This window comes from Dermacentor andersoni, chromosome 4, assembly GCF_023375885.2.
Source record: "Dermacentor andersoni chromosome 4, qqDerAnde1_hic_scaffold, whole genome shotgun sequence".
NCBI classification, from domain to species: Eukaryota; Metazoa; Arthropoda; class Arachnida; order Ixodida; family Ixodidae; genus Dermacentor; species Dermacentor andersoni.
In genome coordinates this window covers 16,413,938-16,697,500 of record NC_092817.1, presented here as the reverse complement: position 1 = coordinate 16,697,500, position 283,563 = coordinate 16,413,938, and the positions used below count along the sequence as shown (strand labels likewise).

The 283,563-nt window shown below is 47.0% G+C and overlaps 3 protein-coding genes and 1 non-coding gene across 9 annotated transcripts; 2 read left to right on the top strand and 2 right to left on the bottom strand.

The window, feature by feature from the left end:
• The first annotated feature begins 67,033 nt into the window (after window positions 1–67,033).
• RpS3 (ribosomal protein S3) lies at window positions 67,034–91,859 on the top strand. The gene is made up of 4 exons (XM_050182593.2): window positions 67,034–67,133; window positions 67,696–67,920; window positions 73,873–74,155; window positions 91,621–91,859. Exons 1-4 carry the CDS (start codon window positions 67,104–67,106, stop codon window positions 91,809–91,811), a joined length of 729 nt encoding a protein of 242 aa, XP_050038550.1. The 5' UTR covers window positions 67,034–67,103; the 3' UTR covers window positions 91,812–91,859.
• Window positions 91,860–111,126: 19,267 nt separating this feature from the next.
• LOC126536054 (thyrotroph embryonic factor-like) lies at window positions 111,127–115,406 on the bottom strand. The gene is made up of 3 exons (XM_072287498.1): window positions 115,367–115,406; window positions 113,963–114,334; window positions 111,127–111,972 (listed from the first exon to the last, which is right to left on the bottom strand). The coding sequence occupies exons 1-3, from the start codon at window positions 115,404–115,406 to the stop codon at window positions 111,410–111,412; spliced, it is 975 nt and encodes a 324-aa protein (XP_072143599.1). The 3' UTR covers window positions 111,127–111,409.
• A 51,553-nt stretch (window positions 115,407–166,959) lies between these two features.
• Window positions 166,960–282,087, top strand: LOC126536053 (uncharacterized). Of its 6 annotated transcripts, XM_055073430.2 has the most exons (15): window positions 166,960–167,167; window positions 234,724–234,768; window positions 234,838–234,986; window positions 246,814–246,905; window positions 247,637–247,726; window positions 249,144–249,267; window positions 249,727–249,843; window positions 252,385–252,601; window positions 267,651–267,757; window positions 267,882–268,029; window positions 270,941–271,122; window positions 273,238–273,542; window positions 277,596–277,907; window positions 278,318–278,605; window positions 280,089–282,087. In XM_055073430.2, the coding sequence occupies exons 3-15, from the start codon at window positions 234,884–234,886 to the stop codon at window positions 280,194–280,196; spliced, it is 2,193 nt and encodes a 730-aa protein (XP_054929405.2). In that variant the 5' UTR covers window positions 166,960–167,167; window positions 234,724–234,768; window positions 234,838–234,883; the 3' UTR covers window positions 280,197–282,087. The 6 variants fall into 6 exon arrangements, with proteins under 6 accessions (XP_054929405.2, XP_054929402.2, XP_054929401.2 ...); XM_055073427.2 differs by lacking the exon at window positions 234,724–234,768 and having other exon boundaries at window positions 167,086–167,167; XM_055073426.2 differs by lacking the exons at window positions 166,960–167,167; window positions 234,724–234,768; window positions 234,838–234,986; window positions 246,814–246,905 and having other exon boundaries at window positions 247,365–247,726; window positions 273,238–273,546.
• A 352-nt stretch (window positions 282,088–282,439) lies between these two features.
• On the bottom strand, window positions 282,440–282,512 carry TRNAA-CGC (transfer RNA alanine (anticodon CGC)). The gene has a single exon. It is a non-coding gene; the product is annotated as a tRNA-Ala (tRNA).
• Window positions 282,513–283,563: the final 1,051 nt, after the last annotated feature.

Below are 283,563 nucleotides of genomic sequence, written 5' to 3'. Positions count from 1 at the left end.
CACTTACGAACGAAAGGCTTTGTGAATCCGGCCCCACGAGACTGTCTAGCGACGCACAACGGACGAGCTTTCTTCCTTCCTTGAGCCGCGCAGCCGATTCCCGTTCCAAAATTGGCTGACGCGACAGCGGTGGCACTGCGCGACATTGGTAAATAAATGTGTAAATGGGGACAATGTGAATAGTAATACAGTGGTCATTTTTATTCAATGCATTTTTTCACGCTTTTTTGACACTTTTTGAAGCGCACGTGCGATTCTGCGTTTTCGTGGGTTGCTGAAGGTCAAATTATTTGTACCTTCGTCGTATGACCTTTGCGGCCTAATGCGAGATACTCACAGTCCCTGATCGCTTTATACGTGAATAAACACCGACAGTCTGTCATCTGTTACAAAGAGTCTTGATATCTTCTATGTATATGTCTAGCAAGCAATCTGTTCTGCTAAATGGCTCAGACGCCTCAACAACTGCGTTGTAATCTACTACACGTAGCATAAGAAGAGCCTGAACTCTTTGTACACGTTAAATCTAAGGGAGATTAAACCGATATCAAGTTCCGGTCACAATTTTTTTTTTTGTACCACGAGTGATTGCTATTGTCGATACATGGTATATAGAATGTGTGCGTTTAGATGGTTCCGCATTTCCGAAAATTGAAGCACGTCACTACTGCCCCACTACCACTGTTGCTTATCAACATCAATAGCTGTTGTTAGCGCAAAGTGAGTTAATGAGGCTTTTTCTCTGCAATATCTGTATTTTGTTGGATATCGAAGCCGTACTGATGAACAGTTTTTTTTTTTTTTTGAGTTTGTGAAGCCAGCCCGAAGTACACGGGGTTGTGCAATGACCGTGCCTACAGAAAAGCCCACTGTAGGTTGATGGAAATGGTGCCTCCCTGTGTGACAGCGATCTGCTGTATGGTCGGCAACTTTCATCCACATTGGTGTAAGAGAATAGACGCGTTTGAAACCTGCGAAACTGGCTTTTCCGCAATACGTCAATCTCGAAAATGAAGCGGCCATCACGTCCTTGAAGTATGATCATTAGCGTGCAGTTTTGTACTGTTTTGTGCTTTGATGGATTCCTGTATACATTATATTTAGCAAGAAAGAGCAAGAGGTATGCTCCAGTTAGGCAAATATAATCACCCCTTGCGTTGGCCGCCATATCTGGGGTAGTGTTCTTAGCGGCAAAGCCAGCTTTACAGTTTTATAAAGGGTCCAATGCATGCGTTGCACTGTTTCCTTGTCGTACTGCATTGTACTGTACTGTGCATTGTTTTGTTATGCCGTGCATTGCACAATAGCACTGCATTTTTTTGTAATACAATTGTCATCCATTGCTGCTTTCTCCTGAAGCTCTGCGCAGATAGCACCTATATTTGCTGAACATGCCTGAAGCTGGGCTGCGGCCACTACTGACGCTTCCTGAAGCTGTAGCCAAAGATAATTTGTTTGTTGCTTCTCTGGTTGTCTTTTCATGTGCATATAGGCTTTAGTAGTTACATGAATTGTACCAAAGTATTACATCTCAGAGTCGGTCCAGCAGTTTGACAGAGTTACATTATGCGATGTGGATAAGTTGTAAACGAGTCCAGTTCAGTTTTCAATAACATGACAGCGAAAAAATAACATAGAAAATATATTATGACGAAATAGATTTCCCAAGAGTCGCAACAGCTGCGCTCGCGTTCAGTGCGAGTATTTCTAGTTTTCTGCATTATTAGGTACATTCGCAAACTTCCACGCTATTCTACTAAAAATTTTCTGCGCCAGCTTGCAAGGTTAACAAAGATAATGTCGTCACATATCTTCCCAAGTCTCTGCAAATCTTTTAGGTTGTTGTTTGCATTTTAAATTCAGCTCAGCTGTTCCTGCAGCTGCTTGAAGATTGCAGCAGAGCGCATGTTACTGCGACGCTGCCCCGAATGGGTTCGCGAATGAACGCCTCCTTTTCTTGGCAACCCATAGAGTTTCATATTACTATAACTAGAGGGAAATCTGGCACTGCGATCGTTCAACTATCACGTGAGTGATTGGAAATACAGGCTACGAATTGGTATTCTGTTGACTGGCGAACTAGTCTACAGGTAGTTTTTAGCAGTTTTCATTTCGCTCCAAGCGCAATTGCTATAACCTGCAGTGGGACAGTGCAACGCAAAGCTCTCTGCCTTTGTTCTGTTGCTCGAAGTGGCGATAGAGCCCTGGGCCAGCGGCTGGGACGATGTTTGTGTCGCATTGTGGTGTCGAAGCCATGACGAGAAAGCTACGTCATCGTAAATGTTGAAAGAACGTGTTCTGACCGTCTTGACCTTGGTTTGTCAAGTATGTTAGGTTGGCGCTGTAGCGTTGCGTGCTTTATAAAACTTCAGAAGAGCAAAAGGAAGGTACTACTAATATAAGACATAGACAGTTGTACTTCCAGTGGCTTGACAATCAAATTTTATTGCGGGCTTTATTACGCTTTGCTCGTTTATGCGCTCATTGAAATGCGTGTTTTAGGACTTTGAGGACACAAACTTACTTGTGGTAGGAAAGGTTGCTGCTTCCTGGCTGTAGGCTGCTGTCGCAAATGGGTAAGTGCAAAGCCACGCCATAGCAGCTGCTGGCGGACGCTTCAGAAGTGGTACGTCAATATAAAATACAATGAAGCATACTCATAGGAGGCCACAAGCGTCCTAGCTAGCACTGCAGCAGATGCGCTTAAAAGTGCTTGAAGACATTCAGCAATCGTGACAGCCGACGCAGCCTTTCGAAGGAGCGAGAGAGTTCGCAAGTGCCTGTCGTCTGCGAGAAGAGTCTCGCGTTCGTAGCGAGCAGGCGTCGTAGCCGACGACATTTGTAGCATTCCTCTCAAAGGGGCAACACTTTCTCACCATACAAAATTTTTATTTCCATGAATACTTGAAGCGTATTTTTATATAAGGACATGCACGGTTGTTATTGCTGTTGAATAAATAAATAAATAAATAAATAAATAAATAAATAAATAAATAAATAAATAAATAAATATTCTCTGGCGCTAAATCGGGAACAGAATTGCAGAAGAATGCATACCCTGGTGTGCCCTCGTGGCAAAGCATGCTTCACTCTCAAAGTCATACAAATCTTATGTAATGTGTTGTGCGTTATATAAGATATTGCAGAAATAAAATTAGATTTTACGGCATAATATTTGAGTGTAGCTTCGTTTACTGCGGCGCAAGGAAACGCCGCTAGTCTAAAGATCGAAGTCAATCCGAAGCGTGAACTTCCCATCATTCGCATGTAGGTTGAGGTAGAGTGTAGACTCTAGCTCAGGCAACGCTCAGGAGAGGTCCTGTAGGCACTAGCGCCACATTTCCCTCTAGGGTACTTATTTATGTTGAATTCCAATGGCGGAGTCGGCGCAAGTTTTTCTGCTCGTTTCGGAGCAAGTTTGTTCCAATGGCAGAGTGAGGGCGGGAGTAAGGTGTTCCAATGAGAGAGTCGGAGGGGATTCAGAGCGGGAGTCACTCCGTGGAGCAGAAAAAGCTGCTCCGCCAAAATCGGCGGAGTGGACCGGAACTCTGCGTGACGTATTTCCTTTACCACGTTTGTCTGCTAGGAGGCGCCACCTGTCACGACTCGCGAGGAAGCTAAAGCTGCTGCACGCTTGGCGAGATATCCATTCCGCAGCTTAAAAAAAAACAACAGGTGAACGGTGCAGAAGAGACAAGTGACCGGTGCGGCGGTGCTGGGAGCAAACAGCGGAAGGAAATGACAACACGCAAGGTATCCTGGGTAACTCGGTGATAGAACTTCCGCTTCCGCCTTGCTCCGGCGGCGCAGGTTGTGTTCCATTCGCGGATCTGGAGGCGTTGCTCTGCGCCAGAGTCGAGTGCTCGCTCGCGGAGTCCGTCGGCTGCTCCGACTCCGCCATTGGAATTCAACATTAGAAACTCCATGTGGCAACCAGGCAACCATTGCAACTCGCAGGTGGTGTCTTCATGCTCACGTCGGACAACTCGTCACCCCGACGCGAAGAAGTGGGCCACTTTTCTCCGATCTGCCTCTATCAGCTAAGCTCGGTGACCAAACTGTCACGGAACATTGAAGTCCGCGAAGACCCCCCCCCCCCCCCCCCCCCCGTTCCCGTATACCACAGACCTCACCCCGTCGCTCTAAGTTTTCCCTGAACTCTGAGCAGACAGCAGACACATACCCTTCCTCCCCGACTCTGCGAAGTGACCTCCCATTTTTCTCGGCCACGTTAGCCCAGACTGCGCAGCAACGGATTCTTTTACCGCTTTGCAAAGTAAGCACCCCGGCAGACCGAACGGAAAGCAAAAAGTAAGAAGTAGAGAGGGAGAAGGAGCAAGAGAGAGAGGCGAACGATGAGTGTCGTCGGCCTTCTGCATCTTTAAGTGTTAGTTTTGAGGCGTCAACGCCGAAGAAGAAGAAAAACAAGAAAGAGAAGAGTGGTGGGAGGAGTGCGGAGCGGCGCTTGAAGCAAAGGAGGGTGCAGGGTCGGCTGCGGTCCCACAGTTTACAGCGAGGAGGAACGCCTGTCCCTGGTTCCAGCTTGACCTCTCCTGTCTCCTCCGTCCCCGTCGTGGCCGGCCTGTCCGAGTTCAAGAAACCGAGGGTTCACATCCCAGCAATGTTCAAAAAGAAAGAAAAAGTCAGTAAGGATCGCGCTGTTCTAGAAGGGTGAGAAGGGGTTGGGGGAGAACATGGCAGTCCCGGCCGCTTCCCATTTCCCGAGCGTCGCGCGCTTTCTCGTGACGTCAGGGAGGAAAAAGAGTCACATATGCTGGCGCAGTCCCGTTGCGAATACGCGTATATAACCTTCGAAACACATCGTTTAAAAAAAGGAAAAAGAAAAAAGAAAGCTGCAGAATCGCGCCCATTGCTCAGCCTCCTTGCCCGACGCCTTCAGTGTTCTGCCGGCTCACCGCTTGGGTCGCGTCTCCCAAACACCCCCCCGTGACAAGGGTTCATGACCTCTTGGTCCAACGGTGGCCATGACAGACGTGTTTCCCCTATCTCCTGTTTCGTCTGTGAAGAGAGGGAGAAAAAGAAGTGCTTTACGAAAGCGGAAGGATGGTAAGATCTACAAGAGAAAATGAGAAGCTTCTGCGCGATCTGCTTGCACCAAACTTTTGCCAATTTCTGTTTTAACCCCTTTCTGCTGCTGCGGCAGCGTGCGCCTCGGCAAAGGCTTGAACGAAGGGCTGAAAGTAGCTTTTTTTTTTATTTCTATTCCAGAACTGGACAAACTGTGTCACTCAGAACAAGGACTTCTCCCCCGCGCATCACTGGGCCGATAGAAGCACGTGTGGACAAAGGGGTGAGACGGGGTAAAAAAACCCAGAGTGAATAGCGTACAAAAGCACTTTGTGTCTGTCCTGCTACTAAAGTAGCCTTCTGACCGGCGGCTGCTCGGGAGACCGTGTTGTCCTCGCGCGTCGATCTAGTCGCGGAAGAAACCGTCTGTCTCGCCTATGGAGATCGATGCTGTTTCGATACGCCGGTCAACCCTTTTCCGGCATGGCTTTGTAGTCTGACGGCATGTTTGGACTGAAATGAAGGGATCGGGTTTCCCCGCGCACGCAGAGTGAACTGGACGCCCTCCTGGAGGAGGAAGCTGCGCAGACGGCTCTTCGGCTCTTTCAATCTGGCCGAGATTGTTCTGCTCGCTACATATGAGGCACCTTCGCTGTCTGGGCACCACCGTTGGGAACCGCTGGGGAAAGAAAGAAGGAGAAGGCGAAAAAAAGTTTGTGGAGCGCAAGCTGTGATGGCCAGGCGATCGTGTTTACGTTCCTAAGCGGTTTGTCAACAATGGAGTCCATTGCTAGCGATACGTCCGGCTCACTGACACGGAATGGTCAACTCTTTTCTGTCGGGTGCTTCCGTCCGTGACCGAGATTCATTTTTTTTTCTTTCATCTCTCTCCTTTCTCGTTTCTTAGTTTCGTGCCACTGGCCCTTGAGCCACTTCCGTGATTCCCGCTGTGCAAGTCCCGTGGCGCACAGTATGCGTGCGCTCACAGAATGTGCGGGTCACTCGTGTTTTTCTACTTCCATTTCCGGCCTCCCATATTTCCAGGGAAGAAAAAAAAATCACTGCCCACACGTGAACGTTCTTTCGGAGTATCGAATAGCAAAAGCCTTCATCGTGCTATCCAGTGCGACTTTGGTAGCTGGAGTCGGGTTCATGTGGCTCCCTTTGGAAGTTTAAATGGCTTCCTTATAGTTAATGTGTTTGTTCTTATTTTCTAGTGAAACCAGCTGAATGAACGAGCAAGGAAGCCAACAGTGACCAAATTAAATCCGCCGCTTGACTTTCTTATCTTAGTGTCTATGTTCAGTGTCCAACAGGACACGCGCATACTTCCGCATTACGCATGTGGCGGTTTACCAATTAAGCTACCGCGGCGCCGATCCCCCAGTCTACATTCTTAGTCGGTAGAATGACCAGGTAGGATAAAGTACAAATGCATACATTTAGGAAAGACGAATAACTGCGCTGGTTTAACTAAAATAATGAGCAACCGAGGAGCTCATTAGTACACACATATGTTAGGCATGTTCACATTCTTGATCAGCACATTTCATTATGTGTTAAGATTTGCAGCTATATGATATATGTCTACTTATTGTGTGTCAGAAAACACCAAGTAACATGACCTGGAGCGGAATTAACATTTGGGGTCTTTGGTAACGCAGAAGGAAGCAAATGCATGCAATCCCCCCCCCCCTCCATTTCCGCATTTTCTCTATTTGTTTCTTTCTTTTTTTTGTTCGCATACCAACACCAATGTAAACCGTATTACAACGAATTAACAGTTTTATGAAAGTCATATCGAATAGCTTATATCGAAGAAGAAGAGAGCTCTATATCGCTAGGCCAACGTAATTTACCGCTGCTAACTCCTTGCTGCCCTTTTTTATGTCTGAGCGTGTGTCAAAGATCCGAACAAGACACTATATGTGCGGAGTAAAGATTGTATGTATGTATGTATATATATATATATATATATATATATATATATATATATATATATATATATATATATATATATATATATATATATATATATATATATGTTACGCTTTTGTGCGTACTGAACAGGACAGAGCGACACAGGAAGATGGAGACGAAGTCGAACAAGGCATGCATGGTTTAGGCAGAAACCAATGTTTCGACATCGGGAGAAGCCCTTTGTCTAAACGAGGCGTCAAATGCTAACACCCGATAAAATGCGCTCATCACACGTGTTAACCTGCTTAGCAAGTACTAATGGACTACTTTGTTGCTCGTCATTTTAGTTAAAGCAGCATAATTCTTTGCCTGTCCTCGTGTTGTGCGTCTCCCGGATACTTAAGTGCGCTCTGTAAACAATTTCGCACGTGCGTTATGTTATATCCGGTTATTCTACCTACTAAGATAGTAGAATGGAGGATCGCCGCTGCGGTACAGCTTGCATGGTAAACTAGTCCACCGCAGGCGTAATGCGAAAAATCTGGGTTCGGATTTGACCTGTGGTAAGTCGTCGTTTTGTCCACATTCATGCCCATCTCTTCTTATGCTCTCTATATTTCAATAAAGCTTTCTCTGGCTTCATTGCCTTTTCTTTTTTTCATCATATAACTGTAACTAACAAAAAAACGCAGCCCCTCGAATCCCTGTATTCTTCTCATCGACCTGCACGCCAACGACGAGCACGCGCGGTACGTGGACGCGGCGGAATACCAAAGGAACGCCTTCGTAGCGGTCGTCATAGAGGCGTCAACCGGCGCCACGAGGACGGCAGCGAGCGTGAGAAGCACCGGAGCGGAATAAGCAGAGGAAGTTGCCATCGCCCTGGCCATCGCCGACGCAGACTGCCACACGGTTCTGGGTAACTCGAGATAGGCGGCGCGAAACTTCGCCAAAGGCCCAATATGCAAAGAGGCCGAGCGCGTACTGCGATCGGCCAAATTGCAAGACAGAAAAGTAAAACTCAAATGGTTCTCGGCGCATGCGGGCGACGCGCCAGAATGCGATGAGAACCACAATGAGACGGCACACGCAGCGGCGCGAGCGCTAACCAACCACGCCCCGGCGACAGACCGTCCGATGTGGTTCGGAGCCAAGGACCGCATGACGGACTACAACGACATCACGAAGGCCTACCGCCTAGGTCGCAGGACTCTCCCACCCCCGCACCCGAGGCTGAGTCGAGCGGAGGCGGTACTACTGAGACTTCTCCAGACCGGACAGCTACCGAGCCCGGGACTGATGCATCGCATGTACCCCGAGACATATCCGACCGATAAGTGCAGGGTCTGCCGGAGGGAGACGGCAGATTACACGCACATCTCGTGGGACTGCTGTTGCGTACTCCAGGGTAGCGTATCGTATACTGCTGCCGAGTTGTAGCGGCGCCTGCCTATAGAAGCTCGACCGACGTTACTTATTGGGTAGCGTGGCGTTGTCGGCGGGCTGCAGGCATCCGGTAGACCATGGCGACCAAGCAAGGGCGAGACGATTTCTAGTGCGAAACTTGCACGGTTTATTCAAAAGTTGGTGAAAGAAAATGAGAAGAGCATGAAGTGATCAAAAGTACATTTCAGAGCCGCTTAAATAGGCTCTCTACAATCGTGGGAGGGATCTTGCTTCCGTCGACGTCACGTGACCGGCACAGAAAGCCTGCTGCAAGGAGGAGGGCTCTTGCTTCCGTCGACGTCACGTGACCGGCACCGAAAGCCAGCTGCAAGGAGGAGGCCGTCCCGCCTCCTGGAATTGTAGACGCTTGGTCGTCTCCCTTGCGCGTTGCTGGTTCGTGGAAGTTCTCCTTTTGGCCGTTCGAGGAACGGGTCCCTCTAAAGTCGCACACACACAAAAGAGGCCTGTACACTGCGGGGCTTCCGCCAGACCGGCAGACACTCGAAATGGTCATGGCGAATTACGAATACACGCTTCATTTCGACGAGGCCGAAGGAGGTCGGGTGAGAGTGTGTGAGTGAGTGAAAAACTTTATTAGCTCTAGATTCGCTGGTCTTCTGCTGTCTTCAGATGGCTTCGTCAGTCTTCTAGCACAACGGTCGGTTGCCCTTAGTCCAGGGCTCCGCTGGATGCTGCTGCCAGTTGTGCTCGCCGAATCAGACCTTCTTGGTGGACCTGGCGATCGCTGGAGAGCACTCCCTCCCATTGCTCCGCACTCGGGTTTGGTATAACGGGTGCCACGCCTATCTTCTGGCATGCCCACGTTATGTGATACATCGTGGGTGTTTCGTGGCACTAGGGGCATTTGTCATTGTATTGTGTGACATACATTTTGCTGAATACGTTTAGGTTCGGGTACGAGCCCGTTTGTAGCTGCCTCCACGCGACAGAGTCCTCTCTGCTAAGGGAGTTGTGCGGTGGTGGATGCCGCTTTCTGCAACCCTTGCAGTAATTTAGTATCGCCGAATACTCTTGGGGTACAGGTTTGGTCCCCTCGAGGTCACCTAGGTTGGATGCTCGGTAATAAGTGTACCCTCGAGCTATCCTGTCCGCTTCTTGGTTCCCTGCCACTCCCGTGTGTACCGGCGTCCATACTATCGTATGCCTAATTGGTTCTTCTTTTGGTTGTCGTTGTGTTATGTGGTCTCCGGAGCGGAGTATGCGGAGCGCTCCGTGCCCTACTCTGCCGCGTAGGTAGTTGCGGCACGCCGTTTGTGAGTCTGTAAGGATTGTTAGAGACCGTTTAGACCGATATCCATCTGCTGCCGCTAGAGCGACGGCCGCTTCTTCAGCCTCAACTATAGTACAGCCTTGTAGTGATGCGCTGGTGATCTCGCGTAGGTTCGAATCAATCACCGTTGCTACCGCGTTGCTGTTGCTCTGCCCCGCTGCTCTGGCGTATGTGGCTGCGTCCACATATACCGTCGTTTCTTGGGGTGCTAGTGTCTTTTGTAGGTATTCAGTCCTCGCCTCTCTGCGTGCTTTGTGTAGGTTGGGATCCATGTTCCGGGGTATGGGTGCTACTTTTAGTGTGTTGCGATACTCGTCCGGAATTGTTTCGGTCCTCTGTATCTCTTGAAGTTGATCGGCGCAGCCTAGTTTCTTCAGGAGCTCCCTGCCAGATGGGGTCTGCTGTAGTCTGCGCTGTTGGGAGACTAGTTGCGCCTCTTTCAATTCCTAGAAGGTGTTGTGTAGTCCTAAGGCTAGGAGCTTTTCGGTTGAGTTGTTGTGGGGAATGTGGAGTGCGGTTTTGTAGGCTTTGCGTAGAATCGCGTCCGCCTGTTGTACCTCACTCTTGATGGGATTGTAGTATGGGAGGCTGTATGCCACTCGGCTGACGACAGGCTTCTGACCAGCTTGAGTGTGTCCTCCTCTCGCATGCCGTGGCGTCTGTGTGAGATGCGCATGATCATGCGGGCCACTTGTAGGGTGGATGCCTTGAGTAGGGCGAGGGTATGGGTGCAGCGTTGGTTTGACTGTATCCACATCCCCAGGATTCTGATGAGCGTCTTTACCGGTATCGGCTTCCCCTCGAGGTAGACGTTGAGCTTCAAGTCGTCGCTGGTGGGGACTGTGCGGTTTTGCTTTCCTCTCCAAACTCTCAGGAGCTCGGACTTCTCAGTGGAGCAGGCTAGCCCTCTTGCTCTGACGTAGTCCTCTACGCAGGTGGCTGCCTCTCGTAACTTCTCTTCTTTCTCTCTGAGCGAGCCTGTGTTAACCCAGATGGTGATGTCGTTGGCATACATGGCATGGTGTATGCCGTCGATTTCTTTTAACTGTTTTGCCTAGCCAATCATGGCAATGTTGAAAAGCGTGGGGAAGATGACCGACCCTTGAGGCGTCCCTTTGTTTGGAGTAAGGGACTTCTCTGATCTGAGCTCTCCCAGGCCAATCAGTGCCGTTCTGTTTGAAAGGAAGGCTTTGACGTAGCCGTAGACTCTCATCCCGCAGGTCGTTCATACCCGTGAGGATAGCCTCGTGGCTTACATTGTCAAAAGCCCCCTTGATATCCAATGCCATTTTTATATTCTCCCCGCTCCTGGGGACGTTCCCGAGTACTTCTTTGATTTGAAGCAGTACGTCTTGGGTCGATAATTTTGCTCTGAAGCTGAACATGTTGTGGGGATACAGTTCGTTGTCCTCCATGAACTGTTGTAGTGTCAGCGTCACCACTCGTTCGTACAGTTTTCCCAGGCACGATGTGAGCGAGATCGGTCTGAGGTTCTCAATTTGCAGTTTCTTGCCCGGTTTAGGAATTATGACTACTTCCGCATGCTTCCACTCCTCGGGGACGGTCTCAGCTTCCCAGTGTTTGTTGAGAAAGTCGGTTAATTCTGCGACTAACTCTTCACTAAGGTTGCGGATGAATGCGTTATTGATCTTGTCTGCACCCGCGGCCGTGTTTCTGGTTGTGTTTCGAATCGCTGCGTAGACCTCTTCTCGCGTGATGGGTCTGTCCAGGTTAACGTTTTCTCTTTCTCGGTAGCGCTTTGCGTGAGCTGCTGGGTTTGTGTACCCGAAGCACTTAACGCGTACCTTCTCCAGGAGTTCCGAGTCTGGTCCCTCGAACTGGTGGATGAACCGGTAAATGGTTTTGTTATTTTCTGCCTTGGTCTTGGTCGGATCTATGAGAGCCTTGAGGATATGCCACGTCCTCGCTGTGTTCAAAGTTCCGTTGAGGGAGTCGCTGAATTGCTGCCAATTTTGCCTTGCCGATTGCGCCGCGCACTCCACTACTTTCGCTGTGACTTCTGCGATCTTTATCTTTAGTTTCCTGTTATATTTTTGTTTCTTCCACCTCTTGGTGAGCCCGCGTCTAGCTTCCCACAGCTTTAGCAGTCTGGCGTCTACCCCCGGCGTCTGCGTCGTTCGCGCGATTTCTTTAGTGTACTTGCGCTGTTTTTCATTGAGCATTTTCCCCCACTCTTCTATCGATTGGATCCCGTTCTCGGCGAGATTCCTATCGCATGCCTCTCGAAAAGCGCTCCAGTCCGTAATTTTTGCCGATCCCAGCTGACTCCTTAGCCTGTCCGAAGTTACTTGCGTCATGAGTACGTAGTGGTCACTACCCAGGTTCTCTAACAGGTTCCCCCACACTTCTTGTTTCGCTCCTCGTATGAGCGTGAGGTGGGGGCAGGTGTCGGTACTAACGCTGTTTCCGATTCTGGTTGGAGTGTCTGGGTCTGTGAGGAGGTTGCAGTCGGTGTTCTCTGCTGCCTCCGCTAGTGTTTTGCCTTTTGGGTTTGCTATTTGGTATCCCCAGCTTTTGTCCATGGCGTTAATGTCTCCTAGGATTATTAGCGTGCTGTCTTTCGCTACGGGTGAGAGAAAGTTCTTTCTGCACGAGGTGCGGGACGCCAACCATAGCAGGCGAAGTCACGCCTCATTTCGGTGAGGCAGGGTGAGAGATGGTCGGTTGAAATTCCTTTCTGCACGTGGTGCCAGACGCCAGAAGAAGCAAGATCAAGAACGATTCCACCGCGGCTGGAGGCAGCCGCGAAGAGCTACGACCAAGACCAACAGCTCTGGGCCGTTCAGCAGGTCCTCTGGGCGTTCGAAAGTCAGGGACCCAGCGAGCCGTTGCCGGCTCATTGGGTCCCTGCCTTTCGAGACCGGCGCCGAGTAACTGCAACCTCGTAGATGACGTAGGCCCTCGTCGGGGCGCGCGAGCGCCCAACTGCAGGCACAAATAAAGTGTGCTCCAATCCAATCCAATCTCGTTGGTCATAGTGCGTAGGACGAATTCTTCAAATGCGAAGCTTTCTTTCTGAGAAACCCGCATGCGTTTCCTTTGCAGTTTCCTGCTACAGTCGGGTGGAAGACAATTTTCCTTTTCTTGAACCTTCTTTCACCTTACAGGCTTTCGCAGAACTGATCTGCTATATTCAGTGTATCCTTGCCTATTCATATTCAGTGTCCCAATGCTTTTGTCCTCTTCAGTGTCTCTTCGGCCTTGGGCTACAATCTGCTATCCTCCTGGTGGTGTGGTGATTGCATCTTTGCGTCATAGGGTCTGTGATTATGAGTATCGGTAATTTGTGTATAAGGGGACGCTACTTGTTCACGAGACTTTGCGCACGTTAATAAATACCATGAAAGTCTCTAGAGAGGGAGAGAGAGGCGAGAAAAAGAAGTACTTCCGGTTAGTTCAGATGGTAGAGCTATACCGCCCCGGCAACGGAGGAAAGTCCGGGTCCCGGTTCGATCCCCGGACCGGGACGAATTTTGCTTTTTTTGCGAAGATTTTGAATTCTTTCTGAGATACCTGCATGAGGTTTCCTTTGCAGCTTCCCGAGACAGTTGGGTGGTTGACAGTTTTTTTCCCTGTAAGTAAATATATAGTTTGAAGTCATATCGAGCCTTGCGTTTTTTGTGGCACCAGCATCGAGTGAGGCACTTGTTTCTTGCGCAGCGCTTCTGGTTCACCTCCTGAGACGACCGGGGAGGAAATTCGAAATAAATAAAAAAAAATAGGAAAAAAATTGTACAGTACAATATTCAAGGGTTTCATTATAGATTGGATATCAGAGCATAAGTTACAAGTTGAGTTACTGAAGTGTCTGGAATAATTAGAATTAATTAAATATCACTGATTGCCGCACACCAAAGCACAATATCGTAGACTTTTGAGACCCGCCACATGAGCAACACTTTGGCGAAATTTCTGTAAATCCGTAAGTAGAAAGTGGAAGTAATGACGTCACTACTGACGTCACACAAAAGAAGGTGGCATAATATTTAACGGCCTAATTATTGGAAGACAGTTGCTGCCGAGTTCGGTTTGTGCGGTGCGTTCGCCTAAAGTTAACCTAAGGAACACCAACGCCGAAGTGAGTAAAGATTAGAGTCGCCTACCATATTTTTTTTTATTTTTTTTCCCTTGTACTTCAGTTCACATGATGGTTGTTTTCACGTCGTACAACAGCTGTTGTTGGTTTCGCTGGCCAGTTTTCTTCGGCAAACAAGGGTAACCTGTTCTACCTGCATCAGAAGAGTTATTACACAGACACTGGTTCTAAAGCAGCTCCAATATTGTTTGTGTTTATGACAATCTGAAGCATGTACATGTATGATCGGACAGTGTGTCGACGCAGGACAGTGTCATAAGTGAAAAAAAAAAGTAAAAAATAATAATAAACCGAATAAAATAAAGAAAGGAGAGCGCGGTGAAGCCAGGTTGAAAAATAAGAATATAATTACTGCAGTAAACGACCCGCACATTAGGTCGCCCTTTTTCCATGATTTACATAATCCGCGAAAGAAACTCGAAACGAAACTACAAGGCATCTCCATTGTGTTGAATGTGCGCAGTTTCTCGGCTCGTGTAACTGCGCGGCAACGGTTAAATACTTGTTCCTCTCAGCAGGCCAAGGCTGAGGTCTTGTGTGTTTAATAAACACGTGTTCTTTTTTTTTTTTCTAGGAAATAATCTCTCGAATTGCGTTTCATTTTACGTCAACAAAGATATCTGGAAACCTCGTCCGTGGCTTTTGTACTACACAGTTTTGTAAACACGATTAAGCCTCCTTTATAGCGGCTGAGGAAACAAGAAAAAGCGGCTTCGTTTCGAGCCAATTACGGGATTGCCGGCGGCCTTGACGCGTAAGGCGAGTATCCATGTGTGTGGGTTGCGGTCACCTCAGAGGTCACCCGATTGGCCAATCGCTGGCTCTCTACAACGTGCCGTTTCGGATACTTTTGGCTATAAGTGGATGGGCTTCCCGACAAAACTAAAAGCTCGAGCGCTGGACAATACGTTTTGTCACACTCTGTGTTCCTGTTTCATTACACTTTTCTTTTTTTCTTCGCGGGGTTTAATCATTCCAAATAATTAGTGGAAAAACACACTACAGACAATATGGTGTCTGTCTGGCGTGACGTCAGGCCTTTGACAAAAGTGAAACGTGGACATGAAAAGCTATATATTTAGGGGTGTTTCCTGCAAATTTTACATATATGTCTTAGTTGGGTCAAAATTACCGTTTCGGCAAGGTTAAGCTGCATGCGTATACTCCCACAATAGCCTTGCTGGCGTAAACCCAACCGTTTTTACAATAGTTGTACTATAAGAGTGCAGCAGTGCTCTTGTATTGTGGGCTTTCTGAGCTCGCAGAAATAGCATGGCACGAATGTCTGATGTATGTGCTTAAATGATCTATGCTCAGCTGTTAACGTGACAAAAAAAAAGCAAGCAAAATAATATAGTGCTGTAATAATGTACGCCGTTACGATCAACAGAATGGTGGTGGAGAAATCGCTTCGCTCATTTGTTTTTTCGCGCCAAGACAAGAAAGCGAGAGACAAAGAGAAAGGAAAAAGATGGAGGAGGGGGTTGAAGGGTACTAAACCACGATATATATCTCAGTAGCATGAAAAACTTGGACTATGTTGCACGTTCATATATGATACGAACGTACACTGTTACATACCTCTATACTGGACATATTCGAGCATAAAAGAGCTAAAGGCTGTTCGAATTTGCCAGAACCGTATATTTAGGAAGTGAACCACGTACTCGACTGACGAAGGATTAACAAAGTAGAATGTAATCGTTTCTTTTTCTGCTGTGGCACATCTTTGGGATGCATCGGTAGAAGGTGTGTTGGTCAGCCTTTATATTCCGGACATAGCACTCTGAAGAAAGGATAAAGAGGTTGCAGGAGTCTGGATTGGCTGATGTGTGCACCAGGACCCAGGTAGCAGCCTTCATCAATAAAACCTGGGAGCGCAGTTTGTAGAAGAAAATCCAAGGCAGTTTGGCACCACATTGGCTATATTTTCAACGTTTCGCGGCTGTCTGGCCTCATTTGTATAGCAGCTTCAAAATAAACGGCTGATCTCAGCTATAACGACAAAAAGGACCTAATTATTTGCCCTCAGCATGAGATTAAACTAAGCGATGATGGATTTTGATATATTTCTTGGTGTCGAAGGGGGGGGGGGGGGGGAGGCAGGAAGGGTTACTCGCTAACAAGCGCGAACTCGGATCGAAGCGGGCAATTGGTCTGGGTTGAATGCAGAAGCGCTGCCATGTTGCTGTAATAAGGGTCGGGTGGCTATTAAAGTTACCGGCGGTAACCACCACAGTAATCCGCACTATAAGATCTAAAATACACCTCTCTAAACCCGACAATAATCAGACACCTGGAACCATATTCCGGCGCGCAGGGATACTGCCCGCGTGCATAACTCGTGCACTCGGCAGTGCTGCAAATTATTATTTGTGAGATAGAGTATAGTTGGAGTTGGCACGAGAAAAATATGCGCGTGATTGTTGCCTATACCTACAGAAAGTGTCTGGTATGAGGCAAGGAATTCTTCGGAATAAACGCTGCAGTGGTCAACTCAAAAGAAGGCCCTAAATATCAGCCAATCAAAAACCGCGATTGCCAGTCCAACGAGCGCATCGACTGCATGACGATGGCGCTCTCTTGTCAGATACCTTGGGCGACCCACAGCGAAGCTGCTCGGACATTTCAGTACAAACCAATAAAGCCAAGCCCTGCGACCGCTTCCTCCTTCGTGACGACGGGATGGTTATGGCTTCGACGATGGGGCGACGTTCACTTTCTTCCAGAAGCGTCTTCGAGGTGCCTACGCTGAACAACCGCAACGTATCAGCATCCGCAGTATAGAAGTGATGTCGCCTCCGAGTTGTTATACCATGACATGATCACCAAGACTTTCAGTCACATACACTGGTCACAAAGGAAGACTCTTTAGCTGCTATCGCTGTATAGCCGCGAATATTCTACCTTATTCTTCACCTCTGCGTCTTCGTGCCTCCCTCTTCTTTCATTCCTATGCTCATTGACGCAGCCGAGAACGGCACGCTACGCGAGCGCACTCTTCACCGCTGGCCAGCGGCCAGCATCCGATACACTCAAGCGATCATACATACAGACGGCCGCAAAGACGATGAAAGAGCGTCGTGTAGGATTGTTGGGAGAAACTCAAGCGCGTTAAAAGCTAATCTGGCTTGCGCTCGCCGGCGCTAATGTCCCTCTCCACGCGCGTTGGAGATGCCCAGCGAAGGATGGCGTCCAAGCGACGACACACGCTCTGTCGGCATTGACCTCTAGAGGACAGACTGGTGCAGTTTCGCGGTTCGATGGTGCAACAAGCGCCCACGGCCTCGCTGTCGCCCTTGTGGTCTTGCACTGTGGCTCTTATTCACCCGCCGTTCAGAGGGCCTCGCTGGTCCGCAGGGGAGGCACTTCGTATCGCGTGCCACGACGCGTATTTCCGTGGCAATGGGCGCGACGCGCGCGTGCTCGCGTCCGCGGCTCCTGAGGGCACGCACCATCGGTGGCACGGCACGCCATCGAGGCAAGACCCAGCTGCCGAGATGCGCTTACGAAATCAGTCCATTTCGGGAGCAGTTGGGGCCTTTTGGGAGCAGTTGAGATTTCCAGCCCGCCAGCCGCAGAAAGTGCCCGAAGGCGGCCATAGCTATAGCGTCGGGAGCAAACCTAATGACGGCCGCGCGCTCTTCGGACACGCGCCTCGCAAGCACGCGGAGCTGCGTCCTCTCCCGACATCCTTCACGTATCGAATGCCGCCTTGACACGACATGCCTCTGTAGATCAGAGATTGGCATGTCGGTGGGCGTTCGTTGCCCCGCCGACGTCTCTGTTTTGATTGTTACGTCAGAAAGTCCCGGCCACCTGTTTCCTACACAGACGAAGCATGCTGGAAAGATGAGAGACGTTGGGCGAAACGACTCGGCACGCGCGATGAGAAATCGAGGTCAATGATTCGAACATGCGCGCTCACCTACATCCGCACTTTGTAGTTTTTTTTTTTTTCGGACATCGTGAGTTATGAAAAAACGCATCGCGCATGTTGCGCGGACAACAGATGGATGTGCTAGACGCTGCACTTAATGTGTGGGAATAAAGCGCAGCAGTACTTTCTCTCTGCATGGAAAGGTAGAAATGCAACTTCAAGGTAAGATAACCAAATGCACAACCAGATTCAAAACACACTCTCAGATATGTTGTCGCTGTCGTCGTTTTCGTCGTTGTTTTTGTTGTCGCATGCTTTAAATATACGACACTTTGTTTAATTTCTCGACCTCAAGACTATAAACGTAGCAATAATTCTCTGCATAGTTGCATTCATTCACCAGCTTTGTTCGTGTCATGCTTTGACAGCTAGTATTGAGCATTCCGTTAAAGTTTTTTCTGTTGAGCCTCGTTCATCATGAAAATACGAGCTGACGCGAATAAAGCTCAACGTTTAAAGTCAAGTGTTGTCGACGCGCAAGTACTACCTATGCTCAATATTAACCTAGCCACCTTGCAATCTTAGCCGGAGTGTAAACATTTCACGCCCTAGTTTGATTTCCCATTATATACAGTATATATTGTCAGGCCTTCTATCGCTTGACTTAGGCATTATAAGTTGTGTTTCTTTCCAACCTCTGAGAGGGAGACTGTGTTACCAAGACAGATGTCGGCCTGAGCTAGCTTGATCTGGCCCGCTGCACTATAGAACCAACATCTGGAAGACACGTGATCAAATTTGAGTGGTTTCGGGAGCCGAACTCACAACTTTTTTTCTTTTGCACAAACAACATTCTTAATTGGCCCACCGCCTTCACTGATAATTTTTTTCGCTATTACGATTATTTACCGCCTGTTCTTACAAACCGATATAGCGCACTAGTCGGGCTAACAGAGTCTGGAACAATGGACTGCGCAGTTGAGGAAGGACGTCGACGCCGTTACCCCGTCGAAAAGATGGACAGCCACTGGGCGCATCTCATAGAAGCGAAACAATCCCTCCTAGAGAGGTCTAAGGGTCAAAGACTGAACCGCCGACTGAAAAGTAAGATCGCGGAAGTCAACCGTGCCATCGAGGAGCACAGCACGACGCTCACCAAACAACAGTGGGGCGAAGTCTGCAACTCGATAGATGGCCGAATGCGAAGAGGGGGCACCTGGAACCTCCTCAAGCACCTGTTAGATGAAACAAACACAAAGTCGAAGCCGCGTAGCACGCTGGAGAAAATTTTACACACTGCCCAAAAAGAGTCCTCCAAAGAGGAGGTGATGACCAGACTGGTCTAGAAGTACCTGCCGGTGGAGAGCTTACAGTGAGCGCCCCCCCCCCCTTCCCACCTCTCCACCCGAGTACGGCGGGTGGGAGAATCCCACCCTGGACGCCGACTTTGGGACCGGAGTGATCAGAATTGTGCTGCATGACCTCAACGGCAAATCGGGCCCTGGGCCAGGCAGGATCACTAACAGAACACTCCGAAACCTGGACGACGACTCGACCGAGTACTTGATTCGAATTGTAAACGACGCTTGGAGAAGCGGCAAGGTCCCAGACGGGCGGAAGACGGCCAACACCATACTCATCCCAAAACCGGGCAAGACACCGGGTCTCGAGAACCTACGCCCAATTTCGCTTACCTCGTACGTGGGAAGGGTCGCAGAGCATGCAATATTGAATCGCCTCTCCCGCTACCTGGAAGAGCACGAAATCTACCCGCCTGCGATGATCAGATTTAGGCAGGGCTTATCTACACAAGACGCCATGATGCTGCTAAAACACCACATAATCGACTGCGAGGCGAGAGGCACGAGGGCCGTCTTGGGCCTGGACATGGAAAACGCTTTCGGCAACATCCTCCACTCTTTCGTTCTGAAAACAATATCGGACCTCAATCTGGGAAAGCACTTCTGCTACTACGTCAAATCTTTCCTGATCGGCAGAACGGCCACGCTTAAGGCCAGTAGTCTGACGGCCGAAACGACGACGCTTGGCAACAGGGGCACGCTGCAGGGAGCGGTCATCTCGCCGACCCTCTTCAGCCTTTCGATGACCGGGCTGTCCAAGAGGCTCGCCGAGATTGACGGCATCGAGCACACAATTTATACGGGCGATGTCATGATCTGGTGCACAGGCGGCAGCGATGCAGACATAGAGCAGGGACTGCAGGAGGCGATTGACGTCGCGGAGGAGTACCTCGTCCTCATGGGGCTCAGGTGCTCACCTAAGAAATCAGAGCTCTTACTGTACAGACCAAAGAGAAGGGGACCCGAACACAAGGGCTGGAAACCCCTGGAGGAAACCGACATCACCCTGCGTACGAGGGACGGCAAAATCATCCCGAGGGTGGATTCTATCCGGGTCCTCGGGATTACAATCGAAGCCAATGGTTGCAACAATCAAACGATCGTCCGTCTCACCAAGAAGGCGGACAACACCACCATTACACTCATCAAGAGAGTCACCAGCCGACAGCAAGACCTACGCGAAGATACCGTCGTCCGGTTAGTGCGCGCCTTCGTCCTCTGTCACTTTGCCTATGTCGCTGCAATGCAGAGGGTGGAGAGGGACAGAATCAACGCGCTCCTGAGGAAGGTGATTAAGAGAGCCCTGGGATTACCCATATCTACGAAGACCGAGAGGCTCATGCAGTTAGGCATGCACAACACTCTAGAAGAGATTGCCGAAGGGCTAGAGAGAGAGAGCTCAATACATCAGAGTCTGCACCACTCAGTCCGGAAGACAAATCTTGAAGAGGGTAGGCATCTCGCCTGCGACGGTGGAAGATAAGTACTGTGATATGCAGAGGAAGCTGGGGAGAGACTGCATCACGGTCATGCCCGTTCCGAGGAACGTACACCCAGTACACAACGTGGGTAGAAGGCGAGCTAGAGCCAAAGCCCTGCATGAGAAAGCCAGGGAACGAGTAGAAGAAAGTACTTTCGTCGATGCGGCGTTCGAACCCAGCAGGCGAGCGTTCGCCGCGGTGTGCCTGGATGGTAGAGGAAATGTCACGAATTCTGCGCCTCTATATACAACGGGTTCAGAGAAGGCCTAACAGGTAGCCATCGCCCTTGCACTCCTGGATGGCAAGAGAACCACAATACACAGTGACTCGAGGGCGGCAGTGAGAACCTTTGCCAAGGGCACCGTTTCCAGACAGGCCCTGGCGATCTTCCGCGGCAAAGACGTTAACCCGCACATGATCATTTGGTTTCCCGCACACATGGGAGAAATTGACAGAGCTCCGACTAATCTCAACGAGTCGGCTCACGACGCTGCGCGAGGGCTCACAGACCGCGTGGCGCTACGGCAGCGACGCTTGGAGGTTACGTACTGCAGGGACCATCTTCTGTCATACAATGAACTCGCGAAACACTTCTACTTGACACGCAGATCATATCTGCCTCCGCACATAGAGTTAAACAGACCCAAGCTCTCACCCTGAGGCTCTTGCAGACGGGAACCTATCCCAATCCCCTATTAATAAGCAAAATATTTCCCGAAGCCTTGGCTTCACAGATTGGCCCTCAATGTGATAGCGTAGCAGACTTAGAACACATGCCCTGGCGGTGCTTCGCGTTACGCAGCGACAAGGACAACACCAAAGAGCGTTGGGACGCGGCTCTCCGTAGCCCCGAACTGGAAGAACAGACATGGGCAGTCCATCGGGCCCGCAATGCTGCCGAGAGGCTAGACATTTGGGTCCCGACGTCATTTGGGTCCCGGCTAGGAATCTAGCGTGGCCTGAAGGACCTGAATAAAGTTTTTCATACCATACAGCCTCGATTACCTTCAAGAGATCGTGAAGCATTCTTTCTTCTTCAATGAGCGCAGTATGACTACTACTCAACTGCCATTCAGAGGTACCTGTATGAAGTGAATCGCATTAGGTATTATTATACAGACAACAAATTATTGATTTATTAGCAGACACGGTCTCAGATTTTTTTGGTATTTGGCGCAGGCTTGACCGCGCAGTGAAACGATGCAGCCTGGCCGTCCCGTGATCTCCCTTAGGTCACGTTGTACGAATGTCGTTGGAAAGAGAGCCGTCTTTAGAATAGAAGGAAAAGGGGAGAGACGAGGCGCTCCACTGGCTCCTTGGTCCTGGTATGCGAGTGGCCCGGTGACTGGCTCGTCCGTTGGTTCCAGCGGCCGTCGGTCCCCAGCGGACCAGAATCGTGCAGCCTCCTCTGGCAGCCCCTCGGGTGAGGAGCTGTCTATGCGTGCGCGCAGACTCTTGCGCGCGCGCCAGCGGGAGAGAAAGTGATGCAATTTGGCGTGGCCTGCAGGGGCGATGGCTTCTTCGTTCGGTCCGGTCGCACGCGCGGAGGCCCCACCGCATACCTGGAGGGGGGGCCCCAAAACCCACTGCTCCGGCGAAGCCAACCGGACCGGCAGAGTAACTGACAGGCTCCGCTGGGCCGTGAGCCCCGACGCCGCTTTAAAAGCAGCAGCATCAGCGGCAGGGGCGGCACTGTGCTTTTCTCTTGCTGCCTGCCGCGGAGGTGAATGCATCCTCGCAGCGCGTGCGAAGAGATGAAGAAAAAAAAAAAACCCGTCCCGCTGCTAGCGCTATAGTGCCGGCGCTGATGCTGCCGGCAGCCGAAAAAAGAAAAGTGGTTCCGCAAGAAGAGCTCTGGGTCACTGGCATCGGCGACAGGTTGGTCACCGACGGCGGCGGCGGCGAGGGGGGTTGAGAGCGCGCGTTGCGCCGGAGAGCGGCCGTCGACCACGCCGATCCGCACCGGCGATGCTGAGGTGGAAGGGGGCGCTGTTTTCCCCGCAGCATCTCTCCTCATTTCTGCCCATTCCGCTGCGCCAGCAGTTCGGCCGGTTGTAGCACCAGCAACGGTGTTGCCGAACCTGTAACACCGTTCGCCTCAGTTGCTGTTCAGCTGGAGGAGCGATCGAAGTGCATCGTAGACTGCGCGAGCAGTGGAGAAATGAAAATGTCTTTGGCTTGCCAAAAGAAAGACATGCGAAAGCGAACCGCTATTTCTTTTTTAACTGTCACGCACGTGTAGAATATGTATAGAAAATAGAAGATATATAAGGTATATTCTACGCACAGGTGTAGAAGATCAAAAAGGAAACACATGAATAAGACCACAAACACGGTCCTCGTTATATTTCCTGGGAATAGAAGGCAAACCGCGCCGATGAAATATATACGTTTTCCTCGAATAACCTCAGGGTAGCTAACCGGACTCAGCCTGGTCAATCTCCCTCTCTCTTTTCTTGTTTATCACTTCTCTCTCTCCTAAATTTCGGGTTGAGATCAGCCCTTCTTGCCTTTACACTCAAGAGTCTTAATGCGTTCTGGCTGAAGCCACATAGACGGTGAAGACAGAAAACATATGCGCACTGAACTGTGGCTGCGTAGTATCGACAAGATTCTAGCTTTGCCCGACTACGTCAGCTCCGCGTTAACAGCTAAAACAAGAATGACGCCGCAGGTGTTCCGATCTGCAGGGGCTACATTGCTTCGGAATGTCTTCTCCACTCTGTAAGAATATATCTCTTGTCACTCCGTCCTCCTACTTTCGTTGACCGTGGCGCGTGTGAGTGAATAGGGTACTGGTATTTCAAGGTGCCGATCGAGCCAGCCGGGCCGGAGAACGTCGGTGATGGAGCGAGTACCTGTGGGGTCCTTGGTGATGAGCACTGTCCAACGTAACCTTGAGCGAGGGCGGAGCGATCAACGTGCAACGCCTGGGAAGTCCTGTAGTTACTTCCCCGAAGCTCGTCGAGACCACAAATATTACTGCACGCCATATACACCAATCGCGGCCACAATTTCAGTAGCGGTTTCTTGTAACCACAGGTTTCCGCAACGGGGGTGGTCCTGCGCAATGGCGCTCTTATAGTGCAGGCTTCGGCATCGTCGCTCTACAATTCAGAGATCACTGCGCAAGTCACGAATGGCTGTCAGTGGTAGCCGCACGTTCCTGCTAGTTCGTTGTTTTCGCTTTAGAAGACTGCCTCTATACGGCGCTCGTGCACGTTTTCAGTGAAACAGACTTTCGCTTTTGCACATATAGCTGTTAAATTCGGTCTGTAGCAAGTTGTTCTGTTAACAGCGGTTTTCTGTAGAGTCGCTGTTCTCAATTCGATTACTCACATCGTCCTAATATATTTCAGCTATTCCCTGAGCTTGTTAGAAACTGTCCTGTGCGGAAAGGGTGGCTCATGTCCCGAGCCGAAATGCGCGTGTGCCCCTACCAGCTGGCCAAGATAACTCGGTGGAAGTGGCCCTAGCAAACCTCGCCTCTTCGCGCTGTGTCAGTGTCATTTTTGAAAATCATAGCTGAGCCCTTTAAACGTCGCCATGGCTTAGATTCGTAAGTTAACTTTCGCTGTCGCCTTTCTTTACACTGATCCCGCACAATGTTCCCCTGACAATCTTCATTATCCTATTGTTAATTTACATCTCGTTCTGTATGATTACGTCAACATTTTTTTCCGTTGACATCTAGGTTTGCAAGTTGTTAAGCTGAGTCCTGTCGTCTATTAAATGGCAGCGGGGTAGACACCCATTGAGAGGACATGGCACAGCGCATTGTGTCGTATATTCATTGTATCGCGCTGTTACATCCATTGAATTCACACCTAATAGCCCAAATTCTGGCCACTCCTGAGCCTTGATAAAGGAGGAGCGTTGGCATCACGGGAGGCAGTGTGTAGCACAGCGCTCTGTGAAGGCCTCAACTGTGATGAGTTGTTTCTCCGCTTGGAATCTGTACGAACCATTAACTTTACAGCAGCTAGCCCCTCACTGGTAAGCAAAAAGGAAGATAAATATACAGAAGCAAAGCTATGCTGCATCCCCGCACTCCAACGACACCGCTTCAGCCATTCCACTCGGCGCGCAAGCCCGAGCCCACCCTTTCGCATAGGTGCGCAGTGGTGTATTGCACCGGTGCGCAAGGTGTCGTCACCGGCTGTGTACAAGCGCGTGCTTCGAGCCACCTGTTTCAGCCTCCGCAGCCGCGTTCCTGCGGGGCGTCGATCTGGGAAGGCGGCGCGGCAACTCCGTGCTCGGGCTGCCTCCACCGAGTCGGAAAGCAGGGGGGAGGGGGGTGCACTTGCGCCGGCAGGGGGGGGGGGGGCACCGGATGTTGGGGAGGCGGCCCCCCTTTCTTTGCCCCGCTCCACAGCGGAGCGAAGCGGGTCAACGGCAGCGGCGCTATGCCCCGCCGGGCCCTGCACCGCTGCGTGGCGGGCCGCCCTCCGCTCTTGCATCGGCGGTGCCCCCCTTCCCTCACGGCGCCGACGACCGCGCCACGGATCGCCTGCGGCCCCACGGTCCGGCCGGTCGACGCCGCCTCGGATAAGGCAGCGCAACATCCACTCCGCCTCCTATTACGGCAGCGTCTCTCCTTCTCTCTCTCCCTCATGCCACCGTCCCTGTGACGTGAGCGACGGGCAAGCTTGGTTTTCGCCTCCAAATGTGCGCCAGTCGTGTGGATCTAAAGTAAACAACTGCATATTATTAAACCTAAAAGTTATGGTAACTGCAGAAAAAGACTAGGACTGGGCAAATGTTCCGTTATGCTTCCCTGGTCACACCAAAGTGCACCGAAAGAACACGGTCTCAGGGAAGAAATAATTTCATCCCGCACAACAGCATCAACGTCTCAATAGGCGAGGTCAAATTTGGTATCACCTTCAGTATTCCTTGCAAAACGAACCCTCGACAACTATCAGCAGAATACGCCAGTTCTCGTCAGTCACAGTGAAATTACAAGCGGCACTGTGCTTCGTCGGGAAAAAAGACCACCTGGGAACGCCGAGTGCACATAGATCATTTACTGCTGCACTTTAGTTTCCGTGAGCGAGACACTTCGTGTGTCTCACGAGAGGTAAACGTCACACCAAATCTCCCAACAGCAACTTCTGCCATTCCCGGGCCTTATGAGGAGCTTCACACCACGGGATGCAGCCTGCAAATCATCGTTTTGTCAACACTTTAACTGTAAGGTAGGCCTGAGGCGAAGTACAGAGAACCTGCATTCTGCCACTGTATCTCTGGCCTCCCTTAACATTCATGAATATGTTACCACCTGCAACATGCGTTGCAGCATCAGTGAAAGCTTCCGGACTGTAAGGTGCTAGCATGAGAGGGCTCCGTTTGATGGTAAACCACAAAAGCATGCCGTCACACTTTCAGTTCCCGCTTCCAACGAATGCACTGAATCAGGTGACCACTGGTTAATTATTTCTGTAATATAAAAGTTGTTGCGCGCAGGTATTTCGCTAATGCGTATTGTTGGACCACTCGGCGGGTGTACTGAAGATATCCGTTCAGTGTGCGGTGAGCTTGTTCCATCAAAGGTAGTTCCGTGGAATCTCGAAATGGGGAATATAGCAGGTGCGGCGTGGTCAGTGGGATATCTGGGCCGAAGCAATCAAGGTAACGGTGACACACCACCTGTCCTGCTTTGCAGCTGTGGCATGCACACGAAACAAAAGAAAATACCAATGATTTATAACGACTGAGTAAACTTCCAATCACACAGAGAATAAACCGCATAAAATGCTCGATTGTATCTAGCTAGCCTTATATGGAAACCTTCAAACTACGCAAGCACCTGTACCGAATAACATAAGGCTGACAACAGCAAAACGCAGTTTCGAACATGTTAGCGTGCAGTGCCAAAGCTACCCAGCGACTTCTGCAAAGAGAAGAAGCACTTCTTTTGCCGGTGGACAACCTTAATTATTGTGACTTCGTAGAGCCTGCGCGCTTTCGCTCAGCGTCCAACGCGCATGCGCCGCCATCGGCTCCCACGCCTCCTGCACGCACGAACTTGGCTGCACGAAAATGGAGCAAGGGAAATGAAAGGGGGAACTGGCTCCGCTGGGAGGCTCTGGGTGAACTGACCGCTACGTGCGCCTCTCCCGCTGCGTCGCCGAACCCCTTTCCCGCCTGGTCAGTGTGCTCCGAGCAGTGGTAGCAGTCAATGGGTTTTTACCGGTGGGCTGGGCGGGAAAGGGTTGGGAAGGTACGAACATAGCCTCTGGAACGAAACTGTCTGGCTTGGCTCCACTGCTGCCATTACGACGTTGTCCGATGGTGGCTCGAGAAACTCGCCTCTTCTGAGCACTGGGCATTTCCCGATGCGCCGTTCTTGGGGAGCGCGAACAACCGAAAGGGATCTCACTAGCATTACGCTATAGTGTAGCATAACTTTCCTATTACATTCAACGCAAAAGTACACACGCACACGCACACGCACACACACACACACACACACACACACACACACACACACACACACACACACACACACACGCGCGCGCGCACGCACACGCACACGCGCACGCACACACGCACGCACACACACACACACACACGCACGCACGCACGCGCGCACGCGCACACACGCGCACGCGCGCACGCGCACGCGCACGCACGCACACACACACACACACACACACACACACACACACACACACACACACACACACACACACACACACACACATACACACATACACACACACACACACACACACACACGCGCGCGCGCGCGCGTGCACGCACGCACGCACGCACACACGTGCGTGCGTTCAAGTTTCAAGTGGTGAAATTCCTGTAAAACTAAAAATAGCAATAGTTATACCTCTTTATAAAAGCGGTGCGCGTTATAAAATTGAAAATTATCGCCCGATTTCAATTCTACCTTCTATTGCTCAAATACTAGAAAAACACTTATTGTTAACGATGACAAGCTTTGTGGACGCCCACAGAATTTTGTCGCCTAGTCAGTATATGGCTTCCAGCCCGGCAAAGGCACTCAAACCCTTCTGGAAGATTTGTCCGATCAGTTGAATATAGTTTTCGATAATAATAAAGTTACTTGTGCGCTCCTTCTTGATTGTAGCAAGGCTTTTGACAGTGTTCATCATGGTCTGTTGTTAAATAAGCTTTTCTTGTTAGGATTTCGGGGTGCTTTCTGGTCGTTAGCTAATTTCCTTCGGGGTAGGCGTCAGGTCGTCTCAGTTGGGCAAGTTCATAGCGCATTCTCCATTATTAATGCTGGAGTTCCGCAGGGATCTATACTCAGCCCGTTATTATATAATATTTTTGTAAATGACCTTTACAGCATGATACCCGTTTCTCTTTATCGATACGCCGATGACACGATGATCGTAACTTCCACCCACAGCTGCTACGATGCGATTGCTTCTTTAGTCTGCTGCCACAAAAGCTATGGACTGCTTTCAAAATAACCTAATTAATATAAAGGTATCTAAGACGCAATTAATCTGCTTCCATAATCCTTTGAGGAAGGTAGCCCTTGACTATCCTCTTGTTTTGCATTGTTCAGATTGTTCATATTGTTCTTGTAGACCATTACAGTACTCATCTGTTGTAAAGTATCTTGGTTTATATCTTGACAGCGACCTTTCTTGGAACAGCCACCTTGCCTACGCTTGCAAAAAACGTGCCGTATCATGCCTACTGTACAATATAAGATATTACATGCCCTTATCGGTAAGGAAAACAATAACAGGCTACAGTATGCTGCGGTATGGAATAACAATTTATGGGCACTGTGCTGTTCGCTGGCACAACGGAATAAATGCAATACTGCACTCCCTCTTAAAAAACATATCTTATGATCTGAGCCTGAATGCTGACACAGACCGTTTCAAAATACTTTCGATACCGAATTTCAAAGATCTTTTAATGCAAACGGTTGTTTTAAAACACTTCTGTTGCAGTGAATTCCTAGTTCCGTAAACTTCTTCCCCTTGCTTAAGGCCCAGGGACTCCTTTTGCAGGCCACGTGGTTCCACAAGGTACGGCACTAGAGCTCGCGCCCATCATGTTCCAACCTACTTCAATAAATTACCCCCCAGCATCATCTGTACAAAAACTAAATACAAGTTAAAGAGACTGCTAAGGCGTATCTGTTTGTAAAGGCGAATTTTTTCCTTTTGTTTACCGTTATTGCTTGTGTTCGTGCGTGTGCCTTTGCACCATGACGGTCAGATTGGTTGTATGGCTATCTGTTATCTCATGGTCATTTTGTTCACACGCATTGCTGTGTTTCTGTGTTTCATTATTCTCAATGAAATTTCTTTTCAATAACTTTTTTCTGGTATGCTATACTCGAGTTCGCTGCTTATAAATTATCTATTAATGTACCGTTTACGGTTTTGCTGCCTGCCAGGCTCTGCCGCCCAGCCTTCAAAGGCTTTGGCAGGGCTGTATGAACGTACTGATTTCATTATTGGCAACAAAGGTATTATCTTTATTATTATTATTATTATTATTATTATTATTATTATTATTATTATTATTATTATTATTATTATTATTATTATTATTATTATTATTATTATTATTATTATTATACAGCGCATGCGGGCACCAGATGACCTCATAGTGCGAGCGTTTGCACACCCTTCTCATAATCGAGAAAGTTCATGTCCGGTTCTCAGTGGTATGTGTATTCATTTGTTTGTTTATTTCAAAGGAACTTGTCGTTTCTTCAACAATATTTCTGGTTCAACTTATCTGAAATGGATATTCATCCCATTGGATTACAAGGAACGGGCTCACAAACAAAAAACTACGACAGTCAGCTTGAAAGCGTGTCAGGAACTCGTCGTGACCTCATGGTTAGTGACTTTCATGATTCATAACTTCAGCAGGAAAACAGGGCAGTGGACGCGAGAAAGTGACAGACAATGACGTGGTTGTCAGGTACTTCCTTATATACATCCTGCCCATTGCATCGTCATTGCGTGTGAAAGGAATGGAACTAGAGAAGTGGGCTTCTCCCCACAAAGCTTCTTACTGTGGAGAAGCCATCCTTCAGTGAGTCTCCGACGTACGTGCAGACACGTTGGAAAACTCATCGAAGTTCGCAGGTGCACGTTGTCGCTTGTTTAGCTCTGTCTTTTCCCTGTCCAGTGCACTGGTGTTTCACGGCATGGACGAGTGCAGTCACACTTCGGAATATGCGTGACGGGTTGTTTACAATCCCAGCGCCAGAAATCTGCTGTCGATTGTTCGCACTGTTTTACGGAAACAGGCGCCGATAAACTTACAGTGGGGAAAGGAGAGGCAAAAAGGGCAGCGCCCACTGGCGAAACGAAATAGAAGCCCTATAGTCCACGACCACACCATGGCTGCTAAGCATCGCGACGCTCCGCAACCCGGTGATCACACGGTTGCAAACCGGGTCGTTTAGGCAAGCAGCGATCAGCGGCGACGAGGAAGTGCGGAAACATATATGTTGAGTCGAAGCGAAGAGAGCACCACGCTTTAGGACTGCAGTAATGCTCAGGCATGGGTGGCGGTGAGGGTGTCCACCTCCGGAAATGGCTTCGAGGTGCACCTCGCCTTGAGAAGGCGGCTGCGAGGACAGATGGACAGCGAAGGGCCCCACGCTGTCGATGCGTCGGGGGTGTCGGTCGTTGAGAGCAGTGGTGCTTATTACAGGCAGAATACTGCGCAACGTACACGGGTGCAGTGTAGGTCACGAGCAGCACGCGGCGGGCTATAACGGGCTGTGTTCCCTTCCTTCCGTCCTTGATTCTCTCAAGGCTCGTCCGCCCGTCAATGGGGCGCCACAGCGTCGACGCAACTACTGAACTTTGTGTGTATGTGTGTGCGTAGTGGGCGTATATTTTTTTTCAACCGCTACTCACGGCGTAACGGCCTGGTTTTCTACGAAAATTGACCACAGAGCAGCCGCTTGTTTCCTCAGCGGTTCGTTCCTGTAATTTTGAAGCAAACTTTGCGAAGCGCAAATGTCCTTCCCTAACGGCCGAGGACGTTTCTTGTTGACGATTATCATGCTGAATTGTTATGAATGGGATGATAATGATGACGGTGACGATTATGCTGTGTTGTTGTCGCAACCAATGTTGTTGTTTAATTCAGTTATTTTTACCAACATTAATCGAAAGTACAAAGAATAAAAAAAAGAACCTTGTCTAGGCCCATAGCCAAAAAGACTAGCATGGGGTTCAATAGGAATATGGACATTCAAGATAACAGCATGTAGGAGCGTACCTATGAATTCCATTAGATAATATACTTAGTTAACGTTAGATAACATTAGACAACTAGAAAACAATACTTATTGTTTGTCTTTAAAACGGAAGATAATTAAAAATATAACAATAAATTTCTCAGAGGTTGCAAAAAAATGTGCGAGTTTTTTATGTTGCTAGGTGTAGAATTTCAGGCAGCAGCGCCAGAAGCTTCAAGAAGCAGCCTCCCATATATATTGCGAGCAACTGGTTAACTTAAACAATGATTGGTTGCAGCTCTTGCAGTGGGAGCCGGAATTGTAAATATACTCGCACGGAGAGCATTGTTATATTTTGTTGTGTTATTTATACATTAAAAACGCTTTAATTGATAAAGTGAGTCGAAAGGTAGAACTTTAGTTGAGTGAAGAAGAGGTTTGCTGCTAGCTGTCATTCCTGAAGATGTGGTGGTTCGTATGGCTCGTTTCTGTAATCGGCGTACCGGTTCTAAACATGTTGTGTATGTATTACACCACGACTCTATGTAATAATTAAGGTAGTTGTGCAGAAATGCAAAATAAGGACTACGCAGAAAACTTGTAGCGAAATATCCACAAGTCTTTACAAGTGTGGGACATTCAAATGCCAACTTAAAACATATGTAGTTAAAGTGGGTTTGACAGTTTATATCTAAGTCGAATTTAATACAGAAGTACTTAGATGAGGAAGTAGGCTGTGGCAGCGTATTCTCTAGATATAAGCGCAATTTGTGATAATTTAGCTTCATATAGCGTGAAAAACAACATATCTTGTCTTTTTGACATTGACTGCCAACTTGTTGCTCGTAACAACTGGACCCTCTTTAATTCCTTGATGATAATTTCCTGCGATTCGCTCACGTTGCTTCCGACAAAAATCAGTGGCGCCGTGTCGTCCGCGTATATTAATGCCTCTGAGTGCGCCAGGATTGACGGGAAATCATTAATAATGAAAATAAAACAGGTCCAAGGACTGAACCTTGAGGCACATTTGTTACCACGGTTCTATGTTGAAGATATTAAATCCAACATGACCACTTGTTGTTGCCCGCCAGGGGATAATTTTTAAGAAGCGAAGCATTCTTAAAATTAATATATATATATATATAATCATCTTTTATTAGTTAAACTGCAATCCTGCCTAGCGCAATCGATTTATTCACCTGCACAGTCATCACAGTTAATATAATTTGTGTCAGTTCAATGTCATGCGCAGCGAAGCTGTTTCGAATAGGCTCTGGTAAACATGGGGCCACTGTATCGTCGCAAGATTTTGCTGCCAGTAACATGCCAATATCAGTGAAATAATTATTGAACCTAATTTAACGACGGTGAGCAGCTTGATGAAAGACACAAGCTGGCTCTGCCCGTCCTTGCATAATTATTCCTTTTTCACCACCTGACTTATTAGTTATTTCTTGCGAGGGAGAGCCAATCGGCTCAGTCTCTTCATTTACTATGTAAGCATGCATGCACAAGGTAATTTCCAGCACAGTAAAGCTTCAGCGAAATTCAAGCGGCCTCACAAAACTGTTCGCTCACGTGAAAGTTCATTCAAGTGAAATATGCAGACACAGGAACCTACTATTTGTGTGAGAATTCTGCATTTATTTGTTAGTTGACAATTTTGTTGAAGTATTGTTTGATCAAATGGCATTTGACAATATATACTTATGTCCAAAAGTCACTGCTTGTTTTTGGCATACTCACATGGCACACTTCGAAGACGCCGGTGAAGGAACACAGAGACATGCAATAGATGGTTTAGTTCGTTCTTTTTTCTTTTTTTTTTTGTACTGATGGCGGGAGGGGGGGAGGAAAGAGCAGGCGGCAGGGGAGTGCGAGGGGGACATGCCCACTGTGGGGGAATGGACAAGAGTCGAATGTCATTAGAATATAGACTATACCTTTTATTTTCCTCATTCGAATTTAGTGTTTCTCAAGCATTTTTTGACAAGTACGCCTTCTTTTTCTGGAGGGGGGGGGGAGAGGGAGAGGAGGAACTGATGACAAATAAGAGACATATTTCTAGGTGTCAAATATAAGTCAAATAGAGCTGACAACCGCTGGCTATTTATTAATAAATATAGTTACCACTTATCGCTGAAATGCTACCCTATAGCTGTTTGTTCTTTTTTATCAGCGCGCTCTCGTGGGCGTAAATGGACTCGCCTGCACAGCCAATGGCCTATATTCGGCGGCGTATGATATGGGTGAAGGGCCGCTGGAGTTAAGCCTTTCTCTATTTCTTACTGAGGTGAAGGCTTGTTTGTGTGGGCTTACAAAGCTGTCGACAGCCGAAATAGCGTTGTTACATATGTGGTCATTACTACGCCGGTGCAAAAGTGATGGCGACGCACAGAAAAAGAGGCACACACAGGACCAAGTACTGACCTATAGCGACTAAAAGTTTGCACTGCTGTCATAATGAACATCGACCAATCCACTCAAGTTCATACCTTATTACTACGCCCGCAACGTCTTGCGTATCTTCCGTCGTGAGACCAGTCTGTTCTCTGCGCCCGAGCGAAAGAAAAGAAGAACAAAAGCTAAATGATGGCAACATATACCGTAGCATACACCGAGCCTACTTCCCAGTGTTCATTCTAGGCACGTGCGCAAGCTTTACGGGTGAACTATCCGCAAACAAAGAGTAAAAAATCTAGCAAGAAGAGGGTGACGGAAAGCGAGAGTTCCCCAGGTGCATCATATCACAAGATGTCGTGTTTAATCTTTCCTCTTGCGAGATTGTGGTCGCACGTTATCTGGAAGCAAGCTGGAATGGTGAAGGAGCAGGGGCGGCTGTCGGCGCCGTCGCCTTTTGCTCGCGAGGCAAAACAAACGCCGTATTTGTTGACGGATGGCGATGCCGACTGACTGATGAGGTGGAGGGCGACGTGGAGGGCAAGCGCAGCGCAAGCAAGCGTCGTCGTTTTCGTGTGCACTCTTTGGAACGGGAGCAGCCCTTCGCGCACGCTGGGAGGCCATCGCTCCTCCTGCCGCCTCCCGTGCTGGGGCCCCCGTGCAAGCCTCGACTGAGAGTGAAACTTGATCGCTGCTCACAGCGGCCATTTTCGATTCAATGTGTCTTGCGGCGAAGCATTTGGCCATTGCGTCCGGCAAGAGAGAGAGGGGTAAACATATACATTTCGCTGGGTGTCCGAAGTCTCCATATTGAAAGATTCGTCCAAAGAGTCATTCTGTACCGGGATAATATGATTTTATATGCATTATTCTCTATAATAAGCTCGTGACGGTGGTGTATGAAAGAAAAGAACCGAGCGAAACGAATCCCTGCGTTATATCAGTACCGGGCCGTTGTTCACAAAAGGTTGTTACGCTGACGCTGGACATATTATTAGCGGAGGCGGCCGGCCTGTGGCAAAGAGCACTTACGAAGGAAAAGCTTTGTGAATTCGGCCCTTGGTGTGTTGGATCTGAATAACTGAAGACTCCGCAATTTTCGTTGTACATGTCCAGGAAAAATGATTAAATTGCGCAAAGTTTTTTTCTTTTTTTTTTTAACCGAAACTATGCGTCTTCCGCCACGGCGAGATCGTATAACAGTTGCCAAGAGCGCTGGGGTTCTAAGAACCATTTGTCATTTGCCGGTCACCTTCTGTATTAATTATTGATCCATCACGATTAGTTGGCGTTCTCGCGAGCCTGCATCTTTTATACTGGGAACCTCAAATGCGCCATGACACCAACTAACCAGAATTGATGTATTGGTCTGTCTATATCTTCTATACCCGAATTCACAAAGGAGTTCGTTCGACATATCCTTTTTTGTTCGCCTTTTAGAGTGAATATCTTTCTCTGGCTCTTCCGCCTGTTCTGCGGTGGTCGGACTTTCGCAGCAGACACAAAAGTGCCGATGCAAAAGGCGTGTACCCTCACGCAACCGAGCTGCGTGTCGTACTCGTCGCCGAATGTCAACCGGCGGTAGGTTTGAGATGCCCGAGCAGTTGCGCAAGAGCCTTGTAGCGTCCGAAGGTTCATGTGCTGTGATGGAGCGCTCGGGGAAGGACTGCCCTCCTCTTCTCCCGCCGCCCTCTCCCCCTTTTGGGATTGCGGGAGGGCAGGATCGCAGTCACCTTCCACGCTGGTGCTCGCGCCGCTGGAGACAACGCACACGCGGTGAGGCGGCTCATACGTATCGCCGCCTACCGCTACAGATGTGCTGCGTAACGGTCGTCTCTCGTCTCTGCGGAGTTGCGCAATGAAACAACGAACGCTACCTAAATAATCTCACTGCAGCAAAGGCTTCAAGCGCACCCTTCCTTTAAAAGCGTTCGGTTATCCGCTTACGCTGACAATCACCATCGTGGTTGCTGCACATCTTTTCTTTTCCTTATGTGAAGCACTTTCTTAGAAAAAAAAAAAGAACGGTCACATCTAGGACCCTGTCGTTATTGCAGATAGGCTACGCGGGTGGACATTTCTGGTGACCGCACTTTTTTTCTTCTCCCTCTTGATTGCTTTTAGCAAGACAGGGCACACTGCCGGGCCATCGCCGGCGGAAAGGGAAGGCGCGCTTCCCAGCAGCGGCGTCTCATCGAAGCGTATCGAGAATTTCTGCTCGCTTCCTCTCCGCGCACTGAGCGCCGCGTTGATTGCGACGTGGTTCAGGTGGAAGATGCGCGCGACGCATGTGTACTGCATACGCGAGGGGGAGGCCTCCCTCCCGCAGTAAGGGTGGGACAGGTGCTCCGAAGCGCGCACGCAGCCGAGGGCCTCAGCGGCGCCGCCCTTTTCGCCGTCTTCAAAACAAGCGAGGAGGCGAGAGGGCTGTGGCCTCTCGCTGGTTCGATGGACGAAGTTCACTGCGCCCCCGAATTTCGAGCACCATGCAAAACACCCGGGGCGCGCGAGCGTTGCTCTAATGGCGCGAGCGCTGTGGGGCGCCTCTCTTGCGACGACCCGTTCCAGAACACCCGGAGAGAGGGAGAGGGGGGAAGAGAGGGGCTCCTTCGTTCGGCTGCTGAGAGCGCGCGCGCACCAATTATCGCAAACCACGCGATGCAACCGAACGGACGGGATCGTCTGCGGTGGAGCCGGGCTCGGCTGCCGGACCGACGCCTATTTGAATTTCGTCACGCTCGAGATGCTGCAGCTATACGCACATGTGCGGTGATGATTCGATAGCAAAGCATGGGATGCGTCTCTCAATCGCAAATAAGGGTGTGATGAGCCAGTGCTCTTCCGTTTTCTTCGAGCGAATTATCTTCGGCTTATACGCATGCACACCGCTAAGGGAAGTGTAGATAGTCGGGATCAAACGACCTTGCCAACGGACGCCTTCGTGTTGTTACAGAAGAAAACATTACCTCTGAGCTTCGGGATAGCAAATGTCGATCATCCGTTAAATCGATTTTACGGCAATATTCTCAGATGATTGCGCCGTGTCTCCAAGCCTCGGTCGCTACTGTGTGACGCAAATGCATACTTGATATTCAAATTCAAGGGGTAACGTCCACGGAAGGATCAGCGGGTCACAAAGGACGAACTCCTATCCGCAGAGGGGGCATTGGTCGACATAGTACGTTGTATCCACGGCGATGACTGGTGACATAATGACAGTTACTTCTCACATCGCTTATTAAATGCGAATAATTTCTTGGTGAACATTTGCCACTTTAAGAGTATCTATCTACAGTTAAAGCTCGATCTAACGAAAGCCGATTTTACCAAGTTCCCGTTCTAACGAAGAAATTTCCATTCCCCGGCAGGTACCCATAGGGTTCAATGTTGTCATCAACCCGAATTTACGAAACTAACTTGTCCGAACTCGATTTAACGAAGTTTTTCCTGAAATAAATGACTAAAAAGCGGCGATTTCTTTCTAATTTTGACACAGACGGGTTTTTCTTCGAGCGTGCGCTACGAAGCTGTCGCGTTAAAACATGTAGGCGCCCTATTCAAGGCTTCATTCTGACGAAGCTGCACGCCGCGCCCATGCACGGAACAGCGGACTCAACACCGCCTCGGTAGGGGCGGTGGCGGTTGCTTTCGTTATTTCATTGTTTATGCCACAGATGGCTGGATTAGCGGCGAATACAGTGCCGCCGTGGCTTTTGCGTGTCGCCGCGCTAAAATTTTTTATTTCGAAGAACCGAAAAATGCTTGTTTCGATTTTACGAACTTCCCGATCTAACGAAATAATTGGAGCGTGATAATCACTTTGTTAAATCGGATTTTAGCTGTATCTGTCTAGCCGGCTACGTCTTGGTGCTGTCATAGTCGTTTCGTTAACTTGGTATGTACCGAAATTGGCATAGTATGACAAGAGTGTATGACGAACATAAATAATAGGTCAAAACATGCGTGTCATGTAGGTAATGAAACAGCCACCTACGTCTTGGCGCTCCTATGGTTCCCCGCACACTGATTCGCATAAAATCGATTCCCACAAGGCGTGGGACCTGCCGGCTTTTTTATAAAGCAACTAATTTGTTCCTTATGTGGGCTGAATGTGGCGCGAATGCGCGCAAAGGCGACCGCTTAATATTTTTTATTTTATTTTTTTTGCCATAGGAAGCGCGAAAAAGAAACTACTTTCTTTCTTTTTGACATAGCTACGTGTAGTGCACCGTTTTCAACAAACAAAGCGGGCCCTTGACTACTTAGCGCCTTATAGTAAGAATTAGTGAGACCGTAATTGGTAGCCAAAGAGAGAGAGAGAGAGTAAAAGTCTTTATTATACCAACATACAGAGCACCGGAAACGGTCCATACATAAAGCTTTCTCGTGAGTATTGCTCTCCATCACTATGTGCGCGCGCGCGCTTGTGTGTGTGTGTGTGTGTGAGAGAGAGAGAGAGAGAGAGAATCTTGTATATTGTCATATAACACGCACGTACTTGAACGTTGGACCTTGTCATCTAGTTATGGGGGTAACAGCAAGGTTCGTCAAAAGAAAGTTGTTCGTTTGCGGTATACAGCATCGTAAAAATAAAGAAAACGCCTTCAGTATCTGGATAATGATAACATTATTTATATTCCCTGCGTGACATTGTATTTTGTAATGCTAATTCTAATATTTCGCTTAAAGAAACGGTTGTTTACGATATTTGCGCGTAAACAACGCGACCCCGAACATAACGCGAGGGGTCTTTTGGTCTCTCGGAGAAAGAAAACAATATGTGTTACAATTATCTTGATTTGATTTGGTTTCATTTATTGATTCCGCGTACAACCGAGAGGAGGCAAGGACTAAATATACGCAATTGGCTGACAAAGGCCCTTGCCCCATAAACAGTTGGGCGTTCGTAATACAAGCATGTTGACTCGTAATTAGCAAACAAACAAAAGTAACAACAATTCGGCTTACTTTTTTCGAAAGCGCTTAACCATATAATATGCACGTATATATAACGCGGAGAAACAATAAACGACGCATAAAAGCAGATGCCTGCGCGGCTTTACTTATCTCGCTGCGAACTGCCCATTCCGTTCCGGGGGTTACGCATTCCCTCAGCGGCGCAATCTGGCATGCACGATCTGCAGCGCGCGTCGATCGGGACGGCCCGTGCAGCGCGAGCATGCACAGGTTTGCGTACGAGCCAGCAGCGATCCCGGTGGTGTCTGTTAGGTTAGATCGCTGCAGTTTGAAGTGCCGGAGAAAAGACAAGAGAAAAAAAAAAGACACGTTATGTTCGTGTGGCGAACTCAAATATATAACGCGAGGCGCGTTCTGAAGTCAGAAATTTCGAAAAAGAAATAAAAAGAACGCGCACCACCAGCCGATCGATGTGTGAGTTTCAAGTGTGGGAAATATACGCCGTTATCGCGTGCTTCCATAAAGGTTGCAACGCATCTGTTTCGTGACCTGTGGATATGGTGCTTTTATGAACGCATTCCCACAGGTCGCGACATTAGTTGAGAAAGATGGGAAACATAACGCTTCCGCAACGCTTCCAAATGCGAACTGGACCTGCGTGCTCAGGACCGCGGCGACTATAGCAATATCACGTGTATCTGTGCATAGGCGGATCCCAAGGTGCCACGCGGCGCCAGCTGGCATCACGCACGCGTCAACGGCGCTCTTTTTTGGTTTACACCCCGCGGTCAGGGCCAGCAGCAAGAAAGGTTGACCGTGCGTCGGCATTAGCATCTCCCATTTCTCGCTTGAAAGCGCTCGCGCCTTGCCCCGCTTTCTCGATCACCAAAGGCCAAGGGCGCGCACACTGTCAAGGCCGAACCTGAACAGTTGTCTCCGACCCTCTTCGAAAGACGAAGGCTCCCATTTCCAATTCATCGGGCGCGGGCGTGAAGATGTCTTCGAGTTGCACGAAGGACAGCGACGGCTGGCCGTTTCGGCCCTTTCACTTTCCAAAACCCGTTCGACTTTAAATCCCGCTGCGTGCGGGGCTCAGATGTAGGGCTTCGAGAAAGGACCGAGGGCTCGCCCAAAAGCGCATTGTTCCTCTTTCGAGCGGTCCGACCGGTGCCTGCACCCACTGTGGGCGCCGCTCTACTAACCGCGTGCTCCAGCGCGACTCCTCTCGCCAGTGACTCGACGCGCCCGAGGTATCGGTCCTGCTTGCTAGGAGGCGGCGCTGCTTTGTGCCGGTCATCGGGTTTCCACTGCCCGCTGGGCTACATATTCGCCGAGCCCCAGTGCTCCAACAATGCCCGCTCGTCTCTCTCTCTCTCTCCCCCCCCCCTCGTGGCCGTTGTCCGACCTGGCCGGCGATAACAGATTTTGACGCGGAGCATTGTGGACGGGGCCTTAACCCTTTCGCCGAGGTGTCCACGCATCACGGGGTTCGGCTGACGCGTGCCCGCTGAAGCGGCTCGCGTCCTTGGCAAGCTGGGCAAATATACGGTCCACGTCTCTGATCGCGTACACTGCACATAGTCGAGCGCGGCCCACTCGCAAACGCGCGCGGCTGGCCGATTCTCAATGGTCGCCGCCGTTTGTATACACGGGCCGTTCTTGTTCCCGGTCTCGGCGGCTCTTCTGACATGCGCTGGGCCCCCGAGCGTGCGCCCTTAAGGCTCCCGGAGTCGGCGACCACTGTGTTCGGCCCTTCTCCGCGTCGGGGTGCATAAAAGGGGTGAGCGAGGAGAGACCCAGCTGGGTGCGGCCTCGGATTTATTTGTCGGTGCAATGAGCCGTGTGACACAGCAGCGAGGGCGCAGTGCGCGTAAAGTTAATTTCATTTTGAAGCGTGCGGGCACAGCAGACCGACTCGCGTGCGGCTTTGACTGAATCAGTTCCCCAGTCACGACGTGCGGGACAAGCAAATAGGTACACGTGGAGTCACCCGCCACGGTGGCTCAGCGGCTGTGTCGTCGCGTTGCGCTGGTATACGCCTGAGGTCGCGGGTTCCATTGCCGGCCGCAGCGCGGCCACATTCCGACAGTGCCGCAATGCAAAATAATGTATCTGAACTTAAATGAACGGTAAAGAACTCCCAGTACGGCGGCCTTCATGATCATATCGTGGTTTTGGCACGTAAACCCCAAAATATATGTCTTTAGCGTGTGGGGTGCACGTGGGCGAATGCACGTTCCAGAATTGGTCATCAATTGAACTTGTTCTCAATCTAGTGAGCATTGTTTTTCGCACTAAGGCGGCACACGCATGCACACACGCACGCACGTGCAGATTATGCGCCAGAAAAGTAATGGTCAGTAGGTATGCCGAGAGTAATCTGTGGAAGTCCCGGAACCGGCTCGCATTTCACTGGTCGGAAATAGATCTGCAGCATCCTCTTAAATACACGGAAGGATTTTGTCGACAAAAAGTGAGGAAACATCCGGCGCCCATAGCGGCTCTTGGTGCCTCATCCACTGAGGCAAGCTGGCATTAACGTCCTGGTTCGTATACAAACGCGCGATGCCTGCAGCTGCCAGTCAAATATCTCGAGAGATTCGCGCATACGGAACAGGACAGCGATGGGGGCAGCTACAGCATGCGGCCGAGCAAATCAGCGCCTCCGATCTGGAATCCGAAAGCGAGTTCGCCGAGAGCATGTTGGAAGCCGCGAATTCATATCGCCATGCGCGTTTGGTTGAGTGACCTCGCCGGGCGCACCTCGCAATTACCTCTAGCGCAACGGCGACGCTGGAAGCGGCAGCTGCTGTCATCCAATCGACGCAGTCCCAAACAACCTGCTTTTGTTTCCCGGCATCAAAGAGGAATTCCGAATGAGGTCACCCCACGCTGGCCGTCTTCGAGTTCCGTGTCGGAAGCTAAATAGCCGGCCTCGCGCTGCTCTGGCCGCGGGCAGGTGGGGAGCGAGAACGCGCGCCCCCGACGCGATCTTTAATGACGCTTATCGCGATCGTCGCAAGTCTGTCTGAATCACCGCTCGCGCGATGCACTTTGATGCTGAATGATTGCACTGAGCAGCTGGCAAGACGAGGAAAACATCGTGACAATTTGTCGTGCTGCTGATAGGTGCGCAATGCTGAAGAGGTACAGGGATGGTGATGAACAAGAAAAGCACGGGCCGCACTCAACGGCAGTCCCTACAAGCAAAGGTGGTTCGTAAAATAGAGGCGAAGAACCATAGTGGTAAAAGCCACTCAAGCCGCCAAACGGAAAACTGTTCTTAGGAAGACAACCTTTGTGAATTCGGCCATATTTCAACATATCGGTCATTGAACAGCTCGATGTCGTTCACTTTTGTGTGACAGACACACACACACGCGCGCGCACCAGTTTGGATAGAAAGTGTCTGACTTAGCCAGGAAAGAAAAAAAGTTTGTTGGGGCGGAAACGCTACACCGATTTCCCAACAGATGAAATGCCAGCAACGATATGTATTATCGTTTCTCTTCACATTTCGTCAACGATGCCAACCTTTGACTCCTGCTTCTCCCAACTTCGTAAGCGCCTCTCGATTACTTACACGCTTACAAATATTGGGAAAAAAATTTTCTGGCTGATTATTTGCTCCCCCTTTTGTTTCTTCTTCGTTGCAAAGACCTTCGCCACTGATGCTTTAAGAAGCGCCGACATAAACAAACAGTCGGGGACCGCGGCCATGCGGAGTGGATCGAGGCTTCCGCGCAGATGTCGTGCCTACCTCGCTCCCCTCCCTATCCCTTCGAACACCTGCGCTCATCACGCGAATTCCGCGCTCCCGCGAGTGCCGTCAGTCGTGTGGGCCGTGTCGCAACGAACTAACGCCGAAGATCGTTTCCGTACCCCTGGGCTAGCTGCGTTGCCCACCGGGCAAAGGGGGCGAAAGTGACTGTCCTCTCGCTAAGGTCGTTCACTTGTGACCGCGGGGCTAAGAACCCTTGCGGCGCTCAAGCCGACCACCTGCGCCTGCATCCATCCTTCCCCGACCCCACTGCTTCTTCGGCCCAGGGGTATAAGCTCGATTGGCAAGACGGGAGCACGCGATGAAACCTGCAGCGAACTTCGAAATGCGACTGTCTGGGTTGTCCACTAAATTCGTACGCTTTGTCAATTTTGTGAACTGATGATGAAGTTGACCTCGAAGGCAGTGGTGCGTATCTACTAAGAGGGATTTGCCAAGACAGGGGAAAGCCCTCTTGTTAAAATTTATATTCATACATGGCATTCATAATTATTTTAGAGGGATTGTGTTTAAGATATTGTTAATAATAATATTATTATTATTATTGTTATTATTATTATTATTATTATTATTATTATTATTATTATTATTATTATTATTATTAAATTATGCGCCGCATCTGAATTATTCGAGTCAACTCTGCACTCAATAATTTCATTCTCTATTAAAATACTGTAATTCCTCAGCAGCTTGGTTTCGTACCGGGACGCTCCACAACTACCAACCTCGTTAGCTTCATGATGCATGCCTCTCAAGCATTATATAAGAAAGGACAGCTGAATATCATTTATTTTGACCTCAGTAAGGCGCTTGATGTTGTATGCCGTAAAATACCCCTTCCAAAGTTGAAACAACTTGATCTGCGCCACTCTGTCACAGCGCTGGTAAAAAACCGGTACTGCTACGTTAGCATAAATGGTCAGTCGTCAGAACTTTATGCGGTTACAAGTGGAGTTCCTCAAGGGTCTGCCCTGGGCCCTCTTCTATTCTCGCTGTTTATTAACGACGTTTCGGCATTCATTCAAAACTCTTCAATTTTGTCATATATGCTGATGACGCGAAATTTTCAAAGCGGTAAAGAAATATTCATGCTTGCGCCGCTCTTCAGAAGGACATTGCAAATTTTGCGTCGTGGTGCGCCGAGAACAAAGTGGTCATAAATGCATCAAAAACGAAAATTGTATGCTTCCCGCGTAAGACTAACAGGTCTTTATTTCCCTATACAAGTTAAGGACCGCGCAAAGAGCGATGGAACGAAGAGTGCTAGACATAACTTTAAGAGATAGAAAAAGAGTGGTTTGGATCACGGAGCAAACGGGTATAGATGATATTCTAATGGACATCAAGAGAAAAAAATGGCGCTGAGCAGGTCATGTAATGCGCAGATTAGATAACCGTTGGACCATTAGGGTGACGGAATGGGTACCAAGAGAAGGGATGCACAGTATAGAGGACGGCAGAAGACTAGGTGGTGCGACGAAATTAGGAAATTTGCCGGTGCTAGTTGAAATCGGTTGGCGCAGGACAGGGGTAATTGGAGATCGCAGGCAGAGGCCTTCGTACTGCAGTGGACATAAAGATTATTATTATTATTTTTATTATTATTATTATTATTATTATTATTATTATTATTATTATTATTATTATTATTATTATTATTATTATTATTATCGTTAAATACGTTCTCCTGCCAAGAGCTCAGGCAACAAAGGACCTTGGAGTGTACTTCGATAGCTCTCTGAGTTTCTCGCCCCATGCTCAACAGACGAGGCAGCGTGGGCTTCGTACGCTTGGGATGGTATGTCTGGTGACGAGATACTTCAAACAACCTGGGCTTATGTAACTTTACATAAGAGCGTATGCCTTCCAGTTCTTGAGTACGCCTCCGTCGTGGGGGGCGGCACATGTATAAGTCAAATTTAAGCTGTACAACTTTGATGTACGCCACCCCTTATGTAATGCCTTCGGGCCCTTAAGGTTGAATAAATGAAAGTTAAGAAAAAAATATTGTGAACTTCTCGAAAATGTGCAAAAAAATTCACATAGATATTTAAACATCGATTCTGTCAAAAGCTTTCCATCTCCATGGAAACGTAGAACATAGACACTCACGTTACCTACCCTCACATACCCGCGCATTAAGCTTTAGAAATTCCGCGCTATAATAATAACACCAGCACCGACGGAAGCTACCGCTTCGCCGCATTCGTGACGTCAGGTTCTGCATCTCGTGTGCCATTCAGCAACCATGCAGCCGAGCTGGCATGTCCACAAGGCTTATTCTTCAGTGATTTCGTGTTGGTATTTAGATCGTTTTATTTGTCACGTTGTACACTCGAACATATATGGATAGGACTGCGGGAAGAAGCTGCTTCTTGGCAGCTTGACGAGGCCCGCAGCCCCTGAAATCAGTACTTGATGTCAAACACAGATGTAGATACAAGTAAGATAAAACAAGACAAACAGTGAGAATTGACAAATGACAAAATCGATGCAAAAAATACATTAGAGAAGCTATTTCACTAGAGCTGTGGGTTTTAACAAAGGGTTTAGTGGAGGCGCCGTGCTTATTTAAAACATTACACGCTCCTGCTTCTGTCGAGCCAACGTACTGAATAATATTCCCACACAACGCCGTAATAGAGAAGACTAAGTCAGAGGAAACTTTTAAGCGTCATTGATCACGCCGTTTTATGTTTATCGCTCGTTGATTGGCGTTTCATATACGGAATAACACTATCGGACACTTTTTGTCCGGTCAGCCGGCTTCCCTTTATATAATTTCTGAGGCAAACAAACTATCTTTACAGCAAATCTAATATTTGCACATGGCAACCGCTTTATTTTTACTCACTAGTAGTGCGACAAGAAATAAATCATTCAGCATCTTCCAGTTAAACTTCTGCCCCTGGTTTTTTGAACTACACGGTCGACATTATCAGCAATACACTATCGACATTGTATCCGCTATCGAGCTGCGTGTTGAAAGTTATATGACAGCGATCAGTACCAGTGCCAGTCAGAGACGTCATCAGGGAGGGTGAGCCCCGGTCGCGTACCCGTCTCCCCCCTCTAACCCCTTCGCCGCGAAAGCTTATCAAAACTCGTTCACTTTTCCTGCGGCTGGCGGACTTTGACCTCGTAAGGACTCTCGAAGTAGAAGGACGCTCAGTTAGAGGCGAGACAGGCACAGAAGATGCGCCTATATCTAAGAGCTTGCATCGGATGGCGCCTCTGTATCGGCCCTGCCCATCTTCGCTTGCAGTCTGGTTCCCGTAGTGTTTAAAAGCGATGCGCTATCTCAGAAGTATACGGCGTAGGGGACAGACCTCGGCTAGTGCGTTTGTCGTGGAAGGAAGTAAGATGACGTCGGCAGCAATTGCGTACGCTGTTATCGGGCTGCCAATAGAAGATGAGCGATATGTGGTGCTTGGTACATGTGGCGCCAAAAAAGAATAAAAAAAGAACAGGAGCAAGCAATTATATACGAAATCCTATATGAACGAGAACAGGCTTCCAAAGAAAGAGAGAGAGAGAGCGTGTTCGTGAGCGTGCGTTCGCTCGTGCGGGTGTTTGTGTGTGTTAGTTAACCAGCCTTGCAGTACTGTTTTCAAGAGTAATTAATAGTGGTAGAACAGGGAATGTCGCTGAAGTTAAACGTTAGCTTCAGCGGCATTCCTTGTTCTATCACTGTTAATCGATCCATGCCTTCCTTCCGTGGATCTCACCCGCCGTGGTTGCTCAGTGGCTATGGTGTTGGGCTGCTGAGCACGAGTTCGCGGGATCGAATCCCGGCCACGGCGGCCGCATTTCGATGGGGGCGAAATGCTAAAACACCCGTGTACTTAGATTTAGGTGCACGTCAAAGAACTCCAGGTGGTCAAAATTTCCGGAGTCCTCGACTACGGCGTGTCTCATAATCAGAAATTGGTTTTGGTACGTAAAACCTCATAATTTAATTTTTTTTTTCTGTGGATCTCGCTCTTTGTGAGAGTACTGTCCCACTATGTGTGTCTTTATATCAAAGTCAAGGCTTCTCCACATGGCTTCGATCATGACCAGGATCATGATAAGCTACTAATCCTTCCTCTAAAGAATCGTCTACCACCTTGCTCCTTTTCAGTGGTACATGCTTCCTGAAGGTTGGCAATATGCTTGCTGACCGCAATTTTTAAGTGGGGTCATGCACTACGTAAAAGCAATTTAGCTGCTGTAACGCGCATATGTGCTCGAGACGTTGAAATTCATAAATAAAGCGCTATGGAGTGTGCAATAACATAATTGCACCGTTCCCATAACAACAGGCCGAACGGCCTGAGCGGCCACACGCATATATACGGCGAGGGTGAAGGGGAAGCGGTTTTCCTTCTATTCGTCTTTTTCGACACGGAACATGATATTTGCATGTTTAACGCGAATATATAAAAAAAGATTGCAAAGATACATCACTTCAACACAATATTTGGGATTTCGTTATTATTTTGCTTCCGCAGCGATCATGACAGTAGAATCTGACTGCCTGATGTACTTTTCCTGTAATAAAAACAAGATTTGGCGTTGTGTTCTACACCAATTTAATATCGCGTTCCGGATGGCGACTACAAACTTTGGATTGAGCAGAGAAAAAGAGGTTTATTATGGAAGAAGAGTTGAGAGCTAGGTCTGCCTGAACTAAAGTTCTGGCCTGCTACTCAGCATTGAGGTAGGGAGACGGGCGTAAAAAGAGGGAGAGGGAAAATGTGTTGAGGGTGAGGGTGAGGATGGTGGCGAGTGAACTTGAAGAGCAAAGACTCTTCAAAGTCTCAAATCTAGACCGCTCTCGTGCAAGAATTCGATGAGAACCTTTACGATATCACGCCGACAAGAATCGGCCAAGGTCCCAATAGGACCTTTTCGGACAAAGGTTCATTCTTAAATTTGAACAAATGTTGTACCAATGATTGCCTTTGCAAAACGTATCGCGTGCTGACGCACAAGACGTGCCTTGTTGTCTCGGGTATACCTCGCACTCCTCTCACTCCATACTGTCTGCACGGCCAATAAAGCGTAGGTATCACCGAGCGAACGCCACCCCTATAGCTGTAACCGATGAAGCGAGCTTGCATAATTCATTTTGATCGTGGGCGGTAATTTCACTTGTTTGTTTGGGTCGAGTCCGTGAAGGCCGTCGATGACAGTGAGTCGGCAGCGCCCAGTATGTTCCAGTGTTTTCGTACAATAGTGTATACACACTATAGCGTATTAGTGTTTGGTCGAGAAAACGGGATGGACACGCGCGTAGCTCATTTCCATATGAGCCAGAGTGTCCAGGAATCCATTGAAATGCTATACAATAGCCAGTTCTCAGGCTGAAATCGCGTAACTCTGCCACATCTTCAGCAAGGAGATTGTAAGGGCCTCTTTTAAAGGGGCCCTCACCAAGCCTCCAAGCAAATTTTGCTTATACGCTGAAAGTTGTTACGTGTCCTCTAGGGAGTGTTCTGCCGTAAACATTTTTCAAATCGACTCATCAATAGCTGAGATAGAGATATTTCAGTGCCGCTAACCCATGATTTCAGGAGGCGAGCTCCACTGCATAGTGAGACACTCTCTCCACTTGCCCCGTTAGCCTCCGCAAGCGAAATTCTTTCCCTGCGGTCTCCCATACCGGACCTCGAGGATCGCGCAATGCATACGTCATGGGCCCCGCCTGCATTTTTTTTTCTCCTGCTTTTTTTTTTTTTTGCGCTGCACACGAGTTGTGATTGTCTGGTTACGCGCAGCGCATTATTTTGCGCGCTGTGCACAAGGACACATGACTAGCTGTAAATTCAGTGCTACACGAATACTGAGGCAGAACAAGCGGATCGCAGAGCATGATCGCGCGCTGGAACACGGTAGAAAATGGCATAGTTTCGGTACCTACGCACGTGACTGCACGACCGTGCGAACAAGCAGACGAAGAGGAGGTACATCTCTCTTGCTCTGGTGCGAAGTAAAACAAAAAAACACGCAGACATTCCGTTTGTGTGTTTTATTATTTCTCTAACCTTCAATATGTCAATTCAAGCAACAGATCACACAAATAACAGATGTTGCCTTCAATATTTCTCGAAGTCACGTGTCACCACGAGCGGCGTCACACTGCGGACACGACTACGTAACGCCGGGACGCGACTACGTAACGCCGGGACGCGACTACGTCACCGTCCGGCTTGGAGCGCAGCGGCCGTGAGAAAGGAAAACGGCGTTCGTATTGAAATTTCACACTTTTCCGCGGCGCGTAGCGATGTAATTCTTTGCAAACACGATCGTTGGCGCGCATTGTATGCTCTGCGCTTGTCAGCTCAATATGGCCAGACCTGGTGAGGGGCCCTTGAAGGGCAGAATAAATCACTTGCAGCGCTGGTTTGGCGTCACAAAATACAGTACAGACTAAAGGAGGTTGATTCGATATTGAAACGGACTGCTTCACGGATGGGTACAATCTCTGTGGCCGTTCATGTATAGTCTTGTGGCCGAGTCGGAAGCGCTTACAGATCGCCAAGTTCGCTAGTACTCGAATGTCATTGTTGAAGTTGTTGGAGACACTGATCCGTCAGTGTATGTATTTACACGTAGTAGTGACGTATAAAGAGCACAGTAGCAATACTGTGAAAGACAAAACTAACTTTTATTGGGCGAACCTGTGCCCACAAAAACGGGCTACACTTATAGAACGGTGACAGCGGCGAGCACAGTTGGCGATCGTCAAAACATAGAGAAAGAAATTTCAATTTCTTTCTCTATGGTCAAAATCTGATCAGCGGGTCGGGCGCGTCGGCTTTTATACATCAGTCGTCGAATGTTCCAGAGTAATCGCTGGGATCCGCGTGTCTTCCACAAAGTTCTACGCTATTCGCGTCGCGCATACATGCAATCAGATTACACAAGGTTCGGTGACAGACAGCTGAAAGAACTATCGATAACATTCCAGAAACATCCGATACATGCAGGCGCTTCCTGCGCTGTGCGATTACATTTATTAGGCGGTGACAAGCGGTCACCCGGAAAAGATAAGCAAGTACACGTGTCAATATATATATATATATATATATATAGAGAGAGAGAGAGAAGCGGCATATTCTGTTTCTGTAGAAATATGGCATCATAGGTCAAATTGCCTAAGGCCACATGAGGGTATTCGTAAATTTTAGTTACTCCCGGAATATATGGAGGTGCACCACAGGTCTCGACAAAGACCTATGCTGCAGTGGCGTAGCCAGAAATTTCATTGCGGGGAGGGGGGGGGGGGGGACTGACGTTGTAGTTCGGCCTCCTCCTTATAGAATTTGTCGAGGGCTCAAATACATGAATAATAACTGCATTGCAATTGCCAAAGATGCTGCGAACAAATTTTTGAACGCTACGCACTGTCAAGCAAGTAAAATTTGTATTTTCTCATAAAAGAATATACTCGTATGTCCCAAAAATTGTGCCTGAAATGACTGATATCAATGCTTCCATGTGTTTTGTTTATTTATTAAGTAAATAAAATATCATACGAACTTTAGCACTGTATCACTTCGAAACCAGCAAAGCGGTGCGTGCCACTGATATAAATATGTAAAGGCCGTGAAATGAAGAAGTTGAGGACAAATATTTTAATGAAACTTTTGTCATGCAAGAAACTTCTTTACATTTTTGTACACATGCGACCGCCAGGAAAAAATCGCGATGACACTGTCCTTCGTTCCAACAGATTGCGCAGGCGGAGCTGTCACCGGTCGTGTATTGTTATTGCACCGAAATTATAGTCGCAGCAGAGAGCACATATAAAAAGCAGGAGTTCTACAATATATACGAGGGCGAGTCAAATGAAAGTGAGCCAATGCGAATATAGGACAAATGCGGCACTTTATTTAAATGTGGCCTCCATGAGCACTGATACATTTGTCCCACTGACTAACGAGTCGCGTGATTCCCATCTCGTAAAGCTCCTTGGGTTGCTGCTTCAAAAATCTGTAACTGACTCGTTCACGTCATCGTCTGACACGAATCTGGTTCCCTTGAGCTGTTTTTTCAATCGCTTCAAATTCTGGAAGTCGCAAGGCGACAGGTCTGGGCTGTATGACAGATGTTGCAGCGTTTCCCACTTGAACTTTGCCAGTTTTGTGCTAACCACATCAACGACGTGGGGACGGGCATTGTCGTGGAGCAAGATGACCCCATTCGTCAATTTTCCACGTCGTTTGTTTTTGATTGCAACACGCAGCCGAACCGGCGTTTCACAATATCGGAAACGATCGATAGTCTCTCCACGTTTAGGAAATTCGGTCAGTAATGGCCCCTGGCGATCGAAAAATAAAGTCAACAACACCTTTCCGGCGGAAATGACGGCCTTTGTTTTCTTTGGGGGTGGTGAATTCGAATGTTTCCACTGTAAGTACTGCCGTCTTGTTTCAGGCTCGTAATGGCGGCACCATTACTCGTCCTCGGTGACAATTGCAGACAAGAAGTCGTCACCCTCATTGTGATAACGGTTCACATGAGTCAAGGCAGTGCCGAACCTCTAGTCTTCTGGCGGTGGTTCAAAATCTTGGGTGTCAATTGCGCACACAAGAGCCGATAACCGAGATGTTCATGAATTATGGCGCGAACCGAACCGTGACTGATGCTCACACGCTCTACCAGTCCGTCGATGCTTATACTTCGTTCTTGTCTAATCATCTCATCAACCTTTGCAATTGCGTTGGGGGAGATTGCACGGTGGCTTTGGCCCGGTCTTGGATTGTGTTTGCAACTTTCACGTCCTACTTTGAACCGTTTGCTCCAACGCTTCACAGTAATCAATGAAATGCAATGTTCAACGTACACGGCCGCCATACGGCGACTAATTTCTTTTTGGGAAACATCTTCAGCTGTCGAAAACCTCACGACACCACGCTGTACAACTTTTGGAGCGTCCATTATGTCACGCAACCATGTTCAACCCAATGTGTGAGAGCATTAAAAAACATTTATCCTCACACCTGCGTGCCACTTTTCTAAATGAGAGATGCCTGTGTGTCCTATACGTGCATGCCTGGCAGATAATGAATCGAACCATTATTACGCGGGGTGGGTTGGCTCACTTTCATTTGACTCGGCCTCGTACACTAGAAAGGCGAAGATACAATGGATACAAATGTGAAGATACAGCTTGATAAAGGGCAAAAAAGTGTCACTGGAAACAAAGTTTACTGCACTGATACACATAACCTCGCGACAAGATATTTAAATATACGTATAAGTCTCCAATAAGTCTACATATCTAAGAAAACATCAGTATATATAACGCGTCAGACAAGGCAAATAAATACGTTGGGCAATCACAGATTCACACATCACAGAATCCTAAGACCCGCCCCACCCCCTCCCTCCACTCCCCCCGATGCATCACGCGCGGCGGAAGGCGGCGTGCTTCTTCCCCGCTTTTCTCCCTTGCGCACAGAAGACTGAGCCACCATCGCCGGCTAACAAGGTAGGCGACAAGGTAGACTAGCCGCCTGCGGGATTATTTTACTCAGCTATGTGTTATGCTCGGTTGCGGTAGTCGGAAGTTCAAATTACCCCACCCCCTCCTTTTTTTTAACGATGGTGTAACTGCGTATGAGATTCTCCACTGCACTACATCTGTAGGCTTGGAGTTGCGCCTGACACCGGTGGAAGATGCCGAGAGCGAGTGGGGCTATACTAATCCAGGAACAACCAAATTAGGAAGGCCCACTAAGCTTGAACAAAGACGCTCCCCTCACCAGAACAGGAATTGGCCTCCCTGGTGCAGTATTCGGCCACAACCTCCCTAATGAAATGATCTCCTCAATGAAATGGCCCTCAGTCCCCAGGGGCTGCGGAGCACCTGACCAAGGCGGCGGTCAGACTTGCAACGCAGCAGAGGGTGCTAAGAATACCTGGGTCCGGACAGGCCGCCAATGGAAACTGACCCTTGCAACGTTTAACACCCGAGCCCTCTCCAGTGAGGCAAGCTTAGCAGGACTCTTCGAAGAACTATCAAACTTTGTTTGGGATATTATCGGCCTCAGTGAGATTAGAAGAACGGGTGAGGCTTACGCATTGCTGAATAACGGCCATGTCCTCTGCTATAGAGGTCTACCGGATAAGAAGCAATGCGGGGTAGGATTCCTAATCCATAAAGACATAGCGGGCAACATTGACGAATTCTACAGCATCAACGAGAGGATAGCAGTAGTCGTAATCAAACTCAATAAAAGGTATACATTAAAGGTAGTACAAACATACGCTCCAACGTCCAGTCACGACGATGAGGAAGTAGGTCAGTTTTATGAAGATGTTGAATTAGCGATGAGAAAAGTGCAAACGCCGTATACAGTAGTAATGGGGGACTTCGATGCAAAAGTGGGGAAAAAGCAGGCGGGTGAACAAGCAATTGGCAACTATGGTGTCGATTCTAGAAACGCTAGATGTGAGATGCTGGTAGAATTCGCAGAAAGGAATAAGCTGAGAATAATGAACACTTTTTTCAGGAAACGTAGCAACAAAAAGTGGACCTGGAAAAGCCCTAATGGTGAAAGAAGAAATGAAATTGATTTCATACTTTCTGCTGATCCCAGCATAGTACAGGATGTAGGAGTAATAGGTAGGGTAAAATGTAATGATCATAGCTTAGTGAGGGCATGGATCCACCTCAATTTGAACAGAGAAAGAGTAAAATTGGTCAAGAAAGAACAGGTCGACTTAGAGGCCGTAAAGGTAAGGGCAGACAAATTTAGGCTAGTACATGCAAACAAATATGCAGCCTTAGAACAGAGAGATGATGATGATGGCATAGAGGTAATGAATGAAACCGTAACGAGGCTGGCTTCAGAGGCAGCAATTGAAATGGGAGGCAAGGCACCAAGGCAACCAGTAGGCAAGCTATCGCAAGTAACAAAGGACCTAATAAAGAAACGACAAAGATTGAAAGTGTCCAACTCAAGAGATAGGATAGAATTCGCGGAACTGTCAAAACTGATCAACAAGGCGAAAATTATTGATATTCGAAACTATAACGTGAGAAAGACTGAAGAAGCCGTAAAAAATGGACGCAGCCTGAAATCAGTGTGAAAGAAACTTGGCATAGGACAAACCAAGATGTATGCACTAAAAGATAAGCAGGGTAATATCATCAGCAATCTCGAAGATATAGTAAAAGCAGCGGAAGAATTCTGTACTGACCTTTACAATACCCAGACGACTCAGGAGCACTCTATTCAAAACAATAATGAACAGTATACGCCTCGTGCACCGCCTATAGAGGCGCCACTGATAGCCACCTAGCGGGCGCTTCCAACAGTGCGCGCGGGAGCAGTAGCAGACGACAACCCTTAGCAGCAACGATGGGTGAAGTTCGCGGCTGCGATTTCCCCTTTGTTCGGGTGCCAGGCTACTGCTTCTGCGGTGACAGCTGTAGGGAAGACGCTGACCTCTGTGGGAGCGGGTTTGAACACGATGTTACCGGTGTTTGGGACAACATGGTCCACATAAGTGCAGCCAAACGTCATGAACCCCATTTACATGAAGTGGAGCTCATGTTAACCAGCTGATAAATTTTGTTGAGTAATGCGATTTTAATTATACCCTTGCCGTAATGCTGCTTCTGCACCTCAATAATCAGCACCCGTCGTTAGTGCAGACTTATATCAAACAAATCCGCATGGTGCGGTTTCTGCATATGCCGTTATGATTTTTCTGCCAATGAATGCATGGGACATCACCAAATAAGTGCAGTCGAAGTCGCCTCAAGAAGTGTAATTGCGAATTTATTGATGGAAACGCGTACACTAGTCAACGAAGTCACCAAACGCACGGGTTAATAAAAGCGCGTGTTAGTGCTGTACCGCTGATGTAATTCTGCTGCATACGCCGATGAACTGCCGTTCACGCTGCAGTTTTTGCAATTTTATATTCCCCAAGGAAGGTGCTTGGAAACGTACAAAGCTAAAGTCTGACTAACCTTTCAGTACTTCTTTTTATATTACTAGAGAGGTGCCACATGATATATTTAAAGGCAGAGCAGCGCTAGCCAAAGTAGATGAGCGCTGGCGGCAAGGGCGGGTTTAGTCCTCTGCAGTGTAAGCATAATAAGAAAGAATTCAGTTGAGTACAACATTCACATGCAAGAAGGGACTACGTTGTGAAACAAGCAAATCGTTCGGCTTGTTGTCTGCTCAGGCAGCATCTAGGTGTGATGACTTCCCAAACGTGACGCGAACTTTTCAGCCAAAAATGGAACAAAAATACCATATGCAGCAACTGTTAGCAATTCTCCCACTGAACTACCTATTTTCTAAACAGATTTCAAAAAAGAAAGAAAAAAACACAATGTCTAAGAAGCCCTCGGGCGAAAAGAATAAACCTGTTAAAGAAGCACTTCCTTGGTATCATTCCGATAAGACACAGTGTGATTTATGCCCTTTACAAACGAGGCAGGGTGAAAACCTCGCAGCTCAAAAGAATCAAGAGTTATTCATTGAGCAACTAGCAACTGCTAAACATGTGCTAAGCCACGCATAAAATAGATGTGAAAACATGAAGCGCGCGACAGCTGGTGCGAGGATTTACCGGGCCACATAAAACCAACAATTTCAGTTCTTGCAAACTTCATTAGCTTTAACATACAACACAATGCGCTCGTGCAGTCGTGCTGCCTATAGCTAGCGCAACGCGGTAAAGAAGCGTAAACAATATAAGCGGCAAACGGCATTCCGAACTTTAGCGAAATGCCTTTAAACCGTATATATGCTGCACTGCAGACGAACTTCGTCGCTTACGCGTCTATGATCAAATGGGAAAAAAAAAAACACCGACGAGCCAAAGGAAGGGATGAGAACAAGAAATTTCCCGTCGAAGCGACGATCCATTTTTGCTACCGTTGCTCCCGCTGATGAGGCTTTGCGGGGAATGATTAGAACCGTATCGCCGGCACGTTTTCGCCGGTATTTGAGCCCCCCACCCTGCAACAATTCTTCTTCGACATTCCATGGAGCTTTGGCCACCCCACACATGCGAAGGGTGTTGCCTATTTTGCTCTGAAAACGTGAATAAGACCCAGTAGCACTATCAACGACACAACAAACTACGGCGCGCGCCTGGCTCCTCTCCCGTGTGTTCTGCGCAAGGCCGCCACCAGTGGCGCGTCCATCGGCGCGCACTACGCGTATATATAACTAGAGATGAAGTCAGAAAGGCCTTGCAAGGCATTAAACGGGGAAAAGCGGCAGGAGAGGATGGAATAACAGTCGACTTAATCAAAGATGGAGGAGACATAATGCTAGGAAAAGTGGCGGCTCTATATACGAAGTGTCTATCGACTGCAAGGGTCCCAGAAAACTGGAAGAATGCAAACATTATACTGATCCACAAGAAAGGCGACGTTAAAGAACTAAAAAATTATAGGCCCATTGGCTTACTCCCAGTATTATATAAAATATTTACCAAAATAATCTCCAATAGTATAACGACAACACTGGACTTTAGTCAACCAAGGGAGCAGGCTGGCTTCAGGAAAGGTTACTCTACAATGGGTCACATCCATGTCATTAACCAGGTTATCGAGAAATCCGCAGAGTACAATAAACCTTTGTATATGGCTTTCATAGATTACGAAAAAGCATTTGATTCAGTAGAGATACCAGCAGTCACAGAGGCATTGCGCAATCAAGGAGTACAGACCACTTACGTAAATACCCTGAAAAATATCTACAGAGATTCCACAGCTACCTTAATTCTCCACAAGAAAAGTAGGAAGATACCTATAAAGAAAGGGGTCAGACAAGGAGACACAATATCTGCAATGCTATTCACTGTGTGCTTGGATGAAGTATTCAAGCTATTAAACTAGGAAGGCTTAGGAGTAAGGATCGACGATGAATATCTCGGCAACCTTTGATTTGCCGATGACATTATTCAATTCAGCAACACTGCAGACGAGTTACAACAAATGATTGAGGACCTTAACAGGGAGAGTGTAAGAGTGGGGCTGAAGATTAATGTGCAGAAGACAAAGATAATGATAAATAACCTGGCAAGGGAACAAGAGCTCAAAATAGCAGGTCAGCCTCTAGAGTCTGTGGAGGAGTACGTTCACCTAGGTCAACTAATCACAGGGAACCCGGACCATGAGAAGGAAATTCACAAAAGAATAAAAATGGGTTAGATCGCATACGGCAGACATTGTGAGCTCCTGAATGGGAGCTTACCGTTATTATTGAAAAGGAAAGTACACAATCAGTGCATTTTACCGGTGCTGACATACGATACGGCGCCGAGACTTGGAGGCTGACAAAGAAGCTTGAGAACAAGTTAAAGGGACACTAAAGGTTAATATTAAGTCAACGTGGACTGTTGAAATACCATCCCAGAAGCCTCGAAACGCTTGTTTCGTGCGAAGAAGAGACTTATTTTAAGAGAAAATGCGTTCTGAAGCGTCCGCGTACCTCTAGCGCAGTTCAAATCACCCGCCCTCCAATCGAGGCCTATTGACGCCATGGTCTCATAGTGACGTTGCGCCGTTGGTGAGTAAAACGGCTCCCGCAGATGGCGCTACGGTTTTTCTGCACAAAACGCAAACGCGCGGCCAGAAACAAAGCCAAGACAGAGCCGACAGCAGCGCGAAAGCGGAACTATGGTGGCTAGCGGAAGGGAAAGCGCACGACGATAAGCTGGTTCTTTATTTTATGCCGCCAACTTCAACGCTCGTTGCAATGGATGACCCTGACAACGACACATTAGCTCGCGATGCTGGGCTCGAGTTCAGCGATTTAAGCACTGATGAACGTGACCTGTTGTTGAGGGCTCGCGCTGCCGGCGTCGTTGCGTACTGCTACGACGACGGCCTGCTTTGAAAGGCACTTCACACGACTTCAGTAAGTCGGCGTTGAACTCGTAATCCTCTGGACGAAAGTGCAGCGAGCACACCACGTGATTTTTCGGCTCTTTGCCAGCGCGCTGTGGCAGAGGTACGGGACTTAATCACTTCGAACGGAGAGGTTCACTCGTTGGCACACAGTGATAAGTAACGTTGGATTCGCCGCTGCAACTGCCTTTGGCCAAGTTCCGCGGACTGTTCACGCATCCCACTACATCACACGGACGTGGCATTCTCGCTGCTTGTTCCAAATGCAAGTTTCGCGAGCCAGCTAGGACCACCGCAGCACGACGCGATAAAGAAACAACTGAAACTCCAAAGCGCGCGCGGCGCAAAGTCGAACGCGCAGAGTCGAGCGAAAACGAAACCTTTCCATCACCCATACTATTCAAGGGTAACGTCAAAATGTTACTTTTTCTTAGAATCGAATAGCAGTAGACAGGTAGCATTTTCTTCCGTCTTATAATCTAATGAAATGATCTTTTTAATACGAGTAGTTGAGTACTAGTGACATAAATTATAATGAGGAGTGCTTTCGTCATCGGGCTAGTACTGGAATGTCGCTCGGGTGTCTCAAATTGTGTCGTGAATTTACCTCAATTTCTCGGTTACCAAAGCTCTGTTCGCGATTAGGTTGATGCCTTAGACGCTCTAGAGCATTGCTTTATCACTTTAACTTGACTCTCTGGTAACCTTTAGTGTCCATTTAAGTACCCTGCGAAGAGCGATGGAACGAAGAATGCTAGGCATAACCTTAAGAGACAGAAAGAGAGCAATATGAATCAGAGAGCAATCGGGTATAGACGATATTCTAATACACATTAAGAGAAAAAAATGGCGCTGGGCAGATGATGTAACGCGCAGTCTAGATAACCGTTGGACCATTAGTGTAACAGAATGGGTACCAAAAGAAGGGAAGCGCAGTAGATGACGGCAGAAGACTAGGTGGTGCGATGAAATTAAGAAATTTGCGGGTGCTCGTTGGAATCGGTTGGCGCAGGACAGGGGTAATTGGAGATCGCAGGGAGAGGCCTTCGTCCTGCAGTGGACATGAATAGGCTGCTGCTGCTGATGATGATGATGATGAGAAAAATAAGTAAGAACGTAGTTACCTTTGCTGGCTTTAGTGTCTTGACATGGATGCGTTGGCGCAGGTGAAAAAAAAAATGTTTCTGTGACATGACGGCACAAATGGAATACCACAACGATTCGTCTCGTCGGACCTCGCTGCGTGCTTTGTCAACTTGTCTGATTGTGCGTTGATTGGCTTGTCTCGTTGTATGGTGCGATGTACTACTTTAGAAAAGTTAATGCACCATTGGCGTCAAATGTTTATAACAACATTAAACCCACAATATTCCGGAATGGAAAATCTAATGCACGACTTTGGAAACGTCAATGCACCTTTCGCATCAAAACTTTATGAAAACTTTATACCCACGAAGTATGGGAATTCAAATCCATGCGCTTTGTAGATACCGCGGCCTCCACGAGATGTCACGACGAGCCCGCTCGCCAGCCAAGCGGCCTTGAGTCTTTGTGCTCGGATGGGGCTCCTTTCGTTGTATGACTCCGGGTGCGTGGGCGTTTTCGCGAAATCCAGGCCGAGTTTGCAATGTTCGCGCTGAAATGCCTTTTCGAGTGTGAAAAGTACATTCTAGACAAAATCCAGAATGGTTTCCTGCGCCAGGGGTTCCAGGGGACGGCGCCAGCGCTCGTCCTGTGCCCTCCCTTGTCCGTGCTTTTTGGCGCTGTTTTAAATATGGTTGTTTTTGTCGGCGGTGCATGATAGCCCGAAAAAATTTCGGAAGGGTTGGGAGTAAGGCCCCATAAGCCCCTCCCCCCCCCTTCCCTGGCTACGCCCCTGCTATGCTGGTACGCTCGTTAATTTGGCCGGAGCAAAACCTGATGAAATGGCGCTCTCATGATGTAATAGAGATTGAGAAAAAGAGCTCTCTGGACATGAAATGTCCTGAAAGCAAAGAACAGAAAGGTAACACAGCGACTCTTCCATAGCATGAAATTCTTTGCTCTTCTCCAACTTTACACAAAAACTGGTTGCACATTTGCTCACCGTGTTCTCTTCTTTGAACTTGCAAAGGTTTCCGCAAAGGCCACTGCCCGATTCCTTTTCTTTCTTTCTTTCTTTCTTTCTTTCTTTCTTTCTTGCTTTATTTATTTATTTAAATAATTCTTGCTTTCCTTTTTTTTTCTATTTCTTTCTTTTCGTGCTGGGTCTCCCCTTGGGTTCCTGACCATGCACGCGGTACGCACTGCTTGCCCCCTCGCGCAACCATCACTGCCGCTCTACGCGCAAGGAAATTCTCTCCGGTGTGACGGACTCTGGTCGGGCGAGGTCAGAGTGGATTGCAACGGTACGCCGAAAGAACTAACCCGAGCCCTTCCCTCTGCAAAAAAAAAAAAAAAAGAAAGAAAAGAAGAAATCGCTTTCGCGTCTGAGAACGAGACTCTAAGGTAGAAAGGAAGAGAACGTCGTCGGGGCGTCGGCCACTGTAGCCCCGCCGGGAAATCGAATGTGTGTGCGAGTCGCATAGCGGGCAACAAAAGGCGAAAAAGTTGGGGGCTGGGCGTTTGTGGAGGCTACCTTCGGTACTCCTCTACCCCTTCAAAGGAAGGCCCACGCACAACAAACGCAACCGAGGCCCCCGCGGATTGTTTGTGGACCCTCACGGAAGGGGTCAGAGCCGGTCGCCTCCTCCCCCTCGACACAGTGCGCCGCCATTGACGGCCCCTGCGGGGGTCCAGCATTGCACCGTTCGATGCGAGCGGGAGAGGTGGCCACAGGTCATGGGAATTCTCTGGGACCCCAGATCCGATTAGGAGATCTCTCTCCAGCAGCACCGGTATATAGCATACGGCACCGGTACAAGAAAAGGGAACGGGCCCGCCTGCGAGCGTTGACCAGGTGTTGTTACCTCTGGGTCAGGCCGTTGGCGCTTTCTAGACGAGGGCCCGTGGGGTGTCTCGGATGGAAGACGGTGCTTGCGTCGAAGAAAGTTCTACGATTTTCCACCATAAGAAAGAAAGACCGCGGTGTGCCTATCGGATTGCAAAGTGAACCACTTGTGGTGGTTCACTGTGCAATCGCAAGGTAATGTATGGGGCCCACTTATATGTACCCGGCAATCGTTTTGATTAAGATTTATGAATTAAAATAGAAGCTTGCATGAATCGTCCTGAGTGAATCAATCTTTTCACTTTGCTTGAACTAAAATTATTCATGGAAGGTTCATCCGTTATTACGTGTCAGTCACTCACCTGCTGGAAACGTACACCGTGTGACAACGGGAGTGGGAGTGCCTAAGGATTTTACAGTGTTTGTGCTTTAATGCTTTAACGTTGTACATGTCACTCGACAGGTTCCAAAGGCAAGTCGTCGCCGCGCGTTCAATATGAAACTGGCCCATCCTAAAGTAAGTGCGTCTAAGCCGTGCCTAGGCCGATCCTGTAACCAGTGCACGATACGTGTACTCGCAGGGCTTTTCATTAAGAGTGCGCGAATCATCAAATACTTTTCGCATAGCTTTCTGATAATAATAATAATAATAATAATAACAATAATAATAATAATAATAATAATAATAATAATAATAATGTTTATTTCCCATCAAGAAAGAAGGAGGAGGCTGCAGGTAAAAGCTGCACGAACAAACGGCAGCTTGACACTGACAGCTTGAGCTGATTGAACGGCCGTTCCCACAATCAATAAAAACGACATTCGCAAACTGAGTAATCATCACGCTAGCAAGTTTCTGTCATTACATCGCACGTTATGAAATGTTATTCTTTAAAGAGAATACTAGCACTAGGAACAATTAAGCAGTTTGTTTGCATGCATGGTATTCTTGGGAGACGAATGCGATGTAGCCTGCTCCACTACGCAAGCTCTCATGTTTTATAGCCTATACCATGCCCACGGGGATGAAATTTATCGTAATTCTATGTTTATTTGCGCACAGTTGACGTTTTGAAATATTCAAAAACTATTCGTATTTATGAATAGTTACTATATTCAATTTGTTATTCCGAAAGTTTCGAATAGTCGCACATCCCTGCAATTTTGATGCGATTAGTAACGCGGGCCAATCTCGGGCGCCGTGTAATCAAAGGCGCGGTGGGAACATCGGTATCAGTGCACAATATGTGTCGCGCGACAAGCGAGGTATGTCCTCAGCGTAGCAACTGGCGCGTGAGAGCGACGGAGTGGAGTGGCACTGTCAGGCACGTACCCAGGATTTTTTTTTTTATTATTTTTCGGTGGGGGGGGGGGGGGGGGCAACCCAAGGTAATTTCTATGCAAATGAGGGACTTTACTAGTACAAATGTGACTAACGTCCACCATTCGCCAGAAAAACGCGTAAACCCACAAAAGAGAAATGAAATAAGGTGTTATTTTACAGGTACGCCCTGTGCGATACACCTCTCGTTTACTTGGAAAACAAGTAACTACATCAAATAGACTTGCGCAGGAAAGAAGCGCAGGAAGAACAAGTAAGGAGTCAAAGTGTAAAATAAAGATTACTTTAGTAGAATACAAATTTTAAAAAGCAGCAGTTGGCAACAAAGGCACACAAACCGCGCGGAGTTGTGTTACTTCGCCAGCCAATCACAGTAGCAAACAAAATCGTCGTCATGCGGCCTTGTCAAAATTGCGTCGTACTTGATACCTCTGGGGCGTCTGCTGTTCTTGAAGAGTCTTTTCATCGGCGAAATCAATGAGGTGTGCAACAGACATGGACAAAGTGTACGGAGTCTGAGCATTTCACTCTTCAAAAGTCTGCGGTGCCGTTCATTTCACGGCTCAACCCGTTTTACTCATGAAACTTCGCTGCCAACTGAAATAAAACTTGACAATAAATAGTTGCAGCAAAGCAAGCATGTTATTTCAGTTCAATAAAGAATTAGGCTTTGGCCATTTCACTATAATAGGCGAGGCAAAAGGTATAAAATTACGCGCTAACTTTATTTTTGTCGTTACCGCCTTATTTGGGTAACAGGAAAAGTTTGAAGTACGAATTATTTGCAGCCTCGCAGAGGAACAGTGGCTGGAGGTTATGAGGGCGTGGCCGGGACTTCACTGCAGACCTAATTTGTATCCGACTATAGTAGCGTTTTTAATTATCTGTGGAAGAATTATAGAGAAATATATATTTGCGGAACAATCACAATTCTTTTGGATCACTCGTTTATGCTCAATCAAGTGGCAGAATCGACTCGTATTGTTATTTGGCCAGTCCCGTAAAACCGCGTAGGGCGCAGGACGCTGCGATTCTAGACGTACTACGCGCACTGCGGAAGGTTAGAAAAACACCTGTATAAGCACAGCAGGGAAGTGGCTACGTTAGGCGGCTCGAATGATAACTGTAGAAGCATCATCCAGAACACACGGAACTATTCTCCACTTCCTCTTTCTGTTCTACTTCCTTTTCGAATAAAAAGATGTTGATCCATAAATATTTTCATAAACAACAATTTTATTTGTTAATTTTCGCTTTTCCTTCCTGTTTGGCTGCTGCCTTGGCTCTCTCCCTTTGTAGATCGCCTCATTTCTCAACTCCTTGCGACTGTTGTTTCCAGTTGGCAATTTTGCACGAAAAGAGCTCTACAATTAGGGAAAAACCAGACGAGTTAACAGGTGACAGTCATATTGCCTATGAGTTTAAGGGTTATTGCAGGGTTTGATGATGGACGCTGTCTCGTATTATTTTATTTTCCAACTTATCTAACTCATATCGCGGGTATATGGTTCCGAGAATCTGTCAGCGTCGCGGCGAGCCGTTACTCGAGGAAATAATGATGCAAAAGGAAAAGTTAAACGCAATTGGAGTTTTCTCTGGCCGCAACTCATTCCACCTGCATACAGACCAGCTGACCACGAACCGAATCCCTTTCCTAGTCCCTGGATAAGTCTAAATAAAGAAGGTTGAACTAACGAAGCAACAGCGATGCGCGTGACCGTCGAAAAGACGGTGACAACTGAATGCATCTCGAGTTAATCGCGTGGGCACCGAATCGATGAGGAAACTGGCCTTCACACCCCAGGAGATGCCGATGACTACCGCCATCCAAAAGGAGTGAAAAAGGCAGCAAAATTTTGACCGCCGAATAGCTGTCAAGTGTCAACATTGATTTGGCGGCGCTTTAGGAATGTGTGTGATAAGTGGTGGCATGGGCTGGGAGGGGGGGGGGGGGTGTATACGTCTTAAATTCGGGGGCGGGAGGGGAGGTCCAGGCATCCCCTTGGGTACTGTGATGTACATTGGCACGGGATAGGTGGTCTTTTTTTTTTTTTTGCGATAAAGACTTGCCCTTAAGGCATAATTCTTGGTGCGTACATGTGTATTATGTGTGTGCTGTGAGGCCTGTGTTCTGTATGAATTGAAGCAGTGTTTTGTGGAATCTGTTGTCATGTATCCAGCGGTCATAGCTGGTTGTCATACTGTAGCGGAGGCCGGCTTGCAGTAGGAGACGCGAGCCTTCCGATTTTAAACCAGTACATGTCCATATTAGGTGGTATGCATCTGCTTTCATCACAGGAACGGAGCAGTATGGACACGTAGCACCCAGTGGTAAATGCGACCAGTTCCACCTTGAGATAACAGCCGGTGTAAGGGCCACCCCGGCCCGAAGCCTCCTAAGCACAACTTCCTCCGCCCTAGTAAGGTGAAGGGGGAGGGAGCAGACACACGGTAAGATAAGAGCGCGTGTGTACTGCTGGAGAAAATTTTTGCGCGTGTTAGCGGCGGGCGGTCTGCATTGCACAAAATTCTTAGGTGTCTTAGTTCTCTAGCAGACTGCTGTATATGTACGTCGTTCTAATGAAGCGATTTCGATCGATAATGATGGGGTGATAGCCCACCATAACGCTATAGCATTGCAGTCGCCAACATGCGTGAAGGTCTGTGAGGTCTGTGAGTTACAAGTGGGTTATATTGGAACTGCACTTACAGATGCAGGTTTTCACCAGCTGATCGCGGGAACCAGAGGCTTCGGAAGGGTTCTCAAAAGGGAGGGGCAGGGGGCTTAAAACCTTTGTAGAGCCTGAAGGGGTGGGGGTGCTGAATCCCCCGTTCCCGAGGACCGGTGAGCCGTGGCGCGCTCCGTCTTAGACGAGTCTCGCGAGGAAGTAGTGAAGTGCTCAGCTTCTACGTGGCGTGTGGTGGTTCCGTGTGCTTCATGGCTGACACGCTGTGGACAACCAATCGAAGACTATCATGTGTGATTGTCCGTCTATCGAATGGTAGTGATGCGCCAAAGTATATTACAGTTATTCAAATATAGCAGGAGTTTTCTTTTTTTATCTTATAGCGTTATCTTTTTTGCTCTTCCACAGCGGTTAGAGAAAATTACGGGCTGATTATATACATTGTCAGCGCTTGTCCTGTGTGTTGCTGCTCTCTGTGTCGCCGTCCCACGTGCACTGCCGTTACAATGAACATCAACCAACACGTTCAGTTTTACACCCTACTCGATTACTCCTCCCCATCAGCGCAAGGAGCCTAAGCTGAACGTAGCTGAACGTGAGCGTTTGGTGCAATACACGCATGGAGTCCAAAAGTTCTTTAACACAAATGAGTGAAGTACGCATAAACTAAAATTGTGCAGAAACCATCGGCGATTATTGTCAGTGTATAAGCAAAAAGCCGAACGCTTCTGGAAATATATTCACATTATTAAAGGAATGGTGCGCTTGAAGGCATACATTTGTTGCAGTGAAGCTACTTAATAGTAACATTCGTCGTTACATTGTGTAATTCAGTAGAGAGCAGAGCCAGCCGTTAACCAGCGCATACAGGCGACTAAATATAAAATCCGATTCGCCATATATGTGTTGTTTCCAGCGGCACGTGCGCAGGCATGCAAGGCGACTGCCATCTCCCGCTGGCCCCGCAGGCAGAGAAGGCGGCTGGAGAAGAGGAGCGCTGTCCTCCCCGAGCGCTCCACTACATCATGTAATGTTCAGACGATACAAAGCTCTTGCGCGACAGTACGTGCGTTTCAAAAATAGAGACTTTTCGCGGGCAGGTTGCTCTCGAAACACGAGACTGCGCTATCGCCAAAGCGCCGCAAGCCGCACGAATGCGAAACTATTACCGCTTCTACACTGCAACTATGCGATCAGCTGTCGGAAATGCAACTAGGTGGGCGTTAACGCACTGTGCTTAGTTCATGCTGCAAAATGTGGAACGGTAGAGGGAAGACGTGTGCAGTAGTTGGCTGCGAAAATAGTGACTGGAATATTAATGTGTGGGACGAATCAGCGTGACCAAGTTCGCGGATCGCTGGCAGCTGCACAAGGACTGCCTGTGTTGGCCGACCTTCGCGATGCACGGCTTTCCTCGAGGAACAAAAAATTCACTCATCTGCCAGCGTTGTATCGCTATTCCAAAGAAAAGACTTCTACCCCAGAAAGTCGTCAAGAGTGGGTACCGCTCGTTATACGGTGACGAAGGGAATAGTGCCGCTTCCTGGCATAGTAAGTTTCTCGCACGTTATCTACGCACACACACACCCTTATATGCCCACGCTCAAACCTACGCTCCCTCTGTTGCTCACGTTTCGAGAATAAGTGAATGGGAGCACTGTTGAATCAATGCGCGGAAGCATGGGTGATGGACTACACCGATAGCACACAAATGTTCGAAGCTGAACGTTTCGGGACGGTCTGCAGAGTAAGCCAGTGACTAGCGATGACGTCTGAGGGACGTCTTTGGCTACAAGCTATTACAAAGTGCAGAATATCTACGTTCCAAATCTTGTGCGCTGCAAGAACAATTCTACCTCAAGTGAGCCCATTCGCAAGCGGTTAGGCAGGGAATAAAGAATCAGAAAGTGACGGCACCGAGGAACCTACTGAGTCAGAAGCGTGACAAGCCGCTGCTGATGCTCGCACCGTTTGGACAAGGTGTAATGAGCTCCAAAAGAGCTTACATGTCCTCCGAAGCTGTGGCCAAAGTTTTGTGTCGTCCACCCAGCCACCGTCTACGACAACCGCCGAAGCAAGGTTTGTTTAACCGCACCGGGGGGCGTCATGCTCATGCATTGTAAACACGGAGGCAACGCAGGCAGCTGAGGCGTGCAATGGACGCGTCACCACGTGATCAAACTTGGCGGCGTCCACGGGATCACCGTGAAAATGGTGTATAGCTAAGTGACGTCCGCTGTGGGGCAATTTATTGCATGGCTACAAAAAGATTGGGCCCGCTGTACAAGAAATATATCTTAGTAACGTCTGCTAGTCGGGCTGGTTGGCATACATGACTACAAAAAAGAAGGCCCACTGTGCAAAGATACCTTAACGTCTGCTGCCGTATTCTTAGTCCGTGTCTTATTTTGCGCCCCAAACCGTTTCTAGTTTATCGCTAATTGGCGGTCGGTGACGACTACGCCCCAAAACTCGGTTGCATGAGAGCACGTGCCCTTCTGACCACCATGAAAACGACCAAAAGAGCCAGAGTCAGCTGGTAAGCTGTTGGCTTTAAAAGGCTGTCGTGAGCCGTACTGATTACTTATCTGGTTATCATGTCTTAAAAATATTAAAGCCAATCGCATGCACCTATAACCTATGCCATATTAAATGGCTTATAGCTCGGGCTCTTGAAAGAAAGCTAGAAGTCATATTGGAGTGGGTCCCGGGACCTGTAAAGCAGACGACGAATTAGCGGACTCTTTGGCTGAAACTCCTCACATTGATAAAGAATTTCTACTTATTCCATTAGCGCCACTGGGTACGCAATGCACCTGAAAAGGGCTAAAGAAGGCATTGAGTTTGTCCACTTGTTTCACGAAAAGTACCTCGAAATCCATAATTTACGAAGTGTACCTTCTTCTTTCAAGGCATACCGAAACACTGTTGCATCGACTGCGCGTTGGTACAGCGTATACGTACAAAATATTTCCGCATCAAGCGTATGTCATCTTCCGCTTGCTCCTGTATCAAGTATAGGAGGTGGTTCGTACAGTACACAGATGGATTTATACGGGTGCTTGATGCTCCGCTGCGTAATAAAGGCAGCCAAACGAAAACAAAGAAAATCATACAACTTCGATAAAGTGTTGTAACCAACGGCGTCATTGGTTTAAATGTCGCGCCCTCGTTGGTACACAGTGGGCAAAAAGTTGATGGTGCGTGTGCTGCCCTCTTGGGAACAAGAGAGTAACCGCACCCACAAGTATTTTTAACTCACTCAGAAGAGTGCGCTACTAAGCAAATGATATTGCAGTGAGGCAGCAGCTAGCGCCGCCAACATTGTCGCATGTTTTAACGCTCTAACCTAACTACCGCAGGAGCAGGCCTACACCCGAGAGGAAGTGGAACATAGCAGAACGAGCGGTCTTTTCCGGTCTCTCAGCAGACATGGCGAATCCGATTAGCAAGAAGAGGAAGGTAAGTAATGCTATTTAATTCTATAATCATTAAGTTGCATGGAAAATACCTATGCAGGGAGCAGCAATAATGCCTACTTTTTGGTTCCTGAACAATGTTGTGTTGTAGAAATGTTTAGATTACGTGATAAAAAGAGATTGCGAATGGTCATGTAGTGCTGTCGCGTTTCGTTGGAGACAGCTTCACCTTGATAGTGTAATGTTCAGCGTGTTTTTACTGACGCCTTTATCTCAGCGTTCACGTACGGCTCCCTGTTTCCTGGAGCGTTTTTAATTCCACTTGTGTGTTCGTGGGAGTGTTAAACAGCCCACTATCGAAACGCCGGCTTCGATCTGCCCAAGTTAGCCAGGCGCATTCCCTCGCGTGGTTGGTGGCTTGGTTTTCTTGTACTTACATCGAATGTAGCGAGACACTTGCCCAGCGCGTGCTATCTTTGCTTCTATGTGTGTTCGTGTAGAATAAAGGCGCAGCTGTTCGTGTTGATCGACGCTTCGTATAAAAATGTGAAAGGCTCTTATGGCACTGAAATGTGTATATATGCATTTTAATAATTCGGTTGCAGTTCGTCGCGGACGGAGTCTTTAAGGCCGAACTCAATGAGTTCCTGAGGAGAGAACTGGCCGAAGATGGCTATTCTGGCGTGGAAGTCCGTGTCACGCCGCAAAACACAGAAATCATCATCCTTGCGACCCGGACCCAGTCGGTGCTTGGCGAGAAGGGACGCAGGATTCGTGAACTTACCTCAGTCGTGCAAAAGAGGTTCAACTTCCCTGAAGGCACTGTTGAGGTGAGCACATCTTGCTTTCAAAATGGGTCGATGAATTCGTCGTGTCACAAACGAGAAATGGTATTATTGACTTGAATGCTTGAAACAGTCCAATGCTGCTGAGGCTGTTGACATGGGCAAAAGTTTATAGCCCGCAATTCCGCCTTGTGCACGCACCATTTGTCATTAATAGCGCATTAGCTCAGCTGCCTACGCATAATGTGCACATGTTGGGATTTCTTCATTTGCGAAGTTACCGCAGTGCTCTTCGCTTTTGAAAGCAAATTAGGTGTGCTGGCGACAGCTGAAGTGAACCAGTGCCTTGTCTTGTACATCTACACAAGCCATTTTTATAGTCATAATGTCAAATGTTCTGATACATGATGTGCGGAAAAGGCTCTTGCCCCTTGACAAGTTCTTTAAGTTTATTATTCTTCACATAAAAGCACTGACTGTACATTAAGAAATCTGTCTTTGTTGTTAAGACCCTGCAAAGAGATTCTTTTTGGTCTTCTGGAATTGGTTTGAATCCACACACACTAAACCTTGCTAAGTGGCTTCTTGGTACCTGTAGAATGGCTGTCAATGTCGGCAAGCTTTAATGTGTGTACGTATAATGTTCATGCATAAGTATGCATGCCATCCATGTATTGCTAAGTACACCTAATAGCCTGTTGTGTTGCAGTTTTATCTTGTGGTAACAGAATTAAGCCTCTGGGGTTGGTCTGTGTGATCAGCATTTGGTCATGTTTCACATTTGCCATGGTGCAAGGCAGTTTCTACATTAATGGGCATGCATGCCATTTACAGGATGGATTAGCTTGTATAAGAAATAATCTGATAAGCTTAGAACACATTGAGACGAAAACTAGATTGGGTGATTAAGAGAGCTGCTAGGTTGCAATGCCAATTATGATGTTTGAATGGGCAGATAAGAGGTCTGGTATAATGTAAGGATTCCTTTGGTTCATTTCTATTATAATTCACTGGTCATGATTGACTGGTCTTAATGATAATGAGGGCAGAGTATCGCTCAGTTCACTGATAAAGCACAAAAAGGAACAGCATTGGGATAAAATTCTAACATTATCCCTGGTCCAGGAGTAAAAGTGGTGTGACAGCATCTTGAGACATGTCTAGCTATGCAATGAATGGTCAGTGCTCTTTTGTCACATGACCCTTGTTAAACAAAAAATAGTGCTATAAAGGTTTCACTGCTTTTCAGACATTAAAAGCCAGCATCAAAGTGCATACCATGCTGCATTGAAGTCATATCGTGCACACACAAAAACAAGTACACTTGCAGACGTTGCTGCGACACCCTTTGCACTGCTGCTACTTGCAACAAAAAATGCCAACGGTTTGGTCAGCTGTACAGAAATTTCGGCAGAGCTGCACTCAGTGATGCTACCACTGTATTGAGCTGCACCGAGAGGCAAACTCAGCTACATCCTGCTACAGTTCAGCAAAGTATGAGACATCTGCACCCACTCTACTCCGAAAGGGTTGCTTGCACTTAAAAAAAAAACAAAACAAAACACGGAATTATGCCCTCAAGTGCCGTTTTACCGCACCATCTAAAGTGGCATGGTGTGGACCAGCGACTGCATTAGCTATGCGGTGAGCCAAGTCAAGGGGTCGTACTGATGTTCCTTCCATGGGTTGCTGTCTATATTCATTACCTTCTACCCCGGCGTGGGCAGGTTGCTTAGGCAATGGGACAACTTCGATTTTCTGGCGGGAGTGAGCAAACGTGCTGGCGCCAAGCCAGATCCCGTGCTTCTGTATGACCAATGTAAAATGGACCACTTTCGCACGCTGTATGGTGTCTCGCTCGAGTTTTTTACCATGAAGTGCACATTGGAGCATATATTGCAGCCAGGAACAACTTTTCTGTTATTTTTCTATTCCCCACTTTTCTTGGTTTGGCAATTTCACAGCATATATGTAGAATGGCCTACGGTCGCTACCAATATTTTGGTCGACTCAGCACCAAACAGCAACTTTCGCCGCTGTATACTGACGAAGCGCTGCTGGTGAAGCCTTGGTGTATCGTATATGGCCCTGCCAAAGATTCGCTGCCGGCTGATGCAGTGGTGGGCAGGTCACTACGGCGAGATGGCTTCAAACGTGCTTGAGCCAGGAAACTGCCTTGTTGATTGGGCCTGAGTTCACGGGCTAGATTGGTGGCCGGAAGCTGAGGTTAAGTCTGCGGGTGACATGTTGGCAACTGCCACGAACACTATCGTGAAGTTTGTTTTTGCACTTACTGGACGGAATGGCGAAAGCTCACGTGCAGGCAGACAGCTCTAAACTGCTGATCACAGCCCAGCCTGACAGTGTTACGTGTTCACAAAGCTCAGGCGTGTCACTTTGTGACAGTGTGCAATGCACATTGAGCTGCATGACAAGCGAAAGTGAACCGCTGTGGCAGTGTTCACCATCGTGGTATTTCAAGTACAGTGAAATCTCGTTAAATGGAACACCATCCTCATGGTTGGTTGGTTTTGTATTCATGCAATTGTATTCAGCTTTGCCTCTCAATAAATGGAAATTCTGATAAACGGAACCAATTTCCATGGTCTCTGGAGGTTCTGTTTAAGGAGAGTCCACTGTGGATGGTTGTCAGTGAATAACAGCACAGGGAGAAATAAGTAGATATTTCATACCGCTGGCTGGTACCATTTTTCAAAAGAGAGCTCCATCTTAAAGGTCAAAAGCGTGGCAGTTTGGGCGAGTTGGTATGTCATAACTTTTGTCCATCTTAAAGGGACATTAAAGGTAAATATTAAGTGAAGCTGAAGTTATAGATTAGTGCTGGAGAATCTCTAAGACATATATTGTCACGAACAGAGCCTTAATAATAGAGAAATCAAGGTAAATGCAGGACATGGTTATCCCCGGGACATTCAAGCTCTTGCCCGATGATGAAAGCACTCCTAAGGTAAATTCTGTCGCTAGTACTCAACCACTCATTGCAGAAAACATCTTTGTATTGTACTTTAAGATGAAATAAAATGCTACTTGTCCAATTCTATTTCCTTTTTTAGAAAAAGGAACTTGTTGAATTTACCCTTGACAATGACGCAGGCAATCAAAAGGTTTCATTTTCGGTCAACTTCGTGCTACCCACGAGACATTCATTTGAGGTATCGCCCATGCTTTCTCGTTTCACTAGTTTCATTACTGCGTAGTACTGCGCTGACTTTGCTGGCTCGCAAAACTTGAACGAACTGCAAGTAGCAGAAAATTCAACTTCGACGTGATGTTGCGGGATGCCCGAACGGTCTACCCCACTTGACCAAAGAGCAGCTGCAGCGATAAATCCACCAGTCTGTCTTGGCTCGGTAGCGCCGTCGGGCGGGGTTTTACTCACCGACGGTTCACTGTACTGACGGCAGCAAAGGGTGGTGATGGCGTATGCAATGTCACCACTGCCCCGGTTGGCTGGTGGGAGATTTGAAGGGGTGTATGGTAGTGCGGTACCAACAAGCCCACATTGCAACCCTCGGGAGATTTGAATTTAGAAGAAGGCATTCGGACCTTTCAGGTGCAATTTCCTCATAAACTAAGTCCTCCTTGCTCAAAGAACGAGCGTTGCAAGGTTTCTGGGATGGTATTTAAACAGTCCAAGTCGACTTGGTACTTGCCTTTAGTGTCCCTTTAAAGGATACAAGTATAGAGCAAGGTCATGCTGAAGGTTTTCAAAATGCTTCCAAATTCTGCACATAGCACATCCAAGTGCTTCCGTGCTTCTTTAAGCATATCTTAGGACACCACCACTTCGTCACAGTCTGCAGCAAGGACAGCGATAAAAGGGGAGGGGGGTATCAATTTTAGTGTTTAATTTATGGACCAGTGACCACTTACTGCTTTCACAAGCATTGCCCACTGTAAAAGCTCTATATAGTATAGCTAGCAATCGCACTCGCAAACCTGCTCTGAAATGCATTTCTGGCTGCGGCAAAAGCTGCTCTGAGGTAAAATGGCTTTGAGCAGCAGCATCACTGTGCACTTTATTGAGAAGTTAAAGGATACATTTTATTCGAGAAATTGTTGACAATCGTAACAGTCATGTTTCAACACTTTCTAATGAGATGAAAGGGTTTGTGTGAGAGTGGGCAAAGTATGCACTCCTTGCCTTCACCTTGACTTGGCCAGATGACTCACAGTGTGCTATAAATGCCGTTGTAAATGACAAACGCAGACTTTAGCTGCTGTATTTTTCCTTTCATTTTTCCTTTTTCATAGAAATGCCTCTACCTTTATTCTGGTTTATATGGCATGCTTGCGCTCTCTTTCTGACGCATGTGCCTTGAAATTTGTCGCACTGGACACATTATGACACCAGATTTTGCCTAGACTTTAGCTGCTGTATTTTTCCTTTCCTTTTTCCTTTTTCAGAGAAATACCTCTGCCTTTATTCTGGTTTATGTGGCATGCTTGCACTCGCTTTCTGACACTTACGTGCCTTGAATCTTGTTGTACTGGACACATTTATGACATCAGATTTTGCCGAATGTCCATCATGGCAATGGAAAATGTGCAGTGCAAAAATCAAAGAGAAAGTGCAGCAGGTGGAAATGTGAAAAGTGAGATGCTGCTGTTCACGTGCCGGAGCCTTTCAAGCTCTTTCACTCAAAAATGATTATCTGACTCGCAGCTAGGGTTCTGAACGATAAAGTGCTGCTACATAATGTTAAAAAAAAACTTATTTGTTTAAATTGTTCTTGCATTTATTCCCATACAGCATTATATAACAAGTACAACAGCAGATGTTAGTGTAGTGTGCATGCGGAGCAAGATTAATTAGGACGGAGGGCTACGCCGCACGGTTATATGTGGTAGCTAATGGGTTTATAGGAGCAGCAAATTGTGCCAAGTTAGCAGGTAGTGGGACACTTGTGTTGCTCAGCTGCATTTGCCCACGCCAACTGGTGCTGTTGCGTTAGAATGGGCTGTGCTGCCGGTTTACAATGGACAACAGGCCAGTGTGTAGGGACCGTCAGGTTGGACTCTAGGAACTGATTTATCTGCAGGCTCCACAGTGTGTTTATTTACTGACTACCGTAGCGCAAACTCTGGTGCAACTTGTGGGGTCTCACACATGCTCTTGGGACAGAGGAACGACAACACAGTAGTGAAAAAAATTAAAAGGGCATTTATTGCACCTTTCATAGACTAATGCCTGCTAGCCGAATTACTACCCATAGAACAGGCCGATGAGCATGCGACAAATCTTAAGTTTGACTGACTACGACTTGGTAGTGAGCGAATGTTTGCTCCCATGCTGGACAGTAACGCCTAATTGTTTGCGTGCATGGTCACGCAAACAGTGGCACGTTCGAATGATTGGGTTCATCCATTCTGGTGTCGTGTTCCGAAGCCTTTTGCAGGAAGGTCTCGCAAACGGCAGGCGTGAACGCCAAATGACCACACAGCTGGCCGACCCCAAGCCAAAGAGGAAGAGCCTTGATGGTTGGGTGAAGTTTAATGGCACATATCATTCTGGAAATGCACTCCAAGTGGTCAGGCCTTGCAAACTCCTGGGCTACAATTCGTAAATTGCAATATGTGCTGTAAAGTAATCACTGAAGGCAATTAGACGATTTTTGTTAATTAGTTGAATATGTGTTTTGATTTCTTGTGCAAGTAGTGTCTGCCTCTGAATAATCCAGCTCAGGGACTAAAATTGTTGTCTGCAGCTAGCTATTTTTAAAAATTTTCTACAACTTAATATGGTCACCTTGTATTTCTTCCTCTCTTCTTTGAGGTACGTGCCTTCTCCCTCTGTCTCATGTGTCCCGCTTCATCTGGGTAGCTTGGTCTCTTTCAGTATAATGGTGCTGTTGTCTGTTATCGGTTCTCCCAGTAAAAGTGCTTGCTGGTATGTTCTGTGTTTAATGCTCAAGCGATACAGCCTTTCTTAGGTGCCTGGCAACTAGCTTAGGTAATTTCCTTTTTTCTATGCAGCTGTATGCTGAAAAGGTAGCATCCCGTGGCCTGTGTGCCATAGCTCAGTGCGAGTCTCTACGCTACAAGCTGATTGGAGGCTTGGCTGTGCGTCGGGCATGCTATGGTGTGCTCCGCTTCATCATGGAGAGCGGCGCCAAGGGCTGTGAGGTAGTCGTCTCTGGCAAGCTGCGTGGCCAGCGAGCCAAGTCCATGAAATTCGTGGATGGCCTCATGATCCACAGTGGCGAGCCGACCAACGACTATGTTGAGACTGCAGTGCGTCACGTGCTGCTGCGGCAAGGTATGTAGTGCATCTCTGATTACTATAGCCTGTGCCACTTGCATACATGACAACTCTCCTGAATTTTCCGTGAAGTTCTTGAATTTAGCCTCATCCTATGATTATACGAGTGTTGGGTCAAGTTTTAAAAAACTGGAGTTTGTCAACTTGCAAACTCAGAACTTTCATTGGACGTATGAACAAACCAAGATGCATCATGCAGTGGGCAAAAGTAAACAGTTGAGGTGTTGATGGATTGCACATGTTCCACAGGATCACTGCACTGGTAATGCTGGGAATCTTGTCAATTTCTCGCATTAATGTTTGAATATGAACAGATATTTAGTACAGTCGACGGCCGATAATTCGGTCTCCACAAGGAACGTAAAGAAGCCCCAACTATAGAATGTCCGAAAAAACGAATGTCTCCAAAAAAGATCACTTTATTTACGTTTTAAGGCCTCTGTGCAAGGAGCAAGTGATCGATACATTGCTGCAACCAAGTCTGCTTGTATTTTTGCCAGTTTTTGGTTGTGCTGTACGCCGATGCAAGGACTGAAAAGCTTGAATCAGATCCGCATGTGAAGGCTTCGGAGCACACAACTCATAATCTGAGTCAGTGTTGGTGTTTGACGGCAGGCAAAATTGCTCAATTTCATCATCGTTCAGTTCGGCGCATGATGTCTGTCGTATTCGGTCTTCAAATGTAACGGTCGCAGGAATCTGCACGCCGCAGCCTAGCAGGTCATGATGTCCGCATTTGAGCTCATTGTGGTAGGCTGCAGTTCAGGCTCTTAAAGGGCCCCTGAAATGGTTCGGACAGATTTTTTAGACACGTAGGATACAGCTTAAGTAGAACATTCGCACCACAATTTAAGTGAATCGTTACGTATTAATGGAGCTGCAAGCGATTACAAGTTACCCTCCTCCTTAGGCATGCTTTTCTTCCTCAACTCGTTCGCCGAGCGACGGGGCTAAGCTTCGCCTTCACTTTCACTGCTTCTGCGTCACGATGCGACGTCACATCGTCCACTTGCGGTTGTTTTGGAGCCCGCCCATGCGGAAAGTCTCCACTAGTGGCTTGGCTGTCAACGCCAAGCGAGAGCTATCGAAGCAGCGTGCGTTGCGAGCATTCTATCGTAGCGCCGAACGTGTCTGGTATTCCGGTAATCACATGCTAGCAGAACGTTTCGGCAGAACGGTGAAGGCATGAACTCAAGCTGATGAAGGAAATTTAGCTTAGACGTACGTGAGCTACCTGATCGGTCCCCGCGGTCCAGCCACCCGTTCGCACAGTTTAACCTGCCAAAAAAAAAGCGAATATTGCTCTAACCAAGCGTAAAACATTTCAAACATTTACAAAAACGTGTTAACGATTACACTTCTGCGAAAAATTACACCAGCAGCAAAGAATACATTTTGTTCCTGCTTACTGTGTGTGGTTGAGCTCTATGCCACCAGGTGGCTGCACCTGGAGACCATTCACATTTGCGCTTTTGGTCATCCCCTGAAACGATAGCAAGGGACATGGCCAGGCCCTGTCCCTTTGCGCATGCGTTTACCCTAATACTGGACTCTCGAAATGTTATTGTGTTCGTAATCTTCCGGTGTAAAGCGATGGCCGCAATCGCGCAAATCCTGGCACCCATCAGATAGTGGCTAGCCAATGCGCTGCAGCCAGTCCGCTCGTCCACTGGCTTGCAGAAGGACACGATGTCACAGCTTGACATATTGCCAGTCGCTATGTTTGCAGTCCACAACACAACAGTCGAATCATAGCACTCGCGAAAAGACACTGACACTGACTGCGGAGCTCTCGTCAAAAACGGAGCACGTAACACAAACAGATGACACTTGCCGTGTGTCGGAAGTGCTTAAGTGTTCTGAAAAATTGTTCTTGTGCATTCTCTTTATGTTACTTTCTTTATATAAAAACAAATTAACTAACATTCCAACTATTACAAACATCATTTTTTACCATAAAGTTTGAAAAATTATCGATCACACGCCCTTGTCAGCCAAACGGATAGCTCGCTCCACTGACGTCATATTGGTAGGGGTGGCTTAAAATTCCACCTCGCAGTGTGCTGCAATCGGAAGCGATGTGCATTTTTAAAACTTTCTAATAAATTACACACTTTATGCGGAGCACTTAGATGTGTCAATTAATAATCAGAAGGACCTACTCTAGTGACTCTGTACGTTTGTAGAAAATCGTCAAGATCGTTTCAGGGTCCCTTTAAGTTGCGGAGTTTGGCTCATCCGGACTGCGAGGGCACCGTTGGTGCCATTTGACACAGCCTGTCTATAACTTCACGAGAAAGACTTCTTGGAGCCAGCAGAGCGTTGCCTGGAGCACAAACTAAATAAACAAGCACAACATGGCGGAATGCTGTCTGGAAGGCAAACTCAACTAGCAATGGCGATAGCAGGCCATGTGTGGGGGCACCAAAATAGGATATGATGATCGCTGATTGATGCGACCTCACTATTCAGGGGTAGAGCAACAAGGCAAGGCCTCAGTGATTACTGTCTAGCGTGTAATCTCTGGGGTCACAGTGATGTCTTGTCAAAGTTGCCAGAGCAGATAATGGCAGCGTCTGCATACGGTACAGCCATGGGCAGCTGTCCGAAATGTTAGTCGTCTTTATACATTTAGTCCATGAGGCCATTGGCGGTGCTGTGAAGCTGTCTGAATTGCTGAGCATGTCTGGATTATCGGTGTCCAATTTATCAGTTGACCTGAATCGGACATGCTTGTCGGTCTCAAGTGCAATACTGTCAAACCTCATTATACAAAACAGAATATAACAAAATGATGGATATAAAAATGTGAGTGAAATTCTTTTGAAATCCTCAGAGATCCATGTATTTAAAGCCTTGTTTTAATGAGGTATAATGGTCCTGCCGTGGATATAACAAACTAGTTTTGTATCTGAAACCAAAAGATGCCTGATCCTTGAACGCAAAATACAGTCGCTGACTGATTTTCCGGACTCCAAAAATTCGGACATGCTCGATTATTCGGTCTGCTTCGCGGCACCGCCATTCTCCCCATAGCCCATAATGTATAACAACTGCCGAAAGTTCGGACACCTTGCAACCTCTCGTCGGATTTTTCGGACACTCCTTGAGCCAACTCGATCGAGAGCACCATGCACCGACTCTGACCGGTGCATGGTTCGACTTGCTGAACGCCATTTTTGTTTTGAACACCATGCCATGCTGTTTATGCTGCGTGCTTCCTCCCTGCATATTATAATGGCTGCAAATAAAGACGGGGACAGGGGAAGAGAACACAAAAACAACACGAGCAGTAACTTTCAACTGGTTTATTCAAGGCAACACGTGGGCATATATAGGCAAATAGAACATGCGCAGAACGCAGCAAACAAAAACACTCATCAGCCTAGCGGGGCAACCAATTATCAAAAAAATCTATTTCCGATTGAAACAACCTAATGGAAGTGTCACTATGTACAGTCTTGGCCTTTCTTTTTTATGTGATGTGCCTCCATCAATTCACATGCAGTCTGGTCCTGGCTTCTCCCCAGAATCTTTTTATCTCCTTAAAAAGTGGTGCGCAGGGGCAGGCATTGCAGTGCGCCATGCAAATGCGGCAATTCATCTTTCATTAAATTTTGTTCGTGTTCTCTGGCTTAGTCGTTCAGGCACCATCCTGTGTGCCCTATGTAGGACTTGCCACATGCCAGGGGGATTTCGTACACAACTCCTGCATTGCATTTTGCATACAGCTTGGTATGGTTCTTGCCACTGCCTTGCCTTCCTTTAGTGTCACGGGAGGTGCAAGGGCAGAGCCGCGCCAGCTTAAATGGGGCTGAAAGGACAAGGGGGACTCCAAACCTGCCTGCCACCTTACTTCAGGGAGGCGTGCCTTGAAAGTGGGCGACCTTCGTGGCTTCTGAATTCCACGCGCAGCGGTTGCTCGCTCGTTCATCTCAAAGGCCGTGTCATTGTTGTGGTTGGAATGGAGGTGGGCGTGCGCTGTCTAAGCTCAGTTTTGTTGCGCTTCTGTGCATTGATACTTCACATGCACCCTCTTTTTACCTCGACCGGGTTTGAAGCGTTTACTGTACCAGTACAACGATGTAATAAATGCTCATTACATCTGGAAGCAGGTTCAATAGGCTGGAGTTGGAAAATCATTAATGCACTGAAAAGTGGGTGTTATAACTGTTATTGTTCTGTGTGGGATCATTTTAAGTGGGTTAGATTGTAATAGGCTTATTATCAGAAGAGAAAATAAGCTTCATTTTTTGAATTTCACGCTGATATTGCAGCGTCCATGTGTTAGTGTGACATCGTGAATTTAAAATACTTTTTGTAATTGGGTTATTGTGGCACATTAAAGCTTCTTGAAACTTTCACTGTTTTAGGCTCCTTTAAAATGCAATGTAGTCCATCTTTACCGATAAGGAAATTAACCATGCCTCAGTGGATGCTGTGAAATACATACTGCGGCAAGCTGGTGTGCGAGATTCAATCTGGTGTCTGCGCACATTTTTCATTCTTTTCTGGCCTACAAAGCCTATTAGACTGTAAAAGTGGCCTTTTTGGTATTGTGGATAGGTAATTTTCTATTAAAGGTCAAGTTATATTTCTCTTCAAAGGGAATGCTGAAGAGGTTTTAGAATGAGAAGATTCAGGGTGGTTTGAAAAGCAGCCACAGTATAATTCAACTCCCGAAGTCATGTTTGTAATTGTGCACGTAGCAGCGCTGCAATTGCCATTTACCTTATGATCAAAACCTGTTAAACTTGTTTTTGTTATCAGCGGTTGAAAACTAAATTTGCTGAGAGCTCACTTTTTTGTTTTTTCAAAAAGACCTTCAAATTACCTTTAAGTGTCCCGTTAGGGAGAACACAAGTTTTGCAGACCGAAAAAAATCACGAAAAAGTAAATGTTTTTAAAATGGTATTTTTGGTATCTTAAACCATTATTCTACCATTTTGCCAAATTTTGTGCATCTAATATAAATATTTTGACGATAATTTGAATTTTCAGCACCAGTGTCAGCTAAATATGAGAGATTTGTGCAAAAGAAGAGTGCTTTTCCCACAACGTGCAGAAGCCGTTACACTCGTTTGATCACATTGACTTGTATATCGTTTGAAACAGTGGCTTTTCTTTTTTCCCGCCTAAAGCGGCACCGTCTGCATACTGGCTGTGTACAAATTCTGCCTCGGAATGAAGTCGCAACATGTGATTTTGTTAACCAAGGCACGTGACTAGCAGTGCGCCATGCTGTTGTTTTGACTGGCGTTATCTGCATCGCTCCGTGGCTGCTACATAGACATTGTACGCTGTATACATACCGACCACCTTCATGATTTCATCTCTGAAGTTCGCTACAAGGTGCAAATTTGCAGGGACAAAACTATGAGGAAGGCGGCGCACAACATTGAAAAACGCTCAACACTGTTACCTCCTGGCGACATTGAGAACGTCCTGCTTCCAGCGTCGAACACCGAAGTTCCAAACTGCACATAGGCCTAGCTCCTGAAAGCGCTTATCAGCAGTTTGGGATGACACTGCTATACTGCGACCAGAATATTTGCAGCACATTCACAAAGCTAAAAGAAAACTAGAAGCACTAGCATCAACTCCTGCTATTGAACGAAACCTGACCTTTTGGGTCGCATTGGCGACCTCAGCCACCTGCCAATTTCGCTGGTACTCCTTAAGCCACACCACATGTGTGCCTGATGTGCATGCAGCTCGTAGTGCCCATCTCCTTGGTACCCACTCTAAATAATAATGCCTGATAAACTTCAGTCACTTTAGTACATTACTGGTAAAATCAGTGGAACCTTAGTTAAACAGATGTGAATTATGTGCGCACTACCTGCCATCAAATCTCTTCTCTCTTAATGAAACCATTGGTGAGCACGTCTTGTTTTCCGAGCACCACGGTAAACCTCCCTTTACGACTCTGCCTCCCCCACTTATGGGATGCAGAGCCACGACAGGAGGGACAGCACGCTTGTGTGGCGGCTCTTGTGTCTGTGGTGCCCAGTTGAAGTGCACTTCATTGTGGCCAGGCACGGTGCCAGACATTGTTCAGCATGCTTTGTCCTGTATACTAACTCTGTCTCGTCAAATTGAAGTAAAATATACAGCTACGAAAGGAAGATGCACTCTTGTGCTTGCTTAGGACCTAGTGGAGTGAGTGAGAAAGGGAACAGACTTTTGTAGAAAGTGAGCATGCACAGCATTAAATGCAGAATGGTAGGAATGGAATTGCACAGCAGGGGTTTCCTCCTGTATATCTATTGCCTTGTACACAGTCAAATTCCGTTCAACCGTTGTGGGACCAATGGAGCTGAAGTTTGTGGTAGGTCAAATAGAAAAAAGTAGGAGAAATAAATCTAGAGACATACTGCTGCTTCAATATTTACCTACTTCTAACATGCACAGAGTCCTTGTGGGTTCATAGTTGAAATGAGAGAGAGAATAACTATTGAAATGGGGATAGGGGATTAGGAGCTTGATGGGTGGTGCCCCAAGTCCAGGGCTCCACTGGCTTCTGCCGCTAGCCGAACGTGACCAAGAAGAGTCTTCTGCACCTTCGGGTCTGAGCTGGCGAGTTGTGCCTCCCATTGCTCCAGTGTGTTGGTTAGATTATACCTAACTAAGTAGGCATTTAAATTCGGCGGTCTATTTTGGCATCCCCATGAGATGTGGTACAAAGACGGTGGTGAGTCGCTACACCACGGACAGGCACGCCCGTTTATCGTTGGGAAAATTTTGCTCAATCTTAATAAATTTGGGTAGACCCCCGTTTGAATCCTGCGGAGATCTATTGCGTCTTCCCCTTGCAAAGATGTGTGGGGGGCACCGTATTTTTGCCGCATGCCGCGCTGGTGAGCAAGAATATCGCGTGGTGCCATACGTGCCAGATCGTTATTCTCCTCCTCGCGACGGCTTCCCTGTGAAGCGGTGGGTTGTGAATGAGAGTGCGATGGTTGCTCCGCTCGGTTCGTGAGCTCTCGAGCTAGAGCGTCAGCCCTCTCATTCCCCTCCAGGCCTGCGTGTCCTGGACACCAGACCAGTCTGTATGTATTCTGAGTTCCTTTCCCAGGAGGTGGCTAACATTGAAAGGGAGACGGCCGTTCATAAAGAAGCGGCACGCCTCCTGAGAGTCCGAAATGATGGTGTTGTACGACGGCCCCGTCCGTTCCCGGTCCTTGATTGCCAAGGTGATGGCGAAGCATTCTGCCTTGGAAATAGAGGACGTGATCAGGGAGGCGCTTGAGATTAGGCTTGTCTTGTCATTGCCTATGACAGTAACTACTGCACGCTTCCAGTTGTACTGAGAGGCGTCAACATAAACGGTGTTCTCATTATTTCTGACTAGTTTGCCTAGCCATTTCACTCTCTCTTCTCTTCGCTTTTTGTTTCTGTCTTTGTGCATATTTCTCGGGACAGGAGTGACCGAGATCCTGCTTCGGACGGGACCGGGAATATCCACCAGTACCTCGTCCAAGTCAGAAATAAGATGAATGCTGCAGAGCTTACAGAATGGAAATTTATTTTCGCTTATCTTCATTGCTTTCTCTGGACAACAACGTGCCCGCCTCAATTGCGCAAACACTTTGCTCAAATTGAAAGCTGAATGGTGGCCCAAGCCTCGACTAACCACTTTGCCAGTTCATCCTGTGGCAAGCAAATTTCCGGAGCGTCGAAACCGTGCAGCACTACTGTTGCCATTAACTTGGCATGTGAAATAACTTGCCTTTTGAATAAGCCTTCAAAATTGAAGCCTGAAAGCAGCACATTATCACTATTCTACATGAAAAACTTGTTCTACCATCATCAGGTGAGAATAGCAGTGATGCTGGCTTCATGGTAGAGACCGTTGCCAATGCTGCAAATGCGGCTTCATGTTCTGTTTTGGCTGGCAGGCAAGTTTTGGACCAATCATTTTGGGAAAACAGGCATTTGTTTGGATTGATTAAAAACGGTAATTGGGGGAGGAAGAAAAAAAAAAAAGCTCTGCCACCACACATCTAAGTTTAGTGGGATTGCTCAGAAGACGAAATGAGGAGTTCACTAGAAAAACAAAATGGCTTTTTTTTTTTTTTTGGAAGGTGGCCCGAAAAGCTTCTGAATGTAGTGTTGTATGGACATGTTTGCGTGCAGTTGCATAAGAATATTTAAAAAGGCCATTGTTATGCATGGGAAAGTGCAGTTAGAGCTTGCACCAAATCTACATCGCCTGCTACTTGGAACAGTGGCTTTCTGCTACCGCTTTCTGCTAGCGCCAATGATCGTGGGGTTGCAACATTGATTGTGTGGCATTTCTCTTGCTTCAGACAGTAATTGTGGAGCTTGCTAATGATTGTGAGTGACACAAATTTGTCACAGAAGACAAGTCAGCTAAGACTGTGGTGCTGTTAATCAAGTTAAGCAACAGTGCAAAGTAATGCACTCTAAGTAGAAAGTAAAATTTCATGAGGATTTTCATAATACTCAGCATGCACTTTCAGCTCAGGAGGGGCAAATTTGTCTTCCCCATGAGGGCAGAGAAGATGAGAGTGCTTTTTTCATGAAGCTTGTTGATACTGAAATGAGCAGGAAAGCTGTTTCTAAGGAATGCTATCACTATGCTGTGTGGCCCTGATGAATAGACCACGCTGCTGTTGTCGAATGTGATAGTGAAATTTGAAGCTTGATTACTGTCTACTGCTTCTTTCCTCTCCTTTGTGGAATAAAGCTTGAAATAAAGCTTTGTGGAATAAGCTCCTGATCTGTAGATGTGCAAGATGCAAGTGCTGCTTCAGCATTAAATTGTTGCTCTCTATAGGGCTATCGGTTTTGTCAATTGTGCACTGCATCTGTGGTTGTTATATTGCCAGATGTTCCCGCAAATAAATGCGAACGGATAAGCCGAGGTGAGCAATTTTCTGACCTTGGCAACTTTGCAAGGTTGTAAACTGCAAGTGCATTTATAGTGATGAAAAATTGGGCAGCAGTTCGACTGATCGTTTGGCAGTTGCAAATATATTTGCAGTTTATCTAGGCTGTAACAGTGTGGGCAATGGATGCTCTGATAGCTCAAAGCGTTCCCTGCTCAGGAATGAACAATGTGGACACTGCTTTGCTGGAGAAACACATGAATACTGCAGACTAGCCAAATGTTCGAGACCATAATGCCACCATGTACAAATAGTTCGAAACATTGAATGGTGCTCATTGCAGTGTCATTAAGGTGTTGTCTGTTTGTGGGTGGTCATGCAGTGATGCTGAGTGATTGAGCATGTCTTAATTTTTGATGTCCGAGAAATCAGTTGGCAACTGCAACTGACATGGAACCTAGAAAAAGAAGTACTTCATAAAATAAAGGCATGACAATAAGCCTAGTATGTTCACAGCTGCTCGCCATGAGCTATTAAGGCAGTGCTATATTATCTTGATGTCGATGATCAAAGGCATTCCATTTGTATTGGTGTGATGACAAATAATGCTGCACGTGCTAAAGTTTATTAGTTCCCACAATTATACCCCTGTCAAGCGGGCAAGTTAAGTGCACTTACGGGGAGTGCACTTCGGTACCTTGAGTCACACTTTAGGCAACGCGCTTCTTAATGGGAAAAAAGAGTGCACTCGCAGTAAAAACAAAATGGTGACAGAGTAAGAGCGCGTTTTTTAAAGATGTAAATTAACAAAAGAAAGCTGCTAAAAAGCGATTGTTTTAAGAAGAATTATATATAAAAACAAACTTCATCTATTTGTCTCAACAAAAAACGAAGAAGTTTTATTATAAGTGTGTTGCAAGTCAATGCTGGCCAAGACGAATGCCCAGCCAATCCAAAACAACATGGCGGTGTGCGGCAGTTGATCCTGCTCATAATCCTGCTAGAACTGAATATGAGCGAGTATATATGAGCAAAGACGGCAAGTTCGATATTTAGCTACACTGCAAAATGCCACGCACACGGTTCAAAGCACGACCGGCGTGGTCAGCACGCTTTCACACCAAAATAAACACGAACTGAATGAGCATGGCGGTACCGCAATGCCGCATCATTCTGGCGCCGTTAGTTGCGTACATGATAAATTCGTTTCTTTATTGTGCTGTTTCGCTTCTCGCTAAACACAAATTATATTGTTAAAAGCTGCTCAATAACTGAAATGAACATTTGTGTCCTTTTTCTATGCATTACATTTTGCGTCGTTGAAAGCGTTGGTGGCGAGGCTAGGCACTCCTTCAAACCGTTGGCGGCGAGGCTACGCACTCGGCCAGCAAAGTGCGTTCCGTGAACGTACTCCGACTTGAGTGCTCTCATATGAGAGTACACTCCGCTGCGACGTTAAGATTTGGGAAAGTGCACTTAAAAACCGAGTGCACTCGCCGTAAGTGCACTTAACTTGCCCGCTTGACAGGGGTATTAGTGTTGGCATCTAAAAAGTGGATCGCCAGAAATATGGCACTTCTGCTGCCTTAGTTAAAACGGTAACTGAGTTGATTAACATTGAGTGTAAGAAAGGGGTTACTTTTAGGCAAAGAATATTATTAGAAAACCTAGCCTTATGTAGAATAAAATAGGCATGTTGAATATCAAATGGACTATGAAAATAAACAGTCGCTTACATCAAGACTCCTTTATTTACTCAAGAAATCTGCAACTGCCATTTTTAATCTGCACAGTATCATTGTGAAAGCTGCAATTTTAATTTTGTGACTGCTAAACGCTCGCAACGATAGTCTTTTGCAGCAGGAGAGCCACATCTTCATCTGAGTAGACAGGCTTTTGAAAAACTACCATGTGCTCTCAATTATTTATTTGCCAATGAGCTTATTAGCAACAGTTCGTTTGCGATGTAGCCTGCAGGCTTGACACCAGCATGTGGGTTGTGGTAGAATCAATCCTTCCTTGATGGCTTGCGCCGTGTTTGTGAATCACATATGCCTTGCACCGAATCAAAAAGGAACTACTGCTTGCTGCAACCATTGCTGAAGTATTTGTGGCTGCTATTGATGCTATCACGGATGGTATCCCTGTAGTTCTAACAACACAGCCAAAATTGTGCATTGCGCGGTGGTAAATGCAAGAGTAGACGAGTAGGCGCAAGGCATGAAGTGTTCCTGCCCTATCGTGTTCCTGTTCTCGCGTCCTTGCTGATGAATATGGCTGTGCAGGCTCCGCTCCTCTTTTCTGACTGGATGCTGGCACTGCTTTTGCTTTTTTGCATAGCATATTATGGCAACTGAGGATTGGAATCAAATTTGAGATTCATCATAGAAAACATCATATTGCTACGGGATAGTATTTCCAATGACGAAGAGCCGAGCAGTAAGAAGACGACGACGACGATTGGAAGCTAGCGCGGGCTGTTGCCTCTTGGCCAACTGCCGCGTATTGCCTTGTAAATATACTTGTAAATAGCTTTTCGTCGGTGTCTTCCTACGTAACATATCTGGTGGAGGTGGACGTTCCCTGTACCTCGTCACGGAGCTTCGCAGTGGACGGTACGTCGAGCCTTCTTTCATGGCTCCCGGCGACAACTCTCCTCCGCCGGCTCTGACACCTGCTGCCACTTCGACGACCTACATCACTCTCCCCACTCCCCCTAATCCTGGCGTATTCTCGGGAAAAGATGGGGAACACGTCGAGGACTGGATCAGCCTGTACGAGAGAGAGAGAGAAAATAAACTTTTTTATTCGGTGAATGAAGCTTTGGAGAGGCGTCCTCATTCCAGGATGCCTTGAGCTCGGGCCGCGTCCTGGGCCCTCGCAATCAGCCGTTGCTGATCCTCGAGGTCGGAGCTGGCCAAGGCTCTCTCCCAAAGCTCGTTAGTGGGGTAAGGGTCCGGAGGATTTAATGGAGCCGCTCTGCAACCCCCTACTATGTGCCTGAGGGACCCGGGCTCTGCGCAGAAGCGGCATTGTGGAGAGAATTTTGTAGGGTCTATGAGGTGATTTCTGGTTGGGTGGCGGAATGTATTAACCTGTAGAGCTCGGAGGCATCGCTCCTGCTTTCTAGGTAGTGACTTGTGTGGGGGTGCGTATGTTCTGCGGGTGAGCTTGTAGTGTTGTGTGATGTCTTGGTAAGAGACTAGAGGGTGCATGCGCTCGGGTTCAGATTCCTCGGCGTCGGCTCGGTGGGTCAGATCTCGAGCCACGTGGTTGGCAACCTCGTTGCCAGGAATGCCTTGATGAGCTGGCGCCCAGATGATCATGACTGATCTCGTTGGCGGCTTTTGATTGATGATCCGGAGCGTAGTGGTATGAATTCTGCCGCTAGCAAAGTTGCGGCACGCCTGTTGGGAGTCGGTCACTATGACTTCAACCTCTGTTTGGGAGAGCGCGAGGGCTATGGCAGCTTCCTCGGCTTGGAGGGGATTGTTTCGTGTGAGTGAAATGCTGCTCCGATGTTCTGTGTTGACGACTACGGTGGCTGTTGTGGCTGCGTGTCTGGAGTAAGAAGCCGCGTCCGTGTAGGCTGTAGAGGGTAAAGTCCCGTATCGCTTGTGTATGGCCAGGGCGCGGGCCTCCCTTCGCTCTGCGTGGTGCACTGGGTGCATATTGCGAGGTAGAGGACGTACGGTGATGTTTCTCCGGATGGCATGGGGTAAGCTCACAGTCTCAGGCGGCGGATGGCTCAGAGGGGCAGAGAGCCCCAGGCGTAAGAGAATGGACCTCCCTGCTTCTGTAACCGCCAGCCTTGTTCGTTGACTGGATAAATGTGCCTCGATCAGCTCCTCGGCCGTGTTGTGCACACCTAGTCGTAGTAGGCGTTCTGTGGAAGTACTGGTTGGCAGGCCCATCGCCTGCTTATATGCCTTTCTGATCATTGTGTTGATTTTCTTCAGTTCCGTCTCGTTGAGTAGTGCGTATGGAATAGCGTAAGTTATTCGAGACACGACGAAGGCTTGGACAAGCCGAAGCGTGTCCGCCTCCCCCATGCCTCTTGTCTTGGTTGTTATTCGCCGGATCATGTGCTGATGTGCTGATCACATGACTGAGTCCGACAAGGTCTCCCACATCCTCAAAGGCATTGCCAATGACGCCTTCAACTTGCTCGTATTTAACAACGTGGCGACGGTGGATGCAGTTAAAAATGAGTGCCGCCGCCTGGAACTCGCTAAAAGCCGACGTATCGACCAACAGTTTGCCCGTCTGCCCAACACCCCAGCGACATCTTCCTGTGCCGATGCTCCTCGTCCCAACAACACTGGTGATGTTACCAGGATTGTCGGGCATGAGATCGAGGCCGCCTATCCGGCTGCCTTCGACTCCAGCCCCTCCAATGCACCTGCAGTCACTGTTTCCCTGATCCAGGCAGTTGTCCGCCAGGAGTTCGCCAACATGGGTATTCACACCATCTGCTCGGCCCATCGCCCTGATACCCACCCGGCTTCTTCGATTCTGCCCCGTCCCGCACCTTCTTACCCACCACGTTTCCGCAACCCCCCTGAATGGCGCACTGCAGACGACAAGCCAATTTGTTTTCACTGCCATCAAATTGGGCACATTTCTCGGCACTGTCGCAGTCGCTGGAGTTCCCCGAACCAGTCTACATATACTGCCCACTCTCGCCCCCCAGGTGGCCTTTCTCATCCCTATGCTGCCCGCTCAGATAATGCCACCACCGATTCTCCTGCCCCGAACCGCCCCTATTCTCGTTCGCCCTCGCCCCAATGACGACAATCTCGCTCCCCCCAGCCCCGTCATTCCTATTCGCCGACTCCCTTCGGACGCCGCTCCCAGCCAGAAAACTAGACGATGCAGCGCCTCGAGGTGACGCTGCATTGCTCCCTACGCCGCCAAATCCTCTCCTGACGTTGCCCACTCATCTGAACCTTCTTGACGTGCAAGTCGACGGTGTTCCTGTGTCTGCTCTCATAGACACTGGGGCGCATTTGTCGGTAATGAGCGCTGATCTTCGTAACCGGCTGAGGAAAATAATCACGCCTGCCACGACGCCTGTTGTCCGTGTCGCCGATGGCGGAACAGCCCCTGTAATTGGTGTGTCGCCCGCGTCTCCTTCGCCGATCGCTCCACTACCGTGCTATTCACAGTCATCGCTCACTGTCCCCACGACATCATCCTCGGCTTAGACTTCCTCTCCGCACATTCTGCTCTCATCGATTGCTCCGCCAGTACTCTCCGCCTCGACCTGCCTGTTCTGGATCCCGCTGAACAACACCCTACTCGCCTCAGTTCCGTCGACTTCGTTCGCTTGCCACCTTCGGCGCTGACTTACGTTGACTTCGTGTCATCCCCACCAGTCCCCGACGGTCACTACATCGCGGCTCCTATGCAAGACGTCCTCCTTACACACGGGATCACAGTATCTCATACAGTTTTATCTATTACGGCGAATTGCGTCTGCCTGCCAGTGGTCAAATTTGGCTTGACGACACAAGTGCTGCCACGCGGGATGTCTCTGGCCCAGCTTTGCTCATTCGAGGATCACTCTGTAGCATCGATTTCAGTAGACGACAGTTCAGCCGATCCTCCTCTACCATCGCAGTCGGCAACTTGTACCATCGCCAACTTAAAGAAAATGATTGCACCCGACATGCCGTCCGAGCACGCTCGTGCGCTCTACCGCGTTCTGATTTCCTACCAAGATATCTTTGACTTTAACGATCATCCTTTGGCCCAAACAACAGCTGTTAAACATCGCATTAATGCCGGCGATGCCCCTCCTATTCATCGCCGCCCGTATCGAGTGTCACCGGCTGAGCGTCAAGTTATTCACGCAGAAGTTTGCAAAATGCTTGCCAAGAACATTATTGATCCGTCATGTAGTCCATGGGCGTCACCTGTTGTGCTGGTAAAAAAGGATGGCTCATGGCGCTTTTGCGTGGATTATCGGCACCTTAACAGGGTTACCAAAAAGGACGTGTATCCCCTACCTCGGATTGATGACGCCCTTGACTGCCTCCACGGTGCTCGCTATTTTTCCTCTATTGACCTTCGCTCCGGCTATTGGCAGATTGCCGTGGACGATCTCGACCGCGAGAAGACTGCCTTTGTAACACCCGACGGTCTTCATCAATTCAAAGTGATGCCGTTCGGTCTATGTAACGCTCCTGCCACTTTTGAACGCATGATGGACTCCCTTCTTCACGGTTTCAAATGGTCCACGTGCCTGTGCTACTTGGACGACGTTATAGTATTCTCCCCAACATTCGCTACGCACCTCGAGCGCCTCTCAGCAGTCCTGGACGTTTTTCGGCGAGCCGGTCTTCAACTCAACGCATTGAAGTGCCAATTCGGCCGTCGCCAGATTACCGTCCTTGGACATCTCGTTGACGCGAACGGAGTGCAACCGGACCCAGGCAAGATCCATGCTGTTACGCACTTCCCTGTTCCAAAGTGTGTCAAGGATGTGCGCAGCTTCATCGGCCTTTGCTCATACTTCCGCCGTTTCGTGAAAAATTTCGCGGCCATAGCACGACCACCAACCGAGCTTTTGAAGAAAGACGCCCCTTTCCAGTGGAGCGATAACGAGGCCTCTGCATTCTCGCTTCTAATCGACCTTCTCACAACGCCTCTCGTTCTGGCCTATTTCGATGCTTCTGCGCCTACCGAAGTCCGTACTGATGCCAGCGGTCACGGAATTGGCACAGTACTGGCACAACACCAGCGTGGCCACGACCGTGTTATCGCTTACGCCAGCAGGCTCCTCTCGCCCGCGGAGCGCAACTATTCCATCACTGAGCGTGAGTGTCTGGCCCTAGTTTGGGTGGTTGCGAAGTTCCGCCCATACTTACATGGCCGACCCTTTTCCGTTGTCACAGACCGTCACGCGCTTTGCTGGTTATGCTCATTGAAAGACCCTACAGGAAGACTTGGTCGCCGGGCCTTACGCCTCCAAGAATATTCGTTCTGTCACCTACAAAACTACACAAGGACGCTGACTGCCTGTCTCGCTACCCGGTAGACGAGCCTGACGACGCCGACAGTAGTACCGCCGACGGCATTTTCTCTGTGTCTGCCTTCGCTAACATCGCCGATGAGCAGTACCGAGACCTATCGCTGCGAGTACTCATCGAGCGTCTGCGCTCTACACCTACCGACGCATCCGTTCGCCGATATGTCCTCCAGGGCGGCATTCTGTACCGAAGGAACTTCCTCCCTGATGGCCCTGATCTTCTTGTCGTGCCAAAACATCTACGACAGACTGTGCTCTTTGAGATGCATGACGCACCCACTGCAGGACATCTTGGGGTCACCCGCATGTACGACCGCGTCCGCCGCCGCTTCTATTGGCCTGGTCTCGCTCGCTCCGTCCGACGCTATGTTGCTGCCTGTGATCCCTGCCAGCGTCGGAAAACACCTCAGGTGCTACCTTCAGGTCATCTCCAGCCGATCACCGTCCCTGTGGAACCGTTCTTTCGTGTTAAATTAGACCTCCTCGGTCCCTTTCCCTCGTCATCCTCTGGGAACAAATGGGTAGCCGTCGCAACTGATTACGCCACCCGATACGCTATCACGCGGGCTCTCCCTACCAGTTGCGCGCCACTGACGTTGCGGACTTTCTCTTGCGTGACATTATCTTAGTGCATGGCGCCCCGCAACAGCTGCTTACTGACCATGGTCGTAACTTCCTCTCGAAAGTTATCGCCGACATTGTGCGTTCCTGCTCTATTCAACACAAGCTGACTACCTCATACCATCCTCAAACCAATGGCCTGACAGAGCGGTTAAACCGTACTCTTACCGACATGCTGTCCAAGTACGTTTCTAAGGACCACCACGACTGGGACGTTGCCCTTCCTTACGTCACATTTGCTTATAATTCTTCCCGGCACGACACCGCCGGATTTTCTCCATTTTATCTACTCTACGGTTGCGAACCGACCTTGCCCCTTGATAGGGTACTTCCTCCTGCTGCGATCTCAACAACTGAGTAACAACAACTCCATCGCCCTTGCCGACCATGCACGCCAGCTTGCCCGTGCTCTACTGACGGACTCGCAAACCACGCAGCAGCGTCAGTACAACGCCCGCCACCGTGACGTACAGTTTTCGCCTGGTGCACTCGTGCTCCTGTGGTCGCCCTCTCGTCACGTCGGACTTTCAGAAAAGCTCCTTTTGCGATACACAGGGCCCTACCGCGTGCTGCGCCAGGTGACGCCTGTGACGTACGAAATTGCTCCTGTGAGCTCAACCTCGTCATCTACTCTGGCATCTAGTGATGTCGTGCACGTCAGTAGGCTCAAGACCTACTACACTGATTCAGAGTCCGGCCTTTAGTCGCTCCGGGACGGCGCTTTGGCCGCCGGGGGTAGTGCTACGGGATAGTATTTCCAATGACGAAGAGCTGAGCAGTAAGAAGACGACGATTGGAAGCTAGCGCGGGCTGTTGCCTCTTGGCCAACTGCCGCGTATTGCCTTGTAAATATACTTGTAAATAGCTGTTCGTCGGTGTCTTCCTACGTAACAATATCAATAAATGTCGAAAGAGGTCTGAGGTTTTGCTAACATTGTTTATTCATTGTGCAGGTGTGTTGGGAATCAAGGTGAAAATCATGCTGCCATGCGATCCCAATGGCAAACTTGGTCCCAAGAAGCCACTGCCTGACCACGTCTCCATTATGGAGCCCAAGAAGGAGCCCAAGAAGGACGCCTCGGGCCTTGACTATGCTGAAAAGGCAGCTGGGGAAAAGGCCGCTGCCCTATCAGCCCCTGCCTAAGCATCGGCTCCTCTCTGCCAGCGAATAAAAAACATCCCGTCACTACAATGGCCACTGGTTTACTGAAACTTAAAGGGACACTAAAGTGAAATAATTAATCAGTTTAAACTAATAAAGCATTATTTGAGAAACCTGCAGGCAATCATTTCAAAATAATAGTTTGATAATTCGATGAGGAAATGAAGGTCGAAGTATCAGTATTTGAATTTCGTGCCGAAACTCCGACACCAGTATGTCAGTGTGACATCAGGGATTTCAAGGTATGTTTTCGCATTTGGGCCTCGTTGGCCGAGTAAAGGTTCCCAAACTTGTCATGTTGAATATTTGGTTCCTTGAGAACACTATGTAGTCTGTACCGCTATATAATTAGTGGGCCCTAGAAGATGCCATCAAAATCCGTGACGTCACAGCGACCAGGTGCGGGAACTTGGAGGTGTCGCCACCCTTCTTTCGTTCGTTTGCGCTCTTTTTTTCTGGCTTACCAAGCATCTTATAGTGGTAAGAGTGGTGTTTTTGGTGTTGTAGAAAGGTAATTTACTGATGCAGAAGAAATCATTTTAGTGTCCCTTTAACATGAACTTTGTGTAGGGCCAGTTGAGGCAAGTGACCTAGAAAATAGACTGCTGACCTAGGGTTCCTCTGCACGGTACGTGTATGAGACGTTAGTAAGAAAATTAGGCATACATTTTTTGGCGATAGCATGACTGTAGTAAAGTACTTGTATATGCTTCACTAAGCATATATCTTGACTATTTCGCTACCATACCGGTTGAACATTGTTAGCCCGCTAACAATGCTTTCGAGGCCTTTTGCACCACTCGTGGACACACTGTGCCATTTGAACTATAGTAGAAGAACTGAAGTTTCGTTTCTTATGGAGATTGTTTTTTTCCTACTTGGCAGCGATTTTTGAATCGGCTCTGAAGATGCGTGCTGCTGTTCAAAGTGACAAGTCGCCTCCAGAAGCAGCATGTGCACTCCGAAACATTGCAGATCTTGCGATTGCGCTGCATCTGCAGCTGAATTTATTGATGGCGTGAGCAGCAGTGAGTCGGATCATGCTGCCCTTTCATCTGAGCTTGATTGTGAGAGCGATGACGACAGAAGTCAATCTGGAACTTGAGGATACACTGCTCATTCGTGCTGCTCCACCAACTGAAGTCGTTCAACTCTTTCCAGCTAACGGGGAGGTGTACTGAAACTGCAAGAAATGTTATGACAGCAAAGTGCAGCAGAAAACAGGAGTTTACTGCAAAACTTGTCAAGTACCTCTTTATGTCTCGCATTGAGGAGCTGCAGGGTATACCCAATTTTAGGGCTTCCAGTGAACATTTTGTAATGCAAGTAGTTTTCAAGGAAACTTATGACTTCCTCGCAGAGTGGGTATTAAGTAGTAAAACATTTTATATATTCCAGGATATTCTTAGCATTTATTTGTTTTTAGGTACAACTATAAGTTCAGTTTTATTTTACAATATTGTTTTTGGCAATTGTATATTTTTTTACAACTTCAGTTTCAGTAATAAAAGCCGTATGACTGAAATGCAGATTCAATCTGCTTTGCTTTTAATGTGTTATGCAAAAGTTTGAGTGCAATAGCTTTTTTTTATGGAAGAAGATTGTGTAACCTACGAAGAGTGGCCATTTTCCCAACGATAGGCAAAGGGTTTATAATAAACATTTTCAGTAGCTTTTTTTTTGGAAAGGAAATTAGCATTGTAAGGTAGTGATTGCTTTATGCTAACTGCATAAATTCGAACTTGGTTGTTTAACTAAAACATTAACAATTAGGATGTCTGCGAAATGTTAGATATTGCTGTAATTTGAATGGCTACCTTTCAGGAGGCATATTGTTTGATAAGGGGTGAAAGCCTGAATTTCAGAAATTCAATGAATGTAATGTGATGAAACACGTTTGGATGGCCAGTACATGGCCTCATCATAGCTAGCGTGTAACATAGAGATTCATGGAGTTTAATTCATTTCAATGACCGCTTCTGTAAATATGTTTTCTTGACAAGTATTCTAAGTTGGCCACCAGGAAGTAATGTTCATAAATGACTAGTTAACAATGTCTGACAGGTGATGTTAACTTAAAGGTGGGCCAGTAAACGTACTTTGACAGTGTCTAGCACGCATTCTTTGGCGGTAGTTGCTAAGTCATTTGTGTCGTGGAAGGGAGATGGCAGAGAGAGGAAAGGCAGGGAGGTCAACCAGACGAGCGTCTGGTTTGTTACCCTACACTGGGGTGTTGTGGAAGCACGCACTATAGGTTTGTTCGATTCGGAAAAATGCGCACGGCACCTCAAACAAAAAAGTGCAGGGGGTGCCGGGCTGCACCCACCCGCTGCAAGGTTCAAGGGTGCAGTGCACCGTGGCGGCACCTTGCATTGCACCCCGTTCAATCGAGCACTGGGGTGCAGGGTGCACTGCTGCACCTCGGGGAATCGAGGCTCTAGGTGCAGTGCACCGTGAATAGGTGCAGAGAAACTTGACTGAATCGAATAGACCTTATGTTTGATAAGGGCTTACTATAAGGAAAGGCTGAATGTTTGGAACCTGTGTCCTGGTTTTCTTTTGGACAGTTGTTAAAGTCCAAAAGAAGAAAAAAAAAGATGCAACAAGTGCAGCTCTGCTTAATATCTTCGAAGCATCTAACAGAAATGTGCATGATGTTTGGTTTTACACTTGGTTGTGACAGAATGGGCTTTCAAAAAATTTTGACGGAGTGTGTTTTTTGTGTGTTAATACAAGTCTTGGCAGGGTGCATATGTTCTATAAATACTTGATATTCACGATGTTCTTGGAATATAGCTCATTAGTAATTAAGTGTAGTACTTGCATACATGCCAACTCCTAAATTTTTCTTAACCTTAACAGATTTAGGCTCATTTTGCGAGTGTAGCGTCAAAATGTATGAAAAATATATTGTTTGCGAGAAAGTTTGCTGTGTCTATGCCTGAAGCTTCCTTAGAAGTTTTGATGGATAAAGACGGGTATTTGCTTCAAGCAAATTTATGCCAATAAGTTCCCGAAGCAGGCAATATCGGCAACGCCAGTCTGAATAACTCGCTACCATATGAAGCCAAAAGACGGCCAACATAACTGAAATCGGGCCCGTTGGTGCCCCTTCTCGTTCATTGAAAAAAGTCACTGTGATCTCAAAACTGTGTTGCATTTAGTATATTGCTGCTTGTGTGCCGTTTCTAAAGGCAAATGGTATAAATATAATTGTATAAAGTAAATCGTATGGGGGGGTTTATTGTTAACAGAATTTTTAGAAATGCCCGTAATGTGTACAATTCAACTACATTATTTGCAGAAAAAGTGAATATTTGACTAAAGACTTTGATCATGAACTTTTACCTAAGTAATTTAAGTCCCAGTGAAATTTACTAATTGTAGCCAGTAACTTTCACTTGGAACTAATTCTGAGGATGACACCAGTTTCAATATATGCGTTGCGAAAGTTGGCAACAAAACGCATTAGTGTTCCAGTAAATTTTGAGCTTCAGTGCATAAATAAGTTTTGCCAGAAATGTAAGTAGAAATGCATTTTACAGTAATTTTGAGCTTTAAACTAGTGCTAGTTTCAAAATTCTTTCCAAGTGGGAGTGCCTTGTGAAATCACTGGCTTCAGTTTGTGTATTGCAATATGTGCACTAAGATAATTAGTTAAAAAGTTATTTGGTGAAATTTTGGTGATTCTTCAATTATGCGTATTGATTTCCAGTGTAAGTAGTGCATACCTTTTCGAGTATTCCTGCTCAATAAGTATATTTGTGCTAAATTCTATAGGTGATTTCTAAAAGTTCAGTTAACGTTAGAATAAAACACCTGGTATATCCTTGGAAAAGGTGTGTGCTCGGGGCTTGGGACCGGTTACGTAGAAGCGCAGACAGTGAAGGCGAGGACGAAAACCAAGACACCAAGACGTATGAGGCGTGGGCCAAAAAGCAACGCGAACTTGTAAAGAAATTTGCGCAGAAGATTACTACGACCACGCAAATTCCCTTCGTAGACAGCAGGCTTAGTCACATGTGGGCGGCCAGGCACGGTCTTACTCGAAGGTGGAAGAGGCAAAGACATAACAAGAAGCTTCGCAGACGTATACACGCGCTCAACAAGCAAGTGACCGAGTATGCGGAACAACTATGCAGGGAAAACTGGATGAAGATGTGTGATGACCTGCAAGGCACACTGTCTACGAAGAAGACTTGGAAGCTGTTGCGACACCTCATAGATCCGTTAAAAAGCAAGAGCGCGTGCGCTCGAGACCTCACAAGAACGATCAACAGTTACGACGGGGACGGGGAGAAGCTCATTCGTGAACTCACAAGTAAATACCTCAAGACCGAGAAGAGCGGTAACCCGACTCACGAGTATGAAGGCGATAGCAACGTCGAGATGGACGAAGCCTTCACCGAACTGGAGCTGGTCGCGGCGATCGATGAAAGTAATCAAGGCAGCGCACCGGGAATTGACGGCGTTACATACAAGATGCTAAAAAATATGCGCGACAAAAGCCGAGCTGAACTACTAAACCTCGTCAACGCGTCCTGGGAGAAGGGTTCGTTACCAAAAGAATGGAAAGAAGCCGAGGTGCATTTCATTCCCAAGCCGGGGAAACCACCCCACGTCGACAATCTACGCCCCATCTCCCTCACGTCATGTGTAGGGAAGGTGGTCGAGCGTATGGTGTTCAAGAGACTACAGAGACATTTGGATGTCACTGATCAGATGCCACCGACCATGTACGGATTCCGGAGGCACCTGAGCACACAAGACGTCTTGGTGCAAATACACGAGCTGGTTATCAAGCAAGCGAAGACCCCTACGCCAAGAGCTATCCTGGCACTCGTTCTCAAGGGGGCCTTCGATAACGTCACACACGAAAGTATTCTCCGTAACCTACACCAAACGGGATGCGGAAAGCGAACATTCAAATATGTACAAGATTTCTTAAGCAATAGAACGGCAACCATCAAAATTGGAGAGGAGAAGTCGACACCGATAGCCCTGGGAGACAGAGGCACCCCGCAAGGATCGGTTCTTTCGCCGCTTCTCTTCAACCTGGCACTCCTCCCTCTCCCGACTTTGCTTCAAGACATAGAGGGCATAGATCACGCTCTCTATGCAGACGATATCACTGTGTGGACGTCGAGGGCAGGGTCGGAGAGTTGGATGGAGGAGACCCTTCAGACAGTGGCAAAGACCGTGCACGAGTTCGCTAAATCGTGCGGCCTCAGTTGCTCGCCACAGAAGTCCGAGTTACTCGTCATCAAGCCAAGAAGAAAGAAAGGAGACCAAGAGAACGTACGCATCACCATCGACGGGACGACCATAACACCAACCACGCAAGCACGTATCCTGGGTGTCATCTTCCAGAACAATGGCAAGGCGGGGGCGTCGATCAACAAAATCAAAGTTTCAACGGAACAAATTTCGAATATGATCAGAAGAGTCGCAAACAGACAAAGGGGATTGAAGGAGGACGATGTACTGACGCTCGTCCAGGCCTTCTTGACGTCGCGCATCGTTTACGCGGCGCCGTACCTCAAATTACTGAAAAAAGACAGGGACCACTTGAACGTCATTATACGAAAGGCAACCAAGATGGCGCTGGGCATTCCGAAGCATTCTTCGACCGACAAGCTTCTCGGCATGGCCAAGCACAACGTCGTCGAAGAGTTAATAGAAGCTCATCTGTCTAATCAAAGAGTTCGGCTCAGTCAGACGCCGGCGGGACGTCGCGTTCTTGCCAAGTTGGGCTGGCAAGAGGCAGAGCGGAAGGAAACGGGGCCGTTACCCAGGTTGTGGGCGCATAAAATCCACAGTAAGCCGCTGCCTAGAAACATGAGGTCGGGTCGTAACGACGGCCGTAGAGCGGCTCGTATAGCGGCCTTGACGGAGACTTTGGGTCAAATAGTAGAAGAGGAAGAGGGAGTCACTCTCTTCACAGACGCTTCGTTACCCAAGTTTTCATCAAAAGCAACGCTGGCAGTTACGACGCGGGATGTGCTCGTAACCTGCGCCTCCATCAAGACGTCTTTTCCAGAGGTGGCAGAAGAGGCCGCGATAGCGCTAGCACTCGCGCAGCCCAAGGTGGGAAGAATTGTCACCGACTCGCAAAAGGCGTATAACAACTACAGGAAGGGGTGGGTGTCTCTTGCGGCACTAGATATTCTCCAACGTAAACGCGACGTACCTGAAAGGAAAGTTGAGTTAATATGGACACCGGCTCACTCTGGGCTGGAGGGCAACGAACTTGCCCACCAGTTCGCCCGAGAGATGGAACACCGGGTTGAGGAAGGTGAGCCACAGTCCATATTTAGTTACAGAGACATTACGAACCATTATAAGACGGAGAGGCGCCGTTACCCCGATCCTCACAAATCGCTTAGCAGAGAACAGCAAGCGATCTACAGGCAAATACAGGCAGGATCATTCCCGCACCCTTACCTTCAAAACAAGATGTACCCGGAAAGGTACGACAAGGATTGTAACTTCTGTAAAACTCAGTTAGGCACGCTCCAACACGTCATTGGAGTATGCGATTTCATCAAGGCGATCCCCCCACCTCTTAACTGCCCCGCTACCTTACCCCACCCCTCATCCACCCTTACCGAGCGATGGGAGACCTTGCTAACCAGCACCGCCCTGGAAGACCAGCTCGTCCTGATCTCCAGGGGCCAGGCGGCTAGGGAAGCATATGGGTCCCGTGAAGAGGGAACCACTTCCATCGACGGCGTCTAAGAAGATGTCGAGCTCGGCTCAATGAAGTTGTTTCTCTCTCTCTCTCTCTCTCTCGGGGCAAGCTTTAAAAAAATGCATGTTGTCCCGCTCAGCTCGGTGTCTTACTGCCGGTATTTAATGAAGTTTGAAGTCCACAGGTTGGTAAGTGTGGACTTGGTCTTAGATAATCTTGGATACGTGTGTGGTGAGGAAAACCCACTAGTTGCCATTCACAAGAAGGTTCTGCAGCATGTTACACTCCCGTAACACATGAAGGCGAAAGCCTGCTGCACATGTAGTAATGCATGATCGGAAGGGTCAGACTTCCTGCGAGACGTAACGAGCCGCAGTGCGCAGTAAACGTATGGCGCTGTAGGTCGACCTCTTCAACTACGCATGCGCGCACCTAATGCGGTATCTAAATGCTTTATCGTTATTATTTTTCTTTGTTCTTTCTTCATTCTTCGTTCTTTCGTTTCTTCATTCATATTCAGAAACTGCATCTTCGCTTGCTTGCGCGAGTATGAGCCATTCCTGATGTTCTGTGACTCACTGGGCTAGACCAGGTAGCGCTACTTTTTCGGGTATAAGCGATTGCAACCAGCCCCTCACCAGGTCCCATAGCAAATTTTGGTTATACGCGGGAAGTTGCTACGTGCCCTCTAAGGAGCGTTCAGCCGCAAGAATTTTTCAAATTGGTTCATTAAGAGCCGAGATAGAAATTTTTCAGTGCCGCGAACCCGTGATCTCGGGAGGCGAGCGCCACTGCCAAGAGAGACACTCACTCCACTTGCCCCGTCTAGCCTCCGCAAGCGAAATTCCTTCCCAGCGTTCTCCCATAGCGGACATCAACGATTGCGTGACTCGTACGTCACGGGCCCCGCCTTCATGTTTTTTCCCCTCGCTTTTTTGCTGCTTTCTTGCTGCACGGCGCACTTCCGCTGACGGTGTCGCGCGTGAGCTTTTGTGTTGGTCTCGTTTCGCGCAGCGCACGATTGTTTGCGCTGTGCACGACAATACCTGACTAGCGATATAAGTAGGTGCTACACAAACACTGAGGCAGGCTCAAGCGGATCACAGAGCATGATCGCTCGCTGGAACACGGTAGAAAGTGGCATAGTTTCGGCGTCAGCGCGCGCGACTGCACGACGTGGGAACAAGCAGACAAAACGGAAGTACATTTCTCGCTGCGGTGCGAAGTAAAACAAATACACGCAGACATTCTGTTTGTGCGTTTTATTATTTCTCTAAACCATAATTTGTCTGTCGATGCAACTGATTACAAAAAGAACAGATGTTGCCTTGAATCTCGCGAGATTCCGCTGCACCATGGTGGGCCGGCCTAAATAAACCGTGGCTACGGCGGCTACCTCTTCGCGTCGCCTCCCAAAAAATGGTGACCCGGACGACCGAACCCAGCCTTCCCACAATGGCATCAAATACAGCGAGTATTACAAAGCGAGCGGCACAGGCTAGAAAAAGCGCGGCAACGCTGGGGACCAGCGGCACTCGGACTTGCCACGAACCGAACCAAGTACGGCGTGATGTTCCGAGGATTCAACACGTGATGTGCTCATTTCCCACGATTCCCCGAGTGAAAGCGAGTGGTGGGCCTGAGCTTTCGTGTGCGGGTAGGCAATGTGCTCAGCGATCCCAGAAACATCGCCTCCGGTGTCCCGCAGGGATCGGTGCTGAGCCCTTTCCTCTTCAACCTGGCTTTGGCAGGACTCGCAGCAGCACTACCGGCTGACAGCCGCTACCTAGTCTGCTGCGCGATCTACGTAGATGAAGACGCTGTGGATACGAGGACCCAGGAGAAGCATCGCTGCCATCCGGGGCTCACTACAGAGGGCATTAGAAGCGGTCATCTCCTTCCTCGGTGGCATTGGCCTCTCCTTGTCCCCGGCAAAGACAGAGGCACTACTTGTACACCCGCTGGCCTCCGCACGCCACTACGCGAAACAGGTGCGCATTGCAAACACCACCGTCCCATGGAAGCGGGAGGTCACCTATCTGGGCCTAACCATTGATCATCGGCTTTCCTGGATGCCTGCTGCCAAGGCTGTCACCTCCAAAGTCCGAAGAGTCCAGGCGGCAGTGAGCAATATGCAGCAGAGTGGCCGAGGCTGCACCGTCAAGTGGGTGCTGCGGATGAACCAAGCTGCGGCCACATCCATCCTGCTATATGCCCTGCCGCTGGTTCTACTATCTCCAGCCAGGAAGCAACACCTCGAGAGACTGCACAGGAGTGCATTAAGGAGCATCCTCGGTCCGCCCAAGCACTCCCGAATTGCTGCCACACTGGCTGAGGCTGGCGAATAGCCATTCTCGCTGCACATGCTCCAGCGTGCCCTTGGGCACATTGACCGTCTGCACCGTGCTCCAGATGGTGGGGCTCTGCTCTGCCGACTGCGGAGCCAGCCGCTATCTCGCATGGGGGGCCTCTGTCAGCTCTACGAGGAGCTGTTTGTGCAGCGACCAGTGCCCATGGTCATATCTCCGCCACACGAGCAACCTCCAGAGGTACACCTATCCCTGAATGGAGCATCAAAGCGCCGGACGCCAGCAGCAGCGCTACAACAGGCTGCTACTGGCAAACACCTGCAAGAGCTGGACGGCGGACTTCTCGTGTTCACGGATGGCTCCGTGCTCTCCAATGGCTCCGCAGCGGCGGTCTGTACTATCCCATCTGAGGGCAGGAGCAGGCAGTGCCGGCTTCCTTTTCGCGCTAGCTCCAGAGCAGCTGAGCTGGCGGGACTCCACCTGGCTGCAGACCTCCTGGCTGAGGACCCCCCGACAAAACCAGTGGCGGTGCTAAGTGACTCGCGACCGGCTTTCCAGGCACTCTCCGATCACCATCGGCACGGAGTCACTGAGACCCTCCTGAGAGCAAAAATCTCGGCCCTCTCTGCAGTGGGGGTAGCCATCTCCTTCCACTGGCTGCCTTCCCACGTAGGGATCGCCGGAAACGAGGAGGCGGATGTCCTTGCTAAGGCCGCCCACCACCCAACCGTTCCACTAACCAGAGCAGTCGCAGCATCGGACTTCTCCAGGCAGCGGTTAAAACAGCTGCTCACTGCCAGCCATCCGGATAACAGGGTAGCTACCAACCGAGCCCCAAAACTCCTCCCTGAGAACGGTCTCTCGCGACGGGACCGTTCCACACTCCTTCGTCTGCGCACAGGCTCCGTGTGGACGGCAGCCAGACTTCATGCCAAGGGACGCATCGCCTCGCCGGCCTGCAGAAGGTGCGGTGAAGCCGAGACCCTCGAGCACCTACTCTGCACCTGTCCTGCATTAGCCCAGGAGCGCGCTCCAGTCTCTGCCACCTACCGACGGTATGGACTTTCGGCTACTTCAGAAACACACCTACTCTTCCCGGCCCGCTACCACCTTCCAGCACTGGCAAGCCTGCTTGAATATGTGTACACAAACGGGTTCCTAGATCGCCATTATACTTCGGCCTCCCATGTACCTCTGCCTCGCGCGCCGGCCATCGCCCCTGGATGATGCTGACGTATGCTGCCTGAAACCTCCTCTCCCTTTCCCCCTCTATCCTTCATCCTTCATCCCCCGCCCCCATCTCCAATACGCTGCGCCGTGCTCCCATATGGGCTGCAGAATTAAGCGTACTTTCCCTCTCCCAAATCATGAAGAAGAAGAAGCTAGGTCAGGGGAGGTTGCCTTGCGGAGGCTAGCTGCCCGACGTCGTGCTCCCTCCTAGACTTGTGAAGCGAAAAGCTTCACTATTATGCAAAAAAGAGGTGAGGCGTGCAGACAGGACACAAGTGTAGAGAAGTGTTGTCCACTTCTCTACTCTTGTGTCCTGTCTGCACGCCTCGCCTCTTTTTTGCATAATGAATCCTTACCAACTAGCTCAGCTTTCTGTCGTTTTAAGCTTCACTACGCAAGTCAACACCGCGCTTCGCGCGAGCTGGCGTATGTCGGAGCACGAGTGACGTTACGCACAGCGCAGGTGGCCGCCGCCGACTCCGTTGCCTGAGCTTTCGCCACTGCCGCGCGCTATGCGTCATCGTTTGACGTTCGCCGCAGGCGCGTGTTTATCGCGGAGGCCGACTATATAACCGCTTGCCAGAGAAAAGGCGTGCGCATTCAACATGGAAGGAGAAGAGAGTGATACTACCGATACAGAAGTGCTACCGTGGGAGCTGGCTGAAAAGGAGCGAAGAAATGAAAGGCTGAAAGCTCAACGAGCGTCCGAGACACCCGAACAACGAGAAGAACGTCTCGCTAAACGACGCAGCAAATCCGCGTCTGAAACGCCAGAAGTACGACAGGCACGTCTCGCTAAACGGCGTGAAAAGGAAGCTTAACAGCGACGTTCGGCCATGTCAGTTGAGAGTATCCAAGATGGTGAAAGTTCGGGAATTGCTGAGCAGTTGCGAAGGAAGAATGAAAAGGCCAAAGCCAAATGAGATAACCATAAGCTAAACAAACCATAAGCATCACCGAACCTTTTCGCTTCGAGATATCCAGGCTTAACCTTAGCTAAGCCCCAGCCAATTTTTTTGGTGCTTTCTCTCCGTGTTCTGTGTGCCAGCACAAACGTTCATGGAGAGACGAGGAAAGACGACTGCATCTGCTTTTGTGTGGCTAGCTTGTGGGAGCATTGCGAAGAGTGTCCTTCCTGCATTTTTTGTAAAAGGCTGTATCATATATGTATTGAGTTAGACATAAGTTTTTTGATCAGACCAACTTTGGAAATATTACGCGCCACGTCACGCCAAAAATATTGCTCAAACTGAATGAAATGGCAAGTGGCATGTATGTTTATACTCAAATAATGGTGTCAATGCCAGTTTCTTATGATGTACCTAGCGCGCATCATTATGTTAAATAAAATTTAGACTTACCTTTTTTTTATATTAGTGATGATTTACCACAAGGCATGAGGCAGGAACAAAAAGATGTTTTTCGCATTTATCCTCCCCTCCCATTTTCTTTTTCTGAGCTGCTGATCATGAAATACTTTATCTCTGGAAATGTCTTCGTGTGCTTGCATGAAAACGAAAACGTTTTGATATCAGTGAACGCATCAGCCAATGCACTCGATGGGAAAATGACAACTGAACAGAATTACTTGGGAGTGTTATCCACACAAACTTTTCATGGATGGTATGTTTGACCCACTTATCAGAATTGTACGTTGTAGTGAACTTATACCATAAAGTTTCGGTGCTTTGCGGGGCTGTGATTGAAGTCGGTGACTCTGATCGCTATTGGAAGCCTTCCATGCTCTCCCACTGACAGCGATCGCCATACTGTAGCATGACGTCACAAGCCGTGACTCACCGGAGTGTCGTATGAAATTCCAGGTTACGATAAGCTGCTGATATGGTACCTAAACTGCCATCAGAAGTATAATTAAATCTTCCCGGCTGTACCAATGAGTGCGTGGGGCGAATGCCGGGCCTACACGACGCTTGTGCGAACGATCGGCGAAGTCGTCAGAAATACCTGTTTCTTGTGCTCCAACGAGGCCGACATTTCCGACTAGAGGAAGGAGTCGCAGTTTGACAGCCTTAGTGCCGACGACGACGCCAATAAATAGTCTGCCGATCGTTGTCGGACAGGTTCCCGTGTGATTAGCCGATGAGCGAAACATTTTCACTACAACCAGCCCGGCCTGGGTGCTTGCACCTATATTTGCATGTGTCCAAAATAATTTGTACCCAGCTTATGGAGTTTCAAGATATTAAAGTTTTACTCTCTCTCTCTCTCTCTAATCCCGGCTGTCGTCCGCCGTCGATGTCCCCACTGGGCGAAGTGCACCTGATGAGCATGTGTGACCGCTGCAGTTTAGTTTTTCTAATGGTCAATTGAAATAATTTCTCTCTCTCTCTCTCTCTCTGGCGGTTCATAGGAAGCATGGAAAATACATGGCGGCTCATGAAAGCACACGATTGTATAGCCGAGACAGGTGCTTCTATTTTCGCTGCGACAGGAATGATGTTAAGTGAAGTAAAGTGAATTTGAGCGCAATTTCCTGCTTTAAGCTGCGTCCGTTTTGCTTTCTATGTTGTTCGATCGTCAACTATAGTGCATAGTTTAACAAGCTGTCACACTCTTTGACTGGCGTGTGCCGCCATCCTTGAAGGCGTCTCTGGGCCAAACCTAAACTTGAGGTCCTTGCAGTCCGGTTCATGCGAACGTCTTGCCCCTTCAGTCCCACAGAGCGATGACGACTCAAATCTGTTTAATACAGTTTAATAGAACAATCGGCGAATCCGGACAGCAAACAAGCGTCCGCGGTAACACAGTTGCATCATATGACAAAGGAGGCATTCCGGTATGTAATACCTTTTTATAAGAACACATACCCTTACCGGTGCACGTACTATACACGATAGGCACAGTAAGTTTCGCTTCAATTTACAAGACACCGAATTGACACGCACTTAGACAGCATAACAAGTAATCTGGGGGAGCCGGTAAACTTCTTGATAACGGCAAGGGGGAAGGCGTCCATGCACTTCAGCTGCGGTGCTCATGAGGTAGGCGACGTTTTCTGTGCGTTCGGCACAACTACGATGTTTCTGTAAGAACTGGGGCCGTACTACTGAACGACCACATTCAGGGATACTTTCACTTTCGCGAGATTTCCCGCGAATAGCACGGAACGCATGGGCGTCTACGGGTGGCAGGATTCCTCGCAGAGTGCCAAGCACACTGTCTTATCACTGTGCCAGGAAAAAAGCCCTTGTCCGTTGACGCCGCCTTGTACGGTGCTACGGTCACGCGAAATCTCGCGAAGGCGTAAGTTTGCCCGAAGGTGAGAACACCACCCTGGGTCACTTCACGCGTGATGATCCATTTATTTTTCTTTGGCTGGCAAGAAATTAGGTGGGCAGATAAGACTGTCTCGAGGAAGAATGGAGGTGCGTTTGCCTTTCTTGCACCTCAGCCCATACTGCGAGAGAACAGGCTGTTGGGCTGGTTGATATTGCATTACGTGAGGTGCAGCATACTGCAGATAATGTTTCATTGTATCCCCTGGCCTCGCAAGAAAAGAAAGTCTGGACAATCCGACGTATTGTGTGCCCAGATGGCGCTACACCTCGCGTAATGCCTTTTTCACTTTTGCACAAGTATTCACAAGTCCACATGGTACACTGGTACAATGCGTCTTCATGTGTGGAATAATGTTGACTTGATAATGTGAGACCAGCATTCAATTGCAACAAACCTACGCATAAACGACGCTGGCGCTAGGCTTTATTCACACTATACGGGGGGATAATTTTCAAGTTTTATGGAAATCAATATCGCCTGTGGCAAATAGCATAATTCTAGTCCTTGGGCTGTATTATTCAAAGAGGCGGACATTACTAGCACAAGAAACCTGAACACAGAGTCAACTAATTAACGAAAATTCAGTAAGTAACTTCTTAATTACGTTACGGCACACACTGCACTTTATGAATTGTAGCCGATGAGCTTGCAAGACGTACTTACTTGAAATGAATTTCCAGGATTGCGTCAGTGTCGAGGTATTATTTCCCAAAGTGTGGAACGATACACACGGGCATTCCAGTTACTTTTTTGCTTCAGTGCAAAAAAGAGCATTTTGTTAAATAAGTAACTGGAACAACAGTGTAATTTTAAGGCGAGTTTGATGGCGCATATCTCCAAATTGGTATCATTCTGGAAATTCATTCCAAGTAGATGCGCCTTGCAATCTAGCCGGCTACAATACGTAAATTGCATATGTGGCATAAAGTAATTACTGACGAAATTAATTAGTGAACTTCTGTTAATTAGTTGAATACGTGTTGTTATTTCTAATGCAAGTAATACCAGTCTCTATGAATTCTCCATCCATCTCATGGAGTGAAATTATGTCATATGCAACAGGCGATTTTCAAAAATTCCGTAACATTTAAGAATTATCACCCTGTGTACGGAATCGCCTGATTCATTTTATGGACAGATCGTGATGTCATCAACGTGATGACAACAGAGGGATCGTGATATCACCAACAGCACGTACGGAGCGCTCCGCGTGGATACATGGTGGTAGCTAAAAGCACTGGATTACTTGGTATGAGAGGGCAAACTGGTCAGCGGCGCGTGCGCTTGCCACGGTAACGGTCAATAGCCCTGGCTTGCACTCAACGTTACCAAGATTGTTCACCTTCAGTTAGGCAATATGGTGCACTGTAGATGCTTGCTAAGGCATTAATGGGGCCTAGTAGTAGTTGGATGTTACGCTTTACAGAACCCCGCAATAGTACTGCATGAGGAGTGGCATATTGCACCTATCGAAATTGTGCAGGACTTCTCCGTAGAGAACATGTAACACTGAGGGTACAAATACTTATGTATTTCAACGTTCCCCCCAGGCCGATCACGCTACATTTGTGCTCGTGCCAAGGAGGGCTAAAAGCTTCCCAACCCTCATTTGTTCATTGACCACGTCAAGTGCTGAACGCGCCGGTTCTACCCTCATCACCAAAGCCTAAGGTAGATTCACACGACGAGCAGGAAAAGCTGTTCATGATACAACTTGCCGAGCTCTCGATTCTTTTGCAGGAAATGCTGATTCATTCTGCTGACAGGGTTTGACGTGACTGAACCCGCGGAATGAATCGGTGCTCGTTCCAACGCGTGAATTCAACATAAAAAGGACAACTAACTCAAAACACTAAGCGAGTTCAGGTTGGTGAAGCGTTTTTGCGAGACACCACTTCCATTTATTTTTTGGAAAAATGTTGGTTATTTTATCCCAAATCAGATAATCTTACCACCGCGCTGTTGATAATGGACACAGATTCAAATTTCATTGGCTATCAGGCCAGTGCGACATAATCGGCAACGATAGTGCCGACGAAGCAGCGTGCGCTGAAGCCACCAAGCCGAGCAGGTGCCGTTGTCAAGGCCTGATGCAGGGCGGAAATTTCGCCTACTTGTTCGTCGCAATACATTGGGACGTCGAAATTCAGCGGAACGTGCGAACTCACGACCGCACTCCACTGACCTTTCACTGCGCCTTCGAATACCGCCTACATCGATGCGACGCAGCTTTGTCACTTGTGGCTAAGAGTATATTGTGATTGCGACGAGACCGTAGTACATATTTTTATCTACTGCCCTTCTTTTAAAAATGAAAGACAATCTTTGGTGCCGCGCTAAGCCAGCAGGACGGCAGAGTGTTGAGTTTCTGCAGCACATATGAGCGGTCTCTTTTGCCACGAGAGGTGGCTTGATAAACAAGAAAGCTTGCATTTGAAGGACGGAGGTGGAGAATTCACCCGGAAGTTCCCAAACCAGCTCGTCATGACTTCACATATTTTAACAGCTCGAACTCGAGACTATCGATTAACAAGGATTAGTTTGCATTCTAGAGGAACCAGGCTCCACCCAAAAAGTTTCGAGAACCTTTCCTCCACTAAAACTTGCCGTATGCGAGAAAACACTTTGAAATCCGTGACACGTTACTGACGTCATGACGAACTCACGCAGAAACTGACGCAGAAACAGAAAAAAAAAGAGGCTATAGTTGGCTTTCGTTTCCTGCATGGATAATCAAAATTTTTCCGCCAAAAGAATGACGATTTAGCCTCGACAGGAAAATTTGCCATTTTAAACTGCTTTAATGTTGTCGAGTGGCCCTTTAAGCAGCTTTTGGCTTGATCAATATCGGGTAGGTAGGTGAAGGTGAAGGGGGGAGGGAGGGTTGACTACCTGGGAATCGCCGGATGATTCCATTCTGCTGCTAAATGGTTAGGGAGCCGCTTAGTGCACGAAGCCATTATTTCGTGTATAAATTAATTCACTGCTAAAATGCTCTGCACACGTAACAATAAGTTGCCGAACGTTGGCAAGTCACTAAAGCAAAAAAAAAAAAAAAGAAAAGAAAAGAAGAAGAAAGTTTCGAGAATGAGTAGCTGCGTTGTCCCTTGGGATATAGCTTACTTTGTGCCTAATTACGTCCCTTGCGCGGAGCTCTTTAATAACGGGTTGATTTGCACAGGTATAAGATTTTTCGTGCAACTGGCCCCTATGTCTGTTTTAAGTGATACATTGTCCGCAAAAGAAAATCCCCCTCCTCCTCCTCCTCCCTTGCCGCGTCGTCCTTTTCTATTAATGTATTTTTTTCTTTATACCGCCAAGTTTCTCGCTCTATATAAATCACATCGACGCTTTGGCACAGCATTTCTCTACGTAACAGTACTGCACACGTCAAATTCCACGTACTACATATCATGATTGTGTGCGATACCGCATTGGATTGCGTTAGATGGGAATGAGGTGTTCGCCGGTTGTCTTGGTCGAAGAAAACGCGTGTTGGCGCAGATCTTACGTTGGCACTATTTCAGTGTTGATGGTTGTGGCTCCCGTACATATTTACCGATGACGGTGATGGGAGAAAGAGAGAAACGCTGCAGATGGTAACACCCACTGCTAATCTACAATAAAACATCGTTGTAACGAAGATGAAGCGAAGCGTGATTGTGTTGTTGCAGTTTCAAGTTCCAACGTTGTAGTACATATATACAGCGGAGACAGAACTACGGTGATTCCTTTGAGTATATATACATTGTTCCGTCATAAACCGCTATCAGTAAGTCATTTCTTTTTTTTTCTGCGCCTGTCCTAAAACACCGCGAAGGTCGTAATTCAATAAACCACTGCACCTTCATTTGGTTCAAGCTGCCTGACACCGTTTTTTTCTTGCCTTCCTGTGTTCTCTTTGCCTAAGAATTCAATAATCTCGTGTGATCATGTAACACCATATGCAAATTTATGTGAGACGGTACGAGATTATCAGATTTGTGGGTTACGTAGCACGCGTGATTATTGTTATAGTGCGGTTACATGACTTTCAGGATGGGCTGAACGCGCAAGCATAGGAACAATTCTGCTATACGAGGTGATCTTGTTTAAACTTTACAGAATTTTAAAAATATCGCCTGTGGCAAATAGCATAAAGCTAGTCCTTGAGCTGGATTATTCAAAGAGGCGGACATTACTTCCACGAGAAATCGAAGCACATATTCGGTGCACTAATGAACATCTAATTAATAACGTTGCGGCACATATTGCAATTTACGAATTGTTGCCGTAGAGTTTGCAAGACATATTCGCTTGCAATTAATTTTCAGGATGACGCGAGTTTCGAGATATTCGTTGCCAACGTGTGAAATGAAATGCATGAGCGTTTAAGTTACTTTTGTGCATCGATACATAGAAGAGTGTTTTCTTGAAAAAATGTGTGCAACAACTGTGCATTCTCACCGCTAGTTTGATGGCGCATATCTCGAAACCCTTGCCATCCTCAAAACGTCCTGTAAGTGGATATGCCGTGCGAGCTCAGCGGCTATAATGCGTAAAATGCAATATGTGCCGTAAAGTAATTAAGAAGCTAATTAGTGATATTTTGTCTATAATTGCTCATGTATACGATTTCTCATGCAAGTAATGTTCGCCTCTTTGAATAACCAAGCTCAAGGACTAGAATTAAGCTATCTGCCAGAGGCGATTAAAAAAAATCCTTTAAAACTTAGAAATTATATACTGTGGTATACTGCGGTAGATATCGCGGCGTTGTTTGACTGACTGGCTTTGACGTTCCATGGAACACAGAGGCTACGGGAGACGCCGTATGGTAAAAGCCTTCGGATCAATTTTGAGCACCTTAGGTTTTTCAACGTCCATTGAAAGCTAGGTGTACTTACACAAGTGTTTTTGTAAACCTCTGAGGCATATCGTGTCCGAAGACTGTTACTGTCATGGTCATTACCGCTGGGAGAACTTCGGAACAAATGTCGGTCAACCCGCCAAGGTAGCTTGGTATAGCTACGGCGTTTCGCTGCTAAGCTCGAGGTCGCGAGTTCGATCCGGGCCGCGGCGGCCACATTGGGATGGGCACGAAATGCAAAAACGCTTAGGTGCACGTTAAAGAACCTCAGGTGGTCAAAATGAATCGGTATCCCCCCACTACGGTGTGCCTCTTAATCACGTCATGGTTTTCGTACCTAAAACCCCAGGATGTTTAATACTGATCCAATAATGCAAAAAGGGAGGAAGCCAGAATGCGGGAAGGCGTCGGTAGAAACTACTCGTGGAAGATTTTTTCGCGCGCCACAAGCGAGACTAGGTTGGGTTTATGTACGCTTACTCACAGTATCAGTATAAAGGCATAAGCAAAATTAGGGACGAGGTGGAGAGCGGAGACGGTTGCATGCAGCACCCACAAATAATTTCCTCAAGATTGCTATCTGCCTACTTACATTTCGCCGTCGTTGCCGCCACAGAAGACTCTACCGTGCACCTGTTGGGGGCGCTTCACCTGTGACGCCCGAAGCGTTTGTTAAATAATTCGCGTGTACCTTTCCTTTCATGTAGTCGTCCGTTACAGAAACTACGGTGCAAACGACATGAATGGAGCACGTTGAACACCTACGCTGCAACAACGTGAGCACGGCAATGTCACCTCGACGATTGATACGCGGTTGTAAAACGCGGCTATAAACCGACTGGGTTGCCTGTAAGTACCTTTCATTTGTTCAATGCAAGTTTTGAGGCAGCGCTGGCATTCCGCTGTGCGTGCTCTGGGAACATTCGGTTCGACATGTAAAGCTCGAACGCACGCGCTGCTGTTCATTAGATAAACGCACTGCAATTAGCTTCCGTGGTCTGCAGGGCGAAGCGCGATCACTTCAGGCGCAGCCGGGGGCGCATCGGCCCCCCGAAAGTGCCACGGGTGACAGCCGAGATCCGTAGGCAGGCAGCAGCGCTGCAGGCTGCTGCTGCCAATGGACCCATGCAGCCGCGGTGACGTCGCCGCGCTGAGCCCACGGCAGCGTCTGTTGGCTCCGAGCGGCCGGCAGCGCCGGAAGTCAGGGCTCGTACTCGTGCAGGCGCTTCCTGAGCATGTCGTTCTCCTGCTGCAGCTTGTGCACCTCCTCGCGCAGCGCGATGTTCTCCTTCTCGAGGTACGAGGCCCTCAGCACGATCTGGTTCTCCTTGACGCGGCGAACCTCGCGAGACCGCTTGGCCGCGATGTTGTTCTTCTGGCGACGCGCCCAGTACTTGTCGTCCTTCAGCTCATTGGGTACGAACTGCTTGCGTGACTTCTTGACGATTGGCTGAGGCTTGAGCTCGTCCTCGGAGAACGGGTGGTGGCTCGGGTCGAAATCGTCGTGGCCAGGCAGGTTGGCCAGCGCCAGGTCGGTCTTGGTGAAGGCGCAGTCGATCGGCACCACGGTGGCGGTGGGCGAGCCCGACCGCCGCCCAGTCGCCATGGTGTCGCGAGCGGGCCTCCTGGCGGTCGCCTCGTCGCCTCGGAAGTGCTCGGCCAGCGACTGCATGGAGTAGCAGGCGCCTTCCGCTGCGTCGAGGCCGGGAAAAAGAATGGTCACGACGATGACGAGGAAAGGCCAAAGGACAGCTAGCATTGCGGCTCAATGGCTGTAGTGCCGAGATCACGCGGCCTTCCGAAAAAAAAAAAAAACAGCAGATGAGGTCCCTGGGATACTGATATCGAATATAAGTGGTGTATAACTGTCTTGCCTTAGAACCTCGGCGTAACGGACCCTGGTGTCGTGAGCTCTCGGCGTAGTTTGGCTTCGAACTCCGGCCCGTTAACAGCATTTGCAACACGTCTTGTACCTTTGCATGTCTGCCTCAAAATTTCTGACGACTACGGTTTGCAGCAGCTCGCAGCATATTCTACTACGACGTATCGCTCTGAAATATCATATAATTTTTCTCTCTCTCTTTTTCCATAGTAACGCAGTCAAGCACGTGAGTCCAGTAAACACATTATCGCTGTGAATCTCCACCGGACCCGAGCTTTACAAACATATACGGGAAAGACGGTGGTGACACGCCTCTGCAGTGCCGGCACATTATTAGTTGCTTCAACGCAATGTAGAGTGGAGAGAGAGAAAGAGAGAGAGAGAGAAGGGAAGGTAAGAAGGAAAGGCAGGGAGGTTAAAACCCCTTAAACTTCGTAAAGTAGCGACACTCTTCTCCTCCACATTCCCTCCTCGTTTCTCCTCCTTCACGCTCCCTCCTCGACCGTGGCGCCGACCACACTGCTCGAGGGTAGCAACGGCGCCAACATGCGCTCCTCGCCACTCCGTAGACGCTTCTCGAGCAAAAATGGCACTGATGCATGGCGCGAGGGCACACGTGGTGCTATTAGGCCAATAGCGACGCGGCGTCGGCCAGAGCGCGTGAGGAGGAGGCGGCATTCTTCAAAGCGTGGCACTACTTTACGAAGTTTAAGGGGCTTTACGGGAGGTTAACCATACTGAGTCCAGTTTGATACCCTAAATGTACAGTTGAGATGCAGCAAAGCTAGCGAGCCAGGGTGCAGAGGCACCGATTCGCATCGGTTTGATTCGTTTCGCCGTTGATAGCCATCTGAAGCACACTCACGGGCTCAGTAGCGGCTTTGTTTGGCGAAGACATAAGACAAACACAAATAAAAAGAGATACACAGTATAGCATGAATTATAAACATTTCCAATATGGCGCGAGAGGTAAATAAACAACAATAGGTACAAATTTGCGACATTCAGCGTTCACATATTACACTTGATCCCAAGGCAGATGTGTGTGAAGAACGGTGAAAGGAGCGGTGATAGGGGGAGGCAGGAACAGGGTATGCATAACAGTTGGTGCGGATGCGTAGAAAACTCACTACAGAAACACACGAAGATCGGAAAGTGGCCATCTTGAAACAGGAGAGCAACGCCGGACGCGAAAGAGTACGCACGCCATGTGCTGTATCAAGAAAAGCAATAGAAAAGAGCTAAAAATATTACCCCGTAATGACAGTGGCTGCGAGGTCAGAAACTCGAAAAGGCTGGCAACAATACGATGGCGAACCTATTATCGGTCGCGTTTTCGTATTTCCGGCGAGAAGTGATTAGTTTTTCTTTCTCTTATACTCTTTCTCCCGCTGAGGTTACCCTAAATGATGCTGGCTTGGTCTTGCATGGATATTTTACACAAGACGTAAGAAGTGCACGGACACAATAAATAAATAAATAAATAAATAAATAAATAAATAAATAAATAAATAAATAAGTAAGAGAAGACGGCAGTGGCATCAAGAGCACTGAGGCATACGTCATAAATTAGGAGGTCGACAGACATGAATAGATTAACAACGAGGGCATCAAAACGTCCGTGAGCACTCGTGAAAGGTCAGGTATCCAATAAAGCTTAAATAAATTGAGAATGAAAAATCAAAACCTATATGACCGCCGTAAGGAGGCACATAAAAGTAAAGAAATGAAGGATTCAGAAATTGGTCAGGTCATCAGAGGCCAGCCAATACATGGAAACCGAATGAATCGCAAGCGACGGAACCTTTAAAAAGGGGGATGAGCAGAACAAGGACAGCAGTGCACGAAAAACTGCGCAAGAAGTGCACTTACAGGCGTTGTGGGCCAGCCTCTGCTGCGGGCACCCTGGAGGCTCTCCATTGGGTAGTGGCGGTGGTCCCGCAAGGGCCGGCTCGTCGGGCTGCTGTTGCAGGCCTCCGGGATCCTGGGCGAGACGATTTGGGTCCACCAGAGAGCCCGCCGAATGCCGGAATGGGTTGTGGCGCGGTGACAGCGCGGCGTTGCCCTTGCCGGCCACGCCGTTCTCGCTCAGGAATTCGTCTAGGTCCATGTATTCGAGCTTGAGCTCGCTCAGCGTGCGGTCCCACAACATGGCGCCGCCACCAGAGCCGGCCGCAGCCGCGCCGGTGTCGTACGCCGTCGGATCCTTGGAGTCGAGCTTCTCCTTCCTGTCGGCGGAGTTCCCTGCGAGGTCTCACATTGAAATACTTTGCAGAGATCGAACGCACATGTTGGAATCTATGTGACATGAAGCTTTCGTGGAGCAGTTAACTAAATGCTAGAACACTGCTAATCTTTTGCAGCGCGTTTCGCAGCATAGCTATCAAGTGCCTGCCCAGCAAGACGCGCGGACCACTACCAAGTGACAAACGCACCGCGGATTACACTGGCTCCGAGATCATCACGATTGAATGTTGAACAATCTGTAGGATCAGCCTATCCTACACTGATAAGGAGGAGGAGATTTTAATGAAGAGAAAGGAGGAGAGGTCGACCTTGAGAGCGTGCCTCTAGCCTGCTACTCCTTACTGGGGAAACGGGAAGTGGGAAATACAGGGAAAGGTAGGTGGCTGGTGATTAGGTTATGGTACAATGAGCTACTATATACACGTTCTCCAATACGCGGATAGGCTGCCGCCAATTATTGCGGGATGGGGTTTCGGCGGCCTTCAACAGCGTTTGCTTGGAGCTCTAACCAGGTTGACCATCGGAGATGGTTCGACAGGGAAGACGAGCTGATGTAAAAACAAATCACAGAAGTTTAGTGCATCATTACGGGTGAGCGGTGTGCTCCAGGACAAAAAAAATACAGAAACGTTCAGCGTGCGTGCACCTGCACGCAATGGCAGAGAAGATGCGTCTCCGTGGCGTCTCGCTGGCTTTCTTATACTGTCCACTATCCGGGCAACATCATTCTCTCTTGCTCCCTGGTAGCGAGCCCTGTAAGGGCACGTCGTGTTAACCCTAAAGAGGAATACGGAGAGAAACCACTCCCTGGCGTAGAGGGCATGAACGTAGGTCACGTCGGCTCAGTCGACACAGATGAATACGGAGAGAAACCACTCCTTGGCGTAGAGGGGGTGGACGTAAGGTCGGGTCAACTCACACAGAGGAATCCGGAGAGAAACCACTACCTGGCGTAGAGGTGGTGTACATAGGACAGAGGAGAGTAGGATTTGCACTGGTGCACAATTCCGTCGCAAACATCCGACGCACAAGTCTTCATGTTGACGAGCGTGACGATTAGGCACGCCATGTCTCAGGCATTTGGCACCCGTTCCATTCATGGCCGCACAAAGTGAACCGTAACAACGCATAGACTTGGCGAGAGAGAAAGAGAGTCAACTTTTATTATTGCCAGCAATCACGAGGGCAGCCTCTCTTCGCCTAGCAGACGGCCGAGATCCCCTGGGCCTCAGCGGCTGCTTCGGCTAGCTGGGCGGCCCAGACCTGGTCTCGCTGGTCTGAGCTGAGCAGTAGGGTCTCCCACTGCTGCCGATTTTGAATTTTGCAGCTCTCGAAAGGAGCCGCCTTCGAGCATGCCCACAGAATGTGTGGCAGATCCGCCCTACCCATACATAATTTACATTGATCATTATAGTGCCCTGGATAAAATCTTCTGCAGGCCACCGGGTTAGGATACATGTTTGTTTGCAGGAGGCGCCAGGCTACCGCTTGTTTCTTGGTTAGCTCTGGATGAGGTGGTGGCTACCGGGCCTTTTCCAGCCGTAGTAATCGGTGATTTCTTTGTAGCTGACATGCGGTCTCCTCTCGTTCCCGGTTGGGCTGGCTCACTTGCTCGGCAAGTGAGTCCTCGAGCTGTGCGTCTTGAGCCGCCTTGTTGCCGGGGAGAGAGGAGTACGCGGGCACCCAAATAATTTGGATCGTCACGCGATGATGGTCGCTGTTATTATTTAGAATTTTGAGCACCTCTGGCGAGATGCGTCCTTTTGCGAAATCATGAACTGCGATCTTCGGGTCGCTTATGATAATTCTAGCTTTGGTGGAGGCCACCGCAAATGCTATTGCTGATTCCTCCGCTACTTCGGGGTTGTCCTTTTTCAGCGTTCCGCTCGCTAGGGGTTCTCCGTCCACGTCTACCGCTACGACGGCCATACCTTTGTGTTCTCTATATTCCGTGACGTCTACGTAGGCCACGCCCTCTGCATCATAGTATTTGCGCTCAATGTGGCGCGCCATTGCCTCTCGTCGCTCCTTGTGGTGCTCCGGGTGCATGTTCTTTGGCAGTGGAATGATTTTAGTTCCTCCTCGTCTGTAATGGAATGCTGAGTTTCATACCGTGTTGTGCTTCGTAGCGAATGTCTAGTTTACACAGAATGTGTCACCCCGTGGGGCTCTGTGTGAGTCTTTTGTATTGGGTGGTGGTGTGCGCCTCGATTAGTTCGTCAAGCGTGTTATGTAGCCCCAATTCTAAGAGTTTGTCGTTGGGTGTTGTGACTGGGATGCCAATCGCCTGGTTGAACGCTCGTCTGATGATGCATCCCATCTTGTTTGTTTTTTTCTGCCACGCCAAATGTTAGGTACGGTGCCACTTGGACGTCGCGGCTGATGACGAAAGCCTGCACTAAATGAATTAGGCCGGCCTCCCTCATGCCGTAGTGTCTATTAGTCTTAGTCTTTGCTGTGTGTTGTTCTCTAGCACATTGATTGTATCGCGGTTTCTGCCTTCCGCATGCAACCAGAGTCCTAAGAGTTTGATCTGATCTACGATAGGTATTGGGCCTCCGTTTGTTCCTCGGTATTGTTCCCTAGTTGTAGGGTACACCAGCAGGAGTTCGGATTTTGCGAGGAGATACTGAGCCCCATCTCTGCCGCTTAGCGTTCGACGGCCTCCGTGGCCTGCTGGTGGGTTTCCTTGATTTGGCCCTCGCTGCCGCCTGTCACCCACAACGTTATGTGGTCGGCGTAGAGGCCGTGGTTGAGGCCACGTATCTTGCTCAAGATTTTCGGCACACCGATCATGGCCACGTTGAAGAGAAAGGGCGACAATACCGAGCCTTGCGGCGTTCCTCTACTACCTAGTTCTATGTCATCTGACTTGATTTCTCCTATCATGGTTTGAGCTGTGTGGTTCGAGAGAAAGTCCCGGACGTAGTTATAGAGGCCTTGCGACCTACCCCCAGGTACCGGTGCTTCCCTAGGACCGCCTTCTGCGTAATATTATCAAAGGCCTTGGTGAGGTCCAGCCCTAAGCTGGCTTTTAATCCCGCTCCTCTGCCCCGCACGTCGAGGATTTGATGTTTGATTTGGAGTAGGACGCCCTGCGTGGACAGTTTCGGCCTGAACCCAATCATTGTGAGTGTATACAGGCCTCTGTCCTCCATGTAGTTGCTTAATCTAGTAAGAACGACGTGCTTTATCAGCTTCCCCACGCACGAGGTCTGGGAGATGGGCCTGATGTTCTCAATCAGTAATTTCTTGCCGGGCTTAGGGATCATCCCCACGTGCGCAGTTTTCCACTGTCGCGGTAATGCGCCCAGCTCCCAGCGCTCGTTCATGTACTTTGTGATTACCGCGATGGATTCGTCGCTTAGGTTTCGGAGAATTTTATTCGTGATGCCATGTGGACCTGGCGCCGACATTGTGCGTAGCCTGAGTATCTCGGCCCTCCCCTTGGCCTCCGTGATTTTATCGTCCAACGCGGGGTTTTCCCTGCCCATGTACGCGTTCTGCGATTCTCGCGTAATGCTTCCTATGTATTTGTTCTGTATGTCGCGAACAAGTTCGTCATCGGATCCCGCGTAAGTGTGGGTGATCTTGTTGACGTTCTGCCTTTGTGTTGTTTTCCTGCCCTCGGGGTCTAAGAAACATCGGAGTCGGTTCCACGTTTTGCCCAGCCGGAGCTGGCTCTCCACGCTGTTACATGTGGACTACCATTGCTATCGGGCTAAGCGGTTCGCGTAATCCTCAACCTCCCTGTCTAAGCGTGCTATTCGCCGCTGCAGGGCCCTATTCAGGCTGTGGCGCCTCCAACGTCGCTGTAAGCTGCTACGCGCCTCCCACAGGTGGAGGAGTTTGCTGTTTGCTGCTTCGAGCCCTGCTTCCTCGGGAATTTTTCGAGTAGCCTGCTTTGCTGCCTTGTGTATCTGTTGCGTAGATTTACCAACGTCTGTAATAATTTCTGGGCTATCGATGTCCGCCAATGTATTGTCGTGCGCCTGTTCCTGTCTGACTATATGCCAATCGACCATCGTCAATTTACTATCCTTCATTTTGTGGCTATAATGAAGTGGTCGCTGCCCAGGTCGTCTTGTGTGTTAGAACACTTGGGGTCCTGTGTATTCTTTGTAAACGTGAGGTCGGCTGTGGTGTCCACACTCACCACACTCGGCCCTCAACAAACCACCCGTGCGCGTGGTTTGTTGAGGATCCGTAATGAGTGTGAGACCCTCCTGTTGCGCGTCCCCACGCGGGGTGCGGGTGGGTTAAAGTCCCCAACTACTACTACCGTGTTTCGCTTGGCTATGTTTAGGGTTTTGCGGAACAGGGGTCCGAACCTACTGTTGTGTATTGGAGAGCTGCAGATATTTAGGACAAAGAGGCTGCAGTCGTTCTTGTGTGTCGACATGATTTCTAAGAGGACATGCTCTACGTTTGTTACCGTGGTTTCGTGCTGCAGCACTGCCAGGTTTCTTTTGACTAGGGTTACCACTAGTGCTTTCTCGTCAGAGGCTCCATAGGATTTGTACTCCAATAATTTTGCCGGTCCCATAGTCTCCTGCAGGGCTATAACATCTGGGGCTTCTTTTCCTAGGAGGAACTGCTGCAGGTTTCCTCGTTTCCGTCGAAACTGTAGGCAGTTCCATTGCCAGATCAGATATTCAGTGCTATTGTTATTGTGGACCACGTTTGTTGTTAATTGATGACCCCCACGGTGGCCATAATGCTTTTCGCTACGGTGGGTCTGATATGGTTTCATATTCTTTATAGGTCCCACCGGCGCGGGCCAATTTTCTGCAAGGGCGTTCTTTATTGCAGTAGTTCTGATTTCGAATCTTTCCATTGTGTATTTCGATTGCTTCCATGCGTTGCCCTAGTCTTTCGATCAGCGTATTGAGAATTTCAAATTGATTCTGCATTAGATCTGCTAGGATTGAGATTGGTTCCTCCTTTATAGTCTGTGGCTTTTCTCTGCGGTGGCGCCGGCGCCGGTGCGCTTACCTGCATAAGTGTCGGGTTGGGCGTTACTGCTCTACCCTTGACGGATAAAGTGCGGCTACGATCTCGTGTCTTTGCTGTTTCTAGCTGTGCTATTTTGGCTCAGAGGCTTATATTTTCCTGCAGTACCTGAGCTAGAGTTGCCTGAATTTTAGCTAATTGATGCTCTAGGGCGCATCTGCCACTATCCAGTTGTTGTTGGGCGGGCGGGGAGACCCTGTCTGCCCAGCTAACCTTCCTTTGGTCTTGATGCTGCCGGCCAGGTCCTTGCTGCTGCCTCCGCGGTGGCGTTGCCGCCGAAGACCCTGACCAGGGCCTGGACTTGGGTCGCGTCCTGGATCTCGATCGCCTACCGCCGCCTCCGCCACCTTGGGGCAGCTTCGGGTAGGAGCGGGCGCGGCTCCTGCCGCCGCCGCCGCCACCTCCGCAGTGGGCTTGGCTGCCTCCTTGGTTGTTGTAGCCGCCGGCGTCGGTACTGTTGTTGTTCGACCGCTCTCTCGGGCGGCTCGTCTTGTCTTCGGCGCTGAGTCTTTGCGGCCACGTTTTCTCCTACTGTGGTTTCTTTAGCATGTGTGGAGTCCTGAAGATCTCCGTGCGCATCTTGCCTCCCGTGATATGTAACTTGCCGCATAATTGGCAGCTTGGTGTACATCGGTGTTCTTCCGTCGGGTTGGGTTCACCCCATCTGCCGCATTTATTGTTGTTGGGATTGGGGCACACGTCCCTCCTGTGGCCGATGTGTCCGCATTGTTGGCACACTTCGCGTTTCTTCTTGTACCGTAGGCAGCGGTATTCAGCGCCTCGGTAGTACACGCAGTGGGAGACGTGTGCGCCTTCGAATACTATAACGATGGAGTTTGTACGGCCCATTCTCATCGCGTGGAGTATTGGGGGACTTCGTTAGGTGACCAAGCTCTTCTCGATAACTTCTTGGGTTTCATTCTCGGTTGCTCCGTGAATAACCACTTTTGAGGTATCCTCTGGAGCCGTCATGTACGCTGCTGCGGCGTAGGTCTGGTTTTGGACTCATACTTGTAGTTTGCTGTGCTTGATGGCGTTCTGCTTGACTGGGGTGCTCATCGTGAGTGTATTCTGTCGTGCGTTGATTCTGGGCGTATCGTCTTTCGCAGCTTCGTGAGTCAAGCCGGCCCCGCGGAGCACACCGTCCCTCACGGCGACGGTGTGCAGTCACGCCGCATCGAAGCCGCCGCGCGGGCGGATGACAATCTTGAAGTCGTCGCGCGGCAGCTGCGGTTGCTTGGGCCTAGTGGGTGATTGGCGCATATCGCTCTTGTTGTTTCGCGCCGCAATGGCCGATGTTTACGCTTGTGTCTCACCTTGGTCATTGTTCGCCTCCCTGCTCCTGCGTCTCTTCTCGTGGGCCACGATCCAGCCGGATCTTGCATTACTTCGGGGGCAGTTTCCTCGCCCTTCACCTCTACGACATCCATATCGAGCTGCCGTTGGGGCACGGGAGTGTAGCCTCACCGGGGCTCGCCTCGACGGTCTCCGCGATCGCCGATTCCGGCGACGGGGTCAGAGGTCGTGCTAAGCCTAAATAGACATAGACGTGTACGCCGCAGAAAAGATTGCACATTGGTGATAAAAATAGAGGGCCACTTGCCAAATGTTTGGCGCCACGTGGTCCTAGGAGCTTCCAATGTTCGTTGTGGTAGAAGTTTCAGTGGTCCCTTGCGAGTTTCTGTGAATTTCATGAGAATCCTGTGGAGAGCACTTTGGGTTCCACACAAGAGCTACTTCATCTTCGTTATCTATACACGGCGAGAAATCGACCAGGCAGACGCCCCAAAGCCGAGAAAGAAAGGCATACAAAGTTGATAATGGAATCATGCGCTTGAAGAAGAATATTTGTCACGCTGACGGCACTTAGTTATCTTTTCCTTGCGCAATTCCTTAGAGAACAGAACCGGCCACTGGTACATGTAGTAAGAATGTAAGCTGATTAGTTATATGAGTGCTGTCCTGTGTGTGAGCTATACGGCAGTAGAGCAACAGCCTTAGTCAGCAAATTCCGGGAGGGCTCCCCAAGAGAGCTTCGCTTTCAACAAAGCTCCCGATATATATAGTTGTATAAGACCTCGAGGTACGAGACCAAATAATCGGTCCGTCAAAAAGTGCCGCTTCTGAGTCGCTAGCGTCGAAAGCGCGTTTGATTCTTTTAGCAAGAATCCGGTCTTTTGAGGCCTGGTGAATAAATTTTAATATGGTTATGTTAATGATGGTTGTGTTTATGGTTGTTTTTTGCGTCCTTTAATCTTTTACAGCTGGAGTAGCATGCCAGTCCTTCAGTCATGCAAACTTGTTCAGTTTTCGCTAATGAGATCCCTTGTCGCTGTCTCTAGCTCAATCCGACAGAGAAAGGCGCCAGTTAAACTCTGGGGTTTTACGTGCCACACATAATCACGATCTGATTATGAGGCAGACACCCACGCCTCATTCCCTTGTTGATAACAACTTTCTCATCGCTCCTCATCCCTTCCCATTAAACGCAAATGGTGTTTGCTAGGTAAACCTCTCTCGAAAGCTGTAGATAATCGTCGCCTAAGACTTCCCTTTCCAAGATATCCCACAAAATGTTGCGGTCTACGTTGTCATACGCTGCTGTAATGTCTAAAAAAGCCACATATAACGGTCCCCTTCCTACTCTTGATATTTCGATACACTGAGTAAGGACAAATAAGTTATAATTCAAACGCCTAGCTATCCTGAAGCCATTCTGAAGTTCTCCCAAAATGCCATTATTCTCTGCCCATGCTTGCAGCTTTAACTTAATTGCCTGCGTTACTAACCTGTATATTACCGATGTAATCGTCGACGGTCTATACAAGTGAGTTATCTCTTTCTCCCCCTTACCTTTATAAATTAAATTCATTCTACTTTACCGCCAACTGCCTGGTAATCGTATATCTTTTAGACTTTTTTCTACTGATTTCAACAGAGCTTCCTTACTTTTTGTTCCTATAGTTCATTAATCAGCCTAATGGGAACCTCGTCTAGCCCTGTGGCTGTGCGCCTCGGAATTTTCTCTTCAGCTTTCTTCCAGTTGAAATTTATCAGCACCAGCTACTTTTTTATCTGGTTCTCTTTTACGCCCCTTTTTTCCTCAACTACAACCACGCCATTGACTTGGCAAGATTCGGCTGTTATCATTCGGATATAATTTAATGCCGCGGCCCCTTCCAGTTTGTTTCCACCTTCGCCGAGGATATGTTGTATTGTTCCAGATTTCCTGCCTAATAATTTTATCTGGTTACAGAATATTCTGGGTGCGGCCTTCTTTTTCTCACGTATCTCTGACAACCAACGTTCACTTTCAGCCTTTATCTTTGCTTGCACCAGTATTTGAACCATATATTTTTTTCTCCCAATATATTTCCCATTTTCTGGCTACTGTGCGCTTTTTCTGGCAAGTGCGCTTTTTTTTTGCCTGCCTGTGCTCTCGGGATGCTTTCTGTCGTTCGGCGATCGCTTCTCATGTCTCCCTGTACCACCAGCTTTTCGGCTTTCTTCCTTTTCAACGAACATGTTGCTTCTCTTTCCGTATTTATGTCGTTAGTACACTTAGAAGCTCACTATATTCTCACTCTTTGCTTGGCCTTTTGCCGAGTTCTTCCTCAACTCTTGTGACTATATTTGTTATTTGTTCAGTGTTCAAATTTGGACTGGCCATTTTGCGCTCCTTGCTCTATTTCCCAACTGCAGAATACTCAGCGCCATCTGGCGTCGCCGGCGCGAAGCCTGTGCGTGGCTTCCGAAATGAATGGCGCGTCGATGCGCGTGGATGCTGAGAAACGCGTCACGCGGCAACCGGGCTCCTTTCTCGCGCTTATTTCTTGACACGCTGCGCCATCTGGTGGCACTGCCGAGAACTGGGCGCGTGGCCTCCGAGACGAAAGGCGTGGCGCGCCGGTGCCTGCGAACGCTGAGAAATGTTTCCTCGCTTACCGCACATTCAGTGGCACATACTTAGTGTCCCAAGTGGCCGAAAGGTTCATGACATGTATTCAGCGTATTCACCGCGCAGCTCGCTCAAGCATTGGCGTGAAAACAGTTCATCGAAAGCGGTACATAGCCGTGCCTGCTGGCCACCTTTCTGAGATTGTGCGAGACATTGTGCTCGCGAGGCACGACTTAGAGCCTAGCTTCTTTCTCGTGGGATCTGTCACCGTCCGTGCTGGGCGCTTGCTTAATCCTTCGCAGGAGGGTTTTTGCAGCTGCCGAGATCGCTATGGGTGGGAAGTCTGCCGTCAACAGCTTTGAAACGGGCACATCAAAGCTCTCTTCCATCTTGTGGTGGTATGATTTCTTCAACGTGGGCTCGAGGCAAAGAGGCGCAGTGGCTTCTTTTACTGTCTTTGAATGAGGCGAATCAAAAGGTAATATCGTCTTATTTTCTCCTAGGTCTATGGGACCAGCACACATGTTCCCCAGGAACGCTAAAATAATATCTAAAAACTGGATTGAATCCTGCATGGGAAGTTCATGCAACGCCGATCCAAATAGGTTGCGAGGCTTCGGGCTAAAAGTGGTTCAGAATCGATTGTTACCGACATCAGCAAGAAAACAGCGGTTGAAGCCGGACTATGTGAGGGAACAAACATTGAGAAAGAAAAAGCGTTTTTTTTTTTACACGTAAGCGAGACACAGCTTGATTCATTCAACAGAAATAAATTTCTTAATCAATTTTATATACGCGCGGCCAGGAAACAAAAGACAACTCTAGTTTGCTCTATCATTTACAATAAATACCTGTTTTTCAGGGCCCCTACAAGGTGGGCTCTGAGGCCACTATCACTTGCAGTTGAATACAGCTGTTGAAGTGTGCAGAAAGGCGCCCTCGTAAAGTTCATCTGCAACTATACGCCCCCCTCACACGTTGTGTTGCTTTGCTTCTCAACGTTTGCCTGAATTCTGGTGGCGCGGTTAGTTTCATCGCTTGTAACGTGTTCAGTCAGAAGTAGTGAGCTGTGACCACTAGATAATTGTATTTTAGCTAATAGCTGTTTTCGTGCGGCTGCGCTGGCCGACGTGCTTGGCGTCCGACAATGCGACGAGCACTGTACACCCAAAGCATTCGTCGGCCTGCAAAGAAACGATGTTCGTGCAGGCGTGAGATTTCAACACCCGCACGGCTGACCTTCTTGCTGTATTGCTTTCTGCGCTGAAAGCGCGAAACGCCCATCTAGACGAATTGCGTGACACTTGAAAATACATTTCTAATGGCAGGTCACGAAAACAAATTTGAGAACAAGAATGGCGCCACTCTTGTTGTATAGCGGATGTGGCGTCACATTACTTTTTCTACTTTTTCTTAAGCCGGAAGTTTTCCTTCGTCACATAGATGGTGCTAAGCCCCATGAACCACCGATGAACCGCCATGTTTTGTACCTATGGGCTTCTATGAAAGCTTCGTTACCAAATATATGTACCTTGGTTCATGTGTGAAAGACAGTCCCTTTCCATGCAGGCTAAGAAGGTCTATTATCGCATCAGCCCAGCCACGCTAAATGCCCCCTGCCTGTGGCTTTAAATAGTACCAAACAATAACCAACATATATGAAAACGTGTAAAACCTTTCCAACCTCTTTAATTATACGGTCCAGTTTGCGGTCACTTGGGAAAGCAATATCTCATCAAATTAGCGCTACATAAAAGCCAATGCAAATCCTCTCTCTCTGCAAAAAAAGAAAAGGTTCTCTTGAAAAGGTATAAATGTAGAGTATAGGTCAGTCTCTAACAAACTTAAGGAGTTGGAAAGAAAATTCTACAATCATTGCGTTCAATTGGTGCCACGGTATGAGGCAGAAACTTGACGGTTAACAAAGAAACTCGAGAACAAGTTAAGGACCGCGTAAAGAGCGATGGAACGAAGAATGTTAGGCGTAACGTTAGGAGACAGAAAGAGAGCGGTGTGGATCAGATAGCAAACGGGGTTCGCTGATATTCTAGTTGACATTAAGAGGGCAAAAATGGAGTTGGGCAGGTAATGTGATGCACAGGGTAGATATAACTGGTGGATCCTTAGAGTTACAGAATGCCTGTCAAGGGAAAGGAAGCGCAGTCGAGGACGTCAGGAAACTAGTTGGGGCGATGAAAACAGGAAATTTGCAAGCGCAAGTTGGAACCAGCTAGCGCAAGACAGGGGTGATTGAAGATCACAGGGAGAGGCCTTCGTCCTGCAGTGGCCATAAAAGTAGGCTGATGATGACGATGAAAGTTAAAATGTCGTTTGAACTAATTCCCGCTGAGTTCTGGAAGGACACCTTCATATTCTCAACAATACATGCTTTTAAAGAGGCTAACAACTCATGCTGGGGTAAAGCATAAAACCAGTCTTCGGCATCAACGGAAAAGGCGTAGCCGAGATCCGGTTTTCCTTTGAAAAACAGGACCAGCTTGTCAGATTTGCGTACACTAAAGGCATCTAAAACCTTCAATTATTTCATAAAACACGCCGTGGTTGCTGAGGCTATGGTGTCGGGCTGCTGAGCACGATGTCGCGGGATCGAATCCCGGCCACGGCGGCCGCACTCCGATGGGGGCGAAATGCGAAAACACCGGTGCACTTAGATTTAGGTGCACGTTAAAGAATCCCAGGTGGTCCAAATTTCCGGAGTCCCCCACTACGGCGGCCTCATAACCAGATCGTTGCTTTGGCACGTAAAACCCCATATTAAAAAAAAAAAAAATGTTTCACATGTTTTAACAAAACATACCAACGCAGTGCTGCCACGTGCTCTTCTCGCTCATAACAGAATGGAAGGGAACGTTCTCTTTGTGGGTTTCAGCTGTAAAGAATACTTGCAACATGGTTACAGAACATTTACTAATACTGCTTGCCAATCGAATATACGGCTGTGTACCTTGCAGAAGTGCTCAAAGTCCTTCTTAACGCTTGTGGCTTTTACCTCGACTTCACTGAAGTTCTTGTCAATTGCTTGTTGCACCTTGTCTGTTGAGCTTTGGGAGCGACAAGAGTTCTAAAAAAGGAACCTATTATGCATGGACGGCTGCTAGCGGCACTCGGGTTTGTGTCGGAGTTAGCCGTGCCTGACTACCGCGCTGGCCGTTTGTTTCCTCCTTGGTGCACAAGCGCTAAACTACACGCTAACTTTGCAACTTTGAGCTGTAAACAACACTTTACTAAAGAACAGTTTACATTACAAGCCATAACCATCTCAAGCCAAGCTTCGTCTTAAGTTGGACAATTGTATAACGATCCATGCTTCTATAACACAAGCGTCTCGTCATGTCAGGGAACAAAGGCGGAAGTTTAAGCTAAATTTCAGGTTTATGGTGTCAATTTTCAAAGATTTGTAAAAAGTAAAATAACGACTGTCACTACCACATATCCTCACATGTCTTGGAAAAAATGCATAGCTTTGTTTGCTCTTGCAGTTGTCTTTGTATATTATCTTCTGTTTTCAAACATTGTTTAACAGCGAATATTCGGTTCCAATTGTATAAATTTCAGATGAAGAGCATTTTGTTTGGTTCTTTCGAGTGTAGGTTTCAAATGAACGTTTTATTACAAACGCTATTTTGAAAGTCTTCGCGAGTAAGCCAATACCGCATTCTTTCGCCTACGTCGCACCGCGGCATTCGATCTGATCTTATATGATGGAGGACATTAAAAGTTCGCGTCGCGACCGCGTATTAGAGTCATGGTCGCAATAGCAACAACAATTCTCGTCTGTTCGCCGGAGGTCACGCGCCTTAAGATATCTACGTATTATGACTAGTCGTTTGTCAGTCGTTGAGGTAACCAGACATTCGCCTGACGTTTTTCGGTCCAGTGGCTAACGAGGGAAGCTGTCGCGGCGAAATGGTCGACGGTGCTCGTTTGCAAGCTTAAGAACGAAAGGAAATTAAATTGCGCGCTGGCGTATTCACAATAGATTGCATAAATCTTCCTTTTCTGGAACACCATATAAGGTGCGCGTCGATGTGAGCACGTAAACATCTTATTGCTTGGTGTATAGGCAGACGATATTCGGAATCGTATATTTGCACACTTCCTCTTGTTAGCCCGTGGAAGACTGTAAGGCTTGTCAGCTCCGGACGCTATAGTTAACTTAAGTTGATCGAAGAAGGTCTTTATGCTAGAGCATTCGATATCATTATGGCATCCCATTATGTGATGGCTATCCGAGGCAAACTTGTACACATTACGGAAAAAAAGTAATTGATTACAAGTAGGCAATTCCAAATTTCGATTGATTACAGTGGCCATTTACTGTCTTGCGAATGCAATTAAAGAATTGCCAAGAAAATAATTGCCTACTTCAGCGTTGCTTTCCTCCCAAGCTTTTGTTAACAACGCACAAATACAGTAAATAGTACAAGCTGGCCTGGCGCTTTCAGTGCGTCCTCTGCAGCCCTTCACAGGTTATCTTCACAAATCATTGCTTTTGAAAGTTTTCGTCAATCACGTTTCCCCGTTTTCTTGTGAAGACGTCGGAACTGACATTGAAAACTCGTTCTATGTGCACGCTTTAGGAAATAGTGGTGCTGTAACGTACGAACACCTTGTGCGCTAGATTGTGGCTTCCCAATGCCGTGATGTTCGTGTGCCTGGGTTCTCTACGAAGACCAGCGCTTCACTGTTGCTAGGGCTTGGAGAAGGCGCTCTCAGTAGGGAGAATGAAAAGCTGACAAAAGTCGGCCGGTAAGTGATTTCCTGACTTCAACGTATGAAGTAGTCATCACTACTGAGCCATAGTAGAGGCCCGTTCAATTTGTCGACCAGTGTTTGCTAAGCATTAAGGTGAGCCAACTCAGCACGCGGGTTTCCCCATCCATGCGCATGCGCGAGGATGTTGCGTGGAACGGTCGGGGCTGTTCTACTTTATTTCCCGCCATATTCAATTGCTTGAAGCTGCGTCTCCTGTTACGTTACAGATTATTTCGCCAGTAAAGTAATTGGTTGCGTGTAATTAGTCACTGAAGAAAGTAACTAAATTGCAGTGAGCATTACCGAACATCAAAAGAAATCGATAAATTACTAAACTGTCAAAAGATGTAATTAAATACAAATAACTGAGTACATGTAATTAGTTACGTACCAGTCTGATCTATGTACACCTATACGAGCTTCCTCCCCACCCCCCTTCCGTGGTAATTCTGTAAGTATTACGACCGTGTCGTATTAGTCTTCCCCTACTAACCCCGTAAGACCTCGACATACTGACACTGCTTTCCTGCTCCTCATGACCCCATAATATACTGATTGCGCCTACTAATTATGCACCATTTATATACCATGTGTTCTTGTTTTTTATATGGTATGCTTAAAATAAAGAACACTGCCATATCTAGCTCCTTCCGTCCTTGCAGTAGGCTATGTGGCTAGGAGGACCATTAGCAGCAAGAAAAAAATTGAACACTAAGTTCGCCAGTTACCGAAATGGGCTAATTATTTTTTATTTACTAACTTTACGCTGCAATTAAGTTGCAATTTAGATATTGAAGGACAGCTTAGTGAAGTGATTTCTGCTTAGCAGAAATCCAACGACAAGCACAAGTTTTGAGATGTGCTGCCCTAAAATGTGGTACGGAATAAATTGACACTGCCGTCAACAATATCTCAAAAGCTTGCGTCTAAGAACGACAGGGACAATTTGCCCGCAGTTACACTGCAGGGAACGCTCAGGTGGAGCCATGGCCGGCCTGGATCGCCAGGATAAGTCCGCATGTTGCTACTACCCAGCGCCACCAACACCACTTTAGGGAAACGTCGAGCAATTCTTTAGCAGATTTTGGGGGCGGATATCTCCGAAATTTTGCTAGTTTCAGGATCCATGCTAAATGTGACTACACTACTCCTCGGTTTCAATTTCGTACTGACAAGTGCAGCCGATTGAGAAGGCTTAATTATCCTTCGATATATATATATATATTTTGCAGCTAATGTCCACTTACCCACGTAACGGCCTATCTGCAAAAAATGGCAGGGCCTAAATACTAAAAAGTGTTTCGCATATAATAATAAGAAAGTAATTGTGCAGAGACCATCGGCGATGATTGTTAATGTAAGCGAACAGCCGAACGACTCTGGAAACGTATTCGCTTCAATAAAGGAATGACGTGGCTGAAGGCGCATATTTGTTACAGCGAGGATATTTTGGCAGCGTTTGTCGCTTCATTTCGTAATTATGTAGACGACAGTGACGTTATCTAGCCCATCTGTAGCGGTAGTGTCACGCATAAGCCGATTCTCCAGCGGCGTGCGCCCCGACGTGCATGCACGGTGAGGCGAACATTTAAGGCGTGAACATCCTGTGTGAAAGCTGCGCTATATCGGTCACTACTTGCTAAAATTCACGGTTTTTCTGACAAACTGTTCGAGTCATGGCCAGATGCAGAAAAAAGCGTACGTGAGCTCCTATCGTCCACCCTAAACATTCAGCTGTTTGATGAAGCAATTGTTCGTTCACATAGGTTGGGTAAATACGTGCCAAATAAATGAGGCTCGATCATTGTCAAGTTTTTAAGCGTTAAGATCAAAGAGGCCATTCTTTACAGCACGCAAGAAATTAAAACAAACCGGTTTTAGTATTAATGAAGATTTCTACCTTGCTACACGCGAATCCCGCAAAAGGCTGTTGGAATTTGCAAAAAACGCCGGAGAACCGTGTTCAATTCGCCGCAATAGGTTGTTTTTTGAAGAACGAGGGCTGTATGTGTATGTTGCGTCAATCGATAGCGTGTGTGATATATCCTCGAACGGTGGTTCACCTGTGACGCAGAGCTGTGACGTGTTCACACTTGCTTCAAATAACACTCGTTTGTCATAGCTATCACCTAGGCCAAATAGTTAATCCAGTGATATTAATCTTCCTTTTCTTTTCCAATGCTCGCGGTGTTGTTAACAAGCGTGATGACCTTTCTGATCTAATTGACAAGTGTAGTAGTGATGTCGTCGTACTTATGGAGACATTGTTGTACTCCAAAGTGCGTGATAGCGAAATACTTGAGTGTAAAAAGGTGTTCAAGTTTTAACGCTTTGATCGTGGCTCTAGATCAGGAGGAGGCGTTCTGATAGCTGTTTCCGATCACACTGTCTCTTATCGTGTTCCCACTGAGTCACTTTTAGAAATTGTTTACGAATGCATGCGCATTAACCACTGCGATATAATTTTTTGCGTTTGCTATCGGCCACCTAACGCTGGGCATAATTTTTCTTCTGATTTAGATTATGCTTTGAAATGTATTATTGTTAGGTTCCCTCGTGGACTCATTTTTAAGTGACTTTAATTTCCCGAATATTGGTTGGTCCGGTCCTTTTCTTGTTCTGAAAGAGTCCTCAAGGGGAAATGCCGCCTTCGTGAAGTTATACTGTGATTTCAACTTCACTCAATTCGTCACTACTCCAACGAGAAATACTTCGTCCAGGGCTAACGTACTTGATTTTATTCTAACAACAGCTTCTGATCTCGTGCATTCACTTGTCTTTTTTTTTTTGCCAGGACTGAGCCTCCATGGTGTTAATAACTTTTCAATTAAAGCAACTGTTAGACCAAAACCCACCAGAGATTATAAGAAGGCTGAGTTTTCAGTTATTAATAGTGAACTAGCAGCCTTCTTGGAAGGCTGCATGCCCAGCTATTGTGAGCGCACTGTTGAGGAAAATTGGTCAATGTTTGAAAAGAAAGTTAACTGTCTAACAAGCAAATATGTACCTCTGTGGGTCATCCGTCGCAAGCGAAGGTCATTTTAGTTTAATGTATTCTTAAATCTCCATCAGAATCAGAAAAAAAAAACGCTTTTTCCCTAAAATAAAGTTCAGGAATGGTCACGGTGAATAAACCGCATATCAACAGATCGCCCGCAAATATAAAAATGCGATTAAGGACGCCAAGCACACTTTCTTTGGCACTACTTTACCTGCTTTGTTAAAAGAGCACCGCGAACAGCTCTGGAGTGTTAAGGGTGTACGCGAAAACGTATTGTCAATAACTGATGACAATGGCGTTACCGTTTCCCGTTCGCAATGTTGTTGCATATTGAACAAAGTATTTTCAAAAGCATTTTTAGATGAGCGTACTGAGTGCCTGCCGGAATTTTGTGACGCGAAATTTGCTACAATGTTCCTGTAGTAATTGATTACGATGGTGTCGTTGGCCTTATTAGCAATTTAAAGGTTTCGTCATCATGCGGCGGCGGAGGTGTAAACGCAAAATTTTAGAAAGGTATACGGTTGCTTACTCGTCCATTTTTCTTTGTATGAACTTTTCGCTCAGACTTTAAATTCTGGTGTGCTGCCTTGTGAATGGAGGGTGGGCGAAGTGGTGCCGTTGTTTCAATCTGGTGACACTCATTCTGCGTTAAATTATAGGCCAATATCATTGACCAGTGTCCCTCGTAAGATCTTTGAACATGTCATTTATTCTTACCTGGTTAACTTTCTTGAAGCTAATTATTTTTTATCACATCTCGTCATCATGGTTTCAGGAAGACATTCTCCTATGAAACGCAATTAATTTAATTAACTAGTGAACTACTAGTAGGTCTGGACTTGGGATTTTTTATTGCGCATGTTTTCTTAGATTTCTCTAAGACCTTGTCTGCCATGAACTACATTATCTTAAGCTCAGTAAACTAAACCTTGACCCTAACACTCTTACTTGGATAAAAATCTTTTCTTTAAGCCGACAGCAATTTGTAACTACGAATGGTTACGATTCTTCTCTTTGTCCTGTCTTTTCAGAAGTACCAAAGGTTCTGTCCTTAGGCCCCTTCTTTTTCTAATTTACATAAACGATTTACCTGATTGTATTAACTCTTCTATTAAGCTTTTTGCAGACGACTGTGTTGTATATCGCCTGATTTCCTCTGATAATGACACATCACCACTACGGACTGACCTTGACAATATTTCTGATTGGTGTACACATGGAAAATGAAACTCAACGCGACCAAATGCAAACGAATGACAATTTCTCGTAAACATTCCACTAACGCTTGTAAGTATAACATAAATGGTTCCCCTCTCGAGAAGTGACTACTTACAAATACTTAGGGGTCCACATTAACTGTAACCTGTCTTGGCAACCACACATTAATTGTCAGTAATGCTAACCGCATGCTTGGGTACCTGCGCCGTTATTTTTCAAAGGCCCCTTCTTCTCTTGAACTCCTTCTTTATAAAACTTTTGTTCGTTCCAAACTAGAATATGCATCAGCTGTGTGGGATCCATTTACTGAAATCTTTATTAGTCACCTTGAAGCTGTACAGAATCGTGGCGAACGCTTCGTTTTTTCCAACTACTCCCGTCTTTCCAGTGTTTCGTCTACGAAAACAGCGTTACGGCTTCCGTCCCTTTCCTAACGCAGGAAAATAGCATGTCTGTCCTTATTTGATAAGATTTACTACCATAATCCTCGTCTTAAGCAAGAATTACTTTCCCATCCTTCTTTCATATAATCTCGTATTGACCATCGTTATAAAGTGTTTGTTCCTCATTGTCACACTAACCCCAACACTTTCATTCTGTCATTCCTCAAACTGATAATGACTGGAACCACTTGTTCACCTCCATTGTATCTATTACGGACTCCAGTGACTTTAAAAATGCGCTTGAATATGTTACCTAATATTTGCTTTGCGTATTTTTCTCTATTTATTGTTACCACTCCCTTTTGTAACACCCTATGGATTCTGAAGGTATCCAAATAAATAAATAAATAAATAAATAAATAAATAAATAAATAAATAAATAAATAAATAAACTAAAATTGGCAGTCACTTTAGCATACGCTAAAGAGGATGAAGGTGGAAGGCTGCCCTCTCACGAAACAATCATTACATTACATGTTCATTTTAATGTGTTTTTACTTCCTATTGCTTGTTTTCTGCCACCAAATGTCGTTGGTTCGAGTTCATTAATTAAATATGCCTTAACTGTATCTTAATTATTTCACCCTAGTTAACCACGAAGGTCGCGGGTACGACTCCAACTAAAGGTCGTGAGTGCGAGGGCCTTAATTAACTCTATATATATCAACCGCGCCTCAATTCACTTCGCCTCAATTAATAAGAAAGGTAGTGAGTTCGACTCTCCACCTTCACCATGTCAATTCCAATCCAACTTGGAGATATGGCCGGTTCGCTCATATCTCCAAGTCGGTTCGACTCCCACTAAAGGTCGTGGGTTTGCCTCCCACCATAGGTCGCGGGTTCTAGTGCCTTAATTAACTCTATATTAATCCCCCGTGCCTTAATTCACTTTGCCTCAATTAATACGAAGGGTAGTGGGTTCGACTCTCGACCTCCACGATGTCAATTCGAATCCAACTTGGAGGTATGGCCGGCTCACCCGTATCTCCAAGTGAGTTCGACTCCCACCAAAGGTCGTAAGTACGAGTGCCTCAATTAACTCTATCTCAGTTTGGTACCCCTTACTAAGTTCGCGTAAATTACCACGAAAGGTCGTGGTTTCTACGCCCACCATAGGCCACGGGTTCGAGTCCCTTAATTAACTCCATCTTAATGAAGTGTGCCTTAATTCACTGCTGTAATTAACACCAGAGGTCGTGGGTTCGACTCTCACCAAAAGTAGGGTTGGAACGCCAATTTTGGTGCCATTGAATTTTGGTGCTATAATGCCGGACGGTCAAATTTTCGTCCCCTGAGCCGTCTAAGGCTTCAATAATTCATCCTTATTGTGAGCATACCTAACTGCAAAGCAGTTAACACTTCAGCGTCTGACTGCCGTTGGTAAACTCCCACTGACAGACCCTGCCTATCTCAAATCCCTTTGCAGATATGGTTGGGATACCGTTGTCACCTTGTGTTCGATCTTCAGCTGCAATTGTCACGGGTATAAAACTATTTACACGGTGTATCTACAAGGCGTATATAAACAGCAGCCTAGAATCCCGAGAGGCTGTTGCCACTTCGTCGTCTTTGCCGTCGACGACTTTGTTGTCTTTCCCCACCGTAACACGACTCCCGGCAGAAAAAGCACCGTCCCGGTGCTTCAGACGATGGTGAGGGCATAGTAAGGCTTAAGCCGAGAGACGTGTACGACGTCAGGTGATGTGGAACCGGGTGGCATGACGGAGGTCTCGCAGATTATCTCGTAATTGACATTGGTCACTTGACGTAGAGCACGATAAGGGCTTTTGTAGCACGGAAGGAGTTTCTCGGAGAGCCCCACTCGGCGGCAAGGGGACCAAGGTAGCACGAGAGAGCCTGGTGAAAAAATATGTGTCACGATGGCGGCGATTGTAAGCGTGCCGTTGAGATTCCTGCGATGCCAATAGACGAGTATATGCAAGCTGACGCGCATGGTCAGCGTGGGCGATGGCGTCGCGGGCATACTCGGTCCTCGAATCCTGCATCAAGGGAAGTGAAGTGTCTAATGGTAATACAGGGTCACGACCGAAGAGTAAGTAAAAGGGGGAATACCCAGCAGTATCGTGGCGGGCGTGATGAATTATAGGCAAACGTGACATAAGGGAGCGCCACATCCCAGTCCTTGTGGTCGGGTGAAACGTATTTCGATAGCATGTCAGTAATGGTCCGATTAAGTCGCTCAGTAAGGCCCTTGGTCTGGGGATGATAGGAGGTAGCCAGTTTGTGCTTGGTAGGACATGAGCGTAGGATATCGGCGATGACTTCGGAGAGAAAAGTGCGGCCGCGGTCAGTAAGGAGCTGTAGCGGGGCGCCGTGTACTAAAATGATATCCCGGAGTAGGAAAGCTGCGACGTCGGTTGCGCAGCTCGTGGGAAGCGCCCGAGTGATGGCATAGCGCGTCGCGTCATCAGTAGCGACAGCGATCCACCTGTTGCCGCAGCTGGACTCGGGGAAAGGGCCAAGGAGATCCAAATGTACGCGACAGAATGGCTCAGGTGGAATGTCGATCGGTTGTAAGTACCCGGAAGAAAGCGTTGCTGGCTTTTTGCGACGTTGACAGGGCTTGCCAGCAGCTACATAGCGCCGTACGGAACGTGCGAGGCCGGACCAGTAGAAGCGATGGCGCGCGCGGTCGTAAGTACGAGCAAACCCAAGTTGTCCGGCAGTTGGGGCGTAGGTGGAGAAGTATGGGAGAGGCCTTTGCCCTGCAGTGGGCATAACCAGGCTGATGATGATGATGATGATGATGATGAAGAAGCTCCTGAAGCACGGTTGAGCGGAGGTGTTGAGGAACGAAAATGAGAAGGGGAGGACCATCAGGATGAAAACTGCGTCGGTACAATATCCCGTCGTTGAGAACGAACCACCATAACGATAGATCAGTAGGAGCAGATTCCATTCGGTTAATACGGACGGCAGGAGGTTTTTTCTCCCCCCTCCCCCCATCAGAAGCTCAACCGAGCTCAGACACTCACATTAAGAATGATTCAAACTAAATCTTATCCCACACCTTTCGTGCTTAACAAGATTGACCAGGATTTTCCCGTGGAATGTAAAAGTTGTGGACACACTTCGTGTCTATTTGATCATATGTTCTAGCTGTGCCCCAACCAAAGGGCTCAGAATCTCAACAGTGAGGACGACTGGAGTCGGCGCATATCCAGCGAACTCCTCCAAGATCAATTCCTGGCCGTCCGGTGAGCTCACGACATCGGGAAAGCCTTTGCCCTACCGGTGCTTACATGGGCGGAGCCACCGACTTAGTCTGGGGGTTTTTGCCCTCGGTCCCTAGTTTCTCTGTACCAAAATAAAGTTCTTGCCATGCCATACCAGTGAGGGTCCTCAAAGTAGCGTCATGGCGTTGCTCGTTGGCCATGTCCAAAAGCTGGGAAATGAATCTTCTTTTATGTAAAATCAACAGTGGAGCATATGACGGAGACGTGTCTGAACTTCGCTGAGCTGCGGGTGAGCCAACAATAAAGCGAGTGTGATGTTGCTTTAGATTGAAAGGTTGACGGATGAACAGATGGCTGATAAGGGATTCCGTATTCAAGTATGTCGTCGGCGGCGGTCGGCTATCAAGCGAGCTCATCCTTTTCGTCGAATATCCAGGCTACTTTATGCTCCGCCAACTAATATTTCGCATCCTCCGCCACCGTCCCTCTCGTCTTTTCTTAATCGTTTCTGCCTTCCGATATTAAAGCAAAGTTTTGTTTCCCTCTTGCTTCGGCTTTTCCACTGCTGCTCCTGCTGTTGCTGTCTGGCACACCGCGTCGGTGGTGGTTCAGAGCGTGTGTATACATGACAGGAGCGCGGCAGAGAGGAAAGGCAACGCGAAAAACTCGTTTGAACTTTTGCACCGCGTCGAATGTGCGCGAAGCCCTCTGGAGCTCCCTAGCATCGCCACATTAGCCTCTTGACAGCTGTAATTATCCATGACCCCCCGCAAAAGCATTGAAGAAATTGCAGCGCTTACCTATCTACTAACATGCAAGTCCAGAGGGAAGTAAGATAGAATGGGAGAGAGGATGGGGGAGAGGAGACAGAGAATGGGTAGAACCGACGTACTCGCGAAACAAGTCAATAACAGCCTTGCCACTCTTCACTCGCAGTTTCCATACAGGGGGGTTGGCTAAGGAAAAGGTGACTTGAGGACACGACAGCGGTTGCGGGCAAACAGGATAAATTTAAGTTCAAGGTATGGTACGGTACGTTTCTGCTATTTCTGAAAAATGAACACCATGCAAATTTGTCGAGCGTACAACTTACGCAGGGCGTGCAGAAGCAGAGCCGCATTAAAGCCCACTTTAGGGTGTAGGCGACACTACGTAAGCGAGGGAAAACGCGGGGAAGGCGGGAGATGGATATTCAAGACGATGAGCAAAACGAGAACACGGTGAAAGCAGGAGTCAATGTTTCGACAAGTGGACTTGTCTTCTCGTTTTGCACTACGTAAGTGGTCACACGTCAAATCAATTGGCACTTCTGTGCCCACCGTGGTAGCATTGGGGATGGCATTGCTCGAGGTCGCGGGTTCGATCCCGACGTCGGCAGCCGCATTTCGACGGGGGCTAAATAAAAACACGTTCGTGCGCTTGCATTTAGGGACACGTTAAAGGAAACCACGGCGTCAAAATTAATCCGGAGTCCGCCACTACAGCGTGCCTCATAATTCGATTGTGGTTCTGTCATGTACAGACCCAGAATTGAATTAATGTTTAATGCTTCTGCCATGATGCGGTGTGTCATGTACGAGGCAACGAATATGTTCAACGCTATCGAAGGTTATGAAGTATGACGCACAGCAACGCCGCACGCAAACGTTTCTCCCTGTGTGTTCTGTGTATACTACGCAGACAAGCAGCAATGGTGCACCCATGGTAACGTTTAACATCAACTCACCATTCTCGTGCTGGACTAAACATTGAAGAAGTTAAACATTCGCCGTCAACATCACCGCTAATTATCGTCAATCAAAACAAACAACACAGAAAGCTTCGCTTACATCGATTGCCATAGTGCGTGGGATCCGCATATTTTTACTCCTGCGTGTTCCTGAAAGCCAAGCCTCTCCATGATTACATGCTTTGTTCTTCGGTATGGGACTGGAGGTTCTTGTGTTATGAGCGACTAAAAAAAAGAAAGTTTGCGTCTACGCTGTCTTGAATGCAGCAAAAAAAGAAAAAGAAACGTCAGCATCTCTAAATTTTGCCATAATTTCCTTTTTTACTCAACAATGCCGCGCTGTATAGCTTTGAAAAGTAATGTGCTTCCCTTCGAAGTGACAGAAATGTGTTTCCCTTTAGATTTGTTATTTAGCCGTCCCACGACCATGCTTTAAACCAGTTGCCCAAATTTTTCCTTTCTTTTTTTTTCACCCGCCGTGCTTGCTCAGTGGCTATGGTGTTGGGCTGCTGAGCACGAGGTTGCGGGACCGAATCCCGGCCACGGCGGCCGCATTTCGATGGGGGCGAAATGCGAAAATACCCGTGTACTTAAATTTAGGTGCACATTAAGGAACCCCAGGTGGTCGAAATTTCCGGAGTCCTCCACTACGGCGTGTCTCATAATCAGAAAGTGGTTTTGGCACATAAAACCCTATAATTAAATTTTTCTTTTACTCGAAAAAGAAAAAGAGGGGAGTGGTGGTGACTCCCTCTGAGGGCTTAGCTGATTGTCTCATATTTATTCCTATTGTTAACGCTTTCGTACGCCCCACTGGAGCACATTCGCTGTGATTGGGCGGAAGCGGAGTAAATGTACAGCTCAACGGAGAGTACGAGGACTCCAAAAGCGGAGCTAAACGTAGAAGCACTAACTTTCGCGCAAACGATCTGCTAGCACACCCTTGTCTTTAAGGAGCGTACAGGAACAAACTACAGCTTGGTTTCCGACTCTCCTTGTCATGGTTACACTGCCGTCGAAGGCACCGTGCAGGAAATGCAAGGAAACCTACAGCGGTCGGAAGTGGCTCCTGGCGGTGGCGGCGGCTGCACTCTGGTCGCCATGTTGTGTCCATCCAGGTACCCTCTGATCCCGATGCCGTACGACGTCGGAGCCATTGGGCCCGGTCGACCCAGCAAGGCCTCGTCCATGCGGTTCTAATCAGCAGGCCGGCCGCCCTGTCGCTCGCGCCCTGCGCAGATCGCGCGCCGCTTCGGTTTACGCAACGTCATGCTCCTATCCGACTAGAACCAGTAAGTTTTATAGAATCAGGGTGCTTCTTAACCATAGCTCTAGACCAGTGACTTGTGGTGGCTTGAAACATTAGTTGGAATAAGCCTTTCGTTCTTGCTTCTTCTAGGAGTTGCATACCGTACGGGCACGGAGTCGGTGTTTCTCATGGGTAAATTCCACTGTGCTATGTCGTTTACCAATTCCCTCTGGGAGTTTTTTGAAACAGTCATATTCTTGGTGTCCAATTTTTTTATGGTAGCCTGCCTTGTGCTTAATGTTTTTCCATGTGTTTCTTTCTCTGCCGTGCACTTTCAATCTTCACTGATTTCCTCCCGGTGTAGTTCTCGTCTCCTAACTGAGGTACTTCTGAATCCTTGGCTGCGCTATCCGACACTCTGACCGTTGCTAGGACGCAATCGTTGCAAAGGTGGCCTTTCTACGCCACATACATGTCCTTGTTAGGACGATCGCTGGAGCTACTCAACTTTCGATAGTTGGAGTTCTTCATCGAAAGCGTCACTTTTGCAGCGCTGTTAGTGATAACAATCATTTTGATTGTCGCCTTACTTTCTCCATAAAATATGACACTTTCAGTTATACTCGTGTCTTCGAGTTGCAAAGAAGGTGGTGGTGGTGATGTTAAAGCAGGCGGGGTTAGCCTGGCATACATAGCCGGCAATTGTTCCGCCCTAAATGGTACTCGGATGAAGAGCTGCTCACCTACCTGAGACCTCAGGGAGTATTCCATGCAAGAAGAATCATCCGTCGGGTCCAAACCTCGTCATCTGAATGGGAGTCAAGGCGCACTAACTCGGTGGTTCTCACATTTGCTCCAAATTCTGAACGCTCGGAGAAGATCAAACAACTGCTGACACAACCTTTCAGTTTTCCATTGAGTCCGGAATTTATACTGATCTCTCCCTTTTCTGTGTTTCCGGCTTCATACACTCACCATAATGCGAAGATATTCAAATCGTTTTCTCTACTCTTGCGTGCGGACTGTGGTCTTGGCTCGTGAGACGTCCCGTGTTACAGGCCATACGGTGAGGTTTCTTCTAAGGATGCTCAAGCTTCTTTCTTGCTTTTATTTTTGTTAAGGTTTAATACCGCGTCAGCTAACTTGCTTAGAGGACAAAGTTGTCAGCACATAATGTGTAAGAACGTACCTTCTCTTGCTTCGGGAAAATACCCATAATTAATAAAGCAGCAATGGGTTTAGCGCCGAGAAAAAGCTGCTTGCGCCTACCTATGCCAGTACCTGTCACAAAGAATCGTAAAATTGATAATTGCCGTTATACAATATAAAAACGTTATTGCGTGTGGTACTAGTAGCTATGAAACTGCAGTTGACTGTTACGAAGCAACAAGGAATCACAGACATCGTCGAAGCGTTTAACTACTGTCCTTTTGAACCCCCCTATATGCGATGCTGAACTAATTTGGATGTTAACCGCCTTTGCAAGATTTTTTGAGTGCGCACTAAGGTTACCTGAAACCATCAGCTTAAGGTACTGCGAGTACTACGATCGGTCAGCTCTGGTCAATGCAATTGCTTGCACTTGCCAGCAGCTCATGGTAACTGCAAGTATTTATGACACTTACGTCCTTTTCGCTGCCTGAGGTAACGGTATCGTGTGGTTACATGTAGTGAGTGGATATCCGGCATACTATTCATTTACATGGGCATCGCCTTGCAGCTGTATGTTACAAGGTTAATGTCTCGCGAGTCACAACTCGTGGATGAGAAGTTTAATACTTATACAAATAGATGTTCACATGCCGTGCTCCCGTCGTCTACACGAATCATTTAGAAAACATGGCTCGGTGTTTAAGGCCAATATAAGAAGGATATCTCAATCTCCAGTTTAGAAATAAGAAATCTAAGTGTAACTCATGTTAGGCTTGGTATTGCTAGCTAGTACAGATGAAGACCGCCATGTTGATAGCAGTTGTATGCATCTCGTACTAAGAGCGCTAAACGCAGCGACGAGATGACACCATTCTTCGAGGTTCTTGCAAGATACTTTCGTCACAGAAGCAGTTTCAAAATCTTGAGAGCCGTTGAGAAGAACTGGGCTCCTTTTGGCATACTATGACTATATGGTTAGTGTAAGATAAGTCTGTGTCATGATGCTACTTGTACATTGTTTAGTAGCAGTGGTCACTTGACTGCGCTAGTCTTTGGCTTTAACAGGTCAACCTTGAAAAAATATATTGTTTGATGAAAATATATTTGAACGACAGTATGTGCACCGAAATTTAGCGCACCTTTTAGGAACATATATTGTGCCTTGCTGCAGTTGGAGCATATCCGATTTGAAGGACAGGGAGCACGCACAGACTAAGCCTTGCTAGAGAAAGTCGGCAGTCTCTGTATTGTGCTAGTAACGCGCCTAGAACAAGTCGCCGTATGTCCAAAAATACATGCCGAGTGGCCTTTCAAGGCGTGACCATGCGTGTTGACACGTACTCGTTTGAACGTCACCTACACAAACAGCTTTGTGCACAAACTTCAACTGATGAGAATGCCACTATGTAGCACTTGAAATGTTCGCGATGGCTTACACAATGTTTATTGCGTCGACACGCGTTTTGCGGCCACAAGAACAGTACTCAAATCTGCTTTAAATTTACATGACCGTTTCTTCGAGCTGCAACACATTCTTGGACCTTAGAGCAGCGCTGCCACTTCATTGCGGGCAACGAATACGCGAATTTTTTTCGTCCGGCACACCTGCCTGGACTATACGTTAGAGGTCCTTGTTACTGCGCGTGCTTGTGCTTGCTGCTCGCGCGTGTTGTGTGCGCGTGTACTGTGCATCAACGGGTCATTCCATGTATCCATTTTGTCGTCTGGAGCGTTTTATCATCTGCTAGGCGTATGTAACACAATAGCCATTATCTCTCTTTCTCTCTAGCGTTTCCATTCCAAGGCACCTACACAACTACAATTTTCCTGCCCTGCTTGTACCTCACAGTTAACCTGAAATCCAATCCTATTGAAAAGGACCCATACGCCCCATACCATAGTACAGAATGGTCATATGGGTCTATATGGGAACATATGTTTTCTCTTTCTTTTTTATATACAGGAACCCGAATGATCATATAGGATTATGGACACTGGGCATATGGAGCATGCGTTTTTTTTCTTCTTTTAATAGGGAAGGACCTCAAGGTTTAAAGTAATCTGTACTAATTTAATTTTTAGGCCAAACCTCACTTACAAGTGACCTTTTTAAATCTGCAGAATTGTAGAGCGATAACCTGAATGCTCTGTCAAAAATCATGCATAAAAACATGTAGATTTAGTGAACTGGCCCTACTCACCACGGCGGCTGGCTGGCTGCGTTTTGTGTCGGTAGCCGATGCAGCGAAATGTGTAGTCAACGTGGCCGGTACTGACGCTCCTGTTGACCGATACGAAGAGTCGATACGTTCAGCCCCTGCCAGTCAGAAGGATGTGCACAATATTAGCAATACGGCAGGAAGAAAAATGAATGCACAAAGTCGATGCGGTGGTAGGCTTAGGTGCCAAGCAGATTCCTTTTGCAATGTTGACTTATATTGCACTTACGTTAAAACATCTGTTGAGGCATTAAACAAAATAGCAAAAACGAACTAAGTAGTTAATAAACGAACGATACATTTGAGAGTCAGTAGAGTAATAAACGCTTAATTACTTTCTCACAGACCGGTTGTGTAGAAACAAACCTTTATCAATGAGTTTCGGTTAGAACAAGTTATATAGGAACCTTCAGAGAAAGCAAAGATGGTGTGACAGATTTTGAGGATGGTAATTACAAAATAATGTATGTATATTCCGAAAGCAATTTCTTGGCGCAGTTTGAAAGATTGTTGAAATAGAAAATTCAGTGAAGTTAAGCGGCCCGGGTTGCATTTAGTCTCAATAGCTTAAATGACATTCAGTGCTCCAATACATTGCGCAGGTGACAAGCAAGGACGGCGTGCACAACTATGACAGCGTAAAACATGGGTAAAGCAGTGCATGTTCATATCAATAAATTAGCATAAACTAGAATGATGCGATGAGAAGTAGATCATATCAAACAGTCAATACGCGACTTGCCGAACCAATTATTGCTAGGATCTGCCATTAGTTAAATTGAAAGATTGCCGACAAGGGTCATGACATCGCATTGTTAACCTTTTTGATTGCTCTCTCCTTCTTTTTCTTCTTTTTAGCACTTCCTTGCCGACCTCTCGTTTCACAAAAGCTGCACGTAGTTATGATGCGTATCACATTCTACGAGTTTCTTCGGTTTCAGCGGCTTCACAGCGCGAGTAAGGACTATGTCTGCCGATACACCGACGAGGTGGCAGCGCACGCGCTATCAAAGATCATGCGCCCATGAAAGTAGCATGACACGTGCACGGGATATTTACAGTGGTCGACAACCTCCCGGCGAATTTCTTGTCTCCGAAGTCCACGCGTTGTCAATGTCGTACCGAGCGAACCTGTTGCATCGCGGGTGGGACAACTTCGTCCTCCAGCTCGGAGTTGCAAGCAGCCGAGCGCGGGTCCGGTCGGAGAGAAGAAAAAGGGAAAGGGAAGCGCGGAGGAGACGAGGTGCGAATGAGAGAGAGAGAGGGCACGTCGGGACGCACTTGCTCCGATGGGGGCGGTCTCTGGAGCGGGGCTGGCACCCCGGGCCCGGCCCCCGGATTCAGCTACGCGTGTCTGCGCTCCTCCTCGTGGGTTCAGGTAGGTGCCAGGCGAGTGCGGAAAGGAGGAGAAGCGAGATCGGCGAAAGAACGCGGGGGGAGAGGACAGGCGGCGCGTGCGTCGGGCGCCGCTTGGAGACAGTGACTACCTTGTTATGCACCGACACACTCGGGCCGAACGATTTTATTGCGGTCGCTGCGGTGTAGGTGCTGCACCTACCGGAGCATTTCGCGGCTCTGCGCGAGTTTGGGTTGCCAGGATTCCCCTTGCTTCGGCCCTTTTCGCGCAAGAAAGAACAGAAAACACAAGAAAAGGTGTGGCATGTTAGAGAAAGAAAGAATAAAAGACAGAACATATAGCTAAAAGACAGCTATAACGAGTTCTATGCGTGTGTGGCGAACACCGTGAAGTCTTCGCCGGTGAGGAAAAAAAAAAAAAAAAGGAAACCGGTGAGCGTGCGCGTGGCTGCGTTGCGCGTTAGAGCTTTCTAGTAAAATGTTACGGTGCGGTCTTATCTCCGCCACGCTCCCATGCCGGCCCTGGCACTCACGTGGGCTATGGAGTTGGAGCCTTTAGCTTTTACAAAATGATTGACCGGCGAGGCAAGCATTTAAATTCAGGCAGCACGCATTCTTTGGGAATGATTATCTACATTAATGCGATTAGCACTTCTGCCATGGCTCATAAGTAATTTGTTGATGGGGAATTCAATATTGATATATATTTTAATGATTGTGTTAATGCTTTGTAATTATGGTGTGTAGGAGCTCTATTCGAACACACCCACCAATAGCCCATGTTTCCTCGACAAGACAGCAGCCAGTATATACCTAGTGGCTAGCAGACAACTTAGGTATCTGGTAAGAGCGGTACAAAGGGGATGCAAATAGATAGTTCGACGAATTGGCTGACGTCAGGTAAGAATGTTAATTGCATTAAACACTCGTCAACGTGTGCGAGTTTCCTAAAGGAAAATTATTTTGGTATTAAAGCGCTTCAATGCGTTGTTGCTTTCCTTTAAAGCGACTTCCGCTGCAGTATGTCTCTGTAGGTGGTAAAGCTGACTTATGAAAACAGTAAGGACAGCATTATTTTAGACGACACGGGAGTGGATGCTAAGGGCGGAAAGGAATATGCTGCCACGTTTACCATTACTACCTCACTCAAGCCGCACACTTGAATTATGTAGCGGCAGAAGGATCGATGAACCTCTTCTTCAGACATCTCGCGTAGTTTAGCGCAATTTTCACTGCAAGGCAGTTTGTTTTTCCTATACCGTAAACAGTTATTGCAGTAGGTATTTCTCCATTCATTTGCATGTCTCTGAAGTTATAATGTGCTTTAATTATAGTAGATGGAAACCATTTGCTCCAAATTAAAACAAATTTCTGTGCTACTCCATTTGCCTGCTTCATTTCGCTTGACATTACTTTTGAACTACTTGCTTTTGTAGGACGCATTTTTTGCTACAAGGATATTTTGTAAAAAAGAAAAAGAATTCACACCGCCGAGCTCCCATATTCAGCAATATTACATACGTTCATGATCCTTTCACTGCGCCAGCCGAGTCCGTTTACCTCGCGCGAACTTTTCGTGTGTCGTCGCTTAGAACTGGCGAAGATCGATCTGACTCAGATCGCTCTTGTTAGTCGTCATCTGAGTCAGATCGTCTGACTCGCGAAAGAATCAAGATTTACGATGTGCGAAAAGCGCATTGCTACGGTGCGTCGAGCATCCTTCGCCACACATGCACGGCCCATGTGCGTCCAGACGATAGGCGACTCTCCAGACACTCCACGTGAGTAGATGCAGCAGCTCTCATGCCGGACAATGTGCTATTATCTTCGGCCGGGCTGCTAACCTCACAGAGTCTCAAATGTGCGAGAGTGGCAACGAAGGGACTCAAGGGGAAGAAATAGATGAAGAAACGTGAGAACGGGCGAGTAGGAGCGAGATCAACATGATATTGAGGCGGGCTACTCCGCGCGCACTTGTGCTCTGAGGCTTGCATTGGCTCCTCCAGTGTTCTCGTGTCGCGTCCGTGACGTCTTGGCACTTGAGAGCGTAGGTGGAGCCCAGGCTCCGCCCAGCGCCGCGACTACGATCGCCCATACTCTCGTTCCTAGAAAGCCTCTCGATGCTGCGCATTGCTCTGGGGACAAAGAAAGTGAAGATGAGGAAAATGAGACGAAGGAAAGGTAGCAGCGGGGAGAGGGGCGCTTAGAAATCAGTGCGCGACCTTCAAGGTGCGGCGAGCGACCTGGGCACCCCGGGCGAACCGAGACTTACGCCTGTCTGCCGTGGATGCGTTACAAGGGGCCTTATAAAATGCGCTTGTGGGGCTCGAAGGGCGTCGTACAGAGCAGCTGGATTGCGCGGAATCTGGGCCAAAGGGAAGCTGGGGGAAAATATTTCACGTCCCTGCTAGTGGAAGCAAGGACAAGAGAGAGAGGTCAGCAAACAGTATAAACGGCTTTTGGTTTCTTCGAATTACGCGAGGTGAAGTAACACCCTAGACATCATCGTCGCCTGTCTGGACCGCCTCGCTCACACCCTCCACCTCCCCTCCAATTTCTCTTTACTTTTCCTTTTTCTATTTCCTGGTGCGTTGACGGTAATTCTCGTTCACAGAACAACTCATGAACAAAAACAGGGTATGACATAAGTGGGCGTACGTACGAGTCAGCGGAGGTTTGTGTGCGTGTGCGTATTTGCTGGGGCATTTTTTGTTATATATTTGTACTCGTCCATATGACTCAATTTGTCCGTTTCTTTACTGTTGCTGCAAATAAACTCACAATGAAAAAATAAACTACGGGTACTAATGTATTTAACAATATTGGCGATATCATGTGAGGTGATACAAGGAAGGACACGTGCACATAAGTATTACAGTAAAAAAAATTGCGATAAGAATATAGCCATATGAGAGATAAAGAGAGAGGAAAGGCAGGGAGGTTAACCAGATGCATGTCCAGTTTGCTACCCCGCATTAGGGAAAAAGGGTATAGGGACGAACAGAGAGCGAGCACCAGTTGCGCGCACACATGAAGATGCAGAGCAAGTCGGTACACGGTCGCAGAGACTTGTCGGCTTGAGGTTTTGCAGCAATGCTCTCGTCGCTTTCTGTGTCAGCGACGTGGATGGCCATCGTTCAATAATCTTTGTGTACGAAAAGCTATAATGCCTGCTGCAGTCACTTGTTTATCAAGCCGTTTATTAAGCTGCAGACACCGTCAGCTCAAAGTGCTGGACACCTTGCGTCAACTTATATGAGAAAAATCTAAGTTACTAAGGAGGCCATAATAGAGAGAAACACATCGTATAAACGTGTTCACTCCCCGCCATAGTTGACTCAAACCTGCCTTAGCATGTATTGCTTCTCCTGCGGAGGGTATTGCAGGTTTTGGTTGGGGGTCCTTGAATTTGCCATAGCTTAATATGTGTTTGTCTCAAAGCAGTCAATGTTCGCGCTTTACAGCGCGTGTTTAGCGAAGGTAAACCACTCAGATGTCTTTCCTTTGTTCGGGCTAGGTATTACGGTGGTTCCTCATGCAAATACCAGGAAAAGCAATACTATTAAAGAAAAATGTGTTTGTACCAATCATGAATTTTGTGCAGCACACCAGCGTAGATGGCGCGTGCTGGACAAAACTTCTGCATTCTTCGCGACACACACAGCTATTGAGGAAAATTTCGCAACTCGAGCGAACCCGAACGCATCGTAAAGTACGGGAGGTTATGATTAGATTTTGGAAAGTTCTGAATTACCTATTAAGCTTTGGCTTGGTTTTGTAAAATCAAGTCGAATTTTAATGTCTTTTGGAATACAGTCACTCAGAAAATTTAGTTTCACACCAGTCAAGCAGTGCTTTACAAACTGAGAACTCTTTTTTTTTTATTCTTTAAGTCTCTCTTTTTTTTTTCAGGTGGCACAATGTAGAAGGAGAGGCTTGCACTTTTAAATGGCGCAGGCTACTTCTCGTTGCTTTCCAAGCCACGTACATGGCATACTGCATAATTACTTGACAACAGAAAACAAGCTTACACTTAGATGACAAATATGTCTTTCTGAGGACATTACAATCTAGCAGAAACCCAGGATACTGGTATTTTATAAGAACACTTTTAAAGCGACGAGCGCTTTTCTCTGCAACTCCGCTGTTTGTGAATGGTCGTCGATCTAGCAACATTAAATCTGTTCTCAGTGTTCACTTAGCAGTCGAAGAGTCGCCGGAAATTGTGAGGAACACTGCGGTGGTCGCGCGAACAGGCGCACAGTGCTTTTCTTTCTCACTTTTTCTTTCTTTCTTTCTGTCTTTCTTTGTTTCTTTGTTTCTTTCTTTCTTTCTTTCGTTCTTTCTTAGTACAGATTTGTTCCGGTTCTACAAGCTTTAGTGACTCATTCTGGTTGAGACGAAGCAAACTGCGTTGAATGGAACTCGGCGAACCTGGTAAATGGCCGGGTAATGTCATTCTCCGTCTCAAAGAAAGGTGCTGCACCAAGTACACAGACGTTCATGGCAGGGTACGGGTGTCCGTCGGTTATCAACCTCACTAAAGTTCAACTTCGGTAACCAGCTTTAATTTTTAGCCCACCGAATGTCTCTCTTTTTTTTTCATCTCCGTCAACTACTTTCTCCCGCTTCATTAGGCGTGCTGCTCGCATTTGCATTTTTCTCTCCGTATTTTTTACCGCAAACGTGTTTGCGAAATTGTAAGTGAAGGTGTGGTAGTGTTTAGGAGCAGTCGATTCGTTTATGTGTTGGATGTTTTCTTCTTAATTTTCTTCATTTTCCGAGCTAAAATTATGAATAATAAAGGTGTGAAATTTAAAAGGGATAACAAGTAATGTTGCTCCCAAGCCTCATTGCCCGGACACAGGCTCGGGTCGTGGGTTCAACTACAGGCTACTGTGTCTGTATTTAATCGTAGTGAAGCGCAATATTTTTAGTATACTTTAATTGCGCGTTAAAGAACACCACGTGACCAAAATGATTCGGGGCACCTAATTAGGGCGTCCGTGATAGTTTTCGGACGTTAGACGCCATATTTCATAATTTCATTCTATTAGTATCGACTTTAGGACACTGGACATCTTTTCAATAACCAGATTTCGACTAACTCGTATTTTTGTCTACGAATACTTCTAGCTGTTGTTTTTGATTGTTCTTGAATGATTTCTCTTGTTGCTCTTCCTTTCCTCTTTCCTTCCCTCCTTCGTGTCTTCCATTTCTGTGTTGCTGTCACCTCCCTTCTGAAGAGTAGGCAGGCGTAGTGCCCCTTGCGGTGCCAATTGCCAGCCTGCTCCTCGCTTTCCTTTTCCTATTAATTGTGTATATGTGTTCAGAACAAATAATAATAATGTTCTTGAATGTTCAAGTATTTTTTTTCAGACCGTCTCCATGCTTACGTGCGCTCACTTTCCTGTTTTATTCTTTCTGATTCCTTTTGATTTCAATGTCTCTGAGTATTATCGTATTTATCTTTATGCCTCTATGTTTCTTTTTTATCTCGCGAGTAACTGACATAGTTTGCGAAGGAGGGATCAAATGCATTAGGGTGGGACACTACGCATGACTCCACGATATTTTTTCCAGCGTCGTTTGTCGCATATGGGTTTCACGAAACATAATTTTACATTTGTGTTATTTTGTTCTTTCTCGCCTTTTCTTATTTTGTTCAAATCACCTGGATGGACCACCTTATTTCTCTCTTCCCATGTAAAGTTAAATCAGGGCCTTAGAATGTAAATAGACTACAAACAAATGAAAATGATTAGCCTTGCTAACATCGTAGCTGGCTCCAGCAACATCAGGAAGAGACGCTTGGAATTGCCACCGTATTCGAACATGACTAGCTCTCTTACTATTATGCTGCTGTATACTGACTTGGCTGTTCCTCTGTTTCATAGGAAAGATAAGAAAGAAAAAGGGGCAATAAAATAAAAAAAAATGGACCAAAATCAGGCATTGAGAAAGTGGTGCTCCTTGAGACACGAACTCGTGGATGTAGTGCCCTCTCGAAGAATCAATCGGTTGGCGATAATTACTTATTCATCTGGAAAGAAAGGCGTCCCCACGCGTTCCGACAGTCCTTGTGCAGGATCGACAAGCTCGCAGTAGACTGACGCCGAGCCTACGCAGCGCATAAGCGCATTACGACGTCGCCTTCTCTGCCAGAAGTCGTTAGAATTACGTTGAAACGGCGAAGACCAGCTGGTACGCGTCGTGGATTCAAAGAGAGTTTAAAAAGCTGCGTATACAGAAATATGAATTCGCTAAGTCGATTCGGGCCTGAAGCCGGTGCGCGTCGTCTCTGTTTCCGAGCTCGTGCATTTCACGAAGAATGCGTAGGAGGATGACGGAGCCAAGTGAGTGGAGGGAGTGTTTCCCTTGGCGACTTCTACAGCGCCCTGGAGTCGAACGGTAGCGTTGTTACACGTTGAAATGATTACAGAAACAATGCAATAAAGGAAAAAAAAAGATAGAGAAGGATGCCTCATGAAGTACAGAAGAAAGAAAAAAACCTAAGGCCCCCACGCGCGAGCGCGTGTCTGTAATGAAATTTACTATTTCGTCGTCTCGGATTTGTCCCCTCCCTTACAGCTCATATTAGACAGGTTGCTCGATGCGCCGGCATCCAATTATTCAGGGCACACGCGCGTGCGGGGCACGAACGATCCTTAAACGGGGATCCGAAAGAGGCCTGCGAAATGCGTGGCTGAAGCTTCTGGCGGCGTCCCAGGATCCATTCAAGCGAGCCAAGGCCTGGGGGAACCCTTTCTTCAGGGGAAGAAGCGCAGCGGAGACGGGAGTTTGAACCCCGACCCACGCGAGAAAATCGCCGTCTGTGCTCCACGATGGCTCGAACTTGACGAGCTGGCAGGCACGCTTGATGGAGGCAACCTGATCTCAAACCGCGCGCTCTACAGCTTGGCGGCGTGAACTGTGACGCCCAGCTTGCGCCGGCAGTGCTTTCGTGGTGGCCATTTTTCGCGAGACCTTCGACTCTGGTTGTTCTGCCGCACTGGTCTGCGGAGGCAGTTCTGAGCTGTTCGCGCATGTGCATAACAGCTTTCTCATAATAGGTCTTTCGACTGCAGAGCAAAGTTCTATGAAATTGCGTTTGCGTAAGGATCATGACCGCTGATACGTCCAATGAAGTGTTGAGACGTTAAAATAATCAGGTGCAAGCGTGACGGAGCGAGTGAGCGAGCACGCACGCACGCACGCACGCACGCACGCACGCACGCACGCACGCACGCACGCACGCACGCACGCGCGCACACACACACACACACACACACACACACACACACACACACACACACACACACACACACACACACAAACACACACACACACACACACACACATACACACACACACACACACACACACACACACACACACACACACACCGTGTGCGTGCCTGCGTGCGTGTATAGGCGAAGTCTTGCAGGGTGATTGCCCCTGTAGCGTGCTTCTCGATATTTATATGCAACTTACTATTGGGCAAGGCTTGGGAGCGGGCTAATTGGTATTCCGTAATGTCTATCGGGCACCGCGAAAGTTACCATTACACATTACCAATCCATTAGCTAATTTCAGATTTCTTTTGTTTGTGCAGGAAGGCACTGTTTCACGGTATCTATATCGTACTTTTTTGGAACGGTTTCGTTGACGAGTGTGTCAACCTTCACGGACTTCGAATGTAGCAGACTGCAATACGGAGAAAAATTAAGGTGTAGATCCACCAAGCTCTGTTCACAAGTATGTGCTGGTCCAAATTTAAGCGGTTGAGTCAGACAACCAATTAAACACATACGCATGCGCCCGCTTGTACACACACATGTACTCCATCCTGAGCTCAATCGCACAATGGTTATAGGGCGGATATGTTTTTGACATAAATGTCTTGCTGGCTCATTCAGAAGAAAGGGAAGCGAGGGGACCGATTTTTATTAAGCAATTTTATTCGTAAATTTCTAAGGGCCTAACATGCATAATGCGAAGACGTGGGTTCGTGTCCCATCTGCGGCCGGTTGTTTTTTCATCCACTTTCATTTCCATTAATTTTTCACTTCTTTAACTCAATTAGCAAGTACAAGTAATCTCCGCTATGTTGTCCTTGGTGTTTTTGTTTGCTGACTTCTTATGATATTGCTGACTCATTGCGTCGTATGATTAGAAGTTCACGTTAACCGTTGCGAGCTGCGTGACAACTTCTTGCGACCCACCTGCGTTCTCAACCAGCACTGGCGTTGCGACAGGAATCTTAGCGCAGTATTTCAAAGGCTTCTTTCTGTCTTCAACAGTGAAAGTCATCGTGTTTTATCGCTTCGGTCGCTCGACGAGCGTATAGCTCTTTTTCGAGGGAGACACGCTACATGATCATGCCAAGGTGGGCTACGTGAGACACCCGGTGCGTCCTTATGTGCCCCGATCACTGCAATGCCACAAGTGCATAAAGCTAGGCCATGTCAGCGCTGTCTGCACAGGCCAGGCGGCATGCCTCCGCTGTGCCGGCAGCCATGACATATCTTTATGTACAATAAAAAAAATGAAATACTCTAACTGCGATGGCCCCCACGAGGCCAACTCGAAGGATTGTGCAAACGGAAACATGAGATCAAGAATACTGAAGCAAATGAGCAAGACAAGTGTGTCCCACACAAAGGCGGCAGCGTCAGGGCAACACTGGAGGAGACGATCCGCCGTCGACGTAAACGAGCTGTAGGTCCAAACGAGAGCTCCCTGATTGCAATTCTGCAGGTCCAGCAGAAGGTATGTTGAATCGGCGTCGATAGATCTCTCCGAACCGTTTCTTCTAATCTAATGTATGGCCACAGTTGCCGCTGCCGGAGCAAGAACAGTGCACTGAAAAATCACCATCGGACTCTCTCATCAAGTCCAAGCTGCAACAAATAATCACTGCCCTGCAGCTGCTACTGTCTGGTTTAAATACGCCAGTTGCACTAACAGCGGCAAAAATTATGAAATCTGTAGACAGTCTCCTAGCTACGCTGCAGTAACTTCTGCCTCTGCCCGCGAAGATGACTGTGCTGCGCTGTGAAGTGTACTCGTACGCGTTGCACAGAAACAGTATGATGTGGAGCCCTCATCATCATATTCACCATACCACCACCCTCCTTTCTCTACACAGTCTATCTCTGTCGTTCTCCCGAACCCTTTCCCCAGCTTAGAATAGCAGGCTGGAGGCATTTCACTCAGGTCGACCTCTTCATCTTTTTGCCATTAAAAATTTATCTCTTTCTCTGAGCGCAGTAGGAAAATCAACTTCTGTTCAAGATTGGAGGTATCTTATTTTATTGAAGTCAGCGGAATTGTTCTGCTGCAAGAATGCTGTTGATGAAGGCGAGAAACAACTTGAGACATACCTGGCTTGGACGTAAGCACTATACTTGCCCTCCTGCATAGGTGCTCATTCTCTGAGCCCGTGTTGAAGGATTAAATAAATAAATAAATAAATAAATAAATAAATAAATAAATAAATAAATAAATAAATAAATAAATAAATAAATTTCTCATTTAACATAAAGAAACGTGAACTAGGCTATATCATCTCACTTGGCGTAAGTACTAACAACAATGCTTTCACGGAGGCTAGCGCCTGCGAGTTGAATGTAAAGAAATGATTTGAGGGATGTTATGGCGGTGGTCAAAACCCAAAAGATGAGCCGACCACCACGTCCAAACGACGAGTTAAAGGAGGCTAACATTGGAGACAATCCGTTCATGTTATAAGGTGCAAGTCGTAGGGAGTGGCACTTGGAGCTGCCAGGCAACTCAAGAGTGCACGAGCACCCGCCGCGGTGGCAGAAGAGATACACCCGTGACGCTCTGCTGCTGAGTACGAGGTCGTTGGCTCGATTTTGGTGTCGGCAGAACACTTTGGCAGACGCTGTGTTCCCGTTATTACCACTGCAGCGGTGTAGGACGGCGTCAACTAAAAAAAGAAAAGATGAAGAGATATCAACGAGTTTCAGCAATTGCTCCGACTTTGGACTCACTTACTGCAAGAGCAGGGTTACCTGCAGAGACGTCAACCGGATATACGAAGACAAATACAGTCTAGTGATTCCCTAATGCTCTGCGAAATAATAATAATAATAATAATAATAATAATAATAATAATAATAATAATAATAATAATAATAATAATAATAATAATAATAATAATAATAATAATAATAATAATAATCAGCCTATTTTATGTCTACGGCAGGACGAAGGCATCTCCTTGCGATCTCCAAGTATCCCTTTCCTGCGCCAACCGATTCCAACTAGCGCCTGCGAATTTCCTAATTTCATCACTCCACCTACTCTTCTGCCATCCTCGACTGCGCTTCCCTTCTCTTCGCACCCATTCTATAACCCTAATGGTCCACCGGTTCTCTAACCTACGCATAACATGACCTGCCCAGCTCCATTTTTTTTTCTCTTAATGTGAATTAGAATATCGGCTATCCTCGTTTGCTCTCTGATCCACACCGCCATTTTTTTGTCTCTTAAGGTTACGCCTAACATTCTTCGTTCCATCGCTCTATTATTTGCCAGTCTCCAAGTTTCTGGCCCAGTGTTAGCACCGCTAAAAGGCATTGATTGTACACCTTTCTTTTCAATATAATGGTAAGCTTCCACTCAGGAGCTGACAATGTCTGCCATATGCGCTCCAACCCATTTTTATTCTTCTGTAAATTTCCATCTGATGATAAGGGTGCCCTGTGAGTAATTGACCTAGGTAAACAAAGTCCTTCACATGCTCTAGAGGCTGACTGGCGATCCTGAGCTCTTGTTCTCTTGCTCGGGTATTGATCATTATCTTTGTTTTATTATCTCATTATCTTGTCTTCTGCATATTAATCTTCCACCCTACTCTTACACTCTCTCTGTTAAGGTCCTCAATCATTTGTTCTAACTCGTCCCTAGTGTGGCTGCACAGGACAATGTCACATGAAAATCGAAGGTTGCCGAGATATTCGCCGTTGATCCTCACTCCTAAGCCTGCCCAGTTTAATAGCTTGGATACATCTTCCAAGCACGCAGTGAATAGCACTGGATAGATTGTGTCTCCTTGTCTGACCACTTTCTTTATAGATATCTTCCTACTTTTATTGTGGAGAATTAAAGTAGCTGTGGAATCTCTGTAGATATTTTCCAAAATATTTACGTAAGCCCCCGACATGTCCTGCAAGGGAGTTGCCACTGGGATCGACAGTGAAACTCACGGGGATGAACTAATGGCTAACCTGCGCTCGCCGCAAGCAGCGATTCTTTTCGCACACATGCCCGGAAAGTCGACGGCTGCTCTCATCACCTTCGACGGTCTGGAAGTGCCAAGAACCATTTGTTATTATGGAGGAGAACTTCTATGTCGACTCTACCAACCGATATCTCAAGTATGCAGCATATGCCTCAAAGTCAAGCACAGGGCGGACATTTGTCCCACGACGGAGAGCGCGCGGTGCAAGAACGGCGGACACGAAAACTCACCGGAGGGCCACCAATGCCAACCGAAGTGCGTGCTGTGTGGAGGCGATCACCCAGTTACAGAGCCAAGCTATGGCAGCGCAAGCCCTTCAACAAATCACACTTCCTACGTAAAATTTACTATGCCAGTGACGCCAACAACATTCCCGTCATCAAAAATCCTGAGACTAGCACCAACCAGCCATAATCTCACAGGTCAAAATCGCCGCCAGCTTCCACGGAGACGAACGTAGACAGAAGCCGATCACCCTGAATATCAACGGACTCAAAGAAACGAGATAAATGCAGGGACACGTCCATATCCACATAAAAAAAACTACCGCGCGCAAGGACACCCCGACATGAACGGCATGAAGCAGCTGCAAACGACCAAGGGACGGAATCACAGTCGACCATTGACACGCTGGAGAGGAGCGAGAGGAAAACGGTTACGAAGGGCCCTGGAACGAATCCAACAAAGGTGAGCTGCGCTGAGCGGCTTTCAAGCTCTTCCCCCTTACCTTCTTCCACTGCCACCAATTTTCCACCCCTTACAACATGCAAACGCAGTACTCATTGCATGGTAGGTACCTCTTACAAATAACTTCGGTACTAACGCCCAGGTGTAGGAAATGGTTGACGACATATCCCGAACGCTTAGGCAAGAGATGCGAACATTAGTCAACGAAATCACAAGAACTCTTCGGCAGGAATTACACCAGTTACAACATGAGTTTCAATAAGATAAAGAGCGCTTGAGCAACGAAATTCAACGGGGTAGACAGGAACTCAAGATGAGTTTCACGCAAGATAGCCAGGAAGTATAGGAAGAAAATAAATCCACCCTGCAACACATCTTCAATGAGCTAACCCATGAATCTAGGCAACAAATTCGCGACGAAGTTACTCAAAGGTGAGCCACAACGCCACCCCCAATCGCACCCGTGTTAGCCCGCTCGAGGCAAGAGACGATATCCGGACACATCTATACGCACTCCCTTCATTTCAGGCCAGCTCAAAATAAATCATGACTAGCCAACAAAATATAGCACAAGCACAACCCATCAAAAGCCGCCGTGGTTGCTTAGTGGCTATGATGTTGGGCTACTAAGCACGAGGTCGCGGGATCAAATCCCGGCCGCGGCGGCCACATTTCGATGGGGGCGAAATGCGAAAACACCCGTGTACTTAGATTTATGTGCACGAGTCCCCCCCATCGGCATGCCTCATAATCAGAGAATGGTTTTGGCACGTAAAACCCCATAATTTGATTTTTTTAACCATCAAAATTTAGCAGTGGAACTGCCGCAGTTTCTGCCGGAAACGAGAAAATCTTACGCAGGTCATACACGCACAGACACAGACACCAGACCCTATTGGCACATAAGAAACCTACTTTGAACCGAAACTGACTGGATACAATACTCTTGCGCACAAAGAACACCAGAATGGGCCGATTAAAACAGCAACATTAGTGTCAAAGAGATTAACCGCAAGCGACCACACACTCAGCTCCGAAAGCATAACGCACGTACTCACCGAAATCATTCCCGTAGACAGGAATGAGCGTAGATTTTTTGTCCTCAACATGTATAGAGCCCCTAAGGAGCGGGCAGACTGTTTCGACAGACTCTTCAAACACGCACTAAAGGAAGCAAAGAAACGGTTACTTATCGTAGGGGACTTTAATGCAGCACACCTATCGTGGCCTAACGAGACAACTAACCCGAAGGGTCGACGGCTAGCACTGACGATAGCACGACTAGGCTTAACAATTCTGACAGATGCAGCCCACCCAACAAGAATAGGCAACATTGTCAGTGGAGACACCTGCCCGGACTTTACGCTAATCAAAGACATCAGGTACCAGGGATGGCACAACCTTGATGAGACCCTCAGTAGTGACCACAATATAATAGAAACTCATCTAATAACACCGTGAGCAAAAATCAAAGAACGTAGAATATGGATGAGTGATTGGGGACAAGTTCCGAAAGCGGCGCAAGCAGCAAGGCACCAACGTAACCTACTAAGGCGACTCGAAACCAGAAGCTCTGCAGGAACGGATACGACAAATTCAGGCATGTCACCAGAATATACTGATGTCGACAGACACCTATTACACCTTTGGAAGGCTGGCCATTGCCTGCAAAAAAGGTGGAAGAAGCAGAAACACAATCGCAAGTTCAAACAACGGACAGCCGTCTTAACAGCCCAGGGGGAAAGTTACGCAACCGAACTAACTCGAAAAAATTGGACGAACCTATATAATCAAATGCAGGGTACCTTGGGCACCGCCAAACGTGGGTACTGCTTAGAAATCTCATCGACCCCAATCAAAACGAAGCAATGAGCGTAAAACCACTGAGGTGATACGGCTATAATAGAACAGCTAAAATACTTACAATGGTACAGGCCCCACATCAGCTTACATAGATTATCCCCATGCGGAGCCTTCGGAATTAGACAAAGGCATCACACAACATGAAGTAAGAGCGGCACTGCATCAAATAGTACCCAGCACCACCCCGGGAGCGGACGGAATACAGTACCGGCTTTTAAAAAGCCTCGACGACAGATCGATAAAAGAACTTTCAGTACTACTGGCTAGAGGGCACGCTGCCGCAAGAATGGCGGCACGCTGATATTACAATGACGCCAAAACCAAGCAAGCAGCCGTCTCTAAACCGATTGAGACCCATCTCGCTAACATCATGCATAGGAATGCTATCCGAAAGCGTCGTCCTAGCTAGGTTTCAGCTATAGCTAGAAGAGCAAGCCTTATTGCCACACACAATGTTCCGTTTCCGACCGGGGCTATCCACTCAAGACGTAGTGCTCCAAATTAAAGGGCCCCTTACCAGACCACACAAGTTATTACGTGTCCTCTAGGGAGCGTCCTGCCGCAAAAATGTTTCAAATTGGCTCATTAATAGCCGAGATAGAAATATTTGAGTGCCGCGAACCCATGATTTCAGGAGGCGAGCTTCGCCGCAAACATAGACGCTCTCTCCACTTGCCCCGTCTAGCCTCCTCAAGCGAAATCACTTCCCTGCGTTCTCCCATACCGGAGTTCGAGGATCGCGTGACGCATACGTCACGGGCCCCACCTTCATTTTTTTTTTCTCCTCGCTTTTTTTTTTTTTGCGGCGCAGCGCACTTCCGCTGACGGCGTCGCGGGCGAGCTGTTGTGATTGTCTCGTTTCGCGCTGCGCACAATATTGCGCGCTGCGCACGAGGACACCTGACTGGCGGTATAAGTCTGTGCTGCACGAATACTGAGGCAGACACAGGCGAATCATAGAGCATGATCCCGCTCTGGAACACGGTAGAAAACGACACAGTTTCGGTGTCTGCGCGCGCAACTGCACGACGAGGAACAAGCATACGAAACGGAAGTACATCTCTCTTGCTATGGTGCGAAGTAAAACAAAAACACGCAGACATTCGGTTTGTGTGTTTTATTATTTCTCTAAGCTTTGATTCGTCTTTTCTAGCAACGTATTACACAAATAACAGATGTTACCTTGAATAATTTATGAAGTCACGTGTCAGCACATGCGACGTCACAACACGAACACGTGTACGTAGGCGCACTAGCACGTGTACGTCATCTTCCGGCTTGGAGCGCGGCGGCCGCGAGGAGAAGGGAAAACGGCGTTCGGTTTGAAATTTCAGATTTTTCCGCGGCGCGTAGCGGTGTAATACTTTGCAGACACCATCGTTATCGCGCATTGCATGTTCCGCGTGTCAGCTCAAAATGGCCAGACTTGGGGAGGGGCCTTTTAGGGAGATATAATTGACCATATCAGCAACCAACAAACCAAAGCGATCTTTGCATTATACCTCAAAGGCGCGTTTGATAACGTAGCTCACGACCACATACTCACCATTTTAGCGGCAACGAAATGTGGCCAACGACTATATAATTACATGCATAGTTTCTCAAAGATCGCGCTGCAACAATAGATATATGACATATACGTTCGGACTCCATTCTTCTAGCGGGAAAACGCACGCCACAAGGGTCAGTGCTTTCCCTCGAGTTATTTAACATAGCTATGAGCAGACTACCTATTCTACTGGATGCCATACCGGGAATTAGGCATGCACTTTATGCTGATGGCATCACCATTTGGGCCACCAGTGGCTCAGATGGTGAAATACAGGACGCCCTACAAGCAGCAGCGGATGTCACCCTGCAATATGCACGAGCAGGAGGGCTTAGTGCGCAGCTTAAAGATCAAAACTGCTTATAACAATAAAGAAAAAAAAGAACTCCAAAGGAAACATCACCTACCGCCTGACATCACGGTGACTATCGAGGGTGAACCTGTAAATAAGGCAAACAAATTACGGTTACTGGGACTCCACGTCCAAGCCAACGCGAAGGCGACGTGTACCCTGACGCTGCTGAAGAAACAAATTAATCAGGGAGTCCACATGATCCATAGGGTCACTAACCACCGCCACGGCCTAAAAGAATTCGACGTCATGTGCATCATACACGCCTTAATCGAAAGCCGCATTACCTATCACGCACCTTACCACCGATCCACCCAAAAACAAACAAACTAGCTAGACATCCTCATACGGACAGCGATGAAAATGGGGACAAGCCCTCCTATATGCACCTGAACAGTCAGGCTGTTACAGCTTGGGTTGCACAACATCATGGCCGAATTATTCGAAGCTCAGAAGGTCAATCAGATCGAACAACTGAAACATGCATCGACCGGAAGGCACGTACTCGGACAATTACGATACCCAACATCAGAGTTTGCCCCACGCAAGCGCCTGACAATAGCACCGAAAATCAGAGAAAACATTACAGTTGCCCCCACACCTCGAAATATGCACCCCGAACACCGTAAAGGCAGGCGCGCTGCACGCGCAATGGCACTGCACCGAGCATACGGCAACGATCGCGACACCTTCTGTACAGACGCCGTGTGCTACCCCGACATTACAGCTAAAGTGGTAGCGGCGCTCGAATGGAGGGGCGAAGCAGTATTATCAGTCAGGATTAATGCACACCGAAAACAGCACGGAAACAGAAGAATGTGCCATAGCTCTCGCTCTCAGCTCTCAACCCACAGATAATATATATTCTTACAGATTCCCAGCAAGCATGTAGAAACTACGCAAAAGGCCGGATTTCCCCGATGGCTCATAAATTGCTACACAAGAACCAACATATATGCCACTAGTTCACCTAGTTCACCTAGTTTGGACACCTGGGCATTGTAATGTTTGGAGTCGGGTATGAATTAGATGGTAGCTGGCCCATGCCGTCGTCCGACTCATCCAGGCTGAGGACGTTGTTGAAGTGAGAGACTTGTTCACATCGAGAACGAATAATAAGAGTTTATTTACAGTATCTACATAAGGACGTTGCAGTTCATCAGTCTAGCATGACTGCGAAAGAAAGCATACTGAGGAGCCCCGCAATAGCTCTTTAAATACACTCTGTCCTCCCTAGATCCCTAGGTAAGGGAAAACGTTCAACCAGTGTCATCGTAGCCGAGCCGTCTTTGAGGGCGAGGGCACTGCCCTTCCCAAGGCGATATGGTCTTCGCAGAACTGGGTCTTGCCCTAAGGAAGCGCCTCTTAATCCCGAGCTGACCCCCGCCGAGTGGCCGCCGTGATTCCCCATTGTCTTGCGTCTTGAAAGGCGTGTGGGACGGTGCCGCCAAATACATTCCCTCGGGAACTCCCCCGCTCCCGACAGACCAGGTCGGTGATGGCGAGTTCACTAACAAAGCCTGGTTCGCCGACCTCGTCCCGGCATTCCGGCGACGAAGAGTTGCTGACTCGGCGTATTGTCCTCCTCACACAGTCAGTCGCCGCAGCAGACATCGGGACACCAAGAGGCTGCGGAAAGACGCCTTTTCGTCCTTTCAAAGCAAGTCTCCACAGTAGACCTAGTGGCGCCGTTCGGCTGGAGACTGACGGTCGCTTCCTAGAAAACGCCAACCCCGCTGCCGCAGCTGGCGGGGAAAACTTTGCATGTCGGCACCTCTGCAGGCCGTTCTTAACAGCATGCGTCTCTCCCTGGCAAAGAGCGCGTTCATGCGACAGCACGAGGCCTCAACCTCCGGCCGCCGGTGGAAGGCCAGTCCAAGCCAGACAAAGTGGAAAACATACCACTTACATGCGCGCATATACAACACTAAATACTATCCCGTAGAACGTCCCTCCACCACACGTGAAACTAAACCGTGCAGATGCAGCCGCTTGGCGCCCGCTCCAAGCTAATACGTTCCCCAGCCTTGCTTTCCGCCACACTTTTTACCCTACCCAGTATCCCGACAAATGTCCTTTCTGTGGAGAGCACCCAAACCTCTACCATTCTACGTGGGAATGCTCCAAACCAGCCGGCCTTTCTATAATATCCAACGCCTCCCCATCCCATTGGGAAGCAGCTTTTTCCAGCACAGCCGTGGACGACCAGCGATACCTGATTGACCGGGCCAGCCGGATAGCAGCAGCAAATGGGGCCCTGGACTGAAAGCTCCACCCTCTGGGAATTCATTACAAATTAACAAATAACATTTTCTACTACTACTACTACTACTACTACTACTACTACTACTACTACTACTACTACTACTACTACTACTACTACTACTACTACTACTACTACGTCCTGCACTCCTTGATTACGTAATGCCTCTGTGACTGCTGATATCTCTACTGAATCAAATGCCTTTTCGTAATCTATGAAAGCCATATAGAGAGGCTGATTGTACTCTGCGGATTCCTCGATTACATGATTGATGACATAGATATGATCCATTGTAGAAAATACCTTCCTGAAGCCAGCCTGTTCCCTTGGTTTACTCATGTGTTGCCCTTATTTTATTGGAAATTATCTTGGAGAATATTTTATAGAAGACTGGGAGTAAGCTAATGGGCCTATAATTTTTCAATTCTTTAACATCTCCCATTTTATGCATTAGTATAACGTTGGCATTCTTCCAGTTCCCTGGGACCCTTGAAATCCATAGACAGTTCTTATATAGGGCCGCCAGTGTTTCGAGCATTATGTCTTCCCCATCTTTGATTAAATCGACTGTTGTTTCATCTTCTCCTGCAACATTTCCCCGATTCATGTCTTGCAAGGGCCTTTTAAGTTCATCGATAGTTATAAAAGGAGTCTCTCTAACCTGTTCATTACTACTTCTAATGGAGGTATCGTGGCTGTTCTGAGTACTGTACAGGTCGATATATAATTGTTCCGCTACTTTTACTAAATATTCGAGACTGCTGATGATATTATCCTGCTTATCCTTTAGTGCATGCATACACCTTGGTTTGTCCTATGCCAAGTTTCTTTCTCACTGATTTCAGGCTGCGTCCATTTTTTACTGCTTCCTCAGTCTTTCTCTCATTATAATTTCGAATATCCCTTATTTTCTCCTTGTTGATTAGTGTTGACAGTTCCGCGAATTCTATATGATCTCTTGAGTTGGACACTTTCATTCTTTGTCATTTCCTTATTAGGTCCCTTGTTACTTGGAACAGCTTACCTACTGGCTGCCTTGGTGCCTTACCTCCCACTTCAATTGCTGCTTCTAAAGACAGCCTAGCTACGGTTTCATTCATGACCTCTATGTCATCTTCATCTCTCTGTTTTAAGGCTGCATATTTGTTTGCAAGTACGAGCCTAAATTAGTCTGCTTTTACCTTTACTGCGTCTAGGTTGGCCTGTTTCTTCCTGGCCAATTTTACTCTTTCTCTCTTCAAATTGAGGTGAATCGTAGACCTCACTAACCGATGATAACTGCATTTTACCCTACCTAACACTTCTACATCCTGCACTAGAAGTGTTAACGCAGTTCGAGCCACGAAGGTCATGCTGTTATACTTACACCGGTCAGAACTTATCGACATCTTTTTTTACTTTTTGTCAAACATGTTGGGTTGATCTTGTTTCTTTATTCCTAGTTGATATTTTCTTGCCTTTGTTCATGTTCTTCTCCTCCTCACGTCATTACCTCCTGAGAAGTAGCAAGCCCTGCAAGGGCGGACATCTTCGGCATATATCTTCAGATTATGCAGCATAGCTCGTGCTCAGTACGAACGACTGCTGCATTGCACACCATCTACACTGCCTGAGCGTATTCATCCAGAGCCGCATTGAAGCTGCCATTGAGCTCTAATGTGGAAAGCCTGACGGTGAGCCTGACGTCTTCTCAAGAACAACTACTTGTTCGTGGTATGCATAACGTCTTCTTCGTGAGCTACGGTATTGCTTGCTGTGGACTCTGAAACATGTGCATCGACTCCACCGCTATCAGAGTCTTCATGGTGTACAAAACTCCAAGATCATGCAGTACCAAAAAGGAAACTTGCAGATAGGTGAGTGGTCAGCGCGAGCGGCTACCAACTACACATATACGCAGAGGCGCGAGTTCAGCAATTTATTTTTCTCCTTGAGGCGAGCTTGAAGCTGGGGATGAGCATGTGGCCTGGTGACACGACGACAGCAGGAATGTGGATGGATGGAAGTAGGAAAAGCGTTGTCATGTCGTATAACCGCATGCAGTGTGTGGTCAGTGAACCCGAGGTGGCCAAGCTAGGCCGGAACCCTCCATCTGTGTCACTCGTAGTACACAGTTGTCTAGGGACGTGAAATACCATAAATTGATATGAACTCGCCTCAGTACTGTCCGAGAGTTCAGAACTTCAGCAGTGAGGTGCTTGCCAGATTCGTTATTTATGCAAAGTGCGATGAATTCACTACAAATTCCAACAGTTGCCTACATATTAACAAATCATATTTCGCTGGAATATGCACCGCCGAGCAAATTTCTGTAAAAGGGGGCATCTGATGTGTCATTCCCAAGTCCAACAACTTCGGTGCTCGCGTTAAAATAGCGTGTTACCGAAAACGGCGATTCTCCTTTCTTAAAGTGATGTCAATGAGAGAAAGTTTTAACATGGGAAAGCGTTTGCACTCATAGAAAAGGTGTGGTCACGTTGTTTCAACGGTATGATGTCGCTGCGGGCCACTGTCGATTTGCGAGTGTTCGGCACTGATAGCTTGCCAGCCTCATGACACCGGCCCTGCAACGCTGTATTGTTTGATTATTATGATGTCTACGCGTGCAAGATTAGCCATTTCGCTTACTTTAGCTTGCACTTGAGAAACTACTACGTCGCATTACCCAACATAATGTACAGCCTGCGGGTTGAAAAACGTCCGTTTAGTAATCGGCCTTAGTACCTCAACGGGCCTGGGTTCGCAAGCGTCCGGTAGCGACCACAGTCGGTTTACGGCAAAGAAAAAAGGAAATGCTTATGTCTAGTGGACATGAGCTGGCCTTTGGTACGTGTCTTCGTGATACTGTGCGAGTTGTGCTCACAAACTGTTCACGAAGTGTCGTCTGTTAATACAAAGCGCTGTTTTTGGTAGCCGCAAAGTGAGAGTCTCCTGTTAAAATTAGAAATGAAAGACATACAAAAGTGGATGTAGGAAAGGTTATGAAAGTATTTTAGTTTCCATAGCATCGTTGTTTGTTTTGCATCCCCGTGTAATGTTCCCGCTACGCAAGAAAATGATGCGTTCGGAGGCAGAGTTCAATTAGTGTCGAGTTTCGTGGACCGAAGAGAAAGCTTTTGTGCTTCTCTCGGCGGCTGAAGAAAAACTTGCGCGTCCGTTGACGTGCGTTGTGCTGATGCTATTTGGGTGCTCAGCAAATAATATAAGAAGTAGATGTAGAAGGAGAAAGGGACCCTCCAGTTATGTACGCCGAGTTGCAATGTTGTGGTTTCAAGGCAGACGTTCCTCGGGCGCGTTTTGTTATCTGTCCCTCTCCCAGGAAGCATTAAAAATAAACCACTAATCAGATAATTCCATGCCATATGTCTTTTGTATTTGGAACTGATGTTCTACCACGACCACGAATGCAGGCACGAGGTTCGGTGAGAGAATGTTGGGCGGTTTGCAGTTAATAAGTATAAAGTCAATCAGATTATCCCCATAGTTATAAACACTATCAAAACCTAATTTAGTTGCCAGATACTGCTTCCTACGCCTTTCTTTATATGTAAAATGTTTACATACTCTGTGGGGTAGCTGGTGGTTGTTGCGGTGGTAGCCACGGGCTGATTAGCCTAGCAAAGGCACGCCGACAATTGCTCCGCCCGAGCGTCTCTCTTTAAAGTGAGGGGACAAACATGCCACGTAGTGAAACACAGCGTGAGCAGGTCTTACGCTTCCAAGACAGATCAAGGTGATTATACGGAGCAGAATAAGACGGGGAGGGGGGGGGGGGGGGAGAGCATACCCAGTGATCATACCTACTACATCAAACAATTGGGGACGTTTAGTATTACTTGATACACGTCACCTATCGCTGAATAGATTGGTATGTCTTTAATAAGCCACAAGAGGTCCTGAATATCCAGTGCCCCGGCGGAAAGTTCTCCACTGAAGCGCACGGAGCCACTCTTTGTTTCCGACTGTCAAGGAGGTTCTCGCGCTTTTCCATGAAATCTTGGCGTTCTGATAAGTAATGTTTTACATCACCATGAGCGCGGGAGAACGAAGGCGTCGGTGAGGACGACAGTCCCATCTCGCGTAGCCACGCCAGCGTTCGCGCTGACGCGCGCGAATATGAGGGAGAGTAGAAAGGCCTTTGATCGGGAGACTTTCTTGGTCACGCAGAGCTGGTGCGGTGGGCATGCCAAAAAGGGAAAGTAGTTCGTGGTAGTTGTCTTGTAATAGTGGCTGAGTGTTCTGAGGTATTATCGCCGTCGGCCTGTACGTTACTGCTTGGCGCGCGTGGCTGTAATCAGTTTTATTTCCGAACACACCGATGTGTGATGGAAAACACTGAAATTAAGCCACGGTGTTTTATTCATGCACTGTACTTGAAATTGTACTTACCTGAAGGAATCACTATTCAGACTGGCTTCGGACATGTAGATGAAATAAAGTAAGGAGTCCAAGGGAGCAAAGCTATTAAGCGCTAACGAATTGTTGAGGGTGCGCGTGTGCTATATGCACGATTACTTATTTATTTATTGTTTTGTTTATTCCTTCGAGGTTTTTTTGTGACGTACAATATATGAATTCGTACATGACCCCGGTAAAGAATGTGCTTGAAGTGGCTATGTAGAATCAATAGATTGAGCCTAGGATGCCAAAAGCGATGTGCTCACTCGAGTTGGACAATTTCGTTAAAGGCCTTATACGTACTTACACTTCCCTGTCCACATAGGCCGGATTCCTCATATGTTTGATGGACAGTAATAAGCGATCGAAAATCATCGACTTCTGAAGCGCACTGGTATGCATTTATGACGACGGATAGAGGTTGCTACTAAGCACATGCTCTCGGGCACATGATATAGACTCTCGCTAGAAGAATGGAAATAAATTTTGCGCTGTATGGAATTCATGGCACGAAGCGATGCCAAGGGCAGGCCGGGGTTTGGGGGAGATTCCAGCTTTTCCAGTTCAGACGGGGCTCGCTACCGGCTAAATTGAGCGTCCAGCTTACAGTCCACTGGCTACATTCCATGCCTCGTCAAAGTTCTGTGAGCGTTCGCTGAAGCAGCGAATGCTTCAGCGTCCTTCAAAGGTGCTGGCGCTGAATCGGACCACTTTTGCATCGTTCTATCTTCGCTGCACTCTAGCAGCCTCATACTGTTGGGAAAGTAAAGTAAGGAAAGAAATAAACTAGTTTCACTACATTTAAACATGCGTTTCAATGGGAAATAAAAGTAAAGAAAAGAAATGGATTAAGATACTTCGAATATATATATATATATATATATATATATATATATATAGTTTGGCAGCGGTGCACAATGAGCGCGCAATTCAAAGATATCTGCTCTTGCAGGCCACGGCAGGTGACGTAGCGAAGCGGTGGCCAAGGAAGAAGTTTCCAAGAGCCAGCAGCTGGCAGATCCGCTATCGTCGGACGAGGCTGTTATGCCACACCCACGGTGATAGCAAGGCGATCGGCATCATCCGCTTGGTGGCGGTGGACGCTACGGCTGGTTGCAAAAGACGCCCACGAACCTGCAGTTCGGCAGTGGCGCTCACTGAGCGCGCAACTCAAAGATATCTGCTCTTGCAGGTGAGACTTGCCAATTTCTATTCGTGTTTCGCTAGCGTTACACGTGTGCACTGCTGCCGAGCGAGAACTGCCCTGTCCAAATTGTCTACGTTGTGTGCAAATAAGCTTTTTTCGCCCTGGATACTGGCAACATAGCTGCATATAATGACTAAGAAATTAGTTGATCATCTGCGGAGTGGATTGACCGTAGGTTTGCATGAAATCAAGGAAGCTTTGAATGACCTCAAAGGAATGAGGCACGATATACATGAACTGAAATTGATCAGAAAGGAGTTGCGTGGAGTGCTGCGCGAAAACAAGGACCTAAAGTTGCAAAATGCTAAACTTAAGCGTAGACTGGAATATCTGGAGCAATACCAGCGATCAATCAATCTAGAAATCAAAGGCATACCTCTTGACAGTGAGCCAGTGTCAGTAGTGACTAAATGTGGGGAACCTGTGAAAATAAATTGAAGGATGTGATATAGACGTTTGCCACAGAGTCCCCACTGCCAGGCATAATGAGTCGAACATTATTCTGCGTTTTGTTCGTCGTGCAAAGAGGAATGCCATCCTCGCTAACTCAACGAAAGCAACAATTGACGCTAAAATGCTCAGATTTTACAAGTATCATCCCCTATTCATCAATGAACACTTCACGAAGGAGGGCAAGCAACCGCTCGGGGCTGCCATTAGGAAGAAAAGAGTTGTTAACTGGAAATTCGTGTGGACAGCCGGTGACAAAATTTTCGCTAGGCGAAATGAAACGTCACCGGTCCTTCGTCTAATATGTTTAGACGACGTTGATGAAATGGTCGAATGAATGCCTCGTTACTTCTTGAACACAAGCGCGTGTACGAAAACCACCTCGCATGGCTAGCCCCAGGTATAGCTCTTGTGCATATCATGATTATGCTTCATTTAATTCGTCTGTTTCTAATTTAAATACTAATAACTTTATATCAATTGTGCTTTTAAACGTACGAAGTATTAAAAACAAACGCGATAAAGTACATGAATTGCTTGAAATACTGAAGTCTAAATTCGATATGTTGCTTTTTACTGAGACATGGCTAACGCCGTATGAAAATCCACCCCAATTTGATGAGTACGTATACCAAGGCATAACACGAACCAGGGGACGCGGTGGCGGCGTCGCTATGTATCTTCGAAAACATGACTAGCACGAGGTCATGTCAAATCTTATCATTACTAATGCGCATATAGAATGTCTTACTGTATGTTTAAAATCGTTTTACGTATCTGTAGTACATAGGTCTCCTTGTGGTATTAAGGGCCAAACAATGATATCTTCCTTACCTCAGTAAGGGAACCTTCATTGCGCTGAGGCTACCTTATGTAACTCTGAAAGCTTCCTTACTGAGGGGCCCTCAGCGAAGGCTTCCTTGGTGCTTCCTCAGCGTAAGGTAGCTCCAAAGCTACCTTTATGCGTCCTTACACCGCTCCTGGCCCTGAACGAGCGCTTCACCTCACTGCTTAATCACGTGATGTTTGCATGCGCATGCGCGCTGTCGCCCAACTGCGTAGAAGCGCGAGCACGGTACGTCTTGCTACAGTGTACTGTAGTCTTGCCCGGCATGTTCGTTTCAGTCACGTGTGCGGCATGGAAGCGTTGCTAGGCGTTGCTAGGCGTTGCACGACGCCGGCGTGCCAGCGTTGCTGGAGCACATCAAGTTTTGCACTGTAATGCGCTACTTTTTTAAAAGTTTAGTAAACAAAACTAGAAGAAAGCGTCCACGCTTCTCTATATTAGCTCTTCAATTTAAAGATTGTGCGACGATACAACATTTTTTCATTGAATAATGGTGTTCGCGTAAAGCTTTTAAGAGATAATCTAGAACCCAGGCATGCGGCAACCGCTCCTTACGTGAAGACGGGTGAAGGGAGCTTTCAGAGTACGCTTGCTTCCTCCATCGGTCCTTCGCTGTAAGGAGGCCTCACGTAAAGTTAGGAAGCGCTCGAAGGCAAGGAAGGTTTCATTGTTTGGGCCTAAGACTTCATTTTTCGAATTCACAGATGAACTACTAAATTCCTTAAATAACACTGGTTCAAAGTTTCTTATAATGGGTGACTTGCACATTAACATGTTAGGAAATGATACTAATGCACAAGAACTTCAAAAACCTCATAAATACTTATGCCTGTGAAAATCTTATCAATTTAGTCACTCGTATTACGGCGGATAGTGCGACGCTGTTAGATGTCGCCATCGTGAACGTGCCTTGCCTAAATGTTTTTGCTGGTCTCCTGTCAGTGAACTTAAGTGATCATCTACCTCCGTTTTGTTTCTTACCGATAACGAAAGATAAAAGTATAAAATGGTTGTGAGGCAATGTTGGGATTTCAGCCCAAATTCTTTAGCACTTTTCCGCTCTCTTATCGAGAAGACAAACTGGGAACCGATAATAATGCAAAACGATGTAAATCAAGCACATAAAATTTTTTTGCCAGTTTCACGCACTGCTACGAGCTGGCCTAGCTTTCCTAGAAAGATTAGAAATACGTGAAGTTCCAAGAATAAGATTAGGAAACCGTGGATAACGCGCCTACTTTTAAATGAGATTGCGGTCAAATATGTATCATTCTTTTGTTAAGACACGTGATCTGCAGAAATTCGCTGAGTTTAAAAAAATGCCGCAACAAGCTTAGTGCAGAACTTCAACATGCAAAAGTACAGTACTATGAGAATTTATTCTCTCGTATAACAAACGAGAAAAGAAAATTTTGGCAGGCAATTAACAATCTCGCTCAAAGGAAGAATCCAATAGTTGTCTCTTCGACTCAAGGTATCCTAAACGACGAGCAAGCTGCTACATTACTAAACTGTCAATTCATTCGTAGCGGAGAGTACACGCATCCTGTTCACAACAAACACAAGTACACATAAAAAGAGTGCTGCTAATAATTCTATTTTATTGTCGCCGACTACGGAGTACGAAGTGACAGATATTATACGCGGCCTAAAAATAACGCTGCTGCAGGACACAACGATATCAAACCAGTTGCCGTGAAACACGTAATGGATATAATTTCCAGCCCTCTAGCTCATATTGCTAATCGTACGCTCGAATATGGCGTTTTCCCGGAAGCATTCAAGCTAGCCAAAGTGTGTCCAGTGCACAAGGGTGGCACAGATTACACTTTTATGAATTACCGAACCATATCTATGCTACCAGTAATGTCTAAAATTTTTCAAACAATCATAAACGTTCGCCTTTGACATTTTATCCGAAAGTACTCTACTACGTCCGATGCGCAATATGGGTTTAGAAAGAAAAGATTCTGTGAAGAGGCACTACTCTCTATTAAACATGAAATAATAAATAACATTGAACGAAGATCATACACCGTTGGTCTCTTTTTAGATCTCAGAAATGCTTTCGATTCTATAAACCATGCCATTTTGATTACGAAGATTTATGATTATGGGAGAAGAGGGCCAGCATATCACTTAATTCGCAGCTATTTACAAGACAGCTATCAGTATGTATCAATTAACAGCTGAAACTCTCCGAAATTAAAGATACTACAAGGTGTCCCACAGGGCTCTATACTTAGACCTTTGTTATTTAACCTATACATCAATGATCTTTCTTACATACCAAATGCTCAAAGCTTAATCATGTATGCTGATGACACAGATATATTTTTCGCAGTCAAGACATTGGAAACGTTGCCGATTTCAATAAATATTTACTTAAATCTTCTGTTTTCATGGTTTCAATTAAATGTAAATCAAACTAAATACATAATATTTGCACCAATTAACAAACCAATGAATTTTAAGTTAACAATTTGGTTTCGAGACGTACAAATAGAACAAGTAGACGCTCATAAGTTTCTGGGTATCTGGTTTAAAGGTGATACGTCCTGGAAGACACGTGGAAAAACTGTCTGCCGAACTTAGCAAAATCACGGGATGTTTTAACAGAATCAGGAATCTGATTCCACTTTGGCTTAAAAATGTATTATATTGCGCCATGTTTTATTCATGGCTTGCATATTGTTTACTTGTATGGGGTACAGAATGTTCACAAAATTATCGACAATTGATAGTCTTACAAAAAAGAGTCCTTAGATATTTCGAAAACTACAGGGGTAGGCCTCAAGATTTGAGAACGCATACTCTATTCATTTAACACACTATGCTGCCAACCAGATATACTATTATAGGTTATTGCAACATATAAAAACTAACAAACTGTATACATCAACATCATCTGTACCCGCCGTGGTTGCTCAGTGGCTATGGTGTTAGGCTGCTGAGCACAAGGTCGCGGGATCGAATCCCGGCCACGGCGGCCGCATTTCGATGGGGCGAAATGCGAAAACACCCGTGTACTTAGATTTAGGTGCACGTTAAAAAACCCCAGGTGGTCGAAATTTCCGGAGTCCTCCACTACGACGTGCCTCATAATCAGAAAGTGGTTTTGGCACGTAAAACCCCATAATTAATTAATTAACATCATCTGACTCAAAATCTCACTATTGCCTACGCAAGGAAACTAGGGAAATTCCAAAGTCTCGAACAATTTATGGCAGACAGCATTTGAACCACCAGGTTCCTCAATTATTTAATCACCTAAATTTACTGATCTAAGACATCCATGAAAATGCACATTATGGCAAATGAAATGCAATATAGATGATATGCATATTTTAGCATTTTACGGTGTAACACATTGTTATGGTTTTTTTAGTTCAATTACACAATTCATTTATGTTTACGGTGCTACTTTTTTCTCAGACTGTAAATTGTATCTACATATTCATAGTTAATCTGTATTATTTTTGTATAATATATGCATTTCTTTTGTATTTCGCGCTACTAATCTGCTCAATTTTATTTTGGTGATATGTTTACCTCCGTACTGCACCGGTACCATTGATTTGATAAAATGTCAGCAATGTACTTCATATTATATACCACAGTGCTGAATACCAACAGCAGCTGGAGCCATTTGTCAGTCCTTTGTAACCTTTTGCTCCTGCTCGCCTACCTGTAACAGATGCGAAATAAACCTGCACCTTCACCTTATATATGTATATGTATTCATTAGTGAAAAGTGACTATCACTCAAATGTACTCAAGAATGGATTGTAAGGAGTGGCGCTGCGTACCCACGGCAGAAAACGGGAGAATGGAAGAGCTGTAAGCTAGTTGCAAAAGGGATGGGAGAAAAATGACTGGAGAAAGGCTGAGAATGACTAGATGAGGCTGAACACTGGTTAGCTATCTTGCACTATGGAATGGGAGAAAGCGGCAAACTAAGTAAGCAGGAGAGAAAACAGAATAATGCAGGTGCGCGCCCACATGCTGAGGAGTTCTTCATGCAGTCACAAGCGGTCACATGTAAAACACTACTGAACCTACGAGGGAAACGCTTCGTAAGCGTTTCTTTAGGCAAGAAATGGCAGAAGGACGACAAACCATGCACCGTTTGCACGGCGTAAGCTTGCTAAATCACACTACTGCAGCGATATTGACACGTGTACTTGTCTTCATCGGGCGACACGTTTCACCGCCTTACAAATGTTATCGCACAGCGCAGGACGCGCTTGTATGTGAGGGAAGTTTCTGGAATGTTATCGATGGTTCCATCCAGTGGCTTGTGTAATCCGAACCTTGTGTAATCTGATTGCATGTGTGCGCAACGCGAATAATGTAGAACTTTGTGGAAGGCGCGCGGGTCCCAGCGATTAGTCTGGAGCGTTCGACGATTGATGTATAAAAGCCGACGCGTTTGACCCGTTGATCAGATTTTCGACGATCGCTGACTGTGTTCGCCGCTGTCGCCGTTCTTTGAGTGTAGCCTGTTTTTGAGGGCACGAGTTCGCCCAATAAAACGCTACTTTCGTCTTTCTCAGTTTGGCTGATTTCTTCACAGTCACTACCACGTGACAATATATAGGAGTGTTTATTCGTGAAATGATCATTGTAATTATTAATAAACCGGTCAAATCGAGCGATTGAGCTTAGCAGTAAATAAAAATAAAAATCGAGGGTCAACTGACATTGGACGACATATTCACGAAGTTTTTCGTTCGCCAGTAGTGTTTGTAATTGGCGGGATTTTTCCAATACAAATTTTACATCGATCCGAATTGCTTAGTAGCCATCCTTACCAATTCTGTGAGTGCGGCTTAGCGCTATGATCCAGGCACAGGATAATAAGGCACAGGGCGAATTTCATCAAATATACACAAGAAGGTATATAATATAAATATCATACGTATGAAAGTTGTATGTCAAAACACATAAGAAAATAATCATGAATAATTAGAGTTGAAACAGAGTTAAAGATTTCTGCCCATGTAGTGCCTTAAAGCCTTGCAGGGCAGGTGCAGCGATTGTTACGCGTTGCAGGAAAAAATGTTGTGAAGCAAGGACTGTTCTTTAACATAACCGAAACTTTAAATATACAACTTTATTCAAAGAGATTGGCGTGTAACAATAGAGCAAGACATTCTTTCCCTGATCTTTTGGTAAGGAAGTCTGCCTTACAGACAGCACACAGTGAGAGATGAAATCATAAAAATCGCAGGTAAAGTGACAGAGCTGGATCAACTTCCGTTTTGAATTACCACAGTTCGTTATGGCGTAATGTATGACGAAACAAAAATAACAGTCAATGGCGACCGTCCTGAGCCATCACCGTCATTATGCATTCATTATAAAAGCGTTAAATATTCTGCTAGGCAATCGACGCTGATCATGGCAAAAAGTTATTGATAAGCTCGTAACGCGAAGAGAAACGGAACAACTCGCTAAAGAGGCAAAAAGAGAGACTCACATCATCGTAATCCTTTTGAATCATAAATGGCTCGGACACGTCCCCTTCTTTATCTCCAAACGCGTACGGGTCGCTTTTGTACGTGGCGCTGGGAGCGTTTCATGTCAAGGCAGTGGGGACTTGTGTTCTCCTTTTAGTAAATTATTGTTCGTTTTCTTTAGTCGCCACGTTGGTATCATCTCAAGTTTAAAAAAGTAAAATCGACACGTATAGTCTAATATGACGACACATCAATTCTCCTTTTCCTCGCATGTTTCAACCTCAGACACCAGACCGGTATATACGCATACGTATATGGCGTGCACCTGTCTTGCCGCTAGCGTCCCAAAACGGCACAAGAGGGTCAAAGCTTACAGGGAAAGGTTATTGTTTTAAGTTTGTAAGGGTATGTGACGTTTCAAGCTCGAAGTATGCGAGCCAGGCGCAGACGGTCAGCGTATGCATCACCGACAAGCTGGCTGGGGAGCGTGTACGGAGGAAAGTCGCTCATGAAACATTCATGATCGCCTCCCAGAGTCGTTGTCGACAGCACGCAGCGGCTACATGGGTCGTCGTCTCTGTGTGGGGTGCGGCCTCGGTGGGGACGGAATGTGGAAAAAGAAGAAAAACGAAATTATAACGCCGTTTGCGAGTATCGGCCGGCACGCATCTCTGCAGTCTCTGTTCTGCGCGATCGAGAGTGTCTCGCTCCTCTTTCATCCCGATTCCCCTTCCCCTCGATTGCCTTCTCTCTTACAGGCTTCTGTGTTGAATTCTTTCCGACTAGTGTGGTGAATGTAAAAGCCGTGCTCGTCCAGCCCTGGTGGTGTCTAAGGCGCAAAGAACGCGCATGGCAATAAACGCGCGGCCGACCCTGCTCCTCTGGATGCCGGAGACAAAGAAAGAAGGAAAGAAAGAAAGAACATAGAAAAAGAGGGAAGAGCAAGGACAACTTTCAATATCCGCTCCTCCTTGTCGCTCGTGCCCGTGTGCGGGGAGGGAAGGGGGAGGGTGCACTGGCACAATGTTAGTCGTCGCCAGCACCTGTTGATCAATTTCCTCCGCGTGCTCAATGCCGACCCATTGTGTATGACCGCGCACCGGAACCGCGCCGTCCGAACCAGATTCCGATTGAAGTCGAAGTCGCTGCCATTTAGCAGGCGCGCATGCAGCGGTCGTTTATGAGCCTCGTCCTATTGAGCGGACGGCCTGCATGCCCCGCTAACCCGGCCTATCACACGCGCCGGCGAACGACGCAGGCCGGCCTTTTCTCCCGTGCGCGCGTAATGCGCACGCGTTTCGTCTTGCCTGGCCACGGCCGCGTGGGAACACACAAAGGAGGCTCCAATTACCGCCACCATCCACAAAGGGTGGCTCCTTTCTTGTTCGGCTAGGGACGCAACAGCGCCGTCGCCTCAGGTGCCCAGAGGAGAGAGCGTGTTTGCACCGTGTCGTGCGCATCCACGCTGACGGAGTCGTCGTGGAAAGAGGGCGGGGAGATAACTGCGAGATTTGAATCGCAGCCATCTGCTTTGCGGCCTCCGTCTTCCTTGCTTTGTTCTCTGAGTCCCGAGACTGGGCAAAGGTCATCCTTGTTGAAACTTGTCCCATTGTCGTCACCATTCGGTGCATACACTTAACAGTGGCAATCGGAAGGCGGGTTTGCAGGCGTGATCCGTAAGCTCGTGAAACAACCGGGAGCTTCGGCAATCCATTTAGCTGGACTGAATAGTTGTCACACATTTTAATTCTATTATCTGAGAGCTCTGGTCCCACGTTATGCGGAATGTTAGAACATGTTCAGGGATCGGTGAGATTAACAGACCAGTGACAATGTGTTTAATACCTTAGTCCTTTTATCTTAGCGATTGACTCAGCTGTCAAATAAAACGTTTCGGTCAGTTCCGTGACCATATACTACGACACCCGTATGTGCACCCAGCACTTTTGGGTAATGTCTGTTCACTATCATTTCTTGACACAAGGCCAAAGTTTCATTAACTTTCGTGCGCATAGATAGAAGAAATTGGGGGAAGGTGGAAAGGTGGAACTCATCTCAATAAATTAACTCCTGGCTGTGTCATTGGCCCGCAATGGTTTCTTCTTCCTGTGTCCAAGCAACTGGCTATACCACTACGGGCAATTGGTCAAAAAGCAGACGGTTTCACATGTGTTTTTACTATGATTACGACCGAAATGTCTGCATTGCCGGTGTGATTCCGGCCCTCCCAGTTTCGTGTGGACGGTTGCTCGTGTGTTACGGAATGTTCTTGCTAGCAGCATCGGACAATGCAGCAAGAACAAAGGGGTATCTGTTTCTATATAGCGAAAAAGGAGAAGGCGTTAAATTAAATTTGTTTCATTTCGCAAGTGACAAGGAGTAGCCGGTGCCACCATAAAGGCGCCAACGTCTCTTAATATTCATTTCAAATAATAATAATAATAATAATAATAATAATAATAACAATAATAATAACAATAATAATAATAATAATAATAATAATAATAATAATAATAATAATAATAATAATAATAATCTTTTGGACACTGTCCCAGGTATGATTGCTCCGCTGTGAAGAAATTTCTACTTGTTTCAAAGCAATTGTCTTGATAAACACTCAGTACATTATGCTGTGAAATGCGAAGCATTTCTTGGCGAGCATTTACCAATTTGACAGTGTCTGCCTGTCCGTCTGTCCGTCCGTCCGTCCGTCCGCCTACGTCTTGGTACTCTCAAGGTCATTTCACTAACTTGGTATGCACCAAAATTGGCATAGTATGACAAGAGGGTATGACGAAGATAAATGATAGGTCATGAGATGAATGTCATGGCATGAGTGTCATGTAGGTCATGAAAGTTACGAAATAGCCGCCTACGTCTTGGTATGTTCCAAAATTGTCATAAGACGGGGAATGCGGGAGATGGAAATTCAAGACGATGAACAAAACGTGAACAAGGTGAATGCAGGAGCCAATGTTTCGACAAGTGGACTTGCCTTCTTCAAGGCGACGTACGCTTTCCTCGCCACAGTATATATAGGTGGGGTTCTTCTAAAGGGGAGAGGGTGTGAGGCGGGAGGGTGCGGAAACGAGGGAAGGTGTGTTAGCGTGTCGAATTGAGAGTTAAGGAACCCTGTGCACAAGGTCAAAGCCAGGGCCACCCCCCCCCCCCCCACCCCCCACCCCGGTCTGTCAACGCACGCGTGTTAGCCGGCGTGTCAAGGGGGTCTGACACGCCGGCTGAAAAATAAAGGGGTGGAATGGAAAGGGGAAAAAAGGGGGGAGGGGATACACCACGAAATCAAACTAAGTGTTGTTGCCTATAGCTTGAAGTTTAGCATAGCGAATAGATTTGAAAGCTCCCTTTGAAATGTTTATGCCTATTGGTTGCAATGTCTTGAACTTATGGATAAGGTATGATTCTCTGTATTTCCTTTCTCGTTCAGAACGGAAATTTGACTGTAAGATGTAGAGTTTAAGTTCATCAACGTTATGACCTGATTGGTTGAAATGTTCGGCGACGGCTTTGGGAAGCTTTTTAGCTGTGCCCGCGGGATGTCCGTTTAATCTGACGTTCATTGATTGTCCTGTTTCACCGATATATTGTTTCTTAGAGGAGGAACATTCAAGCATATAAATCACATCCCAACTTGTACAAGTGAAGCTAGATTTGACTTCATGTGTATAACTATTTGCGAGTATAAAACATATATTTACAACTATAGAATTGGCATAGTATGACAGGAGTGTATGACGAACATAAATGATAGGGAGATGTCATGACATACGTGTCATGTAGGTCATGAAACAGCCGCCTTCGTCTTGGTGCTCTCATGGTCGTTTCCTTAACTTGGTATGTACCAAAACTGGCATAGCATGACAAGAGTGTATGCCTAACATAAATGTTAGGTCATGACAAGAATGTCATGACATGCGTGTTATGTAGGTCATGAAACAGCCGCCTACGTCTTGTTATGGACGAAAATTGGCATAGTATGACCAGATGGTATGACGAACATAAATGATAGGTCATGACATGCGTGTCATGTATATCATGAAACAGCCGCCTACGTCTTGGTGCTCTGAAGGTTGTTTCTTTAACTTGGTTGGCCCCCCGCACACTGCTGCGCATAGCATCGATCCCCACAGGGTGTGGGATCTGCCGGTTTCTTTTTCGTTCCTTCGATTCTTCCGCCAAAACGTTCGTTTCTTTTAGTAAAAACTAAGCGTCTTTTCTAACACTATCCGACTCTTGCCCAATTCTCCATTGTGGGTTCGTGACATCAGCAAAGGAAAACCGAACCAAACCAAATGACGACTTTAGCCTTCATCAGCCCGACACAACCCGACATTAAATACGATTGCACCTACGTGTCAGAAACAACAGGGCCCATGTTCCCCAAAAAGCTGTTACGTTAGAGTTGTTCGTAAGAGAAAATTCCAGTCTATCCTGATGCTGGCAAGGAGGCCGACGAATGGCAAAGAACACTTACGAAAAAAGTGCTTTGTGAATGCGGCAACACATTCTTTATAAATTAAGCTACGTACAGACAATCCACGATGCGATTGTAGCTGTCCATAACTTTACCAACATTGACGTCATTCAGGTCTATACCGACTGGCTTAACGTTATGAAACAGTTGAAGCAAGTTAAACAGCGATGCATATATGTGAAGATATTTAGACTTCATATGTCATCGCGTTACACAATTAAGGACCCCTAGTCCCATGGTCGCGGTCACAGCTACTATAATAACACAGCCGACAAGATCACCCACTCTCCTTCTACACCTAACATCCCACGACCCCCTCATCTGCTTTTGCATATCGAAATTCGCTTCACCGGTGGAACAAGCGTGCTCTGTTCCTCGGGTGAAGGAAGACTCTCTCCGGGCACCTCGGGCTAGGGCGACCCTTACCGCTTCCGTAAATTGGACTTGGGGCCCGGCACCGGCAGACACTGTGAAGTGCTCAAAGTGCTCTGTCCTCGCGACTGCAGCGGATGCTCGTCACCTGTTGTGGCTGCGTTCAGAGACAAGAGCCACAGACGAGCCCACAGGTTCCGGAGGCTGCTTACGCAGGTTTTTCACAAAGAAGGAGGGCACAAATTTAGTTAATCCTAATATGTAGTTATGCAAACACTGTGGTCCAAGAAAGAAAGAAAAGAAAACTCCGTAAGGACCCACTTCACGATGAAGCATTGAAGTATTGCAGCGACACAACGTACTACCATCGCTGAAAGGCGTCATGTGTGAGGCATGTACTACAGCCGCACGCCTCTATTGCGTTTCCCTTGCATTGTATTGAGGACGCCTATTCCCGTAGAAACGCTGCGTACTCTAACAGCGCTGCTGAGAAGTCTACGCGTGCTCGCAGAGATGCGTGGCGCGCCGGTGTGTGCGAACGCTGCGCGAATTGTTCCTTCGCTGGCCGCATACCCAGGGACGCAAGTTGGTGTGAACGAGGTTAATTGAAGAGCGCCACATACCCAGTGCATTCGAAGCGCAGCTAGCTATAGCATTGGCGCTAAGGAGGTCCATTGAAGAATGACACATATGTGGTGCACTCCTAGCACAACCTGTTAGAGCTTTGGGCTGGTGTGCTTGAGGAAGCCGTGCGACATGGGCTCGATTCCGCCGGAAGAAATTAAAAAAAAATTAAGCGCGGGAGAAATTATAAAGGTTGTCTTTTTTAATGAGGAGGTTGGGGAGTGAAGTGGCCCAAGAATGTTAATCGCACTAAAAGACTAATCTGAGTCGTGTTTGTAAGTGAGGGGTGAGGGTGAATAGACGGTGACGATCGTCCCCTATAGACGCGGCACAGCAGGAGCTACCGTTGGACAACCGGGGATCCAAGTTCCCACATCTCTTCGTCCGCAAGTCTCTGAACTCAATGGCATTGTATGGAGTGAAGTCTCCAGAGCCATGAAGCATGTTCCTCCTACATCGTATATGTTATAAAACTGTTCTATGCGTTCTGTGTGCTGTGTGGCACTAAAAAGTTGTAAACTACTACTTTACACAGCTCTTGGAAGATCTTTGAAGGTTGCGGCACCGGCATAAACTACGTGTCCACACTTTTCGTTTACACAAGGGTATCTGCACAAAGGTTACAGAACCTAGCCGTTTAATGTTAATTTATATACATATACGTACATACTCGCCTGCTGAATATATATATATATATATATATATACATGTGCCAAGAAGAAATACGCATTTATCCAATGAGATGCAGGATTCATATTCAAAAACAAGCAATAGGTAGGCCAACAGAATACTCGGCTAAGCGCACGAGAAAGAGCAGCGATAAACAACGCGCATACAGAGATACGGCTAGACAAAATTGTTACCTGTAATTGTATCCTGTTCAAGGGAATGGCTTGACAACAAACGGAATGGCTCACAGGGGAATATTTCCGTGACACGCGGCTTTGCGTCTCAGGAAGCCAGGGAATTCGTAAGGAAATGTCGCGCTGTATTCACTTAGCAGGGGTGCAGCTGAAAAGTGCAAGCGCGAGCAATGATGGACGCTGAGGCCGGGTTCCAGCGATGACGACACGCGAACGGGCCTCGTCCACGGACCCCCATCTGGCGTTGAAGTGGGTGGGAGGCCCCGAGAGACGGGCCGGACTCCGGTGTCCTATTGCCCCGCGGTATTTCAATTTGCTCTCACTGGAGCCCTAGCTGGGGTCCGCTCTTTGGTCGTACTACAAGGTGGTTTTGACTCGGGAGCGGTCGTACCCCAATCACGCGGTAGAAATACAAGCAGCCTTAGCCCAAACAAAATATAACGGAAATTTAGTGCCTGCGTGCGCATAGATTTTTTTTCGTGACTTGTACCGCGCTGGTCGGTAGAACTTATCACGCAATAGTGTAATGCTAGAAACTGTATTGACCATTTGCGGTCGGGCGTGTAGACCAAAAAAGTCTACACCAAAGGTGTAGCTCACTTGCTTTTAAGCAATAATGCTGTAGTCGTTTACAAAGCGCCGTGATAAAGGGCCACACATATACTTTGTGTGTTTAAGAATTGGTAAATGCTCTTGGCCGTATCCAGCATCATAAACACGCTCAGCTCACGCTTCCGGGAACTTTTCCTTGGCGCTCACTCGCGCTGTCTGCTCTTAAGTGTGAAAGCCCACGTGCCAGTGGACAAGTGTACTATGCTCACCATTTGACAAATACGAGCGGCACATGTCAAGTGGAGTCGGCAGACAATGTGTCGATACGTCCATCGCAAGTGCGGCCTGCGAAACCTCTGTCGTGATGAAAGTTCATCGTTCGGGGGCGCCCTTCCATGAGTCTCTCATGCTTTCGCACGCGTCTCCATCTCAACGTTCTACAAAGATCCGTCAGTGTCGTCTTCTGTGTTTCCAATCTCCTCATGCAGGAATTACGAATAATAATAATAATAAAAAAAACTGATGGAGAAACTCTCAACACGCACTTGGCCCACAATCACAAGACAGAAGCACACAAATGCAATACCCTCAGTTGTTCGCAAACTGGCTTTCAGCACAGCGTAATTCTTGCAAGGAGAATTCTCGACTGCCTTGGATGTCAGTCAACAAAATGTCGTCACGTAGCCGTCGTTGCCATCGCTGACGTGCCGTCATCGATTGCTAACATGGTGTTATCATCTCCATTATTGAATGCAGTTGGGTGACAACACGGGACTGCAGTTTTTCACAATGTGCTGGGGGTGTGCGGTGTAGTAAGTGCCGTTGCAGTGAATTAGTGCGCACGCACGCACGCACGCACGCACGCACGCACGCACGCACGCACGCACGCACGCACGCACGCACGCACGCGCACACACACACACACACACACACACACACACACACACACACACACACACACACACACACACACACACACACGCACATGTATTTTTGTTGTGAGCTGTGCATATATTTCATTTTTTACAGCACACCTTCGCGTCCTATTGCAGTTTTGTCATTTTGTGACATTCAAACAAAATGTAGTTGAAACATCTTCCCTGTCTCAAGAGAGGTTCTCGGTGGCTCCCACACATAGCTGTTACTTTCATAAGCGGCGCGCCACTAACGCACCTGCTGTCGCCAGGTGCGTTAGGAGGCACTGTCGCTCCATCGCAACACCACCGGGTTTCATCACGGTCAGGTCTGGATTCTTTTGTCCCGCTCGCCCACGTCTCGTGGCACCGGGAACGCGAGCGTAGGAGCTGGGGTGGTGATGCCTCTGGCGCTGCGCTTCTCCGATTACGCGACAAGCTTGACGGGGACTCGCAGGAGGCGACGGCCGCCTTCAATCAGGGATGGCGGGGGTCCGTTTCACTTCTTCGCGGTCCTTTTCTTGCTCAAGCTCACAGTACCGTTTTAACGCGAACACTAGTTCACCGGTGCATTTATTCCGATTGATGTGGATCATGTGTCTGTACCCGGTACGACTTTCTGTGTCAGCGCAGCTAAAGCTGCGAAGTCGAAGCGCACATTTTTTTTTTCGCATCTGCATATAGTCCGCGAATGTAAGTAACTGCAAGCTACGTAGCGTAAGACAAACTATACCGATTATTATTTATTATTTTTTGTGCACGACTTATTTTATAACAGATAAAAAGCTTGCTTAGGAGGATTTCCGTTTTGGTTGTTCCTTATTTCCTGGTTTTGTGGTGTCCATGTATGGTTTTCTTGGTCCTGTAAACCTCCAGGAAAACGTCAGCACTACTTGGCGTAGCAACACAAGAGCACGAGCTCCGCGCGTGCGAGCGTGCACATGTGCGCGTAACCTTATCTGTGCTGCAACGGAAAGTTGTAGGGTGTACTGTGATGCGGGGGGGAGAGGGGGTGCAGCGTGTGGTAGATGGACTCTACCGGTCGCGGTGGCTTAGTGGCAATGGCGTCTTTCGTCCGAGCACGAGGTCTCGGGATCGATACCCAGCTGTGGCAACCGCATTCTGACGGGGGAAGCATGCAAACGCGCTCGTATGCCGTGCTTTGGTTACACAGTAGAGGAGCCCCATTGTCAAAGTTAATTCGGAGACCTCCGCTACAGTATCCGTCATGCCAACTAATTTAATTTTATCTGTATATGAACTGCGCATAAACGGTCTGTCAAAGGCATCGTATGAGTTGTATGTTTAACAACGCATTCGTGCGCGTGCAGATATGGTGCCTTTCCTGCTCTGAATGTGTTGCATGGTGCGAATGCTTTGTGAACTATGCGTAAAGGCGCAATGACCTTTTAATGCGATTAGCATTATTTGGGGACGTCATCTAATTTGCGGTGTGTCTATAGTTACTATGTTTGTATGTCCGTGCATAACCTCTTTGCCGCCAACTTGGGTAATTGGGTAGCCCATGGTGAAATGGGTAGAGCACTGGGCTGAGGGATCCGGGTTCAATATCAACCGTCGGGCCAACTTGTGTCGCTGGTTATGTAACACTGGGTGAGTGCTGATTTTCAATGAACCTATATCTGACGACATCTTGGGTTACTGGGTGTGTGCGGCTGGGCATGTGACGTTTTTCATAATAATCGTAATCTAAAACGTATCATCAACAATTACCCACCAATCATCAGATCGGTTGCTAATCGTATTAAAGCTGTCAATCATCTCTAAGGAATGGATGCACCGCCACTTTCTAAATTTTGATTCACTGGTATTTTTGTTAGAGCGGAGCTATGCTATTTCTTGTATGGTTGAGCAAAAAGTCCGCTACACGAATTATGCCGGAGTCCTTCAGCATTTACACGCATATTAATATATATTAAAGGGAAACTAGTAAAACACGTAGCCGATTCTTTGGTAGATGATCGATTGTGCCAAGTTCCTTTCCGCTTTCGTGTAATTCCTAGCCGAATTCAATTAGCCACGTAATTGTGCATTACGTGGAGTTTATTACCCGCCCTTGTCGTTAACGCCTTCAAGCGATATTTTACTGTTTCAGTCGAAGGTCAGGTCCAGCTTCTGCGCATTCCTTTCCAATGCTCTATTTATTACTTAGATTAAACCACGTTGATACTAAGCTTTTATCTTCTGCGACCTCTGATACACGAATCACCGCGTACAAATATCATTTTCTGAGTGTCCTGCGCGTGCCACTTTGATTTGACTAAAGTGTTATGTCGTGTCGATTCACATGTCATCAGCTAGCTTTGTAACGGTGATACATCTTCCATTTTGTTGGCGCAGCATTGCGTGCGACGTGTTTGGTGGGTTCATGCGTGGGTATACGTAGCACAATTTAAACTGACACTGGCATTGACCCCTGCACCTTACTAAAGGGAGCCTGTTTAGTGCGAAATATACCCGGAAAGAAAGTGTAAGTATACCCCCAAAGCATTCTAACGCATAAACAAATTGTGCACATCCAATGCACAAGTTGGAATCTATGTGAAGCGAAGATGACTCCGTGGGCAACTTTATTTTTTAGTTTTGTTGAATAAAACGTATTCCTTCTCCTCGTGAAGCAGTTAATTAGATGCTACTCAACTAAACGAAGTGCATGTAGATATTTGCATTTCCAGCCTACGAAATATGTAATCTTATTCAATGTTCCTTCACTTCACAGATCTCAACTGTAATATCATGCGTTGTTTATATTTACGCACTTCACCAGTGACAAGCTAGGGTGCAATGCGAACATTGTGGTTTATGTCTACGAACAACGCTACAAAATTGTAGGAAGCATCGCAACAAACGACGGGACACGCGAGCGTCAAGCGCATGCGCAGAACGCTGTGTGCGCATGCTATAGCGTGTTTGTGCATGTTTGTGTGTGTGCGCGCGCTGCTTACTTGTCCCGTCTTTTAAGGCATTCCCTTCAAAAGACTTGCCGCACTGTCAGTCATTCGAAATACCAACACTAATAGGAATAGCTGGCAGCGCCTTCATGCATTCTTGAAGGTAGTTCCTGGCCACAGCCGGCACAGAAGCGATACCTCGCGTTATAATTGCGCAAATGCGGTGTGCTCGATCAGTACGTGTCACTACGACGTCCACCACAGAGTGCATGGGCCTGCCCAACAGCGCGTGAGCGCGCGTCCTACTTAGAATCGCCCGCTGCCCCCGCTACACGCGGCAACGTTCCGCTGTCCGTGGGTAGTGTTGAGACGTGGTGCTTGGTTTCGCTGCAATAGTGGCGAATTGCTTTTAGCGTAATCCGAGAGTTTCTTGTTTGTTGCAAGAGGAAGCACGTTGCTTCGTTGCTGCAAGTGCACGAGCTAATCAAGGGACTTCGTTAACGTGAGCCGTATGGCTCGAAAGTTCATCTCAAGTCTCGCGCGGAGAGCATTTAGGAGGCCGTAATTGTTTCGCTTTTGCTAAGAATACGCTGTCAGAGGATGCGCAGCGTATTCAGAAAGAAAAAAAGAGTGCTCTTGAAGAGGGTCGTTGGGCCTCATTGCTAGGAAAAAGGAAAATTACGCCGTCACCCGACAGCTAGTATATGAAAGGAATGATGAAATACCACGTCTAAGTACGCAGAACTTGCCAGGCTGGCAGCACATTAGCAAACTGGCGCTTTTAATTTCTGACGATATATCCGCTCTGTGAAAAGTTTCGGTTTCGATTACTACGCAGTGGCATTGTAAACGTGGCAAGTTGGAATGAGTCCATTTTAACGCTGCCTCCAGAAACACCGAAAAGACGCAGAGAAGGCAGAAATGCTGTCTGCCAACTTCGTGTTTACGGCAATCGTGATAAAACTTATCAAGAACTGCTTTTTCATTGACCACTTAAATATTGTTTGCTTCGTCTTGTGCCGATGTGCTCATGTACCACCTCGATGGTTCGAATAAATGTTTTCCCTCTCTCTCTCTCTCTGCTCATGTTCAATTTAGCTGTTTTCCTCCACGTTAAGCAGTTATGCGCTAGGTATGGGGATATCCCTGTTACATCACGGTTTTTTCTCTAACATCACGGCCGGTGGTAACATCACGCTCGAAGCCTCGTAAACGAGAATAAAGCTACTGATGAATTCACTCTCTTGCAGGGACACGAAGTGACAGTAGTGCACAGTGGCGTTCAAGTAGGAAATAATCGTGAGCATTTGCATCTGTAAAAATTTGTTCGGTCGTATAACTCAGGTTGCTATTCAACGTGAAGAGGTACATTGTGATAAAGCTGCTTAGCGCAGTCATTGAATCAGGGCCAGTTTTCTTTTTATTTACGAAACAAGCGACTTCTTATTTTGCACAATTCTCGTCGCGTGTGCAATACGCGCTCAGTTCCTAGACAGCGCTTGTCTTCCTTTCCGCGTTTTGCACGCCGTTTTAAAATGCTTGGCCACCATCTTCGTCTATCCACTTGTTTCCACTTACTCTCGCAAATTTACCCGTTCCTCCCCATTTCTGAATTGAACACGGGTGTGAGCCGTTGGCCGCGACAGTTTTGGATACGTTATAGTTCTCGCGTAAGGTCACCGAAGCTAAGCAGCACTGGCTGCCCTTGGCGAGCGAAGGCCGTGCAATAGATGTAGTAGGTTGCCGCTTTCACCGCTTGAGAGAGCGTATCGAGACGTCCTGCCCTCCTCGAACTTCCGCGTGTGGTAACCAAGCATGTTCGCGAACGTACGTCCGTTCTGTCCTTACCCCGTGCTTAAACCTAAATAGCAAAGCTGAATCTCTTGCGTTGGGAGCATAAGAAAGTGGCTGTTTACGAATGCTGATTTTAGAATGAAAGCCTACACAGTAAAGAAATTTTGTTAAAAAACAAACAAAAAGAAGACGAAAAAGCATGCATATTGTACTGGCATAACTTTTCTATTTGTTTTGTTTTCTGTTTCTCACTTTTCATGTCGTTTTTCTAAAGTATTGTTTCCAATAAACTTTAAGCATTCTTTGTGCTCCCTGCAAGTAGTATTCCTCTTCCAATCCCCTGCCTGAAAGCCGCGTGTTGCTGCTGTTCTTCAACTACGATGCTCGACCACTACGAACAGAAACAGAAAGGTGCTGAATCAGGGTGGTATATAGTAAAGCAAGAGAAATGCCAGGTAATGTGTAAACATCATTGCAATAGTGCAGCGCTTACCAGTGGCGGTCAAAGGGTGCGAGGGATGCCGGACCACGCGTCTCTCTGTCGCTGCCTTGTTTTTAAAAGCTCGACGAGGGACGAGGGACGGGGATTGCTTTAGAGCGCAGTAAAAAACAAGGTATATAGAAATAATGACGAGTGTCACATATCGCAAGAATAGCAGAAGTTGTCTTGAATTAAATTCCAGTCTGTGCTTGACTGCACGACTAAATGCATAACAAATTGCGTATGACACGTGTCACATGCTACGTGCTGCAACTTTTTACATTGAAAATAACTGCGACCGAGATAACAGTACTTTGTAAGAAAAAAATGACCCGTAAGGAAGTTTGGAAATGTTACAGTGCTCAACTCTACCGTGTGCAGTCAGTACGCCTTGACTGCTGTTCATTTTTTTTTGTGGAGAGGGGGGAGAGGCTTTTTTTTATTTCAGTCTCAGCACCTCTTACTCTCGCATTATTACATTCTCGACTCCGGTTTGTATTAATTATGGTCCCTTGTCTACCCCGCAGCTCATGCGAAGGTTAACAAACTGAAATCAACAAGCTCTCTTAGTGAAATGACAGACAAGCGGCAACTTGGTTGTCGATAGAGTACCCTGTTCCTCCGATCTCGCCCCTCCCCTTTTTCCCACTCACCCCTTCGAATACAGCGGCACTTACCCGAATGCATGCTTTAATGAAAGCCGGTCAAAAGGATTAACCTAACTGCTGCGTAATGCCTGCTTTCGCTGACGCAGATTTGACGTGCCCGCCGCGCGTCGGGAATCCTTCCATTAGGGTCCTTCTTTTGCCGCACGTACGAAATAAATGCGCCTCGCTACCTACGAGCGTCGCTCGCAGCGCACCCGCGCATGCGTACTGCGTTCGTCAACGGCGTTTGCCTCGCGCACCGGAGCGCTTGTGTCGACGTATAGTGACAGGCTCTCTGGGATGCTTCCCTAACGGGACCTCTTCGACATGCACAGTGCTTACTGTGCAGCTATTCTGTTTCGTTTTATCGTTTGTTCTTTTTTCATTCATCCTGCCTTGGCGTTCTCGCACATATTCTCGTCATATTCTCGTTTTTAGTCACGTTTTTTTTCTTCTTATGTCTGCGTTAAAGGTGAAGAGAATTGCACGTCTGGTTAGAAAGATAATGACACGCGAAAACAGCTTGGCAGGGTCGACATTAAACAGCATCAATAGAGCAGCGCTAGAAAGAACTGAGAAGCGTGAGAGAAAAGGAGAGCGATCAGAGGGCGACGGGCTTTTATGACATTTTCTACTGAGTTAACAGCAGGAGAAGACACAGCGAAAACACATAAAGAAGTATTGACCTTTAAGCTGCAAGAAGTGGATATCGTTGAATAGTGGTGTGCTACCATTGCATCGCTGCAAACTATGACTCTGCGTTATCGCTCACTCAATCGTTGTTTTTGCCTCGCGTTGCGATAAAATGACATTCTTAAAAGCTTTTTTTTATTTTGCGTATGTCAAAACTGCACTGTGTGCGTTTAAGATTTTGAAATGAATGCTTGAGTCGCGGGGCTTCTCGACAGCGATCACTCTCCCATATAAATGTTCCAGAAGACGTCTTGCTTTAATTCATCTGCCGTCTCTTCACGTCTTCATGTACGGTGCTTAACAGTTACTCTAATGACGCGGTTTTAAATCCATCAATGCTCTATCGAGAGCGATTAAGAGAGAGCTCTTTATTTAAAAGCAGAGAGATTTGCCAGCATAGAAGTATTAGCCTAGATGCTACTCTGCAAGGGAAGGGAAGCCCTAGGAGGAGAAGGGGAGAAGAAAATGCAAGAAAAAAGTCACTTGAAATCTTCATTTTACTTTTTACTCCTACTTGTCCGACTATAAGAGTGGTCTTAACTTCACTGCTGACTTTTTGTGCGATGTAACAGTCAGAACAACAGCTAGAGTAGTCAGACAAAGCCAATTGGATAAAGAAATCAAATAAGTCTAGTGCTTCTCGTTGTCTTGACTCTATCGAGATAAATTGGCGGCGCATCCATCTTTTCGAGATGATTGGCGATGTTAGTGCGATTATCAATATTTCTTATGACAGGTGCGTAATTGGTCATGGGGGAGGCGGGGATATGTTTTATATGTTATGATGATTATTGAGATGATTATAATGGTAGAAGTAACGAGACCGAAACAAAGTTGTGATACGTAGAAGTGCATAGTGAATATTAAAGAGCTTGAAGGGGCACTTGGAGTGGCCAGACTCCCCTCTTGAGCTTTCCTTGTTTGTTTGTTTTTCATTGAAGAGCGGCACTATACGTTGTTATTGAGTGTCCACCTAATATTTGCCACATGAGTTTCATTCGGTCTTGCTACGTGGCTTTTGTCATCACGTTTCTGCTCTCGCGCTAGAAAGCGCTTGCAACATCACACAGCGCATGTTTCTTGAAGGTAACAGTGGTTTATCAGGCGTGCTAACAGGTGGTTGTGGCACGTTCTAGAATTTACCTCGTCGGAGCGACCGCACCAGGAAAATTCAATGACGCATGCATAAAAGTGATCGAACGCAGGCGGCCGTCATTGGATCGACGGCCACCGACTGCACTTGTTGCTATAGCTGCAGCCGAACTGTACCTTATTTCAGAGAGATCAGGGGCCGATTTCACAAAGGTTCTTGCTCTTAAAAAATGTTGTTCAGATATGTCGGTGGCCGTCACTAATGATATACTCACTGTCACTATTACACGGTTTCTTGTTTTTACGCTAATTTACTAGCGTAGGAACGTTTTGTGGATGCGGGCCCAGGTTCGTCCAACAAACCGTTTAAGTTTATTCCGTCTCTGGCTGCTTGCATGTGCGTCGTCATACCTATGTGACAATACGTAGAGATGCCTTGCCATGAATAATGCGAGTCCCTGCTGGTTGTGCGCAAAGAAACGCATTGGCAATGATGCTGTGAGAGCTTCTATGTAATGTCGCCGTGTTGTTCTGACTGTTGTTATGTCGTTGTGAATGTATTAGCTGTTCTTCCACACAATGTATCCGCATAAATTCACGAAGTTATATATGTGTAAGTTCGTTACCTGGTCATGTGTTTCGTGTGCGTTGGTGTGTCTGCTTCTAACGTGCAGCCAGCGAAACCTTTGCATTTGTCATTAAAGAGCTTTTTTTCTCACCTTCTTTCATGAGACAAGGCGCCTGCATCTCCTTCTCTTCTACCATGTCGACAATTATAACCAGAACTGGAAAAAATAAAAAAAAAAGGCTATAAAAAGCTTTTTCAGCCTGCACGACCAGGGCCTGCATGCCAGAGGCCGAAGTTCCCGCATAGCCACAAGCGGATTAAACGAAGACCGCGCTGCCCACGCACCGAAGTCGGATTAGCGTTCATCGCCGTCGTCGCCCGGGCTTCTAATTCCTGCACGCCCAAGCACCCGAAGCAAAAAAGATAGAGGAGCGCATAGTGGAGACTGCGTATCTTTTCAGCGGGGCGGCTTTGGTACAGCAGCGCGAAAGAAAGTTTCGGGGCTGGGCGCCGGGCTTGTCGGTAATTGCAGCGTCGATCGGCACGCGATGTTGCCCGGAGAGTGTCCCTCGTATGGCAGTGTGAAAGCCAAGCCGGCATAGTTCACCCCTGTGAGTACATACGCGATTAATGCCTTCACTCGCAGTTGGGAAAGAGAGAGAGACTTGAGACGTTCGTTTTCTCTCTTTGTTCCTTTCGCTCGATGTATGACTTAGTTACGTTCATACACGTTGCTTTACACTCACTGACGTATGACTGAAGCTAAGATGTACGGTCTCCGTCTTCTTTAATCGTTTGTTTTTCTTAACCGACCTATTTTTGATGTGAACTGTTTGCCCAAACGAGGAGGAGTACCGAGCATCACCCGTGATGCCAACCTCTCCGGCACACACATATAATAAAAAGAGAAAGAAATGAAGACTGAAATGCAGAAACAATAAATAGTTTCCTCAAAGTACCTTCCAGTCAGATTATTATGCACATGAAAGGCATTTATGATAAAGATGACTGTCAGACGGATTTGTATTTGCTTTTGACTATACGTCAATGGCACCTACTTTCTAGTATTTAATCCGTTTAAACGGTAGAAAAGAGAAAAAGAAGGTATCTTATGGCGCAACTGTGCGACGTGTAATTCTGTAAATGCATTGCATTGGTGAATTTACTGCCATGAACCAATTTACTTTTGGCTCCATTCCTATATAGGCTGCGAAAGAAAATTTTTCTCCTGACGCCTGTGGGCTCCAAGCTTTTGCTCGCTTTTATGCCTTATAGTGATCCTCGAGCCGGCGACGGTGTTATAAGGAGTTTCGGTCAAGTTTCCGAAATGTATCTTGAAAACCTATGGAATTTCAGCCTAAGTCTTCGTAAGGGTGAACATGTCTATTTCCCTATACATTTCATCTATAGGCCGGGCAGTTATCTGAATTGATTAAACGGCGTGGTTGACTGTACTAAGGCAACGCAGAGGCTTTGGGAGATACGTCGTAGTGAAGGGGCTCAGAGTAATTTTTCTCACCATGCGTGACACAGGATTCCTAGCACGGAAGCCCGACATTCAGACCTTTACGCCGGGGACGCACACATCGACTAGCGGCATAGAACACGCTTGGGGGTGGTGGTAACAAATTTATTTCGTCAACAGAAAGAATTTCGTTGATTTTAGCATAGAGTTTCATACAATAATTACTCGAGGGAACTCTGGCGGTTCAGCCAGCTTGGGAGTTATGGGAAGCACATAGATTTTTCTAAACTTCGTCCTTCTGGTTTCAAGCGACTCCGCGACCTTGTAAATTCGCCATTTTCAACAAAGTAGTCTATTAAATAATACAATACACATCATTAAAATTGTCCGACGACAGGGTTCGAAGAAAAGACTTCTAGCACAGAGGCCCGACATAGAAACCATTACGCCACGGACGCATGCATCGACCAGTGAAACAGAACGTCCTCATGAATTTCTTGAGGCCAAGCCAGCGTGTTGAGACGCTTGGTGCGTTTCAATATGGCCATCTCGACAGGTTGAGCCAGTGCAATTAGTAGCGATTGTGCGTGTTCGCACAGTATTCTGCACTTAGAAAAGTATAGATCGCTTTGAAATTTAGGACAATGAAGAGAGATAAAGTGTACGTAATAAACAAAGCCAAAAGAACGTCTGAACCCACAAGTACGAAGATCAGACAAATTCGCGTACTTCCCATCATTCCCGTGGTGGCTGAACGATCGCAGCGCCAGAGTTCCCTCTAGTCATGGAGGAAGCAAAAAGTTAAGAGGGAGCATACCGCAACGCGATTAAAGCCAAACCTGGTGGCCCAACACGTGGTCGCACGTCAAAGTGCGCGGTTCGTTTTAGTAGTCCCGTTCTGCAGAGCCACGGCAGGGCAGCTGAACATGCGCGCACCGAATAAAAATTATTGTCATAGCTACTGGGAACCAAACGTCTCAGAAAATCTCGATTCTTGCTCCGGGATCTCGAAGCAAGAGGTCACGTGTTGGGCCACCACTGTGGCTTCACGGAGCGTTCACTTGCCAAAACTGGCTCCGTGACGTAATGCTACCTCCTATATTTTTTCCTTCATTGTGGGAATACTGCGGCAATTGCGCCATTTTGATACTCAAGCAAATTGCTGCGTCAAATTGCGCCGAAAGCAGAAAAATTACGGAAATTGCGGCACGCTGCCCCAGAGCGGCTGTAGCGTCTCCAAAAAATCGCTGGCACAGTGCAAAGCGTTGTGTCGGTGATCTTGGTAGCGTGTGTAGAAGTAACTTTCGTATGCTGGCCACCAGTGGGTACTAGCAGCAGCACCCAAATAAACCCCCTGAATAACAGTAAATGTAGCGGCAATCTTTTATCTTGCCGCTGGAACCAGCGAGCAAGGGCGAGCTAGGTCTGGGGTCTTACCTGCCTCTCCTTATTGGTGGAGCGGAGTCAGATGGCTCTGCTGGCGCTGTTTCCATGGGACCGCGAGCGAGCGACTGCACCCTGCTGGCCGTGCCTTTTGTTTTCATGTTTTTTTAATGCGAAAGTATTATGTGCCCGCCCCATCACGCTAAAATCCGGCGGCGTCGGCGTCGCCACCGAGCGATGCCACCAAAAATGGCCACCCGCGCAAAGAGTAAGAACACGTCAATAATGCTCGGACTGAGGTAAAAAAAAACGATGAAGATCTTAATACCTATGGTGTTCGATTGCCACACTGCTGACGACCGAGCACCATAGGTCTTAGGATTATATCTTGCACCATGCTTTTTTAATCTTTCTTGTTTTCGTTGAACAGCTTCGCTAACGCTAGCTGGAAAAATATCTTTAGACTGCTCTTCAACACTTCTTTAATCTTGCGGAATGCACACCTTTGTGACTGCCTCCCCACTTAATGATAGTAATGCTTCAAATTGAAATGCGCATGCTCCAGACTGCCCCATTAATAAGATATATGTACTACAAAGCGCCCCAAAATCAGAATTGGTCTGCTCCAATCTGCGCCAAAACGAAATTTCATCTGCTCCGACAGTTGCAACAAAATTACTTTGGGCATTTCCACTCCACCACATCAGCAGCGAAAATCCATAGGCACTGATTCGCAGGGGTGCGTTATTTTCCAAATAGTTCCACAGCTATGTTGGAGAAATGGACATCTTCTATAATTGGCTGCGCCGTGTTGAGCTCCTTAGACACCCCAAAGCTTTCGTCCACATATTAGCGTTTGCAATAATGGTAAATACACCGGGCTGGCTAGCTGTAGTGTTCTGTTACTGAACACGAGGTCTTGGTTTCGATTCCGAACAGCGGTGGCCGTTCTTCAGGAGAAGCGAAAGCCCTCGTGTGTTTAGGTTTAGGGGCGCATTAAAGAAACTCAGGTTGCCAAAATTAATCTGCACTCTATCAGTATGGCGTTCCTCATAACCGACTGTTCAGTTTTGGGGAGGCAAACCCAACAATTAATTTCGCTTAATAATCAAATGTGGACGTCGAAAGCCGCTCGCGCCTCTAGGGCAAGAGGGCGCGGTTTACTGCTGCTCTGCCAGTTTTGTTTAACAGGACCCGGAGTTAACTTTAACCATACAAGAATCCTCCTACCTGGCTTTGACTATACTTTGCTACGAACTCTCCGACACAACCCTATATCGTCGGTTTCATAAGTTGTGCTTTGTACGCCTTTCACCCGCCATATGTTATGGTAATATGACAATAAAGGTCATCATGGACAGGCCACTTCTTGAGCTGATGGGCGTTCTTTTTTGTTTGTTTTTTGTTAGTCGTGTTCGTGGACTAAAGCTCATATTTATTACTGCGGCATGCCAGGGATATCAAATACTGATGGATATCTCTATTACGTAGGTCAGCGAGAGACGCGCTTACTCCGTTGCATACCTGCACATAGCATAATATGAACGCTAGAGGAAAGGTATCATACTTATCTCATATCGCAGTTGTGGAACTTTCGCAGAATTTGGAAATTTATTGAAATGGACTGCAAAGAGGTTGAATATATGGAAACACGCTCTTTGCGCACTCTTCAACATATCGGCCGTACACGATTCTACTTCTCAGACATTCTGCCTACGCTACCGCAGAGGAGATACTGATACTGAAGGGTGCGATTGCGCCATCAGCTCCTATGATTGGCTAATGCCCGCTAATCTTCTGTATACAAATTAAGGCTGGCGTCCACGCCTTCCCAATTGCGGAGAGTAGGCACCAGGAAGGGTGGGAAAAAACGAAAGAGAAAAAGAAAGCAAACTTTGCCTTAAATACGTGGTTCTCTGACTACGTGCGCGAATAGACAGCTTGAGCCACTGGGTATGTGCAACTGGTCATGCGCCTTTTTTTTTTTTTTTTGGCCGGTCCCCCGGAATGAGCAAATGCCACCGCGACACCGGAGGTGCATAAGCCTTAGATCGATTTATTTGTATATGTGCCGCACTTCTGCGTGCATGCACCGCTCATCAGCATTGCTCCCTCGACGAGAATCATACATCACCTCCGTATACCCGTGACACAGACAGCTATATAGCAGTTTTACAACCTGCTCTCTGGGCCAGTTGGTCCATACTCCTTGGGGTGAAAAGCACGTGAAAACATGTAAGGAAATCACCAGACAGCAAAATACGTTCTTTCTTGTCTGCTTTTTTCTTTACATGTTTCAACGAGGCTGACCTCGTGTTTTTCGCTAATAGTGCTACCTCGATAACGTAGACAAACTTCGCGTCATTTAGATTCCGGCATTGTGTTGGATGTGCGTCTTTTATTTATTTATTTATGTATTTATTTACCTTTGATGCGAAGGCGTCAAATGGCCCATTGCTCGAGAAATCCGGCATCTGTCATCTGTATAGGAGCGAAACGGCACCTAACTGCCCCTGCGGCTGCGACACACGTCGCGAGCGCGCCTCGACGAAGCAGAGCAGGCAAGAGAGAACACCTGCTGTCACGCTAGTGCGCCAGGTGCTGCCTGAAGGGAGAGGGCATCGCCGCGACGCCACGTCACCCTCGCTCTCAGAAGCCTGTGTTATCCGCGCGTTCCTCGTGCGCGCATGCTGTCGCCTGCATTCTAACTGCGCCTCGGTGAGGCCAAATCAAAACACGCCAAGATCTCAACGCGCTAGCTTGCCCGCGAGGAGTTTATAACTCGAAGAACCGCTCAGCGGCGTTCAATTGGACATTAATGATTTCGCTTCTACAACTCATGAGGATTGATGTCCTCGGATGTTTTAGTTTTCCGTAAATACAGTTGCAAAAGAAGAATAAGAACCTAAGGCTGAATATCATATGGCAGAGATAGAGTTTGACATCCACTGCACAAATCAAGTTATCAAAGACGAAGCGGCAAGGAGAAGTTCACGTGCGTGCCCATTCTTTCTGGTCTAAGCACGCTGGGCGACTTATACTCAAGCTTTCGTACTTACTTGCCTCCAGCTTGGAAAAGCGGGCTGGTTGGGTTCATCTCGTTCTTTGCTTTGTGCGGGTTATTTGATCTTGCCGTTGAGTGCAGCAGTTGGCCGACATTGAGGAGGACTTTACAGGAGGAGGACATTGAGGAAGTTGTTTACAGGAATAGAACAAACCTAAATAACAGTAAAGCTCATCGATGGCCGGCAGCAAATCGGACGCTGCGGCCGTGGGATGGTTCCCCACATGCGACAAGTTGTTTTTTCATCCACTTTCATTGCCATTAATTTATTATTTCTTTAATTCAATTACTAAGTACAATTAATTTCCCCTGTGCTTTCCTTGGTGTCTTTGTTGGCTTCTCATGATATGATTAATAAAAAGCAGGCCCCTCAGTTAACCCCCTTTCTTCTCGTACTTTTGGGAAGCGTCACTCAGAGGGGAGGCAAAAGTTCCACGCGTGGCACATGAGGGAGGGATAGCCAACTTGTCTTGTTAGCATGCTCGACGCGCACATGAGCACCGCAGTTGGAATGCGATGGCGAGTGGTTGCGTTCGAAGAACTTGAGCGATGCTAGTTAATGGTCCGTATCTAACAGGGTGTACTAGGTGCGCCTGGAACTGTGCAGAACGTTCGCTCTCTCCAAGGATACATGCTGTCTATATCGTGACCTGAGCGTGACCATGCCTTAAACAAAAAATTGAAAGGGAATATTTTTGTGTGTTTTAAATGCCTCTTCCTTGCCGAAATTCCCCGCTGATTACCTTTCGTTAATTGTACCGTTCTTTTTTGTCTGGTCGACTCTTTGTAGGTGCACGAAGTAGCAGCGCAAGCCAAGTAGCAGGCTGTTGAAAGGTCTTAGACTAATAATTAGGTAAAGTGCATGTGAATGTCACAATGTGAATAATTTCAAGATATGTTGCAGTGGGTAATCGTTCTAGTTGTCGCTTACAGGTTCGCTATCCAACCGCTTTCACAGCGTGGATCGGAGACATATTTTTCTCCAATCTGCGCTGCGAAAGCGGTTAGATAGCGAACTTGTAAACGATAACGATTACTCACTGCAACGTATCTTGAAATTATTCACATGGCGACATTCACATGGCGACATTCACATGCACTTTACCTAATTATTAGTCTAATAGGCGGCGGCGGCGGCGGCGCACGGTCGGCGCCGCCGCTGCCGCGGATCGATGGATGCTATGAACGTCCCCTTTGGAACGGGGCGGTGGATTGCACCACCAAGCGGATGCGCAGAGGCGAGCGCCATCTGCTGGTGCGGCAAGGAACCCGGCGGCGCACGCGCGCGCTCCTCTCGAGCTTTTGCCTACGGTCAAACAGACCCATTGGGAGGTAGAGCTATACAGCTTCGCTGTAAAAAGTGGGAAGAGGCAGTTACTTAATTACTAACAAGCTTCACGTCATTTAAATTTTAACATTGCGTAGAATGTGCATGTTTTTTTCTTTCCTTCTTTCTTTTTTCTTCTCGAAGCTGAAATATGGAAGCGCACATCTAGCTAGTGTTCAGAGCAACTCGAATACAGTGAAGGGCTAAATTAGAGCACACAAGCATAGGCAATAATTACCTGCAGTTCTGATGGTCATCGTATGCTGTGTGGACGAGGTAGAGGTTTTGTGAATGGCATGTATGCACACATTACAGTTACTCAAACTATGAGTGATCCCAACAAAAACATGAACGGAAAATTAACAACACCCTGTCGATAGCATTGTGGACTTCCTAAGTAACTCTGAAAGTCGCATTGTCATGTGCTCTGGACGTTTCTCGTTGTTTGCTTGTTTCCACCGGTAGCGTTCGCGTTTTAAATATTTTAGACTGGCATCAAAAGGTCTCTTCCAGCAGCTTCTTCTAAATCTTGAGCGGAGGAGGAGGAAAATCGGTTGTCTACCTTGTTTTGGGCAAAGAGGGTAGAGGGAAATAAATCTGAGAGACAGACGAGATAACATAAAAAGTAAACGAATATAAGAAGAGGGACAAAAATATCTGGGTACAAATGCGATGTAATGCAGAACTCTTGAAGTTGTCACAGAGTCCGCATGTCCTCGAGAAGCGGAGTGACGCTTTCAAAGCCTTCAATGTCGAGCAGTGTCGAGGAAGTCTTAGACATACGTACCGACTTTCTTACAATAGCTTGTCGAACATAACGCCCACAATTGAATGACAAACGTTAGTGTAATAATAATGACACGATTTTTTTCATCGTTTATTCGTGCATCGCCTGTAAGAACATTGCTGAGCATACTTGCTGCTCCCCCCCCCCCCCCCCGAGAAAGAAGAAAACAAAAAATATCAGCGCGCAATTACAGTTTGACGCCCTCTGCACAAGATTTGCGCACTTGTTCGCAGTGGCCTTCAGGAATTATTTCGCATGTGACTCGAACAAAAGGCAACAATCTCCTTCCGGTGACTTAAGCTATGGCATTGCGAAGGCGCACCTCTAATTTCTGAAGGGTAGCGTTTAGTGAAAGCCTAGCTTCTCATTTCCCCGTTTTTCTCATCTTGCCTTTTTTTTTCTTTATAAGAGGAGTGCTCGCGGAACCGCGTCTTTCATGCCATGGCTGCCCACATTCAAGGACTAATAAGTTGGTGTCAAATTGCGAATCGCACAAGTACAAGTTATTTTGCCCTTTGTGCTCTGATATTGCGTTGTAGCCATGCTAGCAATGAATGCTTCGCCTATTTCCTCATAGGGCTCCTCCATACCGAGGCAATCAAACGTGACCAAAGATTCTGGCGCTACATTTTTCAAATTGGAAGCGCCCATCCAAAGGCATGAACAAGGGACTCGAGGGGAACGGGTACCGTTGTTAAAGATTTTGGAGTCTTTTTTTCCTTTGTTTGGTAACTTTTAAAGATGGGTGGATTGGGCAAATGCAGAGCGCCTTTAAAGACAGTCCGCTTTCTGGTCTACTGCTCCGCGTGTGCCGGTGCTGTACGTTGAGTGCTTGTACGAGAATTTTCAACTGCGAGTCTTCCTCAAACCATGCTCTCCTTATATTATCCATAAAACTAACAAAGAAAGAAAGGAAGTATGTGTGCATTAGTAAAAAGCTATCAGGTTTAAGAAAGTATGCAGAAGCAGTTCTAACCACTTCCGTCTTATATTTCCGAATTGTGGTTTACACGAACAGAATAAATTACTTTGATCTGTGGTTTCTCTGCAGACGTGTCAAGGAACGTTACTTTAGTCATCTTATTGCCAGTCTTTGTTATGGTCGATGGGTTTAGCCGCTCGTGAAAGGAATAAACAAAGATAATTTCAGTAAGACATTGGATCCGATTTCCCTAAACTATATGCAGCTACTGAAGTTCACATGAATGCCAGTGACCATGGAATAGTATATATTCTCGTTCAACGGCAGAACAACGCCTATCGCATTATGGCATACGTCAGCCCCCTTGTGTCGCCCACAGGAGGAGGAGGAATAAACTTTATTTGTGCACAGCAGGTTTGAGACCTAGGCCTCTTTACCTACAGATGACGGCCTCGAGCCCTTGCGCCCTGGCGGCATCTTCGGCCTGCTGGATTGCCTTGAGTTGGTCTTCCGGTGCACAGCTGAGCAACGCGGTCTCCCACTGCTCTCTGGTCTTGTTTATATGATTCTGTGTGGGTGTCCGAGGACAAGCCCAAACCATATGTTGTAGGTCCGCCCTTTCTTGACAGAATCTACTACTATCCGTGTAAAGGTCCCCCAAAGAGCAATTTTTCTAATATCGATCGCGAGTGCCTGGCGTTAGTTTGGGCAGTAGCCAAATGCCATTATCATGATCATCATCAGCTTATTTTATGTCCACTGCAGGACGAAGGCCTCTCCCTGCGATCTCCAATTACTCCTATCCTGCGCCAACCGATTCCAGCTAGCGCCTGCGAATTTCCTAATTTCATCGCCCCACCTAGTATTCTGCCGTCCTCTCCTGCGCTTCCCTTATTTTGGCACCCATACTGTAACCCTAATGGTCCACCGGTGATCAAACATGCGCATTACTTGGCCTGCCCAGCTCCATTGTTTACAGCGAAGCTGTATGTTGCTACGGTTCCGTGCATTCTTGTTCTCCGTGAAAAAAAAATAGCATCATCAATGGCTCATACCCCCGTAAGTATTCATAATACCGTAAGCAAGCAAAAAAAAAAAAAAAAGCAATGGCTCATAGCTCCGTAAGGCAGAGGCTACAAGCATTCAGCGTGAAGCGAGCAGTGCTCAATTTCTTTCTAATCGAGCACACAACATACAGAAGAACATATCGAAAACTGTGATCATCATTGGCTCTTATCACCGTAAAAAAGCAAAAAATGCAATGACTCAGAGTCCCGTAAGGTGCATGGCTACTCACTTTGCGTGAATTAGCGGCGATGACACTACTTTTGTTGTCGTTGTCGGTGATTTTAATGTGGATCTGTCGATACCGAAAAAGGCAGCGGTTTACGCGTTCCGTGTTGCAGACAATATCCTTTGCGATGCCACACCGATCTGGCCCAGCCGACCACCTAGCGGCGTACGTAGATCGATTTGACATTATCAAAGAATGTGGTTGCAGTCGCGAGTGAAATAATGACCACCGATCAAGACAATAAATGAGTGTGCGTACCTTTCGTCACGATGACCGCCCATCAAGACAATGATGGGTGTCATGTGTCACTTCCGTGTCGTGTGCTATACAGCTTCACTGGTCAACCTGCTTCACGAGTGCAATAGCTCATTGTACTACCTTTATTCTATACCTCTTATTAAGTTTTATTACGACTACTGCTACCCTCTCATTAATGCTGTAGAACTCGTCAATGTTGCCCGCTATGTCCTTATGGATTGGGAATCCTAACCCGTATTGCTTCTTATCTGGGAGTCCTCTATAGCAGAGGATGTGACCGTTAGTCAGCACTGTATAAGCCTCACCAGATCTTCTAACCTCACTAACGCCAATGATATCACAAACACTGCCTGTAGTTCCTCATAGAGTCCTGCTAAGCTAGCCTCACTCGAAGAGTTGGGGTGTAAAAGGTTACCAGGGTCGCCATTACTTACTTGGCCGCACATTTTCTGTGATCACTGATCACCATGCCGTGTTCTGGCACTCGACGCTCAAAGACCCGACTGGGTGACTGGTCGGTTGGCGATGCAGCTTCAAGAATACGCTTTTGGTTTTCTGTATAAATCTGGCCCTTTATACAAGGACGCTGACTGTTTATCCCGTGAATCCGAGGACCACCAAAACTATATGCTCAAGACACCGGTGCTAGTTACAATTTGCCCGACAGTCACAGTGAACAAAGCTTTGATGACTTTTGGCTTATTGTCATCGATTGCGTAGCTTCTGCGTATCCTTAATGCGCACTCCGCAATAGCTTTTTGTCTTGAACTTTCACCCCTAAGACCGTGAACTCATGCACGTTCTACTTCACCATCTGCGGGGGCAAGTTCTTGAGCAGCTATTTGATGAAACAGTTACCGGCTGCCTCCATGTCTCACGTATTTAGGACCGTGCACGGCGCCGCTTCTACAGGCCCTGCCTGTATGCCAACCTGTGCGCCGCTACGTTGCTGCCTGTGCGCTCTGTCAGCGCTGCAAGCGACCTGATGTACTACTCGCTGGACGGCTTCGTATAGTCAATGTACCTTTTGAACCATTCTTTCACGTCGGCATCAATCTCCTAGGCCCTTTTCCTACGTAGAACTCCAACAAGAGGGTCTTTGTTACGAATGACCACACGACGCTCTACGCCATCACGCAAGCTTTTACGACAAGCTGCGCTCCTGAGGTTGCGGATTTCCTCCTGCATGACGTTATATTCCATCATGGCGTACCCTGGACGCTGCTCACTGATCGCAGCCGCACCTTCTTGCCCCGATTTGTCCAAGACCTTCTCAGTTCCTGTTTTGCTGGGCACAAGCTTTCTACCGCCTAACACACTATAACTGAGCGGCTCAACCAGACGTTGACAGAGGTGCTATTCATTTACGTTTCCGCATACCACAGTGATTGGGCCAACACGTTACCCTACGTAACGTTTTCTTATCATTCGTCACGTCACGAGACCACTGGTTTCCCCCCATTTTATAGTCTGTTCGGCGGCCATCCAGCTTTGCCCTTCGACACACACCTTGTTCCCGCAACCAAGGGCGCTATAACGCAAAGCTGTTCCAAACTTTTCTATAAGCCCTCACCGTTTGGTCAAACTTATAATAAGCCCTCACCGTTTGGTCAAAAGAATTTCGAGCCACCCCCACTTCGCCTGTCTGTCATGCGCCATCACGAAAACTGCCATAACTGCCAATCTGCTATGACGTGTACACAATGGTGATGCGTTGATTAGACCGAACAAAAGAAAAATAATTAGTTCTGATTCGACGCCGTTTTCACTTTTAGCCCTCTACTTCAGCAAAATCTTAAACTGCGCGAAAAAGACAAGACGTGATCAGAAACATAGATGCACACACAAAACGCAGGTGTGCGCTTTATGTGTGCGTCTGTTTCCGTTCATGTCTTGCCTTCTTCGCGCAGGTTAAAATTTTGTTGAATCTATGAATTCACTAGCCCAACTGCATGCCTTATTTGAGCCCTCTGCTACTGCTCAATAGTTTTCGGGCTGCAACCATTTCACCCTTCTGCCACGCGACGTGACAAAACCGCGAAAGCTCTCTGAGTCAAAGTGACGAGTACGCGTTAAAGATGCATTCATACGTCGAACAAAACTATTTTTTTTTCTGAATGGCCCCGTTCCTATAGGAATAGAACATGGCTGCCCACCGATCCCTCTAGCACTGGCTACTCGGAGCTGCCGTGGAGCATGGATTTATTTGCGCATAATAAACATTTTTGCGTGACAGTATAACATTATCGAGCCCTTTCGGCATGTTTACGAGATCTCTCTGCCAACTCTTCTTTGATATGGATTTGTTTTAGAGGCATTTTTAACCTTCCGTTGCACGCCACTGCGATTTTCGACCAGCCACCGCAAGCTAAGTGAGGAGAAGCGGAACAATCGCAGACATCGGCACCGCCCTCCTCATCTGGTTACGTACTTTCACTGCGCTCGCTTGGCCCCACCGAAACACTCTCCTTCTGTGTGGCCCTCGCATCTCTTTAGCCAACTAAATTTTACAAACCGCTAGATGTGATCAACGCTATATGCTTCGAAAGCAAACAAGAGGGGCCTCTTATAAACGAGGAGAGCGTTTAATTGTGCTTAATTAGAGTAGGGAAGGAGGGAAAGCAAGAGGTGAAAGGCAGAGAGATTAACCAGATTTAGTGTACGGTTGGCTACTCTGCACATGGGAATGTGGGGTAAAGGGCAAAAAACATAAGAAAACAAGAGAATATTAAAAACGAGGAACGCTGCTGTTCGTACGTTCTATAGTTTATGCTTTAAAAGTGCTGGTGTGCTTTTTAAAAGAAACGGGACTCATTGAAGAACTATAGAATGTGCGTTTGAGTGGCCTTTTTAAACAACGTTGCGGATTATTGCCCGATGCTTGCGTCGCTGGTTACGTAAGTTTTCGTCAGGAGATTGGAATAAAAACAGGATGCAGTAATTTTACGTTATAGGGCCCCAACACTCCAACTGAATATACCTACGAAATCTTCGCCCGCGGAAGAAGCCAAAAGTGTTTAAAAGTCTAAAAGTCTAAAATGTTTTTGGCCGGATTTCTGACGTTTTTTAGATTTTGTTGCCAACGGAAGCCTAAAGACGACAGGACAATGCTGATACCAAGTTTTGGTCGGTGGGTGGACTTTTCGCCTTTTTACTAGTGTTTTTCACCCGAACCACGCCGCGGAGTCGCGCCGACACACCTGGCGTGGCACCCGAGCGCCGTAGCCATCTGGTATTAAAAGGGCTTCTTTTGGCTTTTCTAACCGAAGATGGAAGTTTCGGTGGATGGGGAGGACATTCCCCCGGAACTGTTTTTGGAAGATTTGGGCTGGCAGATGGACCTAGCCAGGCGTTCGTTTAACAGAGTGGCCAACGCCAGAAGTGTCGAATCCAAGATGGAATGAGTTAGCGCCAAGACGTCTGCCGGAGATCGGCACAACTGAGGCAGGATTAAGAGAAGGGTGATCAAGGAAGGACGCATGCCCCCGCTCCCCAAAGAAGACGCCAAAATCATAATTAGGTCTAGGGGAGGATTAGACGTGTCCAAAGCCGGGGCTACGACCGTAGGCAGAGCGATCATGGAAGCAGCAGGAGTCGGTGAAGCCAAGGCCGGATCAGACGTCATCAACCCGAACGCGCTGTAAAACATAACTGTGGTCAGCATGCCAGAGATACGTTAAAGTGGGGCAAAAAAGAGAGCATGCCAGAAATAGGGAGAATGCGACGGGGAACACCAGAATCAAGACGATCGTGATGATGGGGAAGACACAAGAGGTCAGCGAATAGGAAGCGGTGCCGCACTACACTTGCAACGGGGGGGGGTATTAGAGGCATCATCCTGAGAGGCGGCCCGGATGAGCTGAAGAGAGACATTGTCAACGTAAGGAATCCACTGGCTCTGGCGGCCAAAAGGATCAAGAACACGGGCATGGTTATCGTGGCATTCGACGGCTTGAAAGTTTCGAACTTTGTGCACTACGGACGAGTGTTGATGAGATGCTTTTTGTACCGCCAAGTGGACAACTGCTACGCGTGTGGCAGATTGGGTCATCGAGCCGACGTATGCTCGACCCCGGGCGAAGCAATCTGTAGGGGTTGTGGCGCACCGAACCCGGACGAGCACCACCAACATATGCCTAAATGCAAGCTGTGCGGAAATCCACTCATGACAGCCGACAAAACGTACCGACAGCGTTACCAGATTCCGTACGTAGTGAGGAGAATACAATGGGAAAAGGTGGCAGAAGCTTCCAGAAACCGAGCCTCACATTCCAAAAACCGAGCCTCATTCGCTCACATGCGGAGAAACCGCACGTGGTCCTCCTGCAAGAAACAGTAACTGAAAGCGTCGCTCTACCTGGCTACCAGTCCGTCGCGAAGCACGAAGTAGGAAGAGGCGTCGCTGTCCTGATAAACAAGAAGCTGACACACGTCACCCACGACCTCCAAATGGCGTCGAGCAAGATCGAATACGGACGCGCCAGCAGAGGGAGCCTCTTCATCTTGGACGTCTACAGCAACACAAAAGACCCAGAGACAGCGATTCAGGACGCTCATCTCCAGAGGGGCGCAGCTTGCCAGGAACTTCCCCCTCATCACTGCAGGCGACTTTAACGCTCCGTATCGCACCTGGGGCTACCCGTATGACAGCCACAAAAGAGAAGACCTTTGGAGAGAGGCGCTCAACTGGGACCTGATGCTCGTGACCGACCCGTCATTTCCTACTTGATGCGGTACGTCGGCCAGCAGGGATACAACTCCGTACCTTACCTTCGTCAGACGAGCGACGGAAGCTAAGTGGGCCAACTTCATCATAGACTTGGGCAGTGACCACTACATACTGGCCATGGCCCTGCCGGTAGAGCAGAGAAGAGTGCGCTAGTTCAGGGTCACCGACTGCAACAAGTTTCGCAAGATTACTGAGGAGTATGCGAAAGACGTGGAGATGAAGCCCGATCTCCAACGCTGGACTGAACAGATCGGAAGAGATATCGAGGCTGCCACCAAGGAAGTTAGCACGGATCTCCCGGTCGAGAAGATGTATAGCCGGCTCGCCCATCTGCTCGAGGCCAAGCAGTCCCTGCTGTCCAGGTGTAAGGAGCAGCGTCTCAACAGAAGACTCCGAAAGATGATTGCCGAAATCAACAAGAAAATAGAGGAGCATTGCAAGGTCCTCTCCAGACAGCAGTGAGACGATGTCTGCAATTCGATAGACGGTTAGATGCGCAAATGGGTAACCTCCTCAAGCACTTTCTGGACGAGGTGAATACTAAGTCGAACCGACGAAGCACAGTGGCAAGCATTTTGCGCGCACTCAGGCAGGAATCCTCGGCCGACGAATTCCTAGGGAAGCTGGTGAACAAGTACCTGCCGCTGGTTTCCGGCCCGGCGACTACCCCCCCTCAAGTATTACGGGTGCTCTGAAAACCCGGAGCTGGACACGGAGTTTGGGGCGGAAGAAGTCAGACGGGCCTGGCACGACTTAAAGGGCAGATCGACCCCCGGTTCGGACAAGATCACGAACAAGGCCCTGAGGAACCTGGATGACAAATCAATGGAGTACCTGACCGAGATCGTCAAGGAGGCGTGGATCAGCGGCAGAGTTCCGGGAATGTGGAAGAGGGCCACCACCATCATCATTCCCAAGCCCGGCAAGCCGTCCAGTCTCGACAATCTCAGGCCCATCTCGCTCACATCATGTGTGGGCAAGGTGGCCGAGCACGCAATCCACAAAACGGTCTCCTGGCACTTGGAAGACAAGGACGTCTATCCCCACAACATGATAGGCTTCAGAGCGGGCCTTTCGACGCAAGACGCCATGAGGTTGATCAAAGATCAGGTCATCGATCGCAACAGGAGAGACACGAGAGCCATACTTGGCCTGGACTTGGAGAAGGCCTTCGACAACATCCTCCATTCCTTTTTTTTGGGAACGATCTCGAGCCTTCGTTTGGGGAAGCACTTTCACGACTTCACGACATCTTCACGACTTCGCGCTGAGGTTCGGGACAATAGGGATCCCCCTGCCTCGTACACCGAACTTACAAAGTACTTTTATCAGGGGAGGCGGAAGTATCCGCCGCCGCACAGTAAATTGAACAGACCTCAGGCATTGACACTCAGACTCTTGCAAGTCGGGGCATACCCTAGATCCGCCCTCTTACACCGGATCTATCCCGATATTTATACGTCAATCACTTGCGCGCTTTGCTCACATTTTGCCAACTTAGACTACATGCACTGACGGTGCCCCGCGTTACGGGGCCACGAAGACGTTACGTTGTCCAAGCGGGAGGCTGCCCTACGCAGTCCGGATTTCGAAGCCCAACTATGGGCAGTCCAACGGGCCCGCGACGTGGCGGAGAGGCTATAGGTCTTTCTGTACCGACATGGGAGCGGCCCGCTACGTGCTAGTGCACGTTCCGATGGACCTCAACTTTACATCCATCCATCTTGGCCCGGGCTCAGACAGTACTAGGAGGCGATAATCGACACACATTGATATAGACGTATTAGTCCACACATGTTTATTTAAAGGCTTGCATTTACTCAATCTGCGCTTGCAGACTATTAAGATTAGGAACAACAGCCCTAATCTCCGCGCTGAATATTCAACAGACTGCTATACCTTCAGTCACGACGCTCACTTGGCCCATTAATTAACGCTGTCTGTGCTTATTGCGCCACAAAAGCACTTCTTATTTTTTTTAAAGACACTTCCTTCAATCAAAATGTTTTAATTAGTTTGTATGTTACAGGCAGTGTTTAGTGTGTATGTTGCACATCTGTGACGTGCACTGCGCATATCATTTCATTTTTCATCATATCCATATGGAGTAGCATGCTGGCATGTTGCCAATCGGTTAAGGACCCATTAACAAGCTCCCTCTCTTTCTCTTTCGCTGATCTGGGTCGCTATTGCTCTGGCACGCTTATATATATATATATATATATATATATATATATATATATATACATGAGACGTAGCAGCAGTGGATACACCAGACACTAGATCAAAACAACATACGATGAATTGAAACGTAATTGCAAAATGTGGTTAGACAATTATTTCAAAAACTCTTTATTAGGTTTTTCCCGCAAGGAACCAGCTAGATTTTTCCAAATTTCAACAGCGCTTGGAAAAAAGGAATACTTCAAACAATTTACAAAAGACTGGAAAGGAACAATATTAAGTGGGTGGGAACGGCGCGTGGCACGCCGAGTGGTATGACTGAAGGAAACGGGATGACTCAAACATCAATTATATTGTTGTTAATCTTGTTTCTGTGTCGTAATTTACCAGAGAAATTGTTTCACAAATAAGAGCAGCCATGCACCACCATCTACCAAATCAAGAAAGAGCTCTCAATCTGTCAATCCTCCCATGATGAAAGTCAATAAATGAATTATCGGCCTTGCTTGAAGGTGGTCGAAATTACGCGTTGAGTACTTATCTATCGAACCAACTGAGTAGCAATCAGTGCTAGCAAAAGAATTACGCGTTCTCTTCAAGTTTGACCGACCGTATATCCTCCAGCAACGCGGAGGTTGACGCAACAGGTTATACAGGTAATTTGGCCTCGAAGAAATCAATATGGCCGTGACCAGAAGATCAGGAGCGAGGATGAAAAAAAAGAAAAGAACGATGGGGGCAGGCGGTTATTTTGGGTGAGAATGCTGGCATGGGGAGCCAGTTTCATAAGTGTTCTGGAAACGAAGCTTACGTAAGTAAAGCCGCTGCGGCGATCGCGCGCGAGGCGTCTATTCTCCGCGGACGACGCCGGGGACGAGAACGACGCGCGACTCGGCTGCGCCGCGGCTGTCGACGACTGCCGCGATGAAGAGGACTCCGGAACCGGGGCCACCGCCGCCTCCTCAGCAGCAGCAGCAACAGTCCCAGCCGGCGCACTCCTCGTCGGCACACCGAAGAACCGAGTGAGTGTATACGCCTCTGAGCGAGGCACTTTGAAGCGTGTGCCATAGCGACGACGGCTGGAACGAAGAACGATAGGCGTGTAATGCTTAGAGACGGGAAGACGGAAATACGGATTAGAGAGCGAAAACCGATAGAGCCCCTTTACTATTGTACAGATAGTTGGCTATAAGGTATATGCTCTGAAACTCGGCCGCGACGCAGCGCTGCGATGCCTCACTGAATATAATCTGCGACCGTGCAGTAATGAGCTCGGTGGTGTAGGTGTAAGTTTAGCCTAAATGTATCATTCGATCTCCGAGTGTGCGCTGAAGTGAGGACATGTGCACATTTGCGGCGCATGACATGTTTACCGCTACAGAAAGACGAAAACAGCGAAATAAACACGAAGAATAACATGGGCGTTCGTGGTGAACAGCGACACGTGTTTCTTGCACTGTCCTCGCCTTCCTTTATCGATAAACATGTCATGCAGTAAATAGCAAACAGACCAGATTCGAGTTCTTCTAAAACATTTGTAGTGGCGTGGTTCACGGTTGTTCTAACATGTCAAGAAACAAGCACAGTGGTGCGAGCATTCGAGGACAGGTTGGTATATGACGTACATACGTAGCCAAATGTGCCAAAAAGCCTCTGCGATTATGGCTGTGCGGTTATAATGGGCTCCATCGGACCTTAGAAACAGCTGGTGTGCCTGCAACAAATTCTTCCTAAATGCATGAGAATAACATTTACAGCGGAAGATGAACAGCTTGTCTGTACTGCATTCCACATGTAGGCTATTGTGAACGCCTGCGCGTGTTAGCGATGTTACCGGCGATTGAAGAGAGGCAGGCCTGACACGGCGAGCTTAAAGCTGGCATCTCGCTGATCGCTGTCTCGCTGACGACTCGAAAACGTCGCTGACAAAATTGGGTTCGCATTTTTCAACGACGATGACGTTGCCATCGTAACCCGCCGTGGTTGCTCAGTGGCTATGGTGTTGGGCTGCTGAGCACGAGGTCGCGGGATCGAATCCCGGCCGCGGCGGCCGCATTTCGATGGGGGCGAAATGCGAAAAACACCCGTGTACTTAGATTTAGGTGCACGTTAAAGAACCCCAGGTGGTCGAAATTTCCGGAGTCCTCCACTACGGCGTGCCTCATAATCAGAAAGTGGTTTTGGCACGTAAAACCCCATAATTTAATTTTTAACGTTGCCATCGCGGAGAAATTTCGCCTTTTGTGATTAGGGAGGTGATCAAACTCGTATGGTTCCGCGCTTGAATTCTTGCAACTACAGTGTTTTGAGTAGACTGCAGCTCAGCGTCGAGCTCCGTTCATGTTTCACGCGCAGATAACAAGTTTGGTTTCGCATCCTTTTAAAGGCCGTGACTCAGGCAAACTGCCTGCAGACAACTTGATTGCAAAACGACCACAACAATGAGCGAACGCACCGTCCCGCTTTTTCGGCTTCGTAGAAGCGACAGCTTCTTTCCCGCTTCCGGCAGGAGCGTTGGGCACTCGCGGCTGTTTAGGGTGGTGGTGGTGGTGTTGCAGCAGACGGAGTTAGCCGAAGATGTTTGGCCGACAATTGCTCCGTCTGAGCATCTCATACGTTGTTAGCAAGGGTGTGTCCCAGGACGTTGAACAACTCTGTTTCGAAGAACCCATTATGAACAGTTATTATGCACGGGTCCGAATGAGGCCAACTTAACGCTCAGCTGAAACTATTACAGTTCTATCGTTCTACGTAGATGCTAGCCTCGTGCATTTACGAAGGAGCCCCTGCAGGCGTACGGACTCTTACTGGAGCCCGATGGAATTCAGTGCAAGCGCACTGTCACAGCCGGAATTGCAGGGCTGGCTTGTTCACAAATTCGGCTACCGTAGGCATGTCATAGGAACCCGCTATCGAATAATGACATCGTTGGGCTTTTTCTTTGAGCTACTAGGACAATCGTGAACCATATATACCATTGCAAATGCATCCTGACAAGCAAGCGCACAGCCGGAGATCGATTGATACATTTAGGTTGCGCTCACATTTACAACACCAAGCTCGCTATTGTACGTTCGCGCAGCACTTCCAGCTAAACATTTAACACTTGTTGTCTTGCAGTAGTGAAACCACACGTGGCCGGCGATAAAACAAGGGGCCGTGGCAGAGCGCCTTGTCGCGTGCTGCGGAACAGCCACAAATATGACGACCAGTGCCGGTTTAAGTGGTGATTGATGATGATTCCTATTCGTATCCCCTTCGAAAGTGGGCGGCGACAAATAGTCACCTAGCCAGCTTGAGATAAATACGTATTGTATACGTGCATAGGCATGTAAGGCCCTCTGGGTTGGACTTTTCGTTGATAAGGTAGCGTTGCCGCCTACGGGATTATCTCACTGAGCTAGATGCTCGGTTGCCATAGTCGGAAGTTCAAATCCTTGTATGATTTTTTTTAAATATCTGACGATGATGAACTTGAATTTCACCTCCGTAGTGCGCTACATCTGCAGGCTTGGAGTGATGCCTGACACCGGCAAACGATGTTGAGAACGAGTGGGGCTATACTAATCCAGGTAAAACCAGATTAGGAAGGCCCACTAAGCTTCAACAAGGACACTACCTCACTACAACAGGAATTGGCCTGCCTGGTGCAATATTCAGCCACTCCCTCCCTCATTATTCCTACAATTAACCCATGGCCCTCAGTCCCCAGCAGCTGCGGAGCACCTGACCAAGGTGGCGGTCAGACCTGTAACGCAGCAGAAGATGCTAAGAATCTCTGCACCCGGACAGGCCGTCAATGGAAACGGACCCTGGCAACCTTTAACATCCGAATTCTGTCGAGTGAGGCTAGCTTAGCAGGACTCTTTGAGGAACTATCAGACATTGTTTGGGCTATCATTGGCCTTAGTGAGATTAGAAGAACTGGTGAGCCTTATACAGTGCTGATTAACGGCCATGTCCTCTACTACAGATGTCAAATGGGGTAGGATTCCTAATCCACAAGGACATAGCGGGCAACGTTGACGAATTCTACAGCATTAATGAGAAGGTAGCAGTAGTCGTAATAAAACTTAATAAGAGGTATAGATTAAAGGTGGTACAAGCATACGATCCAACATTCAGTCACGATGATGATGAAGTAGATCAGTTTTATGAATTAGCGATGAGAAAAGTGCGAACTCAGTACACTATAGTAATGGGCGACTTCATTGCAAAAGTGGGAAAGAAGCAGGCTGGTGAACAAGCATTTGGCAACTACGGCGTCGGTTCTGAAACGCTATAGAGGAGGAGGTGGTGGTGGTGGTGAAAACTTATTTATTTGCAGTAAAATTGCCGCGGAGAGACTCCGAGGGGTTGCAGGTTCTTTGCTTGCGATGGGTGGGGCCCTCAGTCTAGCGCTCCGCTTGCGGCTGCGACTCTGCGGGCCCGGTCAATCAGACTCAGCTAATATTCCAGGCTCTCGCTGGCCAGGAGCTCCTTCCATCGCTCCGCTGTAGGGTGTTGTATAAGGGGTACGGCAGTGATTGCCTGACATGCCCACGTATTATGGAATAGGATGGCTTTAACTGAGCACCGTGGGCAGCAAGGAGGGTATGCCGTAGGATGTATTTTATTCAGGATGTAGAAATCGGTATACGTGCCACTTGGCATTTCCCTCCAACTGACCAGTTCTTCTTCATTTAGTGCTCGGTGTGGTGGGGAATAGGTTCGCCTAAGTCCTCTATGGTGGTTTAATATGGCAGAGTAGTCGCATTCGACGGGAACGGGTTCCTCAGGGGCTGAGTTGGAGGGTGCTCGGCTTGTATACCCTGCAGGTACCCTATCCACTGCCTGGTTTCCCTCCAGCCCCGTGTGTCCCCGCGTCGTCGATATGATGTGATGCTGCATCGGGGGGGGGGGGGGGGGAGGGGTGTATTAGGATACTCGCCAGTGTCTGTCGCGCTCAGGATGATACTGTGGGCAGGTTGGCTGATGCGCCGTTGTAGGTAGTTGCGGCAAGCCGCCTGGGAGTCCGTCAGAACTGTGAGTGGTCGTCTACGGCCGTATCCGCGGGTGAGAGCGAGTGCAATGGCTGTTTTTTCGACCTCGGTAATGTTGTGGCAGCGTATGGAGGCGCTGATAAGTTCTTGGAGTGTGTTGTCCAGAACTGTGGTTAATGCCTTGGAGTTCGTGAAGTCGTAGTTGGCGGCGTCAACATAGTATGTGGTGTTCTTGTACCCGTACTTTCGTTCGAGGGCTTCCACTCTGGCTTCTCGGCGGCCCTGATGTAGTCGGGGCTCCATATTGCTGGGTATGGGGCGACCTTATAGGTGGTGCGAAGGAGGTCTTTAATGGGCCCGCGGCGAGCTGCTTCATGGAGCTCGCCGGTATAACCGAGGCGTCGAAGCAGGGCGCGGCCCGTTGGTGCTTGCGCAAGTCGCTGCAGTTGCGTGTCGAGTTGCACTTCGCAAAGTTCTGCATAGGTGTTCTGCAAACCCAATGCGAGAAGCTTGCTCGTGGGAGTGCCCGGAGATAGCTTGAGTGCCGCCTTATAGGCGTTCCGGAGCATGGCATCAACTTGGTCCTGATAGTCGTTGATAGGGCAAACTGTATGTAACCCTGCTAAACACGAGGCTGCGTATGAGTTTCAGGGTGTTCTCGCACATACCGTGGTGAAGAGTGGCGACCCTGAGTATCGTTCAGGCCACCTGCAGCGATGTAGTGCGGAGAAGGGCAAGGGTGTGGGTTATATGGTGATTTGACTGTATCCACATTCCCAATATACGGATGATGGCTTTCTCTATGATTTGTTGGCCGGCGATAACGACACGGAGGCGGTAGCCTGGGTCCTTCTGCGCCGATTGGGGGGGCTTGTGTTGCCAGATTCATAGGAGCTCAGACTTCTCGGTTGCACAGGCCAGGCCACGTCCCTGTAGGTATTGTTCGACGCACGTGGCTGCTTGCTGCAGATTATGTTCTGTTTCTCCAAGGGACGCTCGTGTCGCCCAGATGGTGATATCATCCGCGTGCATTGCGTGATGGATGTCATCGATGCGCTGGAGTTCACGCGCAAGAACAATCATGGCTGCGTTGAACAGTAGCGGGGAGATCGCGGAGCCTTTGGGGTGCCGTTGTTCGGAACCTTGATGAAGTTTGATCGGATTTTCTGAGCATAACGGTAGGTGCGTTGTCCGCAGTGAAAGGCAGCGAGGCCTTCGAGAATGGCCTGGTGGCTCATATTGTAAAAGACGGCCTTGATGTCCAAGGCCAGAATGATGTTTTCTCCTTGCTTTGGGGCAGTGTCAACGACTTCTTTTAGCTGAAGCAGCACATCTTGGGTAGAAAGATGTGCCCGGAATCCGTACATATAATGCGGGAGAAGGTCATTGTGCTCGAGATAGTTTTGCAGGCGGCTAGTGATAATAAGTCGTAGAGTTTACCGAGGCAGGAAGTAAGTGATATCTGTCGGAGGTTCTCGATCTAAAGTTTTTTGCCCGGATTTGGTATTATCATCACCTCTGCGTGCTTCCAATCGGGGGGGGGGGAGGGGGGAGCGTGCCGCATTTCCAATGGTCGTTTACGAACTCCGTGAATTCTCGTACGGCGGTGCCGTTGAGGCTCCTGATAAAAGAGTAGGTGATTCTGTCAGCCCTGCCTGCTGTGTTGCGGGCGCTGCTGCGAATTGCAGCATAAACTTCGTCCACCGTTATCGGTCGGTTGAGTGTGTCGTTCGGGCCACCTTGATACATCGCCCGAGAGGGAAGCGGGTGATAATCACCAAAGCACTTGTTCTGGACTTGGGCAAGCACCTCGTCATCTGTGCCCTCAAAGGCATGTATGAGACACGTGATTAATTTGTTTGTCTCATTTTTTGTTCGAGTAGGGTCAATCAAAGCTCGTAGTACGTGCCACGTCAGGGCCGTACCCAGTGAGCCTCGAAGTGAGTCGCTGAATTGGCCCCAATTTATCAGCGCCAGTTGCGCAGCATACTGCTCAGCCTGGGTGGTGAGAGCTGTGATTTTGAGCTTGAGATGTCGGTTATTTCTTTTTAGTCTTCCATCTGCGGATGAGGCTTCTTATCGCTTCCAACACAGGTGCAGGAGATGGCCGTCCACTTCCGGAAGTCGAGATGTTCTTTTAACAATGGTGGTACAATGGTCCCGAATCTCTTTAAGTTGGTCGCACCAGTCGGTGAGGTTTGTGAGGTTGCGATTTGAGTGCTCGCTCTCCCGGCGGAAGGCGTCCCAGTTTGTGATGCAGGATTGTCCAGTGGAGCGACGCAGCGCATTCTCCGTAATTTGTGTGCGAAGAATGCAGTGGTCACTGGAAATGCTGGTAGAATTCGCAGAAAGGAATAAGCTGAGAATAATGAACACCTTTTTCAGGAAGCGTAGCAACAGAAAGTGGACCTGGAAAAGCCCTAATGGTGAAAGAACAATTGAAATTGATTTCATACTTTCTGCCAATGCCAGCATAGTGCAGAATGTAGAAGTGCTAGGTAGGGTAAAATGCAGTGATCATCGGTTAGTGAGGGCCAGGATTCACGTCAATTTGAAGAAAGAAAGAGTAAAATTGGTCAAGAAGAAACAGGCCGACATAGAGGCAGTAAGGGTAAAAGCAGACAAATTCGGGCTGGTACTTGCAAACAAATATGCAGCCTTAGAACAGAGAGATGAAGATGACACAGAGGTAATGAACGAAACCGTAACTGGGCTGGCTTCAAATGCAGCAATTGAAATTGGAGGCAAGGCACCAAGGCAACCAGTAGTCAAGCTCTCCCAAGTAACAAAGGACCTAATAAAGAAACGACAAATGATGAAAGTGTCCAACTCAAGACAGAAGTAGAATTCGTGGAACTCTGAAAACTGATCAACAAGGCGAAAATAAGGGATATTCGAAATTATAACATGACAAAGACCGAAGAAGCCATAAAAATGAACGCAGTGACAAGGTAACTTGGCATAGGACAAACCAAGATGTATGCACTGAAAGATAAGCAGGGTAATATCATCAGCAACCTCGAAGGTATAGTAAAACCTGCGGAAGAATTCTATACTGACCTGTACAGCACCCAGAGGAGTCAGGATACCTCCATTCGAAGCAGTAATGAACAGGATACAGAAACTCCTCCTCTAACTAGCGATGAGGTCAGAAGGGCCTCGCAAGACATGAAACGTGGAAAAGCGGCAGGAGAAGATGGAATAACAGTCGATTTAATCAAAATTGGAGGAAACATAATGCTTGGAAAACTGGCGGCTCTCTGTACGAAGTGTCTATCGACTTCAAATGTCCCAGAAAACAGGAAGAATGCAAACATTATACTAATACTAATCCACAAAAACAGAGACGTTAAAGAATCGAAAAATTATAGGCCCATTAGCTTACTCCCAGTATTACATAAAATATTTGCCAAAATTATCTCCAGTAGAATAAGGGCAACAGTGGACTTTAGTCAACCAAGGGAACAGGCTGGCTTGGGGAAGGAATACTCTACACAGGATCACATCCATGTCATTAATCAGGTTATCGAGAAATCCGCAGAGTACATTAAGCCTCTCTATATGGTTTTCGTAGATTACGAAAAGGCATTTGATTCAGTAGAGATACCAGCAGTCATAGAGGGATTACGTTATCAAGGAGTACAGAACGCTTACGTAAATACCTTGAAAAATATCTACAAAGGTTCTACAGCTGCCTTAATTCTACACAAGAAAAGCAGGAAGATACCTATAAAGAAACGGGTCAGACAGGGAGACACATTCTCTCCAGTGCTATTCACTGCGTGCTTGGAAGAAGTATTAAAGCTATTAAACTGGGAAGCTTAGGAGTAAGGATCGACGGCGAATATCTCAGCAACCTTCGGTTTGCCGATGGCGTTGTTCTATTCAGCAATAATGTAGACGAGTTACAACAAGTGATTGAGGGCCTTAACAGAGAGAGTGTAAGAGAGGGATTGAAGATTAATGTGCTGAAGACTAAGATAATGATCTATAGCCGGCCAAGGAAACAAGAGTTCAGAATCGCCAGTCAGCCTCTTGAGCCTGTGAAGGAGTACCTTTACCTAGGTAAATTAATCACAGGGAACCCTGATTATGAGAAGGAAATTCATAGAAGAATTAAATGGGTTGGATCGCATAACGGCAGACATTGTCAGTTCCAAACTGGAAGCTTACTACTATCATTGAAAAGGAAGGTGTACAATCAGTGCATTTTACCGGTGCTGACATGTGGGGCAGAGGATTGGAGACGGACAAAGAAACTTGAGAACAAGTTAAGGACCGCGCAAAGAGCGATGGAACAAAGAATGCTAGGGATAACGTTAAGAGACAGAAAGAGAGTGGTTTGGATCAGAGAGCAAACGGGTATAGCCGATATCCTAATGACATTAAGAGAAGAAAATAGAGCTGGGCCGGTCATGTAATGCACAGGTTAGATAACCGTTGGAACATTAGGGTTACAGAATGGGTCCCAAGAGGAGGGAAACGCTGTCGAGGACGGCTGAAGACTAGGTGGGGTGATGAAATTAGGAAATTCGCGGGTGCTAGTTGGAATCGGTTGGCGCAGGACAGGAGTAATTGTGAGATCGGCGGGAGAGGCCTTCGCCCTGCAGTGGACATGATGATGATGATGATGATGACGACGACGACGAACGATTGAACAAAGCACTAGATGAAACGATTGACAGCCAGACAATTAAGTTGTTTAGCATGAGCACACCTTCGTACTGCATGTTAACGTTGCTTTTCCCGTCGCCGCTCATCGTCTTCACGTTGCTGATCGGGAGTCCTAAGTATGCGTGGCCTTACCATAGCGCTATCATAGCGCAAATGAGATCAGTTGCTGGGGAGTTCTTCCTTTACATATCAGAGTGTAATGACGTCCCTCCCTGCGTTGTATGTTACAGTTGCCGCTTCGTGGCAACTGCAGCTTATGCAAATGTAATCTTTACCGGGGAACGGCTGCGGCGAACGCTACGTGCTTCGCATTGTTCGAACGACCCTTATCATCCATCACGTGGCCTTGACACTTGTTTTGTGCGTTTCTTTATTGAAACGAATACTGGGTTGTGTCTTGCATGCGTAATTCCAGTGGAGACAGGCACCTTTCGCTTCATTTAATGGAATGGTTTTCAGTCGACTATTCTGTAAACGGAGACGAAGAAATCCCGGGATCCGAGTCATATAAAGCTTCGCTGTGAAGGTTTTGTGCCAGTGTATTTTTCTTATCACCTTTGTTTTTTTTTATTATGTATATGATAGGCATAAAAAGGAGGCTACAGTAAAGTAAGTTAGAATATAATTTCTCGTATATTCAAGATGGTATGGAGGTGAAGCAACGTCGTTGAGGTTGAATTCACGCTGATGAATGTGAAATGCCCCTGTGGGCCTCGACCATCATGAAATTTCAAGCAGTCTGGGCTACAACACTGACACGCAACAACGTCACTCGGGCTAATTTTTCTCCATTGCAACTGTACCTGTTTCCAAGGCAGTGGTTATGAGCACATCCCTGTTTTGTCAGAATTTTGTGAGAAGCATGGTCCATCAATGGCTTATTCACTGCGCATGTTCCACCTGCTATCACAGTGGTTAAAGCCACTGTACACACACGATCAATAAATTTCTTGCTCTGCCATTGCTAGCCCAAAAGTGCGTGCTTCAACAGCTCGGGTCAGCGATCACCTGTGCTAATATTTTTGCGTTGCAACTGTACCTATTCCCAAGGCAATAGTTATGAGCACACACCCCTGTTTTGTCAGTAACATTGTTTTGTTGGAATATTCTCAAAGCGATATTCATATTCTAGTGGATATTTGCGAAGAGGGGGCTGACGCTCTAGAAGAAGGTTCAATGGTAAGAAACTACGCGTGCCTGCGATCAGATGATAACAATACACGGAGAGAATTTCCTCAGGGTTGAAGAATGCAAATACCTAGAAATATGGATTCAAGAGGGGAAGGATTTCGTGGAAAAGTAGGAACAAGTACTCAAAGCAAAATGTAAGAGAAATTCAGCCATAGTGAAACGGAGCGCTATATGAGCGTGCGAAGTATGCGGTAGTATGAGGCGTGTGGAACGGAGATAAGGTTTCTTGACTTGAGTGAGTGAGTGATTAATTTGGATGAAATTAGAAATGTTGGCAACTATTGCTCGTCGGCTTCCTCACAAACCATAAATTGTTTAATGATGTTGTTTAATGAAAAAATAAACGTTCCTGCACTAAAGCACATTTGCAAGCCTATTGAAACAGTCAGTATATAAAAACAGCAACAAAACAGCAGATTGTGCAGTTTCAGCGATTTAACTGCAATTTAACACAAATAAATAAATAAATAAATAAATAAATAAATAAATAAATAAATAAATAATAGACGTACATATTGAAACTCGGTGTAGAGCTTAACATTCGAAGTGCAAACTGGACTACGTATTATTGAAGGGGCTGTTGGAGGACCAACTTCAAGGGCACACTGGAAGACGACAAATGCGATAGCCCATGGAGACATGGACTGGACTTTCTTCGAAGTACAGGAGACCGAAAGCAAAATCTGCTTTAAAAAACGACTGATGAATATGAAAGAAATTAGATGGGCCGCTATGGGCTTTAGGTACATATATAGAAAAAAATGGCGACTTACAGATGGAGGAAGGAAACCAAGAAACTAAGCAGTAAATACCACTGTAACGCCGGGGACATGGGCAAGTAAAATAAGGTCAAACCTAAATTTCAAGAAGCACCAGCAGCACACTGGATAACTGCGATGGAGAAAAGCCAATGATGGAAATATATCAAACAGCGAAGAATGAAATCAAAACGGAAATAGTTTACGATAATATAAAGGGCAGCACACTACTGTTCGTAGCCAGATCAGGATGTCTAAATACAAGGTATTATAGGAGCAAATTTGCCGATGACGACAATAATTGCGCAGCGCGTATAGATAGTGTGGAAACCATAGGGCATATTTTGTTTGGGTGTCGCGGTGTCAATCCAGATGTCAATGAGGACATAGTGACCCTGCCCTAGGAAATGGATTCAAATACTAAAGCAAAGCCTGTGGAGAGAATCTTTGGTGGAGAATAGTAAAACATGTCTGGAGGCTCAAAAGCAGGGAACATAAAGAATATGTCTTAGGATAATAGATTTATTTTATGATCAGTGGTTTGTTAACAGGAACCATAAGTCCTAAATGCCGAAAATAGGCGTAGAAGACACGTAAAAGTGCCGTACTTGGTGGAATCCGGCACCAACCCATTTCAAAGTGGACGCTGATAATATACATAAGCAGTGACATCCCCAGTTTCCTTTGTGTGACCAAACGCTAGACCGTCATACCTCGATATCGAGAAGAAATCTCGATAAGGTCGCCGAGACAACGCCAGAACTTTGCTTCCGCGGTGAGATAAAGCATAGCGAAAGTCTACAACACCATTCGCTTCCTTGAAGGGGCAAACTTGGCCGCTTTAGAAACGGCTACCCGTGAGGCTTGAAGTGGGCCAGGTGACGTCATGTCGGGTGATGACGTAATGTTTTTTGCACTCGGAAGTCTAAGGCAAACCTCAATAAAAGTCACTCCTGGGGCAAAATAATAAAATATGCTAGAAGTATAGGCAGAAACAGTCAACGATAATTGTTAAACTAAGCGAATAGCCCGAACGAACGGACAAAGAACGAGTGCGCGAGCAACGCGTCCACATCAGGGTCTTCTTGATGCGTCGGCGTCAACGCCGTCAGCGTTCGGCGGAACGATCGCCTGCGTCCGTAGTGTAGAATTCGTGGGCGAGAATCCGCTATGGATCTTGTCTGCCGCATCGCTAGCGATAGGAGAGCGAAACAAAGCTATTTGCTTTAAAACAACAGGAAGATGCGCCTACAGATTACCTGACGAAGAAGGAATCTCGAAACTATAAAAACAAATTAGCAGTTGCTTAGCTCGGCTATGCCAGAATATACGTAGCGAAAGCTAACGCATAGCATGGTTAGCCTTGGTTAATCTTGATTGCAAGTCCAGCTTAGTCTGGTTGTCTAGCTATGTTGCGGCGTTTAGCCAGTCGTTCGGCGCGCTGTTCGTCTGTTTCCTGGGCGATTCGATTTCTCTCCATCTCGTTCCGATGTCGATTCCAGGCCTGCTCCTGCTTATAAGAATTGTCACCGTCCATACTGCCGCCTCATCTGTGATTGCGGCGCGCGCGAGCTCTCCTTTTCAATCCTCCGACATGTTATGAGGCATGCGACGGAGCTGGCGAAGCGAGCGGAGGCGAGCGCAACGACGAGGAATGTGGTGTGACGTCATACCAAATGGCGGCTGCGGAAAGGCGCGGCGCTGCGCAGTGGCGGAAAACCTGTGACTCGGTGCTACTAGTGGCACATGCGCAGTAGTGACTAGGGGAGCGAGGGAGAGAGAGATAATATCCGCGGCTAGGCGCGGGTTGTGACGTCATGTGCCTCCTCGGAGCACCGCCACTGCGATATCGCAAGGTCGCGGCCAGTAAAGCTTTCGCTTTAAAAAAGATTGACGAATGAGGATGCAGCTACGCGTATTCAACCAGGGTAATAATGATTTTCTTTCTTTCTCAGAACCTTCTCAAAAAAAGAAATCGGCAGACCGTATATGGCCAAGATTGTGCAGGAATATAGCTTAAATATTGGTAGTTGCTTGTTATAAACATTTCATGGTTAAAAGAATGTGAGTATGTGTATGTGTTTGCCTGAGACAAGTGAGGCTAGAAATCTGCAAGAGGGCGCTCCCGCTTCACATTTCTTAGAGTTACTCTATATGGCTCCGTCAGAGAGCCCCTGTGCAAGCCATATAAAGTAACTCTAACATTTCCTAAGGTCCCTAGAGAAAATAAGCTTTCCTTAACATTTCCCCCACTCTCCCCCCATTTTTTGTCACGTCTTTTTATTTTACTTTATATCGTGAACACTTTTTGTATTAGTGCATACTTAAGTAAATTATTTAAAATAAAAAAAATCACCGCCCCAGCACTCCGTGCAGATGGGTAACTCGCGAAGCTGAAACATGCGGCCCCGGTGTTTATCACTTGGTCACTCTTCTGAACACCAAGGACACTAATATATGGCCTTCCCTGCCATGTCGGAGTACAGAAGTGCAGCCGAAACGCCAGCGTGAACATGAACCTTCATCGTCGGATGGGCAAATCAAGGCAATGCTTGCACAGTTGATTCGTTCCTTGCGAATGCTGCTCATAGGCGTTAAGACGCCCGTTGCCAAGGCTGTGGTGCAAATTCTCGACGCACTAGAACCAGTGCTTGCTGCTGTATAAAAGCTAGCAAACGCCATGGCGTCATCAACTTCACGGTTGTCACTACAGGAAAGGATAAGCGGTTCCGTAATATTCCAGTGGAACGCACGAGGTCTATGGGGTCGCCTGGGAGATTTTAAGCAGAGAGTGCTCACGCACTGATTTCCAGTTATCGTAATATGCGAGCCGAATATGACATCGTCATTTAGACTCTCTGGATACGAAGAATTCGTGTCTGAGACAAGTGGAAATCCTAGCAAAGTTTTACTATGTGTGCGATGTGACCTCACGTATTCGCTAAACAAAGTTCCGGTGCATAACAGCAACGAGTACGTCTCTATAACACTGAAGCTAAAGCGCCGGATAATCTCGATCATCGGTGGCTATATTTCTCCCAGGGGAAGATTTGACTCTGGACATCTGAAACTTGTTCTTGACTTCTGCCAAGGACCCCATATTATTGTAGGTGATTTCAACGCGCACCACCATCTTTGGGGTAGTAGGATCGCAAATATTCGAGGAAGACAACTTAACTTCACAAGCAGCAATGGTCTTGACATCCTGAACGACGGCTCACCAACATTTCTTCGTGGCACAACGTACAGCAGCTGTCTCGATTTAGCTATCATCTCACGATGCCTTTCGTCTTCTGCTGCCTGGTGCACAGATGCTGAAACGTATGGCAGTGATCACCTACCTACCTACCTACTACTAACTGAGATGGTTTACAAGACTCCGAAGTTCTCATACGCAACGCACTGACTGGGATGTTTTTCCGAACAAGCTGGAAGAATCCTGCAACTGTATAATTTCACCGAAAGAGATTGAAGAGCGCATTACAACAGCAATGCACGCAACAACACGCATCATCCAAACATCAAATTCTAGAGCATGCGTTGACGTTCTATATGGAGAGCTGCGGGCAGTCCGACGTCGCGCCGAGAGGAAATACAGGCGAACCAAATTGATATCAGACTTGAGGACGTCACATCGTGTGCAAAAGAAAATTCAAAGATACTTAGACAAGCTTGACAGACAACGTTGGAGGTCCTTTTGCACCAGCCTGGACCCAAGAAAACCTTTGTCCACAACATGGTATGTTGTACGAGCACTACCATCTTCTCTACAATAACTACGTCCCTTCCGAGCTTTCGCTATCATCCAGACGCGCAGTGAGAAGGAAATCGCGGAAGATTTTTGCATACACCTCTCCGGATCTACAACATCGCTAGCTTCAGTGCTCAGATGTGCTCCTCCAACAATGGACAATCGTCTCGACCTCCCATTCACGCTGCAAGAGCTACGTGCAGCGATTTCCTCCTCAAGACACTCAAGTGCGCCTGGTCCTGATGGCATTACCTATTCTACCTTGCGCCATCTAGGCCCTCGAGCGACTGAAGAGCTCCTGGCTTTATACAATCTCTCGTGGTCCTCGGGAACTGTGCCTGCACATTGGAAGACAAGCAAAATTGTGGCATTATTGAAACCAGGCAAGACACCCCATGCTATGCTTTCCTACAGACCTGTGGCGCTTGCCAGTTGCATAGGTAAAACCATGGAACGCATGGTTTTGACGTGCCTGGAGTGGTTTTTGGAGAAGCGTAATATATATCCAGACGGAATGACAGGTTTCCGAAAGGGTAGGTCGTCAATCGACAGCGTCATTGACCTAGTAACAACTGTTGAACATCAGAAACGTCGCCGTCGATTAACGGCTGCTGTCTTTCTAGATATCAAGGGTGCTTTTGACAACGTTCTCCATGATGCAATTTTAAATGCCCTAGAAGAATGTGGCGTCGGGGGACGTATGCATCAATGGATAGCCAGCTATCTTCAAGAGAGAACGATATTCATGACAACTCCAGACGGGGAAACAAAGAACCACCCCGTCTATCGTGGAGTGCCTCAAGGAGGTGCATTGAGCCCAACTTTATTTAATGTCGTTCTCATTGGTCTGCTCAAAGAACACGCAGGCACAGCCTCGATCTCTGTGTACGCAGATGACATCTGTATATGGACCACGAGCTTAACGCGCTTGCAAGTGCAAACGAAGCTGCAGCGCGCGGTGTCAATAACGTCGACATACCTTAACAGTCGCGGACTGCAGCTCTCACCGGCAAAAAGTGTAACCATGGAATTTACGCGGAAGTCAATGACCTGCTACCTAATTATGATTGATGGGAAGATTATACCTTCGGTAACCCACTACAAGTTTGTCGGAGTTATCATCGACCGTGACTTATCTTGGTCGAAGCACCTCTCTGGATTAGGAAAAAAGCTGAACAGTTTTATTCAGATCATTCGACATATGTCTGGAAAATCAAGGGGGCCATCCAAATCATCTCTTCTGCAGCTCTACCAGGCGCTTTTTGTTGGCTACCTCCGCTACAGTGCGCCTGTACTTTCTCGGGTTAGTACAACTGCTGTACGCACACTCGAAAGTGCTCAGGCTCGCGCACTGAGAATTTGCCTAGGACTACCACGATGTGCGCCTTCTTGGGGCACTATTGGAGAGGCACGTGCGTGCCCAGCTCTAGTTTATCTGCAACATGAGCCATTGCGAGTGCATCTAAGGCTACTGACTAGACACAGGAATCATCCACTGACGAACGTCACAAGCATATGGCCTGTCGCCGCCTACTCAGAAGCCGTGTTGTCGCAGCAAGACTTATTGCCGTCGGACTTCGAACCGTATGACATACCCGAGGTTCCACTCTGGACGATGGCAAAGCCAACGGTGAGACTCTCAATCCCTGGAAAAACGAAGAAGTCGAAAATGCCGCTGGCGGGGCTCAAGCATTTCGCGTTATCATACATTGCTTACATGTATGGATATTCCAAACATGTTTTTACAGATGGTTATGTGACACAGACCTCCTCCGCCGCGGCCTACCCGGTACCAGGAATGGGAATCGCACAATGGTTCAAGATAGGACACAGGACGTCGTCTACAGCAGCTGAGTTGACCGCAGTTCGAGAAGCAATTCGCTGCATACTGCAACGAAGCCTCGAGAAGTGGACAGTGTTCTGTGACTCAAAACCAGCACTGCAACTCATCAGCAATTATATGAATGACAGAACCGCATATAGTCCTCTGGTTTATGACATCATGTTTCTGCTTGCTGAGGCGTCTCATTCCGGGCATACCATCGTGCTGCAGTGGATTCCTGGCCATTGTGGTATAGATGGAAATGAACAGGCTGACGCGGAAGCAAAAAAGGCGCACACTGACGGAAACATTATACAAATTCATTTTCCCGGTGTGACATTAACGCCTTACTCCATAACTCCATCAAAACCTCTATGGCGCGACATTGGGACAAGCCCGAACATCGGCAAGAGCACCTCCATAGACTTGACGCTGGCTTACAATTCCGGCTTCCACTTCGTTTGCGGAGAGGCGAGGAAACACTCATTCATCGATTACGGATAGGTGTGGCATACACCCACCGATACCTTCACAAGATTGGACAAGCACAGGACCCTGACTGTAGCGTTTCACACTTCGGAGACAATAGCTCACGTACTTTGCGTGTACCCTCAATACCAGGCCGAACGAAGAACACTCAAGGGTGATTCCACGAGAGATCAACACAGGTCAAAAATTTCATGTTTTAGATTTCATTGAATATCTTATATTTTGTGCGCATATCACTAGGTAGCACTGAAGTGGACGTGGCTTCTTTTCCAAATGAATATTTTAGGAGGAAAAAATAACCGGATGCTTCAGTGTGGAGGTGCCTATTTATTGTACAAGGCATTTTCACAAATTCACAACGATGTGAAATACAATATGTTACAGCTACAAAAAATACATTCTTGTGTGTAAAACCTTGACGTAAAGAAGGGTCAGCTAGCACTGTTTCAGGCTTCCGTGTAAAACGGAAGTGTTTTAGAAAAATTCCTTAATTTGCTACAATCTTCAAAAGTTGCTATATTTACGTTTTTTATCAACTAAACCAATATATGTAGCCTTTTGAAATTTGCTGGACTACGAGACCTTAACCTATTCAAAATTATGCTAAATATTCTTGCTGTATCACAGATTACCATTTCTACAATTCGCCTCAAATTTGAAGTTCTGGCAGAAATATCAAAATCATATCATATCATATCAATCATATCAAAATATCAAAATTAAGAAAGCCCCATCGTAATTTTTTCTCAATATCTCGTAAAGAACTGTTCACAGGCACGTGAAAAAGAGTAATAAAAGACATGTTGCATTATTGTGTTTGTAATCACAATACAGGTGGTAGAAATGAGATCTTTGCCAGAATGCAGCAAGGTCCTAAGAAAAAGGGACATCGGGGTAAAAAGAGCGTGCACAAGGCTCTGACTTGCCGGCACTTCACCGTAATTGCGACGTAAAGCCAGTTTTGACCTTATAATTAATACTTCTGCATAAAAGTGCGGTTATTACGCTACTTATTCGTTTGAATGGGAATAAAGAAGCGTCATCATAACCATTACGTGGCTCACTTTATTTACCAGCAAGTGCGTGCGCCTTGCAGCGTAGATAATTTGTGCCTTCTGTTAATGTAGGTTTGTATTTCTTTGTGTGCTACAGGATTAACGGCAGGTAAATGCCTCTAAAAATGTCCTACTGGTCATTACATGAACGTAATTATACAACCTAAGAGGCGGTGGTGGGAGTGGCGATGGTGTTGGTTAAGGCAGGCTTAGCTGGCAGATAGTTCCAGCGATTGCTTATTTTACCGCCTCTGAAGAAAAAAAAAAGCAACTGTTAGAATACTATATAATCAAAAGTTCGCAGTCCCTAAGGATCACCACTCGTCGGAAAGTTCACAGTTTCTTAGAAAAGCTGGAAAGAAGCACGAAACTTCCCCTTTCAGATACTTGGGTCTTTTGCGAAACATTACCTGTTCCGCGCACTCTTGAGGAAATTGCCTTCTGTGCAAAGCCTCAAGTAGAGAATTTATTTCTTCATTGAAGTATTGGCAGGACCAGATGAACTCTCGGCCAATCTTGCTGGTATACAATGTACGGGATAGTTCTTGAAGCACCACTGACGAATGCTGAACGATGATAGCGTGCTGAGAACACGTCCTAAGTTTACGAAGCGCTGCAGTACTGGCAGCTCTTTCCGCATTTTTCTATAGGACCAACTGATCCAGAGGGCCATATCACGCAGTTCTAATGGAGCGAATCCAATACGCAGTGGCACAGTTGCTTGCCTGTTGACTTACTGACCCATACGCATATCCGCATATGCCGCATGGAGGCAGGGAGAGGGCACAAGGAACTTCGAGCATAGCCGATGTATACGCTCAGAAAGGCTTGATCCCTTTCCAATTACCTGCAGCACTGCGAGAGACTAATACAACGCGATCGAAATTGGTGGCGTCAGGCTCGCTTAACCAAATGTGCCAAGACCGTATGCCTGGAACACGTGGCAAAGATTTCCACTGGTTCTTTTTGAGGCGGCGAAAGTTCTCTACTTCATCCACATCTGCATAGAGCAGTTTTACGTTTTTCAGCGTTGCGGTCATCTGCGCCACCATTTCAGAGGCTGACCTAATGACTGTAGTGCTGTCTCCTCTGAGATTGTACAGCGAGGCTTGGTGCTTTACTAGGCCACCAACACCATCGCAAGCGTTTTTGCCATGTCCTGTGGCCGAAATGCCACTTTGTTGACGCGCGCTCCTTCTGTGACAGCTGGTAAAGCTGATACTTGCTTTTGAAATGGCTACTGGCGCCGTCAGACACGTATGTAACATGTTTGTCAAGCTGAAGTTCTTCCTTGATGCACTCATAGATTTTTTCCAGTGCAAAGCAAGCGTGTGCAGCATCATGACATACGTCATCACTGATGACAGCAAAACAGCGAGTGGATCCTCTACTCGTGGCGACACACATAAATAGCGAGACCTATTTTTTTGTGCCAATGGTGTGATTGTATGTCGTTCGGCACAACAGCTGTCCAATTCTCCACAAAGTCAAATACACGGGATCCGTGCTGTTGATTCCGTTTGGCGTCGTGTATTGCTGATGCTTGAATGCCCCTTATATAATCATGGGTGATCCACTTGATAAGCCATACACCAAGCTCCTGGAGAAAGGTAGTAGCCTGTACTGTCTTTTTGACGAGGTCGCCATTTTCCCATACCGCATTGTTTACCTCTGTCTCTTCAGTGATTCCCAAAGTTGTAGTAGTAAAAGCATCCTCCTTTGCACAATAATCACAATCGCACAGGAAACAATCGATCGTTGGCGAGGTGCAAAGACATAGTTCTTTGGGGTGGGTAATTGTGTAGGCACCTTGAGTGAGCTCTTCTAGCGCGGAAACACACTGTGTGGCGCTGGCGCAATACATGCAAAGGTACACTTCTTATTGTGGAGCAAGAAGAACCCATTTCGGCCGGAGAGAATAAAGCTTTGAGAGCCCAATAGATGTATCTGGATTGGGTTCCTTAAAGAGACAATATGTCTCCCGTACAGAGCGGGTCATGATGCTCTTGGCAGCATACTGTTTGTTTCCATCAATCGAAACATATACTACATCCTTTTTGTTGGGGCTTTGCCGAGAACAGCAATGCTCGTCTTTGGTATAATATTCCACAGCGGTCTGGACGTCTGTTGGTTTCAACCGTGTTCTCTCAGGTGCGTCTGGTGCTGACCATATTCCACATTTCTGACGCCAACGTCGGGATTTGTATATCATGTAGACTGACAAATTTGGAATGAGAGCTTGAACTTTTCGGCGCTCCAGTTGGCTTGGCAGCAGAGTCAACAAGCGCATTCGCTCTTGGTACGAAGAGCATATGTCATCGGCTTCTATAAAGTTGGTGAACCATTCAGTGCACATGCCGCATTTGGTACCTGAGGGGTCCAAATGGCGCTTGCACTCTACGAAGTGAGATTTCGAACTTGCGGTGCCACCGAGTTGAAATTGCTTTAGCACCGGGCGAAAGTTCCTTAGTCGCGAATCCGACTTCTGCTGATGAACGTTAGGCCAAGTTTCAAGTGGATGTAGGCACTTCTTTCTACCTCCCAGTTCGTCTTTTTCCGGTAAGAATTCATCGCCTCCCATGGATTCACTTCCCATTCTTCTAAACTCTACCAAATCGATCAAAAGAGACGATTTTTACGGCAGTCGCATCTGAAAGCATCAACTAAATATGGGCGCCAATGATGGCCGAGGAGAGGCATGACTCCACGAATTTATGTCGGAAATTCATATATTTTAGAACGGCGTCGTTGAAATAATAATTATAGTTTACCAAAAATGCCTTTACGTCGCAATTACGGTGAAGTTTAGGCAAGTCAGAGCCTTGTGTACGCTCTTTTTACCCCGATGTCCCTTTTTCTTAGCACCTTGCTGCATTCTGGCAAAGCTCTCATTTCTACCACCTGTGTTGTGATTACAAACAAAATAATGCAACATGTTTTTAATATTCTTTTTCACGTGCCTGTGAACAGTTGTTTACGAGATTATGAGAAAAAATTACGATGGGGTATTTTTTTATTTTGATTTTTAAATAGCATTCATTTTTACCGAAACTTCATATTTGAGGCGAATTGTATAAATGGTAATTTGTGATACCGCAAGAATATTCCGCACAACTGTTGAATAGGTTAAGGTCTCGCAATCCAGCAAATTTCAAAAGGCTACATATATTGGTTTAGTTGATAAAAAATCGTAAATATAGCAACTTTTGAAGATTGTAGCAAATTAAGGAATTTTTCTAAAACACTTCCGTTTTACACGGAAGCCTGAAACAGTGCTAGCTGACCCTTCTTTACGTCTAGGTCTTACACACAAGAATGTATTCTTTGTAGCTGTAACATATTGTATTTCACATCGTGGTGAATTTGTGAAAATGCCTTGTGCATTAAATAGGCACCTCCACACTGAAGCGTCCCGTTATTTTTTCCTCCTAAAATATTCATTTGGAAAAGAAGCCACGTTCACTTCAGTGCTACCTATTGATATGCGCACAAAATGTAAAATATTCAATGAAATCTAAAATATGAAATTTTTGACCTGTGTTGATCTCTCGTGGAATCAACCTCAAGTCTACTGTTGACTGCTTGGACTCCCGCCTCTTTTCGGAAGAAAAGCTTTTGGGCGCGTGGAGGAGTATTGACTGTGCCCAACGTGCCATAATATTACTTTTGAACTTTCTAAGTGAGACTGGTTTAGACACTCGCCTCTAGAACCTGTGAGACGTGCAGCCAGTGCGAAATGTGTTTGCGCAATAACTTTTTGTGACGTGATTACTTTTTGCGTGTACAAGATTACTGTTGCGTGCATTGCGTCTACAATGCGCATCCGCATATTGGAAAACGTGTATATAGTATCTCATTGTACCATAACATAATCACCCGCCACCTACCTTTCCCTGTATTTCCCACTTCCCCTTTCCCCAGGGAGGAGTAGCAGGCTAGAGACACGCTATCCAGGCCGACCTCTCCTCCTCTCTCTTCATTAAAACCTACTCCTCCTCCCTCCTAATCCCGACGGTTCATTATACGACGGCTTAGTAGGCTGCCGGATCCTCGGTACGCAGTTGCTGCTTGCACTCGGCTGCACGAGCCTGTTGTTGTGCCCGGGCTGCAGCATCGGCACGGCGTAGACGAGCTTGTTCCCGGTTCTGCTCCCCGCGTTGCTGATCAAAAGCTGCCTGCTCCTCGGGAATACGAATGATGCGTGGCCTACCGATTTCGGAGCCGGGGACAGACTACTGCACGCGCGCTCGGCTGCGATGTAGAGCAACAATGTCGCTACTGACTCCGCTAATCCAACACCACCTAGATAGCACAAGGCCTTTTCACTCCGACCCATGACGCCGTGTTACCTGGCCTCACTGTCACAGAATCTAATGAGGATACTCCCGAGTAGGAAACAGTGATCTTGACGTCACTGCTTTCATCGCACCAGCCTTGTCAATGGAAATTTCTGGCCAGGTAGCGTGACGTCATGGATCGGGGTAAACAGGCCTTCTGCTATTTAGGTGGTCTTGGCTAAAAGCGCGCCTCTCTCTCTCTCTCTCATGCATGCGCATTGGGTTTCGCCGGAGGAGTTTTCGACATACAGACGACCGATAGACGGGCGGACTGACGGACGGACGAATCGGCTAGCCATATACAGCTTCGCTGTCAAAATTCGGCAGAGGGGCTGCGAAAGCATTATAGTCGCTTTGGTGAAATGTTTCTTTCCGCGCGTTCCTTCTCCGCGCAAGCTATCGTCTGCGTTCTAACTCCGCCTCGGTAATGCCAAATCAAAACACACCAAGCGCCTCAACGGGCTCGGTTGACCGCGAGGAGTTCATAACTCGAAGGACCGCTCAACGGCGTTCAAATGTTTATTTTATACACTCATGACATGGCGCATCCCCACTGACTGCACCGTCACGTACCCAATTACGCACGCACTAGGCCACATCTTTAGTCATGCAGGTGGCTGCGAAATGACTTGTCCAATGATGCACGCACTAGGCACACTTTTTTTCAACCAGAATCCGTGACCAGAACCGTGTCGCCGCCGTAGCGTCGGGGAAGCGTGCTCGTCTCGCATCGCGGAGGCCTGGGTCCGGCTCCCACCCAAAACGAGATGTACAAAATTTTATTTTCAACAGCATTAATTTACTTTGTTTGCAGGAACCACCCTGAGAAATCTCATGTCAGTCCGAGCATTTTTCAGGAGTTTTTAATCTTTGCGCCGTGGGCTATTTTTGGTACTATTTTTCGGTCACGCCGGCGCCGACGGATTTTCGCGTAATGCGGCATATAACGCTTTCGCATTAAAATTATTTACACGGTGGAGAAATCAGCTCAAAAGCTTTCGTAAACAGAGCCACCGGCTCGAGACTACGTAGGCCTGCACACGTATGCACAGTGACTTGGCCAATTAGAAGTCGCCCCCGGTTAAACAATGTCAGCTGGCTCTCATTGTGTTTGTTATTTCTTGTTAGTTTCCGAAGACGGTGCAGATGTAAAGTTCTGCCAACAAGGAATCATATACCATTTCGTTTTACTGTATAGCATACGTGGAGAGGAACAAAGGCACGCCTTTCGGTGAAGTCACCAAGTAAGGATTTTTATAAAATTTAGAGACAGAAATGGGGATGGGGGCTTTTGCCGTTTTGAAGTCTCGAGTTATTTTATTTATTTATTTAACAATACTGTAGGCCTTTGCACAGGCCGAAACAGGAAGTGGATTGTAAGATATACACACGAGCATGGGACAAGCAGGAAAAAAGAAAAAAACAAAAAATAGATAAAGCAAAAAAAAAAACTGCCACACAACAGCACTGGAATTCAATACAAGACACTTTCTTTTGTTTCACATGAATTAGGGAACAAAGTACTCAAAACAATTGTAATATTTGTTATATAATATTCTTGTAGTTATCGTGGATCTATAAAACACCACTATTCAGCACATTGCAATATTTACATTTAAAATGAAATCACACGTGCACTAGTGTCCAATCACTCAACCAACGCATTATCTTTGAACTACGCATTCAAATACTTTCATGAACAGCCAAAATATGACTCCAATTTTGCAACAAAGCTATCCACAGAATCCGTTTCTACAATGTCCTTTGGCAATGAATTCCAGATTTCAATTGCCCATGGGAAATATGAATACCTAAACGTGTCGCACTGTGTCGGATACTGCCTGATGTGTTTATTATGACAGGTTCTATTGGAGTGTCGGTGTGGTGGCTGCACGTAATCTCGCTTATCTATATTAATGTTGTTATTACATAGCATAAAAAGGAATTTCATGACAGCCACACGACGCCGACAAACAAGGGTAGGCAGTGCTGCCTGGCTTCTAAGAGCACTTACGCTTTCGTGTCGAGAATACTTATGGTATATAAATCGCAACGCTTTATTTTGAATGCTTTCTAATTTCTGTGAGAGTCCTTTCTGGTGCGGGTTCCACACTATGCTACCATACTCAAGAATTGGCCTTACTAAGGTTTTATATGCTGTTAGTTTCACATAGGATGGTGCTGCAGTTAATTTTCTTCGCAAGAAACCTAGTGTTCGGAAGGCCTTCGTGCATGTATTATCGATATGGGTATTCCATTTTAACGCGCTTGTAAAGGTTATGCCTAAATATTTTACTGTCAGTTTGTATTAAATCGTTGCCCATTAATGTATAATTGAACCTAAAGATCGACTTTCTATGAGTTATGGTCATATACTGTGTTTTCTTAAGATTAATTTCCATTCCCCACATGTCACACCAGCGGGCTATATTGCTTAGTGTAGTATTTAGTGTAAGCTGGTCCTCGATTCCTTGTACGCTTGTATAAATTACCAAGTCATCGGCGAAGAGCCGCAATTTTACTCCATTTTCTGCACAATCAGCGATGTCGTTAACGTATATAAGAAATAATAATGGCCCCAATACGGACCCCTGTGGTACCCCTGAATAAACTTCGAGTTGGTCCGAGTCATAATTATTTATAGTAACATATTGAGTTCGGTTTGACAGATAGGCTGCTATCCATTCTACTACATTGTGTTCAATTCCGATAGACTTTATTTTCTCGATTAGTTTACAGTGCACGACGCTATCATAAGCCTTCGAAAAATCAATAAAAATAGCATCAGCTTGGAATTTGGAGTTAATTATTGATGCGAAATCATGTGTTATTTCTAATAATTGTGTTATAGTTGACAAGCCTTTTCTAAAACCGTGTTGCTTAGGATATAATATGTTATTTTCTTGTAAGTATGTCATGACGGCTTTACTTACTATGTGTTCCACTAATTTACAGCAGCAACTGGTTAGTGATATTGGTCTATATGTTTCCACGTGTAATTTATTGCCTTCTTTATGAATGGGTATTACTTTGGCACATAGCCAATCCTTGGGAACAGAGGCTGTACTCAGCGATTCAGAAAATATAATTTGCAAAAAGGGAGACAGCTGCTGCGCGTATTGTTTCAAAAATACATTTGATATATTATCGGGCCCCGGCGCCTTCTTGGTGTCTATTTCCAAAAGCAAGTTTAAAATGCCCGACTCTGTTATCACAACTCCGCCTAAGTAAGTATCTTGGTATCCCAATTCTGGGATGTCTGTGCGATTTCTAATTTCTGATTTTTCAAAGCAGCCTAGCTGAAATATTCTTAACGCGATCTAATTTATTGCAAATATCAACATCCGAAGCGCCTGCAAATACCAAAAGGAGCTCATTTTATAAGCGCAGAATTATTTGTTGTGTTTGTCTAAATTTTTGTTCTAACTGAAGCCAATCAGCACCTCGGATGTTTGCTTTCGCATGTTTGTTGCTGAAGCGTGTCATTCGGATTTGGTTGCGTGTCAGCGTCAGCGTGTGCCATTCGTAGACTTTATTTCATTCCATACGCACACATATACGCACACGTGCGCACACATACGCACACGTACGCACACATATGCACATAGCGCCACGAGTTATTTTGTCTCCTGTTTGTGTGCGGCGTGCTTAGAGGATAGATCGGTCTGAGCAGAGCGGACACTAAAGCCGTAAACGGCTCACTTAGAGCGCTGCGTGATTTAAAAATGGCCGCAAAAGACCGCACTTTCAAGCATGCGCGGCTATCATCAATATCTTCAAGACAGCATTTCTGTCTCGTTCCCTCCAATAAAACGTTCAATTGATAGACAGCGCCGTTTTGTGTCGCCTCTCTGCAAGTGTCCTCTTCTCGCACTATTCCAAAGATGAGCCTCATGCGCAGTGCACTTTAGTAGAGCCAGATGGTTGCATTTCTTGCGAACGTATCACCTGACCAACCGTATCGCTTCATAACGAGGACTCAACAATGGTTCCTTATAGTAAGGAAAAGGGAATTCTGGGGCATATGGTTATGGGGCACGCCGTAATGTGGGACTCCGGATTAATTTTGACCACTTTGAGCTCCTTAGCGTGTGCCCAGTGCTCGGCACACGAGCGTACTTGCATTTCGCCCCCATCGTAATGTGGCCGCTGTAGCCGGGATCTGATCCCGCGCCCTAGGGATCTATGCCACTATGGCGGGTTGTTTTACTTGAAACCACCCACAACCTTGCTGAAAGGTTGAAGCGAGTGGTCTATGAAGAATTCCTTTGTGGATAATTCTTAAGTCGGCTCCGTGATCTTGTAGGGCGACGGATGAGAGCGACCTGGATGAGAAAGACGAAACCAAGAGGTAAGTACATCGTCGTTGAATCAATCGCATAAGCAGTGCCTTTGTTTTTTCTGCGGACGCTGCGCGCAGGAAGTCGCGAAATCTCAGCGAAAAGAAGCGGCGCGACCAGTTCAACATGCTCATCAATGAGCTCTGCTCCATGGTCTCCACGAGTTCCAGAAAGATGGACAAATCCACTGTGCTCCGTGCCACCATTGCTTTTCTCAGAGCACACAACGGTGAGCGCCTGCATATTTATTACAGTACGCCTATGTACACTTTGTAATCTTGAATGAAAAGCGGCTCGCTACTTAATTGCTAGCACGTGCTACCATCTTCAAATTTCAATGCCTCTTGCAAGGTCACATTTTAGGCACTATTATGTGTAATGTCTCGAGGAGAGTAACAAGAAATCTACGGAGTGCCTATGCCATTGTCCGAAGTTCTTGAAATATAATTGGCGTATTATGTTCGTATAGTAAAAACACATTGGTTTGACCTGCATTTCAAATTACGAAACGTATTTTCACCGCCGTAAAACGTAAAACCCAAGATTGTATTTATTCTCTAACCTTCGCCTCGTATAAGCTTCGTGCGATCTGCAAGCTTCAGTTGCTTTCGGGCGTGCAAGGTGTGCGTAGCATGGTACCGAAAGTTCTATAAAAGCTTACATGTCCTCTGATGGCTGCTTGCGGTGCACCTCGGTATCATCTGCACCTCGGGGGGCCAATTGCTTAACGGCAATGACGCAATTTTCGGAAGAACGTAATGCTTTGCACGTGTCTTATCGGCGAGAAAAATAAACGTTTTCTTTTCGAGGTTCATTAGGCGTGCACTTTCATATACATTGAAAACTACCGCGTGCCAAAATGCTGAGCTCCGAGACGTGTCCTGGGCTGGAAAATTTCCACCGCACGTTTGACGGATGGTTAGTGCACCTCTATAAATGTACTAATAGTGACTGAAATTTGTACTGCAAGTGACAGATACAAGAGTAAGATAACGAAAAAAAATATAGGTATGTTGCCAGATACGATTACATGACCTCGTACACAGCTGAACAAAACACCAGCAATTCATCACGCTTATTAAGACGCACCATATTTCATCGTGTTTTAGAGGGAGCATTCAATCGCCGGGAGACCTTGTACATAAACATATAGTGCACAACAATTCGCAAAGTTACAACAAACACTACAAGAGAAGCAACCAAAGCACATCTGTAATTCTATGTCAAGTTTATGTCAACAGTTTAATAAAATAATTAATAGAAACCACGGTCTCATTTACACAAGCATATCGCGGATGCCACCTGCAGCTTTTTTTTTTCTTTCTTTTTTTGTTCTGAACACATGGTGAATTCGCCAACTCATATATTAGAGAAAGAAGATCGTTCTAAAAGAATATCATTGATTATATTTAATGAAGTTGCTGTCACATATATTGAATGAACTTCTTACGACTCGCTATACATGCGGTATTTCTGGCCATGTTACTGCGTTAAATACGGTATTACTGCGGACCCTTAAAATACCATCCCACAGTGTAACTTGAATAGGTGTACGGTAGCGCTTTTAGAATACAGGACAAAAGAAGACACACAGGGACACACACAGCGCTGGGTGTGTCCCTGTGTGTCTTCTTTTGGCCTGTCTTTTAATCGCGCTACCCTACATCTATTCAAGGGCCCTATAACGTAAAACTATTCCAATAAGTTTTTATTTCAATCTCCTTACGTCAAATTTGCATAACCGCCGACGCAACCATCGGGCGGTGAGCCGCAGGGTTGTCTGGACAAACCAATAAAACGCTCTCCTCAATTATAGGAGGTCACTTTTGTTTGCTTTCAAAACGAATAACATTGCCTACACTGAGCGGCTTGTCTTATCTAATTCGCTGACAAGAGGCGAGGAGCACGCTCAAGTGGAGAGGGGCTCGATGGGGCCGAGTCATTGCGCTGAAAATCTATTACCGGATGAAGAGGGTGGTGCCGGCGTCTGCGATTGGTCCGCTTTCCCTCCTTTAGCTTGCGGTGGCTGGTCGAAAATCGCGGCGGCATGCAACAGAAGCTTAAGAATGACGCTAAAACTGATCCTAAGCAAAGGAGACCTGGCAGAGCGAGGTCGTAAACATGCCGAAACTGCTCTTAAACGTTACGCGGCCACGCAAAAAGCTTTATTGTACACAAATAAACCCATGCTCTCCGGCAGGTGCGAGTATCCAGCGCCCGAGCGATCGGCGGCAGCCATATTTTATTCCTTTCGGAACGCGGCAGCCTGCGGCTATTCAGAAAAAAAAATCAGTTTTTTTCGGCATATTAATGCATCTTTAACGTGTACAGGTCACTTTGATGCGGTGAGCTTTCGCGGTTTTGTGACGTCGCGTGACAGGCAGGTGAAGTGAGTGCAGTCTGAAAACTTTTGACCAATAGCCGAGGGCTACTGGCGAAAAGACGTCGAATTAGAAATAACTATTTTTTTTTTTGTTCGGTCCAATCATGCATAATCAGGGTGTACGTCTCATATTAGATGGGAAGCTATAGTGGTTTTCGTGACGTCGCGTGACAGACAGGCGAAGTGGGGGTGGTTCAAGAAAGTTTTTGACCATTCGCGGAGAGCTGATTGCAGAACTGGAATAGAAAAGTTTGGAATAGCTCTACGTTACAGCACCCCAAGATGTGTTGCCAACAAGCCCATATTGCAACCCTCGGGATCCATGGATATGTTGCAGCATATCCCAGCACTAGTGTACTCAGCGCGCATTAGCACGATAGCCACCGTAGCCACGAGTTAGCTGCAGTAATCTGAGGCAATTTCGCACCCGTTATTGTTCATGGATGGCAGCAAACAACCAATGACTTCCGTATTCTATTATTTTAATGTCATTGTCAGCACTTTTACAAATATTCCTACGAGTGAAGTAATTAATGTATAATATAAATCAAATGGTATTTTGCGTCGCGAAATGTAGCAACGCTGCAATCGCGTATAAGAAAGATGTTCATGTCACTTGCAATTGGTTTTATAGACCGCATTTCGACTTCGCGTTCGCGGCTTATGTGAATGGACCATCGCGCGTCCATCTGCCTTCTGACGAAAGCCACTGCTGGCGACAGACTTCCCCGCAACTTGAGTTCGCATCGGCTCCGTCGATTTCTCACCTCTGTGTGGGTCATTTAGGCCCCGCCTTGATGTTTTTGCTGCGGGCGGATGCAGCAAATCGTCAGGTTTACTTTGACACCAACCTCAACCCGATACCCGTCCGGGTAGCCTCAGGAAAGTTTTCGGGTGCCAGCGTCCACGCCGCGCTCGACCTAGGCCGAACAGGCTTAGTTCGAGTGCGCCCGCCTGCACGCTAACCCGCTGTCGGGGAAGCACTCGGCTACCTGCTGCCACCCTGCCTACCAAACTTTCGACAACCTACCCGACATGGAGTACGTCGTCAAAGGACGAGAGGCCTCCCAGGAAGAGCTCTCGGTAGAATCTTGGCAATCACCAGACCTCCGCGACCAAGAGAAACGCCGCACAACGTTGCGCGTCGCCACTGCCACCGCAGCTAAGCCTAACGACGGGTCGACTTCCTCGCCTTCGTCGGCATAGTCACCAAAGCTTCTCCTCTTACACTACGGCGTCATTTTCCACTTCCGCGCTTCCCAGCCGATACGATTCACACTGCGGGTCGTCCAAAAGCCCCCTTGGATCTCACAAAGTTTGAACCTTGGCATCTATACGCATCACTATTGCAAGCAGCGAACCTGCAAGATCTCACGCCTGCATCGCGCGTCATGGTGCGGATTCATTCAATTAACAACACCTTCACGCTCAGCGTGGCGAAGTGGGCTCGTGCACAAGCCTGTCCCCATATCACCTTTCTCACAGTTTATGGCAACACCTTCACCGTCCATATCTACGTTCCGCTACAGGACGACGTTCTGTGTGGCATACTGCACCATGCCTTTGACAACTTCACGGACCAAGCCATCCTGGAAGATTTCCAGGCAAGCAGTCCCACGCTATCCATCATAAACGGCCGACGCATCAACCTCCTTTCCGCCATTGTCAAATACGGGAGATGGAGGAGAGGACTGATACCAACCACGAGCCAGCAGATCCAGATCGAGATCCCGGAACTCGCGGAGGAGCTCGGGATCTCGTTCCGGGAGGCGTTCGAGATCCCGCTCGGCCCGACGTCCAAGATTCCGCTCCACGGCGAGGCCAGCCCCTACGACACAGACGCAGTCGCCAGCAGCTGGCAGCAGCCCCAGAGGGTGGCCTGGGACCACGGGCCCCCGGGATCTATCAGACCGGCGGGACCACCAACAGCAGCAGCAACGGACCCCCAGGTGAGTGAACTGGCCAAAGAGAATACCCTTCTTAAGAGCAATATCACCTCTCTGAAGTCGCAGACAGCGCAATTAACAGGCTATATTCAAGCCCTAAACACAAAAGTTAATAAGGCTACTTCCTCCACAACGCCCCTTTCAGTGCACCCCCCTCCCTACCCCGATACAAATTGAAACAACCACTACACCCTCGACCAACAATAGGGAGTCGGGGTCGGCGCAAAAAGCGGCCCGTAAGCGTTAAGCCGCCTCTACCACAGCGTCACTTCATACAGAAGCCGCCGTAAATGAGGCAGTGCAGGAGGCTATTAAATCCCTTGTAAAAAAGGCTGGAAGCCAAGATAGTCGCCCAAATTAATGGCCTACAGCAAACTCTGCTAGCCAGGATGCAAGACACTCAATGTAGCTGGACCGCTTCGGCTCAGCCGGCCTATTACCCCGCACAAGGGGAATAGCCATCATTGATACTGGACATACCAAACTTTTTTCGTAGTGGAACTGCAGACGCTTCCAAAAAACGGAGGAGTCATCCGCAGCTGCACATTAAACCTGTGCTTAACAGCCCAACCAAAGACTCTTCTGATATCACAGTCTTACAGGAGACAAATTGCAACGTAAAGCTCCCTGGCTACAAAGAATACAACCAGCTGGGAGCGCCTCCCCTCACCCCTTCACGGCCATATTGGTGCATCGTAACCTGACAGCTGTGCAGCATTAAATTGACTGTACCAGCATTCCTCTCATCGAAATCCTTCCCCAAAAACGAGAGGATAGAACTCTCTTCCTCCTTAGCATTTAAAGCTCACCCAAAGACAGGGGAGCCGACTTCTCTCACATATTAAAGAGAGCATATTTAAGAGCGCATCTCACACATTAAAGAAAGCCTCCGACCCAATTCTTAGCCTCGGAGGATGGATTCAGATCCTAAAAAGCGATGTCGCAACCGCAGTGCAGGAGATGGATGGGAAGGATCTGACGTCCACAGATTCTTGTCTCGTACACATGTGGAAAGCACGAGAAGGTCTCATGCGAAGGTGCAGGCGGCGACGCCACAATAAGAAAATCCGACGACGAATCGCGAAGTTAGAACGCGGTATCGAAACACGCAGCACCTCGCTTGAGCGCCAGCAGTTGGAATAAGCATGTAGCAATATGAATGGCCAAATGGGCACCCTCCCCCCCCCCCCCAAAAAAAAAAAAAAAAAAAAAAAAACGTGGCATCTATTGCGCCATCACCTAGACAATAACAACACCAAATCCGAGAGCCCAAAACGTCTTGAATGCATCATTCACTAATACCCAGGTTCGGACGAGGAATTGCTGTATATATATATATATAGCCAACTTAAATGGCGGGAGTAACACCAGACGGGCACTACCATAATATCATGGAGACCCTAACCGCCAACTTGATGCTGATTTTTCGGAGCCCGAGGTTTGCGCAGCACTCCATAGGCTGCGCACATCAGCGCCAGGTCGAAATAGGGTGACCAACAAAATTCTCCGCAACCACGACTCAATATCAGTGGGGGCTATCACCCAATACATAAATGAATGCTAGAGACCCTGCCACTATCCCTCCAGAAATCAGGAGGAAATTCCTCGTCAAGCCACTGCCAAAGAACGTGTTGGCCGGCCACCACGATGAAAGAAGAAAAGCGAGAGCAAGGACTCACCACAAAACTCACGGGTCTAACCCGGAAGCGACTTACGTAGACGCCGCAAAATACCCAAGCCACACCAACAACTACTCAATCAGCGTGGTCTCTCTTCCCAACAACCGAGACTCCTATTCCCGTCTACGCACAGCATGCTCGCTGACAGCCCCCAACGCAACTGAAGCCAAAGAGGCCGCCATCGCACTTGCGACAGCGCAGGCTTCACCACAATTCTGAGCGACTCCAAGGCGGCCATCAACAACTTCTTTCATGGCATCGTAGCTCCTACAACACTACGACTACTTCACCTCCTTCTCTGTTCTCGTTCTCGCTTTCCCCCTGATTACGGAAGGGGGAGGACGATGACGACGAGGAGGTGTTTCACTTGCCCCATCGAATCTGTATGGGTCCAGGCCCGTTCGGGGAACCCGGGGAACGAGGCCGCCCACCAATAGGCTTGATGATTCGTCTACCGTGTGGCGAGACAGGCCTCCGATCAGGAAGACTCGAATAGGGAAACTTTGACCTCATACAATGGCATCACAACCTACTACAGAATCTCGAGACGATCGAGACCACCACCTCACCCTGAACTGACCAAGTGCTAAAGATTATCTGGTGCCGACTCCAGACGCATTCTTTTCCTTGCCCCCAGATCAAAGCCTACATACACCCCGCGGTAATCGAGCCCCACTGTAAGCTATGTGGAGACATCGCCACTCTCAACATATTATCTGGGACTGCCGGAGGGACGCTCCCCCGCCCCCCGCTCTCTCATGGCCACTCCCTCATTCCGGGCATGGAATAACCTCCTCGCCGGGACCAGCCTGGGGGACCAGCTCCGGGCCGTAGACAGAGCCGGGGAGGTGGCTGGCAGACACAACCTGACAGGCTTCGTACCGGCAGAACCGTGGCTCCGTAGCAGGCATAGTTTCGGCATTCATTTTCAAGCTAGCCGCAGATATTCTCAACCAGCCACAATCAGGCCTTTAAGGATGCGTCCTACCCTAAAATGGAAAGCCGTGTGCTTAGTAAGCTCTAAGACAGACATGACCGTGATGATCACGCTGGCTGCTTAAGGCCCATGTTCAAAAAATAAATTTCCAGTATGGAAGTGCACGCAAGAGCGGATGACAGCTAATAAAAATGTTGGACATGTTAATAGCAAAAGTAGCCGGCCAATGACAAATGTTGCGTGCAAACGAAACGAGCGTCAGTCGCTGCACACGTGCCTCTCTTCATTTTATATATATATATATATATATATATATATATATATTTAATGAAGAGAGGTACGTGTGCAGCGACTGACGCTCCTTTCGTTTCATTTGGTTCATCTGAAAACAGGCAGAACACGCACCACGACGAAGACAAAACACTGCACTGTTTTTACATGATGCGTAATAATAAGCTAGCCCACCAGTCAACAGAATTGGACAAGCGGTTGTAGCCTGAACAGATGTTTATAGTGCTGCAAGTGCTACTGTGCTGTGGGGTGACAGTGACCGACTGTGATGGTATGTCTATGCTCTTTTCTTTCTTTATCTCTACTTTGCTATCACTTTACCTCCCTCTCCCCTCTCTCCCTAGCGTAGGGTAGCAAACCGGATCTTTCCATCTGGTCAACCTCCCTGCCTTTCCCCTTTCCTCTATCTTTCTCTAGCCCACTATTCCGCCTTACTTACTATACTTCCATTGGAAAGCAGACATCATGACCCCAGCATAAGTTATGAGTATGAACAATAATTTCTTTTGCACAGAGACTGGCCCATATATGCTCATAGGCAGCGTCTCCAATATCCCACTATACATATATCATAAACATCCACACTTCAAAGACGGCTTTAGAGGCTGGCGTGATCAGCTGTTATGGGGCGATCGAGACGTTGGGTCATTGTAGGCCGCCAGTTCAGCAGCTAGAATCTCGCTGCAGGAAAAATAGAGGAAATTTTGCAGAATAGCCATTGAAGACACTTCATCCAGCTTTCGTGATATCATTCGCAGTTACCAGAATTTGTTTCTTTATCAGTTGATGTCTTCAAAAACAAATTCTTTTTTATGCGATTAGAATTGCTTGGAAATGTTGCCCACTTCGCTGTATGTGTCTAACATTTCTCACCCAGCGAGAGAGGTTGCCGAGAACACATGTGCTAATGGGTGTGTGGCCTAATAGATTACTTGCTAGTGGCTGCTTCCTTATCTAGTAAGCATATTTAGGTCACTGGGTATCTGCCTCAACTGATAACTTCGGCACTGCGTATGTGATATGTAATATTTAATATGCACTGTGTAAGCAGTGTTGCCATTTGAGCGATCTTTTTTTGCTAGCTTTAGCAACCTTTTGAGGTGTTAAATATAATTGTGGAATTTTACGTGCCAAAACCATGATCTGATTATGGGGCACGTCGTAGTGGGGCACTCCGGAATAATTTCGACCATCTGTTGTTCTTTAACGTGTACCTAAATCTAAGTGCACGGGTGTTTTCACTTTTCGCCCACATCGAAATGCGGCTGCCGTGTCCGGGATTCGATGCCGCGACTTCGTGCTTAGCAACCCAACACAATAGCCACTAAGCAACCACGACGGGTGTTTTGATCTGTTTAGAGACAAATTTTTTTTATTTAGCGATATAACCGAACATTTGGCGATATTTTAGTGACTGCTAAGTTAGAAAAGTTGCATCAGAAATGGCTTAAAGGACGCACTTTACATTAAAAAACTACAAGTAAGTGACCCGGATTGGCTCTCTGACCAGGATGAAGTAACGGGTGTCTTCACATCGGTGGTGGTCACATTATGATTGTGCTTCACAGCACCGGGGTCCTAACAGCCCTAACACAGTGCTCACAAAATGCATCTTTTACAAAGCTGATTTGAATTGATCTTAAAGTTACTATTTTAAGATTTATATTCAAGATTCATTTTTTATTTTTAAGATTATCATTCAATTATTATTATTGCAATGCCTGCAGGTTGTGTGGTTTCACTAAATACGTTAGATCGGTGAGCATTCGCAACTGTAGCAGTAAAACAATTCGAAAAAACAAGAAGTGTATGGTGAGATTTAGAAGGCTTACGTGTTGGAGCGCCTATGCTGGTCAACGCGAATTTGAGTGCACCACTTTCATTTCTCACAACTTTTGAATAATCAGACGCTCTCGAAGCCTTTAGGTAGAACAAGGGGCAGTAGCGTAATATTCGATTATATAAACGTCATATAATCGACGCCACCATGTTAATAACAAAGAACTGTCGAATAATTTTGTTCTCTTTTCACGAGCGCCGAAAACTACATTTGCATAGGATAACGTAGGCCTAAGTGCCTTAATTTTCGTGGTATGAAATTATGTTCCCTATGTTTTCTTTTTTTTTTGTCCCAGATTTATAACCTTACAATACGAATGCAAATGCAAAAATTCCGTCGGAATACAGATATTTACCTTGCTGGTAAACTTACTGTTTATTCATCACCTTCGCGGACAATAGAACAACGTGAAAAGCTTCGGTAGATGATTCATGTCCATTTAGCTAACGCTATATCGTTCCAAAACACCTACGCTAATTAAAATTCATTGAGCAGTTTTAGCGACAGTTTTAGCGAGGTTGATGTAAAATTTAGCGACATTTTTGTCTGTTTAGCGACACGCGCAAAAAAAAATAGATGTGACAACACTGGTGCCAAGGCGACACAAGGGGCATGTAGCCTTAAATATATTATAGCGATAGCTCGGCCGCTTGAGGGGGAGCCATTGCAACGAAGTTGCAGCCAGGATACTAGGGATACCTGTGTGCAATGATTAAAAAAATACGCTGTTTCGTTGTATCTTTTGACATTGTGGTTTGATTACCACTTCGTGTGTCTGAAGTGACAACATGGTGCGTGGCGTTATTGCTAATCTCATTAACATCAATAGGTTCTGCATGAATTATTTTATCCCCAGGGTAGATAGGAAACTGCCTCCGCGTAGTGTGAACCGTCATGCCTTCGGAGTTGTCCTGTCGTCGTTGTGCTGTCACAGTCGTTGCTATTGTTCTTGCGTTCACGGTCATGGTCTTTGTCACAGTCATAGTTGTCGTCATTGGTCTTGGGTGTTGTGCTGGTCATCGTCCTTATCCTCGCTACTGTGATCGTTGTCCTCAGCACGCTCGTGATCGAGCGCGCTCATCGAGCGGCCTGTCTGGGACACAGAGTAAGAGTAATGCGTTTGCTGCTCCGTGGTATGGGCTGAAAACATGAAGAAAGGAAAGAACTCTTAGTTCTATCCTTTCTCCATGGCTGAAAACTAGCACGCGATGACAAGCGGTTGACCGGTGGGAGCATTGTTCTGCTTTTTCTCTTCTTTCCAACCGCTCCCAGCGATTCCTCCCTTCCACCTTCCACGGGCTACTTCTCCCTCCAGCAAAAGACTGCCGCCTCCGTGCCGTCGACGGCACGGACTCCGAATGTCCTTCTTCCAGCTGCCACCGTCTTACGGATGGATAGATGGATGGATGTTATGAGCGTCCCCTTTGGAACAGGGCGGTCGATCGGTTGCGCCACCAAGCTCTTGTTATTATAATGCCTAATGTCCTACCTAGGATAAACAATAAAAAATGAAGAAACAAACACTACGAACTCCCACAACCAAATTTTCTAATGCCCTATAGGGAACTGTGCTTTTGTACGTCTCCGTGTTTTGTCGTTTCCCTACTTTTCTTCCACCAATCCTCCAATCGCCTCTTACTAATCCCTATTGCGGACATGTTTACTTTTCCACTGCTCTCGCTGAATCCAAGGGTTTCAAGGAGGCCACTGGTGCCTAAATCGACCGCTGGGCAGACGTCTTCACATTCTAATAAAACATGCTCCATAGTTTCCCTAGTTTTACCGCCGCAAGCACATGCTTCTTCTTCCTTCTTATATCTCGCTTTATAGGTGCGTATTCTAACGCACCCCAATCTCGCTTCGAAAAGTAATGAGCTTGCCTTTGAGTTATCATCAATTGTTTCTTTCCTGATTTCGTTTTTTACTCTTTAGTAGTTACTCATGGCAGGTTTCTTTTCCATTGCCGCCACCCATAAGATTATCTCAGCCTCTCTGACTTTCCGCTTGACATTCTTTGTTGCTGTGTTGCCCATACTACAAGTCGCATACTTTCTGGTAAGTTTCGTAGTTCTTTTGCTCCACAGCGAATCAATGTTTTTTCCTGTACAGATACATCAACACTCTTACAATGCGGCAAGGTGGCGCCATCTGGTAGGGATGCTAGGAAATTTACGTGATGATGATTACGTGATGCACTACAGCACACCTGCTTTTAAAACGCTTTTACTTAAAAAGAAATTCCGGCAGAAAGCTTCTCAGGGTGGCTGTCGACGGTAACGCGATTAGCACCGAAGCAGTGTAGAGATGCACAGTATTGACACCGCCGAAACGTGTCATGTGCGGGGCGTGTACTACAGCTGCGTTTTCCCCTCGCGTTTCCCTCTAGACGCGCTGCGCCATTGAGCACGTGGCGCGAACGTGCGCCTGCAGAAGAAATTGTCTCGATATAAAGGACGCGAGTTCGATTCCCGCCAACACCGGATAAGTTCTTTTTGTCATTCAAGAGCGGCGCATACCCAGTGGCACATACCAGGTGGCGAAAGCTTGCGTTGAAGGTGGTTGCTGAAGAATGCCCAGCGCCGCACACACCCAGTGACCCAAGTTGGCGTGAAAGAGGTTAGATACAAACGGACAAACCGGAAGGTGGGTAAGGTTCCCAAAAAATGTAAATCGCATTAAAAACTGAGCCCTACAAAGCGGTGTTTTCGTGTATTAGATGTAATTTCTAGTACATTTTTACTTACACAGATTTCCCTTCTGAGCACAGACAACAGAATGTTTTACATGTGCAATTAGTAATGATTTATCAACAAAGATTAGTTTTTAGTAGCCTCTATTTCATCAACCTTGAAATTTCGATGCCGCTCTTTTGTAAAGTGTGCTTAGTCGAAGAACAACGCATTTTCTGAAAAGACAAATGTGTATTGTCAACGTTGCCTTAACTCTGTCAAGATTACGGCGTCTTCATCCATCATCGCAGATGTGTCCGTTCAAAACCAGGATCAAGAAAGCCAGGAAAACTGGAAGCCCTCGTTTCTGTCGAACGAGGAATTCACGCACCTAATGCTCGAGGTAAGTTCGCTGCGACGCACATCACGAGAAGCATTCGCGGCTGTACCCCGTGCACCCCCTTCACACACAAACGCACGCACGGACGCACGCACGCACGCACGCATGTACGCACGCACACGCACGCGAACGCACGCACACACACGCACACACACACACACACACACACACACACACACACGCACGCATGCACGCACGCATGCACGCACGCACACGCACGCACGCACGCACACGCACAAAGCTACTCACAAGGTTTTCTTAAGACCTGTAGACCTTATAAAGAGTATCAGATTCATGTAGCGCGCAAAGCGCGGGTACTGTTTCCCCACGGACCAAGAATGCCCCGCAGCTCAAAGCTCGAGTCGAGCTGCAAGTGTAGTGCATTCTTCAGAAATTGTCTCTCTGAGAAGTAACGGCAGCAGCCACATAGAACATGTTTAAGTCCTCGAGAACGTTGCACACAATACACATTGGCTAGCTGCTCTATGTGTCATGACCTCTGCTTATACCATCCTCACCAATCTTTCAGTGATCAGCTCAGTGCATGGTCGAACAAGGGAAGCCTGCGCCTGAAGCCAATGTTTCTACTAGGAGAACTACCTACCTTCGTCAAAATCTTGAGGCCTTTGTTGTCCGATGAACCCTTGGCGAATGTTGAGGCTTCCGTTGTAGGCCCACTATTGATTATTTTATCTTTCTGTGAACCCTTCATCTTGTTTGGTCTGCTCTTTCAGTCACTCGAGGGCTTCTTACTCGTACTGTCGCTCAGCGGTCAAATACTGTACACGTCGGAGAGCGTGGCATCTCTACTCGGCTACCTGCCTGTAAGTGAGCGCCAGCGCGAACGTGTCTCAGCGGTTCAGGGCCCATATTCACAGAAACAAAGGTCTTACACTACAGTTGTCTGTAAGGGAAAATTCCGGCCAATCCTGATGCTGGGCATATCATTAGCGAAGGAGGCCGGCCAATGGCAGTGATCACTTCCGAACAAGATGCTTTGTGAATTCTGCTCCAAATGATAAAAACTGACAAACTAGTTGCTCTATATCTACAAAAGTTAGCTTGCCGCACAAAAACACCCCTTCATGTTTCTTCATGTGTCTGTTAACCTGTACAATTAGCGGAAAACTTTAACAAGCAAAGGTGGTCCTGGGACTATGAAGGATTCTTAGTGGAGTGAATTTGCAATACCACCTGATGTTTTTACAGCGAAGCAGTCGATGGCTAGGATCTGGGAAAAAATGTGTCCGAGATGTTGACAAAAACAAAACATCATGTGGGCCGACCGTGGTGATAACGCAGAAAGGGTCCAAGCTAAGTGGCACATACCCCTGAGGGCTCGATTCTTGTCGAAACATCAGTGTATAGTTATAAAGTAAAAAAAAAAAGATTAGGTAAAAATGCAAACACAAAGTAATAAAGGAAATAATAAAGTAAGAAGAATAGACATCAAAAAATTAAAAAGATGAAACAACGAATGATGTTATCATCTTGAAAAAAAAGAACAATGCGCCGGAGCAATGAACGCTGTTTCCCAAACGCTAGGCTATGACGATGCGTGTCAGAACATCAGCGTATATGTATAAAGAAAAAGAAATAAAAAGTAAGAAAAGAGAAATAAAAACGAGAAACAAGAAAAAGAAACAAACAACAAAGCTATGTGTTTGTGCCTGTATTCAACCTACATAGCATAACCACTATACGGAACTTAATATATCTAATGAGTAGCACAGCTTCGCTGGTCTTCCATCTTCACATAGTGAAGGGGCTCTGAATTTTTTCCTAACATTCAATCATTTCACGAGCATTTGTTTTTGAATCCTCAGAATTTGCAAAGCATAGTGTACATTCCACATGCAAGATCCATTTGTTAAATTTCAAGGAATGAGAATGGCTGCCATGAATTTCCGATTGTATTGAAGGAATGCAAGAACGGGAAAAAAACTGAGCTGTTGTTATGCACTCAGAGGAGTTGTTCGTAGCGTAAACGCAGATAAGTGTGACTAAACAGTGAAAAATTGGGTTAACATGTTCAAATTGTGTGAATTATACACGGTGAGAACGTGAGCTCATCAGTTTTAGCGAATATCCCAATATGTTCAACGCTAACTGAAAAAAAAGCACCTTGCTCTGATATATAAGCAGCAGTTGGGCGAATCTTTTATGTTTGTGGAAAGCTTTCCAGATAACATTGTGCATGCTTACGGACCATAACGACATTAATGCCTCTCTATTTTCTAGCATGAACTGCATAATATTTTTATCCTGGACATTCTGCACGAAAGTAACCACGGTGCCATGTGCGAAGTGCTCAGTTCTGCATCTTCACAAGGAGCTGGCATAATGCGTCAAGACGGCCCCCAGGGTATGGTCATGTTAGCAGCGAATAATCATGCCGCAAACTTATTGCTCTCTCCAGAAGGCATTTTCTCCCAGAATCCGCTTAATGCTGGCAGCAGCACAGACCTTTGTCGAAAATTAACGTTCCTTTGTGCTGTGACAATCAAACCATAAATGATGTGGAGAACCCGCACAGGAGAAACACACAGGCACACACGCACGCATGCACGCACACACAGAGAGAGAAAAGTTTCACCTCTTTTAATATCCAGTCATTATGAATCATGAACAGCTCTTGGAGGCTTTAGGTTTTTCCGAACCAATGTTTCATACATGGTTGTCTTTATTTATATCAACTTTCAGATTTCAAAACAATATATTTGAGAATGTACTTACCGCGAGAAAGTCACGGCCGGCCTTAGCACAGTACAATTAGGACGACACCTCGCACATCCCTAGTCGTTGTATTTTTGTTTACCAACAGAAACGTACGTAAGTGTGGATCTCTACATGAAAAGAGGGAACCTTGGTTCAACAGACTCAAGTGTGATATACGAGCCCATGAATCTCAAAGGAACATTCCTAACTGCGGTGGGAGAAGGTGAGTATTTCAGAGTTCAGTTCTTATATGTTTGCCTCAGACAAATTTCCTTGTAATTCAATACAATTCCAAAGAAGGCGAAAGCTTTTAGGAAAGAAAAAAAAATGGAGCGAGTTAAGAGCGTTCAACAAATCCGCTCACAGCCTTCCCCGAATGTTGTAATCAAGGTTTGTATTCACAAATCTGTGTCATCCGCAATTAGCTGTCACTAAACCGATGACCTTGTTATCAGGCTGGTTGCTATCCTGAGTGGCAGGTGCCCGCCTGCGACACATGACAGCGATCGGCCTGATACATTAGCTCATTGATGGATTTGCTCATTGGCAGGCCTATGAGTAAATTCTCTTGCGCAAGCGAACTCCAAACAAAACAGAAGTTCAAAAGAACGTGGAGGCTTAAAGAGATCAACAGTGGCCGAATAAGGGATGTCGTTTGAGCCAACCTTTAGACAAGGAAACTTTTCTTGAGTAAGTCGGCTTGTGTAAACGTTGACTCCAGCGACATCTCATGTTTGACAACTGTAGGTGACATATTGCAAAACACGTTTTAGAGGCACGGGACCAGATTAAATCATATTTGACGTAGGCCTTTTATGTCCAGTATGTCACAGCCAACCTTTTGTTTGCTAAGCTGTTCACCATACAAAACTAATAGTTGCATAGTGAAATTTCATAATAAGAGCAGTGCGTAAACACGAAAGGAAGGAGTGACAAGGCGTCAGAGACTGGAGTACACTTCCCCTTTCCGCTCCTAATTAGTTAGCCGTTCGAGGGAATACGAGCAGATGTGACTGCGCTTGATGGTAGGGTTAAGGGTTGAAAGGCTTCCGTCAAAGTAACCTAACAACGCCCAAGACGAAGCAAGAGAATGTTAAAATATGCATAACCCTGGCTCGTTTCCGACCTTTTACAGGGTTGCGAATTGTTTTGACGTCAACTGGTCGTCCACGGAACCTTATATGTAACTTGGCACTACTGGAAACGACCAAATTTAGGATTTCGCTTGTTTCTCGCGTAATTGGTTGCTTTGGCGCGTAGAACTTCAAATTGCTCCCAGTTAGCTCAGCAGTGTCAACGAACGAAAAGACTGAAGCCTGTTCATACTAGTGTCTTTGCTCTGTCCACGGAACCCCAGGCTGTTTCGATTAATAGATTTCTTTGATGGTATTCAGTTTACCGTGACCAACGGCTGCACTGCAGTCGTGACTGTGCTCGATGGTAGGGTTAGAGATTGAAAGGCTTGCGCCAAAATAACCTAACAATGACCAAAAGAAGCAAGGGAATGTGAGAATGCCCAAGAAGAAGCAAGATACTGTTGGAATACGCATCATACTGGCTAGTTCTCGATTTTTTACAGGGTCGCGGATTGCTGTGCTATAACGTGGTCGTCCACGGAACTTGATATGTAACTTGGCACTACCGGAAACGGCGAAATGTAGGATTTGTCTTCCTCCTCGCGTAATTGGTCGCTTTCGAGCGTGGAGCTTCAAATCGCTCACACTTTGTCAGTGTAATGATGCACATATCTGACAACATGAGACGATGGAATTTCTAGAAAATGCGTCACATGTAAGATGTGAGAGCTGTGGAAATAAAGTCGATACTTACATGCCCAGGTTAAAAAAGAAAAAAAGAAATCCGGCGATTATGCGCACCTGCAATTGAATTTTGTGCTACATTTGCTCGCATTCCCTAGAACAGCTAACTAATTAGGAGCGGAACGGGGAAGTATACTCCCAGCTCTGACGCCTTGTCACTCCTTCCTTTCGTGTTTACGCATTGCTCTTATCATGAAGTTTTGCAATGAGACTATTCGTTTTGTTTGTTGTGTGCTGGGGTTTGCATTCTGTAGGTTGTATGTCTGTAGTGTGCCCTGTGCGTAGAATTCTCTTTATCGTCGTTTTTATCCGGTGTAACATGCTAGGCGTCCTGCCAAGTTTGACATTCCTTAATTATTGCTCTAACTGCGATTGTGAGTGCTATTGTGTCATTGTTTTCACATCTAATATTGCACAATGGACCATCTGTTTCGACGATCAGAAATTATTAACCCACATGAAGTGCTACTGCAGAAGTGACGCACATTTTTAAAATTTTCTTCATCCATTGACAGACTGATAATATTGTGATAAAACAAATTAATTCTTATAGTCCAGCACCTAACTGGGGACCTTAGAGGAACATTTTCAAGGCAGACACAGCTTAATGAAAGCACTGAGAAAAAAGAAGCTGCCATATACTTTCTGAACGCAGCGTTGCCGAGTCTCAGAAGATTTCAATTACCACGATTCTGAATGTGGTTCAAGGATGACGGTGCTAGTACTCTTTGTAGTACTCCCACCGTGAATCCAACTGTAGTCCTAAATGTAGTAATCCCAAAACAATAACCGGAGCTCTGAGACCAAGCTCACCGAGCAAGTGATGTGAAGCTGAATGAACAGGCCGAACAGTGCGACTATAGCTTACAGTGCACATCGCTTCACGAAGGCGTCAGTGTCGTTCAGCAGCCAGCGCTTCAATGAGTTTTGTGTGGAACGAGCAGGCTTTCCTCTGGGCGGTTTGGAGTACGACTCGAACAGCTGTAGCAGCGCTTGCTCTCCCAACACTGGTTCGGCTGAACAGCAGGCGCCCTGCCTGGTGGCCATGGTGCGCCTGCAGACGCCGCAGCTCATGCACGAGCTCATCCTTTGCGACGGCTCGAGGAACGAGTTCAGCTCTCGACACAGCCTCGAGTGGAAGTTCCTCTTCTTGGACCACAGGTGATGCGCGGCTCCCCTTGGCGCGCCTGTTTACCGTTTCATTATTTGTATCACTGTAATGCGAGCTGTTGCTGGGCAGCACAAGATGTAGTGTGAATGCACAACGTACGCTTTTCATTTGCCAAAGCTATCATCATCATCATCATCATCCTACTGTACGTCCACTGTAAGGTGAAGACCTCTCCCTGCGATCTCCAATCACCCATGTCCTACGCCAACCGATTCCAACTTGCGCCTACGAATTTCATAATTTCATCACCCCACATAGTTTTATGCAGTCCTCGACTGCGCTTCCCTTCTCTTGGCACCCATTCTGTAACTCTAGTAGTCCACCGGTTATCTAACTTGCGCATTACTTGGCCTGCGCAGCTACATTTTTTTCTCTTAATGCCAATTAGAATATCGGCTATCCCCGTTTGTTCTCTGATTCACACCGCTCTAGCACGAGGTCGCGGGATCGAATCCCGGCCACGGCGGCCGCATTTCGATGGGGGCGAAATGCGAAAACACCCGTGGGCTTAGATTGAGGTGCACATTAAAGAACCCCAGGTGGTCGTAATTTCCGGAGTTCTCCACTACGGCGTGCCTCATAATCGGAAAGTGATTTTGGCACGTAAAACCCGATAATTTTTTTTTCACGCCACTCTCTTCCTGTCTCTTAACATTACGCGTAAAATTCTTCGTTGCATCACGCTTTGCGTGGTCCTTAACTTGTACTCGAACTTCTCTGTCAGTCTCCAAGTTTCTGCCCCATATGTTAGCACCTGTAAAATGCACTGATTGTACAAATGATAGTGGTAAGGTTCCAGTCAGGATCTGGCAATGTCTGCCGTATGCACACCAACCCATTTTTATTCATTTGTAAATTCTTCGTTAATTATATGTCCAACATCACGATTAATTGGCTAACGTGTATTCGGAAGAACAATTCTAGCGTAAGAACTCTTGTGAATGCGTTCCCAAGGTCCGTATTCGAAAAACGTCCTGTGCTAGAGAGAGAGCGAGACAAAACGGAAGGAAACACAGGGAAGATGCCATTCAGTTATGATGCTGGAAATATTATTTATCGAAGGCGGCTGATCAGTTTCAAAGAGAACTTACAAAGAAAACTATTTATGAGCTCGGCCCCAGGCCCCGTATTCACATTCACGACGCATGTCCCTCCGCCTTGGAGGTTGAATGTTTGCTATTTAACATCTGCCTTCGCTAATGATATGATTGGCATCGGCTTTTACGGACAGTTATAGCGTAAGAATTGTGTGTGTGTGTGCGTGTGTGTCGATACTTACGTGCCTTACTTACGGTCCCGACTCATGGCTCTTCCTCGACTCCACCGAGTGTAGCACAGCGCCACACTCGACTGAACATGCAGTTGGCGCTTCACTGGCGCTCTTTGATGACTTCTGTGCGCGAGGTAGACTCCAGTGCATTCGAGTAGACGCCGAGAGCACCAGGTCACAGTATTTCTGCTAGGTAATCGTCGTGGAGCGTCGTTGTAGTTCTTCCGAGGGAAGGCGCTGCTCACTGGCGTAACTATTTGTCGAGTGCGGGGGGCAAGCCATTGCTCTCTCTCTCTCTCTCTATAGAGAGAGAGAGAGAGAGCAGCCAACCACACGGACGAATAATCAAAGCAGTACTGAACAGTTTAGCTCAGGCTAATGAAAGAAAAATCGGCAGCATGTTACACTCTTGTAACACGTGAAGGTGAAAGCCTGCTCTACACGTGCATTAAGTTATCTGATCGGAGGGGTCGGACTTCTTGCAAGACATAACGAGCTGCAGTGTGAAGTAAACGTATTGCGCTGTAGGTCGATTTGCTCAATGACACATGCGAACACCCAATGCACTATATCAAATCAAATTTATTTCAACATACAACTGATGCTGAGGACCGTGGACAAAAAGCCAGCAAGGCTTGACGTGGTCCATGGCCCCGTTTTACAGGCAGCAACAAATACAACAAAGGATGAGCGTAGTTAAATACAAAAGAAATTGGAAAAATAGGATTTCCCCACGAATAACTGTGAAACATTTTTCATGATAGCTATAAGCAAGTATTAGAAAAAAGTAAAGCATACATGATGAGTAATTCTCATAGATACAGCTAGTCATGAATACATCACAAAAGACACAAGAAACAATAAAAAAATGCAGTGCTATGTACATCTCTATTATAAGACACAATATATGGAAATATTTCATACAGTAACATATGCAGAAGGATTTGATACGCACAGTACAAAAAATCATTATACAAGAACTGCACCTTTGCAAAGAACCTTCAAGCGTCTATATACATAATTTAAAAGCTTTGTGTTCGCAAACAGACAGGGACAAAGAAAAGAGCAATACAAGGACGAGCGTTTTCTAACGACTGGTTTTATTTACGAAGAACTTCGTGCTTAAATACCCACAGATCTGCGCGATCTAGTCAAACAGAGCACGCCTGTAGCGCATATAACTCTTGAGATAAAATGGCGTGGATTAAAGCCACCCGGTTAACATAAAAACATCAAGGCGCATGTAACAAGCATTTACGATGAAAATACGTTATAGATGAGATGACAACAGCGAATTTTCTTTATCCAGCAATGAAACAGAAGGATGGCTGATGCATTTTTCCTTTTGTTTTTCAATCCATTGTGCTTTCACAATTTCTCTCGCGGTTTGATTCTTATGGTTATACAAAATTACGGCGCTACTAAGACACGGTGAGCAATCGTGTTCTTGACAATGCATAGCCAAATGCGTACTAGGGCGACCTTTCAGACTGGATAAGTGTTCCCTTAGTCTCGTGTTGATGCATCTCGAAGTGTGTCCTACGTATACCTTACCACCAGGCCTTTATCCGCCCTAGGTTCGTTGGCCAACAGTCGGCACTGCCCAAACAAGGTAGCCGGGCATATATATATATATATATATATATATATATATATATAGAGAGAGAGAGAGAGAGAGAGAGAGAGAGAGAGAGAGAGCAGCCAACCACACAGACGAATAACAAACGCAGTACTGAACAGTTTAGCTCAGGCTACTGAAAGAAAAATCGGCAGCATGTTACACTCTTGTAACACGTGAAGGCGAACGCCTGCTCTACACGAGCATTAAGTTACCTGATCGGAGGGGTCGGATTTCTTGCAAGACATAACGAGCTGGTCAGGTATACGTAGGGCAGACTTCGTGATGCATGGACACGAGACTAAGGGAACACTTATCCAGTCTGAAAGGTCGCCCTAGTACGCATTTGGCTAGTACGCATTTGGCTAGGTGTGGTGAGAAGCTGACCGTTCTCCACGTCTTAGTGGAGCGTAGGGAAGCAGATGCTGAATGAAGAAAGCACTTTCCTCTAGCATACCGATGCCACCGGTATTGTTCCTTTGAGCAGAACCAATTTTTGATCATAAATCTGTCTTAAATTTTTTACAAGATGTCGATTTATTGCGCGTTATAAGCCACGATATTTGTACCCCATCCTCTCACGAGAGGCTGACGCTACGATAGCAGTGACCTGTATGGCACATACCTCCTGACCCTTGTGGTTAAGGGCCTTGGTGAGGCAGTAGTGCTACTTGTAGCGACATATTTTGGTACATCACCTCTTCGTTTTACATCGTTTCTCCATATGTCATGTATAATAGTCTAGTTTTATTGCGAATATATTTGCGCGCTTTCTAACGAATATTTTAGGCCTCTATACAGCCGTGTTTTATCCGTGCACGTTCCGATATTCATTATTCATTTAACAGTCTATTATCATTGCCTTGGCGCCCTTTGGTCACTTCTGGCCCTTGCGCCAATAAACATCCAATCATCATCGTCATCGTTCTTTTATTCTTCTTGTTTTCGTTTCTTGTTCCATATTCAGCCATTGTATCTTTGCTTTCTTACGGGGGTATGAGCCATCCCTGATTATATTTCCTTTTTTTTCTTTCGTGTCTTCGTTCATATTCAGCCATTGTATCTTTCTTTGCTTACGAGGCTATGAGCCATTTCAGATTATGTTACTTCTTTTCAGGCATGAGTCATTACTGATGATGAAAGTTGTTGTACCACTCGTCAACTTTTTAAACCACTTGACTTGATGATGATATTTTTGAAGCACTTGACTAGACGCCGCTTTTTTCGGGTATGAGCCATTACAACGAGCCACTTAAGGCTTTCCCCTTAGAACCTGAAGTGATATTACAGTGGGCCCCGGACATGGTGGTATAGCAGGCAACGAATTAGCGGACTCGTTGGGAAAATCGGTCCGTAAAGGTGCGGAAGGTCAGCTCGTCCCTTTATTACCAATGGACACGCAACGGATATTAAGGGTACTAAAGAAAGACTTGTGCATGTCAACCAGGTTAAATAAATATACTAAGGAATCGATTCTTTGCGAAGTGGGCCCTCAACTCAAGCACCCGTTAGATGTAGACATTTTGAAAAGTACCAAGACACTAATTCATCTACTCGAAGTCCCCTCATGGAAGACCTGAGCCCGGGTTGTATCACTTTGCCGAATTTTCTATAAAGTTGTTTCCATCCATCCATTTCCCGGCTTGCTCCGGTGGCAACGACGATGAGGACGTTCGCTATCTCCTCCTCGAATGCCCTATATACGCGACGCAAAGACGGCAGCTAGAACAAGCGCTACACTCCGCTGATCCTCACCGACCTTTCACACTCGCAAAATTTCTGGCCCCAATGGCAATCGGAAATAGCACAGCGAAAAGTTTTGGACTCACTCGAACGTTTTTAGGAAGACACAGGCATCCTTAACAAGTGCTAGATATCGCACTGAATAGACACACAATGCAACTGCAACTCGCTTCTAGTATTCGTAATTACTGGCGCTTGTATATTACGTGTCATGCGCTTTTGTATTATGTGTTTTCTCATCTGTTTATATGCCCATCACAGTCTACATCACGGGCGCTTGTCAGTGTTTATGATTTTGTTTACAAACTCATTATGGTGTGACTTGCCTTTGCCTTTTGTATATATATGTTCGTGGGTGCATAGGACTGTGTACCGTGGACTTCTGGCCCTATGACGTGGTTTATTTTCATTTTTTTACTATATATATATTGTTCTTAATATGCTAAAAAGAGTAGCCGTCACCATTGCAGGGTGACTACATCTCTTTCTTTTATTGTCATCTCAACAACTGGGTGGAGCAATCTTAGAGCGGGCGCAGGTGGCACATACTGTAAATATCGCTTTCCTTGCAGATTAACCGATTGCCATTGCAATAAAAAAGACTGAAAAATGCGTTAGTGAGAGTTATCTTTGTCACTGACAGCCCCCAGGTTTCAATCGCACGTTATGAACCATTATAGTCAAGTGTTACCAATGTTTCTGAAGCTTGTCACTTAAGTGAGACAAGAAAGTCACTAGAAATTCTCGCTCTAACTGTGAAGTGGATTTTAAGAATGTAGGTGTTTTGAAACAACCTAATATAAGCTAATGTGAAGCAAATCATTCGCCTAGACGTTTCATGTTGGTCTAACGTCCGTGCAGCTGAAGGAAAAGGGTGAATTTGCCAACAGGTTATAAAGGGCTCTAGATTGAGTAATGTATTTTCTATAGGGTGGGCGAATATTTTAAGTTTCGAATATGAATAATTGCTGCGTAATATTTTATTCGCATTTGAAAATGAACTATTTGGCATTTTCGAATATATAAACTAACCAAATATTTCGCAACCGGCTTTTAAAATTGGGTTACTGTTCACCGCCTACTGAACAAAGTATCGCAAAGTATAATTATCAGCAGTAAAACAGCGGCGAAGCTTTGTAGCAATGCAGAAACAAAAGAAAATCGGTAATGCAAGCTTTATTTCCGGTTTGGCGGTGGAAGTATGCCGCTCGTTAACCATCCAGATCTTGTACACATACATCAATACCCAAGAAAGCGTGGACCTGGGAGCTGCCGTCGCCGTAGCACAAGTGGCAGTGCAACGCGAGCGTAATGCGGAGGTTGTGGATTCGGCTCTCACCGTCAGCAAGTTGTTTTTTTTCCCGCCATTTCCCTTTAGCTTCTCATTTTTACAGTTCAATTAAAAACTACAGCCAATTTCCTCTATGCCATCTTTTTCTTTTCTTCATTATTTGTTCATTTTGCATGGTTCTCATCAACAAATATGTGCGGGCGTTCTTACAAGAACATTGCCCTTACAAAACCAGGCCTCTCAGTTCCCCTCCTTTTTGTCCGATACATCTCAACCAGCTATTTTGGCTTCTGGCCTGCCATTTAATCTTTTTGCAGTCTAGGCATGTAGCAGTTTTATCCTTTGCGTTACAACCAGCGATGTTTTCATTGTAACAGGCCCTTTATTGTGTCTAGGGCACACAAATACCTAATTAGCTGTTTCTTTTTATTTTCCATAACTTGTAATACTTTCTCAACAACTCTTTGCGTTTTTGGAAAGTTGGTCATACAGCAGCCTGTAATTCTTGAAAAGCTTGTATGCCACCACGCTCTAAAGGTGTCAAGCGGCTATTCCTGCAGTTGTTTTCATGACAGATGTAGTGATCTTGTGTTCAGAATAATCCCAATTGTTTGTGATAGTTGACTGTCTATTGATTACAAGCGTGTTCCTAATTCATCATCATCATCATCATCATCAGCCTGGTTACGCCCATTGCAGGGCAAAGGCCTCTCCAATACTTCTCCAACTACCCCGGTCATGTACTAATTGTGGCCATGTCGTCCCTGCAAACTTCTTAATGTCATCCGCCCATCTAACTTTCTGCCGCCCCCTGCTACGCTTCCCTTCCCTTGGAATCCAATCCGTAACCCTTAATGACCATCGGTTATCTTCCCTCCTCATTACATGTCCGGCCCATGCCCATTTCTTTTTCTTTATTTCAACTAAGATGTCATTTACCCGCGTTTGTTCCCTCACCAAATCTGCTCTTTTCTTATCTCTTAACGTTACACCCATCATTCTTCATTCCATGCTCGTTGCGTCGTCCTCAATTTAAGCAGAACCCTTTTCGTAAGCCTCCACGTTTCTGCCCCATACGTGACTACTGGTAAGACACAGCTCTTATACACTTTTCTCTTGAGGGATATTGGCAACCTGCTTTTCATGATTTGAGAATGCCTGCCAAACGCACCCCAGCCCATTCTTATTCTTCTGATTATTTCAGTCTCATGATCCGGATCCGTGGTCACTACCTGCCCTAAGTAGATGTATTCCCTTACCACTTCCAGTGCCTCGCTGCCTATCGTAAACTGCTGTTCTCTTCCGAGACTGTTAAACATTACTTTAGTTTTCTGCAGATTAATTTTCAGACCCACCCTTCTGCTTTGCCTCTCCAGGTCAGTGAGCATGCATTGCAATTGGTACCCTGAGTTACTAAGCAAGACAATATCATCAGCAAATCGCAAGTTACTAAGGTATTCTTCATTAACTCTTATCCCCAATTTTTCCCAATCCAGGTCTCTGAATACCTCCTCTAAACACGCTGTATTTAGGTAACGCATTATGACAGCTTAAATTTTTCATTGCCTTCAGACTGGAAATTTAAAAATACAGCACGATTCAAAAGGACACAATCACCGTAGTTTCTGTAGCATGAAAATGCACTATAGTGTACACGTTAATCCTAAGCTTCTTGTGCTTCTCAACATTCGCGGCAGCAGAACTAGGCTCTGTGGAACGCGCTTCGCTGTGTGTTGTTAACAGGGCGATGACAATTGCCCAAGCTTCACGCAGGTCAAATACCACATTGTCGCCTTTGATCTACTTGAAAACTGCCGTGAAGTACTGATTGGTACAAAAGCGGTGAGAAACGGAAGTGATTTGTTCAGTCGCACGTGAACGAGTTCAGCCGTTCCGATATTTGCGCCTTTTTTACGCATTCAGTGTGTCCTATTCACCAGCTGTCTTCTAAATCTGAACACAGAACTTATTCCATTTGGTTTTGGTAAATTTGCTCTCTGACACGCTTGCACACGTCTACCAATTGAATGGATTTGGTGACACCACGGAACCCGCAGCGCTTAAACGCATTCAGATAGATTTTGTAACTAATAAAGAAGCTTCGATTTTGTGAGCACAATGTGAAGGCTATGATTACCACTGTGCTGTGAAATACAATCACAATATGAAGGCTACCAATGCGAAGGTTTTACTTCTTCCGGTGTTCCTAATTAAAACGAAATAAATACTACTGCTGTAAATATGTGCGTCTGCGTTTGCCTATTTGATATTTGATACTTACTATTCGTATACGAAAAAGTCAATATTCGATCGCCTACCTCTATATTTAGGTTGGTTCACTGTGGTCACGGAGCCTATGCATCGTACAGCGAGTTTCCGCCACGTAAATGTACCTTTTGAATATTAATGCGCGTTCTAGAAGGCCATTTTCCAAGCAACCATTCTAACTTATAAGTCGCTAAAATGTTGCCACTTGTTCATTCAAGTCACTAAAAAAATAGCTGATTGCTAAACGGAAAACTTTGCCGTAAGCCAACAAAAAAGTCACTAAATCTAGCGATAAAATCGCTAATATGGGAACACTGATTAAATACCGGTAAATTATAAGAAGTAAATCTGATTTTGTGTTTTGAAAGATGGTTAGGTTAGACGGCCCCAGCAAACACGGGATGATGCAAGGGGTGGTAGATTAAACTTGCTTTGGACGGTCCAGCGACAGCTTTTCAGCAATGCAGGCTTGCAAGGCACGTCCAGCAAGCATTTCGCACCGCAAAGCACGATAACCCTTAACTGCGTAGTGCGGCCTGCCAAGCATCATCTCCTACAACACGTGGCAACGACGCCCAAAATACAATCCCAGCTGCCCAAGCAGGGGATACGTAATAAAGAAATCGTACCTATGTGGGCGCGATTCTGAGAGAAAACTTCGCATCAGCTGTTGTTTTGTTGGATTTGTCAGTGTACAACCGCGACAATGACCACTTTCACAAGTGTGGGTGCCTATGTGCCTCCGCCCCAGTGGCGTAGCCAGAAATATTGTTCCGGGGGGCTCACGTTGCAGCTCGGCCTCCTCCTCATAAAATTTATCGAGGAATCAAATACATGAATAATAACTGCATTGCCATTTCCAAAGATGCTGCAAACACATTTTTCAACGCTACGCACTGTCAGGACAAGTAAAATATGTATCTTTTCATAAAAGAATACACTCGTATGTACAAAAAGTTGGCCCGAAATAACCGACATCAGTGCTTCCATGTTTTTGTCTATTTAATAAGAGAAGAAAATATCACACGAACTTTAGAACTACATCAGTTCGAAACCAGCAAAGCAATGCATGCCGCTGATATGAAAAATTGGAAGGCCGTGAAGTGAAGAAGTTAAAGACAAATATTTTAATGAAACTTGGTCATTCAAGATCCGTGTTGACATTTTTGTAATGTTCAACGTCCAGGAAAAAATCTCAATGACTCTGTCCTTAGTTCCAATGTATTGCGCAAGAGCAGCTGTCACCGGTCGTGTATTGTGAGTAATTGCACCAATTATAGTCGCAACAGAGAGCACATATAAAAAGCACGAATTCTGCAAAATATACAAGGGCGAGTCAAATGAAAGTGAGCCGATGCGAATATATGACAAACAGGGTACTTTATTTAGAAGTAGTCTCCATGAGCATTTAGACATTTGCCCCGCTCACTAACGAGTCGCGTGATTCCCGTCTCATAACGATCCTTGGGTTGCTGTGGTTTCCTTGAGCTGTTTTTTTTTTTCAATTGCCCCAAAATGTGGAAGTCGCAAGGCGACAGGTCTGGGCTGTATGGCGGATGTTGCAGCGTTTCCCACTTAAACTTTGCCAGTTTTGTGCTAACCACATCAACGGCATGGGGACTGGAATTGTCGTTGAGCAAGATGGCCCTATTTGTTTATGTTCCTCAATGTTTGTTCTTTATTGTGACATGCAGCCTATCCGGCGTTTCACAACACCGGAAACGATTGATAGTCTCTCAAGGTTTAGCAAATTCGATCACTAATGACCCCTGACGATCGAAAAAAAGAAAGGTAACAACACTTTCCCGGTGGAAATGATGGCCTTTTTTTTTTATTGATATGATATAAGGAGATGTTGGCGCACAATTTAAGGCGCCGGCTACTCCTTATTTCTTGAGTGGTTCCGTCATACATCATACAGGGTTCAAGATTACATATCAAATAATCTTTTCACACAAACACCAGGACTTATCACGCAACGTTTCCACAGGAAGACTATGACGGAAGGAACACATGGTACGTACAATATACAAGGTAAATGCTTTCTTTGGGGTGGTGAATTCGAATGTTTCCACTGCAAGCATTGTCGTCGTGTTTCAGGCTCGTAATAGTGACACCATGATTCATCCCCGGTGACAACTGCAGACAAGAAGTCCTCACCCTCATTGTGATACCGGGTCAGATTAGTGAAGGCAGTGCCGAACCTCTCCGTCTTCTGGCGGTGGTTCAAAATTTTGGGCATCTATTGCGCGCACAAGAGCCGATAACCGAGATGTTCATGAATTATGGCGTGAACCAAAATGTGGCTGATGTTCGCACGCTCTGCCAGTTCATCGATGCGTATCCTCCGTTCTTGTCTAGTCAGCTCATCAACCTTTGCAATTGTGTAGGGGTGATTGTAAAGGTCGATGGGATTGCACGGTGGCTTTGGCCCGGTCTTGGATCGTCTTTACAACTTTCACGTCCTTTTTTGAACCGTTTACTTTAACGCTTCACAGTGGCCAATGAAATGCAATGTTCAACGTAAAAGGCAGCCATACGGCCACAAATTTCTTTTTGGGAAACATCTTTCAGCTCTCAAAAACCTCACGACACCACGCTGTTCAACTTTTTGAGCGTCCATTATGTCACGTAACAATGTTCAACCCAGTATATAAGAGTATTAAAGAACATTTATCCTCAACACCTGCGTGTCCCTTTTGTAAATGAGAGACGCCTTCGTGCTACGCGCACGCCTCGCAGATAATGAACCGAACCATTATTGCGCGGGGTGGGTTGGCTCACATTCATTTGGCTAGCCCGCGTGCATTAGAAATGCGAAGATACAATGGAATATACAAATGCGAAGATACAGCTTGATAAAGGGCAAAAGAGTGTCACTGGAAACAAAGTTCAATGCACGTATACACAACACCTCGCAACAAGATATTTAAATTTGCGTCTAGATCTCCAATAAATTTACATATCTAAGAAAAATTACTGCATATAATGCGTCAAACAAGGCAAAGAAAGATGGTGGGCAATCACAGATTCACAGATCGCAGATTCCTAAGGACCGATCCCCCGATGTATTGCGCGCGACGGAAGGCGTCGAGCTTCTTCCCCGCTTTTCTCCCTTGTTCACACAAGACTGAGCCACCATCGTCGGCTCACCAATGTCACTCCAACCCCCCCCCCCCCCCTAGCTTTCACTCGCACATCGCACGATGTTATCGTCCTTGGACTTTGTACGGAACATGAGGGCGACAGCGACGGCAGGAATGCGCCTGGAGTGTACATATAATTGCTATCGCCATAATATACTAAGAGTATCCGGCAACTGAAGCGTTCCATGGCCCATTACTTTCGGCAAAAGAAGACACAGTAACGACATCTAACTTTCACCATGCGACAATTCGCTGCGCCGCAACAATGCATTTTTTTCTTTCCTTTATGGGGCGGGGGCACCGAAATTAAAAAAGAACGTAAAGGAAAGCACGTTAGCCGCAATCGAATGCCTACTTTGGGCGCCTAATGTGGCTACCGAAGGCATATCGAAAGAAACGTGAGACGCTTGGTCCACACAGAACCATACGCATACTGCTAGGTATCCTACACCGGCGAAACAAGACTTTCCGGAGAGGTTGCGCTCAAGCGAGTGCGTTGCAATCCGTCGTGTCCCCACAGTGATGGCGGAGTGACCCTTGTTTCTTTTACTCGTCTGCTAGCCGGAAAGCGTCCAAACTCTGTCAGGCCAAAATCCACTCGGCCAGAGAAAAACGAACGCGCACCGAAGGCGCCGCGCGGTGGTCGGGGCAACACGAGAAAAACGCATGCGCTCTGGCTGGCTCTGGCAGCCCGCGGGTAACGAGAACAAGAAAATTGAAGAGCCTCAATAAATAAGAACCTAGTTACCTTTGCTGGCTTTAGTGCTCTGACATGGACGTTTTGGCGCAGGTTAAATGTTGATATGCATTTCTGGGACATGACGGCACAAATGAACCACCACAACGCTTCGTCCCATCAGACCTCCCTGCGTACTTTGTCAACTTGTCTGATAGTGTATTGATTTGGCTTGTATCGTTGTATGGTCCGACGTACGACTTTAGAAAAGTTGATGCACCTGTGGCGTCAAATGTTTATAACAACATTAAAGCCACAAAGTTGCGGAATTGAAAACCTAAAGCACAACGTTGGAAATGTCAAGACACCTTTCGCATAAAAAGTTTATGAGAAATTTACACCCATGAAGTTTCGAAGTTGAAATCCATGTGCTCCGTAGATTCCGCGGCCTCTGCGAGATGCCCCGACGAGCCCACTTGCCATCAAAACGCCCTTGAACCTTTGTGCTCGGATGCGGCTCCTTGCGTTATGGGCCTCCCATGTGCACGGGCGTTGCCATGAAATCTAGCCCGAGCTTGCAATGTTCGCGCAGAAATGTCTTTTCGACCGGGAAAAAGACATTCTAGAGAAAATCCAGAATGATTCCCGGCGCCCGGGGTTGTTTTGGTCGATGGTGCATAACAGCACGAAAAAATTTGGGGGGGGGGGGGAGGGGAGCTTAAGCCCCTTAAGCCACACTGGCTACGCCCCTGCTCCCCCCCCCCCCCCTCCCCCCGCTGACACACATGCCGCTAGATACGCCTAAGACGAGCATGATGTCATGCATGCGCAGGCAAATATAAACGCATCTCCCTCGATGACCACGAGCACTCGCTATCACAACGCTTGCGTGATGAGGATCCTAGTATGACAGACCAATAAGCCCGAATCAATGCCTAAATCATGTCTTGAAAGACAACTGTAGACTTGTAGAGGTGAGGAAATTTACCAGCTGGAACCGAGTAGACCCTGTGTGCTATATACACACCGGTGACGAGTGCCCGGCAGAACAAATGTGGCCGAGACTCCTCGTGCGACAATGAGGCCAGACCCCCAATATGAGGGCTTCGAGCGGCTTTCTGCAGACTCGAGTGATCTTGGTCGGGACTCCAGGCGTGGTATTCCTGGCTTTACAAAGTGGGGGAGGGCAAATGGACTACTTTGCCTTCCCCCCCACCAGAGTTCTGGGAAAGGAAGGGGGGCAAGTGCCCCTCCTGCCCCCGCCCCCCTCCCAGTACATACGCCTATGACATTGCTACATACTTTCTTGATTTGACATGAACTGTCGAGTGCGAGGAACGTTCTATATTATGGTGCAAATCGGGGTAGCAGTCTCTGCGACGTACGTTTAACACCAGTGCGAAAGTATTTAACGAAGCAGTCGCTTGCGCCGTTCTTGGCACTTTCGATGCTGCAAAGTGACTGCAGAGAATCAAGCGAACTAACCCAATATATTTGAATACCGACATTGCTACGTTAGTCGAGTTAAACGCGGGTCATTAACAGGTTCACACACGAGCGCAGAATCGTAAACCGCGGCCGGGCGAGTACTTATCGACGCATACAGGGACGGTTGTTGAAGCTTCGCCCACATGCGAACCATTGCGTAGAACTTTCTTTCGGTGTTCTCGGTTTTTCGGTTTTCGAATTACATTTATCGGTTGAAGAGCCTTATCGTTACATCTACAATGAATATCTTTTTCTTCTTCTTTGCTATTGAAACTGTGACACATGTTCTTGTGTCTCCTTGCGTTTAAGTGCCATTTCTGTATTCGCTGTATTACTGTACTGTCAGTTTTAACGCGAAAGCGTTTCATGGGTAGGTTGGCGAAAGCATGCACATAGCCGGCGTCCGCAGAAGACGTCCTAAAGTGTCGTGTCCGGAAATCACGTGACAACAGGAACTGACGCCGGTGAACAGTCGGCCGCAAACACTCGACGCCGCAGCAACTACCTGAAGCCGCGGCGTTGGAGAGGGAAATTCCTGCAACGCAAGGGAAATCCCCGACTCGGATCACAAGGCTATCTTAGTGTCTATGTACTCCGACGCAAGTACGCTGTCACCGGAATGACAGGAGGATGAGGACACCAGGAACTGTTATATGACACCACCCACAATGCCTGGCGGTCTTACTACTTCGGTATAGCCGAGACCTGTGATGCACACTGCCTCGACAATGAAATAGATGAGGACATGTAAAGTGGTGTCGACACCACTTTGATTGTACCAAACCATGTAAATAAGCACAATTCGGCCTCTCACATTGCCTCATTCTTTATAACACCACTCGGCAACAACACTTTGAAGCACCCTTCCGCAACAACAACCTAGCCAAAAGAAACGCTTTCGCGTTCTCATCTCATAGGAATATGGTTAGGAATCCTCTGCAACTTTTTCAAATGTATTTCGTAAGTGGTCCCCGCGCTAGCCTTTGCCTATGGGACCACGAAGATTGTGCGTATCTTGTGAAATAGTTATGTTAGGAAGAGTTGCGCCTAAGAACGAACAAACACAGGGACAAAAAACGAGGTAGATGGAAAGAGCGCAATCAACAGAATGATGTGTAATAAATAACTCAAAACTCGGAACTACGTGCACGCATGTGGCCATGGTATCGCATGATATAGTTGGTCCATGGCTGGTGATTCTTATCTGTTTGTCTGATCGCTATGACAACCATGTCAAAATTCTTCGTACGACGTCTACGATATATCACGTGCGCTATATTCATCGTAGCTTTTCATTTTCCTAGCTCACAGAGGCGAAGAGGCGCGAAGCCACATTAGAGCAAGCATGGCATCCTGAGCAACAACAGCGCATGGGCACAAAAATGATTGCGTTGCTGCAGCAAACGGGGTCGTTTCCACCAGTGTTAATTATGCTTTTCATAAATCGTACCATTATTATTATCCTATTGTCCAGCTTCCTGTCTTATAGCGCCTTTCCGCGTTGTGATAGCTAATGTTCATTTTCTGTTTCGTACCTAGAGCCCCTCCCATAATCGGTTACCTGCCGTTCGAGGTTCTCGGAACTTCCGGATACGACTACTACCACGTGGAGGACCTCGAGAAAGTTGCGGCGGGTCAAGAGGCCTGTACGGTTTTGTGCTTCGCTTATTTACTATAAATGGGCAGGCGATTTGTGTGTGCCGGACCTCAAGTTTTGTCTTCACTACGGGGTCATGAGCTGAGTGATGTCGCTGCTCGCCCCACTGCCAGTGATGCAGACAGGCGAAGGCACGTCCTGCCACTACCGCTTCCTGACCAAGGGCCAGCAGTGGATCTGGTTGCAGACGCGCTACTACATCACCTACCACCAGTGGAGCTCCAAGCCGGAATTCGTCGTATGCACCAACACCGTCATGAGGTAGGCAGTGCAGCGCGACGGCGTTCCGCACCGCGGTGTCACATGCCTTCCAGACGTCGCCGAACGCTAGCTTTGATGAACTCCTCGATAGCCGTTGAGTGTCACCTGCCGCTGTTTACAGATGTGACGTGATAATCAAGCATCTACTCTCACTCGAATGATGAATTTTCATTGACGTGCACCGATTCGGACAAGTCCGCGAGCGCTAACCTTCAGTGGTCATTCAGAGCGCACGACGCTGTAAACAACTGCAGGTGCTCATAGTTAATCCACAGACCTTTCACCAAACGACGTACCTCGTAGCCAAAACGTTGCTTTGGGACGTAAATCGAATCAATGAGATATCTTTATTACGACCGCACAACGCGATCGCGTAAGGCGGAGTCGCTTTTTCACGCTTGTTCGCATTGCGTATAGTACCTAAGCTTTGGTAACGGATCGAAATATAACAACAAAAAATGCATGCCATTGTCTGAGGATTATGTCTGTGCCACGGTACGATGACTGCACACAATGGCTGCAGAATGCGCGCTCAGCAGCTTAAGTTGCATGCCGCTGCACCGACGGTGAGCGCAAGGGCGCTCGAAGACACGTACACACGTATGTGCACGTATGGCGCAGACGCGTGAATGAAACTGCTAAGTTCTAGGGTGGATATTTTAGCGAATTTGTCGCTAGGCTTAGCGACTTCTTTGGCTGTTTAGCAACGCAAAGGCCTTTTCACGCTTGGCTTCTTTACCCGCCGTGGTTACTCAGTGGCTATGGTGTTAGGCTGCTGAGCACGAGGTCGCGGGATCGAATATCGGCCACGGCGGCCGCATTTCGATGGGCCCGTGTACTTAGATTTAGGTGCACGTTAAAGAACCCCAGGTGGTCAAAATTTCCGGAGTCCTCCACTACGGCGTGCCTCACAATCAGAAAGTGGTTTTGGCACGTAAAACCCCATAATTTAACGCTTCGCTTTTTTCTTTGATTTTAGTAAGGCCTTTGATTGCCGGAACCATTTCACTGTCACAGATAAGCTGCACTTGTTTTGTTTTTTCTGTTTAGCGACCGGCGACATTTTTTAGCTACGTGCCAATTGGATACATTTTACCGACTTCGAAATGAAGAAAGTAGTTTAAAAAATGGAGACGCGCTTTATTATTCAAAAGCTGCAAGTAGGCGGCCGAAATTGACTGTATGGAGCGTGGGCTTTGTAATCACGAGAAAGCAACGGTGGTTCCCACTCACAGAGGCCACATGCTGCATCTATGTGCGCCAGTATTGGTAGGCTTCCCATAGTGCTAAATAAATTTGTTTTTTTTCTTCTCTCTAAAACCAGTTGGAATGGATCTTAACGCTGTGAATGTTGCAGTTTTATTAAATATGTTGGATTGGTGGGTTTTCGCAAGCGTAGCAACTTACCAACACTTACTCCAGTAAATTTTGAGGTGAGATTTAGAAATGTGGAGAAGAGTAACGCGAAGCAAAGGAACACTGGTCGACGAGACAGACTAAGGCGAGCGGTGAGATGAGAATGAAAAGCATCAAGGGAACAATAAGACAGATAACTTTTGAAATGTGGACATATACACATCGAAGCCAGCCACTCCAATATGTATATTTGAGTAGCTGGCCTCGAGCATGCCGCTGAAACACTGTATTTGACCTGCGTAAGGACATGTAATTGTCTTCATCGTTTTGACATCACCAAGAACATGTCGCAGAACTTTGTTCTCTTTTCACGACCGCCCATAACCAGAATATTTGCAGGCATAACGTGAACCAAGTGCGTATTCGTGATAGGAAAATCAGGTTACCCATGTTCTCTTGAAGCATTCTGAATTTGTAACCGGACTCATCTTAAAACTTTTTGTGCGCAAACAAACAGGGACGAATAATAGGAGCAACACATGGAATTCTTCGTCCCTGTTTGTTTGCGCATAAAAAGTTTTAAGATGAATCTGTTCCAACTAGGCCGACTCGCAGTTATGTAACCGGACATTTCGAAGGTAAACTCAGAATTTAACTGTTATCATCCGTTGTTTTGAAAATCTACTAGTAAGGCAAAAGCCCGCTACAGAATGTTGGCAAACTCACTGTTTATTCCTCACCTGCACTTACACTAGACGAATGTTAAACGCGTGAGTAGATGCGTTATGCCATATTAGTCTATATTATATATAGTGTTTCAAAACGCCCACATTATTTAAGGGTCACTAAAAAGTTCTGTGGATAATTTTAGCGATTTTTCAGCAAAATATAGCGAAAATATTGCGACTTGTTTGTTTCAGTTTAGCAACACACACGAAGAATTGGCAACACTACTGAAAACCCCGACCTCATAGCATCGTAGCGGGGCTTACATCCCCTTCAGTCACGGTGTCCAGGCCTGCGGACGTGTATTCTTCTTGGGAATATGTGCAGTAGTAGCAAAGAAAAATAACACGCGGAAACTGAGCTACGAGTTAATTAATCCCTCTGCTTGCTCAATATTACTCCAGGGCAGAGTACTGCTGCACATGGCCACTTTACCAAAAGCATGTTCGACGGGATGTTCACCATGCTGCGTTACGCCAGCAATTGGGAAATGGCGTTTTATTTTTCCTTTCTCGTTATGCAATAAGTGATGAGTACCTTTACTTTGGGCAATTGGTTCTAGTCCTTCTATGAAATTTTGCGACATTATTAATTGAACATGAAGTCTAAACTTAATTACTCTGTAGTTAAAAAGCTTCACAAGAATATGTAGATGAAATTTTCCGTATAAGCCTTGCTATACTTAAGAAAAATCCCCAGCACATTGGAATAAGATTATGCGACTTTACACATTTATTGGCTGAGCATCGCAAAAGCTGTGTGGTATACTTAAGGGCATTTAAATTTGTCACTCGATTCCATGGCAATCGTGTCGTACGCCTCACCCAAGCTACGACGAGGACTTGACGCACAGCAAGGCGGCGCCCACCAGCGGTGCATCGGCGTCGTACTCGCGGACGTCGGTGCCGAATCGCACGTCTTACCAGAGCTCGCGGGTCTCCTCCGCGCCTTCGGTCAGCTCCAGGGACAGCCTGTCTCCCAACCTGTCCGAGAAGTCCGGATGCGCCGGCGGTGAGTACGAAATCGTGAGCACGGCTTGGATCAATGCTCCTATGGTACTTTGGCGGAAGGGTGAGCGAAAAAGAAGGTTCGCTGTCCTGACAGTGGCCTCAGTCATATTATACGACTTCAACAACGCCCAGTTACCTTATCGGAAGAAACCGATAGCCGCAAAATGATCACTATCATTGCTTCGCTGGCGCAACTAGAGAACAAGTCATCTGTTCGTGTTCCTTCTACAGATAACCAAATACTTTCTCTACTGCTAAGGAAATCGGCCATTAATGTTGTAAACGCTTTTGAATCGGGCGTCATCTGTGCACAAGGCTATACTAGAATGTGGCTGTAGTTCCTAAGGCAGCTGGACCTGCGACCGCGTCTAATGCGTAGTGACCACTCCAGTGTATATACATCGACGCACATATTTGGTAATTTTTCCATCTACTCGTCGTTAAGACGCTCGTTCCGCGAGCGCTCGATCAAAACACCTGCGCGTTTGCCGTGATAAAGTTGCTGTGCTCGTTCCCTCGCACATTGTATAGGATCAGGGACCGCAAGAAGGAGTAGAGAGCTCTTAAGGGTGAAAAATGAATGTACCTGTCGCCGCAACGTTAACCGTTTTGCTCAAATTGAGGCACCTGCAGCAGAGACAGACGAATAACAGGTACAGACACAAGAGTGATCATGAACTTCAGTTTAACAGCGCTTGTGCCTGTTCTGGCTATTCGTTCTTCCACTGCTTTTGTGCTGTAGTCGCGTCAATATAATAATAATATAATAATAATAATAATAATAATAATAATAATAATAATAATAATAATAATAACGACCACGACGATGATGATCAGTAAGATTTGTTTGCGTGGTAAACAACATAAACTATGCTGCAGACCAGCAGAAAAAGCTGCCGAGATCGACAGCTTGATGAAGCCACAGGCCCCCATAAAAAGCAGCTGCACAGCTACATGCTGTCATATGCGCATACGGTAGCAAACATACTGAAACGTATTAACAACGCTAAGTTACATGATGCGTAAATTGTAACAGTTTATCAAGAAAACATTTTACATTCACAGCAGCGCAGAAGGACTACTAACAAAAACTGATGTCACATGAACAGTCAGAAGCACATGTGGAAAAGAAAGAAGAGATAGATTAGAGGTCCTGAAATGAGCGCGTAATTCTTCGAAAGTGACGCTCTCTAAAATGAAACTTGTTTTTGTGAAACGTATTGAATAGTCTGGGTAACTTGTTTTGTAATGCTTGCTGGATGATATGTTGGTTTGTATGTTCGCACTATCCAAGGCTCATGGTTTTTGGTAGGATGCACGGCTTTATTGTCTGCAAGGTGAGCTAGGTTCCGCCATAAAGAATGTGCCGTTTTTCAGTTTCAAACTCTATAGATATATATCACAGTCTGGTGACTTACTAAATCTCGTATTTGCGAAACAAAGGAGGAGCGTTAGTTTAATTAGAAACATCATCTGTAGCTCGTAGAATTCGTTTACTGTGTAATTTCTGAATAGGTTGACTTGTGTCGTTGATCGCCGTACCACAAGACGTTTGTTAAGTATAGGTAGAAACAAACTGCTATAAATAATTTTCGCACTATCACGTGGTAGAACACTATGGTTGTGAAAGATTTCTCCAACTGGGGGCAGCCTAACTTGGATAGTGTCGATATGTATATCCAATAACATATTTTTATGACAGATTACTCCTAATTATGGGTACATTTCCCACAGGATTACCAACTAGCCCATTATTTTACCATACCTTCCTCAAATCGGACACCGCGCTGATTACGCCTTGCTTCCCTACCTTTGCATGTCAACCATTGCCTCACTGGTATCCTCCCGAGCCACCATAAATATGAAATATGGCGTCGCGACATTCCTCCCGCTGACTCTGGCCGACTTCGACGCCGAGCGTAAGGCAATGGTAGCTGAACATAAGCATAACTGTAAGTGAGCCGTGTGAGTTATGTGTGCTTTGCAAGGAACTTCAACTGTTTTTGTTTGTTTGTTTGTTTGTTTGTTTGTTCTTTTTCTTTAACAATGAGTGAGTTCTGTGTGCTTTGCAAAGAACTTCTACTGTATTTTCTTCCCCAAATAATACACGCTTCAGGGGTGATGCGGGACGAACGCAGCAGCGGCGCCGGAAGCTGCGGAAACCAGCTGTCGCTGCCGTTCACCGAGGCGTGCACGATCACGCGCGAGTCTCCGGCGACGGGGGGACGACTGGTGTCGCTCGCCTCCTCGGAGCCGAGCTCGTCGCGGCTGCAGCACGAGCCGATGGACCAGCGGCCGCCCTACCAGACCACCACCGCGTGCCGTGCGCCGCTGATCACGCTCACCGCGCTGCAGCCCATCGCGGCCACCTTTGCCGGGTCCGGCCACTGCGGCACGGCTGCTGCGGCAGCGGCGGTGCAGGCGAGTGAGCGAACCGCCGCCTCGGCCACCGCTCTCCGCATGTGCATGACGAACTGGCAAGGGAGCAGGCACGCACGGCGCGCTTGCGGACACTCGAGATGCTGAATGCCAACCAGACAGACTTGATTCGAGCCTCGCGTACACTTTCTAGGACAACGTTTCTCCACTCAAAACCCCACCTCGACTCAAGAAACTCTTCTTGAAATCGTTATTAGTTTATTTGTATTATTAGTACTGTTCTTATTATTATTTGTAGTAGTATTAGTAGTAGTAGTAGTAGTAGTAGTAGTAGTAGTAGTAGTAGTAGTAGTAGTAGTAGTAGTAGTAGTAGTAGTAGTAGTATTTCTATTGTAATCCCCTTTGAAACTTGAAATGGGGGGGGGGGGGGACGAAAAGTTACCTAGGCAGCTTGATCCAGTCAGGTTTGAGTACATCTATTGCTGTTTAGCATTGTGCCTCTCTCTCTCTCCTTGATCTTTGCTTTCTTCATTACAACTTCTCTCTCTCTCTCTCTCTCTTGTACAGTTGCCTACGCCTGTAACAACTCCGGTTCTATCAACCTCTTCCCTGCAATTTTTGCACCAGTACTCTAAACGTCTCTCGCCAATCCCAACTGCTGGCCAGTTAAGGTGTCCATCCGCTTTGAATCCTAGCACTTCTCTAAGGTGACCGTTTCCTACGGTATTGCAGGGTGAATATTTTGGCATTCCATTACAATGTGCCGAGTCGTTTCCGGACCACCAGCAGACACATGCCTCATGATGTTGCGAATATTTGGTCCGGTATGTTTTCGTCTTCGTGCAGCCAGCCCGGCCATCAAGTAGCAACAGGCAATTTGATCAGGCTAGTTAGCACGAATCCATGGCGGCAAGCGGTGCAAAATTGTTGGGGACACGTACGGGAACAAAGAAATGAATTAAATTGAATTGGATTTTATTCCGCAACAAGAAAGAGTTACAAGGAGGACAGGTAAAAGCTGTAAGAACAGCTTGAGGAGCGCTGACCCCCTAGCACACGGGGAAGCATAAAAGCGTGCGGCTAAGGGAGCTACTAAGAGGAAACACTAAGTACGAGCTACTAAGAGGAAACACTTACAGGAGTTATAAAACGTTACTTGAAAGAAGCACAGGCGCCTACTACTTCAGTTGAAGTAAGCGCTCGTGTCTCGTGACCTTAAATAGCAAGGCATTGCCCTCTGTGTTATTGTACAGATTTTCCTTTCCAATTTCTTGCTTTTTATTCTTGTAAATCTCTACCTTTCTTGTTTCCACCTTTCGCACCCAATTCACTGCCTCTGTTTCTATCACTCTCTTTTATATCACTCCTCGTTGTATATTTTCAATTACCTTATACTTGGTTGCCAATATTCTGGACCCCTACCTCCATCCTGTGTCCACTCTTTTGAGGTATAAATATTTGTGCGCTTTAGCCGCGCATTTATGTCTGGATGGATTTATGTATGGGATGGATGGATGTTATGAGCGTCCCCTTTGAAACGGGGCGATGGGTTACGCCACCAAACTCTTGCTATTATACTGCCTAATGTCCTACCTAGGTTAAACAATAAACAAAGAAAAAAAAACCCTATGAACTCCCACAACCAAATCTTCTGATCCCCTATTGCGAACTGTGTTTTTGTACGTCTCCGTTTTTTGTCGTTTCCCTACTTTTATTCCTCCAATCCTCCAATCGCCTCTTACTAATCCGTATTGCGGACATGTTTACTTTTCCACTGCTCTCGCTGAACCCAAGGACTTCAAGGAGGCCAGTGGTACCTAAATCGACCGCTGGGTAGACGTCTTCACATTCTAATAAAACATGCTCCATAATGTCCCTAGCTTTACCACAGCAAGCACATGCTTCTTCTTCCTTCTTATATATCGCTTTATAGGTGCGTGTTCTAAGGCATCCCGATCTCGCTTCGAAAAGTAATGAGCTTCCCTTTGAGTTATCATAAATTGTTTCTTTCCTGATTTCGTTTTTTCCTCTTAAGTAGTTACTCATGGCAGGTTTCTTTTCCGTTGCCGCCACCCATGAGATTATTTCGGCCTCTCTGACTTTCCTCTTGACGTTCTTTGTTGCTGGGTTGCCCAGCCTACAGGCCGCATACTTGCTGGTAAGCTTCCTAGTTCTTTTCCTCCACTGTGAATCAATGTTCTTCCTGTACAGATACCTCAACACTCTCCCAGCCCATTCACTTTCTTCCATATTCCTCAGCCGTTCTTCATACTCACTTTTGCTGCGAGCGTCCCTCACTTCAAAACTAGTCCAGCCCATATCACCCTGCACAGCTTCATTTGTAGTCTTCCCGTGAGCGCCCAATGCGAGGTGACCCACTGACCTTTGGTTCACATCGAGTCCTGATTGTACCCCTGATTTGAAGCAAACAACCGTATTTCCAAAAGTAAGTCCGGGAACGATTACACCTTTCCACATACCTGGGAGCACCTCGTACCTATTGTATCCCCGTAGCGCGCTGTGCTTCATTATGGCTGCATTTCTCTTGCCCTTCACTGCTATTGTTTTTTCCTGTGTTTCCATATATCTGTTGCCTTCGTTTATCCATATATCAAGGTATTTATGTTCTGTTACCCGAGGTATTTCCTGGCCCTGTATCGCCACTGGCTGTTCACTGTTTTCATTGAATACCATAACACCTGATTTTCTAACAGTAAATTTCAAACCTAAATTGTTGCCTTCCTGTCCACAGATATTAGCCAGACGTTGCAAATCACTTTGCTTGTTAGCTAGCACCACAATATCGTCCGCATAAAATAAACCTGGAAGCTGCTGCTTTACTATACTGTACCCGCCTGTTTGTATGAGAGATTAAAACCGATATTACTTCCTTCTAGCGCCCTCTCCATCCTCACTATGTACATCATAAACAGTAGTGGGGATAAAGGGCACCCCTGCCCCAGTCCCTTGTCGATATCAGCGTTCTACGCGCTCCTCGCCCCTTCCCATTCAACGCAAACGGTATTTTCTAGGTAAATCACTCTGAAAAGCTGTAGACAATCGTCACCTAAACCTTCCCCTTCCTGAATATCCCACAATATGTCGCGGTCTACGTTGTCATAGGCTCCTGTAATGTCTAGAAAGGCCACATAAAACGGTCTGCTTTCTACTCTCTATTGGCAAACAGAATGACAGCGCCGCCTCTCGGCTGAAGTACTAACTGCGTTTCATGACACTGCACGGCAATTACTGAGTGAAAAGTTTGTAACCCGAAGTCACAAAAAGCCGAAAGTGATATATTCTCGTGCGAAATTTGTTAGGCATCTTGCGATTCCTTAAAACCACTTTTATTTTTCATCCTAAGCAAGGCAAATATTTGCAAAGCTTGCTAAAATGTCCTAATATTTAAATTAACATTCTGGTTGCCTAGCGACTGCTCCGACCTTATTTTCGTTCGTGTAGTAATTCAGTTCAGATGTGGCACTACAGCTGCTTTATTTTCTTTACGGTGAAAGTCCTGACATTACGACTAACCCCCGCATACAGAAACGGGCCTTAATTTGAAGCCTATGCTTCACTTAGTTCGTATAATGCCTGGTGTGAACGTGCCTGAGATGCTCATTGCTTTTCTTTGGGCGCGTTCGCGTCAGACATGCATTTTACCAAGTCAGGCGTGGGCTTCAAGTTAGGCGAATTTCTGAATACGAGAGTAAGTCAGCTTTAGAATACAGGAAAATTCGTTACAACAGTGGCAATGTGGGTTCGGTTTCCTTTCATGACAAGAGGCGTTATATAACAGAAGTCGCTGTCGTAACCACACGGCTACTATTGACGTACGAGGATGGGACGTTGATAATTGCATCTAAAGAAAATCTCACGCAAAATTCTCAATGCACTGACGCAGCAGGCACGCGAGTTTGGTGCCTGAAACGCCAGGAGCAAACCTTACTTCCAACACCATAGCAGCTGCCACAACACGTCGACCTACAAGAGCCACACTAGGTGTTTGCTCACTCTCTTTGAAATTTCTCATAAACGCGGCTGTTCCACAGGTGTGGTCTGAATACAACCTCACCTTAGGGACGGCCACGACAGGTTCTGCAACCGGGGAGCTTCTCGGCGTGCCTGGAGAACGACTCACACATCAGCACGAGACCCGTGCACTCACAGCCGCAGGGGCAGGTGTCGCCCCGGTCGCAGCAGCAGCAGTCGGCCGGTGGACAACAACACCAGCAGCAGCAGCAGCCGCAGCAGCAGCAGCCGCAGGACCATTTCCAGGATTACCTTCGGCGCAGGCACCAGGCGCTGCAGCAACAGATCCTCAGGCAGCAGGAGGAACTGCGCCGGGTCTCCGAGCAGCTAATGCTCGTGCACTTCATCAACCCCAACCTGACGGCCACTGTGACGGTACACGACCGATCCACATTTACATAGAACGCGTGAATGCTCTCTGTGAAATTGCAGTCCTAGCTGCTTCTATTGGTGATGTTGCTTATTCTGGGTGTTGTAGTGTTGCTTCATGCGATTCTGCATTAGAGCCATTTTCACGTTTTTGAGAGTTCTCGTACGCTAAAATGGCGCGCATTTACTCAGCTTATACCTATACAGCGTGAATCAACTCCATCGAAAGAGGGGGAAGGGGATGTACGAGAACTCTAATAAATGTATTTAACGGTTGGCGAGCAATTACTGCCGCACCGAAAGCTGCCGGACTTCGTTTTAGTTTGAAGAAACGAGCGGAAGTTCGTAAAGGCTCCTTCTAACCGCTTCGTTCTTTCCTTCCCCTTTCTACATCCTACACCGCCTCGATCGCACAGAGCGCCAACGCTCCGCTTTTCACACTGTCCCTACCGACGACGACGCTGTCGGTGCCAACGTCGACGATCGCCGGACCGACGGGCGCGTTGACGCCGGCACCCTATTTGCTGGCTACGGCTCCCGCCGGCTGTACGGACAACTCCTCCCGGAGGGACTCGATGCACCACACGCAGAGCCAGCAGCTACAGCACCAGCAACAGACGCTGCAAGAGCAGCAGCAGCAACAGCAGCAGGACCGCCAAAGTTCGGGCTTTTTGGGAACCCTTCCTCAGGGATATGTTGCTCCGGTGAGACATGCATAAGAGGTGACTTGTAGAAATGATTTAGCGTATGAAAGAGGCACGGAAGCCTCAGTATTGTGTTACTTCGGCTACAGCTATTTCTCTCGGCATGCATTTCTGCCCCATCTTACTTGTTCGCCTGCTTGCCCACTTCAGCATTAATTGATGAGAAGTTGTTCTGGCGGCGATGCTGAAGCACTAGTGCGGTGTCTGTCTCCAATATTTCCCTCTCAAATTTCCCTTCCCCTTCCCTCAACAATGTGTAGCCTAGAAATCTGTATCTTGTGTTCTCGCTCACCTTCCCGCCTTTCCTTATTTATCTGGTGCCGCTTCTACCTGTTTTATCTGGCTGTTGGAATGCATCATGTAACCGCGCAAACGACAACGGACGAAGAAGGATACACACAGGACAGGCGCGGTGTGTTCCCTTCTTCGTCCATTGTCGTTTGCGCGGTTACATGATGCATTCCAATATCGACCACCAACTAGCCCGCCTCCCCCTGCTAATTATCTGGCTGGCTGGCTGGCGGGCTGGGTGGCTGGCTGGCTGGCGGGCTGGGTGGCTGGCTGGCTGGCTGGCTGGCTGGCTGGCTCGCTCGCTCGCTCACTCACTCACTCACTCACTCACTCACTCACTCACTCACTCACTCACTCACTCACTCACTCACTCACTCACTCACTCACTCACTCACTCACTCACTCACTCACTCACTCACTCATTCGATGTCCACATTGCAAGCAGGCACATGATCTGCATGAAGAATTCTCTTCATTCCGAAGTATTTGAAGCCCAAATGAAACGAAATTTTGGACCACGTAAAAAAAGGTCTAGGTTCAGATAATATAGATACAGAACAGCCTCCGTGCAAAGTTTTACGTTTGAAAGACGAGTGGATGCATGACGAAAGACTAGGAAAAATAGGCGTTCTGAAACAAAATCGAATCATTGCCACTCGCCAGAAGTGACGCATTACTCAGGTCACTCAGCTCCTCGGCATGACCTCCGAGATTACCTGTGGCACGCTGCTTCGCGCTCCGCGCCGAAAAATACGGGAGGCGACGTGGTGGGACTAACCACTAGGTGCGCGCGTCGTCTGCTGAGGCGCTAGTTCAAGGCTGCTAATGAGAAAATCGGACAGTATCAGCCCTGAAGTTTTGTCAAGCTTGCTTCGGTAGTATCTACTATTCATTTATTAGCGTATTAGCTAAAATGACATTTCGCTTAAAAGCTGGATATGTTTGCCTGGCTGACGGCCTGGTATGCTTCCGCAGGTGTTTGGTGAAAGCTATGTCGTTCCGTTTTTATCCTTCACTCTTCATAACCGGATGACCCAAGTGATAACGCATATGTGGAATGCTGTTTGAACCACTGCTCAAACGCCAATAGGAATATCATTGAAATAAATTGTGGTAATATTGTGCCGGCACCCTGAGATGTCGGCACCCTGAGAAATTTACGTCGTCTTTTCTCGTTCTCTTCTAAACGCAGGTGTACCCGCTCCAGCTGCCCACGGACCAAATGATATTCACTTCAAATTTTAACGCCTCGTCGAATATTTACATGGACGCCAGCGGCACCGGTAGTGGCGAACACTAAGGACGAGTTGCTTCGTGGTGCCACATGAAAACAGGAGCATTCTCTGCGCTTACTTGAAGATTAGCGCATTTAATTAATCCGACAATTGGTCTTGTATTTCAGAAGGTGACCGAGAACAGCATTTCATAGGTCACTGCAGCTAACAAGGTCTGGTAACTACGAGTAATGCATGTCGGCACGAAATGAGAGGCCATGCAGTGATATGCCCAGTAGGCCGACGCTGACGTCGAAGTTCAATGAGAATTTGCACTTTCTATATTTTTCTATGTAGATATGCCGGTTTTAACCATACAACCTTGCGTCATGCTTTTCTTTTGTGCGTACGACACGTAAAATGTAAATATTATTGCTTTCTTTTACATAATCCTTATTATGTCATTACGGCCCCTAAACGTTTCTGGATGATTTCCTGTTTCCTGAGCCATCATTGCTGGCTGCTATTGAATGAATAAATTGTTACCAGTGTCGTCCCTGTAAATATGTTTACACGCTTTCAAAGCGCTTCGTGCTGTCGAATAAGTTGTGTCTACTCTAGACCACATGATCTAGACGTCATCAAAATGCTAATACGTATAGTCCATGTCCTTTCATTCCACGGTGGCGTACTCATCTATTCGATTATTCCGGCCGTTATTGAAAGTTCCGAACTAGATGCTCACACTTTTCTATTAAGGAAAAAGCTGATCATTCCGAGCTGAACGTACCGAACATCGGACAATTCTAAGCAGAAAACATTGAAGGCGCGCAGGATGTTAGTGTTCTTACGGCCGCGCTAAAGTGGCTGACCGCTGTTTAAATACTGGCATATGCATCTTCGACGCACGAAGTCCGCTGGCTCGACACGCACTAAATGAAGAGACATCAAAAATAGAGGTACGGAAAACTGGGTTTTCTGCTATAGCACTTCCGTTGCAGCGCGTAGACTCGTTTTAATGTCACTACTGAGGACACGAAAAGCTCTTCGGTCTATAAGCAATATAATTTCGCCTTCACTGAAGTGTTGTTGTATTTGTCGGCTTATCAAAGCGAAGCTTTCTTTGCCTATATATCCTCCCGGATTTCGCGTGGTTGCTGCTGCTGCTGGTGCTGCTGCTGTTTGCTATCTGCTGCTGGGTCGGTCATAATGTCGGCGAACATATTTGTGGATATATATGCAAAAGTTATGCGTGCGCCGAATGCGAGTACCAGCAAACGAGCTTGCATAAACTCTTCTTTACTGAGCGACGAAGTAGTGCTGGAAGCGCAGCTCTGTTCTGCCATAATAACAAATTTTAAAAAATTCACGCAGAAACTCCTCTGGAAGTTATCTGAGTATGCGTAAGCATTGTGCCACTTGCTCATTCCACGTAGCCGGGTGTCATTATCAATGTTAAGAAACTTGATCCGACCAGCATAAACGACATCCCTGCGGTGACACAAACTGCTGCGGACGGCGGCACAAGGTGAATTGATGACGCCAGCAAACTGGCGCAGGTGGTGGCATCAGGTGCGCTGATGACGTTCTATTATTATGAGCTGTTATTTCTCTTTAGCGCTTTATCCATCTGCGTTGAACCATTATCAACCGTGATCAATCGTGCTCAGGCGGCGCCTGTGTAGGACGTGGCCGCGTAAGCTTGTGTTCTCGCCGCTTCGTTCGCGCTGAAGCGAGACGCTTAGACCTTATTTTGAAAGTCACAGTGCGCCGAGTACTGATACCTTTGTGTGCGCAGTGTTCTGGCCGCTTAGTTCGCGTTGAAGCGAGAAGCAGAACGAAAGTGAATTCGCTCGCTGCTGCTGGACCAATCTTGAAAGCGATTGTCTTACATGACGGTCAGACGGACGGGTCTCCTCGTTGGTTAGGCATAAAAATGCTTATGCATATAAAACAAAAATAAATCATCTGATTGTATGGAATGGAGCTGTGTTTGGAACGTTATGATATGGTCTAAGCCGTACAGATATGATAAGGAACAGAAATGGCTACGGAACTTCTGAGAATTGTTTACTAATGCGTAAGCATTGTTTGGCTCGGCTGTTCAATCGATTTTGCTTACTTGCCTTTCCTAGCTTATGCATGTCTACCCATCGCTTTTTGTGTGCCAAAGAAGTCTTACGCATTAGTAGAGAACTCTTAGAATTTCTGTGGCATATTTTATATCATGAGAAGGCAAGAAAGACACCAAGAAAACGCAAGGGAAATTATTTCTGCATATTAATTGATTTAAAGAAATGATAAAAAAATGGCAATGAAAAAAACAACTTGCCGAAGGTGGGGAACGATCCCACGTCCTCGCATTGCGCGTGCGATGCTCTAACCAACTAAGCTACCTCGGCGCGGTTTCCCCATCCACGTTCTTGGGTATTTATGTCTTGCTACTAGAACTAACCTTGGGAGTGTTAGCCAGCGCCACCACTCGCAAACCTTGGCGGCGGATGTGGAACATCCTTTCTGGCGCAGGCGTCGCGACTACGTGATCTTTCTGGGTGAAGGCTACTACTGGTCAATAAACCCGCACATGCTACCTGAAAGCAACGATGTTGCCGGACCCGAGACCCTCGTTATGTAAGAACGAGAAGAAAGGGGGTTAACCGAGGGTCCCGATTTTTTTTAATCATAGCATGAGAAGCCAACAAAGACACCAAGGAAAACATAGGGCAAATTATGTATACTTACTAATTCAATTAAAGACCGGGTCTGGTTAACCGGGCCATGGTTTCTTTCTCTTCTGTTCGCGTTCGAGTACAGATTATCTCCTTCTTATTTATTTTATTTTATTTTAATGTTACGACGTGAGTGCGGTGACGTCACCAATATTCATTTTTAAGGCTACCAATCATCTACTAATTATCACATTACCAATCACCTATTATATCACTTTTTACACTCCGCAATCCCAAAGCAGGCTTCTTTGCACACACACTAATAATGCGGAAAAGTAAGCTTTCAAGGGAGCATGACGAGACGTCGTGTCTACTGATGTTCATCGGCACTATTTCCCCGTTGCTCTTGTAGCGTTTGCCGTGGACGCGAATGACTTCCGACTTGTCGGTGGCGCAGATGAGTCCACTTTTCGTGGCGAACCCAGCTATGGCCTACGCGGTTCTAGTAGTGTTTGCTCTTTTTGCGCAAGTGAGCTTCTTATAGCCGAGAGGGTGATGTCATCCGTATGCAAAATGTTACCAAGGTGCGGGATTTCTTCGAGCGCGTGAGCAAGCTTGCGCATCCGTTGTTGAAGAGCTGTGGGGAGATGGTTCCCTGTGGTGTGCCCTTGTATGGCGTTTGTATGGGGTCGAATCTGGTCTGCTGTAGCCATATGGCGGCCGTTCTCCCGGAGAGGAAGGATTTGTTGTGGTTAAGATTCTCGCTCCGCCTATTGCATTGAGC

What these genes read in the sequence shown, in the direction of transcription:
- RpS3 (XM_050182593.2), top strand. Translation starts at nt 67,104, where the DNA reads ATGGCGAATCCGATTAGCAAGAAGAGGAAG. An exon ending in CGATTAGCAAGAAGAGGAAG is followed by an intron (nt 67,134 to 67,695) that starts GTAAGTAATGCT and finishes ATTCGGTTGCAG; the next exon opens with TTCGTCGCGGACGGAGTCTT. An exon ending in TCCCTGAAGGCACTGTTGAG is followed by an intron (nt 67,921 to 73,872) that starts GTGAGCACATCT and finishes TTTTCTATGCAG; the next exon opens with CTGTATGCTGAAAAGGTAGC.
- LOC126536054 (XM_072287498.1), bottom strand. Translation starts at nt 115,406, where the DNA reads ATGGCGTGCCTAATCGTCACGCTCGTCAACATGAAGACTT. An exon ending in GCTCGTCAACATGAAGACTT is followed by an intron (nt 114,335 to 115,366) that starts GTGCGTCGGATG and finishes GAGACCTCGCAG; the next exon opens with GGAACTCCGCCGACAGGAAG. An exon ending in GAGGCTGGCCCACAACGCCT is followed by an intron (nt 111,973 to 113,962) that starts GTAAGTGCACTT and finishes ACAGCCATTGAG; the next exon opens with CCGCAATGCTAGCTGTCCTT.
- LOC126536053 (XM_055073425.2), top strand. Translation starts at nt 247,388, where the DNA reads ATGTGTCATGACCTCTGCTTATACCATCCTCACCAATCTTTCAGTGAT. An exon ending in GAAGTCCGGATGCGCCGGCG is followed by an intron (nt 271,123 to 273,237) that starts GTGAGTACGAAA and finishes TACACGCTTCAG; the next exon opens with GGGTGATGCGGGACGAACGC. An exon ending in CTGCGGCAGCGGCGGTGCAG is followed by an intron (nt 273,543 to 277,595) that starts GCGAGTGAGCGA and finishes CGGCCACGACAG; the next exon opens with GTTCTGCAACCGGGGAGCTT.